The sequence below is a fragment of the Mirounga angustirostris genome, unplaced genomic scaffold, assembly GCF_029215605.1.
Source record: "Mirounga angustirostris isolate CCGP_5_RB_7025 unplaced genomic scaffold, mMirAng1.0.hap1 SCAF_5, whole genome shotgun sequence".
In the NCBI taxonomy this organism is placed as follows: domain Eukaryota; kingdom Metazoa; phylum Chordata; class Mammalia; order Carnivora; family Phocidae; genus Mirounga; species Mirounga angustirostris.
In genome coordinates, this window is record NW_026991713.1 from 19,338,116 (window position 1) to 19,626,473 (window position 288,358).

Genomic DNA, 288,358 nt, shown 5'->3' on the forward strand with positions numbered 1-288,358 from the left:
AATAAATCTTTTTCAGTTGTATGAAATGGCTTACAAAAAATAAATTTAGAGCATGGATCTTCATCAACTGAAAAATGGAGAGACAGCTTAAAAAATGCTCAGTTCTCCTCATACCCATAACCTGGATTTGAAGGATAGGGATCTTCAACAAATGGGTAATTCAGTGAATGTTAGCAACAAGAAAGGCTAATATTTTTACATACAGTGTAAACTTCAAAGGAGGTATTTTTATCTAAGGAACTAAAATGATTACAAAATAATTTCCCTGAGACAGTCTCTATTTTATTCACAGTTGTATTCTCAGCACCTAAACCAGAGCACTTAGACTAGTAGCTTCTCAACAAATATTTGCGATTGCCAAGAATAAATGATGAAAGGGAAGCCAGAAGAATGTTGGGCTTTTCTCTGCTTGTTCCTCCTGGGTCCCATGATGCTGATAGAAGGGGAAAATGAGAAACCCACTTAAACAGTATTCTCAAAGGGAATTGAATTCAACTGACAGTAAGGAGGTAAAGGGAGCATTTATTTGAGAAATTTGTATAAGACTGTGTAGGGGTAAAGATACAAATGTAGGGATCCGAAGGGGTACATGCACCCTGATGTTTATAGCAGCAATGTCCACAATAGCCAAACTGTGGAAAGAGCCAAGATGTCCATCAACAAAAGAATGGATAAAGAAGTGGTATATATATATACAATGGCATATTATGCAGCCATCAAAAAGAATGAAATCTTGCCATTTGCAACGACGTGGATGGAACTGGGGGGTATTATGCTGAGCGAAATAAGTCAATCAGAGAAAGACATGTATCATATGACCTCACTGATATGAGGAATTCTTAATCTCAGGAAACAAACTGAGGGTTGCTGGAGTGGTGGGGGGTGGGAGGGATGGGGCGGCTGGGTGATAGACATTGGGGAGGGTATGTGCTATGGTGAGTGCTGTGAATTGTGCAATACTGTTGAATCACAGATCTGTACCTCTGAAGGAAATAATACATTATATGTTAAAAAAAAGAAAAAGAAGAAGATAGCAGGAGGGGAAGAATGAAGGGGGCGAAATCGGAGGGGGAGACGAACCATGAGAGATGATGGACTCTGAAAAACAAACTGAGGGTTCTAGAGGGGAGAGGGGTGGGAGGATGGGTTAGCCTGGTGATGGGTATTAAAGAGGGCACGTTCTGCATGGAGCACTGGGTGTTATGCACAAACAATGAATCATGGAACACTACATCAAAAACTAATGATGTAATGTATGGTGATTAACATAACAATAAAAATTTAAAAAAAAAAAGACTGTGTAGGGGTTCTTTGGTCCTAGTCATCCATAGGCAGTCTTGCCACTAATTTATCACTGTCTCCCTAGCTTACTTCTCCCAGAACTAGTACAGAAGTCTCTTGTAAAGCCCACAAATTCTATAATCCCAACTTTTATTTTTTAGCAGATGATTCTATTTCCCTTTTTTTACTGAGAGGATTGAAACCATTCAACATAAGCATTCTCATCGAATCCTGTCATTTTAGTCTCTAAGTTGTGAAGAAGATTGAGACTCTCTAGGATCTATGTCACAGATCAGGACATTGCCTCACCTTTAAGGCTGCATATCTGGGCTCCTACTTCTTTACAATGAGAACATTTTTGCTCCTTACATTCATGTAGAATATCTGTTCTTTGCTGAATTGGAAATCGATGCCTTGGTTGTATTGCCCTTCACCTTGCACCTCCCCATCATCTGCTCCTTCAGACCAAGGACTCTTTCTGAAAATCTTGAGATAAATACTTCCAAGTGTAGAAAACTCCCAATTTTTTGGCTCTGGCTACTAGATTAAAAGCATCAACAGTCCATATGCACTACCATTATGTAATACATAGGAAAGAAACCAAGGCACTAGAACTTAGTTAAAATCATTCCACAAACTAGGCCCATGCTGGAACTACACCTCAAATTTCTTACTCTTTCACCTACTTGCAAACATCCTTGTTCAGTCACTTTCTTGATGTGCACCTTTCTTATGAGGTCTCTAATCACATTCTAGTTCTTCTAAAGCCACGAGAATATTTCAGAAATAGTATTTTCTATAATGTGTTCCTGCTCACTATCATATATTCACCCAGATGTCCCCTGGTCACATCTATCCCATGATAGCTAGGTGAAATGGGTTTGAGTCTCCACTTCCAGTCTGTAGAAATCCAAAGTTCTCTTCAAGATTTCTACAAATCCCCAAGGCTTATGTTTTTATGATCTCTTCTGCTCAGTTCTACATTATATTAATCCCGAATTAAATTCAGCTTCTTCATTCATTGCCATAGAAAAGCCTCTATTCACACAAAATATAGATTTTCCTGAATATATAGGGAACACAAGGAAGGACCACAGCCTACACCACAGAGCAAATAGCTTAGAACTCCATATCAACCATCCCTCTTCTCCAGAGTCCTTTCTGGCGATCTCGCCACTGGGGATTCCTCTGTTCCCCCTCAACATACTCAGCACCTAACTTCATGTCTTTCTATAAACTCCCCTCTATTGTTACTCCCTACCCTCTCCAGAAAACCCAGACCCCAGAGGTTTCACTGTCTACCTCCAAGGTGTTTTTCCAGACAAGTACTGTTCCTACCCTAAGAGGAATTTTGATGCAAGTTGTTAGGTTAAGATCCATTTTGGTTTCTGGAAATCGTTTATTAATTGTAGTCTTGCTTTCCTTTGTTTCTTGAATGAGGAAACTGAGGCTCAGGGATTTTAAGTGCCTTGCTTACTTTAGCTCTTAGAACAGTGTTTATACAGACTACCTGATTCAGAATCACTGGGTGGTTAGATTTTTTTTTAATGCTGAATTTGGGGCTCCACCTTTGATCAACTGAACAAGACTCTCAAATAATTTTTAGGCACACAAAATCACTGCCTTAGACTTATAACTTAAGGATGGGGGGGGACCACTAAAAGTTGCTATAAATTTAATTTAAATCTAAGCTGTAAGAATGACAATTTGGATTCATTTAGCACCCAAAAAGATTTTAGACAACTTTGACACAGGACAAAGTAAATACTAGAGTCATTTTGGTGGAAAGAACACCAGACTAGCAGTCAAGGCTAATTGTGTGACCTTGAGCAAGTTACTTAACATCTCTGGACCTCTGGTTCCTAGGGGAAAATACTGCTTTCCCTACTTAACTCCAAGGACTAGGAGAAGGATAAAATGAGATTTTGTGAAAACACTTGTGGGAGGAGGGGAAAATAAATAGCTCTCTACAACTGCTAGGTATTATTTCAAAGTCCTGCTTGGGCCTGGAAAATATCAATCTTCTGCATGTTACCAGTATGCTAGTAAGGCAGCCTGTGGAGTTTTTCAAGAAGCTAGTAGGATCCAAGTTAGGCAGCTCATTGCTCAGGCTGAGTAGCCAGAGAGGGGAATTCTTGATTCAGAGCAGCATCTGTTAGTGATTACAGTTTCAGAGGCATGTGCCTGAACTGAAGGCAATGCTACAGAATTGGTCATAGCAGCAGTCCCAATGGTAAAACAGATTCCATCTTTAAAGTGGATATGAAAGGTAAACATGAAAGCATTATGCTACAATCACATGGAGTAAAACGGTGCTTGTTTAACACCCCCCACAACATATTCACAAACACACAAAGGAAAACAACAACAGGCAAAGGGTTATGCGAAAGAAAGCCTAAGGAAACAATTACCACCATCAAACTCAGAAGAGCTCACTTGCACTCTGCTAATTGCACAATATATTTGCAGAGTGGGCCTCTTTGGCATCCATTCCCTGACATGTTCTTCCTTCAAAACTCAAGTTTGTTCAATTTGGATCCTTGGCAGAAAAAAAAATCCCTCATCCAAAAATCACTATGAATTCTGTCAGAGATCTGACTATAGTTAAAGTAAGCAAATTTATTATAACTCAGAAGATATGATGGACTTGGAACAAAGACCAAAGATCTGGGCCCAGTGTGGAAAAGAGTGATCCTAGGATTTCCAGGTGGGCCAGGTGAGTGAGAAGTTCTGAACATGACTGGAGTAGAAGAAAGGTGGAGGCAGAATGAGGATTTTATTAGAGCTTTTTTGTGAAAGTGCATTTTCTACCTATAAAAGGGGATGTTTGTATGTGCTCAAGTTGAACTTAGAAAGCCTAGAGAAGAGTCTCTTTAAAAATTTAAAGAAAAAGTCAAGACTAGAAGTTTAATGTAGGTCAGAATTTACTCATGAAGCTGTAAATTTCAGCTGACTGTACATGAGTCAAAAACATGATATCCCACACCAGGGGAGAATCCTGGTTTTAATGGGGAATACCTAGAAGATACTCAGAAAGTCAGCAACTCGAATGGCCTGGCTGGTTTAAGTTCCATTTTTCTAGAAGCACTTGAAGAGAAAGCAGGAAGAGCTATGCCTATGCCTAAAGCAAGTGGCCAGTAGGAGAAAAGAGAGGCAACTCTGACTATATGATGCATGTATCCAAGGATGATCTTAGCACAAGAAACCTGCTCCAGTAAAGCAGAGCACCGGTCCTGTGGGCCACATTCACTATGGCCAGAGGAGGAACAGAGGAGATGAACTATAGTCATTTCTATTTGGTTAGAAGTTTGTTTGTTTGCCTTCTTGTTTGTTATCCATATGGAAATGAATGGTCACCTCATAAACTAAATCTAGCCACAAATCCCTTAAATCCATCTTTTTTTTTTTAACATAATGTATTATTTGTTTCAGGAGTACAGGTTTGTGATTCAGCAGTCTTACACAATTCACAGCGCTCACCATAGCACATACCCTCCCCAATGTCCATCATATCTTACAGAAACTACTTTTTAGGGCATGAAACAGACTAAGAAAATAAAATTGTGGGGTGTAGCAGAAACATCATTTAACTAGGAGTGAAGAGGCCTGGGTTCTAGTCCCAGTTTTTTCAATTACTGGCTGAGGTGGTATTTCAAGACCTCTCTAAGTATCTACTGGAAGCCTGCAGTAAGGGGACAGTGTCGGGTGGAGGGAGGTGGAAAGATGATCTCCAAGGTCCTTTCCAGTGAAAACAGTCTATGATTCCAGTTAGCATATAATATAATCGAGGAAGTCTGAAAGGTTATATATCAAAACATGACTAGAGGATACCTCAGGGGAATGGGATTAGGGCAGGAGTAGAGAGACAAAAGAAAACAATTGGAGAACACTTTCAGTGGGGAAAAAATGCAAAGGCAGGAGGGATTTGTAAGTGAAATATTAAACAAGAAAAGTTTCAGTTAGCATAAAATAGAGAAAGTCTGGAAAGCCATATATCAAAACATTACTAGTAGTCAGAGTCTAAGCATGAAGCAGAAAGAGCAAAGGGACTTGGGAGAGCCAACAGTATGAATATTTTATTTGCCCTCTCTCTCTCCTGCCCTCGTTGGAAAGGCCATGGTAGAGCCACTAGATACCACTCAATTCCTTCTAACTGCTCTTTGACCTTTGGGCCCAAGCCTCCATGCCCAGTGACAGGGGGAAGGACATATATAGTTGAGGTTGCCTGGGAAGGTGCTCTGCAGCCTCCTGTACAATATACCATCTGATTTTCTGGCACAATTTGAAGAAAGCTGAGCTTGTCTTTCATCCTATACTGATACTGCTATTTTCCCTGAAGATTTTAGCATCATTACTGTGGCTTCTTATGTCATCCTAGTTCCTCTCTTTGTCCCCATAAGCTTCAGGGTCGACAAGTCTATCATGTAAGCTGTACAAAAGTCAAAAGAAGGCCATGCAATCAAACTGTTTTCAGAAGTTTTCCATAGTTATGAGTGACCCTGTCAACAGGGTCCCAAAATTCATCATGTGTCTGTTTCTGGTGGAAAATCTTGTTGTCTTCATGTAGCTGATGACTTTTGTTGGTGCAGTTCATTGGAACTGCCCTTCTGATCTTTACCAAACTGTAAATTTGCAGGGTTCCAGTGAAATGTACAAACCCCAGATTAATTACTCTGTTGTGTCATGGGGATCAAACCAAGTCAGTTGTTGACGGACCCAAGCAAAACTCTCTGGCATTCCAAAGAGAAAAGCAGAATAAGCCCTTGGAAATAAAAAACCATTGCTAAATCACCACTGAAGGCTTTTAACTTTATGCTTATACTATGAAGGATATGTCCAGTGTCTATTTCCAAACTTAAAATCTGACATTTTCTTACCTCAGTACCAAGCTCCAGAATGTGTTAAATTGAAAAGCAATGGATAGCTTCAAAACTAAAAGATAAGAAAAGACTCAGGGCGCCTGGGTGGCTCAGTTGGTTAGGCGACTGCGTTCAGCTCAGGTCATGATCCTGGAGTCCCAGGATCGAGTCCCGCATCGGGCTCCCTGCTCAGCGGGGAGTCTGCTTCTCCCTCTGACCCTCCTCCCTCTCATGCTCTCTGTCTCTCATTCTCTCTCTCGCAAATAAGTAAAACCTTAAAAAAAAAAAAAAAATTAAAAAAAAAAAAAAAGAAAAGAAAAGACTCAAGTAAGATAACCAAAACCTCTAAAGGTGGTGGAGCTATTGCCTGTGGCTTGAAAAGGCAAAGGGTAAAGATAAACATAAGAATGAAAAAACACACCTCCCCAGTTCTTCTAATACCCAACTATCAGTTTTCAACCAGTTTCTAACCATAGTTTTGCCCTTATTTAAGGAATTATGATTACCAAAAAAAATTATTGAGGGTAGGAGTGGAATAATGGCTATATAGTTAACTTTTCTGTAATCCTTGTTTTGTTTTGTTTCTTTATTAGAGAGAGTGTGTGGTGGGGAGGGAGAGCTAGAGGGCAAGGGAGAGAGAGTCACAAGCAGACTCCATGCTGAGCACAGAGCCCGACTCTGGGCTTGATCCCACAACTGGTGAGATCACGACCTGTGCTGAAACCAGTAGTCTGATGCTCAACCCACTGAGCCACCCAGGCGCCCCTGTAATCCTTGTTTTTATTCTCCTCTGATCTCATCTTCTATTCCATGAAATGGAATAAACAGATTGGCTCACTGAGGTGACTACTACTCCTTTTGCCATTTCTCCTTAAGAAATGAAAAGCTTCACCGTGGGAAGGTGGTTTATGTTTTATTTTCTCTGGATATGAGTTCGAACTTAAGTATGAGAATGGTGTTTCTCACCTTCTTCCCCACCCACCTCAAGCTTAACAGACAAGGCTGTGATTTTCTTATGAAATTAAATGTTTGTAATTCTCATAAAAATAGTATTAGTAATTGCCTCTGGGTAAGTGGACATGCAAACAGGTCACTGAAAGTTATTTGAGTGGGTATATATTAGTAAGTAATTATAGTAGGATGATTCATAATTTGGAAAAAGCCCTAAATATGATTCATAGATAAGAATTTCTGGATGTTATGTCCCTAATAAAGGGAAAATACCTAAAAAGTGAGATTCATGTTCTGCTACATTTTAAAACCACTTAAAAGTTGGTTTAAATGTTATCCCTGTGAACTGCAAGGAAAAAAGGCTTTTATTTGGCCCAGTTATTACCTCCTGGTTACCAAATTATTACTATCTGGTTAGCAGAACTGACAGGAGCAATGCCTCAGTTTGTCCGTACTGGAACTGAGCAATTTTCCCAATAACCCAAGTCTCTGATGTTTTTCTGGAATGAAAAAAAATACCATGAAAAGATGTAGAAAAATGGTGGAGTAAGTGGTTTAAGTATTAAATAAGCAAATATCTTATTCATAGCCTCTTAGATATGATGATGCTCTTATACCTCATTTAAAACTTCATTACCTTGAAAGCCCAAAGGGTGAGAATAAATAAAAAAGACAAGATGAGCTTTCTAGGCCACAGCGAAGCTAATTCTGAGTCTAATGTATCAAATGTGGTTGATTAAAAGGAGAAGTAATTTTAAAATATTAATCCCGGGGTGCCTGGGTGGCTCAGTTGTTAAGCGTCTGCCTTCGGCTCAGATCCTGATCCCAGGGTCCTGGGATCGAGCCCCACATCGGGCTCCCTGCTCGGCGGGAAGCCTACTTCTCCCTCTCCCACTCCCCTGCTTGTGTTCCCCTCTCCCTATGTATCTCTCTGTCAAATAAATTAAAAAAAAAAAAATCTTTAAAATATTAATCCCTAAGCTTATCAGGTCCAGAATAACAATTAAATAAACGTTCTGATAACACTAAAAGGAGGAATATCATGAAGCCCATGTAGCTGAGTGCTGTCCTTATCTAACTCTGTTTTCCTTTTCACAGGGTCACAGAACCCACAGAGGCAGAAACTAATGGCCTTCTTCTGGAGCCTAATTATTTGTTCTCAGAAACTCAAACCACTTCACTATACCCAAGCAGGCCAGAAAGTTTGCAGGTAGAGCTGAGCCAGAGAGTCTGGTTTGGTTACATGAGCCAAAACATGAGTCGACCCATTTGAGCTGACTAGACACAGGCAAAGGAAAATACAAAACTTCATATACGTGTGTGTGTACGTGTTGGTCTGTGCCATGTTTGTGCGAATGGTCACTGGGGCTGACAGGGAGTAATGACAGAGTATTTTCACTGGCTTGTCTTTTCCTTGGCTCATCTTTACTGCTAGAGGCAGAGAAGCAGTGCTAGATCTTGGCTCACTTTAATTTGCCTACCTCATTTCTTGACAAGCAGGAATAGAAAGTGCAGTGGTGTTTATTTCTGCAACTGATAAAAGTCTTCGAGAGTTTCCCCACCCCCACTAAAGCATCCTTCTTCTAAACCCAGATATGCTTCCAAGATTTTGTGTAGCATTGAGGTAAGAGAGGAAGTTATTATTCATTTATTCAAAAAATGTTTGACCTGCCATTTACATGAAACTGTGCTAGGCACTGTAAAAAATAAACAAATAAAAAAACAAAGCATAACACACAAAGTTTTAAAAATAATTGTAGGGTAAGAAAATATTTGTTAATAATGCAGAGTTCCTTTTCTTTTTTTTTCATTATGTTATGTTAGTCACCATACAGTACATCATTAGGTTTGTGGTTTTTTGTGGGGTTTTTTTGCCTATTAACATCTTGATTTCTTTTTTTATTATGTTAATCACCATACGATACATCATTAGTTTTTGATGTAGTGTTCCATGATTCATTGTTTGTTTGTAACACCCAGTACTCCATGCAGAATGTGCCCTCTTTAATACCCGTCACCCAGCTAACCCATCCACCCACCCCCTCCCCTCTAAAACCCTCTGTTTCTCGGGGTCCATAGTCTCTCATGGTTCAGTGTCACCAGAGTTCCTTTTCAAAAAGCATGATACGGGGCGCCTGGGTGGCTCAGATGGTTAAGCGTCTGCCTTCGGCTCAGGTCATGATCCCAGCGTCCTGGGATCAAGTCCCACATCGGGCTCCCTGCTCCTTGGGAGCCTGCTTCTCCCTCTGCCTCTCTGTCTCTCATGAATAAATAAATAAAATCTTTAAAAAAAAAAAAAAAGCATGATACAAATCTCTCTTACAATATAGATTGGTCTAGATATAAGTATATATGAGTATAGGTATGATATGGTTAAACAGATAAGAAGACAGGTATAGATAACTAACTCTCCCTGCTATGTAAGGATTTTCTTTCTGCATCGCATTTTAGAAGTTTCTACACATGCAGGTCTGGCCCTGGACAAAATAGTGAAGTGGGTGACCTTCACCTTCAGGGCTTCCCAACATTCCTATAGCTTTTCTGTCCTTTCAGGGTCCATTTCACTCATGATGACTCTAGCTGCCAAGAGTCCTCTACTCAATGGCCCACTATGGTCCTTGCAAATTCTTTCTTCCCAGTTCCACTTTCCCAAGTCTGGAGTTCTCTGAGGATGACCATTCCGAAACACCAATTTTGCTAGATTACCAGCAGGCAGCATGGTGTGCAAGTTGTAAGGAATGGTCCTGAATTGAGTTAGACAATTTTGTGGAATCCTGACTCAAATACTTACCAGTTCTGTGATCTTGAATAGCTTACTGGACTTCATGTCTCAGTTTCCTTTTAGGTAAGATTGGATAAAGGAGGATGGTGGCTAATAGCATATGTCATCTAATCTATGATGCCTTCTCTCATCAGTTTCACCATGATTTTACACGCCACTAAGATAGAAAAGAATGTTCTAAATTATGCATGTAAGATGCTGTTGATTGTAAGATACATCCAGATTTCAGAGTGTTAAAATGTGAAAAACGGTACATCCTAAAAGTGATTAAATATAATAGTATCCACCTCATAAATTTATTCTCAGTATTAACTAAGGTAACCAATATAGAGTGCTTAGCACAATGCCAGGCACAAATTAAGCACTTGAATGTTAGCTAATATTACTAATGAGTTTCTCCAGCCAGACATACTTTATCTTAACAAGAGTTCTTTAAATACGACACCTTAACATACAAAGAGTCACTGGAGGCAGAGTATGAGGGCTTAGAGCCAATGAAAACATACCTTGTGGGTGGCTTAGACTTTTCAATGTTCTTATTCAGGTTACATATCCTGAAAGTTATTTGTAGGATTGCTCCTACTCAAAACCTAATGACACAAATCTGGGATCAGAACTTCTATCACAGTTTAGATAGATTTATCTCCATATTAAACAATCAAACCTTTTAAAGGCTTTCAAAATTAGCTGAAGTTTATAACCAACCCCACTCCCCCCACCCAAAAAAAATTGCTTTCCTGGCTTTCTAGTTTTCTCATGCTCTTTAAACCTGAAAGTTTATTCAAAGCACCAAAATCATTTATCTTTGGTATTCTAATTTTTGTCATTTGATGTGTTAAGCTGAAAATATGTTAAAAGACAAAACAGGAAAGAACACCTTTTCACCACCAGAAGACTTAGTTATCATTCAGATGAATGACACTATAGAACAAGAATATTTTAGCAAGCACTTTGAATGACATAAATGTTCTATATTTAGAAATCGAATTCTGTCACCTTTATGTTAAATTTAACATAAAATCTAAGGATGGCACTCATCCAGAAGTCAGACATGATATACATAACAAATGTAATACCCACAGAATGTACAGTAAAGCATCATTATTTTGTCTTCAGTTTAGTCTGAAGCCTGATAACTTGTTTATGTTGGCATGCCTGTCTTTTAAGTAGTATACTAACTCTGTTGATGTGATTTTCTAAAGATTTGACTACTAGTGCAACAGTTGACGATATGTTGCCACAATTACATAACTTCATGAAAACTTTCACCTCGCTTTTGCCAAAAATTTAGACAGTGTCTATTTATAACCAATCAACCATTTTTAGTGAGTCAGTCCGTTTTCATCTCTTCCATGAACGATATGCTATGATGTAAATTGGTTCATGAAATTGACTAAAACCCTTTATATACATTTGCCAAAGATAAGTAGGTCAATTTCTTTAGACCCAAGACCCGAGTGACACTCACTAACATCTATCTATCTTCTGAGGCAGAACTTAGGAACAGCCACACCTGAAGACAGTTATTCCAATTTGCAACCTAGAATACAAAACTGTACTCATTCTACACTCAGCACTTCCCTCTGCTGACTCCCTTTTCATGCACTCACATGGAGCATCTGTTTATACTCCAGGCTCTCCTGTTAAACAGTATACTTCCTTTAAGACATAAATTGTACCTTATTCATCTTGGTACATTCCTTTACCTATCCTTTTTCCTTTCCACGTTTCATACCCAATGGAACCTTAAGATTTGTTACATTAAACTATACATCTCCAACTTTCTGCAATTTGATTGTCCTTAAAAAAACACACCCATTAGTCTACACAAGTTCTTGAAATCAAAGGTTTAGAAAGACTTGACAATAAATCTATGTTTAAACTTCTCCTGGTAGAGGGAACCCTGGGTGGAGAAGAGAACATACCAAGTAGAACTATAATTAATTCAGCACAAACAGCTTTTACTAACTCATATTTTTTCTTGATACCCAGCTATTGGAAATTTGGAAAAGTCTCTACAAGGATTTTAATTATAATGCTTTTTCCAAGATAAGGTGGGTCTAGGAATGCTACTCAGAACATCCCTTGGACCACAGTCCTCAAAAGAGTTACGTCCTGGGGCACCTGGGTGCCTTAGTCATTAAGCGTCTGCCTTCGGCTCGGGTCATGATCCCAGAGTCCTGGGATCGAGCCCCACGTCGTACTCCCTTTTCCGTGGGGAGTCTGCTTCTCCCTCTGCCTGCCAATTGCCCTTGTTTGTGTTTCCTGTCTCGCTGTCTCTCTCTCTGTCAAATGAATAAATAAAATCTTAAAAAAAAAAAAAAAAAAAAGTTACGTCCTTAAGAAACTGGAGCAGTCTGCTCCCTGCTGGTAAGACTCAAGTTGATCAAGTAAATTAGAGAAATACCCTAGAAATTGACACTGGGATCAAGGAACTTGAAGAGACTTTAGAGGGACGCCTGGGTGGCTCAGTGGGTTAAGTGTCTGCCTTCAGCTCAGGTCATGACCCCAGGGTCCTGGGATTGAGTCCCGCATCAGGCTCCTTGCTCAGCAGGGAGCCTGCTTCTCCCTCTGCCTGTTGTTCCCCCTGCTTGTGCTGTCTCCCTCTCTCCAGCAAATAAATAAATAAAATCTTTTTTTTAAAAAAAAGAGACTTTAGAGATCATCTAATGATTCTAGTCAACACCCTCATTTTACAAATGAGGAGTTTAAGCCCGAACCTAAGCTATATAACTTGACCAAGTTTAGAAAACTTATCAGAGGCAAAATCATAAAGAACGCAGGTACCTGAATTTCTAAAAATATTTTTATTGGGCTGAATTTTTAGATTTGACCAGGACACAAAATGATTGTTAAATTATCTCCAGGTCATTTTATATATGGCAAAAATAATACACTCTGCAGAGTTTGATGTCACAGAATAACATATCAATCCAGGGCCAAAAAATAGGCCATGCACATAAATCTACTCACAATAACAATGTTCACAGAGACATATCCTCAAATGCAGCACTACTTGTGCTGATCCTACTATAAAATGTCTCAACCCCTTTTTCTCTCTGGTGCCACTTTGTTGAGGCCTCTATCACCTTTCTTGGGTCAAAGCAACAAGCTCTGAACTGCTCTCCCTGTTCTCAGCCTCTCAAGCTTTCTCTCTGCCGTAAGTTATCCCAAAAAAGCCTAGCTCTTTACATCATCCCTTGCTTTAAAAACCTTCATAAAATCCAAACACAAAAAAGCTTTCACAATCTGGCTTCAATAGCTACTCCTCACCCCCTGGCATCTGAGAATATCCAGTCTGAACTTGTCACACTTCTGAACACCTGACTTCCTACCTTGGCACATGACACTTCCTAAACTGGAATGATCTTCTCCCACCCTCACCCCCTAGTCCACCCTAACACTCTTCTTCACTTGCAAACTCATGATCTGTTCATATGCCAACTTCTTAGTGAAGCTTTCCTTAATTCCTCCATACGGTTACTCCATTCTAACAAATTTGTTTGGCTTAAAGAAAACAAGAGGCCATTGCAAGAGGTTAAACAGAAGGTGATAGTAATCAGACTTGTGGATTTAAAGGATCATTCTGGATGCTATGGGGAGCAAGAACAGATGCAGAGAGGGCGCCTGGGTGGCTCAGTTGGTTAAGCGACTGCCTTCGGCTCAGGTCATGATCCTGGAGTCCCTGGATCAAGTCCTGCATCGGGCTCCCTGCTCGGCAGGGAGTCTGCTTCTCCCTCTGACCCTCCCCCCTCTCATGTGCTCTCTCTCATTCTCTCTCGCTCAAATAAATAAATAAAATCTTTTTTAAAAAAAAAGAACAGATGCAGAGAAACCACTTGGAAAGGTGATATCAGAGGTGACAGTGGCTTCAGCTAGGGTGGACAATGGATATAAGAGAAGTACGTCCACAGGATTTGGTGATGGATTAGATGAGAAGAATGAAGAGAAGAGAGGTATCATGGTATCATAAAAGACCTCCAAAGTCTCCAGCACAAGCAACTGAGCAGTAGGCCATGTCATTTACTAAAATGGATCTGGTTGTTTATTTTACTTGTATTTTGGTTTTTGTAGTTGGTGAGGGTGGCGTAGATCATGAATTTAGTTTTAGATGTTGAAGTGCCTATTTAACTTCCAGGCAGATTTACTGATATATGGGAGTTAGGGACCAAGGCCTAAATTTGAGATATAATTCTGGCAGCTATTAACATATAAATGAAAATTGTACATGAGACAGACTGAATCTGCTTGGGGAGACTACATAGAAAAGGAGAAGGCCTGGGATGTGTCTTGCTTTCTTTCTCCTTTCTTCCCAAGTCAAATTTTTTAAAGGGGTTATATATACCCACTTTCTCTACTTTATTTTTCTAAAATTTTTAAGTATATTTGACACACAGTGTTACATTAGTTTCAGGTGTACAACACAGTGATTTACCATCTCTGTATGTTCTTCTATGCTCAGCACAAGCATCGCTACCATCTGTCACCATACAACACTATTTACAATATCACTATTATTCCCTATGCTGTGTCTTCTTCCTGAGACTTATTCATTCCATAACTGTAAGCCTGTATCTCCCACTCCCCTGCACTCATTTTGTCCATCTATCCCCACCCCAGCCTTTACTTTAATACTATAAGTCCTTCCTTATTACTCATACAATCTGGCTCTGCTCTTCCTGCTCTATGAAAATTATTCCTAATTGGTTCCAAAGTCTCCTAGTTAGCAAAATCAATGGATTTTTTCAATCCCTGTTCTCCAGAATCTCTCTGAAACATGAGATACTGCCAATCACTACCATTCCTTTTTTAAATTTTCTTATTGCGATTTTTTAAATTCCAGCATCATTAACATACAGTGTTAAATTAAATGTACAATATAGTGATTCAACAATTCTATACATTAATCAGTGCTCATTATGGTTAAGTATACTTTTAAATCCCCATCACCTATTTCACCCATTCCTCTACCCACCTCCCTTCTGGTAAATATCAGTTTATTCTCTATAGTTAAGAGTCTGTTTTTTGGTTTGTCTTTTTTATTTTGTTTGTTTTGTTTCTTAAATTCCACATATGAGTGAAATTGTATGGTATTTGCCTTTCTCTGACTTATTTCACTTAGTATTATACCATCTGGATTAATCTATGTTGTTCCAAATGGCAAGATTTCATTATTTTTATGGCTGAGTAATATTCGATTATATATACATACCATTTTTCTTCTTTATCTATTCATTTATTGATGGACACACTTGGGCTGCTTCCATAATTTGGCTATTGTAAATAATGCTGCAGTTAACATAGGGGTGCATGTATCTTCAAATTAGTGTTTTTGTATTCTTTGGGTAAATATCCAGTAGTGGAATTACTGTATAATATGGTAATTCTATTTTTAATTTTTTGAGGAAACTTTATACTGTTTTCCACAGTGGCTGCACCAGTTTACATTCTCACCAACAGTGCACAAGAGTCCCTTTGTCTCTACATCCTTGCCAACACTTATTGTTTCTTATGTTTCTTTATTTTAGCCATTCTGACAGGTGTGAAGTGATATCTTATTGTGGTTTTGATTTGCATTTCCCTGATGGTGAGTGATGTTGAGCATCTTCTTTAAAGAAGGGAAATGTCTTTTCATGTCTTCTGCCCATTTTTTAATTGGATTTTTGGGGCTTTTTTGTGTTAGGTTATATAAGTTCTTCATATATTTTGGATACTAACCACTTATCAGATGTCATTTGCAAATATCTTGTCCCTTTCAGTCGGTTTCTTTCAGTTTTGTTCATTGTTTCCTTTGCTGTGCAGAACTTTTTATTTTGATGTAGTCCCAATAGTTTGTTTCTTTTGTTTCCCTTGCCTCAGAAGACCTATCTAGAAAAATGTTGCTATGGCTGATGTAGAGAAATTACTACCTGTGCTCTCTTCTAGGATTTTTATGGTTTTGGGTCTCACATTTAGGTCTTTAATCCATTTTGAGTTTATTTTTGTGTGAGAAAGTGGTCCAGTTTCATTCTTTTACATGTAGCTGTCCAATTTTCCCAACACCATTTGTGAAGACTATTTCTCATTGCATATTCTTGACTCCTTTGTCAGTGGTTAATTGACCATATAATAGGGTTTATTTCTGGTCTCTCTACTCTGTTCCATTGTTCTCTGTGTCTATTTTTTTGCCAGTACCATGCTGTTTTGATTACTATAGCTTTGTAGTATGTCTTGATATCTGGGATTGTGATCCCTCCAGTTTTACTCTTCTTTTTCAAGATTGCTTTGGTTTTTCAGGGTCTTTTGTGGTTCCATACACATTTTAAGATTATTTGTTCTAGTTCTGTGAAAATTGCTGTTGGTATTTTGTCAGGGATTGCATTAAATCTGTAGATTGCTTTGGGTAGTGTGGAATTGTTTTCTCAATCTCGAAAAATTTATTTAAAAAATTAATTATAGATTATAAAAGTAACGCATACATGCAAATAACTTAAGCAAAAAAGATGTGTTACACAGAACCTAAAAATATTTCTGTTTGGTATACTTTTTTTTAAATTTTTATTTAAATTTGATTTTTTTATTTAAAATCAATTAATTAACATGAAGTGTATTATTAGTTTCAGAGGTATAGTTTAGTGATTCATCAGTTGCATATAACATCCAGTGCTCATTACATCAAGTGCCCTCCTTAATACCTATCAGCCCAGTTACCCCATCCTCCCACCCATCTCCTGTCCAGCAACCCTCAGTTTCTTTCCTATAGTTAAGAGTCTCTTATGGTTTGTCTCCCTCTCTGATATCATCTTATTTTATTTTTCCATCACTTCCCCTATCTTCATCTGTTTTGTTTCTTAAATTTCACATATATTTGTCTTTCATTGACTGACTTAATTTCACTTAGCATAATACCCTCTAGTTCCCTCCACATCATTGCAAATGAACATTTTAACAATATTTGTTCTTCCAATCCAGGAACATGGAATATATTTCCGTATGTCTGTGTCATCTTCAATTTCTTTCATCAGTATTTTATAGTTTTTAGAAGACAGGTCTTTCACCTCCTTGGTTAAGTTTATTCCTAGGTGTTTTATTATTTCTTGTGCCATTGTAACTAGGACTGTTTTCTTCATTTCTCTTTCTGCTACTTATTAGTGTATAGAAATATAATGGATTTCTGTGTATTGATTTTGTATCCTGTGACCTTACTGAATTTATTTATCATTTATCAGTTCAAGTCGTTTTTTGGTGGAGTCTTTAGGGCTTTTTGTAGAGTATCATGTCATCTGCAAATAGTGAAAGTTTTACTTCTTCCTTATCAATTTGGATGTCTTTTCTTTTTCTTATCTGATTGCTGTGGTTAGGACTTCCAATGCTATGTTGCAGAAAAATGGTGAGAGTGCACATCCTTGTCTTTTTCCTGGCCTTAGATGAAAAGCTCTCAGTTTTTCACCATTGAATATAATATTAGCTGTGGGTTTTTATATATGGCCTTTATTATGTTGAGGTATATTCCCTCTAAACCTACTTTGTTGAGGCTTTTTAAAAATTTTTTAAAAGATTTTATTTATTTGAGAGAGAGTGACAGCAAGAGAGCAAGCACAAGTGGGATGAAGGGTAGAGGGAGAAGCAGACCCTCTGCTGAGCAGAGAGCCCGATGTGGGGGTCGATCTCAGGACCCTGGGATCATGACCTGAGCTGAAGGCAGTCACTTAACTGACTGAGCCACCCACACATCCCTTGTTGAGGCTTTTCATCATGAATGGCTGCCGTACTTTGTCAAATGCTTTTTCTGCATCTATTGAAATGATCATATGGTTTTATCCTTTCTCTTATTGACGTGATGTATCACATTGATTGACTGCAAATATTGAACTGCCCTTGCACTCTAGAATAAATCCCACTTGATTGTGGTCGATGATTTTTTTAATGTATTGTTGGATTCTATTTCCTAATATTTTGTTAAGCATCTATGGTCATCAGAGATATTGGTCTGTAGTTCTTTTTCTGGTCTGGTCTTTATCTGGTTTTGGTATCAGGGTACTAACCTTATCTGGTTTTGGTATCAGGGTAATAACTTAAAACTCTTTACATTTTTTTTTTTTTTGCTTCTGTCATTCTACCATATTCTCATTTTCTTCTCTGCTTTCTGTCTCCTCTGCTCTCTTTTCTCCACCTTTCATCACCTAAGTGTGGGTGTATCCTACAGCTCATATCTCAGATATTTGTTCTTCCATTCTTAAGTCCTTTGGTGATCTTAACTATCTCTCCAAGTTCAACTCTTCAACTATTACTTACATATGGATAATCCCAAAATCATTATTACTAGTCCTGACTTTCTCTCTCTCTAATAAAATTGAGTCCTGCATTTCCAACTACATGTCATCACCTCAAGAGCAATTCACCTAAAACAAAAAATATTTTCTCTCCCTAGCTCTAAGCAAATTGATTATACAGATTTTTCATTTATGATAATGCTCTGCAAACATTCTCCTCCCTGATACACAGGTCTCAAATCATACATTAAAGCAAAAGATATCTCTTAAGTTGTTCCTCACTTCCCACATCTAATAACCTCAAAGTTATACTGATTCCTCATTCTCCTCCTAACATTTTTTTCTTTCCATTACTGTAGCCACTACTGTACACTAGACTTTATTTTTCAGGTAAGTGAAAAAGTTTTCTAGGGGTGCCTGGGTGGCTCAGTCATTAAGTGTCCGCCTTTGGCTCAGGTCATGATCCCAAAATCGAGCCCCGCATCAAGTTCCTACTCAGGGGGAAGTCTGCTTCTCCCTCTCCCACTCCCCCTGCTTGTGTTCCCTCTCTCACTGTGTCTCTGTCAAATAAATAAAATCTTAAGAAAAAGTTTTCTAATCAATTGTTCTATCTTCAACCACTCCCTTTTCCATCTATCCTACCAGTTACTACCAGTGTTATCTCTCTAAACCATTACTTGACCATTTCATTCCCCATCTCAGAAACTTAGAACAGCTACTTGTAACTACAGGATAAAGTCTAGACTCCTTAGCTTAGTCTTCCAAAATGTGGTTTGATTCTATCTTTCAAGCTCTAATTCTCACTACTCTCCTAAGTTAACTCTGTCCCCCATAAAATTTGTGCTTTTTCCAATCTGATACATCTATCCCTCACATCTCAAACAGCTTGCTTATTCTTATCCAAATCCATATATCCTTCGATGGTGAACACAAATCTCACATCCTCCATGAAATCCTCTGACCATCTCCATCTGGAAATGATAATTTCCTTATTTGGAACTGATTGTCCCTGCCACTTAGTTGACATTTAACACTCAAGTTTATTTCATTTCCTCAACCATTGGTTCACTCCTTAAATATAGGACTCTACACAGAGTATTTATTTGTTGCCCATTAATAGCTTTGACAAATATTCTAAGAATCAAATTTAAATTCCAAGTTATTGAAGAATGTTATACTCCTATATTTCCACTGTTAACTATAATCATTATGGCATCATTATTAGTTCAGAAAATTGTTCTAAGAAATCTCCAAAATTTGGAAAGTTAACTAGATGTATTTACATTCTAAGAAACAGGCTTGCTTCCTGTAGTTCTAAAGTACAAAGAGAAAGAAGAAAAGGAGTTATTGATGTCACTAAAGCATAATATTTAAAACAATATTTTAACAAAAATGCAAAAAAGAAAAATTTCAAGTTGCACCGAATTAACCACAGTTCATTGGCTTGTGATTCATTCCAGATTTCATGTGAATTAGCTCAGATTTCACGGCAACATGATTCCCTGTAATAGCAGAAATAATCACTTAAAAGGATGGTAAATTCTTAATATAATGGAAATTAAATAACTACATATATTCTCAAGTAAGTAAACCATCCATTTTGATAAAAATATGGACACTTTGGGGGAATATTTATGCTGTTTGCTAACCAGAACCCTGTCAGTTAGTCACTTCTGTCATGTCTCTACCTAAATAAGAAAATGCATACTTTATTAAATTCTCAGTATCTCTGAGTACTGTGAGGCCCCAAATCTTTCTAAAATCCTTTGAGATTGTGAGTTTCAGAACTTCAGCAAGCCTCTGTGGTTCTTTGCCCCTTCAGGCTCTCTACCACATCTGCAGAGCCTGAGGCTTGACCTCATTTTGTTCTGCAGTATTTGATAACTGAACAATTGTAAACGAGATGAGATAATCCATTGGATATGTTTAGAAATCAAGTTTTCTAAATTATTTCAGAATGAATCCTTTTTGTATTTGTTTGGTTCTAATATGTTTTCATTGTTGATTATAGACTGGTCCATAAGATTTTTGAGGATAATGTTTTTTTTCTACGTTGTATACCCCTGCCCAGAATATATTCTCCTGTGCCAGATATAATGAGGCCCATGAAGCTACTCAAGGAATAGTCATTAAACTGAGTTCTTATCCCTGGAACAAATAAATGGTATCCAAGGAGGATAGGGTCTAAATTATTGGGCTCTCTTTGAAATGGAAACTTTGTTTCAGAAGTCAACTAGGTAAAGAACTACAGTTGTTCTCCTGGGATGACTTTTGAAATGAAAGCGGACCATGAGGGAGATCACTATGGACAGGCCTTCACCCTGTTGGATTTAATCACCTATGAAAGATCTTTCCCTGTTGTGCACATCAGGAGGCTTATAAATTGGATGCAGACAACTCAATCGCTTTCAAAAGTCAGCTCTCTCTGAAGGAATTGGGAAGAATGGTTTCATAATTCCTATAGTGAGAGGAGTTGCCACAGCAAAATAGCAGCAGTTGGGGTTAGGTAGGCCCTCTTTCCCATGCAGATTCCCCAGTAAGTGTTTTTGTTTCTTGGTTTTGTTAAAATAAGATCCAAGTTATGGTTTCGTAATTTCCCCATCACTGGCCCTGAAATGAAGTTACTACAGCCCTTAAGCTGGAATGACTCCGCTAGCTGCCCAGCAAAGCTTTGTCCGGGATTCAAACCAAACTGAGTGTTTGAGGGTTTGGTTGTTTTGAGTTTTCTAAACTTCAAGCTTAAATTTTCATGAACCTTCCTGCACTTCCTGATCTTTTCTGGGAGAGAGAGTGGAAAAACTGAACTCTTTAGTGCCAGTGTTAGAAGCAGTGTAACTAACTGCACGGAGAAAAGATAGGCCTAGACAGGAATATTGCAAGAGGGTCAACTCTGGAACTTTTTTTTTTCTCTCTGAAAACTTCTCTTAAATTCTGTTCTCCTAATACTTACCACTTAATTAAAACATTAAGTGGCAAAATTGGAGTGCAATGTTCCTAAAAACCATAGCACAATGAGAAAAGCCAGCAATTTTAGTTCAGAATTGAAATAAAATAGCTATTACCTGTTATAACAATAATAACTAAGTATTAAACAAACATGACAACATCCTCAATGCCATCTTAGGAAAGAACTGGTTGGAAGAAAGAGGAATGTCCAGATCTAAGTGGTTTTTTTATTATTTAAAAATCTTTTGTTTATTTATGACTCTCTGAATATTATTTTTTATTTAGGATGCAACTTTTTTTCATTAAGTTCAATTAGCCAACATATAGTACATCATTAGTTTTTGATGGGCTTGGAAAATTCATTTAATTCTACAGATCCATGGGAACAGAGTAGAATTGTAGGAGGAAAAGAAGTTCAAGCAGTAAAGGAAATAAAAGATAAAACTTCATAGCAGAGCTACTTGGTGTGGTGAAGACAATGTAAGCCATGGATCAGACATAAAATCAAAAACTATGTCATTCTCAATAGGTGTACTGCAGTCTACTGGCTTGGATGGATGGCCAGCTCAGAAAACAACTCTTATCAATGAGAGCTTCAGAGTATATTGATGGTCTATGTCAAGAGGGAGCTTCAAGGAACACTGATGAAATCAAGGATGAAAAGAACAACTGTAACCACAGCATCATGAGCACTGTCTAATTTCTTCATCACTGTGATGGATTATTTGCTCATACAGAAATCCACAGTGGTTATATGTGAAGTCAAATGCATCTGAAGTTGCTTGGCATGAACTTTCGCTTAATAAACAAACACCATATTGACCCAGCCAGAGTCTTTTTCTTAGGAAACATAAAGAGAATCATTTGTCAGCAAGCCAAATTCTGAATGGGATTCTTTACAAGCCCTGCTGAATATCCTTATCTTAGAAGTACTAGGACCTAGGCCTCCTCACTTCTCCTGATAGAACCCCATAACTAGGGACGCCTGGGGGGCTCAGTTGGTTAAGCATCTGCCTTCGACTCGGGTCATGATCCCAGGGTCCTGGGATCGAGTCCCACATCAGGCTCCTTGCTCAGCAAGGAACCTGCTTCTCCCTCTGCCTGCCGCTCCCCCTGCTTGTGAGCTCTTTCTCTCTCTGACAAATAAGTAAAATCTTAAAAAAAAAAAAAAAAAGAAAAGAAACCCATAACCAAACATATTTGGACATCTCTTTAAAGAGCTTAATGAAGGCAAGGCTGATATATCTAATTCAGATTCTTAATCTGTCTCTCACTACCAAAATCTAGAGATAAAAAATACTTTTATTCAAATCTTTATAAATATCATCCTGAGCAATCACAACTATCCATAATTACACTCTGAAGGAAAGCATGTTCAAACAAAACTGACCACAGGGCAATTATCAGGTGTGGGGAGTTCTAGGGTCATGACAAAGGGGAAACTGCTTGCTAGTCACAGACAAAACAGGAATGTTAAAAAATCAAGGAAGTAGATCAAATTATGCATTGGTGCAGGGGGGAGGGCAGTCTCAATCTGGAGCTGTGAAATCAGTTAAGAATCAATAACAGGATGGCCAGAAAAAAAATTAACTATGTGAGTTACAAACCATTGTTTTAAAAGCTATTCCTCCATCAAAGCATATTTCCCATATGAATCCTGATATAATTAAAGCAGATAGGGTGAGTTGTTTTGTTTTTAGTTCATTATTTTTTCTTAACAAGGTTTAATATAGAAAATTCAGAATATAGATAAACTCAAAGAAAATACATGTATTTTAACTACCTATAATCCTCCTACCCAGAAATAACATTATTGATATTTCGGTTATAATCTTTGACATACACACACACACACACACACACACAGTGTTTTTAAAAGGTATCTTAAAATGGCTTTGTAAATTTTTTCATTAAATATTTAATAACATCTTTGCATGTACACAAACATATACCTACATCATCATCCTTAGTGACCACAAGGTATAGCTGTACCATAATTTGTTTAGCCAGCTCCCTATTTATGGTAATTTAAAGTTTCTAATTTTTCAAAAAGCATTTTTACACATACCTCTTGGCATATTTCCTGATTATTCCCCTAAAAAGGATTTCTAGATGTAGAATTCCTTGGTAAAAGATACATATTTTGGCACAGATTTCCAAATTACTTCCCAGAAATGTTTTCTCAATATATACCTCCACTAGAGCATATGAGAGTCCTCATTTACCTACCTCTTCATGAATCCTAGCTTTTATCATTATTTTAAATCATTGCCAATCTAATAGGAAAAGTATAGGAACTTACTGGAGTTTAACTTGCATTATTTCTTTATTAGTGGAATGACTTGGGTTTTTTGCAATTTTGCTGTTTTACCATACAGAAACCAGATTTAACTATTTACAAGGTTTAGATATATTCCAAAGGTATACCTTTGGGATTACATATAAGTCGTTTCCTACCATAAGATTATCTGGCCATTTTCTCATGTTTTCTTCTGGTCCTTTTATGGTTTGGTTTTACACAATTTAAACATTTACTTATACCTCAACTGCATTTTTCTTTAAGGACTAATAGAGTCCCAACTTTACTTTTCTCCATATGTTTAGCCCATTTTCTCAACACCAGTCTTTAAATAAACAACTTTTACTCATCGATTTGAAGGCAGTCTTTAGCTTATACTGAAGTCTAATAAATATTTGGGTATATTTGTTTCCATTAAGTTCACTTATCTATTTCTGGTTCTGTATATACCACACTATTTTAATTCTTAGGTTTAAAAAAGCAAATTGTATTATCTGGAGGTATGGTCCTACAAAGAATTCTTTTCCTCAAAATGTACAGGCCATTTTCTCAGGTGATCATTTTTTTTAATTATGGTTTTAATTAGCACTGTTAAAATTTTTTAATAATCTGGGGAAAATTGATATTTTTATAAGCCGTCTCTATTTGTTCAAGTCTTCTCTTAAATTTCAAAGTGAAATTTTTGTCTTTTGTGTTTTCAAAATTTGTCTTTAATTTTAAGCCTTCTTAAAGTATTCTATAGGTAGAATATATATTCTAGATATTCTATTTTATCACTCTGATAAATGGGGTCTTATTTTCTATAGAAATATTCCCAGTATATAGATGTATCAGGGGTCCCCAAGACCACCCTCAAGCTCAATGATTCACTAGGACTCCTATATGGGACTTAGAAGCTGTTACACTCATGGTTATGGTTTATTACAGTGAAAGAATAAAAAGGGGTAAAAGGAAAAGCATATAGGGCACAATTCAGAGGAAACCAGGCTCAAGATTTCAGATGTCCCCTCCCAGTGGAATCACATGGGACACACTTAATTTGTCCAGTAACAATGTGTGACAACTTATGCAAAGTGTTGCCAGCCAGTGAGGTTCTCCCAAGCTTGAATGCCCTGGGTTTTTTAATTGGGGGTCATTCATGTAGATATATAGCACTTGGATTATAAACATCAGTTACCAAAGCCCCAGATCCCAGAAGCAAACCTTAAATCACATTGTTAGCATAAACTATTTGGATAAACTGGTACAACATGGTTCAAGGCCTCAGGCGTGAAACACACACACACACACACACACTCTTATTAGAAAGAACATTCCAAGACCTCATCTCCCAGGGGCCAGTCAAAGGCCAGTCCTCATTGGCTCTAGCTATCATACTGAACATACTTGTTTCCAATTCGTTTTTTTTTTTTTTAATTTATTTTTGTAACCTTTCTAGTTAAACACTCATATCATCTGTGAACAAAGGTAATTTTGTCTCCTCCACTCTGGTAAATATATTGTTTGTTATTAATGCATTTGTTGGAATTTCCAGAACAATGATGAATAACAGTGATAACAGTGAGCATTAAGTCTTATTCTGACAACAGTGGAAATGTTGTAAGGCCAGTTATTTTATTGGTGTTAGTATCTGACATATGTTCTTTTTCATGTTATTTTTAATTTATTAAATTGTTTTTATTTTTCATGAACAGCTGTGGAATTTAATCAAATGCTTGTGGGCATCAGTTAAAATAATCATATCTAAGATACTCAAGAAAATAAAATGTGAGCTAAAAATATTATATCCAGCAAAACTGATCTTCACTGATAAAGGATACAAATGATAAACATGCAAAAACTCAGGGAATATTGTTCCTATGAGCCCTTACTGAGGAACCTACCAGAGAAGTAGCTTCATACAACCAAAATGACTACAGAGACATCAACGTAAGTCTAGTGATGAGCATTAAATATATAAATATTATATTTATAAAATAAACGAGTGCTTAAAACAGAAGACAGTATGTAATGGTTATATGCTTGGATAATGGTCAACTCTTGCACAACTTCAAAAAATGGAGTGGACATATGCAAAAAACAAACAAACAAAAAACACCTTTTGAAAACGTTCTTCAGTATACTGGTAGTGGAAGTATTAATAAATATTTTGAGATTGTGTAATTTAGGACAAAATTAATGAGTAATTATGAGATATTCTAATATCCCTTGTGTCCTTGAGAACTAGGATTTTCAGTGGGAGGGAAAAAGTAGATACAGATATAACACAAAAGAGATTGAGTTAAAAATCACTATAGGGGAATTTGAACTGAAAGCATAAGTATGAATTCATCAGATATTTTATGTAGTATACTGTTTTTATTTGCTATATCCTCTCAAGAGGCTTAGAAAAAATGACCAACTCAGTAGCAATGAAATCTCTGCTACCAGGAAATCTCTGCATTGAAATTCCAACTCTTATTTCAAGACTTATTGAAGAAATGACAATTTCAGGTCTAGCAAAAGAAACATATGAGATGAACCTGGAACATGGTCATACTAGATAGCAATAAATCTCTCACAGACTCAGGAGTCCATGTAAAGAGGCTCCCCCTGGCCAAAGATGGGACAAATTGAGCTATAAGTTGGGTAATAATCTCAAGTGACTGAAACACAGCAAATATGTTTAAATCCATGAGTTCGTATTGATACTTAAGGAAAAAAAAGTAAATGATCACCTTTTGAGAATGAGAGGGATACAATTCATTATTCTGAACACTGTAAATAAGCAGAAAAATTAAGCATCTGTCTTGCATTTCTCATATGCACTGTACTACCAAGAAACAAAATATTAGATCAAGGGGGAACATCTCTTATAAAAGTATTTCAAATAATAAATGAAAAGAATGATAAAACTAGAATTTCACCATTTTTAGCCCCCAATTGAGCATCAATACCTGATAATAACATTTATGTGCCTCTTGATTAAACAAATCAAAAACATCACTTATACACTTGCTGAAGGGACCAAATGTGAGTTTTAAGTTTCTGGATCCTACTACCAATTTTCATGAAACAAGGAGGGCAGAGAAATATGTTGAACTCCACCATGAGTATATAATTTAGCAAAATCCTGACTGTGGGAAATTCTACAGGTCAAATATCTTGGGCTAATCAACAGATAAGCTGTGAAAAAAAGAAAAAGATGGAGGGGAAACCTATATATTAAAAAGAGACTTATAAGACCCCAGTTGGTTTTTTTTTTTTTAATTAGCAAGACTAAATTATGGTGTCTAGGCATGCACACTTGAGTATTCAAAGTACAGAGAAATTCAAAGAATTCATTACTATAAAAATAACAGTAATGGTTATTTGGGGGGTGTTAACTAGGAGGTAGAGATTGAGATTAGGCACACAGAGGCTTGTTGGGTGTATGGAAAAATTTTATTTCTTCTCTTGAGTGCTGATTATTTTATCTTGTAGTAACTCATTAAGCTATACATTTGTGTGAGTTTTTCTGGGGTTTATTTTTTGTGTTATTTTACAATAAAATGGCCAAAAAGTCCACTAAATATTTGTTAACTGGTCAAATATGAATAGCCTTATTAAAATAAGTCCTTTGCAAATGTTGCTGTCATATTTTATTTTTTTAAGTTTTTATTTAAATTCTAGTTAGTTAACATATAGTGTAATACTGGTTTCAGGAGTAGAATTTAGTGATTCATCACTTACATATGACACCCAGTGCTAATCACAAGTACCCTCCTTAATACTCATCACCCATTTAGCCCATCCCTGCCCACTTCCCCTCCAGCAACCCTCAGTTTGTTCTCTATAGTTAAGAGTTTGTTATGATTTGCCTCCCTTTTTCCCCCTCCCCATATGTTCATCTGTTCTGTTTTTTTAAATTCCACATATAAGTGAAATCATATGATATGTGTCTTTCTGACATATTTCACTTAGCATAATACACTCTAGCTCCACCCATGTTGTTGCAAATGTCAAGATATCATTCGTTTTGATGGCTGAGTAATAGTCCATTGTGTGTGTGTGTGTGTGTGTGTGCACGCACGCGTGCGCGCGTGCCACATCTTCTTTATCCATTCACCAGTCAATGGACATTTGGGCTCTTTCCACAGTTTGGATATTGTTGATAATGCTGCTATATTGGGGTGCCTGTGCCCGTCCAGTCAGTTTTTTTTTTTCCTTTGGGTAAATACCCAGCAGAGCAATTGCTGGATTATAGGGTAGTTCTATTTTTAACTTTTTGAGGATCCTCCATACTGTTTTCCAGAGTGGCTGCACCAGTTTGCATTCCCACCAAGAGTGTTAAGAGGGTTTCCCTTTCTCTGCATCCTGGCCAACATCTGCTGTTTGCTATGTTGTTAATTTTAGCCATTCTGACAGGTGTGATGTGATATCTCATCGTGGTTTTGATTTGTATTTCCCTGATGATGAGTGATGTTGAGCATCTTTTCATGTGTCTGTTAGCCATCTGCATGTCTTCTTTGGAAAAATGTTTATTCATGTCTTCTGCCCATTTCTTAACTAGATTATTTGGGGTTTTTGAGTGTTGAGTTTGATAAGTTCCTATAGATTTTGGATATCAACCCTTTATCAGATGTGTCATTTGCAAATATCTTCTCCCATTCCATTGGTTGCCTTTTAGTTTTGTTTAGATTGTTTCCTTCCCTGTGCAGAAGCTTTTTATCTTAATGAAGTCCCAATAGTTCATTTTTGCTTTTGTTTCCCTTGCCTCTGGAGATGTGTCTAGTAAGAAGTTGCTACAGCCAAGGTCAAAGAGGTTAGTGCCTCTGTTCTCCTCTAGGATTTCAATGGTTTTCTGTCTCACATTTAGGTCTTTCATCCATTTTGAATTTATTTTTGTGTATGGTATAAGAAAGTGGTCCAGTTTCATTCTTCTTCATGCTGCTGTCCAGTTTTACCAACACCATTTGTTGAAGAGACTGTCTTTTTTCCATTGCATATTCTTTCCTGCTTTGTTGAACATTAGTTGTAGTTCCATTTCTGGGTTTTCTATTTTGTTCCACTGATCTATGTGTCTGTTTTTGTGCCAGTACCATACTGTCTTGATGACTACAGCTTTGTAATATAGCTTGAAGTCTGGAATTGTGATGCTTCCAGCTTTCCTTTTCTTTTTCAACATTGCTCTGGCTATTTGGGATCTTTTCTGGTTCCATACACATTTTAGGATTGTTTGTTCCAACTCTGTGAAAAATGTTGGTGTTATTTTAATAGGGATTGCATTAAATGTGTAGATTGCTTTGGGTAGTATAGACATTTTAACAAATTTGTTCTTCCAATTCATGAGCATGAAATGTTTTTCCATTTCTTTGTGTCATCTTCAATTTCTTTCATAAGTGTTCTTTAATTTTCAGAGTACAGATCTTTTACCTCTTTGGTTAGGTTTATTCCTAGGTATCTTACGGTTTTTGGTGTTGCTATCATATTTTAAAATGAGAAAACTTAACTATATAAAGAAGTAATTCCAGTTTCCATGATGACATCCTTCATCAAGTAGCATTAATTATTCACACTAGTGTAACATTATCCTCTATTAATAAGGAAACCACATGACAAACTTCTACCAAAGAAAGATAGGTCAATGTGACTATTTTCACTAAGATTTACTGGGCGCCAACTAGGGAAAGAGCCAAGATGTCCATCAACAGATGAATGGATAAAGAAGATGTGGTATATATATACAATGGAATATTATGCAGCCATCAAAAAAACCCGAAATCTTGCCATTTGCAACAGTGTGGATGGAACTAGAGGGTATTATGCTAAGCGAAATAAGTCAACCAGAGAAAGACATGTATCATATGATCTCACTGATATGAGGAATTCTTAATCTCAGGAAACAAACTGAGGGTTGCTGGAGTGGTGGGGGGTGGAAGGGATGGGGTGGCTGGGTGATAGACACTGGGGAGGGTATGTGCTATGGTGAGCACTGTGTATTGTGTAAGACTGTTGAATCACAGACCTGTACCTCTGAAACAAATAATACATTATATGTTAAAAAAAAAAAAAAAGAAGAAGAAGATAGCAGGAAGGGAAAAATGAAGGGGGGATATCGGAGGGGGAGACGAACCATGAGAGACTATGGACTCTGAGAAATAAACTGAGGGTTCTAGAGGGGAGGGAGGTGGGGGGATGGGCTAGCCTGGTGATGGGTATTAAAGGGGGCACATATTGAAAGGAGCACTGGGTGTTATACGCAAACAATGACTCATGGAACACAGCATCAAAAATAAATATAGATAAATAGGGGGAAAAAAAGATTTACTGGGTGCCTACTACGTGCTTGATTTTTCTTTCCTAAATTAATGAATGATACTTCAGGTCACGGGAAATATTTGACTAGCTATGGTCAAACAAAATTTATCAAAAATACTTCATTACCTTAACTAGTTTTTCCTTTATAAAAATAGAAAGTGTATTTTTCTTGCTTTCCATAAACCTACATTTATGTCCTATTAATAAAAGCTGACTCATCAGCAATTTTGCACTCTTAAAACAGCAGTTTCCACCTGCCCACAGTTTACCAACAATAATAGGTGCTAGGCAGTGAGTAAGACTGTAAGCTATCAACATAATATTCACACTCCTAGTTTTCCTTACTTAATAGAATTTCAGTATTATTCTGGGTGCCAACTAGATCTAGCTAAAAATTGCTTCCTGGCTTCCCTTGCAATAAGGAGCGATTTTGTGAGAGGGAGACACATATCTTGTGGGGCTTCAACTGATGTGTGCTAGATTTCGCCTTTCCCCCCTCCACCTCTTTTCAGCCAGGAATACAGATATGATGACTAGAGTTGCTGCAACTACCATAGTGACCTAGGGAATAGAATCTAGTACTAAGTATGGCCAAGAACAAAGAGAGAACCTAGTTTCTGGTGACATTGTGGAGCCACAATGCTCTGATTATTCCCAGACTCCTCTTTGCATGGGGAAACTATATCTCCCAATTTATTTAAGTGCCTCTATTGTAAATCTGTTACTCAGCTAATTATTAACCAATGCAATAATCCCTCTGATTGAGTTTCAACAGTGTGAGTGTCCAACAACAAAAAGTACATACAGATATACCACCTTAGAGAAATCTGAAGGAAGTTGCAAAACTCAACAACAAAAATAATTCTCAGAGGTGTAAATTACACTTCCTTTTTTTTCCCTTAAGATTTTATTTACTCAAGAGAGAGCAAGAGAGAGTGAGAGCGAGAGCACAGAAAGAAAGGGAGACCTGCTGAGCAGGGAGCCTGATGTGGGACTTGATCGCAGGACCCCAAGATCACCACTTGAGCCGAAGGCAGCCACTTAACCGACTGGGCCACCCAGGTGCCCCCAAACCTCTTCTTTAAAGAAGGATTGCTAGGATTTAACAGCATAAGCAAGACTTGCTGATTTGAAGGAAACATGAAATTGAAATAATAAACAATGACAAAGTGCCAGTCTTCATGGCACTTGTAGAACTTTCTATGGAATGTCACTGGCAACATCAACAGCAGTAGCAGTATTGAAAACATTTATTAGGCATCTGTACAGCTGTAAATTGTGCAGACGTAAGTAGTGTTTGGATGAATCTGACAGCATGATCTCTACTTCCAAAGGAACATTCATACATGTATGTCACAACATATGATGAGCTTCAAAGACACAATGATTGCCATCAACAAGAAAAATATACTTCTTGGCAACTGCCAGGACACATCATTTCTTTCCATCATTGGCAAGATCTTGGCTGGAATTCTTTTGGATCAGCTACTGTTCAGTAATGGCAACTGTGCACTCCCAGAATAACTGTGGCTTTAAACCACAGGGCAACTGACATAATCTTTTCTCTATGTCAGAAATAAGAAAAATACAGAAAGCGGTCTGAATATTACTAAATTTATTGACTGCACAGAAACTTTTGTCTCTGTCTGTAGACCTGAACTATGTGTTACTATGTTAACTTTTTGTACCTATGCTTTGTAAGGATCTAAGAAGTTGGTGAGACTGTACACGTTAGTTAATTAGCCAAAGGTCATTTAAACAGCTACTATACACCCAGAACTATGCAGATTATAGCTATTTGTATGATTGACTACTTAATGACTATCTTTTCCATTAGAATATAAGCTTCCTATAAAAGGGCCTGAGGCTATCCCATCATCTACTGAATTCCCAGTGCCTAGCAGTGTCTGGCACATATTATTAGATACACAGTAACCATCTGTTGAATGAATAAAGGCACAATTACAAAACACAATACTTACATTTCCCATGGGGAGACAAAACATAAAATAACTGTATCTTATTATCTAGATTAATCTTCATAATTCCCACTGTCTAGGGCAGTGCTGTCCAGTAGAACTTCCTGTAATGATGACAATGCTCTATAACTGCACTGTCCAATATGATAGCCACCAGCCAGATGTGGCAACTGAGCACTTGACATGTGGCTAGTGCAACTACACTACATTACCCTTTACTCATCTTATGCTACATAGTCTCACTTGGTTTTTATTAAAATTTCAATTAGGATTTTGGAGTTTTAAGTAGAGAACGGGGAATCATAACTTACGTTTTTCCATTAATGTGTCCCTTTCCGCCCCACTACCAGTGTCCCCAAAATAGTCACAACTAAAAGAAATCTAGGAAAGATGGCTAACAGGTTGTTTGACTGGGAATTCCACTCCAAAAAGTTGTAAAGAAAGGGTAGAAGAGAGTTTAGCCACTTTTAACTACATGGAGAATTAACAGCATTACAAGTACACAACACTCAAATTTAAGAGCACCAAGTCAAGCATTAATACAAATAAATCCACAGAAATAATATCTCCATATTGTATTAGATAGGCAGACCATATCCCAGCCTCAACAATGCTGGATGGCTAACTGGACTGTCACATTGCAGAATATTCAATGAATTATTCAATATACATTTATTGAGTGCTTGCTGTGTGCCAAAAACACTATTTAAAGCTCTGGGGATATAGCAATGAACAAACTAATAAAATCCCTGTCCTTGTGGAGTCTACATTTTGGTGGACGGATGGAGACAGCCAGCCAACAAAGAAATAAGTAAAATGGCATGTCAGGGGGTACTAAGTTCTAAGGAAAAAAAGAAAGTGGGGAAGAGGGGCAGGGCATACAAGGAAAGGGCTGGCTAGGGAAGACCTTACTGAAAAGATGAAATCTTGAGACACAACTTGGAGGTAAAGACACAAGCCAGCAGATATCTGCAGAAAGAGTTTCAGGCATGGAAACAACAAGTTCAAGAGACTGCAAATAGGCCAATGTGCCTGGAGCCTAGAGAGCAAGTTTAGGAGTGCAGAAGAAGAGATAAGAAAGTCAGAGAGGTGACCAGATCAAGGAGAGGCTTGGGCACCACTATGCAACTAAAATGTGCTTCTAAGAACAATGAGAAACTTTTGGAGGTTTTTGAATTGACAAGTGATTTGACTTGCATTTTCAAAGGTCTACTCCAGATGCTATATTGAAAAGAGAGTGTTGGTGGGGGGCAGGGAGGAAAATGAAACAAAACAGACAAAATCCCCTGCACTCAGCTAGCTTACATTCTAATGACCAGAAGCAGGTAGCAGGTACTTCTCAATTTCACAAACAACTTTTCTTTCTTTTTTTTTTTTAATTCAGTTATTTATATAACTGAATTTTGGAAGGAGATGAGGTAGCACAGAGAGGTTAAGTAACATGATCATGCGTATACAACACCTTATTTGGAAAAAAGGGTCTCTGCAGGTGTGACTAAATTAAGGATCTTGAGATGAAGAGATACTCCTGTATTTTTCTGGTGGGACCTAAATGCCATCACATGAATCCTTACAGGTGAGGAACAGAGGGATATTATGGACAGATATACAGAGGAAGACACAAAGTAGAAAACCTTATGAAGACAGAGCAGAGAGGGCTGCAGCCAGCCACAATGCCAACAGCCACCAGAACCTGGAAGAGGCAATGAAATATCTCCCCTAGAGCCTCTGGAAGGAGTGTGGCCCTGCCTACAGTTTGATTTCAGACACCTGGCCTCCAGAACTGTGAGAAATAAATTTCTGTAGTTTCAAATCACCAAGTTTATGGTAATTTGTTACAGCAGCCCAAGGAACATATCATACTTTATACTGTCTGTTATCTTAACAAATAATTATTCATACATTTATCTTTTATTTAGTGAAAGTCTACTATATGCCAGATTCTGGGGTTTTTCTAAAAGATGTATTTATTTGAGGGAGAGAGAGAGAGAAAGTGAGCACAGGCAAGAGTAGGGGGAGGGGCAGAGGGAAAGAATCCTCAAGCAGACTCCCTGCTGAGCACAGAGCCCAATGTGGGGCTCAGTCACCCTGCCCATGAGATTGTGACCTGAACCGAAACCAAGAGTCTGACGCTCAACCAACTGAGCCACCAGGTGCCCCCAGATTCTGTTCTTAATACCAGGAATAAAAATGTAAACAAAATAAAGTCCCTACCCTCCTGGACTTGTACACAAATGAGGTAATTTTAGAAAATAATAAGCACAGTGAAGAATATAAACAAATGAGATGGAACAGAGAACGACTGGGAAGAGGACTGCTTTAGGCAGTGGAGTCAAGGACGCATTCTCAGAAATCATGCCATTAGAGCTGAGCCTCATGATGATGAGGGATAAATGCCCATACAAATAATGGGAAGAAGATGCTCCTGACAGAGGGAAGAGAGTAGGGCAAAGATCTAGAGCCAAAAATACCTTGGCATTTTGAAGGAACAGAAAGAAGGCCAATATGGCTGGAGAGTGATGAAAAACAGAGGAAGAGAACAGTAAGAACCTTAGCAAGAAAAGGCACAGGCCAGGCCATGTAGCACATTTATATCAATTATCTACTGCTACAAAAATGCTGTGTTAACAAACACACACAAAAGGTCATGTTTATAACTTAGACTTCTAGAATCAGCTGAGAGTCCACTAGGCAGCACTACTGACCTCAACTGGACTTGCTTTAATGTCTTATGATTTGAATTGGTATCTATTGATTCAGGAAGGCCTCAGCTGTAGCAACTGGGGCTCTGCTCCATGTGGCACCCTCTCCAGCAGGCTAGCAGGGGAATGTTCTCATGGTGATGGAGAGGTTCAACAGAGAATACCCAGTGTGCAAGATAGGTTCAAGCCTCTGCTTGTGTAATATCTGATAACTTCTCCTCAGTTAAAGCAAATCACCTGACTGAGGCCAAAGTCAAGGAGTGGGCAGGCCATCTTGCCCACAGTGGGAAGACACAGTTACATGGCAGGGATACAGAAAACAATGAACAACTGAAGCCATCAAGGCAAGCTTCTGCAGATATATAGGGCCTTGATAAACTAATGAATGTAAGAAGCAACTGTTTTCTAAATAGGATAATAATATACTACAAATGTTGTAGGAGTTGAGAAAAAAGGTATATGACTATAATACTCAGAGAAAGCTACAAAGAGAAGGGTCTTGATAGTTTTAGATGGGTGGAGGGACAAGATGAGGGAATTTTAAGAGCAGAGAATAACATGAACAAAGTTATGGTGGGAGAAAAAAAGCACTGTATACACAGAATGAAGACTGGCATGTATACCGATATCAAGATGTTTCCATCTGATTCAATCCCTATCACAAACAGAACAAAATGAAGTAGAACAAACAAATCTCATATGCATCCTACATAATAGAAACCACTTCATTTCAAAATGTTTTGAGAGTCTAGAGTTCTCAATGTGATAATCAGGAATGTTTGAGGACTGAAGACAGCCATGAGAGTACAAACATAAGATTCCAAACATGTGCAACAATGAAGTCTCAATGTAGTATTTACCATAATGGTGAAGAAACCTGAAATTATGAATCAATGTATACAATATAACAATCCTTTTTGGTAACCCAATGTTGAAAGCTATCATCAATTGTTATTTTGGAAGCATGTTATCAAATGACTCCCAAAATGCTAAGAATCAAAACAATATCCAAGAATTTTCTTTGTAAGGCAACTGAAAAATTTGGCCACAAACATAATCTCAAGCATGTTCATATAACTCTGGAGGTTACTTATATCTTGATTCATGGCATTATGGTTTTAAGGCAATTCTCAAGAATTTTCTAAGCTCCAAAAACTCATAATATATGATTCACTAGAACAGGTTCTTCATCCGGCTCTTTAATTATTAATTCTGCTTATACGACACTAATAGCAACATATCATCCAGTAATGAGATTCAGGGAGACAGCCAGTCCACTAGTGTTCACAGAGATGAATTCAAATCTTTATACAATTAAATAAAAAAAGGAAACCTCATGCAAAGCAGACCCATAATTCAAATAGATATTGTAGCAATATAAATATTTAAATCAATTAGCAGCTGTGACAGTGGAGAAAAGTGTGAGGATACCAATGTTTCTACTCACCTGGTCTCGTATTCACTGGACTAATTCCAGTAGAGCATCACCAACTGTCCCCATATCTTCCACCAACCATCCCACAAACCCACTACACTGAGCATGGTGACAAGATACCCTACCCATGCCCAACGTATGAGCAAAACCGAAAAGCTTTATAGTTTCCACAACCCTCAGCTGGGCCCTATATCCACGAAGAATCTCTAAGCTCTCACTATGAGCCTGAGCCTGCATGCTGGGATCCTTGAATCCCTCCTGAGCCCTCAAATTGAAGACAGACTGAAGTTGATTCTTCCCAGAAAGACTGGAGTCAACCCATCAACTAAATTCAAACACTCAGAAGTGTAACCTCCTAATTTCACTGCTGAATTTTCAGTGGCCTAAATGCCCACCAGGAGCTACTCTTTCCTGACTACTACATAAACACCATACACAGACAGACAGAAACACCACCCTTCTAAGAAGTACAGGGACTAATTCTTTTGCCAGCCAAATCCACCTTGCCATATATCCTGCTGTTCTTGTTCTCCTTCCAAATGTGAGCCCTCCTCCAGTCATCTATCTCCCTCACACTGTCATCTCCAAACTAGCTCTGTGCTTCCTCCCCTCTCCCTCTCCAATTTGTACTATACTTTCTGGGTAATAAACACCCTTATAACCTTCTCCATTTCACTGATCTTTTAACCACCACACATACTTAAGTGTTGGGAAAGGGAATGAATGCCCTTTTTATTCCACACTGTCAATAACATGAAAAATCTTCTGTTACTTGAGTCCCATAAATTCAGCAATGCCACTTCTTTCTCTTTGTTATCATCATGATATAATATCTTCCATCTTCAAAGAGAATTATTCCCTTGGTGCGACACCCTCTCCTGTCCACAGCCCAATTTTTCTGCATTCCTCAGCATAAATTGTTGCCATATTTTTTATATTTAACATCTCCACTTATTCTCTTCCTATTCTTTCTTAAATCCTCTCTTAGAAGGTTTCAATCTCTACCAACATCATTGAAACTTCAAGGTCACCAGTGACTACCATATGACCAAATCAAAGATGAATTCTCAGTTCTTATCTTACCCAGTAGCATTTGGCACAGCTGATCACTGTGCTTTTCTGCATTTATTAAGATGATCATGTTCTTACTCTTTTCTTCAATTAATATGGTTAAATCTGATTTTTTTTGAAAGGTAAACCACTCCACATTTCTGAAATAAACCTCACCTGGACATGAATTATGATCCTTTCCATATAACTGGTTTCTACTTGAAAATATTTTGTTTAGAATTTTTACATCTATGTTTATGAGAAAGATTGGCCTAATATTTTCACTTCTTGTAATATCCTTATCAGGTTTGGTGCCAAGTTTATGCTAGACTCATAATAAGAGTTGGGAAATTAGCAGGATTCAGACAAACAGAACTAAACACATATACATACACACACACACACAATTTATTACAGGGATTCTATCTCATGCAATTGTGGAAGCTAATTAGGTAGTCTCCATAAGATTGTAGCATCTCATGCTGGAGTCCACAGGGCAGGCAGTTGGGAAGGAAAGATGGACGTAACATAGGGAAGAACAGGACAGCCTAGAACTCAAAAGCATGAGCTGAAACCAGTGAAAACAGACTGAAACTGTCCTGTAGGAGGGCTACTTCTTTATCACACAACTACACACACACACACACACACACACAAATGTCCCAGGAGTCAGAAAAACTGAAATCGGATCCAGGGGAAGGTAGAGCATTTGCAGGTCTGACTGTTGCCCGAGCCAACCAGATAAGCCAGCAGGTAAGCAACATCATGTGTAAGCCACAAAATGAATGCTGATGCTTCTGTCCTCTAAGTCTCATACAAAAATGTCTCTTGCGGCCAACTCCAATTAGAAAGATACAAATAAAGGGAAGGAAATTTTGGAAAATGTAATTCAGCCTAGGCAAGGTCATACGTTACAAAGCTACCACAGAAACTATTTCCTCTTTTTCTATTTTCTGATAGAGTTTTTATAAGATTGGTATTATTGTTTGGAAGAATACACCAGAGAGGCCATTTGGGCCTGGAGTTTTCTTTGCAACAAAGGGCTTTAACTTATGTATTCAATTTATTTAATAAATACAGAAATATAGAAACGTTTAGATTTCCTATTTCTTGTGCCAGTCTTATGTTTTTTCCTACTGCATTTGTCTATCTCAGGAGACTCTGTCCTTCAGGCTGTCTGTATTGTAAATGAAGTTTTACTGGGACACAGCCATGCCCAGTTATTAAATATTATGCACAGCTGCTTTCATGCTGCAATGGCAGAGCTGAATGTATGTGACTGTACAGTCCATAAAGCCTAAACTATTTACTATCTGGCCCTTTATAGAAGAAGTTTGCCAATCCCTGATCCGTCTCATCTAAATTTATTGCCAAATGTTGTTCATAATATTCACCTATTATCTTTGTTAATGTCTATACGATCTGTAGTAATGTTCTCTTTTTATGTTCCTGGTATTAGTAACTTGTGTTTTCTGGCTTTCTGAATCGGTCTTGCTACAAGTCACTAAGTTATTACTCTCTTAATGTAAAATTTTTCTATTCTATGATTGCGTTCTATTTTATTAATTCCTGCTCTATTTAGTAACCTCTCCCTTCTATTTTATTTGGGTTTGCTTTGCTGTTTTTTTACTAATTCCTTAAGATATAAGCTTAGATCATTAATTTTTCAATCTTTTTTATTTTCTAAAATATGCATTTTAGAACTATATATTTTCCTATAAGCACTGCGTAACTAAACCCTACATTATACCATATTTTCATTATCTTCATTTCTAAATATTTCTGAAAGCAATGTGATTGCTTTCTTCAACCATACATTATTCAAAAGTGTGTTGTTTAATATCTAAACATATATAGTCTTACCTGTTTTTTCTGTTAATGATTTCTGTTTTAATTCCAGAGTAATAAAAGAATATACACTAGGATTTCATACATGAAATATGTTGAGACACAGAATATCCAAAGCAGTTTTGAAAATGAACCAAGTTGAGGCACTTATACTCTTGACTTCAATATTACTATAAAACTACAATAATCAAGATAATATGGAACTGCAATAAGAATCAACAATTAGATTAAGGAAAAATTAGAGGGTTCCAAAATAGGTCTGTACTTTTGGTCACTTAGTTTTTTTAAAAAGGCACCAAAGCACCACAATGAGGGAAGGAAAATCTTTTCAACAAATGGTACCTAAACAAATTGTATATCCATATAAAAAAGAGGAACTTATCAAACTCCACCTCATACTCACACCATACACAAAAACTAATTTGAGATGGATCATAATAGACCTAAATGTAAAAACTAAAACCATAAATCTTTTAGAGAAAGTATAGGGGAATATCTTTGAGTCTCGAAGGTAAGCCAAAGTTTCTTAGGACACAGAAAGTAATAATGATAAAAGGAAGAATTGATAAATTAGGCTTTACCAAAATTAAACACTTCTGTTCATCTAAGCACCCAAGTAAGAAAATGAATAGTCAGGAGATAGAAAAAATACACACACACACACACACACATGCAGCAAAAGATTGAAATTCAGGATATCTAAAAACTTCTTACAACTCAACAACAAAAAACTTCTTACAACTCAACAACAACAACAACAAAACAATTATTTTTTTAAATTATACTCTGGAATTAAAACAGTCTGATTTAAACAGACACTTCACAAAAGAAGATATGTGAATAGCTAATAAGCACATGAAACGTGCTCAATATCATTAACATGGAAATGCAAATTAAAACTACAATGAGATATCACTCTTCATCTACCAAAATGACTAGAATTAAGACTGACAACATCAAATGTTGGTGAGGATGTGGAGCAACCAAAGCTCTAATAAATTCTTGACTGAAGCATAAAATGGTAGAATCATTTAAAAAAATAATATGATAATTTCTGGGGCAGCTGGATGGCTCAGTCAATTAAGCATTTGCCTTCAGCTCAGATTATAATTCCAGGGTCCTCCCTGCCCAGCGGGGAGTCTGCTTATCCCTCTCCCTCTGCTCCTCCACCCCCACTCGTCCACTCTCTCTCAAATAAAATCTAAAAAAAAAAACTGCTAATTTCTTATAAAGTCAAACATACATCTGCCCTATGACCCAGCAATTCCATTCCTAGGTATTAACGTAAGAGAAATAAAAAAAGGTCCACAAAAAACTAGTACAAAAATGTTCATAGAAGGCTTATTTATAACAGGGAAAAAAAAAAAAAAAACAGATACAACACAAAAGTCCATCAAAAGGAGAATGGATAAACCAACTGTGATTTATTCAAACAATGGTAATAAAATGGAAGGAACTACTGTTTCACACATCACAAATGAATGTCAAACATGCTGTGAGTAAAAGAAGCTTTATGCAAAAGACTGCGTACTGCAAGACTCCAGAACAGGCAAAACTAATTCAGTGTGCAAAGAATCAGAACAAAGATTGCCTTAGAGCAAAAGACTGAGGTGAGGAGTGAAGGCAGTTAGAGGCAAGAGATAACTTTCCGGGTGATGGCAGTGTCTTACCTTGAAAGGAGTTTGGGTTAGGTAGATGTATAGATTTGTCAAAACTCATTTAAACGCACATTTATGAACTGTACATTTTTTTGTACATTTTACCTTAAAAGAAAAACTTGTAAGCAAACACTAAATTCTAGTTAATGATATGCATGTTGAAGTATTTAGTGGAAAGTATGTTGATACATGTACTTTGAGATGGTTAGAAGAATAAGATGATTAAGGGAGAGCCAGAAAGACAGATAATAAAACAGGTGTAGTAAAACATTAATGGTAGAATCTAGGTAGAGGTATATGGGCTATTCACTGTACAAATTTGAGAAGGAATTTAAGCTTTCTTATATCTTTTGGTACTATAAGTGAGCAATCTTGGCTTTTAGATTCATAAAACTGGCCATTAAGAAATTCAGGATTCTCGGGGCACCTGGGTGGCTCAGACGTTAAGCGTCTGCCTCAGCTCAGGTCATGATCCCAGGGTCCTGGGATCGAGCCCCGCTTTGGGCTCCCTGCTCAGCGGGAAGCCTGCTTCTCCCTCTCCCACTCCCCCTGCTTGTGTTCCCTCTCTCGCTGTGTCTCTCTCTGTCAAATAAATAAACAAAATCTTTAAAAAAAAAAAAAAGTAAAAAAAATTTTTTTAATTTAAAAAAGAAATCAGGATTCTCAGTAAAACAATGACCAATCCCTTTGATTTGCATTGCAGTTACTGACATCACAGGGCAAAGATCTTGTTAATTGGAGGAAGGAAAACTTCAATAAAGCAGTTCTCAAATATATGGGGTTAGTAGTTCTTCAGAAAATGAAGATCACATCCGATATAAACCTTTTGCCTTTCCAAGGTTTTCTGAACCACCCAAGCCCATCTGGCAATAGTTTTTCTTCTTCAAAGTTCCTTTCTACCACTTGGGGACACTTAATTTTCAGTATCAACGGAAAAGAAATCTACTATGCTCCATTGCACATCAGAGTAACCAATTTTTTTTTTAAGTTATCATTTAAGAAAACTGGAAACTATCTCCATAATTAAATGGTTATGGGAAAACCTCATACTGTTCAGAGGCTATGACAATTTAAGCAAAATAAAGGAAAACATTAACTAACTTTTCTAAAACTGTTAAAATGGTTTGAATTTGGTCCCAATTTTGGATGAAGATCAGCCAAACCAATTCATCTAGTGGAAATTTAAAACAAAATACATAATTATAAATATTTATTACATTTCCAAAATAGCAGCTAAAAAAAAAAGTTACCATTAACAAGGACTTTAGTAGATTAAATAGCACCCCCAAAGCAGGTTCAAACCCTGGGAAACAAACCAAGGCACAGCTAACAACATTAAGAAGCCCTAAGAGCAAAGTCAGAGGATTTCAGAGTCTTTTTTTATAAATACCCTCTCAGAAAACATATGCCTAATAAGATTTAAATAGTCCCCAAAAGAATAAGCAGCTAATTTCCATCTCTAACAAAACATACTTAGAGAAATCAGAATATTAAACAGTACAGTCCAAGAACTTGAAATATACCCCTATAACACAAGAGTTAAAAAGGAAATACTTTAACATGCAATATATATACATATACATTTTGTGCAAACAGATTCCCTTGCAGAGAGAATTTTACACTGAAGTATGAATCGATACATCCAATTCCAGCAATATGGCAGACTGCTTGTGTAGAAACGACCTCTCAGTAAAAAACATCCTAAAATGCTCGACAAAAACATCTTTTATAAAGTATGGCTGCACTGGTGGTAAAATAAGGGACACCATAGGAAGCTAGAAAAGAAAAAATGCAATATTCCACAGGAGTTAAAAAGGGTTAGAGACAGCATTTACTCCGGAGATTCTGTGAATTCCTGGTGGCCTAGCACCTGGTTTTAATGACCCACATATGCTGGGACAGAAGACAAACCTTAGGACCCAAGTAAAATGAGAGCTCAGATCAGAAAATCCCACATAAAGCTGGGAACCCCCATAAGGAAGTAAACTACAAAAAATCCAGCTAGTAGAAGGAAACAAGCCGGGGCGCCTGGGTGGCTCAGTCGTTAAGTGTCTGCCTTCGGCTCAGGTCATGATCCCGGGGTCCTGGGATCGAGCCCCGCATCGGGCTCCCTGCTCAGCAGGAAGCCTGCTTCTCCCTCTCCCACTCCCCCTGCTTGTGTTCCCTCTCTCGCTGTGTCTCTCTCTCAAATAAAGAAATAAAATCTTTAAAAAAAAAAAAAAAAAAAGGAAACAAGCCTATGCTGGCAAAGGCTCTGAGAAGAAGGGGGAGAGGGGAGGTGGGAGGAAAAAATATATACTGTCTTAAGAATTCCTAATGACAAAGACATACTAACATAGTTTGGTATTTGTACTGACTCTGTGGCCTGAAAAGCCTCAAGCAGAAATTTTAAAGTGGCCGTGGATTTCCATGCTCAGGGGCGTGGCAGAAGCAAACACAGGAATTTCAAGAACTCCTCTAGATACAGTTCAATGAATATATGCAAAAAAATGAAAATTCACTAAACACATGAAGAAGACACCATGAGCTAGGGATCAGCAGAAATAAGAAACTACAGAATCAAACAGGGAAAGACAGCAGATACAAGAATAATTACAAATATAAATGTTTAAAAATAAAATAAATGTTTAATAGATTTAAAGCAATAAAAAGAGACTTTTTTTAACCCAACATGATGCCTGGGAGAAAAAATACACTAATCTGCCTATATAAGATATATAGTGTTTTTCCAAAAACCTGGGCCTTTTAAAAGAATTTCATTATATTGCTACTGACTTATGTGTCCCTTCTACTCCAGAGATTTTTAAGTTTCTTATTGATCTCCTTAGGCATGGCTCCTCAGGGAAATTTTTAATTTAGTTATTTCTCTAGCCTCTGTGAAATAATAATATTTATCACTTTTTTTTTTTTTTTTTTTTTTTTAAGAGAGAGAGAGCATGAGAGAGGGGAGGGTCAGAGGGAGAAGCAGACTCCCTGCCGAGCAGGGAGCCCGATGCGGGACTCGATCCTGGGACTCCAGGATCATGACCTGAGCCGAAGGCAGTCGCTTAACCAACTGAGCCACCCAGGCGCCCATGATATTTATCACTCTTAAGAACTAGAATTTATAACTTAAAGAATTTAAGATGTGTGCTTTTATATCTAGAATAATCATTTTCTTATTAATGTCTTGTAAATTTTAATGTGCAGGAAGGGCTTTTATTCCCTCTCAAAATAAATGGAACAAACCTGAGGGAAAAAAATAAAAATAAGTAAATATGCTAAAAAATAGAAAACTATAACTGACCAGGTAGATCTGAAAAGGAACCAAATACAATTTTTAAAAATAAAAAATATAAGAAATTAAATTAAAAGCTCAATACATGTGGCACCTAAGTGGCTCAGTTAAGCATCTGCCTTCAGCTCAGGTCATGATCCCCGGTACCTGGGATCGAGCCCTGTGTCAGGCTCCCTGTTTAGTGGGGAGTCTGCTTCTCCCTCTGCTCTTCCCCTCTGTTCCTGATCTCTCCCTCTCTCTCTTTCAAATAAATAAATAAAAATCTTAAAAAAAAAAAAAGCTCAATACACAGGTTAAATAGATTAGATACAAGTGAAAGTGCACTGGTAAGCTGGAATATAACTCTGAATAAGTATTTAAAATGCACAGAGAGAGAAAGAAAAAGTAGGAAAGAGAGGTTATAAGATATGGAGGACAGAGTAAGCAGGCAGGCCCAATGTATATCTATTGGGAATTCCAGAAAGATAAATAGAACAGAAGAGAGGCAAAAGTCAAAAGAAATGACTAATAATTTTCCAGAATTCATAAGAAACACTCAACCCTCAGATTCAAGAATCTAAGCCAGGGAAAATTAAAAGAAATACAAACCCAGACACATCATGTGCAACTGCAGAACATCAAAGCCAAAGAGAAGATTTTAAAAGCAGCCAGAGAGAATACAGAGATTACCTATAAAGACATCATGATTAAAACCAACAACTGATATCTCATCAGTAACAATGAAAACCAGAAGAAACTGAAATAGTAATGTACTAAGGGAAAATAGCTGTCAACTATATAACTGTATAGCCATTGACACTATTTTTCAAGAAAAATAGCAAAATACATTTAATTAAAACAAAACAAAACAAAACAGTTCATAACTAACAGACCCTCACTAACTTAGCCTCTAACTCAGTATATTTCAGAAACTTGTATTTCAGAAAGAAGAAAATTGTCAAAGGAAGATCTCAGATGTAAAAAGGAATGGTGAGAAAAAAAATAGTAAACTTGTAGGTAAATCTAAACAAATTGTTAATTGTGTAAAACAGCATAACATCCTCTAATTTATTTCATTAAAAAAATCAAGATAGAACTTAAATCTTAGAAAATAATAGCATATAACTGGAGTTAAAGATTCTAGGGTGTTTACATTATTTGGGAGGAGGGCAAAAATACTGATTAACTTGAACATAAATAACTGAAGGCGGTATTAAAATGTTAAGGGTGGGGTACCTGGGTGCCTCAGTTGGCTAAGCTTCAGACTTCAGCTCAGGTCATGATCTCAAGGTCCTGGAATTGAGCCCTGTGTTGGGCTCTGCACTCAGCAGGGAGTGTGCCTCTCCCTCTCCCTCTCCCCTTGTCCCTTCTCCTGCTTGTGCTCTCTCTCTCACTCAAATAAAATCTTTAAAAAAATAAAAGTAAAAAAACAAATAAATAAATAAAAATAAATAAAATGTCTAGGGTACCCTCGAAAAGAACAAAAAATAGATTAAACTTAGCTAGAAGGCAAGAAAGGGAGGGTGGAGTGGGGAAAACATATTAGAACAAATAAAAATCACAAAATAAGATAGTAGTACTGAATCTCAGTAATTCAGTAAACAAAATAAATGTAAATGGACTGAAGTCTCCAAGAAAATGCCAAGAATGTCAGACTAAAAATTCCAAATTCAGCTACATGGTATTTATAATAGACATATCTAAAACATAAAGATACAGGAAAAATAATAGTAATAAACACATTATTAAAGCTGGAGAGGGTCATGATACATGATTTGGTTTATGAGGAAGATGAAACAATTTCTAATCTGAGTGTCCTAATAACATCAGCTCAAAATAAGTCAAAAATTGCAAACTACAAAAAGAATTAGATAAGTTCATGGTAGTGAAAGATTTGTGTATATCTCTTTCAATAATTGATAGCCCATGTAGACAAAAAACATATAAAGCATACAAAATTTAAACAACATATTACCATGTTTTATCTTATGGACACATATAGAATCCTGCTCTCAACAATAATGTATACATATGCTTTTCAAGAATAAACAGAACTTTAATGTAAAGTGAAGATATTATAGGCTATATGGTAAGTTTCTATATGTTGAACTATGTGAAATTGGTATTTGTATGTCAAAAACAGCTGAAAATCATATATTGTTCAATCTACGATTTCAAATACTCTATAGTTTATAGACCAAAACTTCTGACAACAATTTTGTTGGAACTTGGTGCCCTCTCCCCCAAAATTAAATTCCCATATATTTGGAATGTTAAAAATATCTAAGTAATTGAGGAGCTAAAGAAGAAATAATAATAAAAACAATAAAAACTTAGAATTAAACACTGAATATTCTATTCATCAAAATTGTGGTTATTAGCAAAAATGATACATAAGGGGAAACATATAGCCTTAAGTGCTTATTTTTAAGTATAAATAATAATGATTTATTCTTCCAATTTAAGAAGTTATAGAAGTTAAAAAATAAACACTCCCAAAATAATAAAAAGCAGAAATTAATGAAATAGAAAAATAGAGAAGAGCAACAAAACCAAACGTTTGGTTTTGAAAAGGCTAACCGAATTGATAAACCTCTAACAAGCCTGATCAAAAAGGAGGGGTGAAAGAGAGACAGGCAGAGACCACAAGAGTAAAAATAAACATAATTAAAATGAAATACAATTACAGATGGAGCAAGGTTTAAAAAATTTAGAAGAAAATATTATTAATAACTTTATGCTAGCAAATTTGAAAGCTTAAGTGAAATGGACAAATTCTATAATTTAAATTCCTGAAACAAACTAAAAAAAAAAAGAAAGAGAGAGAGAGAAGCTGAATATTTCTACAGTTACTGAAGAAAGTGAATTAATTATTAAAAGAAATCCAACCAAGAAAATACCACACTCAAATAGTTTCACAAGAGAGAAAAGAAAAGGAATAAACTTAGTGCCCAGTTCATTTTATGGAGCTAGTACAGACTTAATGCCAAACAAGACAAAGGCAACATAAGGAAGGTAAAGTACATATCAATCTCTGTCATGATAATAAATACAAAATGTACTAAATCAAATATTATCACATTGAACCCAATTATATTTTTAAAAGGTTTGTTTCATGAACACATGGTTGATTTAACATGAGAAAAATCTGTTCATTTACTAAAGACTGAAGGAGAAAAATGACATGATCACCTCAATAGATGCAGAAAAAATATTCAATAACATTCAATAACAATTAATGATAAAAACTATTAGTCAGAAATAGAAGAGAACATCCTTCAAGTTATAAAGAATATCTATAAAAAACCAAGAGCAAACATCATGCTCAATGGTAAAACATTAAAAGCACTCTATACAATCAGTAATACTGCAAAGATGTCTGTTATTTCCATTTCCAACACTTACTGGAGGTTTGGTCAATATCAGTGTGTACGCTCACACAGACAGACAGACAGACACACACACGAATATAGAAGGACTTGGAAGGAGAAAATAAAATGCCATTATCTTATTATTTATATCAATTGTCTTTATGGAAAACCCAAAAGAATTAATACACTTACAAACTATTTGGAATTAAAAAGAATTTAGAAAGTATTTTGTATATAAGAGCACTACACAAAAGCCAACTGCACATGTACAGCCAGCAATAATGTTAGAAAAGGTAAATTTTTTAAAGATACCATTTACAGTAACTAAAATAGCTTAATTATAATTATAAAGAATTATAACTTTCAACAAAAAATATGTAAGAACTTTATGAAGAAAATAGTAAATGTTATTAAAAGATTAAAAATCTAAATAAATATGGAAAAGTACCATGTTTATGCATAAGAAAATGAATTATCTTAAAAGTGTCAATTGCCCTCCAAAATTAATCTATAGAATCGATACTATTGCCTTCAAAATCCCACCAAAGTTGTTCACAGAACTTGAAAAGCTGATATTAAGATTTATATGAAAAAAATGGACAAGAATAGTCAAGGAACTGCTGTAGAAGAAAAACTGATGGGTGAACAGGGGGCTGGAAAACCTGACCTACCAGGTATCAAAAATTATTTTAAAATTATAACAATTAAGACTGAAGATTTGGCAAGTGAAATAAGAGTTCAAAAAGAGACCCACATGTACACAGAAAGCTGATATACTGCAGAGAAGTCAGTGCAGATTAGTGGAGTCAGGATGAATTATTCATGAAATGTGTGAGGACATTTGGAAAAAGTAAAATTGTATCTCTATTCTACATCATACACAAAATTTCAGATGAATTAAGAATTTAAATGTAAACATCAAATGGTTGGGAAAAAATTTCTAAATGATAACATGTTGAAAATACTAATCATGAAGAGAAAAAAAAAAAGAAATTTAAACAATAAAATTTAGCAGTTTGGTTCACCAAAAGACACCATAAAGGGGTTGAGAAGACAAGTCACAAAGTGGGAAAAAATATTTAAAACACATATAACTAACAAAGAATAATATCCAAGATATATAAAGAACTCCCATAAATCAATATGAAAAAGACAAACAAAAAGAAAATGGACAAAGATTTTTTTTAAAGGGCATTTTATATAAGAGGAATGATAAATGGCTCATAAACATATGAAAAGACACTCAACTTCTTTGGGAATCAGAGAAATACAAAAGGACAATAGATACCCAAGTATTGGTTAGGACATGGAGCAACGGGAACTGTCAAACCTCGCTGGTGGGAGCTTAAATTGGCTACTACTATTCTGTAAACATTTTAGCATATGTAAAGCTGAACATATATATTCCATGACTCAGAAATTCCATACCTGGGAATATACTCTAGAAAAATTTTTGCACATATGTACCCGAAGACAATTACAAGAATGTATTATCTTACTTGGGGGGTCAAAATGAGAAATTATTGTGAAATGTTTAATTAAGAATCATACAACATATTCATCCAAAATTGATATTTATGAACACATGAATATTCTCTTCATGGACTTCTTATTCATTAATTGTTAAATCATTAATAAATGTCAATAATATCCTTTTGTAAATGCAGAGATAAAACACACCTGACAGGACAATTTTTGATATATCATGAATGACTTTTTGTTCACACTGACAGGCATATATACTTTAATCACCAAAGAATAAACTGAGCATTTATGAAAGAAAATCCTTTTTGAAGATTATTTCGATTTAATCAGGATTAAAAGTAAATAACACTTTTATCCTTATCAACTTTAAATAATATAACTTTAGTTTTAATATCATACTTAATCAGAAAATATACAAAAGAAAACAATAAGAATATGGAGAGCCTGGCGTCCTATGGTCTTCCTTAATAACAATCCATTTTCAAGAGACTATAATCTACTCGACAGAAAGCATTCTACCAAGGATCTTAATCAGATTCTGAGAAAATTCGCACTCAAAATAAACAATATGCCACTGAAACCAACACAATGTAGGTATTAGCAGCTGTACAAGAGGTTAGCCTCTATCTGATGAGCCATTTCTAAAAGGATGAAAGTCTACGTCTTTGAAGTGCTTTCTATTCAAGTTGGAAAATATATAAAGGTAGGAATCACCTACAAAGTAGGTTGACTGAGAAATTTTTCTTCATTTTACAAATCCTTACTTGACTCTATGCAAACATCAAACTAAGAATGGCAAAAATGAGTCTCTCTTCCTACCTGTTAATACTAACTTTTTCTCTGTTTTCTCAAGGCATTTTACTTTCAGCATCCAAGTCCATAAGAAATTTAGAAGATGACATGGTATTTAATACATTCCGGCTGGGGAAAGCCTTTCAGAAGGAAGATACTCCACAAAAATCAGTTGTTGCTCCTTCTCTGGAACAATATAAAAATGATGAGAACAGTTTCACGAGTGATGAGGAAAACAAAAATTCAAAGGTGAGTGGCAATGTGACTTATCCTTTCTTCAATGGAAATTTGAATGATTTTTATGATACTTTTGAAAGTAAAATTGATACTTTTATAAACAGAAGTATATATAAACAGTCACACTATTCTTTAGGACAACTGATGAAATTTCATACATACCATGTTGTTCTTCTACTCTGGACAACACTTCTTATCCAAAAGATTTTTTTCCCAAAAATTTGTATCTAATGTATTTTTAGAGTCAAAACAGTGCAGAGCATCTTTAAATTGATCAATGAGAATATTATACAAATACATTATAGTTCTATTACCAGTAAGACAGCTAAAACACAAATCAACCTTTTCTTTACAGAACACAGGCTCCAAACATAATTTCTTAAATAATGGTCTGCCACTGAATCTGGCTATAAAACCTTATCTTGCACTAAAAGGATCTGTAGCTTTTCCAGCTGAGAATGGAGTTCAGAATACTGAATCAACACAAGAAAAGAGAGAAATTGGGAATGAAGAAAACTCAGCTAAATTTCCTATAGGAAGGAGAGATTTTGACAGTGAGTAGTTTTTTTAAAATTCAATTCTTATATCTTGATACCGTAAAAATAGAACTCTGAGTTTAACTGGATTTGGATCCAATCTTAAGAAAATCAAATAAGACCATGGTTCAATTAAGTGACTCCTGCCAAAGATGTGGGATTAAAAGGCATTTAAGAGTTACTGTAATTTTGATTTATTCAGAATTAGCTATATTAGATCCATTCCCTTATTTTCTAATAAATTTTGTGTGATAATAATAGTGCTTTAAACAATTTAAACTTTTTTTTCCTCTAGTGCTCAGGTGCATGCTGGGAAGAGTCTATCGACCTTGTTGGCAAGTCTGAAACCTGTTGGACCACATCATCTTTTCTGAAGAAAACAAGATCATGTAATTGTCTGTCGGGGAAAAAGCCCTTAACATTACTATGACTTGTATTATTTTAAATGTCTGTTTTAAAAGAAAGCAGCTATTAACATATATCTGTAGCCTAAATGATATGCTTGATCTGTGCATTAAACTATGTGAATATTCTGCATAATTACGACTTACTAGTATTTTGTAAATGCTTAACATACTAACCTTATATACACTTCAGACCAATATAATAAAGAATCATAACTTATACCTTGCTCTCTTAAAAATTAAGTAAATGGCTTTGGTGAATAGTTTAATATATACAGAAATCTAAAGCACATAAAAAACAAATTCATAGTCTAAAAAATTGAGTTAACTTTGTCTGGCCAGTAATCAATTTGTCCTTGGCTGTACACTTGTTTTTTGCTACTCTGGCTACTTTGCCACACAATTTATTCTGGAAATTGTTTGATGTCTCAGGTATCTTAACATTTTTATGTTGAGGTGGTTCATTTCCATTATCACAGAGATCATTTTTATCATCTAAATCCACCTGTTTCCTTTTTGAGCTTTTATTTCCTGTCTGACTACTTGATTTTCTTGTTAGTTTTTCACTTTTACTTCTGTCCAGATGAACATTTCCAGAACTTGTTCCAATTGTTGGCCTTCCAACAGATGAATTTATACCTTCTGTTATGCAAGATGAAAAGAGGAAAGAAATTACATAATATTTAGAATTACATGTGAAAATTTTACAGTAAACTTCAAAAATTGCTAAAGAATATTCAAAAATTTTATTTGCAATCACATAATGCTGTAAGTCACATGATTAACAAATACAGCTACATTACTAGCACACTACTTTTCATTTTACCATATCATTTTTTTTATCCCTGCAAACAACAAATATTTACTTTCTTTGAATGCATGACACTTAATCCTTAAATGCTACAAGTTATTTCTTAAGTACATTTAGTTAAATCAAACTGTGTCCTATTCCTCCTTAGATGTGTACCTAGATTTAACTTTTTAAATAAACCCAGGTCTTAAAAATATAAACCTTTACATTTCACATTTCATACTCTGTAAAACAAAATCTCGTTTTACTTAAGTTAAAACCAATTTGGGGTGCCTGGGTGGCTCAGTCAGTTAAACATCTGCCTTCTGCTCAGATCATGACCCCAGTGCCCTGGGATCAAGCCAACACACTGGCTCCCTGCTCAAGGGGGAGCTGGCTTTTCCCTCTGCCCCCCCACTGTTCATGCTCTCTCTCGTGTGCGTGCGCGCTTTCTTTGTCTCTCTCTCAAATAAATAAATAAAATCTTTAAAAAAACAATTAATATACTAGAATTAAATAGTTATTTAATTACTCAAAAAAGCTCAATTACCAGAAAGGTCATTTTCCATGTGAAGTACATACAAAGGCTTGGATGCTGAATTAACATCATTCCACTTATCCTTGCTTATTGTGCTGTCATCTTTATAAGTACAAGCAAACTGGGATCTAATTAAGATTTGTTTCATCTAGTAACAGGAAGAAAGAAGAAAGTATGCAATTTATTTTATTTGATTTATTTTGATTTTTTTCATCCAGATAGAAATATACTCTATGGTAATCAAGATATAAAATTTCCCTTAAAAATTCCATTATTCATTGGAAACTTAACCCTTGATGTTTCATAGTTTACAAACTCATCCACTGTTACACTAGCATTTTTGTTCTTTTCAGTAATACCTGCTTTACACACACTTGTTATACTTTTTAACAGTTTAGAAAAATCAATTTTAGACTCCAGAATATGTGACTACTTCCATATTTAGGAAAATAATAAAGACAATTCAAATATACCATTCTAGGAAGATTTGACCAAGTGATTTAATGGTCAAATATTCAAAATAAACTTTTGCATTTATCTTCAAAGATCATAAGTAGGAGAAAATCAGAAAGCTAAATTTAATTCTTAACCACAAAAAAGGTTGTCAAAAAAGTAGTTTTGGAAATGTATTCTGCAAACATAAAACCAGTGGCCGTTTTAGGGATATAAATTAATTTCAGAACAAAGTAATCTATATGGATAATGCAAATTTCAATAATTACAGCTGATGTGTAATGACATTCAGTTATCATGGAGAGATATCTTCAAATTGAGATGTCAAATCCTTTTCAGAAGTAGATGTTTAAATTTCAGATAAATGAATAAATAAAGAAGACCTCAACAATTCAAAAATTTAACACTTCAAAGCATAACTATATTATGTTGAAATTACTTACAAAATACTGATTGATAATACGTTGTTCATAAAGTCTGAAACAACATAATTTTATATTTCATATTCAATATTTAAATATTATGTTATACATTCAGAGGGGTCATTGCATTAACCAACTTAGATGTTAGCAAAGATAATGGCAGTGAAATCCACAGACTACAGTTTAAAAGAAATTAGGTTAATCCAGTTGCTTCATAAAAGCTAGTGTTTCCACGGGGCGCCTGGGTGGCTCAATTGGTTAACTGCCCAACTCTTGATTTCAGCTCAAGGCATGATCTCAGGGTCTTGAGATTGAGCTCCAGGTCAGGCTCCAAGGCAGCAGGGAGTCTGTTTCTCTCCTTTTCCCTTTACCTCTGCCCCTCCCCCATGCTTTCGCTCTCACCTGTTCTCTTTTTCTCTCTCTCAAATGAATAAATAAATCTTAAAAAAAAAAAAAAAAAAAAGCAAGTGTTTCCAGGATGACAAGTTTTATATTCTTCTGGTATCAAGTTCTATATCCTTCTGGCTCCAGTTCCCAGATCACTAAAAATTATGTTTAATTTCCTTGAAAATTTAGACAATTGGAATTTGATATCTTCTATTTTAAGCACAAAAATTCACAAAATTGAAAAAAATTTGAAAATGTTAAAGATCAAAAACTATTTTTTTTTATGTTTGGTTTTATTTATTTTTTTTATTTTATTATGTTATGTTAGTAACCATACATTTCATCATTAGCTTTTGATGTAGTGTTCCATGATTCGACCAAAAACTATTTTAAAAAGTATAAGAGAGTGGGCGCATGGGTGGCTCAGTTGGTTGGGCGACTGCCTTCGGCTCAGGTCATGATCCTGGAGTCCCGGGATCGAGTCCCGCATTGGGCTCCTTGCTCGGCAAGGAGTCTGCTTCTCCCTCTGACCCTCCTCCCTCTCATGCTCTCTGTATCTCATTCTGTCTCAAATAAATAAATAAAATCTTTAAAAAAAAATAAAAATAAAAATAAAATAAAATAAAAAAAAATAAAAATAAAAAAAATAAAAAGTATAAGAGAGTAAGCTCTTGATTATGGATGATGGACTACAACACAATATCTTCTTGACTCTCTATGAATACAACTACTATTATACAGTTTCCATCATGAGATGCCCTAAAATATAACCAAAGGTTTTAACTAGACCTTTCTGGACTTTATTAATTCCATAAAAACAGAATTAAAGCAAATGATAAAGTTATTAAAATAAATTTTGTTAATAAAATGAACTCTGTAAAGTTTATACTATATCACGTCGTTACTGTAATAACATTATCACAAACCTTTTATTGCTATCTGCAAAACCAGCACTGTTGACGTTATCTTTATTATTATTATCATCATTATTATTATCTGTGACATTACACAACATTTCTTTCATTTCACCAGAGTGACTGCTTAGAGAGAATTATAAACTTATTGTCCATAATGACATACATAAAGAGTATGGTAAGACCATGAAGGCAAATGAATGCTAAGTGGCTGGCTAGGATCACTTTCGTGGTACCCAGATAGTGAATGCACCTGGGAGTGGCTTGGAGAACTTGAGCATCCCACCACAAAATCTTTATCAGCAGCCCCCATAGAACATTCTAAATAAAAATACAATAATTAGGGCGCCTGGGTGGCTCAGTTGGTTAAGCGACTGCCTTCGGCTCAGGTCATGATCCTGGAGTCCCGGGATCGAGTCCCGCATCGGGCTCCCTGCTTGGCAGGGAGTCTGCTTCTCCCTCTGACCCTCCTCCCTCTCATGCTCTCTGTCTCTCATTCTCTCTGTCTCAAATAAATAAATAAAAAATCTTTAAAAAAAAATACAATAATTATATTATTTAGGACAGAAAATTGATGTTTTCTCAATCTCATGGTCAGCAAAAATAAACATTTCCTTAGAAAGCTGTGTTATTTTTAGTAATTTTTGACAAACATCTAAGTAAAACCTTTCCTTGCAAATACAGTCATAAAACAAGTGTCATAGCCCTCCTTACAAAGATTTCCTCTCTCAGGTCTCCTATAGAGAAATTCGTGAGCCTCAGTGACAGTAGGGTAATTTCAGAAAACCAGAATTGCAAGGCAATGGATTCTTAAAATACTGAGAATGGATTCAGATGTGAAAGGAAATAGTTAACCACTTTATTCACCATAAAATATATTATTTATAAAAATATCAAAGCATAAGAACCACAACAGTTCAATGGTAATCTTAGGATACTTACGTCCAAAAGAAAGAACAAGAACCACATGATCCTCTCAGTAGATGCAGAAAAGGGTTTGACAAAGTACAGCATCCTTTCTTGATCAAAACTCTTCAGAGTATAGGGATAGAGGGTACATACCTCAATATCATAAAAGCCATCTATGAAAAACCCACAGCAAATATCATTCTCAATGGGGAAAAACAGAGCTTTCCCCCTAAAGTCAGGAACACAGCAGGGATGTCCACTATCACCACTGCTATTCAACATAGTATTAGAAGTCCTAGCCACAGAAATCAGACAACAAAAAGAAATCAAAGGCATCCAAATCAGCAAAGAAGAAGTCAAACTCTCACTCTTTGCAGATGATATGATACTTTATGTGGAAAACCCAAGACTCCATCCCAAAACTGCTAGAACTCATACAGGAATTCAGTCAAGTGGCAGGATATAAAATCAATGCACAGAAATCAGTGGCATTCCTATACACCACCAACAAGACAGAAGAAAAAGAAATTAAGGAGTCGATCCCATTTACAATTGCACCCAAAACCATAAGATACCTAGGAATAAATCTAACCAAAGAGGTAAAGAATCTGTACTCAGAAAACTATAAAATACTCATGAAAGAAATTGAGGAAGACACAAAGAAATGGAAAAACGTTCCATGCTCAGGGATTGGAAGAACAAATATTGTGAAGATGTCAATGCTACCTAGAGCAATCTACACATTCAATACAATCCCCATCAAAATACCATCCACTTTTTTCAAAGAAATGGAACAAATAATCCTAAAATTTGTATGGAACCAGAAAAGACCTCAAATAGCCAGAGGAATGTTGAAAAAGAAAAGCAAAGCTGGTGGCATCACAATGCCAGACTTCAAGCTCTATTACAAAGCTGTCATCATCAAGTCAGTATGGTACTGGCAGGAAAACAGACACACAGATCAATGGAACAGAATAGAGAGCCCAGAAATGGACCCTCAACTCTATGGTCAACTAATCTTTGACAAAGCAGGAAAGAATGTCCAATGGAAAAAAGACAGTCTCTTCAACAAATGGTGTTGGGAAAATTGCATAGCCACATGCAGAAGAATGAAACTGGACCATTTCCTTACACCACACACAAAAATAGACTCCAAATGGTTGAAAGACCTCAATGTGAGACAGGAGTCCATCAAAATCCTAGAGGAGAACACAGGCAGTAACCTCTTCAACCTCAGCCGCAGCAACTTCTTCCTAGAAACATCGCCAAAGGCAAGGGAAGCAAGGGCAAAAATGAACTATTGGGACTTCATCAAGATAAAAAGCTTTTGCACATCAAAAGAAACAGTCAACCAAACCAAAGACACCCGACAGAATGGGAGAAGATATTTGCAAATGACGTATCAGATAAAGGGCTAGTATCGAAAATCTATAAAGAACTTATTAAACTCAACACCCAAAGAATAAACAATCCAGTCAAGAAATGGGCAGAAGACATGAACAGACATTTTTCCAAAGAAGACATCCAAATGGCCAACAGACACATGAAAAAGTGCTCAACATCGCTCGGCATCAGGGAAATCCAAACCAAAACCTCAATGAGATACCACCTCACACCAGTCAGAATGGCTAAAATTAACAAGTCAGGGGTGCCTGGGTGGCTCAGTCATTAAGCGTCTGCCTTCGGCTCAGGTCATGATTCCAGGGTCCTGGGACTGAGTCCCACATCGGGCTCCCTGCTCGGCGGGAAGCCTGCTTCTCCCTCTCCCACTCCCCCTGCTTGTGTTCCTGCTCTCGCTATCTCTCTCTCTGTCAAATAAATAAATAAAATCTTTAATAAATAAATAAATAAATAAAATTAACAAGTCAGGAAACGACAGATGTTGGCGGGGATGTGGAGAAAGGGAAACCCTCCTACACTGTTGGTGGGAATGCAAGCTGGGGCAGCCACTCTGGAAAACAGTATGGAGGTTCCTCAAAAAGTTGAAAATAGAGCTACCCTATGACCCAGCAATTGCACTACCGGGCATTTACCCCAAAGATACAAATGTAGAGATCCGAAGGGGTATGTGCACCCTGATGTTTATAGCAGCAATGTCCACAATAGCCAAACTGTGGAAAGAGCCAAGATGTCCATCAACAGACGAATGGATAAAGAAGATGTGGTATATATATACAATGGAATATTATGCAGCCATCAAAAAACCCCGAAATCTTGCCATTTGCAATGATGTGGATGGAACTGGAGGGTATTATGCTGAGCGAAATAAGTCAATCAGCGAAAGACATGTATCATATGATCTCACTGATATGAGGAATTCTTAATCTCAGGAAACAAACTGAGGGTTGCTGGAGTGGTGGGTGGTGGGAGGCATGGGGTGCCTGGGTGATAGACATTGGGGAGGGTATGTGCTATGGTGAGCACTGTGAATTGTGTAAGACTGTTGAATCACAGACCTGTACCTCTGAAACAAACAATACATTATATGTTAAAAAAAGAAGATAGTAGGAAGGGAAAAATGAAGGGGGGAAATCGGAGGGGGAGACAAACCATGAGAGACTATGGACTCTGAGAAACAAACTGAGGGTTCTAGAGGGGAGGGGGGTGGGGGGATGGGCTAGCCTGGTGATGGGTATTAAAGAGGGCACATACTGAATGGAGCACTGGGTGTTATACACAAACAATGAATCATGGAACACTACATCAAAAACTAATGATGTAATGTATGGTGATTAACATAACATAATAAAATTTTTTAAAAAGCAAAAAAAATGTATATTACTATAATACTAAAATAATAGCATACCTTGACATTGAAAATTTCTATCTTATAATTTATTACATTTACCTCAAATTGTTTTTCTGAGAGCTTTGAAAATGATTGAAGATGAAAGTTAGTGATACAAAAAGACTTGGGTGGTATTGTAAAAGTAATTGATCTAAAGACCCACATACTTTAGGGTCACGTACTCTTTAAAATAAGAAACAAAACAGTGCAATTAAACACACAAAGTCAGTATAAGTGTGATTCAGAACTTTCTAAATAGCCATTTTCTGTTTCACTCCTATTAAGACAAAATAAGGAATGTCCAGTACTCACTGTGGTCCAATCACTGATTTTTCATCAATCAAATTAATAACCCTCTCTTTACTGGGAATGTAGCACTACAAGAGTAGTCAGAATTGAGTCACTTGTGGAGAAAAGAGCTTAAAATTTCCATCCCCTGTAGTAAAACTCTTGTTATTTGTAAATATGCATGTAATTGACTAGCTGCCCCTGTTTGCATGGCATATTAAAACCTTAAATATTTTAATTTTACCTGACTTGAAGAACAAGGAAATTGAAGGAGGGTTATTTATCATTGATATCTTTCAGGTGCTCAAATGCATGGTACATCATTATCCCAAAGTTCATAATTTCCATTAAGGTTCACTCTCGGTGTTGTACATTCTGTGTGTTTGACAAATGTATAATTAACTCACCCCTCAACTTTACTGCCCACAAATATTTTACAGTCATTCAAATTTTTCAGATTTATGCTAATTCTATTTAAAAAATAAAATTTCTCCAGGATTCCTGGTTATAATTTTTAATTCTTATATTTTGTACCTATGTACCTTGAATTTATACCTATCAAATTCAAGCTTGCTCATTAGCCTTTTGTTATGTCTCTTGCACTCCTTTCTTTCCTAATTTAACCCCCTGTTCATAGTTTTTATCAATAACCACCTATATTGTTGCAAGAGACTTTTTGTTGTTACTGATATTGTTCATAAAAATTGTACACCAGTATTAACTAAATTCCAAAATTTATTCAGAAAAAAAAAGAAATAACTGAGTAGTTACATTGAAGGTATTTTTTTCTTTTTGTAAAAGATTATATATGAGTTTTCTCTTCCCTGCCCTGTACAAAAATCATTTTTTATCAGTTATGACTTATTAATTCCAATTATACGCACATAGAATACTAAAGAGATTACAAAGACATTCCACTTATAAAATCTGCTGTTGACACACAGCTGGAAGAAATAATAAATTGGATAACAGACTCAAGATTGAAAAGATGTCAGAAAGCTAGAACCATAAGTAGAAAACAATAAGATGCAAATGAGTGAGGGTAAACAAAGTCCTGTATTTAAGTTCAAAATATCAGTTACAGATGAGGGTGAGGAAAACCTGACTTAAAAGCAACATATGAAAAAGGCCTAGAGATTTTCATTGATCATGAACCTGACTGCAGCCAACAATGTGATATCTGGCTAAAAAGATCAGCACAAAAAGACAATGATGTGATGGAAAAGGCAGCAGATTTGCAGTTAAAAGACCTGCGTTCTAATACTGGCCTTATCACTTATAAACTAAATGATTTTGGGTAAACCTCTGAACCTCTCTCACTTATCCACACATAAATGGGAATAATATTTATCTCACAGAACTGTCAGAATTAAATAAAGTTAAAAATTTGAAAGGGCTATATATGTTCTAGAGATCCATGTAGATACCATGCAATTAATTAATGTAATAATATCTCTGAAAACAGTTTTTCTGTAGAGTAAGAAATCTGTTAAATTAGATTCCTCAGGACCAGGCCAGCTCTAAAATTATTCTAGGAATGCAACTCAAAAACTGAACTTATAATCAGCATCTTCATTTTAGTTATTAAAACAATAGAAGCTGCACTGGCTTTTATTTATAACTTAACAGAGATTGCTTTTCCTTTGTTCATAAAAGTTGAATTTTTCGCACAGGATTAGTGGCTACATAGCACCGAGATTACTTCCTGTTGCAAATCTTCCAAATCTCTCTGTGTATTTGATTTGGAATCACAAACAAGCAAAACAATTCCCTCTTGAAAGTGCTTTTGAAGTACTAAACAACTAAGAATAATGTCCAGATTCATACATGGCTGTTAAAATCATTTTACGTTCAAGTCACATGAGAGAAAAGGATTGAACATTTTCCTTTGTAGAGTGATTTCCCCCCTTTGGAAAGATTTCTATCCACAGTAAAATTGCAATGAACTTCAAACTTGCCAAGAATTGGAAAAGTCCTTTTGCCACAAGCTCTTTTTAAATTGGAATTATTAGTAGGTTCCCAGTTTGAGGAAAATAGTACTTCACATAGGAAAGCCTGACTCCAGTTAAATTAAAACAAATGAGTCAAAATACTGTAAAGTCACAGTCTTTCCTGGAGTTAGCTACATTAATAAGATAATGAAAGTGCTAAGCCCCATTAGGCTGATAAATATATCAACAAGTTTGAAAAAGGAGATTATTCTCAACATACTTATTAAATATGGAACTGAAAATAAATATTCTAAATTTATCTTTTCATTCTTACATTATTATCTTTTCAAAAGAACAGATTTGCTACCCTTCATAGTATATGGATTATAAATACATCAAATAATCCATTTCTTCATCAGTGAAATTTCATTTATTTTGTTAAATCGCAGAAAGATAATTTTTTCAACCTAAATGTAGCATTACTTTTTTTATGACTCTTCACTATAATTACTATGCCTTTATTTACTCTTTGTAAACAGCATAAAGTCTTTGAAGTCTTATACCTGAATACAAATCCTTGCTCTTTTACTTACTAACTATAAGATCTAGAAAATGATGCCTTCTAGAATTGAACAAGGATTAATTGGGATGAAGGATATAAAATGTCTAATATAACACTTGACACTTAGTAGGTACTCAATAAATACCAACTTCATTATTTCAGCCCAATGAATTCAACTTTAGTTCAGTCTAATAAAAACATCCCATATCCATTATAATGAAAAAAGCTGCTCACTCTCTTAAAGTCTTTGCTAAATGTCACCTTCTCAGAGACCTCTACTGAGCATCCTATCTAAAACCAAAACACACACACAGGAACATACTGTCCTAACTCCCTTCCCCAGCTTTATTTCACTCCACAGCACCTTCTAATGTTCCACATAATTCACTTGTTCATTTTGTTCATTATTTGCCTCTCCCAACTAAAATGTAAGCTCCACGAACAAAACCCTTAGTTTGGCAACTGGTGGTGACCTGCTCCAGCCTTCCTGTGGCCCTCCCCTCCTTACTGGACTTGCACTGGCCTCTTCCTCTAGGCTCAAGGGCTGACTATTTATGGTGAGGGTTATGGGGAATAGAGTGTGCACACCTCTTGGTGGAGTATCCCTAAGGGTGTGGAACAGAACAAGGGTTGAAAGGGGGTGTAGGGATGGGCCAAGGACTTCTGTTTAAATTCTTGTACCCCAGCCCCACAAATACCTGGGGAAGACTTGTCCAAGAGGGCAGGCGTTTTGCCTGTTTTGTTCACTGATGTATCTCCAGTGCCTAGGACATAGCCCAGGAGGCATTTGATACATATTTGCTGAATGAATGAATTAAGTAAAATTTTAAGACTATAACAGATATATGCAAGAGGAAGGTATGAGGGAACACAGACATGAGTAAGCAAAGGCTTGGAGGAAGAAAAAAAGATTTACAGAATGGATTCTACTCTTTAATAGAGAGAAAGAAAACCATATGATACAGAAATGAGAGAAGTAGACTGGCAAAGAACAGCTAAATCACCCCGAGGACAAAAGCTCTGAGACAGAAAAACATGTACAAAGTAAACTCTACTCTGTTCAACAGAGTGGTGAAACCATTTGGTAAAGAACAAGAGAGATGCATATACACAGAGAAAACTTAAATCACATTTACGTACTGAGAATCATGCAGCTGAATCCTTAAGCCCCATTATATCCACTGGCCCTTTAAAGTTCTTAAATAGTCCACCTTTCTCAGGTTCTCATACATATATCCTTACAATAAGCCCTACAAAAAATAACTGTTCCTTAAAACCACAAAAGCCATATTTTCCTTAAACTTGACCCACACTATTTATTCACTTATTTTGTACAACTACCCAATATATAGTCTATACAAGTGATATAATCTAATACTTTCATCAGGTTATTTGCTCCGCCTGGAAGTCTCTCTTCCATTCTCTCTGCCTATTTAAATCTTATTCTCATCTCACACAGAGCACCATTTCCTCTACTCATTGGTCTCCCATTATTCCTTTTGTAGGTATCTCTAATCTACCAGAACTGCAACTGTTTTAATATGCTAGCCACATGTCGTTCATCAATTAAAATTAAATAAAATTAAAAATCCACTGCCTCAGTTGCAATGGCCACATTTCAAATGCTTGTGTGTTAGCACACAGAACATTTCCATAGAAAGTTCTACTGGAGAGCACTATTCTAGAACAAAGCTTTATCATCTATACCCTGTGGCACTTTTTTTTTTAAAGATTTTATTTATTTATTTGAGATAAAGCAAGAGCGCGCACACGAGCCGGGGGGTGGGGGGTGTGTAGAGGGAGAGGGAGAAGCAGACTTGCCGCTGAGCAGGGAGCCTGATGTGGGGCTCAATCCCAGGACCCTGGGATCATGACCTGAGTCGAAGGCAGATGCTTTTTTTTTTTTTTTAAGATTTTATTTATTTATTCATGAGAGACAGAGAGAGAGAGAGAGAGGCAGAGGGAGAAGCAGGCTCCCGAGGAGCAGGGAGCCCGATGCGGGACTCGATCCCAGGACCCTGGGATCATGACCTGAGCCGAAGGCAGACGCTTAACCATCTGAGCCACCCAGGCACCCTCGAAGGCAGATGCTTAACCAACGGAGCCACCCAGGTGCCCCACCCTGTGGCACTTTTATGTGCTGCAAATGGATTCTCAAAGGACTCTAGGACATTTTTTGTTTGCTGGGTCTGTAATATTGGAACCCATATGCAACTTTATATTAGTAAAAAAGACCTCACATCTGTTCCCTATGTCTTCTACCACCTGATGTAAAAGAACCAATTAAGCTTTGGAAAAAAATTACAATCATTATATCCTCTAGAGATACCATTTCTTTCCTATTTTCTCCTCTCATTCTGGGACTCTAATTAGGCACATGTTAGACTTTTTCTAATTTTTCTAATGACCCATCTTCAAGTCCAGGTTTGCCACCTAATGCTCTGTCCAGTTTACTATTAAGCTCATGTAATGAGTTCTTAATTTCAGATAAGTTTTTACAGTTCTGGAATATCTATACAGTTTTACAGATTTTAATTCTCTGCTGGAATTCCCCAATTTTTCATCCATTTTGCCTGTCTTCTCCTATAATTACTTTTACATGTTGAAAAATTTTTAATTCCTCATCAGCTAATTCAAATACCTGGATTTTTGTAAGTCTGCCACTATTATTGGTTTTCTATCTTAATTAAAAGACAAATCTTCCTATCTCTTTTCATGTCCAGTATATTTTATTTCATGTTGGACACTGTGTATAAAGAAACTGTAGAGGCTCCAGATGAAGAACCTTCTTCTATCTAGAAGGGTTTCCTTTGTTTCTATTAAGCAGACAGCAAAGGGCTGATAACCTCAATGCAGTCAGGGACTGAGCTGACTAAGAGCTAGGTTGCACTTGTCATCAATTACATTTTGACTTCTGGTTTTTATCTCTTCCTTGGGAATGACCCTCCCAGGCTTTCAGTCAAGAACTTTGTGGATTTCTATCGTCTCGGACCTAAAAGTCTGGAGGATTCAGTCTGCCCTTCAGAGGTTTTTACATTATGCTCTTTGGCTTCCCATCTTACTTCATTTCCGAATATGACAAATATGTGAAAGGAGACAGCCATGTGTTGAAGGCAGATCCCACTCCTCAAGCAGAGCCTTGTATTCTAGCTATCTCAAGAGCATAGGTGATTTTAGTTTACCAAATTGAAGCTTCTTAGCCTCCCACTCAGTTTCAAAATCCAGCATATGTGCAATAGGTAAAAATAACTGTGAATTCAGGGCTCCTGAAGTTTCCAAATTGTTGCCAGCACCTCAAGATACCCACAATATTTGTTGGTTCCTCTTTCCCTCAGTTAGAGGACTTTCACGTGGGCCAGCATCAATCCTTGGCTCATACCTAAAACTGGTAAATAATCCCAGGGAAGAAAGCAGCCGATAATAAGCTGCTCACCTCAGGACTTTACCCCCCTCTGATTTTTAGTTTACTTAAACTGCTTTGCTTACACAGCTTTCTTATGTCTTTAAAATATATTCTCACCTATTTATCTGCTTTTTATTTTGTTATTATAGCAGAAATGGTATTCTGCCATGACCTACTATATCCTAGTTCAACACAGAAGCCTCCACGTCTGTGAGTGATTTCTTGATTCTGTTCCCTCCTTATCTGAGAGCATTTTATTTTCTCCTCAGTTACATTTTGAAGGCTGCATACTTTCTGTTAGCCCTCATTTTTCAGTAGCCTGAGGAGTGGTGGAGGCAGAAGTAGCATTCAGCCGAGGAAAGAGTTTGAAAATATTTCTGGGTTCTACACTCTCTCCTAAGAGTTTATTATACATTATATGTACTATAGGAAGGTTTACTCCCGGGGCGCCTGGGTGGCTCAGTTGGTTAAGCAACTGCCTTCGGCTCAGGTCATGACCCTGGAGTCCCTGGATCGAGTCCCGCATCGGGCTCCCTGCTCGGCAGGGAGTCTGCTTCTCCCTCTGGCCCTCCCCCCTCTCATGTGCTCTCTCTCATTCTCTCTCTCTCAAATAAATAAATAAAATCTTCAAAAAAAAAAAAAAAAAAGGTTTACTCCCTCTACTTAGCCACTATATCTCATTCAAATGGAAGGGGATCATTTGGATAACTTCCCCATTTCATTATGTGACATTGGAGGCTTCATTTGTGTAAGTGTATAAGTTCCAGGGTTCATTTTTCACATTTAAGCCACATTACTATCTAATTGCCACTTCTACTATTTCTCTGACAAGGGGAAAAAAAAAAAAGAATACACACACTTAGGTGGCTCCTCAGTTTGGCAAGTATTAGTGATAATTCTCAGGATTTGTCAACCCACTTGTAGAGTATCCAGGGACTGGGGCTATATTAAGTCACTAAGTCATGCTGTGCCTCTTCCCTCCGAAATCTTTTCTTTCCTTGGCCATCATTTTTGAAGTTATTGTATCTAATTGCATTATTCTTCATTGTTTGTTCTTGGTGAATGTTTTTGCTAGTTGTTACTATTTTATAGACATTTTAAGGGGAGAGAAATTCTATGAGTCAAGCTCAATCTACCACTTTAATTTGGATATACTCAGAGTTTTCTAAGACTCTAAACGTTAAACTTGGATATCTAATTAAGAATTTTCTAACACCATAAGCATTGGACTGCCTGACTGCTTACAAAGGTACCAGAGTTATAGCCAGTCTATTTTTCACACTACCTGAGCCCTAATTTTCACTGTCCCAGCTACACCATGTTTTAAAGATCCAGTATTTTCCTGATCAGTTCACTTAAGTTACTTAATTAATCCTGATTATTCTATGTATAATTGTATGTATATGGGCAAAAACATTAGACTCAGAATAAAGAAAAGACCTGTATATGTGACTTTCCAGTTGTGCCCAATGTGCAAACTGAAAGGAATAAACCTAATTAATTTATAGGGATATAAGGAGGTATCTTCTTGAAAATCTTTTAAGAAAGAGGTATGAGACAATAGCCAAACTATGGAAACAGCCTAGATGTCCATCAACAGATGAATGGATAAAGAAGATGTGGTGTGTGTGTGTGTATACACACACACACACATACAATGGAATATTATGCAGCCATCAAAAAATGAAATCTTGACATTTGCAACGATGTGATGGAGCTAGAGAGTATTATGCTAAGCGAAATAAGTCTATCAGAGAAAGACAAGTATCATATGACCTCACTGATATGAGGAATTTGAGAAACAAGACAGAGGATCATAGGGGAAGGGAGAGAAAAATGAAACAAGATGAACCAGAGAGGGAAACAAACCATAAGAGACTCTTAATCTCAGGAAACAAACTGAGGGTTGCTCAAGTGGAGGGGGGTAGGAGGGATGGGGTGGCTGGGTGATGGACATTGGGGAGGGTATGTGCTATGGTGAGTGCTGTGAATTGTGTAAGCCTGATGAATCACAGACCTGTACCCCTGAAACAAATAATACATTATATGTTAATTTAAAAAAATTTTAAAAAAGAAAGAGGTATGAGGATACTTGTATAAACTGCTTGGAATGGGGGGTGTGGGGAATGGGATGTAAACATTCTCTAAAGGTTCCTATCAAAACCATGAAGGTTCCAGAAGAACCTTCTGATTTCTATCACAAGGGAGTTTATTTGACCATCATGGACAAGTTTCCTAATAATCAATAGTAGGAAATAAAACTCGAGGACTTAAAATGAATATGGTTTTACAAGATTTTGTGATCAGAGGGGTATCTGTTTTTATTTATAAATGAGAAACTAAAATCTAAGAAAAGTTAATTTGCCCCATATAATAATGACATGGATACTTCACAATTACCATCTACAACATCAAAATTCTAAGTTCCCTAATATTTTTTTTTTAAAGATTTTATTTATTTTTTGACAGAGAGAGAGCAAGAGAGGGAACACAAGCAGGGGGAGTGGGAGAGGGAGAAGCAGGCTTCCCGCAGAGCAGGGAGCCCAATGCGGGGCTCAATCCCAGGATCCTGAGATCATGACCTGAGCTGAAGGCAGATGCTTAACGACTGAGCCACCCAGGTCCCCCTCCCTAATATTTTCTATTTTTGAAGTGCTCTTTCCAAGACACTATTTCAAGTGTAGATCATATAATCTTTCCATGACTAAAAAAAGAACTATATGCAAAAAGAGCAAAAGTAACCAGATAATACGACAAAAAGCTGTTAAACTACTTTTCCATAGTTACTTAGTAGTAAGTATTAGTAACATTTTTTGTTATTCCAACAAAATACTTTAGCTGACTATGGTTCAGCTGTATACCTGGCTAAACCAATTATTTTCACACTTTGCTTTTATAAAGACCACTGTACAGTAAAATACAATCATAAACACAAATTCCTTCCTCTCTCTATTGCCATTTTAGTGTCAGAGCCAAGTAGACTAAGCCAGCTCCACTATTAGGTAACGGAAGCAATGTAATTATAATCTCATTAGTATTTAACCATGGCTTTGCACACTGGCATAAAACATTTCATCGTAGTTATGAGATCTTGGATAAGGTGTTTTCTCAGGATTTTGGTCTCCACATCTATAAATGAGACTGTATTAGACAATCTCTCCTCTACTTCCCAAAACTTTCTAAATTAGTCTATACATTTTATGGTAATTAGCTGACTCTTAGTAGTTTCTAAAAAAAAAAAAAACAACCTTCTTATTCTTCAAATAGACTTTTTCATTTTGATTTACTTAATTCTAACAAAATACCCCAATGATCTTTTTAAATTTAAATTCAATTAACATATAATGTATTATTAGTTTCAGAAGGTAGAGTTCAGTGATCCATCAGTTGCATATAACACCCAGTGCTCATTACATCATGTGCCCTCCTTAATGCCCATCACCCCATTACCCTATTCTCCCATCCCCCTCACCTCCAGCAACCCTCAGTTTATTTCCTATGGTTAAGAGTCTCTTATGTTTGTCTCCCTCTCTGATTACGTCTTGTTTTACTTTTCCCTCCCTTCCTCTATGCTCCTCTGTTTTGTTTCTTAAATTCCACACATGAGTGAAATAATATGATAATTGTCTTTCTCTCATTGATTTATTTCACTTAGCATAAGACCCTCTAGTTCAAACTATGAAAAGATCCCAGATGTCCATCAACAGATGAATGGATAAAGAAGATGTGGTATATATATATACGATGGAATATTACTCAGCCATCAAGAAAAAAATGAAATCTTGCCATTTGCAATGACATGGATGGAACTAAAGGGTATTATCCCAATGATCTTTAAATGAAAATATTAAAGTTTGTCAGTATCCATAGCAGGGAAAAAAATTAAAGAATTTACACATTATATTTCTGGTTATAATAAAGTCCAAAGAATGGATTTTTTTTAAAAAGATCTTATGCCTTGACTATAAGTACTTATGTAATATAACAAAGGATTAACAAATTTTACTCATAGAAAAATTGTATAAAACACTTTGATGTATTCCACAGGTATTAAGTACTGACAACTAAAAATAACCAAAAGAAAGACAAGACTTATTAATATAAACTAAATGGGTTTTGGATATAAAACAGATGATAACTAAGAGTTCTGCTAATTGGGACTAACTTTCCAAATGGGAATATAAAGAGCATACAAAATAGAGTTCTCAAAGTTGTATCAAGATGAATAACTGTTTGATAATTTAAGGTAATTGTAAATTTTACATGAAAATTTTGTTGAACAAATGAATGAATTTCCAACCATAGAAGAGTATCTATATCTAGCACATAGTAGATGCTCAATAAATGTATGCCGAATGAGTTAAGACCAAGTTTCTTTTTGAAAAATAAGACCAAGAAAATTTTAAACACTTAAAAAACATATTATTGGCTCCTTACAGGCACAAATGTTTGAAATGAGGACAGGAAAACTTAGTTCAAATCAAGTAAAGATATAAAAATATAAAGAATAGGTCTAGTCAATGAACAATGTGAAATGTTCTTCTTGTCTTAATCTACAATTAATGATATTCTGCCATAATGTTTTCAGACAGGAACAAAATGGAATTTATATAGTCTCTCAAGATTCACTTTAAAATGTGAGAAATGTAAATGTGAAAATCATGTCTTATTTTCCCCTTCATTCACTGAATAGATATTTACTGAACACTTACAATAGCAAGTGCTTATTCCTTTCCTTATTTTAGGTCCAGCAAATGGAATAAGCCAAAGACTAATTAGCCAAGACTGTATAAAAGGAAAGTTTCTATATGTCAGTATCATAACTCATTTTCCATTTAATTCCTATTGTTCCATGTACAATGTATATTTATAATATCCAGTTCAGGTTTCTATATTTCTTCTATAAATAAAACCGTTTTTATGACAGTACATTAAACTATACCTTATTTTTTTTCTCTTGCATTGACTTATGGATGCGTTCTCTTAGGGGTTTCACTGATGAATTATTCACTTGTGTGGGAGATCTAAGTCCAAAAAAAGCAAAAATGTATAAACAAGAGTAGCTTCTTAACTTGTTTTTGCCCCTCCCTTACCCAAAAGCAGTAATAAAATAAAAAGACAACTAAATCTAGGTGTTTAAAATACTGCATAAAAGTGTCAGAATTACTATTGAGAGTTCTAAATATTAATAATTTGCTAAGTTAATTAATTCAGTCACTACATATTTGAGTTTCTAATATATGTAAGGCACTGTGCAAGATATTATGAAGGATAGAAAGTAGATTCATTCACTGCCCTGAATTCAGGCATCCTGAAGCCTAAGGAAATAAGATATCCTCACAACTAAAATTTAAAATAAAAAAGGACAAGTGCTGTAGCAGGGGAATTCAATACAGTTTAGAAATAGGACGGGCAAAGAAGGTACAATGGAGAAAGACACTGGAGCTTTGGAGCCAGACAAACCTGGATTCCTCAATAAATTCCTTTCTGGTTTAACAGAGCCAGAGTCATAACCTCTTTAACTCAAAAGACTGTTATATAAGAATAAAGGAGAGTCTATTCTAAGAACCACTAGTTTATAACCTTACATTGACTCATATTCATACACTACATTGTCCTTAATTTTATCATTTTAATGCAGACCACGAAAAAAATTCACTTTACCATGAATTGGCACTTGTGTGCACAATGACAATTGCAAATGCGAAGGTAACTGTAAACAATTGAAATATCTTTGGCCACATGGCTGAGAAAAATACTTCTTTAAAATGGATGTAGGGATTGGTTTTGTTTAATAAAATTCTATAAACACAAAATAACTTTCTCTTTAAAAAATGGTAGAATTGAATCTGAGAGAAAATTTAATCATTTATGTTTTACCTAAAAAGCAAACTTTGTTAAACAGAAGGTAAAAGAAGAAAAAACAAAGATTCATTTTCTTTCCACTTTTTTCGTAAATCATTGATAAAATAAATTTTTGTTGTTAGGAAAATATTTGAACACTTTTGAAGTAGAACATGGGTGAATTACATCATGCCCAAATATAAAAGCATAATCGTTGAAAGCTGGTGAAGAGATTTAAATAAACTGGAGGACAACACTGTATGACAAACCATTGCAAAGTTTCTCTTCAAAGAGAAAAATAGAAGAGAGCAACAAGTAGGATGACTTTGTAAAGTTTCTCCACAATGTATTAAATAAGATTTAAAATTGTTGTTCTAAAACTTTACATGTTTCTATAAATGAATGTTTATTAATGTAAAATATCACCAACCTACTCAATGTTTGACCTAGTTGTTGTTAAAACTGGAACGTATCAGTATCTTGCACCGAATACCAAAACTACTTTGGTGAGTATTTTTCTTCATAAAAGGAAGAATCAACAGATGTCAATTCCACTGTAAGTCTGGTGTATATGCTCTCTCCTGTTCTCATGAAGAGCAGCACAATACTTGGAGGACAGACCTGAAGTTCTGGAGCACAACACTTTTGCTACTTGCTAACTGTACTCTCTTAGGCAGATTACTTAATCTCTGTCTCTCAAGTGTCTAATTTTTCACTTATGAAGTGGGGCTGCTACTGAAGGATGTTATGAGGGCTGAGATAATATAAGTGAAAGCAGTCACCAAAGTTTTTGACATACACAGCAAAGGAAATAAATATTTCCAAAGCAAAAAACAAGCACAAAAAAAGAAAAACAAAAACACTGGTCATATTCTCACAAAATACTGTTTCTATAAAAACTTTCCCATATCCAAATGTTCAATCTCCCTTTAACTTTTGTTTTCTCTCTTCACACTTTCTGTAGTCTCCAAGTTTCTTACCATAATGTATTTCTTTTTAATCAATGAGGTGGGTTTTTTTTTAATTCCCTTTATAGACTAGAGTTAACATTCATATACATATCACTTCCACATTACTTACCTAAAAAGTGTAAGAATAGAAGTTCCATTATGATGAATTGTGTTTTCATCGTCATATAAAAGCTCTGCTTTGTTTTTGGTAGGCATACTGGCTGCTTCTTCATCCAAAAGAACTAGTAAAGTTTTCACAGTATCTCTGCCACAGTATGCAGTGCCATGGTTTATGGCATAAGATTTTGGCTAGAACAAAAAATACTACTAAGTAAATGTAACAATCACCAAAGTTGGGGCAATCAGCCATTCTTTTCCATTTCTTGTGCTGCTGTTCTCCTCCTCCTGTTTTAAGTTATAAAAAATCAACCATGCGAAATGGCTTTAAGGCATGAAATATTTCTCCCTCAAGTCATACTAAAATCAATCTTATCACCTTCCCAAAGCACAAAAAAATACAGAAAATAGTATCATCACAGAAAGATATTGATTCTGGTCAAGATAACATCTAGCTTTAAGTCAGAAAATTTAGTAACTATTTAACTATGTGACCCTAGCTAGCCTTATGACTTAGCCTCTCTGTGTATTTTTTCTTTCTTATATACCAAAGAGAGATGGGGTTCTGTTGATGTGAATACCAACCCTATAGATGGTTGTAAAAATCTACTCAAATGCAGGCACCTGGGTAGCTCAGTCGGTTAGGTATCTGCCTTTGGCTCGGGTAATGATCCCAGGGTCCTAGGATTGAGCCCCACATCAGGGTCCCTGCTCGGTGGAGAGTCTGCCTCTCCCTCTCCATCTGCCTCTCCCCCAGCTCATGCTCTCTCTCACTCTCTCTCACTCTCTCTCTAGTAAATAAATAAAATCTTAAAAAAAAAAAAAGATCTATTCAAATGCAATAATTAAAAATGAGTTGACATTCATTCATTCAGTAATCCATTGATAAGTACACACCAAGTCCTAAGCACAGTGTTTGAAGCTAAGGTTACAAAGGTAAAAACCACTGCCTCAAGGAACCCATAGTCCCCTTGATAAAATAAGTAAATAACCAACAACTGCATTACAAAGTACTAAGTGTTATTTCTAACAGAATGTATACATGGTACAAGAGGAGCACACAAAGGTAGTGATCAATTTACTCTAGAATCAAGGATGGCTTCATGGAGGAGACACACAGGGGTAGGAGGGAACATGGCACTTTCAAGGACCAGGCTAACATGATATAGCTGAAGAACAGGGCAACAGAGAGGGAGTTATGTGAGATGAACCTGGGAAAGCTCTATAAATCCAGCAAAGAAATTATAAATCAGTCTGTTACGGAGTTAAAGTCTTTTGCTTTATTAATCAAGAACATAAATGATCCTATTTAGATTATTAAAAAATGATGGCAATGCATAAAATACATTCCAGGGTAAGAATGTTATTAAGTCTGGAGACAGGACCACAAATTAAGAGACTGTAATAGTCCAGCTTGGAAATGAAGAAGGTAGTCGCAGTGAACTAAAATAATAACAGTGCAGATAAAGAAAAAGCAGGTTAAAAGAGGAGAGCTAGAAAAACTTAGTGACTAGACAGAATAAGGGAAAATAGATGATAATATAATATTATATGCAGACACATGTAAGCACAAACTCTGAAGATATCTCTAGCTGGGTTTGATACCAACTTACCAGTAGTATGTACTGTATAATTCTGGGAAAGTTCCTTAACCTCACTGTGCTTCAGTTAAGTCACTGGTAAAATAGGGGTAATGATAGAACGATAGTGCCCAACCCATACAGTATGTTAGACATTGCACCTAAATATTGAAGTTTCTGGGACATCTGTTTTAGCTGTGCCACTTTCCTCAGCTTTCATCTGAGGTCTTTCACATGGTCTTAGCCTCCCTTCTCTACTGGGCTGACCAAACTACTGTAGAGCTACACCAGAATTTTAACAAACTGCTTAACACAATAATGATTGCTATCACATTATATGCGCTTATCACAATAGTAACGGCTTATCACAATATATGTGCTTAACATATACCCTTCATCAGTACCAGAGAAAAAGCCCATATTGTTTAATATTAACTTACTGAGAATTATTGGATAGTATTTTTCAAAGATTTCTGATTTGGTTGATACGTAAAATTAAGAACCAGGTTGCACCTTTATTTCTTGTGACAGGAAATGGCAGAGACTGGGGCTCTTAATTACCTGAGGTATGACAGTTTCTGATTTAGACTTATAGTAACAACCTGGTTGTCATTTCAGCCAAGCTAGTCACAGGAAGCGTTAACACACATGAACACATGGGGCAACAACCCAGAATCTCCCCTATGTCCCACCTTCCAATTAATCTGAAAACATGCATTGTTACAGAAAAATAACTAAAAATCGTTCCCAAGGACCGTGAAAATAGATGAATAATAGATGTATAATGATAAATAAAATAGATGTATAATAATAATAGATGAATAATAAAACATAAGCAAAAGTCTTCATACACTGATTATCACAATCACACCTAAGGAAAAGGGGCTTTTGTTGCTTGAATTAAACTGCAACAAATGGATTATAATACATACTGCCAAATTCTTTTTTAGAGATGAAAAGGTGGTAGATAATTTCTCCTATAATACTATAGTTATTGTACTGTATACAATGTTTGTACAAAAAAAAAAGAAAGAGGTAAACATTCTAGGAATATATAGTTAAAAGATTTCTAAGTATAGGAGAAATTCCTAATGTTTGCAGTAGGCTAGTAATAGAGGTAGAAAACAACAGATCATAAAGATGAAAAAATTCTATTAAAGAAAAATAGGGCGCCTGGGTGGCTCAGTTGATTAAGCGACTGCCTTCAGCTCAGGTCATGATCCTGGAGTCCCTGGATCGAGTCCCACATCGGGCTCCCTGCTCAGCGGGCAGTCCGCTTCTCCCTCTGACCCTCCCCCCTCTTGTGCTCTCTTTCATTCTCTCTCTCAAATAAATAAATAAAATCTTTAAAAAAAAAAAAAAGAAAAGAAAAAGAAACTGAATAGAAACCATTTCTGTGGCTGTTCTACAGAGTACCTAGTACTGGGGCCAAAACGAGAGAAACCTTGCTCTTATTTCATATTTGAATAAGTGGCAAAAAATAATGGTTTCATAGGAATAATTATTGAAAAATATTTTAAGACACTTTAATAACCATCAAGAATTATAAATTTCGAGTGCTACAAGGGATGCTGCAGATTATCCAACACGCTACTTTAACAAATACAGACAATTTGGCCCAAAGATGTTATGATTTATTTCAAGTCAAACATAATCCTATATAATCCTATTGAGAAACTTAAATTTTCAATATCTCATAACACAGGAAAAACATTCTTCTGACTTAAGTAGCAATAGTAAAACATTTCTATAACAAGTAGAAGCGATAATGTTTTGTATAGAAGTATAATGAAAAATAAAAAGCTCATTACCCGTGCAGGACTGATGTCAGTGGTACTAACAGCTACTTCTCCTTGTTGAGAATTGATAATATTTTTAATCCTCAAATCCAAATCCTGAGTGACTTCCTCTACTGCTTTACAAAAAGGATCCCTGCTGTTCTGGCCTTTAATCAGTTGCATCTTTATCACTGAGAGTATCTGACCCCCTGCAGTGCTGAAAATAGAAATAAGATCACCTTTATAATAGCATTAGAAATGACAATATGCTTATAAGCTTGAAAATAAACTTCTCAAAGTTAATCAACACTTTTCAAAAAATATGACTTTGATCTTATAAATCAAACTAACACATTTAAGAAAAGAATGAGAACCATGAGCAACAAAATTAAAAAGTTTCTCTTAAAGCAAGTCATTTCAACAAAGTTACTTCTTCCCTGATTTGAAAGCTGAAGGGAAATATTTTAGTTATAGATGATACATAGTAAGTTTCAGGTGCAGTTATACACATATAATATACTTAAAATATGTACCTTTAGATACAAGGTAACAGAAACGCTACCTCTCATCGAATACCTAGAATCCTACATTACTTTAATCTTAAAATCATTTCAATAAGTATTATTATCCTTAAATCACAGATGAGAAAATTTTGTCTCAAAAAGGTTAAATAGCTTGTCCAAGAACACGAGCGTTCTGGGCTAGGAAGGAGGTGGTGAGGACTGACCTGAAACATAACACTGCATTCTAATATGAGAACTGTTATTAGGTGGAAGGGGAGATTAAGCTAGTTAATATTGATCTAAAGCAAACCAAAGACTGGACCAACTATGTCCAACAGACAAGTGTTTTAAAAAACCTGACATCAATTATTTCTTTATACTAAGCCTGAACCTGAATGAATTTAGGTTGAAGTTCCTGCTCTAGAAGGCTGACCTAAAAAAATGTGAGAAATATATAGGAAGAAGGATTTTGATCTATTGCAAGGAAGAAATTAGAGGTATCCAACAATAGAAGAGGGCTCTTTTTTAAAGTCAGAAGATCTCCATCCCTAGAGGTATCCCTGGAAAGGCTGTGCAGTGCTGAATGAAAAGGTGGTATGGCCTGGCTATAAGGTCAGACTGCCTGAGCACAAAATAACAGTTCCCCATCCCTTGCCTCCCCCACCGTCTACCTTGAGTATGCTATTTAACTTTTCTGTGACTTTTATAGTGGCATAAAGGAAATTATGAATTAGAGTTTTTATCCACATTGCCTTATTACCAGGTTTTATGTTTTGGGGAAGAAGCCAGGTTTCCTAACAAACACTGGAAATATGATTGTTCACATTCAAATAGTTGTTCCAAATAGAGAAGGAAAGTTAGAAGAATTGCAGAAACACTTAATGTATGATTAGACCAGTGTCTCCCAAATTTACCTGATTATCAGAATATATTCAGCATTTGTTTAAAATATCAACTCCAGATCCCACCCTGTTGAATCACAAACTGCAGAGAAGGGTACTGAACAACTGCACTGTTTTAAAAATACCACAGGTGATTCTGACAACTACACAAGCTTGAGAAACATTTCATTAAAAGGAAGGAAGGAAGGGAGGGAGGGAGGGGGAGAGAGAGAGAGAGAGAGAGAGAGAGAGAGAGAAGAAAGAAAGAAAGAAAGAAAGAAAGAAAGAAAGAAAGAAAGAAAGAAAGAAAGAAAGAAAGAAGGAAAGAAGGAAGAAAGAAAGAAAAAGAAACTTAAGGAGACTCCCATATGTTATCAACTCTAAATACAGCTGCTTTAGCCTTTCCTAACTCTTATTAAATTCTCAACTGACCAACCTTGACCCATAGGTAGGGACATCTCTACGTCCCTATTCAGCAGGAAGAAGCTACAGAAGATGAGACCTTCTGCCTCCAACAACCTTAAAGATTTAAGGGTCAAAGTTGTTCAGGGGGGAAATGATGAGGGAAACAGAGTCAAGAGAAATTTAAATTAAATCTCCTTACAGTTTGCAGCCCACTGATACCTGACACATGCAGAGTGTGACCTTCCTCAAGGAACTCATGGCCACCTTAGTGCCATAATGTTTTATTAAAGACTAAAAGTAACCTTATCTTAACAGCAGCTAGCCCCTCAAAGTCCTAAAAGGCTTGCTTCCAAATTCCTTAGAGATTTGCACTACCCCTAACCACCACTAATTAAAAAATATATAATCAGTCACTCCTCACAATCCCAGGGCAGTTCTTTCTGCCTACGGGTCCTGTCCCCATGCTATAACAAAATCACCTTTTTGCACCAAAACAAAAAAAAAGAGAAGAAAAAGAAAGAAAGAAAGAAAGAAAGAAAGAAAGAAAGAAAGAAAGAAAGAAAGAAAGAAAGAAAGAGCTCCTTGAGAAAGGAACAATATATTTACTAATCTTTATACTACCAGTTTATACTTGGCACACAGAAGAAAGCATTGCTACGTTTGTTGAATAAATGACTACTATCACAGGCAACCATCTAAAGTTTTTAATAGTAAGACAAAAGATATATATTTTACTATGACTATATTCTTATTTGTGATACAAAAGTACTTAGGGGTTTTCCACTTACACTATGGCAGACTAAATAAATACTCTGGGGGAATATCTCACCAAGTTTGGCAGCAATAGGGGGAAATCTCTAATCTCTCCCCAAAAAAGGAAAAAACAAGAGCTGGAGTGGAAAGTTGGGAGCTGTTACGTGGGAGGCAAGCAGAATGTATGGGTTTTCCTGAAGACAAAAATCTCTGATAGCACTTTGATCAGGACACAAAGCCCCGCGTGGGCGAGGGCAAGCAGAGAATTTCACCTTGAGTCTGAACCTTCTGATGGGGAAGGAACTACTATGGCTTTTATTAGATTTATTTTATGTATTTTATATTCTTGAAGCTTTTTTTTTAATTTCTATTTGGTGATGGCATAAAAATACAATTGCTTGTTGTTTATTGACCTTGTGCCCAGCAACACTATTAAACACTACTATTAATATTAAAAATTTGCCTTTACATTCCCGGAGTTTTCTACACATACAATCATATATCATCAAACAGAAATTTATTTTTTCCTTTTCAATTGTTATATCTCTTATTCTTTTTCTTGCCTTACTACACTGAATAGAACATCTGATATTGCGCTGAAAAGAAATGATAAGAGCAGGAACTCTTATCTTGTTTTATCTTAAGTAGAATGTTAAAACACTTTACCATTAAGTACAGAAACCCTTTATCAGGTTAAAGCCTTTATTCTTCGTTCATTTTACACAGAGTGGACAGCCCTGTAGAGTGGGAATGTTCCAATAGACTCTTCACCTTAGACAGTCCTTGGGCTTTGTCCTTGCACTCAGACTTAGTAGCCCTAAGAACAGACCTTCCAAATCACCAAATACTCTCAAAATAAAAACTCATTTCCCTTCTTGACTTCCCTCTCTGGCTTTCTTCCCTCCCCTAGTTTTTGGCCTGTATTTTCACTACATATGCCTACTCATCAATGCATTCAAGAAGTATTTTAAAAATATGCTATCCAGGGGCGCCTGGGTGGCTCAGTTGGTTAAGCGACTGCCTTCGGCTCAGGTCATGATCCTGGAGTCCCGGGATCGAGTCCCGCATGGGGCTCCCTGCTCGGCAGGGAGTCTGCTTCTCCCTCTGACCCTCCTCCCTCTCATGCTCTCTGTCTCTCATTCTCTCTGTCTCAAATAAAAAAATATATATATATATATGCTATCCAGCATTATTAACTATTCTCAGTGGAAGGGTCAACCAGGGGACCTAATCTGCCATATATGTGTAATCAGAAGTCTGAGTAAACTCTAAGAATTCTTTTATATATATATATAGGCACTTTCTTTTTCAATGTTTTTTTTTCCTTGATTTTCAATCAAAAGCACAGAAAGTAATTGGATGAAATGAAGCCAAAATGAAAACACAACACTGTGTGCTTTTTCTGCAAAGTAATCTAATGGAAGAGTTTTGGAAAAGACTCAAAAGGATAATAAAATATGAAAGAGTGTTATAAAGTCAATTACAAGAACAAAAAAAAATGCTTTCAGTGATATTAGGTAAAAGTCACCTTTGCCTCCTTTTCTCATTCCTTCTATAAGAACAAATACACTAAATATTAAAGATGATATGATTCCCTGACTGAATTATATTAGGAAGAAATTTAAAAGATTTGTGTTTCAGATACTTGCCAAGCTCAACATTTTGACCCTTGGCAAAATACCTCAAACACCAGTGCTACGACTAGTCTATTGCTATACATTCTCTACTAGGGGCAAATACTAGCTCTTCAAATATCTGCTCAGCAACATGGTGGCATAATCCAGACTCTTGCTTCTAGAGCCTGGAATCTCTGAAGTTTTAACTCAAATGACACCAGGACATTTGTGCTAGACCCTGGCATACAATGAATAAAATATTTTTAAGAGGTCACAACTGATCATGTGAGAAAGTGAGATACTGAAGGTATAAAGGGAGTTTGAGTGGGTGGGTAAGGGAAAAAGAGTTATTCAGGAAGGCATCCCAGAAGATACATTATGAGTACCTGGATAAACATTTATAGAAGAATTTAAGCGAAAAAGAGGTAAACTGCAGCTCCTGACTACCAAATGTATCACATTAGATCTCTGGGGCAGAAAAAGAAAAATAAAGCTAGTGAGGAAAACATAATTAAATCCCCAAGCCTGGGGGCACCTGGGTGGCTCAGTTAGTTAAGCGTCTGCCTTCAGCTCAGGTCATGATCCCGGGGTCCTGGGATTGAGCCCCCCATCAGGCTCCCACTCTGCATCTCCCCCTGCTTGTGCTCTCTCTCTTTTTTCTCTCTCTCTCTCTGCCAAATAAATAAATAAATCTTTTTTTGAAAAATCCCCAAGCTTGTATTAAAGCATAGTGACTGAAAAAGAGCAATAAGCAATAATACAAATAATTGGTAATACTCTAGTGTAATTATTGAATATCTTTACTATATGGATTGGCTTTCCCCTACCATCTTCAAGAATTAGATAACTATTTGCTAAAACATATCTTTAAAAAATTAAGTATGATTAAAAGTACTCCATAAGATATATCAAAAATGCTTCTAGAATATTTAAGATTTATTTATTTATTTGAGAGGGAGAGAGAGAGAGCACACATGGAGGAAGAGGGAGAAGCAAACTCCCCGCTGAGCAAGGAGCCTGATGCAGGACTCGATCCCAGGACACTGGGATCATGACCTGAGGCAAAGGCCGACACTTAACCTACTGAGCCACCCAGGCGCCCCTGGAATATTTTTAAATGAGAAAAATGTAACAGTAAGATTTTGGACTGGATAATTTCAACTAGATTTAACATTCTATAAATATATAATATTTAGTCCAATAAATATAATTCAAGTGTACATTAAAAAGTTGTTTTCATAAACTTGAAATACATAATTTTAAGCATTTGAACAACAGAGAACTAACTAATTTATGTAACCTGAAACCCCTAATTTAAGATATTTTTCAGGAAACTATAGTATGCATTTTATGGTGGCACCTACTGGCAAAATGTAGAAATACAACCAAATTACAGCTAGGATGGCTTGATGAAAGTTGGCAGTGGGGAGGGAAGTGTGAGAATCAGTTCTTCTTTCATTTCTTCCCTATCTATTCCCCATCTTCCTTTTGATTCAAAGATTATTGTGATTCCCTACCACTTCCACTCTATTATAGTCAGTTTTAAGAGTTAAACACATTTTTATCTCTAAGTTTTAAGGTTGAGAGACAGAAGCCAGAGCAAGATAAAGGCAGGAATTAGAGCACATAGGATTTCTATATTATACTGAGGCTTCTGGAGTCTTATCCTGTACCTAATATGAAATCACTGAAGGATTTTAATCATGGGAGTAACATCTGCTGTTTTAGAAAGACCACCGGCAGCAGTAAGGACAACAGGATGGAGCAACTCAAGATTGGAGGCAGAAAGAACAACTCAAAGAGAAGTGAAGTTCAAGCAAGAAAGGATAAAAGTCTGAAAACAGGCTTTCCATTAAAAAATGGAAACAAGATTGTAGCTATAGGAATAGAGATGAGAACAAAGAACATCAAAAATGTTAAGAAGAATTCATGGATCTTGGTAACTGAAGGGACAGAGAAAGGAGAAAAAGGAGTTTAGGATATGTTCCAAATTTCTGGTTAGGTAGCTGGAGGAAGAGAGGCTTCATCAAGCTGGACACTTCAGGAGGAGAAGCAGGTTTACAGGGAAAGACGAAGATTTAGTTTGGAACATGTTAAGTTTTAGTTGCTTTGAGATCACAACATATAGTTAAATATATGTTTTTGAAACTCAGGAAAGAGGTTTGAATCCCACTGAAATATAGATTTAGAATCTGCATATATGCAGTCCCAGAAGTAGGTGGAAAATAAGAGAACGAAATCTCAGAAGTACAGGGAAAAGAGTTCTAAGAAAGAAAATGATCAAAATTAAGGACTCAAAAGAGACCAAAAATTCTACACCAACTAGATCACAAGTGATCTTTGGCAGAATAGCTTCAATAGAGTGGAAAAGTGAATTACTATGAGTCAGTTAAGTACAGACAAGTAAATAAATATTGAGTGTCTTACTCTGTGACAGAAACTGTGCTAGGACTAGGGAATATTAGTGCAGAAAACCAATAAAACCCTCATAGACTTTACATCCTGGGGAGAAATATATATTAAATAATTAGAAATTCAGAAATGGAATAAAGGATAGCATTTTTTTTTCAAGAATCCTAGCTATAAAAGGAAGAAGGTATTGACAAAAACAGGGAAATTGGTTTTTTGTTTTTTTCTTACGATCTTTATACACTGTGGCAAAAGTACTAATAGAAGTTGAAATTCTAAGACAAAATGAATAACCAATAAAACAATGTCCCAATAGGTTAGCCATATTATCCCCACTCTAGGAAATATCCTCCCTTCCCCCCATCTAGATTTCATTTCACACCCATTCTCCATGTCTGCCTAACTCCTGCAAGTTCATACTTCAAGATTAAGCTGAACTGTAACGCCTCCCAGGTAAGCATTCCTGACATTTTTATCCCTGGCTCCCACAAACTAAGTCAACTGTCCTTTTCTCTGTATATCCTTCTATTGTTGTATAAGTAGCATATATTTTTTTAGCTTTTAATAACTTTTTTAAAATTATGAAATGAATATATACTTAATATATACAAAAATCACCATAAAGATGAAATAAAGAGAAAAAAGAAGAAAGAAAGATTCCTCGGGTGGACTATTCAGACACCCACATGAACATACCCACTATTTAGACACCTACTTCTTTAGTGGTCTTCCCTAAAGCATGGTAGCCTTCCCTCGAACATAGAGTAATTACTCATTGTGACAAGATAGGATATCCAAGATAACTCATTGATAAGTTAAAGAATTTAAGTCCATTCTCTCTTCCTAGATGCCTCTAAAATGTACTTCTATCCTGTAGATAATTTATCCCAACCAGAAATTCCTCCATAATTATAACAAACTACATTGGACTGAATATATGCATTTTTATCAGCTCCCTCCTAAAACTGCACTAAAAATGACAAAAAGGCAAGTGTTTTAAAATCCACAAAGAAAGAGAATGTTAGGGGAGACAATAACAGATGACAGCAGAGACATATAATGAAAGCATGGGAAAATGAAAAGCATATGCACATGTGGTAGCTGACTACTCAGAACAGAGAAAGCTAAAACATAAGTAACTGCTAAAAGGGACACCAATACGAAGCAACCCCAGAAATTCTCAGAAATCGAATTCAATACTGAAGGCTACAATAAAGATGGGGTTGCAAATGAGAAAGCTGGTTGACAGTCTACATCAGAAACACTTAGACACAAATCTCCTCTCCTTCTGAGCAGTCAGGCCAGTGCACTTCTCTCCCCTCAGCATGGGAAGCAAGAATACTCTGAAGAAACTAAGCCAGATCGGCTCTGGACCCCGAGGCAACAGGGACTGAAAACAGAGTGATAAAGTAAAAGTCTACATACTGGAACTGGGAGACTCAGCATCAACCCCTACCCTACCTCAAATTCCAGAATATTACTAGCTAGACTTACAGCTTTCTGAAAGGGACTAAAGGATGCCACTCTGGAAATTTTGGGGTAAGTCCCAAAGAAAAGACCTATAGTTACTGACATTTGGAGAATCCCCAACAAAAGAGCCAAATGGCTACCATGCTATAATGAAATCCACTGTATAGAGCTACTAATCAGCTTTCTATGGTCTCATTCTTAAATATGATAAAAGGACTGTTCAGAATCACCACACATTTTAGAAATACCTCTAACATTAAAGAGGGCAAAACAAACAAAAACATTCAACTTAGATAAAACAAAGACCATCCAGGAAGCAGATAAAAATAATCTTAAATAATTTTAAATAAATGAAACATGATATAAGATCATATACAACCAAATGTGAGAATATGATAAAGATATTTGCCTCCTATTTTTCTCAGAAAGCCATGTGAGTAAAATAAGGGGTTTACCAATTAAAAATAAAGTCACAAGATCCAAAAAACAAGGCAGAGGCAAAGAAAATTCACCATTACCACTGTGAAACAGGCCTAACAAGCAAAAGTACATACTCAATGAAGAAGATAGAGGACTCTCTAGAAGGAATGTCTTCAAGGGCAAAAACCAGAACTGACAGACGATCTAATAATAAGAATATGTATGGTTTTATTGGAAAGCTCAAAAAAGAACCAATGATAAATATACAGGAAGTAAAGGAAAAGAGAAAAGTAGATAATTATTAAATCTAGGGAAAAAACAAAAATTTGTATAAGAAAGGAAGTACAATCACAGCATATCACATAGCTTAGGTGTAGGCAGTATTTACAGAGTCATAATAATATAAATTCTAAAATATAACTTAACCTGAAATTGTGGTATAACCATATTAGAAGGATGAAAGAAGAGAAGTTCCGTGTGTGTAACAAGAGAGGGAAGACAGACAAGGGGGGCTGGGAGGTTGGTGTGTGAGTAGCAAATCACCATCTTCCAGGGTAGGGAGTTAATAATGTCTCAAATGGAAAAAAATCAACAAATATCTGCATTAAAATTTCATTTAAATGAGGTAAATATAAAAACAAACACACAAAAAATTTAAAGACCATCTGTAGAGGACTTCTTTACTATTTGACTTCAACAAAATATACCTATATTTGCTTTGCTATTAAGGAGGGCGTGTGTTGTGATGTGCCCTGGGTGTTATACGTAACTAATAAATCATTGAACACTACATCAAAAACTAATGATGTACTATACAGTGGCTAACTGAACATAATAATAAAAATAAATAAAAATAAATAAATAAAAATATTTTTTAAAATTATCTGCTATCTCAGAATAGCCAGCCAATACATTATTTGAAAGTTCAGAAGATGTCACTGATATTGGCTATAAGACATATTCAAAACCCTCTTCCAAATTTACTTTCTTGTAATGGATATCCATAAAGACAGAGGATGCAATTCAGAATAAAATCCTGAGAAACAAATTCTTCTTGGAATCTTAAAATGAAAAGAGGTTTCATGAAATAAGATATAGTGATTAAGAGAATGGGTTCCAGGGTCAGAACTGAGTTCAGATTCCAGCTCTGCTACTTAAATAACAATGTGACTGAGGTAAATCACTTAGTCCCAGAACTTCAGTTTCTTACTCTCTGAATTGTGTATTTATACAGTACCTATAATGTAAGGTTGCTGTAAAAATCAAATGATAATCCCCATAAAGAGCCTGACCCATAAAAAGTGTTCAGTAAATACCAGCTGTTTGGTATGCCCAAATTGACAGTGATCTACCATGATTGCTAACATATACAGCCCACTTCTGTACCAAAATTAATCACAAAATTACTAATCATCCAATATGCATATATTATAAATGGGAGTCTATTAGATAAGAAAGAATCTCTTACTTCCAATATCATATAAAAACAAATTCCAGATGAACCAAAGATTTACACCCAAGAAAATGGAAAGAAAATGAAAAAAAAATAGCAGGAAGTAGAATATAGATTTTATCATATCTTTGTCAATTTCCTCATTCTTGGTATAGGTTTCCTGTAGTGCTAAATACAAATTTTAAAGAAATTATCTATTCAGTCATGCCCAGTCCTCCAAAATCTATTTCTTCCAGATAAAGACAAATAGCCCTCTTCTCTAGTCAAATTTCATGTGAACATGCCATTGGCAAAAATTTTAGAATCAAAGATAGGCAGAAATTTAGGGGAAAAAGTCATGAGATTATAATATAGTCATCTAGATATTTTGTTTCTTTTCCCTACTGTTGATGCTTAGTCATTTCAATAGCTCATATATTCACATCTACATTTGATTCTGTAAAGTTTCAAAGACAGGTTAATAACACATATTTGTAATTTATGAAAAGTCATTACCTTGGATTTGGTATTTCTCCAAGAATCTCATCTAATTTGTCAACAAAGTTAATAAAATTAGACAGTCCTTTTACATGTGCCCTTAAAGGATCAGATGGTGATGGTGCATATCCCTTCCCTCCAAGCTCTAGTGTTCTAATAAATGATGTGGCCACCTATGAATTAAAATAAATGATTTAGTTATGTTTAATGATTTAATAAGTTAAAAATAAAACTTTATGAAGCTGGGTACGTTTATATTATTTCTGGGTATACAGGTAAAGTAAGCACTTTTTATGATTCATGTCACTTTGATTCAAAAGCAAATAATTAAAGAAAGAAGATGCCATGCAAAATTCATGCCAACAAGGATGATGGCAATGCAAGGGGAAACTGAGGAGCCAAGTGAAGTGACAAACTAAGGGCATAAGATTATATTCATAAGAGTACATCACTGACTATAAAATATTAGTGTATGGATATATTCTCATATCGATTGAACTGGAATTTTTAATATGAAACAAAGGGGTTTTTCAGTGTCACTGTGTTGATTTATTCAAGGGTGGGCAATTAATTCAACTCTTCCAAGGTTTATCGTCTTTATTTATAAGCTCAACATTTAGACTAAATAAGCACAAAGCCCTATCTAGCTTTCACATTTTAGGATTATTTGATCATGTGTAGTTCAAAAGGCCTTGCCTTACAATGATAAAAATACATATAGGATAGCTACACTTAAGAGCATCTCCATCTCCAAAGATGAAATGTTCTAAAGTGTATCCTAAGACAAATTCTATGAAATTTCAGTAATTTGGAAGAAACTTCCAAGATTAAATAACTTAGGAAACAACAGATTAAGTAACAACGTTAATTTAAGCAGATTTCTTAAATTTCTTAAATGGTAGGACTTCTCAGAGCTTTTGATATACAAATATTCATTACCTATATCCAATAAAGGTAGACACTATTTCCAAACTGTTTGCCCTTGGAAACATTTATTCAAGGAGCATTAACAGGGTCTTTTGCCTTTGGAAATATTTATTCAAGGAGAATTTAACAGAGATAGCACTCTATAGAACACATGTGGGAAAACACTTCTTTAGAGAAATTTTCCCTTGTCAAATTTGAAGAATATGGTAATAAATAAAAATACCATAGATTTTCAAATACAAAGGAAGAACATGTATTCATGTTGTTTTATCATAATTACAAGAATTCTATATTAAGGTACATGTATCCACTGTTCATAAGTCTTTAAAACATACTGAAAATGTAACATGTTCATACCAAAAAGATAGACATCTTTTTCTCTTGAGCGGCATGTTTCAAATCAGTGAAGGCTTCTCTTCCAAGTCCTCTATCAGGAATATTGAGAACATGAGCCAGAGCCAGGTCATTCTTTGAATTCACTAGCAGGCTTAAATATGAGTAGATAATTTTTCTTGCTAGTAACTGCACCTGTACAATAAAATATTATTTTCTTTATTGAAGTTGTTCTAAATCAATAATCTTTTCTTCATACACAGTAAAAATACTTATGACCATTCAATAACAATATCTCACTCAAATATATGGGAAAAGAGAGAACTGCCATACAACAAAAGATTGAGTTGGACAATTAACATATCCCTGCTCGTGAAACAAATGTGCCACTAGTAAGTATCTATGAGCAAATAACAACTACCATAATTGTTGAAAAATACCTCTTAGAAAATGATATAAAAGATAAAGTCCAAAGTCTGCATTTCTAATAAGGCTGGATCTCATTCCCTTGCACACATTTGTCACTAAATAACAAGGAGTAATGCAGCCCCCTAAAACTTAGGGAATGGGCCAACTGGCACTATTTGGTCCTATAACTATACAGGGCTGGAGATAAGGGCTAAAGTTAAATAGTTAAATTTGGGGGTAATTATTAGATACTGACTTTGACAATACTAAATAACCAAGTAAGTATTACAATGAAGATATTCAAGCAAATGTTAAGAAAATAATAACAAGTAATTGATGTTGACATTAACTGGACTAAAACAGAGTTATAGACTGTTCAAGCACAAGATAAATAATATTTGTGAGAATTTAATATGGGCATCTGTTCTTTCATATATACCGTACTTGTCTTTTATAGTCAAGGGCATTTTATAAACCAGGGCATTAATGATCTTATTCTTAAAATTACCTACTTATAGCTATTTAAGGTCTTGCAACTTCTAGTACTGGGGAAGTGATAGTGTGAACTCCCACAGGTAACTATAAAATATTAGTAAAATTTCAAAAATGTAACTACACTGGAAAGCATATACAAAGCAGACCCAAGGGGCGCCTGGGTGGCTCAGTTGGTTAAGCGACTGCCTTCAGCTCAGGTCATGATCCCAGAGTCCCGGGATTGAGTCCCGCATTGGGCTCCCTGCTCAGTGGGGAGTCTGCTTCTCCCTCTGATCCTTCACCCTCCTGTGCCCTCTCTCTCACTCTCTCTCTCAAATAAATAAAATAAAATCTTAAAAAAAAAAAAGAATATTAAAAAAAAAAGCAGGGGCACCTGGGTGGCTCAGTCGGTTAAGCGGCTGCCTTCGGCTCGGGTCATGATCCCAGGCTTCTGGGATCGAGTTCCACATCAGGCTCCCTGGTCTGCGGGGAGCCTACCTCTCCCTCTCCCTCTGCCTGCTTCTCTGCCTACTTGTGCTCTCTCTCTATCTCTCTGTCAAATAAATAAATAAATTCTTTAAAAAAAAAAGCAGACCCAAGCTAGAGAAGAATTTAATTTTAAAAGAACTGCAACAAGAAGGGTTAAGAATAGCAAGTTTGTGGTTATTCAAGGTCCTAAAATTCCTGTAACAGTGGAGAAGTGAGTGATCATGTGAACCTCACAGATAACAAACATAAAATAGTAAGTAAAAAATTTTAAATACTATTTAAAGACACTCGAAAGTATCCAGAAGGTAGACAGGAGCTGGAGGAATATTTAACTTTAGCAGAACTGCAATAAGAAGGGAATGAATTAGGGGCACATGGGTGGTTCAGTCAATTGAGCATCCAACTTTTGATTGCAGCTCAGGTCGTGATCTCAGGGTCATGAGTTCAAGCCCCACTTTGGGCTCCATGCTGGGCATGGAGGCTACTTTAAAAAAAAAAAAAAAGTATGAATTAAGTTTGTGGTTTACTGACCCAACTTTCATGACTCAGAAATAGAAGTGACTATAATGGTGCCCTCAGAATCCAGCACTGGGAAAGCAGCTAGAAATTTAAAGGGGAAAATCTTGGAAATAATTGAGAACACAAAGAGCCATAATCCATAGCTGACAGTGAAACTACCCAAGCATGGGAGAGACTCCAGGGAGGCCCATAAAAAAACAGGCAGAAATCAGAAAAAAATATATTCAAGAAAGATTGAGCTACGAGGAACCAGAGCTATGAGTTGGAAAGTTTGCTAAAATGAGTGCATTCCATAAATGTGTGTAGCTTAAGTCGCAGAAAGCTGAAGCTGGACAGGCTTGAAGTCTTAAGTGTATAGAGCCAAAACTTGTCAGAAGAACTGGAAAATACAGGAAAATCCCTAGGAAAAAAGAATCCACAGAAAGAATGAGCTCCATACTTTCCCAAATCCTTGGCTTACTGCCACATTTGGCAGGCAGAAGAAAGATCTACAAAAGCCAACCTAAAAAAAAAAACAGCAAAGGGAAACCATAAGAATAGATATTCAAAAAGCTGCATACCAAGGAGACAAAATATGAAGTTGAAATCCAGGCAAGAAAACTGCCTACTAGAAAATTCAACTGTCTTCAGAAGAACATGCCAAAACCCAGAATCACTAGAAAATATTATCTTTAATGTCCAGTTTTTGTCTAAAAATTACCAGACAGTTCAAAAAAAAAAAAGAAAATGTGTGACCCCTTTCTCAGGATAAAAAGCAGTGAATAAAAATTAACACCAAGTGGACCTAGATGTTAGATTTAGCAGACAAAACACTGAGGTCGCTGCTATAAATATATTCAAAGAACTCAAACAAAAAATGTTCAATGAATTTAAAAAGTGTTATCAATGAATTAACAGGGAAAATGACAACAGAAAAGTAAACACTACAAAGTAAATTCTAAAAATGAAAGTACAATGACCAAAACAAAATTTGCTAGGTGGGCTCAACAACAACTTGGAGAAAGTGGAAGAAAGTATAAGTGAATTTGCACATATATAAATAGAAACTACCAAACCAGAAAAACAAAAGAAGAAAAAAAGAAAGAAAAATAAAACCGAAGAGCTCTATGGGACATGTACTTAGAATCCCTGCAGAAGAGTGAAAGAAGCAGAAAAAAGTATTTCATGAAATTATGGCCAAAAACATCCCAAATTTTGTGGAAGACATTAATTTATAGATCTAAGAAGCTACTCAAATAGGAAAAACACAAAGAATATCATTCCTGTATTATAATTAAACTCTGACAGCCAAAGACGAGAAAAAATCTTGAGAGTAACCAGAACAAAACGACATATTACATACTAAGGAAAAATGATAAAATTAATAATAGATCATCAAAAAAGCTAGAAGATCCTGGAACAACATATTAAATATGCTGGAAAATGACCTTAAATATTACTGTACAATCAAAATAATATAGTATTTATAAAGGGACACTCATATCAATGAAACAGAACAGAGACCACAAATATGGCCATTTGATTTTTGACATAGGTGCAAAAGAAACAATGGAGAAAGGACAATCTTTTCAATAGTTGGTATGGGAGCAATTGGTCAGCCATATCAGAAACAAATGAAACTCACCGAAACCTCACACTTTTTTCTTTTTTGAAAGATTTTACTTACTTATTTGAGAGAGAGAGAGAGAGCGAGCGAGTACGAGTGGGGGTAGGGGCAGAGGGACAAGCAGACTCCCTGCTGAGTGGGGAGCCCAATGTGGGGCTCAATCCCAGAACCCTGAGATTGTGACCCAAGCTAAAGGCAGTCACTTAACTGACTGAGCCACCCAGGTGCCCCAACCTCACACTTTTTATAAAAATTAACTCAAAGCGGATCATAGGTCTAAATGTACAATATATAAAACTGTAAAACTTTAAGAAGAAAACATAAGAAAAAATCTTTATGACTTGGAATTAGGCAGAGTTATTACATGTGACACCAAAAGCACAATCTATAATAGGAAAAAAGTGATAAATTGGGTTTCATCAAAATTAAATTATTTTTATGGAATTCTCACCTTCTCAACTACTTCCACCCCATCTTCTTGGTCTGGAATCTTGTTTGTATCTAACTCTTAAATGTCGCTCCCATGCTATTTACCTGAAATCCTCTCCTTGCCTATTCCCTTAGAAAAATGAACACTACATCAAAAACTAATATATGCTGGCTAATTGAATATAATAATAAAAAAAATAAATTTTAAAAAATTTAAAGGAAAAAAAAGAAAAATGGACTCCACAAATCCTAAACTGAATTCACTCTCAAAACATGAAATTCATTGAGTCCTTCAGTGACTGACAACTTAGCTAAAGACCACATAATTTATCATCTATAAACTCTAAGAAAATATTTTCCTTTTTAAAATTAAAATGCTTTCATATTCTGTGTAATCACATTTTAAATTAGAAAGTACAAAAGAGAGCTTTAAAAGGTAGCAAGAAAATTACAAATTATTAGGAAGTCTCTGAGACAATTAAGGAAGTCTCAAGTTCATAGACAAAAGTACTTTTAAAGGTAACATGCTTTTGGATTATTTAAATTTCTTATGAAAAACAATTCTTGAAACATGGGAGGCAGTCAGGGTCAATTTAAAAAAATTTTATTGGACAGGAAAAGGTTACCTTAAATACGGACTTGAAATTTAAGCAAAATTGATTTAAAAAAAAAAAAAAGCTTAAATATTAACCCTCTAAAATTTTTCTTAAATATTAAAAATATGAGACAGATGTTACCTTTGCAGAGAGTCTCCCTGATTTCCCAGTATAGAACAGTAATTCATGTACTCCTTTTCTTATCACCCTGATATACCTATGCATATCAGTCAATTATAATACCCTGCATAAGTCTTAACAGTTTCTAAATGATGTATCCTTAGGGCCTAAAAGACTGACTGGCATTATAGTAGGTAATCAATCCATTTTTGTTAATAGGTTCTCAATTAGTTTTTGTTCAATGATAAATGAAAAAAACTTAATACATGTATTTGGCCCTTTTAGAAATTTCAAAATGAAAACTATTGATAAAAACTTATTGGGATCAAATAAGCACTCACATATTTGTATTACATTGCCTTAAAAAGAAAATTACTTTAAGGTACAACTAAATTAAAATCATCTTTAAGATCCACCCTAAAATTTTATAACATAAGGCATAATATAGTTTTCTGCTTAGATTTCAAGTGTCCTTTTATCTTTACTTTGACTGTAAATCATAACACTTCATGTGAATCTATAATACAAAAGTTTCCATTTTAACTTCACAGTACAATAGTCTAAAACATATGAATCTCCTCTTTATCTTATCCCTTCACATTTCAAAAGAGTAACACATTTTGTGAAAAATCAGAGAGGAAAAAAAAATGACATTCACATTGCAATCAGAAACTTTTTTACTCTTTCTGCATTTAATTTCATTCAATCCCTGTTTCACTGTGCTTCTGCTGTCCAAAAATAATGAGAATTTACCAAATGTATATATCTGATCCTTACTGGGTACAAACCAGGGCTTAAACCCCCACATCTACAACTTGCTCTTTAAGGCTAGCAAATTCTGCCCTTCTGATCCGTGATGCTAGACAAACATCAGGGAAAAACATCTTGGAGTCCTCACAGTTAGAGTGTTTCTTTTAACTCATGGCTGCAATTGGAAATCTATCTCTATCATTATGGTCATATAACATGGCAGTTATGGTTTCCCTGCTCTTGTATTTGCAAGTGCGTTTTAAAGAGGCTCTCTGGAAAAGCATTCCACATAAATACAGTTATGATGTCCAGAAGCAAGGACCTAAATTGAAAAAATCCACAAGATTGAAGCTTTTACCAAGATACCAAAAATAAAGATAATGTTCTGTTTATTTATTTAATAAACTGATTCAATCCATACCACAAAGTATTTGCAATGTTTGTTTAGAAGTTGAACAATTTTATTTAAGCTTTCTGGCAATTCCAAGTTCTTTTTCCTATCCCTTAATTATTACTGAAATGCAGATATTCAATCTCAATTTGAAGAAAGTCAGTTTTTCTAGATTGAGATTAATAATTTATACAGGTATTTTTTTTACTTTCTTTGCCAAACACATAAATTCTTACATATAATGACCAAAAAAAAAAAGTTGGACTAGAACTAATATACCAGTAGAATTTTTTATTTAACTGATGATTTTTTTTTTTTTTAAAGATTTTATTTAGTCGTTTGACAGAGAGAGACACAGCGAGAGAGGGAACACAAGCAGGGGGAGTGGGAGAGGGAGAAGCAGGCTTCCCGAGGAGCAGGGAGCCCAACCTGGGGCTCGATCCCAGGACCCCGGGATCATGACCTGAGCCACCCAGGCGCCCCTTAACTGATGATTTTCTTTTAGGGCCTTTATTCCAATTTTCCCTTTTTTACTTCAGAATTTCTAAAGCAGTTTAGTACCTTAGGAAAAATAAAATAAGGAAACAAAAATATTGTTTCTCAAATTCATGCCATTTATCTAATTCATCTACTTGATGACTCTGGTGTGGCATTAGTAAGGTACATTTTGTGATCAAATATATATCTATGCACGACTTCAGCCCAAAAAGTCACTTTGGAATTTTAATAGAAATATATTTCCTTCCAAAAATACTTTGCAAAAAGAAAAATTAGAAGTCTGCAACTAACAGAAAAATAGTTGAGAGGATGGCTGCACTTTAATAGTCCTCATAAAATCTAATCTATTGGCTAACTAATAGGTAGAATACTCTTAGAAAAAGGAGGCAAGAGATAAAAGTAGAGGATTAACACAATGAAACTATCACTTTTTTTTAAATGAAAGAACTATATGCTTGCAATGAAGACCCATTAGTTTCTATATGTTATACTCTTTCTTCATGGATATCCATTTAAGATAACATTTTATATCTGTAAGCCAAAATTATAAACACCTAGGTATTTTACACACAAATTAGTTCATTTCTCTTAATTAAAAGAAACAGTAACAATTATTGTTTCTTCCCTATAGAGCCTGTAAGATAAATCAGAGAGAAGAGATTTGTAAGTGATCTACTGTCTTGATATATGAATGCACCCCTTAAGTACCAATGAGAAAGACCAGGCATTTGGTAAACATTTTATCAATATTTGGGACAGGAGGGAAAAACAATGCAAGTGAAAAACTAACTTCAAGCAAGAGAAAAATAGTTACAAATCAATGAAAGGAATAATATCTGGGCAGAAAACATTCAAAGATGGACTTGGAATATTTTATTACACCAGAAAAAAGGGAAGTGCTCAGAAGTCTAGTAGGGCATGTAAAAAAGACACAGAAGCCAGCCTGAAGGGAATCTCTCCATTTTAGCATCAAAGATTAATGATGGTAATTAATTTTAAAACTGAACAAATAAAAATTCATGAGTCCATAGCAATAAATACATGCATAAAAAAGGAAAGATAAATAGAAAAAAAATCTAATTTGCATCCTATCTTATAAATAACTATCATCCTGACTCCTAAACTAGTAATGAAAGGGAAAGAATTAAGTCGTGACTCTGCCATTCTTAGGGAACTACTTCCCTAAATAGCTTTATCTTATCAAGCTCCGCTTTACTGAGAAATGGCAGCTAATTAATGTAAAGACATGACAGAGTTAGAAACTCACCATTTTGTAAACACTAAAGAAATAACTGATTCAGACAAGGATCATGAACATATGTGTAAAACCACTGGGTGAAAGGTTGCTGGGAAACAGGATATTTACACAGTGTCACCCCACAGATTTCTGCTCATAGCAAAGGGAAAACTACATCTTTATCCTAGAGAGATCTGGCAATTTGGGACAACTTGAGTTTGTGTCTCCTAATGTGATACTCACCATCAGTTATGAAGTATTTGTTATGAAACGTTAAACTTCAATCTAAGCAAGGTTTGCATAAAACTTCCAGTTTATTGGAAATAGAGGAACAAGATAAATAATACCAGGAGAAATTAGATAAATAAGAAGAGAAAAAGACTGAGGAGAGTTCTTCTAAGAGATATAAAACCATTTGGGGAACAACTGGAGAAATCTGAATAGGGAAGACAGTAAGTGATATTAGGGAATACTTATATTGATATATATGACATATGTTTTCTTATATATGATAATGATATTATGATCATGCCTCTATTTCCAGGAAATGATATGCTGAAGAACTGTAGGGATTAAATGTCATGACGTCAGAAACTTAACTTTCAAATACAGGAGAAAAAATATTAGATGCAGATGTTCAAGCACGTTAGTAGGTCTAGGAAGTAGATGCACAGGTATTTAATTGAAGGCAGTGACAAATATATTTCTTAAAGTGCAATCTGTATGGCATGAGACTTATGGGAGAATCTGCCATAGCAGTTTCCTTAAAAATGAAGAAGGTGATTCATCAAACTGAATGAAGAAGATGGATTTAGATATGTTGAATGTAATTTTACTGCTGTTTCTAATACTCCTAAATTTTTATCTTGTCAATAGTGATTTTATTTACCATAGAAACTTCCATAAACATTACCCCCATGGTTAGTAAGGGGTTACTATATTTAATTAGGTACCTAATAGCATAGCATTTAACCGAAGGTAAATTGTATTAGACCAAACCTGTGGTTTGTTTTCTGTGGTTTGTTTGCACAACAAACTCTATTAACACAATTTGTGATGCATCAGTTATCTACTGCAAAGGGTACAGAACAGAATTTTCAATTGTACGTATCTTCCCAAGAATCATTCATTTAAAACCATAAGCAAATTCACCAAATACAAAGATTCAAAGAACTCTGGCAACCTAGACCTTCCAACTACTTTTCAGAGACTTAAGAGTGATACCTATTTTTGCACAGTGCCTGTTACCTTGGCCCAAAACCAGGAAGAAACTATCAGGCTCTCAGCAGTCTCTAATGTATTACTCTTTGCAAATATAGCTTTATTTAAACAAATTTAAAACTTCTAAAAATTAAAAAAAATAACTGTAATGTACAAATTAATGGTGATTTGAAGAGAATCATATCCTGCTTTAATTTACTCACAATTTATCAGTACCTTTTCATTATCCTGGTTGTGTTTACTCATTGGTGATGTCGGTACATAAAGATCAGTTTCATCAGCTGCTACATACTCTCTCCCAGACAGAAAATCCCGTAGTTGACTCTGTAGAAAACATAGGAGGTTACTAATAATTAGACAACTATAAAAAATATTTCACACCAAGCTGTATATAATGCCACTGATATTCCAGTATACAGTATTATTACCTGATCTTTGTTGGCAGTAAGTGTACATGGAATTAAATTTTCTAACAAAATGCTTGTTTCCAATGGCTGTACTCAAAGAGTTTACAAGTTTAGAGTTAAAAGATAACCTTGGAAATTTAATCCGAGCCTTTTGTTTTTATAGAAAAAAATGAATGGCAAAGAAAAGGCTTACCTAAGGCATACAATAAATGCTTCATATTGGAATTATATATAAGTAAACTTAGTGTCCTAACAGCATAATATTTCAAACACATTATTTGTTCTAAGGGATCTAAGGCTATATAGGTATTCACACACCCCATTCCGAATGAGTCAACCTGGAGGGAAGGTACAAATTGAATTAACAAAGCCTAATGAGAATGCAAACCACTTGTCCTCTCAGCCATTGCAAAATTATAACTAAAACAACTCACCAATATATACTTTTTTCTTTTTCTTTTCTTATTTTTTTTTAATTTAAATTCAATTAGCCAACACCAATATATACTTCTTAAAAAGCAATAGCGTTTGCCACTATTCTACTAATATGATGAGCTGGAACTCAGAGCTAACAGTAAGAAAGAAAAAAACTAGAAAGACTAGGATTTTGTTGTTCATAACTTGAATATCAAGATTCAAGTTCACTAAAAAAAAGAATTTCCTTTTTTCTTAACAAGTTTTGACTTTTACTCCTTTATTACAAAGGACAACTTAGATACCTATTTTCTAAATACTAGCCAGAAACATTTAATGACCACCGACTATATTACAGTGCAAATTTTCAATATTTAAAAAATTAATGTTATGAAATCATTCAGGGTCATTATTTTTAAATAGAAAAATCATTTTGGGAGAATTTGTGTTTGACAATCACTGTTTTTTTTTATTTTAATTCCAGTATAGTTAACATATAGTATTATATTAGTTTCAGGTATACTATATAGTGATTCAACACTTCTATATATCACCCTGTGCTCATCACAAGAAGTGCACTCAATCCCCATCACCTATTTCACTCATTCCCCCACCTACCTCCCCTTTGGTAACCATCAGTTTGTCCTCCATATTTAAGAGTCTGTTTCTCGGTGTGTCTCTTTTTTAAAAAAATAATTCACTATTTAATTTTGAATAGAGGTAGTCCTCACACTTGTGGTTCTTATGTTTTCAGAAGAGATGTTAAAAGCAAAGATTTATTCTTTCATAAACACGGTGTTATTTTTTTTAATGGGATAATATTACCCTCTGGTTTAAAACTATTTTCAGTCTAATGACATGTAAAGTACAATATTCTGGATCAGTTCAGTGAGTATGGTCCAAGGACTCCTGAGTCCCCAAGGCCCATTCAGGGGACCCAGGAGGTTCTCCCTTTTCCAACGATGTACCAATGTGAATCTAAATTTTCTTGATATACTTCAGTCAAAACACATATCAAACAGAATCCAGTTATTTTCTATCACACATGACATCAAGGATATTTCTAAAAATGTAAAACAGTGTCACTATTCTCACAATTTTTTTATTCTTGGAAAATTTATTCATAAAATACTATTCACATTAACATATAATAGGTTTGTTATCAATATTTTAATAACTGATACTTTAAACATATCTCAATTTTAATCTTCAATATAAATATCAACAGATATAACTCATATAAACAAAATCTCCTTGTAGTCCTAAATAATTTTTAAGAGTGCAAAGGGGTTCCTAGAACTAAAAATTTGACAAGGATTCTAGATGATATAGCATAAAGCTTTCTGAAGTAAGCACAAAAATCACAATGGATTTTCTGTGATACACTATTAATTTTACTGACATATCTTTCCTGATTTGGTAAGTTATTCATTCTATTTTTATCCTCTTTTTAACTATATTTTTCCATTCAATTAACGGTTACCTTCACTTTCCTGTACTCACATCAGACCCATTTCTCTATTATTATTTAAAAGTGATAATGCCTGCTACTTACTCCAACAAACTCCAATATTTAGCCATTTTAATTTTGAACTAATATCAGAATCTCCCTTAGTATAAGCCTTCCATTTTAGCACACATATTCCCAGTCCATCCTTATCATTTTAACTAGGCACACATACAGTCCAAGTTTCATTGCTCACTACCATCTTCCCCTGGATAGCCATCTGCTCTCTAGTTCATCTGTTTAATTATCACGGTCTTTGAAAGGCAAATTCTTCACTTGAAGTATGAAGATGACATTCTTCAAATTTTTGCATATCCTCACAAATCCTTCCTTTAACTTAGCTGGTAAGTGATACCTTGTTGAGGATGAGATTCTTAGGTCACTGTCCTTCTCTTTCAGGACATGTTATTTCATTGTTGTACCTTTTAAATAACTTGTTCTTTCCACCAGGAAACTTATATTTATCTTTATCCTTAAGAGTTCAGAAGTTTTACCAGGATATGCCTAGGTATGTGTCTTTTGTCTTCAATATAGCCTGGAACTTCATAAACCCTCTTAACTAACAGACTCAGGGAAATTTTATTATAACAAATGTGGTTAGAATATTTTAATCATGGCCTCTTCTGTGTCTGTTCCTTTTCTCCTCTGGAATTCCTATCATTTGTTATGTTAAACCCTCTAGATCCAACCTCCAAGTTTCTTAACTTTTCCTTCATGATTTCTTCATCTTCATATTTTTCTCTCTGTGCTTTAAATATTTATTTTTAAAAGATTGTTTTTTAAAAGATTTTATTTATTTGAGAGAGAGAAAGAGAGCAAGAGAGATCACAAGCAGCGGGGAGAGGGAGAAGCAGGCTCTCCACTGAGTAGGGAGCCCGAGATGGGGCTCGATCCCAAAACCCTAGGATCTTGACCTGAGCCAAAGGCAGACGCTGAACCAACTAAGCCACCCAGGTGCCTCTGTTTTTTAAATATTTATTGTATTTGACTTTCAGAACTCTAATTTGTGTCTGAATTCATCTGTTGCATTGGGAAGACTTCTCTTTTTTCTTCTTTTTTTTAAATCTAGAAAGTCTTACATTTAGGTGAGTCCTTGAATTTCCTTGAGTACTTACTATTTTTATGGATTCAAGTTGTCATTCACCACTAAGAGCTCTATTCTGTTGGTCACATGTGATCTGAGTTAACTCATCTTTCTGTGGCTGCTGGGACTCCTTAAGTGGCTGTTGCTTTTCTTGGCTTTTTGAAGGCTCAGCCTTGAGACTGTTGAGGTACCTTAAGTGATGACAATTTTACAAGTAATAGAAGTTGAAATAGTCTCTACTCTTTATGAAGCATCAGTGGAAAAATAAACAGGATGCCACACCTGCTTAAGCCAAGGGAGAGTCTTCTTGTGGTCTCTCAAGGATCACCTACCGTATGCCCATCCATTCAGCTACTTCTTGGCTTCCTGAGTCAGAGAATCCTGGCACACTCACAGAGGGTATTTGTTGACCTTCCCCAGAAAGTACCCAGATTTCTGAGGGCTGCTAAGCTCTTCTTGGAATCTACAATTTCTTCTCCTCAGTCCAGGTCTCCAATATCCTTCAGATAATTGTTAAATTCATGAAAAAGCAAACTCTGTACCAATTGTCTCTATTTGGACTCCATTTAGAATTCAAGGCCTTATATGCTCCCAGATGCCCACAGGCCCTGCATCCATGTTCTTCAGGAGAGGAATTACAATATATGAAATACATTTATATGTATTTATACATTTATAATTGTATGAAATACAATTATAATGTATGAAATAACTTGTTCAAGTTACCATGTTCCCAGAACATCCCTGTCTTACCTTTATCTTAATTCCGTGTAACTTCTGCCTTATTTAGGCTACAATAAATAAGAAACAAAGATACATAAGCATATGTATCTTTAAAGACACTTTTAGGGACACCTGGGTGGCTTAGTCGGTTAAGCATCCCACTCTTGGTTTCAGCTCAGGTTATGATCTCATGGGTTGTGGGATCAAACTCCTCATCGGACTCAGTACTCAGTGGGGGGTCTGCTTGAAGATTCTCTCCCTCCCCTCCCCTCTCTCTGTCTCTCAAATAATCTTTTTTAAAAACACTTTTAGCATAAATTAGGGCTATTTTAATGCATTTTTGAGGAAATCAATCTAAGGATCTGTTATCCTGCTCACTTTTTCTTCATTGGAAATTTCCCTAGAGCAAACAAGTATCGAAGTTCAAATCTTCCATTTTAAGTGCAGAAAAATTTCAACTTCACATGGTATCATCTCAGCAGCTTCCACCCTACTCCTGATGTTCTGTAGAAGAACATGTTGATATTTGGAGACACAGAACTCCCTCCAATGTAGATCTATATATCTCATACTATAGTCGATGCACTTAAATGAAGAGGTTTATTAGAAGACTTAGACAGGAACAAAGGATAAGATGAAAACAATGTGCCCAAAAACCTCAGGCAGATTATACTCTCATTGGTTTATCAGAAGATTCTCTTTGTTGTTCCTACAATCTAATACTTACGTTTGATTAGCCTCTCTAAATTAACTATATGAAAAGAAGTCAAAAATCATCTCTACAAGCAAATAAAATATAGGTAGGGAGAAATGAAAAAAACTATCTTGCCTCACAAGTATCTTTACCATAGTGTGGGTATGCATGTGTGTCTCAGAAAGTTACAACAGGGGGGCACCTGGGTAGCTCAGTCAGTTAAGCATCTGCCTTTGGCTCAGATCATGATCCCAGGGTCCTGGGACTGAGCCCCAAGTAGAGCCCACATTGAGCCCTGTGTTGGGCTATATGCTCAGCGGGGAGCCTGCTTCTCCCTCTCCCTTTGCCCCTCCCCCCACACTCATGCTCTTTCTCTCTCTCAAATAAATAAATAAAATCTTAAAAAAAAAAAGTTACAACAGGGGAAAGGGTTCCATTATAGCCCAGTGAGGCCAAGACAGCAAACTGCCTGCCAATATCCACTCTCCTCTTCCTCAGTAACAGAGATTTTGTTTTTATTCTGGCATGTTACCCAGAAAAAAAAAAAAAGACTATATTCTCCATCTTCCCTAACATCTTGGTGTGGCCATGTGACTAAGCTTTGGGCAAGGACATGGAAGCAAAGGAGTCATGTCTCTTTAAAAGGAAAGGAGAGTGCTGTTCTCCCTTACTACTTCCTGATGCAAGGAATGCTGATATGGAATCTGGAGCTTCAACAGCTACCTTGGACCACAAATGATCTTGAGGGCAGAGGTCAAGAACTAAGATGGGAGAGCAGAATGACAGAAAAATCCTAGGTATCTGATAACCAAAGAGCTATCACATCAGTCCCAGATGCTTACATTAAGACTCCTTTTATAAAAGAGTGAACTAAACTTCCATTTTCTTAAACCACTGTTACTCTGGAGGTTTCTATTACAAGCAGCCAAAACATGATTCCCAAGTATCAGATAGAAATATTTATAAAATATTTTAATATCTTAGAAAATAGACATTTTCTTCTAATTATATCTATAATTATTGTTATTACCACTATTTAATTGCTACTTTAAGTAAATGTTAAGATAAAGAAATATATTTCAACACTTTAGAATAAACTAGATACATCCAAATATATTCTAAAACAGTTTATTCTAATGTAGGTAAAACCAAACTGCAAAGGATGGCATCTCATTAGTTTTAAAATTTATATTCAATAAAAAAATAAAGCAGTGAATATGTGTATGTAAAAAAAAGGAATAGTATATTATCTCATGTTTATTGCATCATACTATCGTCACAAAATGACACCCCATCTCAGTAAAATAATATTATTAATCCATAGAAAGAGTCATAACAATCATTTATACAACATATGCCAAATGAACAGATGCACATTAAAACAAGAAAGTAAAATAAAAAGCAATCCTTGGCACAAATTCAAAAAGAAATCAAGCATTTGGGACTGATCTCTTTGTTAAAATTTTTTGATCTAGTAAGAAGCTGTTCTTATATTTCAACCAAATAACAGAATTCCAGCAAAATTTACCACTGAAATATTTCTGTCCAGTAATAACTAACTTTCAGGTAGCTAAATTTTCCATTTCTAACATGATCTGAAAAGCAAAAGCATTATCAAGTTACTATAAATGCTGATACCATAGTTTAAAATAAAAATAAATCTAGTCAATTTTCATTTAAGATAGAATTATTTTAAAAAATACTTACAGGGGATATGTTGGCATTATTTTCACAACTAGAAATCAAAACACCACATTTTTTATAAACATCAATCAGATCTAACATATTACTATTCTTTAAGAAATCATCGTAAATCCTCCTAATGTCCTCATAATGGTCAATCACTTCCATATTTTCAACTGGTAAGTTCAACTTCTCATGTAGGAAGTATTTCCAGGTCAATAAGACATCGCTGAGGGAAACTGTAAATTCTCCACTGTGCTGAAAGAAACAATGCCAAAAATAAAAAGATAAAGTTGGGTACCAGAATATTCATTAACTAGTAATTGAGATGGGAAGTACAAATTGAATTTCGTTACAGAAAAGTCTACATTGAATTCTTGTGGATTTGAAGAGAACATCCAAGTTGAGTTACGGAATAATTTTAAAACCAGATAGAAAAAGATTTTGATGGTTTTATAAAATATAAATAACTATGGCAAGTTTGTGCATGACAAAATTAGCAAATATATAGTCATTCTTCACTAAATTTCTTCTACCCAAGTTCAGGGAATGGGTGGGCAGTGATCTGTTCTTAAGTACTACTGATCGGGGAAACATTTGATTCTGTTAATACTTAGTTCCTTTTAGCTCTTCTAGCTAATGTATTTTTAATCTCTTATTCAAAACTTTCAATGCCATAGTGAATTACCACATACCACACTATTCCAACTGTTAGTCTTAAAACATGATCATAAACACTAAATTTTTAAAAATCACGTTTTGTTTCATTATTGTTCCAGAAAAAGCAAAGTATCAGTGCTAAAACCTTGGGTCAGAGAAAAATTTTGATTCTTCCCTGCTCATGGACACACTAAACTATAAACAAGTGCTAAAAAGCCACAGCTTCTTCCTATAAGTTGTTGGATGTTCCTATTGAGGTAAAATTGTTCTTTTTTTCTCTTCTTCAATATCAACATGATGTATTAGTCAGTAGATATGAAGAATTTTTTTTTAATTGATTGCATTCTGCTCCCACTTAATATCCCAGATATTAATAATGGTGCCCTCCATGGGGCGCCTGGGTGGCTTAGTCATTGAGTGTCTGCCTCCGGCTCAGGTCATGATCCCAGGGTCCTGGGATCGAGCCCCGCATTGGGCTCCCTGCTTGGCCAGGAAGCATGCTTCTTCCTCTCCCACTCGCCCTGCTTGTGTTCCCTCTCTCACTGTCTCTCTCTGTCAAATAAATAAATAAAATCTTAAAAAAAAAAAAAAAATGGTGCCCTCCAAAATATGCCAGGCCTAATTCAGTAAAAAATTCTAACTACTCCTTTCCAATACAGCATGAATAACAAATATTTTTAAGTATCCATATGTAATTTTGTGAAATGTATTATGTTGCTCTCTTCCACAGTTAAGATCCCTTAATATATTAGTAGTTTCTGATAACACCAAGATCTTTCCATCATTTGCACTGAAAGATGAGTGGATATTTAAATAAAACTATAATTCACTGGAACTAAAATTGTAACATCATCTTTAGCCAATGAAGAATAATAAAAAGAATCAAATAGAGCCAAATAGGGGCGCCTGGGTGGCTCAGTCAGTTAAGCGTCTGCTTTCGGCTCAGATCTAGGGTCCTGGGATGGAGCCCCATGTTTGGCTCCCTGTTCAGCAGGGAGCCTGCTTCTCCCTCTCTCTCTGCCGCTCCCCCTGCTTGTGCTATCTCACAATCTCAAATAAATAAATAAAATCTTAAAAAAAAAAAAGAGCCAAATAATACACTATTTTCTACCTGACTCTTTTAAATCTATGTTTCTTTTATAAAAATCAGGCATAATTTCTAGTTATTATCCAAATTTAAGGCAATTATGTTTAAACTGCCTTAAAAATAATTAACTTTTACTCATCCTTATGGAGACAACTAAGAAAATTATCCTTACTGTCTTTGGAGGGACCTGTTATATCAAAATTATAAAAATTAATTATATTTCACAAAACTAATTCAATGAAAAACCAAAAAAAAAAAAAAACCCAGTAACTCTCAAATCTTGAATCCATAACCCAAATGTAAGACAGATTTGTAATTTCTCAGCATTGCATCAAAAATTGTGTACTTTACTTCCCAATCCCACAAAAATTACACAATAAAATTTCCAAATGGTATTAAGTTAAATAAATCTAGCTATTTAGAGTTTGAAACTAAGTTGTTTTATCTCAAAAATTCCTAAAACTGTTTTGATATGACATCCTTCATATGAAAAATAAATTAAAATTTTGCCTAATGTAAATGTACAATTCAGTCTCATTCTGTTGACTGTAACTAGTTTAAGTAAAACCATGCAAGCTCTTGATCTTGTGAGAAAAGGTTTTGACTAGATTAACAGTGTTTATACTGGGATTGTAAAAACATTTTAAATCCAAATAAAAATGTACTCCAGATATCAGTTTTCATGATCAGGTGCCCACCATGACAGCATATTCTATTATTCAAACCAGTAACAACTGATTCAGAGAGCTTGTGGTCAAATCAGAAAATGTTTTGCTAGGAAAACATGCCAGCTGGCTAATAAGGAAGTTCAAGATGGTCAATGCTTTAGGTCTCTGATGGACATAAGGATTATATTTCATAAGAATAAAATGAGAAAAAAAACGAAGTTACACTTTTTCAGAGCACTTGTACTTTGTATATTTTGCTGAAGTTATTTTTATAATTATTCAAAAACTTAAACTTTACATTTTTAACTAACTGGAACTTTTGTTGTTATCAAAACAGAAAAGATAGCAGGTCTACTTTAGGGCATTAATAGGCTAGGTGACCATGGGTAAAATACTGAAAATCCTGTGAATACTTTTCCCTGATTATAAAATGAGATTATACAGATTAAATAACACCTGATGAATGGCAGGTGATCAAAAAATGTCATTCTTTCTCTTTTCTTATTCAAACTAAAATAATTGTTTGTTAGGAGGAGTATTGGATAAATGTAATACAATTGTAAAAACTGTTTCTTCTTATTTGTTATGTCAATGTTAGGTCATTTTCAAATCTGACAGTCAACCACAGGCTGTGGCTTTCCATGAAGTTATAAAATTAATATCTTCGTTTCACCCCATGGAACATTTGTAACATTCTTAAGGCTATTTAAGTTCGTGAAAAATAGCATTTATAATGTAATTGCCAGACAGAGTCAAACTATGAAGTCAATTCCAAGGAAAGGAAAAGCTAAAACACTATTTGCAACTTAATAATAAAAGTCATATATATTTGCCATGTAGTCCTCAAGGAATCTATAAGTTAAATCTTTAGCAGTATAAAGCTCCTAGAGGTCATCCAATTTAAGCTAAAAAAACTTCCCCTCAGAAAACATGCCCAAAACCTAAAACTCAAATATTATTTTAATTACCTTTTCTTTATCCCCATTAAAGCAGCGAAGAAAAAAACACACCAGTAGAGAGACTAACAACTCTACTAGGTATTCCCAAGTTTTACTGTAGTCAAATTCAGTTGGATCATACTTTAGAGACTCGTGTTCTCAAACTTCAGAGAATTAAAAACCTAAATAAAGCTCACAGAGTGAAAAATGTAGGTGAAGCATATATACAACCAACCCCAACTTTTTATTACCATCTACTACTTATGAATGCACTTGCAGGCATATGTGTATGTTTCATATTGCTGAGTGACATGGAAGTCTGAGAACAGCTGGGGATGCCTGAGCTAACCCCACGTGGAGAGTTGGAGTCAATCAGAACTGCAGCCCACCATCTCCACTGCACATGTGCACACACATACACAAACTGTGCTAAGCGCAGTTGCAATTCACCTTTCCTCTTCTTTCCCACCCAGAGTCTGAACTTTCACAGTGAATTAAGTGAATTAGCAAGTAGAAAATTAAAAAGTAGAAAGAGATCCTGAGTGAGTGCTACACAGACAAGCCCAGAAGAAAAAACTACTTGAATTGAGTATTTCAACATATCAAAATTTTTACAATGAAAACTAAATTTTCTTCAGGGTACATTTCACTTATCTTTTTGATATATGTATGTTTCAAAAATTATTCATAAACAAATAGAAGGTGATTTGAACATGGTCTGCTTAATTCCAAAACAACAGCTCTCAATTACTGTACAATAATGATTCTTAATAATTGCTTCAATTTCTCTCTCTTTTCATTTTCCAGCAAATGGTCACCAAAGTTTAACCTTTAGCTAGTCTATTCCATTTATACAATATCCTCAGATTCTATTAATTACCTTGGCACCATTTCTTCATGTTACTAAAGAAGGAGAGATTTTTTTTAAAAAATGCTCAGGCAGTAAAATTGGAAAGACTTGAATATGGATTGCAATGGAAAGCAAAAGAAAGAGACTTTACAATGATCTTTGGGTGTCTAGCTTCACTGACTAAGTGAACAATGGTATATAAGATTGAGACTCAGAATATGAAGAAGGTAAGTTGAGGGAGGAAACAATATGGTCTACTTTTAAAAACTGATGTGGAGACTGTACGGGGACATCAAGGTAAAATGTCGAGTAAGTACCTGATCATATCAAGTTAGACCAGTAGAGAAGTTTGGCATATAAATACTGGTGAAACAATGTAAAAGGAAGTATATCCAGTGAAGGTAGGTAAAATGGAGCACATCAGAAGTTTTCAACAAAGTGTGTTATAAAGTGAGTATCCAAAGTACACATAGAACTCTTTTAAAGAGTAAGAAAGAGATAAAAATAACTCAACAGTAAAATAAGCAAAAGATATGTATGAGCAGACAATAAAAAGAGGATACCTAAATAGTCAAATAAGCATTTTTAAAGATGTTTAATTGCTCTAGTTAACAGAAAAATTAAAATGAAATACCCTCTTCTCTCTTTTCTTGTTCTTAGACAACAACATCTAATATGGAGAAAGATAAGAAAATGGTACCCTCCTATTGTTGATATAAATGTAAATTCTAATAACCAAGTTGAAGAGTAATTTGGTAGTATCAAGTCAAATTAAAGATGTATCTATCATATGACCACCTGTGTATGGGGCCTAGAGAAACTCTTGTTCTGTGCAGACATCTCATTTCAATGAAGAATTGATTATAATATTAAAAAAAATCAAACAACCCAAAGGTCTATCAATGAGTAAAATATACCAGTCATACAAAGGATGATTGTTAAAATGAATAAATTAGATCAACTTTTCTGTCTATCAGTACCTAAAGAGGTCTTGAAAACAATGTTGGATAATAAAAACAAGATGCAGAAAGAGTGTATACCATCTGTTATAATTTTAAAACAGATACATTAACTAGGCAATCTGCCCGGCTAGATATGCAGAGAAACCCCTCCTGGTATAAAATACCTAAAACTATAAGAGAAAATAGGAAAACTTTTTTAAGCATGACTGAATTGTGCATAAGAAAGGGAAATTACAAAAGGTCAAAAACAATGAGCAAATGCCAATATAAAGGGGTAAGCAAATGGTGGGACCCGTATTTCCCTGGTAACTACCATTCCCTGGCACTAAAGAAGCTGGTTTTTATAAACCCTGAGCACAAAGTTTAGGAGACAAAGCCAAGCATAAGAGGTGGGAAGCTGGATCAGAGACCCCCCCTGCTCACCCTGCCAAAGAAGTCAAAGCCTCTAAACACAACACTCTTACTATGTCCACTAGAAAAAAAATCTGCCCAGCAAAAAGGTGATGACGGAGATTTCTGGAGTAGCCTCGGTACTATGATTACCTCTGGGTAATCTTCATTTAGACTTTTTTTTCATTTCCTTTTTTAATTTAAATTCAATTAATTAGCATATAGTGTATTATTAGTTTCAGAGGTACAATTCAGTGATTCATCAGTCTTATGTAATACCCAGTGCTCATTACATTATGTGCCATCCTTACTGTCCATCACCTGGTTACCCCATCCCCTTGCCCCCCTCCCCTCCAGCAACCCTCAGTTTGTTTCCTATGATTAAGAGTTTCCTATGGTTTGTATCCCTCGATGATTTCATCTTGTTTTATTTTTCCCTCCCTTCCCCTATGATCCTCTGTTTTGTTAAATCGCACATGAGTGAGATCATATAATTGTCTTTCTCTGATTGACTTATTTCCCTAGCATAATAGCCTCTAATTCCCATTGCTGCAAATGGCAAGATTTCAACTTTTTGATGGCTGAGTAGTATTCCAATGTATATATATACCACATCTTCTTTATCCATTCATCTGTCAATGAACATCTGGGCTCTTTCCATAGTTTGGCTATTGTGGACATTGGTGCTATAAACATTGGGGTGCAGGTGCCCCCTTCAGATTACTACAAAGATACATTTGGCGTAAATACCTAGTAGTGCAATTGCTGGGCCGCAGGGTAGCTTTATTTTTAACTACTTGAGGAACCTCCATACTGTTTTCCAGAGTGGCTGCACCAGCTTGCATTCTCACCAACAGTGTATGAGGGTTCCCCTTTCTCCACATCCTTGTCAACATTTGTCATTTCCTGACTTGTTAATTTTAGCCGTTCTGACTGGTGTGAGGTGGTATCTCACTGAGGTTTTGATTTGGATTTCCTTGATGCCGAGTGATGTGGAGCACTTTTTCATGTGTCTGTTGGCTATTTGGATGTCTTCTTTGCAGAAATGTCTGTTCATGTCTTCTGCCCATTTCTTGATTGGGTTATTTGTTCTTTGGGTGTTGAGTTTGATAAGTTCTTTATAGATTTAAGGGGTGCCTGGGTGGCTCAGTTGGTTAAGCCACTGCCTTCAGCTCAGGTCATGATCCCAGGGTCCTGGGATCGAGCCCCGCATCGGGCTCCCTGCTCCGCCGGAAGCCTGCTTCTCCCTCTCCCACTCTCCCTGCTTGTGTTCCCTCTCTCGCTCTCTCTGTCAATTAAATAAATAAATAAAATCTTTAAAAAAAATAAAATAAAGAATGTTTAAAAAAAAAAGTTCTTTATAGATTTTGGATACTAGCCCTTTATCTGATAAGACATTTGCCAATATCTTCTCCCATTCTGTCAGTTGTCTTTTGGTTTTGTTGACTGTTTCCTTTGCTGTGCGTAAGTTTTTTATCTTGATGAAGTCCCAATAGTTCATTTTTGCCTTTGTTTCCCTTGCCTTTGGAGATGTGTCTAGCAAGAAGTTACTGTGACAGAGGTCACAGAGGTTGCTGCCTGTGTCCTCCTCTAGGATTTTGATGGATTCCTGTCTCACATTTAGGTCTTTCAACCATTTGGAGTCTATTTTTGTGTACAGTGTAAGAAAATGGTCCAGTTTCATTCTGCATGTGGCTATCCAATTTTCCCAACACCATTTATTGAAGAGACTTTTTTCCATTGGATATTTTTTCCTGCTTTGTCAAAGATTAGTTGACCATAGAGTTGAGGGTCCATTTCTGGGTTCTCTATTCTGTTCCACTGATCTACGTGTCCGTTTTTGTGCCACTACCATACTTTCTTGATGACTATAGCTTTGTAATAGAGTTTGAAGTCCAGAATTGTGATGCTACCAGCTTTGGTTTTCTTTTCAACATTCCTTTGGCTATTATGGGTCTTTTCTGGTCCCGTACAAATTTTAGGATTATTTGTTCCAGCTCTGTGAAAAATGTCAATGGTATTTTGTTAGGGATTGTATTGGATGTATAGATTGCTCTAGGTAGCATAGACATTTTAACAATATTTGTTCTTCCAATCCATGAGCATGGAATGTTTTTCCATTTCTTTGTGTCTTCCTCAATTTCTTTCATAAGTATTCTATAGTTTTCTGAGTACAGATCCTTTGCCTCTTTGTTTAGGTTTATTCCTAGGTATCTTATGGCTTTTGGTGCAATTGTAAATGGGATCAACTCCTTAATTTCTTTCTTCTGTCTCATTGTTAGGGTATATTCATTTAAACTTTTGCCTAATAATTTATTTCTGCTAAGAAAGGGGAGAACAGTCAACCACTTTGGCAAAAAATTGGGGGTTTATTCTCTGGAGAGGGTAAAATAGAGTCTCAACTGAAGAGTGCAGGTGAAAACAACAGGAATCACATGACCATTTATATTATAAATACTCATACTTCTTTCAAGCACCCAACACATTGGCAACTCAACTTTACACCATTTGTGTAAAGACTCTTTTCTGAAGAAACTGTTCTAAAAGGGATGGGCATCAGATGTTTCCCAGCCAAACAGCCCAGTTAGATCAGACTGACAACCCCTAACGCTCCATGCAGAGTCTCCAGTAAGCATTTTAGTGATCCACTTAAATATAAGTGCATGGTCAAGGATCATTATGAAGAAAGTCTCTGATAGGAAGAATAAAAATTCTTCCTAAGTAAGACTAATAAAACAAAAAACTTGAATACAGATTATGCAATAAAACCTCAAAAAAATATCATTAATAGTCTCAAAGGAGAACTATATGCTTGAGGCAAGAATAGTATGATATTTCAAAAAAAGAGAATAAAAAAGAGCTCTTGGAAATAAAGAGGATAGATGATAACAGGGGCACGTGGTTGCCTCAGTTAATAGAGCATGTGACTCTTAATCTCAGGGTTGTAAGTACAAGTTGGGTGTAGAGATTACTTAAAAATAAAATCTTAAAAAAAAGATAACAGGAAATCCAATTATTATTAAACTAAAAAGCTATTAAATATTGAATATCTTATTGAATATTGTTTGGAAGAAAAGTAAAAGGTAAATGAATAAACTGATACATTCATACAGAGGAATATTATTCACTGCTGAAAACTTAAAAGAAATGAGCTATCAAGCCATGAAAAGACATGGAGGAACTATAAATGCATCTGAAAGAAAATGATAGAAGCCAATCTGAAAAGGCTATATACTTCCCGATTCCAACTACATGACATTCTGAAAAAGGCAAAACAATGCTGACAGTTAAAAGATCAGCAGGTGCTAGGGGTTGGTGAGAGGGAAGGATAAATAGGTGGAGCAGAGAGGATTTTCATCAGTGAAACAATTCTATAAATACTATAAAGATGCATACATGTCTTGTCAAAACCCACAGAATGTACAATACCAAGAGTGTCTAAGGATAAGACTCAGGATGTCCACTACTTACCATTGAATGGTTCCTACAGAGTAATATGAATAATATGTATGCATGTGTACGATATATACCTGTGTATGTTTATGTATCTATAATACATACACATACAAAATATTAAAAGAATAATGATGAAAAGGTGGCAAAATATTAATTGGTGAATTAAGTGAAGGGCATAAAGGAATTCAGTATACTATTCTTGTGACTTTTCTGGACGTTTAACTTTTTTTTTTAAACACAAGGGCCAAAAAGTGTGACTTCCATTTTTTTTCTTCAACATACCTATATAAAATTGATTTTTAACAATGACTTTGATTAAAAACAACAGACAAATGGACATGTAACCACAACCACCACCCTTCAGCTACACTGGTTCTTTGGCATTTTCTCAAATCTCTCTGCAGTCTCCTGCCCAGGGCTGCTGCATATGCTGGTCCTTCATCCTCATCATCTTGCCCCTCATTCTGCCTAGTTAACTCTTCTCCTTCCTTTACAGTTCAACTTGATCTCTCCAACCAAGTCTACTCCTTGGTCTCGTGGCATCATATACCTCTTCTCACAGCTATAATTTTGCATTTATTTGTATTTTTCTCTACTAAATGTCTACCTCACTCACCAGGCAATAAGCTAGGCAGGAGCCATGTCTGGTTTTGCTCACCATTTTAACCCCAACACTTATCACAATGCCTGGCACAAAGGAGCTTAAAAAAAAAAAAAAAGAAAAGAAAAGGAAAACATCTCCAGAAGGGAGAGAGAAAGGGAAGAAATTAACATTTAACATGTATATAAACAGCTGGATAGGCCTCTTTGTTGTTCTTGAACATGCCCAGGCATATTCCCACCTTAGGGCCCTTGCATTGGCTGTTCCCTTTGCCTCGTAATCCCTTCCCACAAAAATTCCCATTACCAAGAACTCTTTCATCCCAAACTCTATACAATCCTTAACTACATCTTTTTTATTTTTCTCTGTAGTACTTATGACCTAAAATACAAAATATCTTATTTATTAGAGTATTATCTGTCTCTCCTCACTAGATTAATGCCATAAAAGCAGAGATTTCCCTCAGAATGTTTAGAATAATGTCCAGTACATAGTAAAATTTCAAATATTTGTTAAAAGAATGACTATGTAAGATAGAATTTTATCAAAATCTATGTTCAAACTTTATTTTAATATATACTGTTTTAAACACGCAACACTGCCAACTGCCATGTGTAGTAAAGACTAACTCTTATTTTAAGAGTTTACAATTCCTAATTTTTAGGCATTAAAATTCTCTTCCTTTTTCAAAATGATGGTTCTAGTAACTATTTTTTCTCAATGGCCTTATTTGCCAACGTGAGAAATGTACAAATCTGTCAATGTCTAATATTTTTTTTGGAAATTTTATTGGTGTATGAAATCTAAAAATCTGGGAACGATTCACATATAGGATTAAAATAATTCATCAGAATGTCATTTCCCTATCTAGCCCAATAGACCCACTGAAACTATTCCACACTTCAAATATCTTCTCTGGTCAAGACAATCTCCTTTATTATCTTCAAACCATCAAGATTTTGATCCCCTTGGATGCTTCTTAACTGATATTTCCCTTCCTTCATCCCTTCTTTCAAACGTTCCCATCCAAAGAGTTCCCCTCCTTTAAGTATGCTACCTGAAATCCAATATGTTTAAGTAATTTTCTTACCACTCCAGCCTATATTCATCCTTCTCTCATCTGAACACCCCAAGCCCTTTATGTATAGCTCATTCCAAAAACTAGTTTGGTCCAAGCCAACTACATAAGGATCAGATTAAGAAAAGATTTTAAAAAGAAAATTTCCAGAGTCTCGGTGCAGATTAGGAGAATCAGAATTTCCAAGACCGAAGCACAGAAGCCAGTATTGTTTAAAAAAACCCTCCCAAGAGATTCTGATTCATAGCCTGGCTTAGGAATAATCAATCTATACCAGAGTCTGAAATTAGTCATAAAATACTTTGATTATATTAAAATAAACATTATTTATGTGTGCCTTCTAGAACTTTTTAAAGAAATCATAAATAAAAATATTTTTAACCTTAATAACAGTTGCATGTTTATCTTAAGACTTCAAATTAAACATGGAATGTGTATGTCCTACATTATATTATCCATATGAAGGCCTTAATTTTGAAGCAAATCATTTCAAATCAAATTGTAATATTCTGACATAATGACATAGACATGCAGAGGCATTTTTGAAAATGGTGTATTGATATTATCATAGGAGGGCATATATTGCAAAAAAATTAATATAATTAAAGTAAGCAGCTACCAAAATTCACTCAAAAAAAGTAAACCTAAATATAGTCTACTAACCTGTTTGTTGTTCTCTGCCATGGAAAGCTGCAATGCCAGGAGCATGGAGTCTGCACCACATACAGTAGTTCTCTCAGAGTTACAAAGAGTGTGCCAATTCCTCCTGAACTCTTTAATCATATCCAAGATAGACTTCTGATTAAGCTCAGCCATTCTCTGAAAGTAGGACAAAATGCAATGTTAAAAATCTATTTTAATTGGAAACTAATATTTAACATGTGTAAGGGAGCAGAGTTAGAGAAAAATAAGTAGTGAACGAAAGGTCATTTCATATTTACTAAGATTGCTTTTAATTAAATTTAGGAAAACAGAACAATACAATTTCTGCCTAATCATATATTCCTCTCCTTTAGTTTTCTTAAGCCAAATCTTTTGAAATAACAAAATCCAACCTTCAATCTGAAAATGCATACAAAACAGATATGCAAATTCTATAAACTATAGACACAGACATAGCTAATTAAAGCTGTATTTTCAAAATATTTGTTTTGAGATAGATGGTAATATGTGTGGTAGACTGCCAAAAAGAAGGAGGGGGCAATTTCCTCCCATCCCTATATTGTCTCAAAAGAAGTGGTTCATTTTTCCACCCTTTAAATATGGATCAGTCTGGTAACTTGATTTGACCAACTGATATGGAAGAATGACATCATGGGGGTTCCAAGCCTAGAGCTCAAAAGGCTCATAAGAAGAGTTAAAGCAGCAGGCCTGATGTCTATCTTTTGAAAGGACTGCTTACAAGGTTGGCCCTTGGCTGCACCCGGAAACTTAGAATTCAGGAGATTTTCCAGTAAGAGTGGCTCACTGTGCCTAAACTGTTTATACAAATAATATAGTTTATGCTGAACACATGCTTTTCTTCTGAGTCTGGAATTTTGGAACATAGACTGAGGATGCCTACATCAGCACCCTGGACACTGAGTCTCTAAAGAGCTTCCCTGACACAACATTTCATATAAGTTGTCACAATTTGTTATTGGAGGATTTAGGCATGTCCTGTGTGACTCCGCTAAGAGAGGACTTGTGGAAGTTTATGCCTGATCTCCCCAGGACTTTACCCCATGCACCTTCTCCCCATATAGCTTGTCTCTTTGCTGATTTTGTTCAGCATCTTTTTGCTGTAATAAATTACAGGTGTGGGCACAACTACATGCTGAGTCCTCTGAGTCTTCTTAGCAAACATCCAACCTGGGGGTGGTTTGGGGGGCCTCTTGATATAAGGCTTTGCAGCTTTAGTCCTTACTCTCTTGCTACTCTAGACTACCATATAAAAAAGTCCAAGTTCACCTACTGGAGAGGCCATATAAAAGAGAACTAAGACACTCCAGCTGACTACCAATACCAACTTAAAGACATGAGAGACTATGTTAGACTTTCCAGCCCCAATCAACCTGCCAGATGAACTGCAGCCACATTAGTGATCCCAAGCAAGACCAGCAGAACCACCTAACAGTCCAGCCAAAACTGCTGGTCCACAGAATCAGAAGCAAATAAAATGGTTGCTGTTTTAAATCCACTAAGTTTTGGGGTGATCTGTTACACAGCAATAGATAACCAATACCATATCTAATATTTAGGAGTTTTCTTGGTGCCAGGAACTTTTCAAAAGCTTAATATTTATTACTTCATTCAATCTCTGAAAGAGTCCTATGAGGAAGGTCCATTATTATCCTCATTTTACATCTGAAGAATGTGACACCTCATGTCACTCAGCTAGCAAATAGCAAAACAGATTTAAACCCAAGATGCTTAACTCCATAAGCTGTGCTCTTAAATCACTGTATTACATAACTTCTCCTGATAGACAAAAGTCTTTCAAAATAATTGGATGTTGTTCCAATGTTTTACATATTCAAGTCTATATAAGGAAGCAATTCCTTTCTCTGAGTTTACACACATGGCTGCTAAAAGGTTTTTTTCCCCACTTTCTTTTAAGTATGCTAGTCTCCAAAATATTCATATGCCATTATCTTATTTGGGGGATATTTTACTGTACACATCCCATTTATTAACCCTTTCTGTTATCTTTTTTTCCATGGGGCATTAATAGAATGCCAAATGTTTATTATGTATTTAAGTTTATACAATCAAGAAAATGGGCATATAACAGTTACAAAGCAATAATTCATAGTTGCATCAGTGATGCAACTTAAAGATACAAGTAAAAAACTATATCCACATATATACAATCTAGTAAATAGCTAAAAGTTATATTTCTCTTCAAAATATCATCCTCGTTTCTTAAAAGAAAAAAGAAGTAATGCTTCAGTGATATGATCAGTTTGCCTGAAATAAATCTTTAGTACTAAATTATTTAGGGTACTCTTTACAAGTATTAAGAGTTCTGGAGTGCGTGGGTGGCTCAGTTAAGCGACCCACTCTTGATTTCAGCTCAGGTCATGATCTCAGGGTCCTAAGATCCAGCCCCATCCAGAGCTCCAAATCACATAGTCTGACTTTAGATTCTCTCTCTCCCTTCCCCTCTGCCCCTCTTCCATGCTCACATGTGCACCCACCCTCTCTCTCTTTCTCTCTAAATAATAAATAAAATCTTTAAAAAAAAATTAAAAGTATTATGAGTTCAGATTGCTAAGAATGAAAACTAGTCAAGAAGTAGACTGTTCTGAATCCTGGCTGCAACACTTAGTAGCTGTGAGATCTATACCAAGTTTTATCACCTCCCCTGTATCAGCTTCCTTGTACTGAAAACAAAATAATAATAGTTCCTATCTCACAGGGTTTTGTGAAAAGTAAATGACATAAATACAAGTTTAGCTTTTAGCACAGTGTCTGACACATATAAAAGCCAACAGTCTCGGGGCACCTGGGTGGCTCAGGTCATCATCTCAGGGTCCTGGGATTAAGCCCCGCATCATCGGGCTTCCTGCTCAGCGGGAAGTCTGCTTCTCTCTCTCTCCCTCTGCCCCTCCCCACTGCTCGTTCTCTCTCTCTCTCATATAAATAAATGAAATCTTTAAAAAATAAATAAAGCCAACAGTCTCATCCAAGGGCCAGGACACTTGTTGGAAAGGGCCAAATAGTAAATATTTAAGGAGTGCAAGGCATACAGTCTCTGTCACAACTATTCACCTTGACCTTGCTGTGTGAAAATAGCCACAGACAATACATAAACATATGAGCATAGCTGTGCTTCAACAAAACTTTATGGAAACTGAAATTAACTTTTATATAATTTTCACATGTCACAAAATATTATCCTTTTGTTTTTGTTTCAACTATTCAAACATGCAAAATCTATTCTTAGCTCAGGAACTGGCTACACAAAAGCAAGTAGTGTCCTAGTTTGCCAACTCTGGTCTAGTCTCAGCTCTTTCAGCAGCTAGCTGGCTGTATAAGCCTAGGCAATAACCATTACAACTGACTGCCTAGGTGACAGTATCATCATATAGAAAACAGGAATAAGGGGCGCCTGGGTGGCTCAGTTGGTTAAGCAACTGCCTTCGGCTCAGGTCATGATCCTGGAGTCCCAGGATCGAGTCCCGCATCGGGCTCCCTGCTTGGCAGGGAGTCTGCTTCTCCCTCTGACCCTCCCCCCTCTCATGCTCTCTCTATCTCATTCTCTCTCTCAAATAAATAAATAAAATCTTTAAAAAAAATAAAAAAAATTAAAAAAAAAGAAAACAGGAATAATATCTTTCAGCCAGTTATGAGAAATCAATGAGATAATGAATATGCAAGCACTCTGAATGTCAGGCTGCCCTATACAAAAATAGTCGAAGGTGGCAATGATAATAAATACTTGTTAAAAAAAAAAAAAAAAACTGGAGTCCAAACTGCACTGGAGCAAAAATTGTGAGACAGGAAATTATCACTGGAGAGACAGTGTGAGATGGTAAAAGAGTTTTTGAGCCAGATATTTAGGGCCCACACCCTGGCACCCAATTTATAAGATGTATGCTCTTCAGTATTTAAAATCTCTGATGAACATAAATTTCCTCAAATATAAAAGATATCTTACCTCATAAAACTATCAGACACCAGTAAAAATCCACCTAGTGCCATTCACTTAATAGGTGCTCAATTAAAAAAAAAAAAAGGCAGTCGTTGGTGCTATCATCGTCAGAGTGCAGATCCTAAATATTCTTTGGGAGAATATAACAGGGAGAGGGCGAAAGTAGTGGAACTGGAGTCTGCGCGTCTTGGAGGTAGAACCCTGGTCTCCTGCCAACCTAATGAACCTAAGTAGGTCTCTACGGGCTCCAGGCTTCCAGTGTGCAGATGATCCCTCAGAACCTTCTAGCTCTATTCACCACTAGATATTGTGAATTCTTCAACACCCCCAAACCCAACCAGGCTGCAGAGCAAAGCCACTAGACAGTCACTTAGTTGTCACCGAAAATCTCTCACCAGCCCCGGCCTGAATCACAAATTAAAGTGTAACAGGCGGGCAAGCAAGAGATGAGACTCACCTCACTTGGAATACACCTGGTAGGTGCAGACTGGACTGAAGAATCGTCCTCCCGGGCTGCAGTCTAGAAGCTGTAAGAGTCCGCCGTGAGTTATATTTTAAATCTCGCGGGAAGGCTCGGGAGCCAATCGCCTCTTCCGCCCTCTGACCCGGAAGGAGAGTCGGCGCGCGCCGCGGTCGGCCTCCGCGGAGACCGGCTTCCTTCTGGCCACTTCCCGACGCCCCCGGTGCGTATCGCGCGGGAACCTAAGGGTTCGCACTGCTTTGCTGCTGGCCGCCCAGCGATCCCTTACTATTCGTGCGAGTTCCTTCTCTCCTGAGCCGTACCCACCTCTTTTCCCCCCTGACCTCGGGCTTCGGGAGGTGGTAGCGGGGTCTCGCGGGACTTGCCTGTCTGGGAGAGGCGTTGGGGCTCTTTGCGGGCACTTCAGTTGTTTTCTCCCTGTTCTGCCCTTCCAGTTTTGGAGGGCAAGTCCAGCCCGCCGTGTGCAGTGAAACCCTGAAAATGTAGTGAGACTGGGCAGTTTAACAAGCAATAAGGGGACCGAGTTTCCTGACCTTGTATCTTTTCCACTTCCCACACCACTGTGCCTCTAAGGGCATCCACCTGCTGGTCACCCTTAACAGATGTCCAGTCCTGGATTCCCACTCGTATGGCTACTAGTTTATAGGCTCCCTCAGGTGGGATTCATCTGATTCTCCGTAAATACTTATCAGGTCTTTATGTGTTCGTTAACTGTGCCCAACTATTCTCAGGACAACTGCATCCAATTAAGCCGGGGCGGGGGGGGGGGGGGGAGAGAAGACCTCTTTAGATCCCTAAGTCTCATCTGAGAATGCTACTTCCAGAGTGCACACCAGGCCATAACAGGTTGGTTGAAGATTTGTGCCTGGTTTTATGAATATCATTTTTATATCACGCATTTTGGCACTCCTTTTTCCAGATCTTATATTTTGGATCTGCTTATGTTATTGTGCTTTTCACACTGAATCATAACTGTTACCGGATATTGTGATCTTCAAGGCGGAGGGCTGTTTTTCTTCTCTAGCACTGGTGTCCAACACGTAGTAAAGTATTTCAAATGCTGTCTCGTCTTACGAGCTTGACAGCTAACTAACCTATTAAAGCTTCGATTTCTTCTTCTGTAAAATGGGAACCGTTTGCCTCCGCTTAGGTTTGCAAATATTAGGTGTCCTAATGTCAGTAAAATCCTTAACATGGCACCTGCAAACAATGCTCTGTAAATGTTAACTATCATTAATTTTTTATGAGTATATTTACTACTAAAGTAATTACATCTTCAAGTACTCTTTTAGTTAATCTAAACAAGATATTATGATTTATTCTACAGGTATTATTCATAAAGTATTTAAAGTACTTGATTTTTTTTTTTTAGCTGTCTCTGGCATCTGAAATACCATGTCCTTATTTTCATTCATTTGCTGAAAGTAACTAACACTTTGATGGTTTCTGTCTAACTATGTCTGTGCTGTAATCCACAGTTTCGTGAACTTGTCCAGTAGAAGGCTATTTTATTTTTACAACTGCTCAAGCATTGACATCCAAGATGAAGAAAGATGCCACAAGAAACGCTGCCTACACTGTGGATTGTGAAGATTATGTGCATGTGGTAGAATTTAATCCCTTTGACAGTGGGGATTCAGGAAACCTAATTGCCTATGGTGGCGGTAATTATGTGGTGGTTGGCATGTGTACATTTCAGGTTAGTGTACAAAACTCAGTGAATGACAGTGAAGCTATTTCACTGGTTAAAAAGACAAACCTTGGTAAACTGGCTAAACCTGGAAAGCATATTGAGTTTGAATGTTAGAAAAAAAATGATATGAAGAACTACAAAGGAAGATATTTCCAGTAATATATGCCTGAGATTTGTGCAAACATTAAATAGGTAGTGAAAAAAAAAAGACTATGAGGCTTCTCTTTTACCTCGTGATTAGAAATGGAATATTCTGGTAATTGAAGGTTGTGACTAACTGAACATTTGGTATGTACAGAGAAAACAATTAAATGAGACCTAAGTAATTACTTAATCCAGTTTTTCTACATTCCACTGTGATATAGGAAACAAGCCTAAAAAATAATCCTCCAGGAGATTTTACAGCTGTCATGATATTCAGGTTTTGTATTAGTATGCTCTCATACTTTTTATACATCTAAAGCATACATACATCCAGAGTATACAAAGTATGGGACCCTATTAACTGAACAGCAATTTAGCATAGTCATTAAAACTCTGGAGCCAGGGCGCCTGGGTGGCTCAGTTGGTTAAGCGACTGCCTTCGGCTCAGGTCATGATCCCAGGGTCCTGGGATCGAGTCCCACATCGGGCTCCCGGCTCAGCAGGAAGCCTGCTTCTCCCTCTCCCACTCCCCCTGCTTGTGTTCCTGCTCTCGCTGTCTCTGTCTCTGTCAAATAAATAAATAAATAAAATCTTAAAAAAAAAAAATAAAAATAAAACTCTGGAGCCAAAATGCCAAGGTTTTTACTCCTGCCTGGCTTTACCTGTTGATAGCTATATGACCTCGAACAGGTACTTAACCTCTCTTCTATAAAGATGAGGAAAATAATAGTTAATAGGATCTTATGAGAATGTAATTAGTACATCATGTGAATTTCCTGGAAGGCATCTGGCACGTTTTATATATATATAAATATATATAAATACATGTTTTAACTGTCATTAATTTGGTCAGTGTTTCCCCCCAGCACCGGCCCATATTTAATCACCAAAGCAAGATTACTTTGTGGTGAGGACACACCATGTTTTCTCACAGGAAAGCTAGTTCCACGTGTGAAAGAGTGTAAACAGTGCAGAAATCTTGGCTAATCCTTTGTTTACCAGAATATTATTCATAAAACAATATTTCTCAAGATTAATCAGTGAGGTGATTTGGCAGTGATCAGTTTTCAAAGATTCAAAGTAACTTTATCACTAAAGTGGTACTATTATAAACATTATTATTTCCTCTTTTACTCAGGAGGCAGTTCAGTATTTTATCTCAGTGTTTTGACATCATAAATGCAGTTTAGCATTTTACAGTGCATTAAATAAAGTTATGCAAAATTAGACTGCATGCATATTTATCCTAAGGAGAAAATATGAATTAAAGGCTTCAGTTTTTTGGTGTCTGAGTAGAATACAAGAGCTCTTACATTGTCCCACATTGTCTCTTAGGGTTGGGGTAAGAATTGCTAGCTTTCAGGCTAAGTGACCAACAGCCTGACGTTAGCTGGACTACTTGGTTAGGATCATAAAAAGTCCACATGATTAGGAGAAATAATCTAACACACTCTTGAAAAAGACTGAGAGAAAACTTTTTTCTGGTGCAGGCTACTAACCCACAAAAGAGTAAAGCAACTCCCTACAGGTGACACTAACTCTTTACTTCATTACTTTTAAAATTAGTAACTGAACACAGAATTGTGTTAAAAAATACTGAAAAAATATGTTTTATCTCTAATTTATGTTCAACTAAGAAATGAGAAAGTCAAGAAGGGAGAAAAAAATCAGGAAAAAAGAAAGGCAGAGGTGATGAGTGGCAGAGAGAAAAAGACAATGAGAAGAAAGAACTAGCAAAAAATGTTTGTATTGCTCTGTCATGTCATGCACATTGTCCTTGTTGATCCTCAGACCTGTCAGATTGGCAATCTAGGTCTTAACAGCCAAACTACATAAAGAAAGAATTGGATTTTATTAACTTGGCACGTTCTTGTGCCAAGTACTGGCAATAAAATTAAGCAACTGTCCCCATCCTCATAGAGTTTGCATTGTACTTCAAGGAAGTTCAGGGATTTGTATGACTAGTAAATGAAAAAACAAGCTGTAGACCCCGTTTCTAAACCCCTGTTCTTTTCCTTTGATGCTGCTATTCAGATAGGTTGAAACAGTTCTGGAGGAGAATCAAGTCATAATAATGGGGATTCATGATAAATTAATTTGCCCTTGGGGATTCATAATAAATTATCACTTCCCTTTAAAATGATTTTGTTATCTAATTAAATACTATTAAACATTGTTTCTCTTCTCTCATGTTAGAATCTTGAAGTTCCATAGCATCCAATTTCATGCTTCTCTCTTGTCTGAGAGAAAACAAAGTAAAGGTAAATTGAATTGAAAGTTTTCCACATTCCTATTGGGAAGGCAATCCTCATTCTAAGACTCTTAGGAAAACACTGTCAATACAGAAGATTTAAATTTCACCAAAGCATTTTTCAGAATAATTCTATGGTGTTCTTTTGAATATGATGGAAATTTGAGCTGAATGATAGTACTATTAATTGGTATCATGTATTTGTCAAGTATTAAGTGCAAATCAGGTGCTGGGAATTGGTAATACCTATGTTAAAAAAGCAAAGATCCTGACCTCTAGATGTTTAAGTGTAAAACAGTGCAGTAAGAAAACTGCTATAAGAAGTCCTATGTGCAAAGAGTAGAGGGAACATGAAAGTTTCTAAGTCTATTCAAAGGATCACCAATAATGAATTGGGGACTTGAATTTCGAGAACATTTGATTTAAGCAAGCACATTGAATTTATATAGAACATGAAGCTGAGAAGGATACCTAATGCTTTGGATGATAAACTTCACGTAACAAGTATTTATTGAGCACCTGTTGTATGCCAGACACTGTGCTTAGAATTCAGGTATTTAATAGATTGGATTAATGTGCCAAGTTGAACAAGCTAAAATTTAATAAAGTCTTAAAATGCTACACTGCTGAAGCTAGAGGAGACAATTGTGACTTACAGTTTTTAGTCACCTGGATGTTCACCATGAATCAGTGTAATGATTAAACTGCCAAAAGGAGTTAATTCAATGCTATCTGATAGAAATACAGTGTGAGCCCAAATATAAATTCAAATGTTATAGTAACCACACTATGAGAAGTAAAAACTAGATGAAATTAATTTTAATGTATTATTTTACCCAGTGTATCCAAAATATTTCATGTGTAACCAACATAAAAAATGAATGAGATTTTTATATACTTTTATACTAAGTCTGAAATCTGGTGTGGATTTTGCACTTTATAAAGTATACACAGTTGGAACTAGCCGTATTTCAAGTGCTTAATCATCCCATGTGGCTAGTGGCTACCATATTGGACAGCATAGCTCTGTATCCTTTAATCTTCATTTCTCAGCAGTGTATGTTATGATGCAAATGAGATAATGTATTTGAAGACATTTCAGAATGGTATTAAAATGTTTAAAACTGTCATGTGAAAGAGGAAAGACTCAGAATGGTAAATATATTTTGTGTTATTTGTCAAGTCTTTCTGAGTGAAGTTGTGGCTTGTAGTGCTTTACCACTGACGCTGAATCTTCTTTGAGTGTGTTCACCTAAGATCAGCTGTGGCCAAATACTTGAGTCACTGAAGTAGACTTCATCTATGTGGTTCCAGGGAGCAGAATTTGGAGCAATGAGTAGAATTTACATGAAAACAGGTTTGGGTTTAATGTTAAAGAGAGCTCTTCAAATTAGAACTACCCCTCCCCCCAGAGTTGAATAAGCTCCCCCAAGTAGTAGCTAGTTTCCTGTCACTGAGAGTGTTCAGAGAAGAGTTATGCAAACTTTCTCCAGATGTTATATAAATTCAAGTGTGAAGTGAATGAAGCGGACTAGGTAAACTTTACAGTCTCATCTGACTAAAATTCTGTATTTGGCCTTAACTGGGTGTGATGAGAGGGCCTGCCGATTTCAAACCCTTAGAAGAGCCCTTGCATCAACCTGGCATTGCCCCAACCTCAAATACGCCAGAGCCTTCTATAATGATTTATATTGTAGCAAGTTTTCCAAAGTATCTTAATTTCCTGCCTATACAATACTGCCTACACCCCAAAATAAACCCAAAATAACGTTTGTCTCTGCCTATACCACACACACACACCCTGGCCTTTGAGTTGGCTCAGTGGCAGACATTGCTGCCAGGAAAAAAGGTTTCACTGGGAATACATAAAGCTCAAGCTATACAGTCCCTGGGATTTCTTGATCTCCATGGCCACCCAATAACTCCATATATACTTTGGGTAACAAGTTACAGGACCTAATTGTCAACACTGTTGTTACAGTAGCAAAGTAATGGTTGTTTTGGTGGTAAAAACTTCATTTTTAGAAGATTGATTTGTCCAGTGTGGAAAAATAGATGTAACCCAAACTATGAAGTCAGCTATGAGTAGGCTCTTAACCTTATTTTTAAATTGCTTAGTGGTTGCTGCCCTGGCATATCTGGCTGTTAGCTGTACAGTTATACACACAGATTATGAAGTAATAAAATTTGACAGTGTTTTTCTTTCCTTGATAAGTACATTTCTATTTCCTGTTTTCATTTATGGAAAAACTTTTTGCTGTTAACTCTAAGTTTGAAATTTAAAGTTATTTTTCAAGGGGCATCTGAATTATGTAGAGAAAACCCATGTGCAATGTATTTGTGAAATGGCTTTGCTAGGATCCCAAAGACTAAAATTTTATCCTTGAAAAATCAACACATTCAATAGGATTCAATTAAGGTACAGATAAAACTGCATTTAGATTCAGGATGAATGGAATTCTTAGAACAGGCCTTCAGATAATATTCCTATCTATGTAGACATATGTATTCCATTAAATAAGTTTCACCTGCTCTGGATTTTTTTTCCCTGGTGATATTTTATAATTCTATAAACTTATAAAAGATAATTATAGTCACTTAATACAGAGGATTCCTTGGGAAAATTTGTCATGAAAAATTTTGCTGTAGTCTCTAGACCCAGTTAGGGTATTGACTTAAATAACAAACAATTTTTAAATTATAATATTTTAAGTTTATAAAAAGTATTTTAAAATATATGTTATCTATATAAGGTATAAAGAACAATAAAATAGATTCCTGGATGCCTGCTACCCAGCTTAAGAAATGGAACATTAGCAATTCCTTTGAATCCCTCTGGGTGTTCTTCCCTTACTGCCTTTCCTTCTCACCCCCAAGTGGTAACCATGTCTGAAATTTTGTGTTGGTGAGTTACCATATATGTAGGTGTTGCAAATGAGTATATTTTTCATGTCTCAAACTTTGTATTAATGAAATTATTCTGTATTATGTTCTTCTACAGTGTGTTGCTGTTAACATTGTATTTGTTAGATTCCTGCATGTCAGAATTCATTTGTTTTCGTTGTTGAATGGTATATTATGCAAATATACCATAATTAATCTGTCTATTCTTCCATTGGCTATTTGGGTTATTTTTAGTTTTTTATTCTTGAAAACATTGCCAATATGCATATTCTTATGTCTTCTGTTTGTGTTTTGTTACCTCCTTTCATTGTTTTCCTCCCTGATAATTTAGAGGTTGTGCATGCTGTTTCTCTTCTTTTAATTGTTACCAAAGACACTTTAACATGCATACTTAATTAGACAAAGTCAAAATTAGTATCTTTAACTTCTTCATGAACAAAATAAGGATTTTTGGCTCTTGAACTACCATCACCCCCTTCAGACTTATATTAATGTCATATTTTAGTTCTCAGTTGTTTTTCTTTTCATTTTAACCCACAAACTGTGTTTTATAGGGCTAATATTTGTTTAGATTAACCCATCTGCTTGCCTTTGATTTTTTTACTCACTGTTCTTACATCTCAGGCCTTCCTTCTGGGGTCATTTTTCTTCACCTGAAAGCACATCCTTTACTACAAGAAAAAGTTCACTACTAAATTTTTTATATAAAGGGACAAATGGCCTAAATATTTTAGGTTTTTCCAGCCACTTATGGTACCTGTTGCAAATTATTCTTTGTTTTTTACAACTCCTTAAAAATATAAAAATGAGGGGGCACCTGGGTGGCTGAGTCGGTTAAGCGCCTGCCTTCGGCTCAGGTCATGATCCCAGGGTCCTGGGATCCAGCCCCACATAGGACTCCCTGCTCAGTGGGGAGCCTGCTTCTACCTCTCCTGCTCCCCCTGCTTGAGATCGCTCTCTCTCTCAAATAAATAAATCTTAAATATATATATATATTACATATGTATATATATATAAATGATTCTCAGTTCATGGGCTGTACAAAACCAAGCCATAGGCCAAATCTGGCCCAGTCGTAGTTTGCCACCCTCTGCTTTAGATCGTTTAGTGAGAATTTATTGATGCTTCAGTTTTGGTTTTTGTTTTTCTGAAAATATCTTTAATACAGCTTCATTCTTGAAAAACAGTTTTGTTGTGTTTATAGTCCTACTAAAGTTTTTTCTGTCATTGTTTTGAAGATCTTATTCCACTATCTTTATGCATTTGTTGTTTTGAGAAGTTTAGTGCCAAGAAGTCTATGGTGGTTCTAATTCTTTTATAGGAAATCTCTTGTATAGGAAACCTCTTTTTTTTCTGGCAGCTGTTGCTGAAATCCCCACCCTCGCCCTGATTTCTTCTCCCTTCCTCCTTCCCTCCCTCCCTCCCTCTCTCCCTCAATATGTATATACACAAACACACTATTATGTATCATGAGAGTTTGTGTGTGTATTCTGAAGTTGCACTATGTTATATCTGCCTGCAGATTTCTTTTTATTTAAGCTGCCTGGGATGTATTGTTCTTTCTAAATACATATATTGGTGTCCGTCATCAAGTATGGAGGATCCTTTGCCATTATCTCTTCAAATACTGCCTTTTTTCTCATTCCCTCTATTCTCTCCTCTACAACCCAAATAAGATACATGGTGGAACTTCTCACTGAATCCCTTTTAACTTTTTTTTTTTTTTTTTTTTGGTCTTCTCTTTGCTCCATTCTGAGTAATTTTTTCAAATCTGTATCCCAGCTGCTCTAAGCGTTGATTTTTTTTTTTCCATTGTGATATTTTAATCTAAAAGTTTTGTTTGGTTCTTTTTAAAATCTGCCTAATCATTTTTGGTAATCTCTTGTTGCTTACTCATACTTGTTGTGTTTGTGGTTCTTTGTTTTCACGTTTGAGTGCATGTGTGTAAGATCATATTTGATTGAACTATATCTGTGGGAACTTTTTGAGACCTGGGTAGGGGTAGTTCATCCAAAGAGAATTTGCCTTTGTCAGGTGCTCTGGGCCACTACCATACATATGACCATTTTGAAATCAATTGTCATTTTCTGGAGCACATAATGTGAATTCAATCCCCAGACTCATGTTACGGCCAGCTAATGGTAGAGATTTCTCATAAGTGGCTTTTCTCTCTTAGCCTTCACCTAAGGTAGATATTTTGCGTGGCACTTTTGGTTTGGGGTTTTTTTTTTTTCCTACTTCCCCCTTAGAAGGATCTATGCAGAAGTCTCCAATCATCCTTCCTTGTGCAGGCACTAAACTTTGTCTTTTTGCCCTGCAAACTGAAGCTGTTAGTTTTTGGATGTGGACAGAAGTACTTAAGATAGCTGCATTATATTATTTTTATAATGGGAAAGTTTTTCAGGTGATTATCCCTGTTTCCAGACCTAAATGACTCTTCAAAATTCATTTTTTTTCCTCATCTTCCCATGAAGATAAACTGAAATTATTTTAGTAGTACCAAAGCAGGTAAATAAACTGGCTTTAATTAAATATCTAAACCAGAATCCTATATCCAAAAGACTAAATTAACCAGATTGTATTAACATATTCATTATTCATAGTCCATAACAGATGAACAATTTGTAACATCTTACACATGTATAGTGCCATATATAATACTATGTGAAAATATGTTTACTGTTTGTTTTTAGTTGCCCTAGAGAGTTTTCCATGAGGCTTAGACAGTTTTAGCTATTTTTGTTGTCATTGTTAAGCGAACCAGTTAAATCTCAGTATCTAATCTGTTTTTGAACTTCTCAAAAGAATATATATGGCCTCCTGATAAAATCTTCATTATGGTAAAATCAGAGTATTATAGTGTTTGTTCTCATAACTTCTTAAAACATTTACTGTGTATGCTTAGGAGGAAGAAGCAGATATTGAAGGAATTCAATATAAAACACTACGAACGTTTCAGCATGGAGTCAGGGTCGATGGGATAGCTTGGAGCCCAGAAACTAGACTTGATTCATTGCCTCCAGTAATCAAGTAAGTTTAAAAATATTAAGTGCAGTATTTATTAATGTTCTTTGTTTTAAGTGATCTGAAGTCTTTGATCATAAGGACTTTTTTTTCCTCCACTTCCATTTTCCCCAATTTCAGTATTAGATATTTTAATATCGGCCATTATTTCATAACTTAGACTTATTATCTGAATTTGTGATTTAAATACGCAACATGGCAGTGATGCCTTGAGTATATGTTGGGGCCTGACTACAAAGCTCTTTACTTGAGTTTCACCTGAATCGTTTGAAGTCTACACAGATTCTTCACTGAGTTCACCACTTACTGAAAGTACAACTCTGTTGAAGTAAGTCAATTTGATTGAGTCATTAATGAACCTTACTGCTGCACACACAGGCCAATATCACATTTTCATGTTTGACAGTACATAAAACTGCAATTCTAATCCTTGGGCTTCAGTTTTTATGAAAACATTTGAAAAGAACAATTCCTTTTTGAGAAAAATCTTAATACCTGCTGAGGCCTTCTTCACAAAGGCAATATGTGTCAGGTTGTTTAATGTTTGTTCAAAACACTAACCTCGCTTCCACAGATACCAAATCTAAAAGATATGCCTTCTTTTAGTAAACAATATAGTAGCCTTACTGAGCTAACCTAATTTTTTTTAATTAAGGGATAATTCACATATAGTGAAATTCTCAACTTCTGAGGGTACCATTTAACCAGTGTTGACATGCATACACGTGTATAACCCATATGCTGGTAATACATAACATTTCTGTCACTTCAAAAGGTTCTTTGTGCTCCTTCCCAGTCAATCCTTATACCCCATCTTCTGCTAAAGCAACCATTAATCTAATTTTCAGAAATTAGTTTTGCCTATTCAAGAACTTCATATAAGTGGAATCATACAGAATGTATTTTTTGTGCCTCTGTTGTTGTTGTTGAGATTTATTCATGTTATAACTACTGGTGATTCTTTTTATTTTTGAAAGGTATACCATTACATGGTATAAATACCACTATGTGTTTATCCATTCTCCTCTAAATAGACACCAGGGCAGTTTCCAGTTTTTAGCTATTATGACTAAAGTTGCTATGAGTACCCCTGTATACGGCTCTTAGTAGATACATGGTTTCATTTCTCTTAGGAGTAGAACTGCTGAATCAGAGGGTGGTTGAATGTTTTTTAACATTTTAAGAAAGTACCAGTTTCCATAGTGGTTCTACCATTTTATATCCCCACCAATAATCTAGATATGTTCAACTTGCTCTACCAACTCTTCAATATTGTCAGTCTTTATTTTAGCCATTATGGTTGGGACCACAGTGACATTTCCCTGATGATTCATGATTTTGAGCACTTTTTCATATGCATTCTATTTCCTATCTAAAGAATATTTGCCTACAACAAGATTGAAGATGTTCTCTTTTCTTCTAGAAGCTGTACAGGTTTTAGCTAACTGAATTTTGAATAACCCACACAACAGCACTTGTTAACATACGTATATCATTGTCAATAGCCAGTTTGCTGTTCATTTCCTTTTATATTAAAAAAAAGGTGTTCACAGAATCTGGAGCTAAACGAGTCAGTCTCTGCATTCTCTAGCAGATGTTGAAAGCTATATAGTCTTCCATGGTTCTGCTTGGTGCCTGTTTTCCTGTCCTCCTTTTAATGGATATGCTGTATTGTTTCATCTTTTTTGTTGTTGCTTTTTGATAAGTGGTCTCAAATTTTCTTTAATTCTGTAAATATATATGATAAATTCAGAATATTAACCAGCCATCAATTTTAAAGACAGTATTTTTAGAACAAGCTGACAGCACAGTTTTGTTTTTAAATAAAATATATTTTTGTTATAAAACTATATATTTACTATATCAAATTTGGACTATACAAAAACGTTTTTAAAGGCCGTCTCTACATTCAGTATCCTATTTTTTTCATAAATAACTTTACACAATTGTGACTAAACTATATTTGTATTTCTTATTTTACTTTTATATATATATATATATTACAAAGTAAATACTGTTTTTTTCATGACTAAAGATTGATCTATCAAGATGACTGAAGTATAACTTGGTGTCTATCTTATCATCATTAACTTTTAACTTACAGCTAGAAAGAATCCATTCCTAGTGTTTTATCTTTAGCATTTAGTTGTCTCAGTTCTACTCTCTCTCTGTTCATCCCCACTTGCTGTTCTTTATACTTGCTGGAAAGTAACTCTTCACCTTACTTATGTTCTCTGAGGCTTTATGGTTTAATTAAGGGACGGTGTAAATACACTTACCACATATAAACTCAAGCAGCAAAGTTTGGAGAAAAGTGGAACAACACAAGGTTTGCCATAAAGTTGTGTGTGTCTGTGTGTTTTTTTCTTTTAATAAGATTCTTTCATTATTTTTTTTTTTTTTTAGTAAGTAATCTTTAACCCCTGTAAGTCCTTTGTTCTCTGATGTTTTTACTGAACTTGGCCTTACTCTTCTACTAATACTTTATAAACCTTTTTGCTTGAGATATTTCTTTTAAAAACCTTCTAAAGTAGCCTTTTTCTATTTTAGAAATGATATTTTGGAGAGCGATTTTTAAATGATTTCTTATGGTGTAAGTATGAGGAGATCTACAGTAGGAGACCTCACATTAGTAATGTTCTTGTAGCAAGTCTGTTCTAAAGTTTCCTCTGAATGGGAAATATGAATACCCAAAACAGTAATGGGACAGATTCAAAGGAGAAGAATTAGGTAGATAAGCTTTGCTTTTTAGTTTTTCTTACCTTTTATTTGTATGTTATGAAATAGAGCATACATGCCAAAAAGTGCAAAAAAAGTACATGCGCAGTTTAACATGACTGTTGTAAAACAAACACCCATGTAATATCACCCAGATCAAGAAATCGAACATGCCCAGCACCCAAGGTCCCCCCTGTGCCCCTCTCTAATCAACCTTCTCCCTTCCTCTTAAAGATAATTAATCTCATGATTATTATGACAGTCATTTTCTTGTTTTTTAAATAGTTTTATTAGCTATGTATGCATCCCTAAAACAATATAATTTTTCCTACTTAAGAACTTTCATATAAGTGGAATAATAATATCCTTTTTTTTGTCCTGCTTTGTTCACTTAACATTATGTATGTGAGATTCGTTCTTTCTGCTTGTAGCTCTGGTTATTGATTTGTGTTGGTTTTGTTTTTTTACTTCCAGATTTTGTACTTCTGCTGCTGATATGAAAATAAGATTGTTTACTTCAGATCTTCAAGATAAAAATGAATACAAGGTATGTTCACAAATATAATTCATAACTCTTTATTTTAAAACATTATTTTTGCCTTTTTAATTGGATTTATCTCAATTTAAAATGACGTTTAATTAAAATATATAATTCGGGGCGCCTGGGTGGCTCAGTTGGTTAAGCGACTGCCTTCGGCCCAGGTCATGATCCTGGAGTCCCAAGATCAAGTGCCGCATCGGGCTCCCTGCTCAGCAGAGAGTCTGCTCCTCCCTCGGACCCTCCCCCCTCTCATGCTTTCTCTCTCTCTCATTCTCTCTCTCAAATAAATAAATAAAACCTAAAAAATAAATAAAGTATATAAAGGACTACAGATTATAAATCTGGTATCATTTAAATATTAGGTAGGCACAGCAAATGAGGGAGATTTAGAAATTCACATTCAGGTATAGTAGGAGTGTAATAGACACGAACACACATAGAGTTGAGAGTCAAACTTCAAGAGAACCAACGATCAGCGCAGCATATAAGGTAGGGTGGGGTTATAAAGCACTTAAGAGCACAGACACAGGAGCCAGACTGCCCAATTCTATCACGTTAAGAACAGTGTGACTGGTCAAGTTCCCAATTTCTTTGTGCTCTGTTCCTTATATGGGGATAATCATAGCATCTGTCTCATAGGGTTATGAGCATTGACTGAGGTAATTCCTATAAAATAGGTAGAACAATGTTTTGTACATAGTAAGTCCTATATATATGTTTTCTATTAGTATAATAAATAACCCTGTAAAATAAGAGAAAGACAAATACTATATGATCTCACTTACAGGTGGGATTTTAAAAAGCCAAACTCATAGAAACAGAGAGTAAAATGGTAGTTGCTGGGGGAAATGGGGAGATGTTGGTCAAAGAGTACCAAACTTCCAGTTATAAGATAAATAAGTTCTGGGAACCTAATGTGTAGCATAATGTGCATAGTTAGGGTTAGGGTTAGTATGGGTTATATATTTGAAAGTTGCTAAGAGAGTAGATCTTAAATGTTCTCACCACAAAACAAAAATGGATTTCTGGGTTGTTGTGATTATGGGCTTCTAATACTAACTTGTCTTCAGTGCTGGCAGTCACATTGAGGAAGTGATTAAAGACCTCATAAGGTGAAATCCATACTATATTTATTAGGCAGTGAGTGTGCAGAGCAGTAGGTATGAGTTAAAAATTTGAAGGGGCTCTGTTTCAGTGCAGTGCCCCTAGAAAGTTCTTCAAGCTTTAATTTTTATTTAAGCTTTATGTAATAAGAGAGGAGGTGAGATGAGGACAGGTACAGTAAAAAAGTATGTGTGTGTTTTTATAAGAAATGCATACTAGAAAAGAAAGATCAAGCTAATAGCAATGTGTTGAATGATCAACTTCTTTCCAAGATAAACCTTCCAGAAAAGTGGGTGTATAAATCATGCTTTAAAAATAGCAGATTGCTTAAGAAATATTTATAGAAAAGGGAAGCATGCAGTGAAAGCTTCTAAGGCAGTGAAGTAAAAATATTAGGTGGAAATATTGTAGATTATTTTCCTGTATTCTTACTACCTTTTCCCCTTATGTCAGGTTTTAGAGGGCCATTCAGATTTCATTAATGGTTTGGTGTTTGATCCCAAAGAAGGCCAAGAAATTGCAAGTGTGAGTGATGATCATACCTGCAGGTATGTTGCTTATGTTAAAACCACATTTTTCAATTTTCATCCTAATTTAATGAGAATTGCATTATAAAAATCACAGAAAATTTAACTTCTGTATATACTCCATAAAATGTTGTAAAAGATACATACTTTATTTAAATTGTAAGCGTAGCACAAACGTGAGTTTCAAAACTGGTGACTTGAGTTCTGATCCCAGTTAATGGAAACTTCCCTCTCTGCCTCTTATTGTAGAGTTGTACATTTATGAAATGTAAATATATATTGTGTCAAATTCTCCAATATTGGGTAAGATCAATAAGATGATAAAAGGCAATTGCCGTATTGTCAAGTTATTTCACAGATCCTGTCTGATAAGTTAATGTTTAAAAATCAGTTGCAAATCTCATTTGCTAAAGTAAGACTCACAGGAAATTTCCTGTTCTGACAAATTTGGAAGTCTCTATATAAGGTTTTCTGTAGATGTAATGCACTTCAATATCCTGTTCTTCAACCCCACCCCTAGTTTGGAATGGATGAGATAGCTATGACATTTTTAATAGTGCCTAAAGCTGGAGAATATCACAAGTAAAGAGCAAGATAAAGAGCAAGAGTAGGAGGTAGAAATAAGCTGAGGAGTCAGGAGTGAAATGAGGGAATTCTATAGGAGTGCCAATTGCTTCATTTGCTTTAACAGTACTGTGAAGAAGAAGAAAAAAAAACATGGCTCTGCTATTTTACATAATTTTAATGTTTGATAAGACTATGACAAAATCATTAGTATTCATAAATACTTGTATACATATAAAACCATTAAATATGTATCCTTTCACACTGGAGGTAAAGCCACTGGCTACTTTTTAAATTTTAATCATAATAGCTCATCTTTCTAAAGTTATAGAGTCATAGGCCATTATTCTTTATGTACTGCCTGTTAAAATTTTCATGTCAAGGACATGAAAGATTTACATGCCATTAAGATTTTAGGGCCTTGAGTGTTACAAAACCAAGTTGTATAGAGAACTGAAGAGTGAATGGGACCATTTTTAAGGTAAAAGTTAGATTAGATCACTAGATATAAATAATGACATTTTAGTTCTCTAACTCATGGACTTTCCTAATCACAAGCATTTGGAATAATGAAACCTGAGAAGAGGGAAAATGAGTGTATTTGCAAGCCAAGGAATAGCCTGTGAATAGTGAACAATAGCCAGAGACCTGGGATTACATTCAGTGGTCTGATTACTTTTTTCTTGTAGTAGAATTTTGGGTTTTTGTAGACTAGTAAAATTGTCCTAAAATTTTAGGATTGACAAAGGGTTGCCAACTTTTTATTTTGTCAAGTAATAAGAATTTTAAAAGGTCTACTGCCTTCTATTATTACCATCATTTTATGAAAGTAAGAACTTTATTACTGTAAAAAGGAGAAAGGCTTAGCTTCAAAGTAAGTCCTTTAAATAAATACAACTTTTTTAAAAAACTTACTGTGTTGTCCCTGATTGCCTTATTTTGCTATGTGGTTGATGATGTTATTGTTCAGCAAATACTTACTCTCCCTCGCCCTTCCTATGGAAGGAGGAGATTTTCCTCACACCATTGGGCTTAGCCATGTGACTTGTTTAGGCCAACACAATGTTAGCAGTTATGATGCAAGCAGGTATTTAAACGATTTACCTGGTTTGTCTTAACCTATTGTCCTCTGTCTTCTATAAGATGAGCATGTCTAGATAGCTACTGGTCCCACAATGAGAAGCGCATGGAACAAACATGGACCCATCTGGCATTAAGAAATAGAGCTTCCCACAGACTCATGAGCAAGAAATTTATGCTTATTTTTGTAAGCCACTGAGGTATAGGGGTTGATAACATCATTTTAGCAATAGCCGGGGAGCTAAATTTAGAATTCATCAGCTTAGTTCTCCAAACAGAGGTAAAGGACAGTTCTGATTGCCATTAAAGTCAAACCTCTTGGGCCAAAAGCAATATAGATAAGACTTTTAAAAGAAATAGCATAAATCGAGAAGTTTAAGGAAGAATAGTGGGTATCATACACTTTCATAGTAACAAAGGAAAGAAGGAATTCTGAGAAGACTACAAGAGAAAAACATTTCAGTATAACTGTCTTCATTAATTCAAAGTATAGAATTGCCAAGTTACTAATAAAGATACCACCCAAATGGCAACTACAGTTTGAGCAATGGAAATAGCTACTTATATCCTAGGAATCATTCCTATCACTATACTAAAGAAATGCCTACCAATTAGTTTGGGTCTGCATGTTTCACTTGTTCCCTTGGACAAATAAAATCCTTGTCCAATCATAGGCAAAGCCTATTTCATCTTGGGAGTAGTTTTATATGCAGGTGATACCATGCTTAAAAAATACATGATCAGTAGAATAACTAGACTGAAGGTAAACAAGAAACTATAGGATTTGAACAACAAACAACTAGACCTAACAGACATATATGAAACACTCCAAACACTTTCAGCATCAGCAGAATATACATTCTTTTCAAGTGCACATGAAACATTCTCCAGAATAAACCATATGTCAAGCCTAAAAACAAATCTAAATAAATTTTAACAGATTAAAATCATGCAGAGTGTCTTCTTTGACCACAGTGGAATAAACTAGAAGTCAGTAACAGAAGAAAAATTGAAAAATCTACGAATATGTGGAAATTAAATATCAACCTATAAACAAAGAAGAAGAAATCATAGGGAAATTAGAAAATACTCTGAGATAAGTAAAAATGAATACACAACAAAATTTATAGGATGCAGCAAAACAATGCTTAGAGAGAAATTATGTCTGTAAACACCTACATTAAAAAAGAAGGGGAAAAAAAAGAATAACTTGAATCAGTAACCTCAGTTTACACCTTAAAGGAGCTAGAAAAAGAACAAAAGAAACCCAAAGGTAGCAGAAGAAGGAAAATAAAGATTACAGAAGAGATAAACAAAACAGAAATAGAAAATTATAGAGAATCGATGACACCAAAAGTTGGTTCATATAACAAAATTGGCAAACCTTTGACTAGACAGAATGCTCCAGTTTAGTAAAATCAGAAAAAGTGGGACATTACTACCAACCTTACAGAAATAAAAAAGATTTTAAGAGTGTATTATAAACAGTTACACACCAACAAATTCACCTAGATGAAATGGTAAATTCCCAGAAACACAAAAGTCCCAAAACTCAAGAAAAAGCAAGAAAATCTGAATAGACCTATAACAAAGAGATTGAGTCAGTAACCAAAAACTTCCCGACAAAGAGAGCCCAGGACAAAATGCTTCACTTGTGAATTCTACCAAATATTTAAAGAAGAATCAATACCAATCTCTCAAATACTTCTAGATAATAGAAGAGGGAACATTTTCTAAGTCATTCTATGATGACAGCATTATCTTGATACCAAAGGCATCACAAGAGAACTGCAAACCAATATCCCTTACAAATATCGATGAAAAAAATCCTGAACAATATCTATTTAAAACTAGAAAGCTCTTAGAAGATAACATAGGGGCAAATCTTTATGACCTTGGATCTGGCAATGGTTTCTTAGATATGACACCAAAGGTGAATATAACAACAACAAAATAGATATAAATTGGACTTCATCAAAATTTAAAGCTTTGAGCATCAGAGGACACTATGAAAGAGTAAAAGGAACTCAAAGAATGGGAGAAGATATTTGCAAATCATAAGGGTCTCCTCCAAAATATATGAAGAACTCTTAAAATGAACATTAAAAAGACAAAAGACAACCCAGATAGAATTGCTGGGTCATTATATTGTACACTTAAAATTAATATAACACTATATGCTAATTTTGCTTCAATAAAATAAAGACAAAATGGACAAAGGACTTGAATAGACAGTTCTCCAGAAAAGATATAACCAACGAGTACATGAAAAGATGCTGAATGTCATTAGTCATTAAGGAGATGCAAATCACAAGCATAATGAAATATTGCTTCACACTCACAAGGATAGATAAAAACAAACAAAAGTAGAAAGTAACAAGTGCTGGGAAAAGTGTGAAGAAATTGGAATCTTCATGCTCTGCTGGTGGGAATGTAAAATGGTATAGATACTGTGGAAACATTTTGGCAATTTCCTCAAACAGTTAAACATGTGACCCAGCAATTCTACTCTGAGGTGTATATTCAAAAGAATTAAAAACAGGTGTTCTGGGGCGCCTGGGTGGCCCAGCCATTAAGTGTCTGCCTTCAGCTCAGGTCACGATCCCAGGGTCCTGGGATCGAGCCCCGCATCGGGCTCCCTGCTCGGCGAGAAGCCTGCTTCTCCCTCTCCCACTCCCCCTGCTTGTGTTCCCTCTCTCACGGTCTCTCTCTGTGTCAAATAAAATCTTTAAAAAAAAAAAAGGTGCTCAAAGAAAAATTTACAAAGGAATATTCCTAGCAGCACTCTTCACAATAGCCAAAAGGTAGAAACAACCCAAATGTCCATCAACAAATGGGTAGATTAACAAAATGTGGTATATCCATATTTTGAAATACTATTCAGCTATAAAAAGGAATGAAGTACAGATACATGCTACAAAATGGATGAAACTTAAAAAACATTAAGCTAAGCAAAAGAAGGTAAACGTAAAATATTCTCTGATTCCATTTATATAAAATCTCCAGAATAAGCAAATCCATAGAGACAGGACACACATTAGTAATGTTCAAAAGCAAACATTAGTGGCCAGCAATAGTGGGGGTGGGAGGGGATAGGAGTGACTGCTCAATGGGTATAGTGTTCCCCTTTGGGATAATCAGAATGTTCTAGAACTAGAGAATGGTGATGGTTCCATAGCATTGTGAATGTACTAAGTGGCCCTGAATTGTGCCCTGTAAAGTGGTTAAAATGGTCAGTAAAATAAGTGAATAAAATGTCAATAAAATTTTTTAAATACTAAGCTTTATTATGTAAAATATTATAGTCTGTACAAAGGAATATTACATTACATACATAACAAAAGAGACTATATAATAGGAGCAGGATTATAATATGGATTCTTAAAATTTTGTACTAGAAAGAACAGAAGAAATATTTCTCTCTGACTCAGTGCCAACTTAAAATAATTTTTAAAATAAATATATTTTGATCTATACATATTTTCTACTGTTTGACTTTGTCATTTCCAAGAGAGACACAATATTATAATTAGCTAGATTTATGGCCTTAGGGACATCTTTTCAAAACAATCTATCCCCTGAACAGGTTCATAAGAGTTATGTATTTTATTTAAATTGCTAAACTCTAAATCAGGATGAAGATAGTTCTTACTTATACTAGTATGTTAATCTATGGATTAAAAAATTGTCACTTGTTTATCTCGTTATAAAGAACAAATAATTGGGGCGCCTGGGTGACTCAGTTGGTTAAGCGACTGCCTTCGACTCAGGTCATGATCCTGGAGTCCCGGGATCGAGTCCCGCATCAGGCTCCCTGCTCAGCGGGGAGTCTGCTTCTCCCTCTGACCCCCCCCCCATGCTCTCTCTCTCATTCTCTCTCTCAAATAAATAAATAAAAAATCTTTATAAAAAAAAAAGAACAAATAAATGTATTGAGAATAAATTAATCTATAGACTAGTTCGTTCAGTCAGCAAATAATCAAACATCTCCTGTGTACCAGGCACTGTGCTAGGTACTCAGTCATCACTGACTTATTTTTTTTTTCTTTCTTTCTTTGGAGTGTTGGGACGGTAGGGGAAAGAGGAGAGGAAGGGCAGGGGGAATCACTGACTTAGTTTTAAACCTGTGAATAATCATTTCAGAACAATTTCAGGCTTCTCCAAGACTGACAAAGGTATTTTATTTTGTATAAACGAATTACAATATTTTTTTTAATATTTATTTATTTATTTGCGTGAAACAGAGATAGTGAGAGAGAGCACAAGCAGGAAGGAGGGAGAGAAGCAGACTCCCCGCTGAGCAGGGAGCTTGATGCGGGGCTCCATCCCAGGACCCTGGGATCATGACCTGAGCCGAAGGCAGACGCTTAACCAACTGAGCCACCCAGGTGCCCAAATAAATTACAATATTAATAAGCAAAGTATTACTAAACATTTTATTGAGTGCTTTACTGTATGTTAACCACCACTCTAATTACCTTACCTATGTAAATTTAATTAATTTTTACAACAACTCTGAGATAAGTACTGTTTTATGCTCATTTTACATGATAGGGGTACTGAGAGGCTAAGTAATTTGTGGAAAGGGATAGAGCTGCTGTTAAGTAGAGGAACAGGCATATCAGGCAGTCTGGCCCTAGTACCTGCATTCACCTGCCTGAGTGACTATTTTCAAGTTTATTCTGAGAAGATGGTATTCATATCTAAAAATATTTTAGATCTTTCTTACTTCTCTATATTCTGTAATATAACTTCATTAATTCAAACTGTGAATCAGGGTGTTACTCATAGTCTGAAATGTTATAGAAGATGATAAATTTTATCTAAGCTTCCATGTAGTTTTAGTATTCTGTGATCTATGCAAGTTTATAAGAAAATCGAGTTCTCGTTTAAGTTAGCAGTTCCTTATCAGGCCTAATATCCCCCTTTTAAAATATTTTATAATGCCAGCTATACAGTCTTAAACTCATGAAAATATAAGCTATCAAAGTATAAAACCATCAGAAATAATTTTAGTACCTTAATTGTACTATACATTTCTATAAAAAGAAAACAAATTGTTATAGAATAACATTGCAGTGTGTGTATACTCAGTATACTTACGTATACTACATTAAGAAGACATAGTGAGATAGTCTTTGTCCCTCTTTACAATGAATAAAGTTGAATATGAGAAATATAAGATGACAGGAAAATGGAAGGCAGAAGCAAGGCTGCCAGTGCAGTTTCAGGGATATGGTTTGCATAAGGTACAATGTAAATAGTGCCATCTGGAGTTCTGCAGTGTCATAGCCCTGAGTAAAGCTATGGTTATTAGAATAAAACTCATGTCAGTAGTAATAGAAAAAAATGAAAGAGGGATATAACGTTTCAAAGTAGAAATAACACAAGACAAATTATAGAATGTCAAGTTGAAAAACTAAGGAAGGATAACATTCTTGCAAATCAGTCAGTTTTTATATGGATAATATCAGAATAATTCACTGTTGTGCCATGTGATGGAATACTAACAAAGGTTGCAAAAAGTGTATCTTCTATCTTGAAACACCCCCACCTTTTGACGTATTTCTAAATTTCATTCTCATTTAATGAATCAATCCATTTAATCTTCAAAAACCTTATGTGGTAGGTTTTCTTGTTATTCCTTTTACGTAGAGGGGAATTCCAATTCCAATCTAGCTTACTCATTATGCTGTTTCTACTTTAACACTCTAAGTTTTAGTCTTTTTATATTATTGAAAAGGCAGATATTCAGATTACCTGTGTGTTCTGATCAAAAGCAGACATTATGTAGGGCTTAATAAAATGGATAGAAATGTAGTTAGAGTCATGTCTACAGAAGTGTTATCTTTTGCTTGTGAAGAATTTATAATTTTTGAGATACCTTTGCTAAAACATTCTAGTACCAGTTCTTGAAATGAAGATGTCATGTTCCTTCTTTATCCTTCATTAGCCCAGTTTATAGATGAGGAAGAAGAGTAAAGAGAAACAGACTTCTGTAGAGGATAAGGAAAATTATTCTAGAGGAGACCGCTCTGGCCTGTGCACTAATAAAGTATTTTACAGGGTCAGCCTTGTTTTACCGCCTTAGCATCATCACAGCATCTAGAAGGATGCCCTTGTGGCAGGTACTCAGTGAGTGGGCGAAGGAACGAATACCAGTCTGTACCTGTCACAGCATCTTGCCACCACCAAACAAAGCATCTAACAGGAGTTGTGTTTAAGAAAAATCCGCAGGTAAATCATGGCACTGCTAGCCATTCAGCTTTATGTTTGATACCATTTCTTTTGTGGTCCCTCATCGTGTCCACCATATTCAAATACATATGCATACGTACATAGACATGTATGTATATGCATATGCACAGGGAGATGTCAGTACCGGTGTTCATAATTATGACCCAGCATTATCAAAAGGAGGTTAAAATTATTATAATATTTGAGAAGTAAATAAGTGCATATTCATTTATAAAAACTAATTATCCCATACCTCCAAAAGAAGGTAAAAATGATATTTAAGTATTTGATAGGTTAAGCTTATTATTTTAAAAACTCACTAACACAGAACATCTTATTCCCAGTCAGTGCCAAATAACAGATGTTCTTGTATATTAAAAACAGTACTGTTCTGTAAGAACAAGTCAGATCAACAAGTATTTATTAAACATGTTTAGTATAGCCAACATTTAGTACTTTGGGAGATATAAAAGAAATAGAAGACCCAGTACTCACTGTAACTACAAAGAATGTCAGAAGTAAATCCCTTCCCCCCCCCCAATAGTCTTTTTAAATATTAGATAAAATTTATGGTGAAGGAAAATTGGCTTCTAGAAACCAAGGAATTCTTAGTTTAAGACTAAAATAATAGAAACATGTAATGTGCTATTCATTTTGTCTATAAAACATGGGATATTAGTAGCTGTCATGTTCTAGTTGTCATCATTTTTAAAAAGAATGGGAGAGGGGTAGCATATAAAAAATAAGATTTTTTTTTTTTTAGGAATATAATCAAATCATTGAATAAGGGAATACTAAATTACCTAAAATATTCACCAAGCCAGTTGTACTGTTTTTTGAAAAATTGTACAAGAGGAAAAAGAATGTTTATCAAATGTCTTCTGTGTACCCCATGCTAGCCAAGTTCTTTCCATATTACCATTGTTCATGTACATTTGATAGTCTTCAAAATCCATAGCTAAGATGGGGTGCTCCGACACCACCCCCACCCCAAAGGGGATCACAAAATATGTGATTTATTTTAAAAATAGTCCTTGCAGGAAACAGAGAGAAGGGGACTGAGAACCAAGCGTTCCTTGGGAGGTTAATCCCTATTCAGGAGCAAATAAACTGTGCCTAAATAATTCCAGGTACAAAGTGAAATCAGGAGAGTTTATATTCTTTATTATAATGTTATGGTTAAATAATTGCAGAAATAAAATTCTCTGCTTATCTTCTAAAATTCCATGTAATTTTTGTAACATTTTGAATCAAGATCAATTATTGCACAGTTATAACAAGAGCTTTAAGAGTGGGATAAATAAAGTTTGTGTTGGGTTTGGTAGTAGTTTACCTCCAATGAATGGAATGTAAGGATTCTGTGTCTTTATAAGTACTATCCAAAACTTATACTAAAATCTGTTGATCACATTTGCAGACCTTTTTTAATTCAATGCAGTGAAATAGTCTGTTAATGCAAGATTATAATAGAGTAAAAGTTTTAAAGTGATGCAAGATTTTTCTAAATTTTTATATGATTGTGTACTAGTCACACTATGTAATATTCAACTCTTTGTTCTCTCTCATGTCCCCTCGTAGATGAAATACAAAACCAGTATTTCATAAAGTGTATTACCGTATCAGTGATTGCAGTAATTTAAGCTTGTTTTATGTGGCCCTCGTGTGGTTGCAGTAAGTGAATTGTATAAATGAGAATCAGATCCATAAACATTTTTCAGGTTTATTTTGAAAGCTCGTTTATGTCACTAATAAGGACTACTTTCCCTCATTTACAACATAAGAGTCAAATTTTAGGTTATAAAATATATCAAAATTTTTCTTGGAAATAATGAAATGCTAATATTTCCTGGATAATATTACTGGTGTTTATGTTAGTTAAAGGGAAGGTCCTTTTACTCTGAATTCCTTGAAGATGAAATCATTATATATGATCTGTTTGAAAACTACCATATGGTATTTCTTTGCAGTTGAGAGTTTAATTTTGAGGTTTATTTTTAAATATGACAAAATTTCTCACAACTCCTATCCTTCAAAAATCTATCTGTCTATGTAAGTTGTTAATTATCCCCTGGGGCAGCCTCAGCTAGTTTCTCACCTCTGTGATGATAAACTTGTAGTCTCTGCTGAATTTGTTTATAATTTCAAGGAAACAAAATGAAGCAACGACATGTGAGCTTGTAAGTTTTTTTTTTTTTTTTAAGATTTTATTTATTTATTTGAGAGAGAGAGAATGAGAGAGAGCACATGAGAAGGGGGAGGGCCAGAGGGAGAAGCAGACTCCCCGCCGAGCAGGGAGCCCGATGCAGGACTCGATCCAGGGACTCCAGGATCATGACCTGAGCCGAAGGCAGTCGCTCAACCAACTGAGCCACCCAGGCGCCCTGAGCTTGTAAGATTTTTTTAACTCTTCTAAGGCTTTGTGAAGATTTACAATAGTAGATTATTTTATGTATGGTATAGTTGGTTTATTAGTGTTATGTTTGAAACAGGCCTCCTTTGTCTCCCCTCTAAAACATCCACAGCCTTTGATTATTGACTCTATTTTTGACTCATTATTTTTTGTTATTGAAGGATCAAATAATAAGCAAATGCAATTATCTCTCATTTTCCTCCTTATAATTCTTACACTCAAGTCAATAAAATTTCTGGTAATCCTTTTCTTTTATCATTAATAGTAGTACATTAATACCACTTGCTTAGTAGTCTCTAGCATTTAAAAAGACAAAGCAAAATTAGGCTAATGTTATTTCTCAATATATGTGAAATACTGACACATACTGAAAGTACCCTATACAAAATTCTTCTTTTATACTATTATGCCATTTTGTAAAAAGCTTTTGCCCAGCTGACAAAGTTTATTTATTCACCACACTAACCTATCATACCCACTGTCAAGATTTGCCCATCTAATCCCTAGATTTGTGCCTTCAATAATGTGGTTTCCCACCTCTGAACTCCTTTTGCACCTAAAACCAGACATTTTAGCCCTAAATTACTTTGTAATTTGTTTCACTTCTTCCTAATTCTACATTCACTTACTAAGGAAATATACTGTTTTCCCTTTTTTTTTTAAATTATCCAGAACGTAACGAGTGACTTAGCGATCGATTATTTGGAAATGGGAAGGGAAGATCTTCATTTTATTATCACAAAACTCAATGAAGAAAGTGTTTGTTGTCTAAGAATATTGGAAGACCCTTTCTTGCACCCAGTAACATTGTAAAGTACCTCCCGTTCCTTTTTTTTCTTGCTTTCATATTTAATTAATCAGTAGTGATTCATGTGATCCAGTCAAGTCTCTTAGAAAGATTACAGTTAGTATTTTTTGCTTTACTGGTTAGAGAAGGCCAAATGGATACAGATGTGTCATTTAATGTCATCCATTCCTTCTTTTTTCTGTGTTGTCAGAAACATTTGGTAGCAGAAATTTCCTTCTACAGTGAACTCCTTAACAGACAATGAGATGCCAATAAAAAAATGGAGAACGGGGCACCTGGGTGGCTCAGTCGGTTAAGCGGCTGCCCTCGGCTCAGGTCATGATCCCAGGGTCCTGGGATCGAGCCCCGCGTCGGCCTCCCTGCTCAGTGGAGAGTCTGCTTCTCCCTCTCCCTCTGCCTGCCTCTCTGCCTACTTGTGCTCTCTGTTGAATAAATAAATAAAATCTTTAAAAAAAAAAAAAATGGAGAACAAATAAAAAGAGCAGAGTATTACCCAGGAAATTTCCTTTCAAATCCTTAAAAGGAACATCTCCCTCTATTAATTGTCAATTTAAAAGACCCTTGAGAATATCTAGGATATCTCCAGTATGCCAACACCCAATTTATGGGACCTTTTTATTGATTGAATAGGACAATTACATTTAAATACCATATGGTAGGGATACTTAATGTTCTGAAGAGCACTCAGCCTGAAATGAGGCAATAATTTTAACAATTAACTACCAAAAGTAAAGTGTAATTCATAATCTTAGATCTGGACAGCTCTCCATCTGTACATTTTACAGCTAAAATCTAAGAGTTCAACTTAGGACCACAGAGTTGGGAGGGCTGGAGGTGTTTGTTATAATTATAGTCAAACTGGGTCAAAACTGTCATTTATTTTATTTTACTTGAAGTACTATCTGTACTTTAGTGCTCTTTGATTTAATCTATAGTATTGACTTAATATGTCAGTAAATTAATTTTACCTTAAATCTTTTTCTTTGAAATTTCCCTTGCAAACATTTAAATAGGTATATGGTGTATCTCATATAGCTCCTGATTTTTGGTCAAGATAATTTAATTTGGGGGCGCCTGGGTGACTCAGTCATTAAGCGTCTGCCTTCGGCTCAGGTCATGATCCCAGGGTCCTGGGATCGAGCCCTGCATCAGGCTCCCCACCCCACAGGAAGCCTGTTTCTCCCTTTCCCACTCCCCCTGCTTGTGTTCCCTCTCTCTCTGTGTCTCTCTCTGTCAAATAAATAAATAAAATCTTTAAAAAAAAAACATAATTAAATTTGACGTTATACTTCTATAATCTATTATCTTTCCATGTGCTTGATTATGTCTATTAAGAAGGCTATGAATCGGGCGCCTGGGTGGCTCAGATGGTTAAGCTTCTGCCTTCGGCTCAGGTCATGAACCCAGGATCCTGGGATCGAGCCCCACATTGGGCTCTCTGCTCAGCGGGGAGCCTGCTTCTCCTTCTGCCTCTCTCTCTCTCTCTCTATCTCTATCTCTTATGAATAAATAAATAAAATCTTTAAAAAAAAAAAGAAGGCTATGAATCCTTACAGCTTTTCTTTTTTTGTGACATACCACTTCCCTGAAAAGTATGCTTCTGTGGTTGTAATTAACTTTAAGTAGTTTTATTCATTATAAACAAATTAATTAGCAATAAATTTGAAAATATTAATATGAATTTTCAAATTTATTATTTTTTTTTCCTGTTACAGTAGAAACTCTCTTATCTGACATGGTCTAAACCTATAGTTCGTTAAATAATCAAAAAGTCAGTAAACTCAACCAACAAAACTAAAAGACAACCTACCAAATGGGAGAAGATATTTGCAAATGACACATCTGATAAAGGGATCGTATCCAAAATATATAAAGAACTTATACAGCTCAGCAGCAAAAAAAACAATCCAGTTAAAAATGGGCAGTAGACATGAAGAGACATTTCTCCAAAGAAGACATTCAGGTGGCCAACGGACACATGAAAAGATACTCAGCATTATTCAGCATCAAGGAAATGTAAATCAGAACCACAATGAGATAACACCTTACACCTGTCAGAATAGCTAAAATCAAAAACTCAAGAAACAAGAAGTGTTGGCAAGGATGTGGGGGAAAAGGAACCCTCATGCACTGTGGGTAGGAATGCAAACTGCTACAGCCACTGTGGAAGACAGTATGGAGGTTCCTCAAAAAATTAGAAATAAAACTGTCCTACAATCCAGGAATCACACTACTGGGTATTTACCCAAAGAATATAAAAGCACTAATTTGAAAAGATATATGCACCCCTATGTTTATTGCAGCATTTTTTTCAATAGCCAAACTATGGAAGCAGGCCAAGTGTCCATCAATAAATGAATGGATAAAGAAGATGTGTGTGTGCATGTGTATATGTATAATATATATATTGTACATGGAGCTAGAGAATATAGTACTAAGCAAAATAAGTCAGAGAAAGACGAATACCATATGATTTCACTCATATATGGAATTTAAGAAGCAAAACAAATAGGGCACCTGGGTGGCTCAGTTGGTTAAGCAACTGCCTTCGGCTCAGGTCATGATCCTGGAGTCCCAGGATTGAGTCCCGCATCAGGCTCCCTGCTCAGCAAGGAGCTCACTCTCTCTCTCAAATAAATAAATAAAATCTTTATAAAAAAAAAAGCAAAACAATTAAACGAAGTGGGTAAAAAGTGAGAGAGAGACAAACCAAGAATCAGATCCTTAACTACAGAGAACAAACTGATAGTTACCAGAGGGGAGGTAGGTGGGGGATGGGTGAAATAGGTAAAGGAGATTAAGAATATACTTATCTTGATGAGCACTGAGTAATATATGAACTATTGAATCACTATTGTATACCTGAAACTAATATAACACTGTATATTAACTACATTGGAATTAAAATTTAATTAATTAAACTGATCTAGTCTAAAAATGTGAGTTAACTCAGGAAATCATTTTAAGAGACTGTCTATCCACCTTATTTTAATATACAACATATGGATGAAAATTTACCAATGTGCTAATTGCCGATTTTTTAATTTTAGACCAAGACCTTTATTTTTCTGTAATTTATGAGTCTGTTGATGAGCACTGGACCTTTTTTTGCATGAACCACACCCATAATAGTGTCTATAGTGAAAACATTTGCTAAGTATTCTTAATTCAAATGTATCTAGACTTTTTACTTTGATTGCTTAATCTTTTGTAACTGACACACCTTCCTAATTTAAGAGCAATTTTAAATTAGAAATTTACCTTTAGTTAGTTGCCATCAACTTAGTTTCATTGAAATAGCTCTTTCACATTCATATTCTATCAGCTTACATAATACTTATTGTGTAATTATACTAATAAATAGGCATGGGTTTTACACCCCTTACAGTGGTTTACTAAGCAAAAAAAAAAAACATATTCCCTCTTGGTAAGTCTACAACAAATGTACATGTGAGCTTATTAGAAAACAGCCTTCTTATTCCTGTCAATTCTACAGAGGGAAAAAGGAAGAATCTGTCAGAAGGAAGTCAGTTAAGAGCTTTGACTACACATTGTATTCACAACATTTTAAAATTTGTGCAAATTAATCCATACATAGATACGTGAAAATAACATAATATGCAAGAAAAAGGGGAGGATTTGAAAAATCTGCCTTACAAGTAAGACCAACTGAAAAGTTGCACATTTTGCCAGTCAAGTAATTGTTTTTGTCGTAAATTTGTCAGAGAAAGTGTAGGTTTTTTTCTGTTGGTAATTAAAAGAAATATGAGAGGAAAAAAAGAAAAATAAGGTACGACCAGTCTGGAAAACTATTTGACAATACCTGCTAGAGTTTAACATATTTGTAAGCTATAATCCATCAATTCCATGCTCAGGTATATACTCTGCAGGGGTGGGTGGGTGTGTGTTTGTGTGTGTGTAGGGGGAGTGGGTATGTGTCTGTATTCACTAAAAAACATACAAGAAGATTTATGGTAGCATTATTAACAATGACTATAACTGGAAACAGCCTAAGTGTCAACAGTATAAGTAAATACATTACAGTGTACTTAATTAATGGAATACTATCTATATAGCAATGTGAGTGAACAAAGTACAACAACATGCAACAATGTTAGTAAATCTCACAAAATCTAATGATAAGTGAAAGGTGCCAGACCAAGAAAACACATACTATGTGATTCCATTTTATGATGTTCAAATCAGGCAAAAGTACACTATGCTGTTAGAAGTCAGGAGAGTAGGTGCTTTTTGTGAGAAAGCAAAGAAGTATGATCAAAAGGAAGCCTGGGATGACTTTTGGAGTTCTGGAAATACTGTTTCTTAATTTGGGTGCTATTCTCTCTGAGCTCTATGCTTAAAATTTGTGTGTTTTTATGATGTATGGTGAACTGCAAAAAAATTATCCAAAAAATAAAAGAATGTGATTTTATCTGATTGAAGTAATATTAACTAGATGAGCCATGAAGTAACGACAGAAAAATGAGTTGAGCTCTACAAAGGGATTTGAGAAGAACAATTATGGAATCTATCAAAAAGGGAAATAAGACTTAACAACTTAAAGTGTACCATCTGTAGCTTATTTAGTTATGATAACTCATTTCAGCCCAATTTGTTGTATTTTGCGTACTTAGTACTTAGATTATGCAACCACTGAGAATTATTTAATAAGCATATAAATATAAACCATAAATCACTTTATCCTAGTCCTGTAAAGTAATCTGGATCACCCTCCTCATTTTTAAGTCAGTTTTGTTTTGTTTTTTAAGCATCAAGTTCTGTCAGGATAAAATACTGTTTAAAAATTAGACTAAAATTTGGTTCATTGGACCAAATTAAAATACATTTCATTAACTGACCTGTTTTTGTAGAATATCCTTATTCATAATTTCTACCTCTTTGGTTTTCTTCATTTGAAAGAAAAAAAATCATGAAAATATTCTGATACATATTTATTCAATTTATATAATAGCAAACAAAAATCAAATACATATTAGAATAAGTTCAAAAGAATGGAGCCTTTAAACCATTCTCTCATGAGACTCACTGAATTTGCAAGACATTCCTACTATTTCAATAGTAGTAAAATATATGCTATCCCAACACTTTATTATGCAAGAGGAATAGAGAAGAAAGAAATAATCAGTTGCCATAATTAATAATCTTATTCACTGAGGGAAGTGAAACACAATTGCACAATTGTGATTCCCCTCTTCAATGAAATTTTAATTGTTTCCCTTGTATAGTAAATATAGATGAAAAGTTGATTTGGCAAGAGAAAAGAGTATGCTTCTAAATTATTTAATCAAGTAGATAATCATTTTGAAAAACACTTGTGTTAGTTTATATGTAACTGATATTTCATGATTGGAGACCCTATAATTTCTACATGGGAGAAAAAATATTTGCAATAATGTGCTTTGGCACAGAATAGTAGCATTGTTCAATACATGTGTCTACTGTTTTTGAAGTAAATCTTTCCCTATACTTTAAACATACATTCCTTAAGTTTGTTGAAATTGTTTTATAGTCCCTACTGAGATATGAACTATAAACCCTAGAAGAAAAGGTCTAAGCATTCTAATGAGCTGTCTTAATTCTTAATTTAAATTTTTAAAGACCAGAATTCTGTGGGTGCTTTGTCAACCACTCACCACTTCTGCCTCCTGCCATGCTAACTCTACCATATTCTGGACCAGTGAGATATAACTGGCTGAGTGTGAAGGATGAACTGGACAACTAGCAGTCTGGGTGGGGGAGTAGCACTGCTCACAGTAGAGTGCCATTATTGAGATTTCTAAGTCTTGATCTCTACTAGGAGGTTGGGAAAGAAATTGAGATAGAAAGCCATGTCAGTGAGTAGCTTGGTCCTTGTTACTATGGATTTGTAGTATTAAGGAGAGGAAGAATAGGAGGAACCAGGTATCTGTTCCTTCAACCAACATTTAATCTGGTTTAATCTGGTAGCTTTCAATCAAGGCCACCTTTGATAAGGAGAATTGGGGAAGTGAGCCAGATCAGAGAAGAATAGGATAAGAAGTAGCCCCTGGCATGGAAAGCCAAAAGCAGAAGGAATAAACAAGTATGGAAATTATCTCCCTAAATTCAGATCACATCACCTCATACTAGCTTCTTTATGTGTTATTTTGAAAAATGGGAGTATTGGGGGGGGGGTGTGTGTGTGTGTGTGTGTGTGTGTGTGTGTGTGTGTGTGTGTGTGTGTTAAGCACCCCTGGCAGCAATTGTTATTGAAATGACTACTGAAGTAGGAATGCAACCTATTTAGTGAACTGGAAACTTGAAGATTCTGCCCACAAAATAAAGATTATATGAATAATTTAATTTGGTTACTGTGTTGCAGTGTTAAATTAGAAAATGTGACTTTTTCCATAACTGAGTATGGTAAAACTTAAATTCTTCATACTACTTTCACATTTTCTAAAATAATTATGTTAGTTTTTTTTTTTAAACATATACTTTAGGTATAAATGTCTATATATTATAATCTCTAGTTAATAGCTTTGAATAAATTCATGAAGTGTCATTTTTTTAGTAGTGATATAGCAAAAATATTTAACATTGTATTCCTATTCTTTTATTAGGATTTGGAACTTGGAAGGAATTCAGACAGCTCATTTTGTTCTTCATTCCCCTGGAATGAGTGTGTGCTGGCATCCTGAAGAAACTTTTAAGGTTGTTATTTATAACTTAGCTTTCTTTTATTAAGCTGAAAAGACATATACGTGTGTAATACATGCATATATAGAGGAGAAAAATCTATTACTTTTTCCACCTCAGAGACTCTAATTGTCAGAAATGCATTTGGACTAGTCTAGAATTCTGTAAGTTAAAAACTCTCTATAATTAAGCTTTTATTTTACAGCCATCAACCATAAATGACATTTTTCAGAGCACATTTTTCCTGCTCTTTGGTAGATTGCAATCTAAAAACAGATGCCCAGCCTGTCTAGTAGCAGTATTCATTAAAAAAAAAAAAAAAGGTTAAAATCCATGCTTGAAGCCATAATATGTAAACAGAAAGCATCTGTGGCATAAGGCAGATTTGAGCTAGCTGCAGTGGTATTCAACTCCTATTCAGAGTAGAGCTTTCTAAAATTCTAAAAATACACTGCAAGTTATTATCAATTGACCTTAATTCTTATTTCATTGAGAAGATAGGACTCATTCAACAAGTGTTCTGTCATTTGCCAGTATCTGCTCTTGGGCATCACTCTATTTTATCTTTCCCCAGAAGCTAAGAAGTTACTGTGTTCATCTTGTTAAAGTTAATTCTTTAGCTGTGTAGATCTCATGCCAGTTCCCTAGGCATCTTGCTTTTATAGCTGTCTAACGTCTTCATGTTTCTCCATTGACTCTTTTCTGTCCTCATACTTGCACAAAAAGATAAGCTTGATTAATTATAGCAAACACATAGTACCAAATATACTTGGCCCATTGTCAGCATTTCATGTTAGCTCACTTAATCCTCATGGCAACCTTATGAGATAGCAACTGTGATGACCCTCATTTAACAGATAAGGAAACCATTTCTGTCACTTCTATCTTGAAACCCTGCTCACTTGATCTTTGATGATGCATTATTCTAGTCCTCTTGAGCATCTCTGCGTGTATCTTCCCTTTTTCCTTCTCTTCCAACTTTTCTTTCACCATGTGTTTGTCAATTGTTGGCAGAGGTAGTTCTCTCCTACACTGTGCCCTTTAGGTGTAAGAGAGGATAAAAGAATGAATAAAGCCCCTGCCCTTAAGTTATACAATTACTGGCTTATAAGGAAGAAAAACATGTAAATACAGCAACACAGATTTTAAGTGTTGGAATTAAAAAATCTAGTAAGTAGACCCATGACATAAAAAAGGATTAATCAGGGCGCTGGGGTGGCTCAGTTGTTAGGCATCTGCCTTCGGCTCGGGTCATGATCCTGGGGTCCTGGGATCAAGTCCCACAAAAAGGATTAATCAGATCTGCTGATAGCCTTCACAGAGGAGGTAATCCTGAGCTGAGATGTCCCAGACTACGTAAGTATGTTCTCTGAGCCTTGGGATACCATGAAACCTTGTTTCAGGCATATTGGATCTTTCATCAGTAGAACTGTACACTCTGTATATATGCATGAGTAAAATTTTCCTATTTATTCATATTAAATATGTAGGGATTGTTCCACGTATAAGTATTGTTTTTGAAGGCAGGTCCTATATTTTATTTTATGCAAGATTTCTCCCCTGTAGCAGTGAGTCTACGTGAAGTATAACAGGGATTCTACCTAAGTGTTAATATCACCATGTATAAATACAATAGGCTACCTTTTTTTTTTTTCTAGAGAGAACAAACGAAGGCAGGGCAGTAGGAGAGGGAGAGAGAGAATTTTTTTTTTTTATTATTTGAGAGAGAGTGAGAGAGCAGAAAACAAGCAGAGTGAGAGAGAGAAAACAAGCAGAGTGAGGGGCAGAGGGAGAAGACGACTCCCCCACTGAGCAGGGAGACCTATCTGGGGCTTGATCCTGGGACTCCAGGATCATGACCTGAGCCGAAGGCAGACGCTTAACTGACTGAGCCACACAGGTACCCCAGAGAGAGAGAATCTTAAGCAGGCTCCATGCCCAGCACGGAGCCTGACACGGGGCTCAATCTCCCAACCCTGAGATCATGACCTGAGCTGAAATCAAGAGTTGGACGCTTAACCAACTGGAGCCACCCAGATGCCCCAAATAGGCTACTTTTTTAAATCTGTGACCTAGATGAGAAATGAGAACTTTTCTTATAACTTCTATCCCAAAACTTGTATCTTAATGCTTGTGATTCAGGTCCCTTTCCTTTATATGCTTTAAGTTAATTTCTGTTTTACTTCTGTATATCATTAAAACTCCATCCCACCCCACCTCCTTTTTTTATTGTTTCCATGACTTCAGAATGTTTGGAAGTCCCTACTGTAGATCACATACACTCAAAATCTGAAATTACTTTTGATGTCTTCCTTCTATATATGCAAACTTTTCCAGGTTTTTAATTTTTCCTTCCCTAGGAACACATTACTAGAACACATTCCTCTGCATTAAGGTGCATTCTTCACCTTTCTTTTCCCACAAGTAACTCCTACCAAGGCTTAGCTGTTTCAAAGGTTTTGGCTCTCCACTCTTTGATTTTTCTTAGTTAAACTAATCTTAAAATACCCATTTCATCATGTCACCCCTAAACACAAAAACCTAAAATACAGAAAGGCGACACAGAAGTGATCTCGAGCAATTAAGATCTTAAATTCAATTAACCACAATTGGAACTAGGATTTTACCAGGTAGTCATAACAGAACCAAGAGTTTAGGATGTCATAGAATCAGAGAATTGGGACTGAGGACATCTGAGTCTCTGACTCTAAGAGAGTAGATTGCTGCTAAATCAAATGAGTTATAACAACCGACACTTGTTGAATGCTTTCTGAGCTCCGGGGACTGTGCTCAGTATTTTACATGTGTTCTCTCATGTAATTCTCACAAAACACTCTGAGGTTGGTGACATTTTTCTATCCATTTTATAGATAAGAAAACTGAAGCACCAAAAGGTTAATAAGTAATTTGCCCAAGGCCACACAGTCACAGATTTGACCTTATTCTGGTTCAGGTACTAGTGTTCTGTGCTACAAAAGCTATATCCCCTCTTAATTCAGTGCATATTCTGTTTATGGTTTTGGGAAGTCCTAAAGGAAAAATTCCCCTGTAAACTTTTTAGCTCCAGCAGTTCCCAAACTTTTTTACTCTATCTGCTTTCAACCAAAAAAATAAAAAAACATCTATCATCACAATTGAGCACAGTTTAAAAAAGATAAATAACAGAACTGAGTTTTCAATCTGACTTCAACCTATAATAATAGCGAATGTTTTGTGCTATGACCATTCTAAGTGCTTTACGTGTATTAATTCATACCATACTATGAAATAGGTGCTGTTATTAGCTCCATTTTTACTGATGAGAACTTAATGCACAGAGAGGTCATTTGCTCGAGGTCATACAGCAGAGCTAAGACCCACCCAAGCAGTCTGGCTAACAACAGCTGCATTCTAAACCCACCTGCTTTATTGCGCCTCCTAATTTAGGACCTAGGACCCAGATGGACTTTGCCTGTCCCCAATCCATAATTTATACCTGAAATCCTTAAGATTTTTTGAGTCAGGCTTAAAATCTCAAATATTTTTATTAGTTCCTAGCGACGCTTCCTTGGTCTCCTCTCCTCAACTATATATTAGCACACCAAACCATTCACCGGTCTTCACAGTCTAGCTTGTAGTAAGAAATACATGTGCTCTGTAGTCAGACAGACCTAGGTTCAAGACCTGAGTGCAGATACAGGCTCTGCCACAGGCTAGCAGTGAGACTTCAACAAGTTACTTTTGTCACTCCACACCTCAGTCTCTTCTTCTGAAAAATGGGATTAATGATAGTAATATTTTCATACAGTGGTTATGAGGATTCAGTAAGGCAGGGCATGTAAAGCTCAGTGTTGCATTTGTTTTTGTTGTATAACATGTAACTGATCTGATGTTATTCTTAGTAGAATTAGTATTATTTTAACATTCTGCCTGTTAGAGAAAAGTTCTAAATTCTACCTTTTCTATTAAGAATCCCAAAATTGGAAAGACTACCAATATTCTACTTATATTCTAGGGTCATTTTTTTTTTTCATAATTCTCTTCTCTAGATGGGAAATTTCTTGGTATCAAGGATCATCTTTTACTTTTGACTTCTGTGGAAATTAGCATAGTATTTTGCATAAACATGTGTATATAGTTGATCTTCATTATTCGCAGATTCTATATCTGCAAGTTTGTCTACTCACTGAAATTTATTTATAACCCCAAAATTAGTACTCATGGCATTTCACAGTTGCAGACATGCACAGAGCAACAAGAAATTCGAGTCGGCTAAGATGCACATTTACAGCTAAGGCTGAATGAGGCCAGTGCTCTGCCTTCTTGTTTTAGCTCTCATACTCTAAGCAAGTGTCCTCTTTGTGGTCTATTTAGTGCCACATTTTTGTGCTTTTTGTTGGTGATTTCACCATGTAAAATGGCCCCCAAGCATAAAGCATTTAAGTGCTAAAGTGCAGTCTAGGGTTCCTAAGTGCCATAAGGCTGTGATGTGCTTTATGGAGAAAATAATATGGTATTAGTTATTCAAGCATGAGCTATAGTGCTGTTGGCTCTGAGGCTTGTTTTTTGTTTTCTTTTGTTTTTAAGATTTATTTATTTTATTTTAGAGGGGGCAGGGAGGGGCAGAGGGAGAAAAAGAGGAACTTAAGCAGAGTCCGCACTGAGTGCAGAGCCTGATGCAGGGCTCAATCTCAAAAACCTGAGATCACACCTGAGCCAAAACCAAGAGTCAGGTGCTTAACCGACTGCTCCACCCGGGCACCCCAGCTGTGAGTTCTGTGTTAATGAATCAGTATAATGAAACACGGTATCTTTAAAAATACATAATACCAGATTATGCATTGGTCAGTTGACAAAAATGTTATGCCCAGAGACTCACAAGAACCCAACCCTTTATTTCCTCTAGGATCAGTGTTCAATATTTACTAATTCCTTGTTTGCAGCAATTTAATAGGCTCTAACTACTATGAATAATAAGACTCAACTGTGTGTGTGGGCAGTGGGGGAAGGTGGAGGTAGATGCTCAGTAAATGTCTCTTAGATAATGAATAATAGAATGACTGCCAGTAGTCCTAAGCCAGACATGATCTGTCTTATTAGAAGTAGTAACAATACTTTAATGGTGTTTTATGGGTTTAGGAAAATACAGTTATGTACAATATCACATTATAGCCATTTGATAACATTTTGAGTCTGATGTAATTATCCCACATTTCACAGGTAGGAAAAAAGCAAACTCCAGGTCATTCAACAGATTAGTAGAACGCAGGATTATTGACACTGTCTCTCATTCTTTCCAGGCTACCACTGTTACTTCACACCTTCAGGAATGTTTTCATATAACCAGAATTAGGAAGTAAGAACTTTACAGAAAATGTAGAGAGTTTTTAAACCATTTTATTTGGGCAACAACTACTTATCTATTCATAGCAATCTCTTTACCTTAACTCTCACAAATGGGTATCCTAATGCCTTGCTTCTTTGATTCTAAGAAATAAATTTTTTCACATGTTAATATTTTATAAAATTGAAATTTATCTTATGATTATTTTTGCATTGATAAGATATTTCTTAGAAAGGAAGGGAAGGAAGAAGAGAGGGATCAGGGAAGGAAGGAAGGAGCAAGCTCATTATTCAACATCTTAAATCAGTAGTATTTTAGAATAAAGGAAATATTGAAGTAAGAGTAACTACTATATATGGAGTGGCTGCTTTGTGACAAGCATAGTACTGGGTGCTTTACATGTATTACCTTTTTAAGATTTTATTTTTTTTAAGTGATCTCTACACCCAACATATCGGCTCAAACTCAAAACTCTTGAGATCAAGAATCACATGCTCTACCAACTGAGCCAGCCAGGCACCCCCCTATAATACTCATTTAATCAACACAACAATGCTGTAGCTATTCTTATCCTTATATATACATTTTAGAAAGAAGAAAGCTGCCAATCAAGGACTTGTAATTTGACCAGTCATTTAGCTTTTAAGTGGAAGAAGCAGCCTTGCTCCCCAGGCCAGTCTGTGCTCCTTACACCATGCTGCCTTCCATTCTGGAAACAATCTCATGACAAATGAGGATGTGTAACACATAATATAGCTCTGTTGAGAAATACATACTTAGCTATCCTTTCTAGACACATAACTTAAAGCTGTAACTTTTCCCAGAATGATTCTTTGGACTTATTATTTCCTAGTAACCATATATCATCATTTAAAATTGTACTCAACTTTCCTGAGTCTTTCTTTCACCAGTTTTCTGTAAGTTTTTTAATATTTGACAGAGATTTTTACATAGGCTTCACCTATTTCATTTGCGTTTGATGTCCCATTTGTAATATATGCAAATGTTTACATGTTATATATAATACTGAATTACTGCCTCAGATTTGGCTAGTGAATTAGGTGAATTTTTTTTTCTGTCTTACAGCTGATGGTTGCAGAGAAGAATGGAACAATCCGGTTTTATGATCTTTTAACTCAACAGGCTATTTTATCTCTGGAATCAGAACAGATGCCATTAATGTCAGCCCACTGGTGCTTAAAAAATACCTTCAAAGTTGGAGCTGTTGCAGGAAGTGATTGGTTAATTTGGGATATTACTCGATCCAGGTATTTCCTTAGCAACTATCTGTTGCATACCCAAAAAGTCAGTCACTATTGCTAAATGATCCACAGAGCCTCTCTTGTATACCTGAGCCTCACTATAGAGCAGAAACAAGTCTCTCTTGAAAAGGACCAGAGCTGTGAGTTTTTACATAACAGAGATAGATGCCCATGCTATGCAGATTTACTTTGAGAGTAACCCAGGAAGAACAATGCAAAGTAAAAAATCTTTGATCTAAGCAGTGTTTATTTATGTTAAAAAAAAGAGAAAAACGACTCTGTTGAATGATGGTGTCCTGTAACGGTTCTAAATCATGTCTGTGTCTCTATCATGTTTCATCTATGTTAATCCAGTGCTTATTTGGAATTTTGTCACAGTTTAAGTACATTGGGCATTGTGTCCTTTAAAGAAAAAATACCGTTTAAACCTTAATTTAAGTTCCTCTACTTGAGACCAGCACATAAATTCATAAAATACAAAATGTTACCTTTTAGTTATCCTCAAGATAAGAGGCCTGTCCACATGGATCAAGCCTGCTTATTCAGGTAATGTACCATTTTTGTTGGAGTTATATTTAATTTTTTGAATTTGGTTATTTCGTCACATGCTGTGCCACTATCTCGAATACTTTCCCAGTCCTCTCCTTTCCACGGAGGTGTTGGGGGTGTTTTGGCGTTTGTTTACTGATTGTTTGATAAATGGTTATTTTGCTTTCCTAACTAAGTCTTTGCTTTTGTCTTTTTGTCTGGGTGAGGGAGTGATTCATTTTCTTTGAAAATTTTATAAAATACAAAACATATTGCCATTCCACTAATACCTCTCCAACAATTTGTAATATATGCTTCCTTATATTTTGTTCTGATAGATGTAAAATGTAGGTGGGCCCATGTTTATGCATATAAACTTCATTGTTGTGCTTTAAATGAGAACACACTATATTATGTATCTGACTTTTTTTCTACTTAATATACATGTCTACCTTGTTCTTATTGACTTTTGTGTAATATTCCATTGTATAATGTAGTCATTAGGGTGCTTTTAGCTTCAAGTAACATGAAAACTTACTAACTAAGACTAAAACAAGTAGTACATTTCTTATATGCTGTATTTCATCAAATCTAAAATACCCCCAATAAACTTATAGGACTTGGGGACACCATCATTTTTTGTACAACTTCGAAAAAAATATATTCAGGGGCGCCTGGGTGGCTTAGTCATTAAGCGTCTGCCTTCAGCTCAGGTCATGACTCTGGGGTCCTGGGATCGAGCCCCGCATCGGGCTCCCTGCTCCGCGGGAAGCCTGCTTCTCCCTCTCCCACATCCCCCTGCTTGTGTTCTCTTTCTCACTGTGTCTTTCTCTGTCGAATAAATAAATAAAATCTTTAAAAAAAAAAAAAGAAAAAAATATATTCAACAAAATGTAAGATGCCATAGATTGTAAGATGCACTCTGATTTCAGAAATGTGAGCACATCATAGAGACGTGATGGCTTCTGAAGGAGGCAGTCTCAGGATTGGCTCAGTAGCTCACCAGTGCCAACAGGAGTTCAGCCCTTTCCCTCTGCTGTCCACAGTGCCGGGGCTTCGGTTCTATAGCTTCACAGTTACAAAATGACTACCAGAGTTCCAGGCGTCATAGCCTCATACGAGCTTGTCCAAAGTAAGAGGAGGAGAAGGAGCACTCCTCTTTTATTAGGGATTGCTATCATTGCCTATCATCCGTCTGGTCAGTCACACTGTCAGAAGGTAGTTGGGGTTCCGTTAGCATGGAAAAAGGGCAGAAAGGCTGTTGGACAGCAACTAATAATGTCTGCCCATATTAACCAGACTTTAGCCTTTTCTTTCTTTTTTTTTTTTTAATCAACAAATCCTTTCTTTTTTTCATATATCTTCCCCACTGTACTTATCATAGTGCTAGGCATGTCGCTGGAGCTATATTAACACTTTTTGTTTCATTAACGGTATTTCAATGTCTAGGATATCTTGAAACTTAAATATTCAAATATCTAAATATTCTAGGTGTTTAAATGCATGAATTTATCACTAATCTTCTAACAAATGTCAATAAGAACATTAATTTTTTTAATGTATTGCACTGTGAAATATTTTATATTTGTCTGATGCCGTGTTTATATCCCCCACCACACTGTCAGCCCTTTGGTTATAAGAAAGGAACTGCTAACCTGTGTAACTTTGGAACTTAACAAAGTGGCACATTGCAAGCATTTAATAAATATTCACAAAATGAGAAAATATTTATAGCTAACTTCCCTGAAATATCCAGTCCAGTTGTAAAGCTGTATTAACAAATTTAGACTTATAAAATTATTGGTTTTGTGCAAAAAGAAATAAATTGTTTTAGAAAAGTTTGTAGTTATCTCTAGGATACTATGGGTATTTTTGTCTTTTCTTAGGTGGTCCACAATTAATGAGAACTTGTTTGCAACCACTGGTTATCCTGGCAAAATTGCAAGCCAGTTTCAGATTCATCATTTAGGACATCCTCAGGTAATTTGGAGTTGTTTTATGGCATATGTGTTTTTAAATTTGTGTTTTCTACTTTTCTACTCATAGCCCCCAAATCTGTAATGTAACTAAAGACATTTGTGAATGTCTTATCTGCTTATATTGGAAAGAGAAAGCATTTTTTGGTGTTTAAATCACCAGTGGTAACAGACCTTTTTGCCAGTATTCATGTAAGAAGCATTTTATTTCTTTTTTATTTCCTTCTTCATTTAAACATAATAATTTTACTCGCTTGCTTGGTTTAGGCTACAAAAATGTTTGAGTCTAAGCTAAACCAGTTTACTCATAGAGTATTTGTATCCTTCATTCTAGCCCGCTGCAGACAAATAATGTGTATTTCACCTATGAGGGAGCATATTTTCATTCTATTTCCTCTGTGTTAGCCAAAGACAATTTATCAATGCATTTCTTATTTTTGTAGGGTAGTTTTTACTTATTAACTTTGGTGATTTATTAAGTTTCTGTAATTCTTCACGTATTTTGTAGCCTGTCCTCATTGGTTCTGTAGCCGTCGGATCTGGCCTCTCCTGGCATAGAACTCTCCCACTGTGTGCAATTGGAGGAGACCACAAGCTATTGTTTTGGGTAACTGAAATGTAAAACAAATTTTCTGTGTACCTTAGATCCATAAACTTTGTATTTTTAATACATATTTTGGAGAATTCCTTATTTTTATATCAAATATACTGTAAGCTCTAGAAATGTCCCATTTGTTGCTTCTGTTAAATAAAATGTTAATGGTTTGAAAAATCATTTTCCTGCTCTGTTCTATATATGTGTATATATTCATACATAACACATACATATATTTTTCTAAATCATCTTTTAAGGCTATAATTGACTCAGCAGCTCTAGAAAAGAGATGACTAGAGAAACATATATATTTGTGATTTTATCACAGGATTATCCAAAGTATATCCTGTCCTCTATACTTCAAATATATGCTGTTTTCCTAATTCTCAGAGACACAAACATTTACAAAAGGAAGACAAGGTATTTCCTTTCAGTGTTACTCTGGAAGTGGTTCAAGGTATATGTGTGGGTGTATCCATTTTTGTTAGCATTCTGTATGTGTAAGGGTCTTACAACTTCCTCAGTAATAATAAAAAATTATTATTCAGTTTAATATAAAGAATGATTTTCAGGGGTGCCTGCGTGGCTCAGTCAGTTAAGCATCTGCCTTTGGCTCAGGTCATGATCCCAGGGTCCTGGGATTGAGTCCCACATCGGGCTCCCTGCTCAGCGGGAAGCCTGCTTCTCCCTTTGGCTGCCACCCCCCTGCTTGTGCTCTCTCTCTCTCTCAAATAAATAAATAAAATCTTGTAAAAAAAATGATTTTCAGTTTCTTAAAAATGTGACTGATTTACTCAATCCTGTTTACTATATGCCAATTTGGGGGGGGGGGTTGTTTTTGTTTTATTTTTAATTTTTTTTTTTTTTTAAGATTTTATTTATTTGACACAGAGAGAGAGCGCACAAGTAGGCAGAGCCGCAGGCAGAGGGAGAAGCAGGTTCCCACTGAGCAGAGAGCCTGACGTGGACCTTGATCCCAGGACTCTGGGATCATAACCCGAGCCGAAGGCAGACGCTTAACCCACTGAGCCACCCAGGTGCCCCTGCCAATTTCTTTTGACTAGACATCTCAGCATTCTTAGAAGTTCTTTCTGGTGTATGGGATAAAGCTTACCTTGAAAAGGAATCATAATTTAATCTTGACAGCCTCTGCCTTTTATGAATCTTCACCATTTTTACCAAGAAACTGAAATGTTTTTGTGATGGCCCCTAGTGGCAGTAGAACTATATTCACCTGACTCTCAAGATCACTGAAATTATCATTATGCAAGGCAGCCATATCATGTTTTTGTGACACATCGTGATGTAATCAGAAAAGTATAAGATTATGGTTCTGTTTATCCGTAAAGTATAGAGGAAAATTAATTCCTACAAACTCTGTGTCCCTGTGAATTAATGCCCTCTGCAACTGCATTTCCTCTTACAGAATGGAAATAGGAATTACTGTCTCATGGAGTTATTGTGAGTATTAACTTAAGGTGAATAAAAATACCTAACATGGGTCTGCCTCACAGTTCGGGGATTTGTAGGTATTATTAATTTATTTCAGAGATGTACAGTTCTTATTTTTGAGGAATTTAAGTGTTATTTTTAATTAAGAATGCCAATGAATATTTTTTAATTGTGTTTTATTCATAAGCTGTCTTATAATACATATCTAATGGAATCAAGAAAATTAGCTTTAAGAGAATGAAATGTTGCAGATAGTTTTTTTTTAATGCAATGAAATTTTATAATCATGTAGATAGATGTTTGGTATAAACTGTTACATGCTTATAGTACAGATAAAAAATTGCGTAGCATAAGCAATTTCCAAGTCAACTATTTGATACAATAAAATATTATTACCAAATAGTAGAAATAGTTTCCTTTACCCCTTCATAAGCAGATTGGAACTTAAAAAGGCAAAGGGCAGGGAATTTGGACTTATTTCCTTTTAACAATTTCTGTGATGGGACAGAGAACCCTAAAAGCATCAGGATAGACAAAAGAATTTGTAAAAATTTATCATTTCAGGATGTGTCCCAAAAGTAAGGGACACATCCTATTGAGATGACAGATTGAGCCAGTGCATTTGAAAATTGTCTTATACTTAGGAAAGTTGACTTAGGAATTGAGTGGGTTATGATTAAGGATGGAGATTAAAAAGGTATGTTAGCCTTGGATATTTGGGTGTTTAGGAAATGGGTTCTCTGGAATGAGGCCTTATCCAAATATAAGTTATCTGAAGAAATTACCCAGTAGGACTACTGTCTGTTAAGGGAAGCTGTCCTGGGAAAAGGTAACCCATGGTGGTCATGTAAGTACTAAATTTGTGGATTTATGCCAACAAGAGGCAGGAAGTGTTGTCCTTAGAAAAAATGGTTGTTTCATTTGTAAATTAATATGGTGACCATAGTGACACTAAAGTCTCAAGAAATGAGAGGGATATCTTTACCTCTTAGCTTCAGGAGCGGTATTCACGCTATCCTGAGTAAGCATTTGTTAAACTTTACTATGTTCAATTACTTTAAATGGTGTAATGATACTCTTTTTCATTAGAAAACTTTGTTCTTAGTAAACTTTAAATTAGACTAACACAGGAGGCAGTGTTTAGTGGGGAGTTTTTATTGGTCATGACTTCTAATTCCTGATAAATGAGTTCTGCTTTTGTGTATGTATATGTATCCTAGTTAGTTTTAGTTTTTCCATGTTTGTGTATGGCTAAGAGGGTTTTTTTCCTGTTGAAAATAAGTTTCTCTGAGGATTGCTTCACATACAAACATTGTGGAAAGGAAAAAAAAGTTATGTCCTAAAACTCATATTATTTAGGATTGTTGAAGCAAAAGTCAGGATATCACAAATCTGCAAGATGTCAGAACTAAATCCTACTCTTTCAAAATGATGGGATCATAAGTCCCATTTTATTTTTATGATTTGGCTTGTACACTGAATATTTCAATGTCTCTCCCATGCCAAAACACAAAATCGCACACCCATGCACTCCAATTTGTTTCTTTGGTAATTTGTGACTACATATTGACACTGACCTAGAAATGTTCCTGTTGCTGTTTTAAATCTCGTGTCAGTGAAGAAGAAATTGAAATCTGGTTTGCACATTTGTGTCTGGTTTTTTGTAATTGTCCAAAATCTGACATTATCCCAGAAATGCTGATTGGGAAGTTATGAGACAGTATTGTGCCCAAGACTGATTTCTGAGGAGAGGACAAGTATTTGCTCCAGATTATTCCCCATGTTTTTCTGTAGCTCGAAAAGTTAAACTCAACCCAACTTTATATGATACCAGTAATAGGCTTAGTTTTGAGCCCAAATAAAATGTGCAAAGTAAAAATCATCATTATGATGGTCCATTTCCACATATTCCTCATGAGAACATAGTCAAGTCCTCAGAAGCAACATTCTGTTCCAATAGATCTTTATCAAGCTGTCGGTGTGCTCAGTAACAGGGACAGGAGAGAACACTCTGTTTCTTTAACACCTTGCTGATTCAAAAACATTTATTTTAACAGGCATTGGGAAAGAATTTCAAAACAGCTAACATTCATTTCTAATTATACATTTAAAGAAATATGCCTTTTAAAACATAGGTAGAAGTTTTCTTTTGTTGTTGTTATTAACATGACTTTAATTATAGCAACCATTGTTAACTAAGCACAGTAACAACAAAATAATTAGGATATCAGCTTTGAAGATCTCATTTCACAAAAGGAAAAACAAATACACATTTGATGACATATCCATTACTCAGATTCAACATAACCAATTTCTTTTGCATGCATGGATACAGACTTCATGGGAAATCAAAAGCACTGAATCTCCTTTCTGACTTTTTCAGCTGTTCTTTGAACTACCTTAGTAAAAACAATTGTTGCCCGTATGTAGGATCAAGTTACATTTGCCTGGAAATTTCTTTGGATCGGCTTATTTCTGTTTAATTTATGTGTTTGTTATATTGCTGTTTGCCTTCTCAACTAATTTTTAACAGAATACTCTTACCTTGGGACTTGTAACACTTATGTAAGCTTATAAAATCCATATGAACAATGGTAAGTAAAAGGAGAGGACACCAGGTTTCTCAGCCTTTGCAAACACTTTGAGTAACCCAACAGATTTAAAGATGTATGAAATAAGCATTTCTGCCAACTGCATTTTTAGTGCTAGATTGAGTTGAATGCCTGTTTCCTTTCTTTATAGTAAAAGACAATAAATGCTGCTGGTATCTTTGCTTCTAATGGTTAAACACAAAACTTTGATCTTTCTCATAAACACAGCTGTTGTCCTATTACTGAGCCAAATCCAGACAAGATTAGACTCTGGCCAAAATTACGGTTAATCTCTGCAACCATCTCAAGAGCTTTCTAATGCTGTTTTAGGAAATCTCTATTTTTGAGACAGGGTATAAAGGAAATAAGCCCCAGACAACTAACCTCTAAGCCAGAAGCAACTAGTCATAAATTATGCCACAGTGATAAAGAAGGTGGAGGCTGTCTAAACAAATTAGTTCATTTTGGTTCATTTTCACTTAGACTATAACTGTTAAGAAATGACTTTGTTAGTGGACATTAGTTTAAACCAGACCAATAGAAGTTATTTTTTAAAGAACTTCTTTCTACCATCTTTTCTTAGTTAATGTTTCTTTGGTTAATTGCTAGTACTTTCTTCCACTAGTACTAATGAAATCTAGGTGTTCATTACAGATAAAATAACTCAGGTATACTTTATAGTAATTATAATAGCTCATTTGGTTTTCAGACCACCAAAAAAATGTGGGTTTTTTTCATTAAGGTTTAGACTCTGGAATTTAAAATACTTTGCCAAATATTATGTAGAGCTGATTCTCACGATAGTTGCACACTAGTGCCTCAAGCTATTGTGAACAGCTAATATGGCATTTCTCTCCCAATTGCCTGTACCTAGGAGAAATCTGTGGGAGTATCCCTCACTGGAAATGTACAGAACTTTAGTAAGACTTCCCTGGCACTTTATTTTGAGCAAGTACGGACATGGTCATATATATATAGCTGCTTAGAGGTCTCACCCCACCCTGGACTTACCCACAAATACATATAGGCCCCAAGTCCATGGAGTAATTCTAGATTTTGTCAATGTTTTTGACGTAGTCTTTTCCCCATCATTCCACCCACCTGCCACAATAACTGAGATATGTTCATAAGTGTATATAATCTTTACAAAACCCTGGGTCATTGCTTCCCAACGTGTTGATGGCAAATGGAAGAGTATGGAATTATTGCAAGGGTTTCTCAATATTATATTCATATAACCACTATCAGAATCCTCTTTTACCTTTGAAGCCATAACCTCCTGGGTTCTTGAGATAATATAAACAGCCCCAAAAATCAAACTTGCCCACACAATTCTAGCAGGCGTTGATTTCAGGTGTTTTGCCAGCAGCCTCTTCCTCCCCCAAAACACCATTAACAGGTAGTGGGAAGAATGCGCCTGCCAATGAACCCTTCTCCAATTCAGCAAGAATGGCTTTTGAAGATTTCATTCAGAAATTTTGAGAGGGTTAAAAAGGTCCCAGGTACATCAAGGTGTGCTTGTCATCTTGATATCTATTATGTGACTCCCAGGTTTGGCCCTGGAGTGCAAATGAAATCAGAATAACAATTCCTGCCTATATGATACATAAGAGGCAAGACTTTCTAAGGTAGGGTGTATTAATAGGAAAACTAATAGAACCTAGCCTGGAAAATAAAAGGGAGTGAAATGCTATTTTGAATGGAAATCTGGGATTTTAAAATGGATTCCCCAATATAGTTCACCCATTTCCATTTAATATTCCTATTTTAAATCCTCAACAGTGTGTATATATTCACTCAATGTATATTAAATATCCAGCCACAATCATCTGGGGTTCCTCAAAATTTTTTTCTATTAAAAAGGGCTTCTCATACTGGAAACTATTGTGAACCACTTTCCTAGACTGACTGGCTCATACCTTCTGGCACATTTTTTAAAGAATAATAGCAAAGGTTCTAACATGATCATTTTGGACTCTAGAAACAAGGCAACAGGAAGAAATGTTGATGTTGAACTTCCAGAGTAGTGTTAAGTGATTTTATGTGGTTGTGATTCAAAATAACCTGACCGCTTTAAGAAGTCCAGGTGCTGAGTCATTTACTGAAACAGCCAGGGGAGGTTAATTAGAAGCAGCTGATAGTGGCATCATCTGCTTTTTTTTTTTTTTTTTAAATAAATGGAGAGGGTTGTTCTACGAAGAGGACAGAGTGCTATAAAGGGTGTACAAATCTAAGCAAGGACTCATGACTGAGGCCTACTCATGTATACCCCCACCAATGAGGAAAAAAATTTGACTTAGTAAATTCAAGATGAAAGACCTTGGCAATACAAAACTGTAATGGTTACTTCTAAAAAGAGTGACTGTGGGTGACATTTTTCCCTCCTATGCTTTTTTCTTTTAAGTTTTTATGATAAATATTTCACTTATATAATAAATTTTTTTTTAAGATTTTTTTATTTATTTATTTGACAGAGAGAGACACAGAGAGAGAGAGGGAACACAAGCAGGGGGAGTGGGAGAAGGAGAAGCAGGCTTCCTGCCGAGCAGGGAGCCCAATGTGGGGCTCCATCCCAGGACCCTGGGATCATGACCTGAGCCGAAGGCAGACGCTTAACAACTGAGCCACCCAGGCACCCCTTATATAATAAGTTCTTAACTTAAAGATAAGCAGATGTTAACTAACATGTGCATAACTCTTAGATTAAGTAAGGCAATATAAAGAAATGGAAACTGGCCTCTGATCTCAAAGAAATTACAGAGGTTGGCAATATCACATTGTCACAAAAAGATAATGGTAGCATGTGCTAGGTATCAATGAGTAATGAAAGCAAGGAGTGTTGTAAGGATTGAAAGAAGAGAAGTGGCATCATCTTCTAAAGCAGGAAAGTTAAGACACTTCGAATTCTTGGGGCATTAGTTCCTCGGAAGGGGGGTGCAGTGCTTCAGGGATTACTAAAATAGGAGGTTTGATTGAGAGTGTAGATGAGTAGTAATTAGACATGCCCCCTTCCAAATACCCTCCCCCTAGCTTGCGTAGCCAGACAGCTGCTCCTTCCCCTCTGATCACTTCAGATATTGTATGAGACTCTAGACTCAGGAGTGAGGTGCCTTGCTGAAACTATTACCTGAAATCCACATACTGAAAAGTGAGTATTCTCACTGTTTTCTTAGATTCTGTATTTGTCTTTTTAGCATCCATTCATCACAGGGCCAATTATATATATTTTTTTATTTTCTGTATTCTTGAAGCTCTGGTATTCATGGCCTTATAGATCTTAAGAGAAACCACCTCTTCCATGACTAGCTAATTCCTAAAAACAGTGAAACAACTTACTTGGAAGTACATTATTTCATTCGCAAACCAACCAATCTGGAGCCCAGTAACCCCAACTAATTCTTTATCTAACTTTCATACACCAAGCCAATATTTCCCCTGTCCTATGTCAGCTCAAGGCTAGGTACAGACAGCTAGGGACAGCTCCTGTGTCTCAAAGCTCACCAGAATTATTCACACCAGCCAGTCTTTAAACTGTTTCCCCTGCCCTGCCTTGCTTTTCCCACAGACACCTGAATAAAGACTCTGGCCTGTGCCTTCCCCCAGCTCCTGCTTCTGTCTGCCTCCTTACCCAAATCTGGTGTTTTCCCTGTGGCCCTGTGTGGCATGGTGTGCCCCCTTCTCTTGGGAAATGTGTAATAAACTCTCAATAGCATTATACTCTGTCATCAATTAGTCACCTCCATAAATTAAAACTGGTGGGTACAAATGCAACAGTGAGAGCTTCCTGCCCACCCAAGTCCCCTCAAAGAAAGCAGGATCATCATTAGGCTATGTGCTGTTTTACTGAGGACCCCCTAACTAAGTATCTTTAGATCTCTTAAGGTAGTAAGATTTCCAGAGAAGAATCCAATGTCCTGCACATAGTATATAAGCCTACAACCCAACTTTCTGAGTCTGAAAGTTTGAAAAGGCAGGACAATTAAAAGAAGTAGCTGAGACATTAAATTCTTAACACAAATGAAATCTGTAGGCTAGAATTCCTTCACTTAGCCAAGTCCCAATAGACAATTTGTATCACTCATAAGGGATAGGGCAGAGGGGACGGATAGGGAACATTTAATTTTATTTTCCCACTCTTATGAAGAAACACCACACCCCTCTATTCATCCTGAAGCAGAGCAGGAAGAAATAAAAAGAAAAATAGGAACCCAATTCTCATTGTTTTGCTTACCTAAGAACTTACCCATGATAAAATTAAATATTTTCTAGTAATCTGCAATGAAAACAAAGTTAACTGTTGAAATATTCTTAAGATTTTTTATTGAATGGATGGATACATGTGGGTGATATATTTAATCTCTGCCCTTTGAAATCAGTATTCATTACAATCTATTTGTTTTGCCTTCAAAATTCACTACAGTAAATGAAATCTGTTAATCATTTCCAATGAAAGCCTGGAGGAAGGAGTACATACTTCAGAGGACTTCTGGCAGTTGGCCAAAACTTCTAGCTATAGATTGTTTTTAGTAGTCCTGGAAATTCAGTTATTAAACTGTGAATGGCACTGCTGTCAGGAGCTATGGATGACTGATGAACAGTAATCATCAAAGGTCCCAGGAGGCAGAGAGAAACTGCCACTCTTCTTTCTGTTAACTAGAAATCACATCTAGCATTTTGTCTTTTTTTAAGAAACCAAACCACTTTGAAAAAAATTCGTCAACTGGGCAACTGAGAAGAAGTTCATGTTTCTTTAATTCTATATCTATGCATGCCTGCTACTTACAGATAACCATACATAACCATGAAGCGACTGTCCGGTTTTTTATTTTTTCCTCTCACTGGGAGCCTCTCCTGGCTCTGAAGAGAAAGGCTAAGCTGGCCAGTTGGGGACTCTGCTCAAGTGTAGCTCTATATATACATATATCCTAAGGAAAAGAAGGGTACAGGGAATTTTAGGAGAAAAATAGAAACTCCTGGGGCACCTGGGTGGCTCAGTCATTAAGCATCTGCCTTCGGCTCAGGTCATGATCTCAGGGTCCTGGGATCGAGCCCCACATTGGGCTCCCTGCTCCGCGGGAAGCCTGCTTCTCTCTCTCCCACTCCCCCTGCTTGTGTTCCCTCTCTTGCTCTGTCTCTCTGTGTCAAATAAAATAAAATCTTAAAAAAAAAAAATAGAAACTCCTAAAAATGGACATTTTAGAACTGAAAAGTCTAAAATCAAAATTCATTGGATGAGTAGTTTCATAATAAATTGAACGCTAGAAAACAAAGTATCAGTGAGCTTAAGATAGGTTGATAAGAATTATCTACTCAGAAACACAGGGAGAAAAAAATGAGCAGAGCATCAGTGAACTGTGGACAGTATCAAGCGATCAAACATACATGTATCTTGGAGTCCCAGAAAAAAAAATGTGACAAAATTTTTTTTGAAAAACTAATGGCCAAGAAATCTTTCAAAACTTGATTTAAAACATCAAACCACAGATCTGAGAAGCTCAGCAAACTTCAAGAAGGATAAATACAAAGAAAATTACATCCAAGTACACTGTATTCAAACTTTGAAAACCATGGATAAAGGAGATGAGCGTAAGTAGGAGTTAGGCAGGGGTGGTCAGGGAAAAAAGGAGACTGTTCCAGGCAAAGGACACAGTATTTGTTTAAGCCCCACAGCAATTCCCGGTTTCAGGAATTTAAAGACATTTGGGGGGTGTTAAATGGAGAGGATAGTGAGAAGTGAGGTTAGAGAGGTGAGCAAGAGCCATACAGAGGGCCTTGTGAGCACATTAAACTGAGGGAAATGAGAAACGATTATATCCTGGGTAACAATCAGATTTGTCTTTGTAAACAGTCACTATATGGATACAATGTGGTTAGGCTGGAGGGACACAAGATGGAAGCAGGAAGAAGTTATTACAGTAACATTGGAGAATGTTAGAACTTGAGATGTGGCCATAAAGATGAAGAGTTACAGACAGATTCAAAAGCTATGTAGGAGCTAGAAGACATACAACTTGATGTATGTTTAAATGTAAAGGAGAATGGAGTAAAAGGTGACTGTTACAGCTGTGTAATTCCAGGCTTGCCTGCCACCCTCATGTCACTCTTACACCTTGTGCCAAATAGAATGTCCTCAAATACAATTCTGATCATGCCACTCCCCTGCTTAAAGCTCTTCGGTGGCTCCCATCATGCTTCTGCTTGAAATCTTTCCATGACTTCCCATCTTACCCAGAAAGCCAAAGTCCTTACAAGAGCCTACAAAGCTCTCCATGATCTGTCCCCCACATAACTTTCATCTCCTTGAATTCCCCTACCTTGCTCACTCTGCTTCAGCTACACTGGCTTCTAATGTGAGATCTGGCTTAGATATATAAATATGGGAAACTCCAGAGGTTGGGAAAATGAGAAGGGACAAAGGAAAGATGAATGGCCAGAGAGATAAAAGGAAAGTCATGAAAGAGTAAATCATGTCACTCTCCTGCTCAGAATTTTTAATGGCTCTCATCACCTACAGAACAAACTTTCTAACCTTTCAGTTTAGAATAATGGGGGGGGGAGGGGTAAAGTGCAGATTTCTAGGCTTACCCGCAGAGGTCCTATTTAAGATTAATCCCTGGAATGCACATTTTAGGAAGTACTGCCCACTCCCAAATAATTGATACAGGTGGTTCATGGATCACACTTTAGAGAAACATGAACTATAGTATCAAATGTGGCATAAAAGGTCCTTAATGAGCTGTTCTGTCTACTGCTGACTCCTTTCCTACTATTCTCCATTTCTGGGATTTTTTAGCTTCAACAGAATCAAGCAGCTTTCCATTTTCCCTACATACCATACACCCATGCCTCTGTGCCTTTGTAGAAGAGTCCACCCCAAATTGCCTGCATAACTCCACTCAAGCACCTGCTACAAAGCTACCTTCTCTGGTTTTCTCGGAGGATTTAGGAGCACCTTTTATCTGTGGTATATTTGCATTTATGTGGGCATACACACCCACGTGTGTGCAAGCGCACAACTTTCTCAGTATTGTTAGCACCTCGGTCTAGATGCGACACTTCTATATCTGCCCTAAGCTATAAGCTTTCCGAAGGCAGAGACTATTCTCCATCTTTTCAGTACTAAGCATCTTGGTTGGTACATAGGAGGGGTTCAGATTTTGGTTTGGTGGCTGTCCTAGATCCTATAGGTATTAAGCTGCACAGTCAAAATCTGAGCAAAGATCTTCAAATCCCTGATGCAAAGTTCTGTCAGGTGTCTGTGTGTTGTACCTTTTTGATGATCTAAGTGGATGTCATTTCCATCGGCGTTTGCCTCACTTGTAGCATTTGACATTTTATTTCAAAATTTTAAAGTCCTTAGGAAACAAGTTTTGTCTCCTCCTTCAGGGCATAAAACTCTTCAGTGCAGCAAGTTCAGTCTTTGTATTGCCACAGGATCTAGGAGCGTATCCGGCACTTGGGATTTTAAAAATGCATATGTTTTAAATTAACGAATGACTTAGCTATTTAGATTACAGAGAGGGGTAAGCAGGGATAACTTCAACCGGACTCAGTGTTTCCTTTTTTTTTTTTTTTTTGCCCCCTTTTTAAGACTTTACTGCTAAAACCGCAGCCTTGCCCCACCCCGCGCCTCTGCGTCTGACGTCACAATCCAGACGAACTACCAATCCCAGAATGCCGTGCAAAGAGGCGGGTTCTACGGGAGCAGCCGAGTGATTGGCGAGCGGAGGCGTTTCCTTCCGGTGGGAAGGGCGTCGGAGGCGGGGACTAGGGGAGGTGTTTGGACATTATTACCGGGTTGGGCGGGCCCCGTCTGGGAGGGGTTTGTGGGTGAGCCCTGGGTCCCCCGCCCGCTGAGGAGATGGATGAGGACGGGCTTCCTCTCATGGGGTCAGGCATAGACCTGACCAAGGTTTGTAAAAGACCTAGTTGAAATTAGGCGACCTGGGAGTAGGATGGGGAAGGGACGCTCGGTTCCCAGGGACACCCCATCTCTCCATATCCAACTCTGTCCCTAGCGCCGGGCGTCTCTGGTCCCGTTCTCGGGGGGTAGAGTCCCACAGTTTAAAAAGGGGTCCCTCCTGATCCGTCTAAGGGGGTGGTGTGCCTTTCCCGGCCTTCGCTTCCCGTGTTAGGAGTCGCTCTACGCACGGGTTACACGATGGCGACACGGGCAGGTTACGACCTCTAACCCCACCTCTTTTACTTAGTCCCCAAGTTTTTTGTGTGTTTATGTGTGTTGCCTTTACCTGCTAAAGTTCACACTTGTGAGTCCAAAGTCCTTTCTCAAACTTTGTAACTTAGGTCACCATCGGACACCCCACCCCCCCAGTTTAGGAGAACAAGTTAGTGACTCTTTGTAGTACTTCGAGTAACTCCTATAACATAGCAAAATGCCCTGTTATATGTCGAAGGGATATATAGATATAGAGAGAGAGAGCGATATGTATGTACATATATAAAACTGATGTCAAAGGGTTTGCACGGGGTACTTTGTCCTGTACAAATCATGTTTGTTTTTACATAACACAGGTGCCAGCTATTCAACAGAAAAGAACGGTGGCATTTCTAAACCAGTTTGTGGTGCACACTGTACAGTTCCTCAACCGCTTTTCTACAGTTTGTGAGGAGGTAGGTCTGGATACTGGCTTAATGAGTAGCCTAGAAATCATCTTGCACTTTTAAAGGTGGCAAATGAGTAAAACAAGAATTACAATCTCCCTAATTCGTACCATCACCTCTTGTCATCCAATTATTGTGTTAACATACCTTATATCCTTCTCGATTGTATACCATCAATCTTGCATCCCACCTCTGCTGAATTAGTTTTTAGAGAATTTTGTGAGATAGTTCACTAAGGCTTATGTGACAAAAGAGAGCAAAAGGAATTCCCAGATTTCACAGTTGAAAACATTTCTTTACTTTGAAATTTGTTTCTCTTACCCCAAAGATTTACATTTTTTCCCCCAAAGACTTAACATTTTTAAGTACACATTGTTTTCAGTTTATATTGAAATTATTGGGGTGTCTAGGTGGCTCAGTCAGTTAAGTGTCTGCCTTTGGCTCAGGTCATGATCCTGGGGTTCTGGGATAAAGCCCCACATTGGGCTCCCTGCTCAGTGGGGAGTCTGCTTCTCCCTCTGCGGAAGGAAGGAAGGAAGGAAAGGAGGGAGGGAGGGAAGGAGGGAGGAAGGAAGGAAGGAAGGAAATCTAAAAAAAAAAAAAAAGTATTTAACATTCCTTGATCCATAAGGTGGTTGGGGAAGTAGCCTTGAAACATAACGTTAGTATCAAATATCATTATGAAAATAATAAAAATACTTTGAGCAAATGACTAGTTAAGGATTAGGTACCAGATTCAGAGACCCCTATTTTTTTCTTAAAAAGCCAAAAAAGAGAATGGGAAAGAAATAGAATAATGGGTTGAAATTGGGTTTAAGAAAGGAGAAAGAGGAATAAAATAAGATCATTCACAGGTGAGTCAATAAAAACAGTATTTAATTCATTCTGTTTTATTTTTAAGGTATAGTTTGTTTTGTTTTGTTTTTAAAGATTTTATTTATTTATTTGAGAGAGAGAGAATGAGAGAAAGCATGAGAGGGGAGAGGGTCAGAGGGAGAAGCAGACTCCCCACTGAGCGGGGAGCCCAATGTGGGACTCGATCCTGGGACTCCAGGATCATGACCTGAGCTGAAGGCAGTCGCTTAACCAACTGAGCCACCCAGGCGCCCGATTTTTAAGGTATAGTTTTAGCAAGTAGTTTTTGTGAGATGTATTAACAAAAATTGCATGGAGACAGGAAAACTGTTTTCATTTGTGTAACATCTGTTATTTTTGTCTAATTAGCAGTCTCTAGTCCAAATCTCTTCTGCCTTCTCACTAAAACAAAAGAAAGTGAAATATATGATAATTGATAAAGGAATTCAGTTCAATATATTTCATCTAAGAGACCCAGAGGCTAGGTGCTTGCTCCCATGAGTTTTATCTCATACCACTGCCTCTCTAAATGGGATATAGAAATGACTGACTAGCAATAAACCAAGGATTACTGGAATTATTCCTTCACTTTTTATACCAGGGTAGGTAGTATGGAGAGAATCAATTCAAGGATTGTTAGCAGAGAGGAGCAAATACTCCATCTCCGTACTCTTCATCACCAGGTTAAAAAAATAAAATAACCAGCAAACACACCTATGAAAGCAGCTCCATTAAGCTGCCCTGAGGCAGGGGTAGCCCCTCACCTTTGTGGTGCTTAATAATTTTCACTGCTGAAGTGAGTGCTGAAGACTAGATCAAATACAACAATAATCCTCTCTTGTTTATTGATTGCTTATGCATTATCAAAGCCACCTGATTCACTCTTTAACCGCCTTCTGTTTCTCTCTCAACTTTCCCTCAACTGTTTTGAGTGTATCACTATTCTCTAGCTCTTCCTTGAACCCTAGAGAAAAGTTTGTTGACCAAAAACCTATGAAGTTTAAAGGTAGTTTATTGCCTTTTTCTCCTTAATGGATGATAGTCTAGGGTTGACTGTAACTCATTATCTCCTTAATGGATGGTAGTCTGGGGTTGACTCTAGCTCATTATTTACAATTCATATTTTAGCAGTTTGGATATTTATGTCAGTTGTAGACTGCTTGCTGTGATGACAGTAATATTTATTGTGTGCTTATTCTGTGCTAGGCGTTGTGCTAAGTGCTCTACATGTATGCAGTCATCATAGCCCAGCCCTTTGAGAGAGGTCCAATTTTCTATTTTTTAGAAATACAGAAATTAAGATGTAGGGATATTTAAATTATTTGCTTAGTCCTTATTCAATCAACATATATTTGTGCGCATAGTATTTATAGCTGCAATCACTATTCTTACTTGCCCACACTCACACACAAAGTAACAGAGTTGGGGTTCCAACTCTGATCTAGTAACTGGAAAAACCAGAAAAGTTTCACTCTTCTGTTAATATCGCACCTTCTGATCTGGGCAAGAGGCATGTTTACATCATTTTCAAGTGAGAGACTGCAATGAGCTATTTCAAAATTTATTTTTTAGATTTGTATTCTCTTCTTTGGTATGCCATATCCATGTGATGTCTTCTTTATACGATAAATTCCAAAGATATAATATATGTATTCAAATATCAAGTGCCTTTTTTTTCTCTTTAAGATCAATGTGATTTTTCAAAATGGGTTGTTGTTTGTTAATAGCACCTATTAGACCTGTGGTCCTTGTTTAGCTAAAGCCTTAAACGAGCCAAAATGACTATGTATCCCTCAGCAAAAAAGGAAACTCAGATGTTATTTTTTAAATTGGAAGTGAACTGGGGGAAAAGAAAAAACCTGGGGTTTTTTGTTTTGTTTTGTTTTTTTGTTTTTCCCATCATCTGCTTCGAACCAAACCCAAACTGTAACAACTTCAGTCACAGCTAAACTCAACCTGGAAGTAAATTTGAAACAAATGGTTCGGGCTCTTTCTTCATCACTAATACTAGTTCTAGAGTTCTCTAATAAAAAGAAAAGTGAAGAACTTAACTTTTTAAAAAACTTTCTGGATACCAGGGTACTTTGTAACTCTTCTAATGACTAGAACCAGGATAAGAAGAAAGATTGGAAGACAGAGAAAAGACAGTAGTTGAGGGCGCCTGGGTGGCTCAGTTGGTTAAGCGACTGCCTTCGGCTCAGGTCATGATCCTGGAGTCCCGGGATCGAGTCCCACATCGGGCTCCCTGCTCAGCAAGGGGTCTGCTTCTCCCTCTGACCCTCTTCCCTCTCTTGCTATCTGTCTCTCATTCTCTCTCTCTCAAATAAATAAATAAAATCTTTAAAAAAAAAAAAAAAAAAGAAAGTAGTTGAATCAGACCCAAGTTACAAAGTTCTTCCTTCACAAATCCCCAGTAAGCATTTCTATTCTGGCCCTAATCAGAAAAATCTTATGGTGGTCCATTGGGTCTGCAAATTTAAAACGGGATGGGGTGAGGAGTGTAAAGCAAGTTCTATGCATATTACAGATAAAACTGAGCAGAAATTAAACCTTATAATGAATTTTAAAGTCAGAGGTATTCTGTAAATGGGGCAATCACATGTGTTATTTTGACTCAGACTTGTGACATGCCTAGAATAGGGAGTTTTTAATAATTTTTTAAATATTCCAAACTGTTTCTTTTTTCTAAATTTTTTAAGAATAGGAAAAAATACTGAGAATTCTCATATAACCTAAAAAATTTTATAGTGCTTATCTTCTGCATCGAATTTTTAAGCCCACCATTGGGCTTAACCTTCAACCAAATAATCTTGCTTAAAACTATATTTACTGCTACAACTTTTACAACTGCTTTTACGACTTTTACAACTGCTGGGCTTAAGTGTCAGATGAAGATTAATAAAACCATTGATTGCTTCCCTTTCTGGCTTATAAGACATATTCAACCCAGTGTGATATACCAAGGGATCCATTATTTTAAAATGTTGTTTCTCTTTTAGAGAATTGGATATGCAAACTGGATATTTAACAAACCTGAAAAGCCACAGTGTTTTATTTTTGTTTCCATGTTCAACTATTAACTCCATACTTCTTCCTTTCATCTTCTTTTTCACTTTAATAAAATGCACTGCCTTAGAAATAGGTGGGTGATAAATCAAGAAATTTTCAGCTTATCTGGCAAACTTCAGGTACCTTGCAAATTCCCTTATTCTCCCAAACCAAGATATTTCAGGTTTGCTTTAAATCCTTACAAAGAGGGTGCCTGGGTGGCTCAGTCGGTTAAGTGTCTGCCTTCAGCTCAGGTCATGATTCCGGGGGTCCTGGGATCGAGCCCCGCGTCGGGCTCCCTGCTCAGTGGGGAGCCTGTTTCTCCTTCTCTTCCCTACTTGTGCTCTCTCTCATTATCTCTGTCTCTCTCTCTCAAATAAATAAATAAAATCTACAAAGAAAAAAATTTAAATCCTTACAAAGATAAGAGGATGGTTAAGTAGATGGGAAAGACTGTTATCTTTCAATTTCCTCTTTCTGCTAGAACTTTCTGAGGTGGGGACAGTTACTGTCATTGATCATGTTACTTGTATCCATAGTCATCTACACTTTAAGCAGTGGTTCTCAACCAGGGAAGATTTGGCGATATCTAGAGGTGTTTTTAGTGGGGTAGATGTCAGAGATTCTACTAAATATCCTACAGTGCACAGGAAGCCCCTTACAACAAAGAATTATCCAGCCCAAAATGTCAATAAAGCCAAGGTTGAGTGGTTTGGAGTTGTAGAGGGAAAATGCAGGAGGCATAAAAATCTTAGAAATGAACTTCAACAGCCCAAAAATGAAGCCAGGTATACTTTTGTCAAGTTAACAATGGCTTTCTAAAAAATGTGTATTTATGTATGTTATAGCAATAATTTCATGGGAACAGACCCAAAAATACTCATTATGCTGAATTACCTTTGAAAAGCAGAGGTTCTTGGGGCACCTGGGTGGCTCAGTCAACTGATCGTGATCTCCAGGTCCTGGGATCGGGTCCCACATCAGGCTCCTTGCTCAGCACAGAGTCTGAGTTTCTCTCCTTCTGCCCCTCCCTGGATGCTCTCTCTCTCTTTCCCAAATAAATAAAAAAAAATAAATCTTAAAAATAAAAAAGAAGAAAAGAGAGGTTCTTAATTTTGCTATGGAACCTTTGGCAGTCCAGTGAAATGAAATTAATATTTTTAAATGCATAAAATAAAATGTGTAGGATTGCAAAAGATACCAATTACGTACTTTAAAGATCTCAAAATTGTGATATAGTAATATGTCCTATATTAAAGTGTTAAATTAGGGGCACCTGGGTGGCTTAGTTAAGCAGCTGCCTTCGGCTCAGGTCATGATCCCAGGGTCCTGGGATCGAGCCCCACATCTGGCTCCCTGCTCAGCGGGAAGCCTGCTTCTCCCTCTCTCACTCCCCCAGCTTGTATTCCCTCTCTCGCTGAGCCTCTCTCTGTCAAATAAATAAAATATATTTTTTTAAAGTGTTAAATTATATAATCCAGATAATATATTTAACATGTTTAATATTTTAGACTCAAAATCCAGCCTTAGAGAAGATGGATAATACCTTTATGGATAATAAAATAATACGATTTATCCACAACAAAAATCTTCCCTAGCCAGGAGGAAAAGCCTTTTGTTGATCTGATTTCGAGAAAATCAGTTATATCCTGGTTCTAAGCTTGGGGTACATGAACTTGGATAGGGAAAAAAACCTCTATTTTTATTTTTATTTACCTCTAACTTCAATTTCACATTTTCTTTAAATTTAGTCAGCAAAGGGGCACCTGGGTGGCTCAGTCAGTTAAGTGTCTGACTCTTGCTTTTTGCTCAGGTCATGATCTCAGGGTGGTGGGATGGAGCCCCATGTCGGACTCCATGCTCATTGTGGAGTCTGCTTGAGATTCTCTCCCTCCCTCTCCCTCTGTGCCCACCCTCACTCACATGCTATAAATAAAAAATAAATCAATCAATCAATCAATCAATCAAATCAAATCTTTAAAAAATTTAGTCAACAAAAATCACTTATATTGGGCGCCTGGGTGGCTCAGTTGTTTAAGCGACTGCCTTCGGCTCAGGTCATGATCCCAGGGTCCTGGGATCGAGTCCCACATCAGGCTCCCAGCTCAGCGGGGAGCCTGCTTCTCCCTTTGACCCTCTCCTCTCTCATGCTGTTTCTCTCTCACTCGCTCTCCAATAAATAAATAAATAAAATCTTTAAAAAAAAAAAACACTTATTTCACTGTTTCCTTATATTTCACTATTACAGTTCTTAGTTTAGATATCAAAGATATTGAAATAAATTATTATAAATTAAAATATATTGACATTTAGATCAGTGTTAATGTCTTGCATGAATAAATCATTCATGTAATCTTAAAAAAAAAACAGGTCATTTCATTTTGGTGAGATTTTGATAATCATAGATGAAAATGGGTAAAATGAGTGCCAAAACAAAAGGGTGATATACTAGAAAAATCTGTATCCAAAAAAATTGAGGATTACTGCTCTAGAAAGTATAACCTTTTTTCCAAGCCTCTTTAGTCTTCCTTATCAACAAGCAGTTTTCCAAATAAACATTTTCATCATTATTTGCTTATTTGCCAAGTCTTGTATTAAAATCCTTAACCTATCCTGTGTGAATATTTGAGTACCCATTTAAGGACAATTTAGTTTTATGATCTAACCCTGAAAATTTTTTAAAAATAATTCCAGATAAGCAACATCTATTTTAGAAAATTAGATCAGAATAATTTGATTCCTTTTTTTTAGCACAGTAGCATCTTAGTCTTTGTGAGAAGAGGATTGATTACTTACTAGCTTTGAATAACAAAAATTCTATCTTTGCAATGCCTAGGAATTTTCCATCTTGGTGTCTTTTTAATTACGTTTTGAGATTTTTTTGTTTGGTTTTGGTTTGGGGGGCGGTTTTTTAGTTAATAAACTTTATCTTTTTTGGAAAAGTTTTAGGTTCACAACAAAATTGAGCAGAAGGGGTTGAGTTCCCATATACTCCTTGCATCCCTGAGTTCACAGAGCACAACCTCCCCCATTATCAACATCCCCCACCAGTGTGGTACATTTGTTACAATCTACATTGACACATTGTCATCACCCAGAGTCTATGGCATCATGTTCTAACAATGTGTAATTCTTTCAAACAATGTAAAATTCTTTCAAAAATAGTATCTGGAGTTGGAGTGTTTGAATTCAGATTATTTTACTTGTATGAAAACTGAGTTTTCCCTTCTTTAAAATTGGCATAATAACAGTTCCTGCTTTATACATTTGGTGTGAGATTTCAAATGATATGTTGCATACACAGTGTAGCATAGTAAGGTAACTGCTCAGATGTTTACAATGATGGTGATTATGGCTTAAAAGTACATTTATATAGGAGCGGCTGGGTGGCTCAGTCAGTTAAGCATCTGACTCTTGATTTTGGCTCAGGTCATGACCTCAGAGTCACGTGTTGGGCTCCTTGCTGGGCGTGGAGCCTTCTTAAGGTTTTCACTTCCTCTCCCTTTGCCCCTCCCCCTTCACCCCTTTCAAGGGTGCATGCTGTCTAAATAAATAATAGTACATTTATATAAATATATCTAAACAAAAATTAATTTTTTTAAGGATTTTATTCATGTATTTGACAGAGAGAGAGATAGCAAGAGCAGGAACACAAGCAGGGGGGGTGTGAGAGGGAGAAGCAGGCTTCCCACTGAGCAGGGAGCAGGATGTGGGGCTTGATCCTAGGACCCGGGGATCATGACCTGAGCCGAAGGCAGACGCCTAACGACTGAGCCACCCAGGTGCCCCAACAAATATTAATTTTTAATTCATCTTTTTCTGTGTTTATTTTAATCAAACCAATATAAGTATTTTTAGATAAGCTAGAAATTATCTCACTTTACAAATTATTTTGTTGTAGGAATTCTGCAGTTACTAAGCTCTGATGAATTAAAAGACTGATGAAATTTGCAAAAATTTAATTTTCATGATTTCCAGGGAAACACTTAAAATTTGGAGAGGAATTCATTCATATGATGTTTTATAAACCTGTATTTATGTTTACATTAAAGCCTTATGTGAACAAACGCTAGAAATCAAAGTTAAACTTAGCTTTGAGTGCCATTTAAGACTAGATTCTAGGGGTTCTGAGTGGCACAGTCGGTTGAGCCTCTGACTTTCAGTTTTGGTCCAGGTTGTGATATCAGGGTTGTGGGATCTGGCCCCAAGTTGGGCTCTGTAATGGTCACGGAGTCTGCCTGAGATTCTCTCTCCCTCCTTCCCTGCCCCTCCCACTTGTACTCTCTCTTTCTCTCTCGAAAATAAATAAATAAAATGTTTTTTAAAAACTAGATTCTAATGTTTCATTTCTGAATTATAGCTTTATAGATACCAGGTTGCTCATCTTTAAAGTGTCTGTGAAGAAACTCTAACTCTACTGTGGCTGCTTTCATTTTTTTCCCCCTCTAAATGTGGGCAAAATGACCATTTCTTGGGGTGTTAAAATTCTGCTTAGGAGTTAGTCAGGATCTTGATAATATCCTAGAAAGCAGTCAGAATGCTGCACATCTGCCAACTAGTAAATGGGCCAACTGCTCTTGGACTGTATCACTGAGTATAATAATGTTTAGGATTAAGGAGTTTTAAGTAAATGCTCTTATGGATCATATTTTATGATGTTACTTTTACTTGTGTGGCTGTAAATAGTACACACACATACTGGTAATTGTACAGAATAACTAGAGCATGGTGAGCTTTTGGTTCTGTTTTATCTTGGATTTTGATGGCAGGTTGATTCCTTTTGCTTGTTAGTACTCTGATTTTTTCTCTTTGTTTTATTTCTTTCTAACCTGAACTGACTCATCTTCTAATTTCATCATCTTTTAACTTTCAAACTTAAAAAATTTAAATTTGGGGCTTATTGTATATACTAATTGTATATACTTGTTTAAGTAACTTAAAAAGACAGATCTTGTTCCAGCCTGTGTTGAGCTAATTTTTATTCTTGCTTTCTATGAAGAATTCCTTCATTCATCAACAAATAATTATTAGACTCCTGTTAAGTTTCAGGTACTGTTCTGGGCATGGGGGATATGGCAGTGAACAAAAATCTCTGTTCTGGAAGAAGTTTACATTCCGGTCACAATGACTGGTTATGGCTCTCATAATGACTTTGATAAGGCTGATAAGGTAATTTTTGCTTACCTGTGAATACAGTTTTGTAAAGTAGCCATGAAACATGCTAATGAAGATAAGAGAATTCTTGAGCTCCCATTCCTACTCATGTAAATAAGAGAATAGTGTATTAGAAAATGACTAATATTTAAACCATAGTTTTTTTTTATTTTCAAATCTGCCCTTTGTTATCCTGTTAACAGTTCATTTCAGTCAGACTTTATTCTTATGTTCTAATCTTTCTTTTCCAGAAACTGGCAGACCTTTCTCTTCGTATCCAGCAAATTGAAACAACTCTCAATATTTTAGATGCAAAGGTTTGTATTTCTGAATAATTTATAGTATAAACTTTGCTCCACATATATCACCTTCTTAGTCATACTTAACTTTAATTGCATTTGGGAATGAATTCAATTTAGCTCCTGCATCCATTAGGTGGTACAGTGTTTTTTGTTTATTTTTAATTCATTAAAAAATGCAAAGAAAATGATACTCATTATGAACCCTTAACTGAGTTTGTTTAAATGTACACATGAATTGAGATTTCATCATTCTAGTCAAAAACATGTGAGTAAAATGTTAACAAATTGGGGTATTCTGTAGTTCACTTCATTTGATGGAAAATTCACAATTATAGTAATCATTTGATAACACAGTAAAAATTATATAAAACTTCAGATGCCTCCAGAGCAAAATTTGGAGAAAATATCAGCTATTTTCTATTTGCAAATATATTGAATGCTAATGAAGAATACCAATTTTGATGTCAGAAATTACATATTATAACTAGCAAAAATGGAAAAGAGTTTTGATGTGAAAGCTTTCAGTTTCATGTTTTCCCTGATTATAAGATAATGGAGACACTAGTATATTTTTGTGACTTTCTCCTTTTATCAAAAAAATTAATCTGAAAAAATACGTATTTAATATTTATGGGGAAGTAAAATGGCTAAAGCTTTAGCATAAGGATCAGAATGTCTAGTTTGTACTTTCTATATCTTGTGGACTTCAGCCACTGTATTTCAATCAGAACGTTTCTGTAGCTTGGAAAATTTAGGATACCTGGCCTTGACCATGTTGAACATATTCTGCTAGCAGCCATACCTACTCGAAACTATTTGGGCCATGGCCATTGTGCTAAGTACTGTCATCAGTCAGCAGTTCTCAATGAATATTGCTGCTTCAGATCTTATTACCATTGTTTCTTTTTTTTTTTTTTTTTCATTCTTCATTATGAGTTTGTGCCTTATTTTAATATTTGGGGAATTCTTGAGTTAGAGTCCATAGTCACAAGTTAAGATACTGTATGGACAAGTTAGCCTTAATTATTTCCATAGCCATAAAATTAATCCCTCATGTTAGCCAAACATCTGACAATTGTCTATCACTGATACCAGAATGAAATCAGAAAAGAGGGTTTGCCTGGGTCTTGCAAATCCAACCTGAAATACATAACCACTGACAGCATGCCCATCTTTTATTATGAAAAATAACACATTTTAGTAACATTTGGTGGTAAATGATTAAAGAAAGAAAAAAATAATGAGCTATGTCAGACATTAAAATGTGATGACAAGAGTTTTGTCAGTTCCCAGATAATTCAAACTTAAAATGTGCTGCAAAGGACTTTTTTTTCTACAAAATATGTTTAATAAAAAAATTTTTACAACAACTTCATGAGGTAAGTTTTCTTATCCCCATTTTATAGGGGAGAAAATTGATATCTAGAGAGATTTATGAAGGTTACATAGCTTGTGACTTAAACCTAGGCAATCTGACTCCAAAGCCCATGCTTTTATTTCTTACACTAGGATTCCTTATGTTTTTTAAAATAATTCCCGGGAGGCTAAAATTAACAAGTCAGGAAACGACAGATGTTGGCGAAGATGCGGAGAAAGGGGAACCCTCCTACACTGTTGGTGGGAACGCAAGCTGGTGCAGCCACTCTGGAAAACAGTGTGGAGGTTCCTCAAAAAGTTGAAAATAGAGCTACCCTACTCCCCAGCAATTGCACTACTGGGTATTTACCCCAAAGATACAAATGTAGTGATCTGAAGGGGTACGTGCACCCCAATGTTTATAGCAGCAATGCCCACAATAGCCAAACTGTGGAAAGAGCCAAGATGTCCATCTACAGATGAATGGATAAAGAAGATGTGGTATCTATATATATATATATATATATACACACACACACACACTGGAATATTATCATCAAAAAAACGAAATCTTGCCATTTGTAACGATGTGGATGGAACTAGAGGGTATTATGCTAAGCAAAATAAGTCAATCAGAGAAAGACAATTATCATATGATCTCACTGATATGAGGAATTCTTAATCTCAGGAAACAAACTGAGGGTTGCTGGAGTGGTGGGGGGTGGGAGGGATGGGGTGGCTGGGTGATAGACATTGGGGAGGGTATGTGCTATGGTGAATGCTGTGAATTGTGTAAAACTGTTGAATCACAGACCTGTACCTCTGAAACAAATAATACATTATATGTTAAAAAAAAAAAAGAAGAAGATAGTAGGAATGGAAAAATGAAGGGGGAGAAATTGGAGGGGGAGATAAACCATGAGAGACTTTGGACTCTGAGAAACAAACTGAGGGTTCTAGAGGGAAGGGGGGTAGGGAGATGGGTTAACCTGGTGATGGGTATTAAAGAAGGCACAAATTGAATGGAGCACTGGGTGCTTTATGCAAACAATGAATCATGGAACACTACATCAAAAACTAATGATGTATGGTGATTAACATAATATAATAAAATAAAATTTAAAAAAATAATTCATGGGAAAAGAATGGTTACGAGTGACATTAGATTTATGAGAAATTATTCAAAAATATTTTATTTGTGAATGCCTTTCACTTTTAAATAGTTTATGGCATGGAAAATTTCAGACACCTAAGATGAGATTTTATAAACCCTATTCCTGTAGGCTTAAAAGCTTAAGATAGCTATCTAAAATTTACACTTAGAAACTTACAGCAGTTAAGCAGCTAATATTATTTTCATATGCCAACATTAATTTTCTTTTCTCAGTTGTCATCTATCCCAGGCCTAGATGATGTCACATTTGAAGTATCTCCTGTAAGTGTCACTGGTATCACAAAAGAATCACATTCTGAAACCACTTCAGAGAAATCACAGGTAAGTATTTAAGTTCCAGGAAGCATGAGCAGATCTTCTTGGTTAAACCAGACAAACCTAGTAGCAGGTTTGAAAGAAGTTAAATAAGGATGTAAAACTTTGAATAGTAACATTTTAAAACCTTGAGATAGAAAAGGAAGTTTGAAAAAGTTAACTGTTTTATGTTATTTTGAAGAACTCCCTGAAGTTAATATTTTCTTTGCCTGTAAAAGAGAAACTATACACAGGACTAAGAGAAATTTTGAACATAATAATGTTCTTCAAGTTCACTATGGACATTTTTCCTACATTATTATAAGAAGGATACTTTTAAAATGTTTTATTATAAAAGCCCTCAAACACACACAAAAATAGAATAGTACAATGAGGAACTAAATGCCCATTACCTAGAATCTCCAGTAAAGATTTTGTTACATTTGCTTCATCTTTCTTTTTATCACTTGCTAAAGTGAATCCCAGGCATCATATCATTTCACTGCTGTGTAATTCCTTGAGCATCTCTAAAAAGTTCTGGCATTTTCTTGTATAACCACAATGCCTTTATCATACACAATATAATTAACAGTAATTCCCAAATGTCATCCAACCCCTTGTTACTCAAAGATTGCTCCAGACACCAGCAACATGGGCATCACCTGGGAGGCCTTGTCAGAAACACAGAACCTCAGGCTCCATCCCAGACCTACTGAATCAGAATCTATATTATAACAAGATCCCTAGGTGACTTGTAGACTCTTAAATGAGAGATACTGATCTAGAAATATCAAGTATCTAAAAAATGTGGTTTTGGAGTTGATTTGTTCAAATCAGCATCCTAATAAGGGCCACACTTTACATTTGGTTCTTATGTCTTAATGTTCATTTATGCCCTGTATACATTTAAATTTGATAACTACTTTTTATGTCAAGAAATAAAAATTCTCATTGTTGCAGAATAGACCGTCTCTAGTAGTGTATCTCAGTGAGGCATTAAAATTCAAAATAAAATAATCACTAAAATAGTGGTCTGTCTAGTAATACTGAACAAACTGACTTCTTAGCTATATGAGATTCTGCATTTGTACCTGGAGATACTTTTCACAGGATATTTTTTAGGTTATGATTACATTGGCTGTGATGATAATGACAAACATGCAGAGGGCGCTTACAGTGTACCTCCGAGGCATGCTTCTAAGTGCTTATCAGAAATTAACTCATTTAATTATCACAACAGCCCTATGAAGTAAATACTATATTATCACTGCTACTTCACAGATGTGTGAAATGATACACACAGAGGTTAAGTTACTTGCCAAGGTCAAAAGAACAAGTGTAAGAGCTGGAATTTTAACCCAGGCAATCCAGTGCCACGAGTCCTAGCTCTTACCTACGATACTACACTGTCTCCAGCACCTGTGTTGAATTCATTCAATATATTGAACACACATGGTATGAGGCCATGGGAGGAGCCATAAATTTAGGTATAATATGTTTTGGGGGAATGAAATAGATGACCATTTACTTAACAATTAGATATTAGAAAATTTAACATTCATTTAATTAATATACCAAATTGCATTATGATGGCCATTGGGATATATATATAATATACAAGAAAAAAATCCAGATGTTTTAGACATCATAAGGTCCTTTCAATTAAATGTGGACCATACTTTTTCTAAAATAAGGCATGTATAAAAAATACTAAGAAAATGTTTTCACTCTACCTAGTAGTTATTCTTCAGTGGATATTAACCATCATTATGTTTAAGTGGTATCTGTCTAATTTTGAATATTAATTTTTTCAGGTGTTATTATGAATTCCATCTATAATATGTATCTTAAAACTTATGCAGTTGTGTTGGTCCTACCTATTTAAGGTCTCAAAAAATTTATTACAAGTAATCACAGCTAAATTTTCTAAAATTCAGTATAATCTGGTATATTTTGGCAATTTTATTTAAAAACTATATATTAATTCACTTGGAGAATTTATAAAGATCTGTTGGCTTCCTGGGTTTAAAAAATTGTGGTCAAGTTACATGTTGAGTAACTTAATAAGATACCTGTTCAGCATGTTCTTATTCAAATCAACTTCTTCTTTCTTCTCCATTGTTATTGTTATTTTTTATGTAAAATATTTTGAAACGGACTTAAGTGCTGCTTAACACAGAATTTCCACCAGCATTACAGTCAACTCACTTATCTGATAAAAGATAATCATGTACTTTTTAAATCACTCATTCATTTCAATCTCTAATCTGTACGAGTCAAAGACTCGAGGTTTGCGTACTGATTTTTCTGCAACTTTAATTTCATGGTTCAGATCTTATCATTACTCACAATAGAACATCCAATTGTGGAGATTGAGAATAAAATGAAGGACAGTTGAGAGATATGATAGAGGATTTAAGGGGTCATTCAAATAGCAAAGGTGTAAATGCTGACATAATTAAACCTTGTTGAGATCTTGGTTATTAGGCAAAGTTAAGGCTGAGTTTTGAAATTCGTTAGTCCTATGTATAATTAATTCTCATTTGTTCCATTGTGCTATTGTATGAGTTTATTGTCCATAATTTTTTTTAAAAACATACTTGGGTCTTGTTTGAATTTTTTTATTTAATTAAATGTTTTGGACTTTTTGTATTTATGTATTTTAAAGATGAATTATATATATATATATATTAATATGGCTACTCACTTTTGTATACTTAGTGTTATATAACAGGAGAAACCTAAGGAATTTTTGGGTGTTTTATTTGGTTTAGAGTTTTCAACAGGTTTAATTTATATTTGGATTATCTGAGGAAAAACCTTAATACATAATTCATATTCTAAAACCTATGAATATTTAAAAGTATTTCTTGATTTATCTACATTTCAGCATAGACATGTAGACATACAATTGATTTCATTCTGTTAAGGAACTTCCTTGTAATGCTAATTTATAGATAAGGAGTGAGAATTCACAAAAGTAAACTTACTCTAAATGTTCAGTTTGATAGAAAAAGCAAGAACTGTATACAGACAGTTCTAACATTGCACATTAGTGAGGACAGGATTCCAATATGGACAATTTTCATTTAACAGAGTACCATGCAAAATGAGAACTGCCTATATGATAAAAGCATTTTTATCTAAAAAGACCATTCCCCAGTATTCTTTAGTGTAAGTAGATTAACATTAATAGTTCCATCAGTAGCTGAAATATACAAAACTAGATAATTTTGTCCGAAAAATGGGTTTCTCTTCCACAGATTCTCCATGTAGTGCTTTCTAAGATGATAGAATAGCCATATACACTTAGAGTAAAATTATTTAATAAATGAGGAATTGAGTTGTATAGATGGTAGATACCTAGAAAATCAATTTACTATCTGCTAGAGTTAACAATTGGCAAATGAAATAGTTTTATTAGCTTTATTAAAATTTTTATTAATATGTCCATCTATAATTCGTGTGTTTTTTGGCACTCTGGGGACAACTAAAGCAGAATTCTATTTTTTAATGTCATGAATATATTTGCATTTTTTAAGGAACAGTATAGGTTGATACTAAGTGGAACTTCCTCTGAAATCATATTTAAGGATTTGTAAATATTTGGAAACATATATCCCATAATTAAATTATTGGTTTTTAAATTTAGAAATATGATTTTTTTCTGATATTGATTGCTTTAGAATTATAAAAAAGATACATCCCTTTTTAAGTAACATAATGGACCCCTTCTGTGAATTGTCTAAAGATTTACACGCAATACTCTCTACAGCAGAACAGTTTACAAGACTCTGGACCACAGGAAAGTGAAGTAACACCAGAAAATATCTTAACTGTAGCCAAGGATCCAAGATATGCCAGATATCTCAAAATGGTTCAAGTGGTAAGCTGATTTGGTCTGTCTTCTCTGTCTAGCAGCCTCATTTGAAATTCTTAACCCTAGAGGTTTCATTGTTACTTTTTATATCTGAGAAAACTGCTAAACCGAGTGACCAAGTTTTCGACCCTCTTACTTCTTTCTTATGTTTAATTAATGCCCTGATAAAAAGTAAACAGAGGTCAAATCTTTCTAGTTAAAGTTGATCTCACACTTCAAATTAACATAGTTTAATATAAATTTATGTAAATTTTTTTGCTTTACATAAAGTTATCAGCAAATCTTGGATGTATCAGAGGAATGAAAGTGGACTATTTCTTAAATCATATGGCTTTAGCTTAATTCCTGTATGCTAGTACAAATAATGAGTTTTGTGTATATTTATTCTGAATTTCATCCCTCAGTGGTTTGGTCATAGAAAAGAGCTTAAGTCTCTTGGCCATTTAGGTAGAGCTTTTAATATTATATGACTTCAGAATTAATTTTTTTTTTTCTGAGAAATCATTACATGGTCTGATACCAGAAGTTAATTTCTTTTCATTTTGATAGAAAGTCCTGTTGCAGTGGTTGAAGGACCTAGCTCTTCATCATTTTTTGGTTAATTAAAAAAAATAATGTATTTCTAAAATTCTATCAAGCAAAAGAAGTACTAATATTAAAGAAGAACAGTTTTGTTTTGCTCTCCATGATATTATTTATCACAATAATTTAAGAACAAATACTATCTGACAGAAAGAGTAGATTAGTTCATTTAGAAGCAACAGAAATGACAATGGGGAGAAGAAAATACATTCACTTTTCCTGGCTGTCAGAAGAAATGAATTTGTCACTTTCAAAATTCTTTATTGACAGCCAAAACCCTGGATTCTAAGCTTTAGAAAAAAATAAACCAGACTCTGAGATGAAAATATATAATGTTCTTTTATAAGAATAAAATAGGGTTAGAGTATGAATTATGATAAATAAATTTTTAAAGCTAGAACCCAGTAAAGCTCTGTTAAGCTTAAAATATGAACTGTTAAAAAAACTGTCTTACTCTTTCAAACAGAAGCGGAAAAGTTTTAGAATGACTCTGGAAGACTTTTTATTTAGTCTTTTCTTGACTAACATATATAAAATAGGAAATAGGAACATCTACTTGATGATATCTACAAGAATGCCGTGAAATCTTTGATAAAAGACTACATCTTAGGATAATTGTTATATTAATACAGTGCTTCTGACTTTCTAAAAAGTTTAAAAACTCTTATTTTCCTTTTCAGTATAAATTTACTGTCCATTTATTTGACAAATATTTATTATACACTCACTTTAAGGTACTATATTAGGAAATGTCTAGATTTATTTAGCCAGCTAAGGTTCCCAGACATCACTTGACATTTTTATTTTTGTTGTTAATTACTTAGACAAATTCCATTGTTTTTCAGAATCATAAATATATCGTGTGTGTGTGTGTAAATGACTCTTTAAATATTCATTTTTCTAATCCTATGACTTACCATTTCATGAAGAATAGAAGCCAAAGTCCTTCACAAGCCTATGAGATCCTATACAATTTAGCTCCCCTATTACCCTTTTGATCTCATATCTTCATTTACTCTGCTCCAGCTCTCCTAGCTGGTTTGATGTTCCTTGAATAAACATATAGACAATCTCCTGTCTCAGCCCTTTACCTCAGCTATTCTACCTGAAACACTTTTTCCCAGGTATCTTGATGGTTTGTTCCCCTACTTTTTTTCATATTTTTACTCAAATATTAACCTTCTCTTTGACCCCATTCCTTTTACCTCTTCCCTGCTGTTTTTTCTTCATATAACTGGCCAATAAGATATAAAATACTACCTATTTTACATACTTTGTATATTTTCTATCACTAAAATACAAACTCTATGAGGGTAAGGAATTTTTTGTGTACTGTACAATTCCTAGAACAATAACTGGCAAATAGTATTTACCTCTAAATGAAAATGCCTACATTTTCCTCTATGCCATTTTACCTTTTGATAGGTTTTGGTAACAGATTTATTTTTTACACCAGCTCAGTGGTTTTCAGACTAAGAAACATTATCAAAACATGTTACTGATTCCTACCATACTAAATAAGAATCTCTAAAGTTGGGATTTGGAGCTAGAGCATATGTATTTTGAAAAATAGCTGTTTTGATTAAGAGCTATTTAAAAATATTTTACACTCTATATAACATTAAAATACTTTTTATTTTAAAACATTTAAGAAATAATAGCTCTTGTTTTTGTTTTTAACTATCTAATTCTATGGCATTGCTTGGCATTTAGCTTCAGTCTATCCTTTTGCTTGGTGTTACTGAGTATGAGTAGGGGCTCAATTTATTCTGCTTTAGACCTTTCCTGTTTTTAGCCCAATTTTCATTATTTCAGTCCTTTGCCTCTCTTTTGCCCTTGGTACGTGTGTTTCTAATTCCTAAACATTTCCAAGGTTCTGGAAGTGCTACTTCTTTGTGGTATCCCCTCTTCTGGCACATGGATTTGGCCTTCCTTTGCTATGCTAAGTCCTCAATCACTCTTTTATCTGCTTTTAATTTCCATGTGTTATGGTTCATACATGCTTCTTAGTCATTAGAATTAGTGTTTGTGTTTTATTTCTTTTTGCCTAATTGTTTGAGGGTAATTTTCCAGAAGAAAAGGGGGAGCAACATCTTTACACTGCCATCCTAAAAGCTTCATCCAAGTTTCATTTAATTTTATTGTTTTCAGTTTATTGTGCCAACCTGAATCCCAGAATCTTCTGACCCAACTTTTGTTTCCTTCTGCCTCCCTATCCTGCATTTCATTCTTCAGACAAAACCACAAACCCTTCTCAATATTAGTTCCATACTTTTCCACTTCTGAATCTAGATTCCCCTTCTCTTGATTACTACATGTCCAAATTCTACTCATCTGACATGTTCCTATGAATACTTCCTTCTGAACCCACCAACACTTAAAGCTAGAAGTAATATCTCCCTTCAGTGATCTGTCCAATCACTTAAGTTTTTTAATGGAACTTAACACGTCATATCTTGTTCTTTGATCATTTATATTTTTATTGCCCCTGTTGAAAAGGAACCATGAGAGGAAGTATTGTATCTTGACTCATCGTTGCATTCTCTTTGACATCTTACCCATAAAAGGTGCTCAATCAATACGTGTTGTATATACTATTTTATCCTGCATATTAACTCTCCTTCCCAGTTTTGTGTCACCTGGAAACATTTAGATATATTACTGTTTCTTCAAGTCACTGATTTTAAATGTTTTGTGGGACCAGATCAAGAAGAGACCAACTAGAGATCTCCCTCAAGGTTGATATGAATCTGCCAGTCATTGTTCTTTGGATTATGGTTATTAAGTCATATATAAGTCCACTATTTTTCCTGTTTCCTAAGAATATCATGAGTAACTGTCAAAATATCCAGCCACAAATGTAGTTGCATGTTTGACAATGTCCAGGATTGTCTTTCCTTGGCATGATCACTACCAGAGTTCCTGTTATTTCTGCATCATCATTCAATTTTGGCTTTTGTTTAAATTTATGTATGAAATAGTTAAATCAATTCCCTTCATTACATCCTTTATCTGTTGGAGGATAAAATTTTCAGCCATGTGACAAGAATTTATCAGATGCTCTAATTTGAGCAAAATTAAGCTGCCAGTACATGTGAATAGCTGATGTCCCCATCATGGCTGTATCTTATCCTTGTACTTGTTTGCAACATGTTTTATGAAAGCCTGATCTAAATCCTCCCATCTGGTTAGGTTACCAAACTCCATTTGATAATACAACTTTTGCCTTCTTTTAGCCTCACTTGACCAGGGAATTGGGGGGGTTCCTTTATCCCATGTTCAAGAATCTCCATATGTGCATATTTATGTATATTGATTTATAGGTATCTTCCACTTTCCATTGTAAAACATTGTAAGACATTCCTTTCAAATGCCAGCTCCCATTCATGAATTCCTTTCCACTAAGTGTTAACAGTCCCTGAGATTTACTTATTTTGATATTGCAGTTTTGCTCTTTATAAACACATTTTTTTAAGCTCTTGGATTTGTTTTCTATTTGTTCATATTTCTCCTCTTAATTACCTGCTAGTTCTTCCACTCTGTTTTTTCTCCTATCATATTATTATTACTCATAGTCTTGCAGTTTTAACTGAAGATTATTTTTATTCTTTGATTTCAGTTTAAAACCCCTTGGTCATACCTATGTGGGTCTTGTTAAACATAATCTTTTGGTTCTTCTGAACTACTTAACACTTTTCCAGGAGTATAATCATTTTAGTGTCATAAGTCATTACCTAACATGGTTCTTCGGCAGCATCTGCATAGCTAGTTGTGTTTCCTATATCCATATCTTTACAAAACTATGGCTTTAACTGGAAGAACAGATGACAATACCACCTTGCTTTAGGAAAGGCCTCACAGTAAAAAGAGTTGTTCAAGGCCCATTATAATCTGTATCATTGATTCATTCACATTCTGTCAATGATGTGGGAAGAATCTAGATAGTTTTGTATCTCTATACTTCAGGAGAGTAAATTGCCTTCCTGTTTTCTGTTTAGTCTTCTAATCAATTATTCATTCTGCTGAGGTGGTTTAGTTCCTTGAGTGTGACTGAGAACAAACAGGATTCAGAGGGATTAGATAGAAAGAAAATCGAATTTGACCACGTACTATATGAAGGAGCCTAACCCCAGCTAATTTGAGAGGGTAGCTTCATTAGAAATTGCCTTATCTATATTGGAAAGTTTCACTTTCCCAACATAATTGTAGATTTTTATTAAAATGCCCAATTTTTCTCAACCTCAGAGGATGACTAAGGTTTCTCTTGTTTGCCCACTACTAAAAATTTAGTTTTGGGGTTCCTGGGTGGCTCAGTTGGTTAAGCATCCAACTCTTGATTTTGGCTCAGGTTATCTCAGGACTGTGAGATCAAGCTCCACATTGGGCTCCTCACTTGGCGTGGAGCCTGCTTAAGATTCTCTCTCTCGCTCTCCTGCTACCCTTCCCCCCCTAAAAAAAATTGGTTTTAGTTACTAATGTAGAGAAAGACCAATATCTGCATAATCCATCAAGTGAGTTGTACTTCGGCTATTAATATGATCTTGTCATCCATTGTACACATTGCTACATCTTATAAAAGCTGAATTTTAGAAGCCTAGAATCTGGAATGTAAGGAATTATTTGTATTGACAAAAGAAAAGGTAGAATGGTCTCAAAAATACCTGTCTTTCTGAAAAAATCACTATATACCAACTGTATAAAAATCTCCTAAAATCCTCCAAATAACCATTTCTGTACCTCAAAAGGAAATTAACAATGCCATAAGTTCTCTCACCTCTTAAGGTAATTGCCTTTATATTTTTGTCACTTAAAAATATGAGTTGCTGCTCCATAAGCAGAGTCTTATACCTGTAATTCCACTTATGTTGTTTCTTATCTTTTACAAAGTATAGTAGTCTTCCCCTCAGTGTCTTAATACTTACTAGGCCCTCAACCCTCTTGTAATCTATTATCTTGCTTCCTTCCTGAATTATTATCTAGACCGTTTCATTCTCTCTAAGACAGGGAGTAGACAACTATTTCACAAACCCTTTAAGCTTCTTCACTAGTATAAAAGCTTGAATTTGCTGACTATCCATGTAGCGATCACTCACTTCAGATAGACTTTAAAAGTCCTACAAATTACAAATACAGATTTTTTTAAAGATTTTATTTATTTATTTGAGAGAGAGCGAGACCAAGAGAGCGCACAGAGGGAGAGGGAGAAGCAGACTCCCCATGAGCAGAGAACCCTACAAAGGGTTCAGCATGGGGCTGGATTCCAGGACCATGAGATCAGGACTTGAGTGAAGGCAGACACTTGACTGACTGAGCCACCCAGGTGCCCCTACAGACTTTTTTTAAAATGTTCAGGCTTCCTACATATCAGGATGAACTAGTCTTTTTTTTTTTTGGCTTTCTTTCTAAGCTGCCATGCAAACTTCCTCTTCCTGAGTCCTAGCTATCTCCTGGAATGTACTGCTTTGGTATTTATTTGCCCTGCTTCACTTGCCACATACCTGCAAATCTGTTTTAGAAACTAGGCAATTCATTTGCAATGACATGGATGGAGCTAGAGTATATTATGCCAAGTGAAATAAGTCAGTCAGGGAAAGACAAATACCATATGATCTCACTCATATGTGGAATTTAAGAAAGAAAACAGATGAGCATATGGGAGGAGGGAAAAGAAAAAGAGGAGAGAGGGAAACAAGCCATAAGTGACTCTTTTTTTTTTAAGATATTATTTATTTGTGAGAGAGAGAATGAGAGACAAAGAGCATGAGAGGGAGGAGGGTTCTCTGAGGGAGAAACAGACTCCCCGCCGAGCAGGGAGCCCCATGTGGGACTCAATCCTGGACTCCAGGATCATGACCTGAGCCAAAGGCAGTCGCTTAACCAACTGAGCCACCCAGGCGCCCAAGCCATAAGTGACTCTTAACAATAGAGAAGAAACTTAGGGTTGGTGGAGGGAGGTGGGTGGGGGGTGGGCTAAATGGGTGATGGGTATTAAGGAAGGCACTGGTTGTGATGAGCACTGGGTGTTGTACGAAAGTGATGAATGACTGAATTCTACTCCAGAAACCAATATTGCACTGTATGTTAACTAACAAAATTTTAATAAAATTTTAAAAATAAAAAAACAAAAAAATAAACTAGGCAATTAAAACTGCTTAATTATTATAAACTTCTTTGAACAGAAGCCAACAGAATCTTTCAAATGTCACAAGTACCAGTTCACAGAGAAATAAACAGTACCTTGCTTTTTGGTCTCCATTACCTTTTTCTGTCACTCCTACATTACTACCCTCTGTGAGATATAAGAATAATTACATTTCCAAAAAATAGTTGTTTCTCTGTGACACAATTTGAATGCCTAGGAGTACACCTAGATCTTTATTCTACTTCTGGGATGCAACATGGTAGAGTTGCTTAGCCTTGTCATACAGTCCTGTGTGACCATGGTCATCATGTCACCTCTCAAGGCTTCAGTTCCCTCATACATAAAATGAGATCTGAAGTTCCGTCTAGGTTTTTGATCTATTAATTGATCCCCAAATTTGGATCTCATTATTAATGAACATTCCTGGAACACCTGCTGGCATTTTCTGATTTCTTTTTCCTTTTTAAGCAAGTTTTACACAGGATTTTTCAGTGAGTAATAATGTTGTGTTCCAAATGTGGCAGATAATTGATTCTGATTTAATGTTTCTTGTCATAATAGTGCAGCACAAGCTTTTACTAAATTACATATTGCTTTTATAACTTAACTGGAATTGTGTACACAGATCACTTTTCCAACAGTTCTCCCCTTTTTACTGGCAGAGCTTGGTGAATCCTTTGCCAGTAATAAATTGTGCATTGGGAAAGTCCGACTTCCACATTAAGCTAATGACTTGTATTTTTTGAAACCATATTTGCCAAAACAGTCTCTTCGGACACTTGGACTTTTTTAAAGCTCTATTTTCTTTGGCTGGCTTAAAACGTGAATTGAATAATTTCCTTGGTTTTGGTGGTTCTGATGCATCTGTTGCCAGCAGTGGATGTTGGCTTGGGGAAATGTGACTTCCATTACCTAAGGATGAAGAATTAGTTCATCATGAAGTTATGCACCTTAGACCTGGGAAAAATAATCAAGTACAAGTAGAGTACTCTTTAGGTAAGGTATAGTTTTTGTAAGAGTAGTTAAAGGCTTTAAAACCTTGTTTGGGATATGACCCCAGTGTGACTTCCTATGTCTAGAGAGTTCCATGGTAGGTTCCTCATCACTGATCAACAGTGTAGTCAAAAGGAGGAGCTGCTGGTTCATATGTAGTTGGAGTTGTGGAAAACACTAGTACAGATTTAGTTTAACAACTATATGATATTTCTTTTTTCATTGATTTTTGACTCTGTAAGTATTATAATATTAACATGTGGTTAGTTTCCTTTGTAATATCTAAAGTTTACTGCTCAGTATCAAGGTCAGTATTTTTTGAGTGCATAATGGTTGTAGTGCCATGGACAACTTTCTGTGGTGTTTTAGCATCACACTGTCCATTGAAGATAAAAGCTGTATGTATAATGATTGATTTCCTACACATATGAATGTGGATAAAGATGGATAAAGAAAAGATACAAGTGAGCAATTTAATTAATTGCACAATTTAGCCAACTTTGCCAATTGGAAAGGGAAAATATTCTGTTTCCCATCAACTAAATAGTCAGCCATGTCCATTTCACTACAACTAAAAGAGAAAAGTAAAGCTTAGCAGAATAGTAATTTTGAATTGAGGTAAATGGAACTCAAGAGACCACAGTTATCCTCCTTCCTCTACATTCATTTTTAGATCAGATGCAAAAAAGATTGGGTAGAGATTTCCCCAAAGGCAGAAAACTGTGACAATTAGACACCAGTTGGGAGCCCTTGAGGTGTTACCTGTGCTTTTCCATAGCCTAAGTATCTGGAAAACCTAGAAATAGGTAACTTTGTTGTGTTTTTGGCCCAAGGAAAAAAAATTACTTATTCTCTGCTAAAGTCAGTGAACTTAGCCTCTAAGGAGACCATGTGTGAAGAATTATCATGCCAGTTTTACTGGAAAGTGTTTCACTCACTTTCCCAACAAGATTATAGATTTTCATTAAAATACCCAATTTTTTTCAGTGATTTCAAAATCACTTAGGATTTTTCAATATTTTGGCTGCCTTTTGAACCCTCCCCAAGTTGCCTGGAAAGTTGGGGAGCTCAGAGCCAGCCATACTGTGTACACATTTAATGTTGAGAAGTATTAATTTAAATGGTGTATTTGCCCTTTTGTTTATTCTTTGCTATTTTACTTTTCTTATATATGTTAGAGAACAGTAAACAATAATATTGCTAAGTTCAGGTTTTAAATTTCTTGCTTTCCCTGATATATTTGTTTTCCCGATTTCTCGTTTTCCTTAGAATACCGAAGGAAAAACATGTAGTGGGCAGGTACTACTAAGTTAGATGGTTGTCGATATCCATTTGGTAATAATCTGTGCACCTACCTTATCTATTCCCCATATATTCTTTGCTAATGCCACTTTGCCATAAATATATAGCTTAGAATATTTTACTACTGATACTACATATTTTTCATTGTAGTTTTCTTTTTTTATTTATTTAATTAATTAATTTTTCTATTATGTTCAGTTAGCATATAGTACATCATAAATTTTTGTTGTAGTGTGCAATGATTCATTAGTTGCATATAAGGCCCAGTGCTCATTCTTACACGTGCCCTCCTTAATACCCATCACCTGGTTACCCCATTCCCCTACCTGCCCCTCCCTTCTGTAACCCTGTTTGTTTCCCAGAGTCCAGAGTCTAGTCTCCTTTTGTGGCAATCATTTGCTAAGAAGATGTTGATTTGGATAGTTTGTTTCCAGAAACTAGTTGTTTAACCGTAACTGTTTCTATTTATGGTACTTACAGTCTCTGGAAAAACACATTTTGAACTGTGAACTGTGGGAGCATTTAGAATCCTCAATCATATTTAAAGAATAGTCACATACCAACAAGCTGATGTACACAGAAGTCTGTCTCCCTTAGAGTTATAGGAGGATATCTGGCTGCTGTAGACTTGAATTTTTTGTTTCTTAATAATATATCAGATAATTAAAAATTAAATTAAAAATTTAAAAGGAGGATTAAATGGAACATAACATAATTGAGAATACAAAATAATCTTTTAAAAATAATTGATAAGGTAATAAATTTAGGATGTTAAATTTATTAAATCAGTTTTTCCTAGGTATAAAAGTATGTATGAAAAGAATATATTTCTTGGGGCGCCTGGGTGGCTCAGATGGTTAAGCATCTGCCTTTGGCTCAGGTCATGATCTCAGGATCCTGGGATCGAACCCCACGTCAGGATCCCTGCTCAGCAGGAAGCCTGCTTCTCTCTCTCCCTCTACTGCTCCCCCTGCTTGTACTCTCTCACTCTCTCTGTCGAATAAATAAATAAAATCTTTAAAATATATATATATATATATATTTCTTTAGGAATTTATTCGCCATGTCATATTTTTGTGTCACTGGTATCATAACTAAAATAATTTACCTAGGATTGCCTGTCTGAAGAATCCTTTCAAGCCAAAACATTTAATTCTTTATTTCAATTTATTTTGTGGAGTACCAATAAAATGTACTTCATCTGCCTTAAATTCACTGTAATACCATACCTCTGTATGCCTCTCCCCATAAACGAAAGAAAAAGGAGTTAAGCAAACACAGAGGAGGGCACATTTGGAGGATAAGCTTAAGGTAGTTTTAAATTTCATAGGAATCTCCTTTAAATGATATATAAAATGGGAACCAACAAAGACAGGGGCATTTAGCAGAAAAATATTTTTAACTTTAGACTTCGTATCTTTCATTCCAACTCATTTAAACAACTCTGTAACTCTTTAGAAGTTGTGACAAAAAGAACAGTACTCTACTATTAAGGTTCTTTTTTTTTTTTAATTTTATTTATTTGTCAGAGAGAGAGAGAGAGAGAGTGCATGCGCGCGCGCACACACACGAGTAGGGGGAGGGGCAGAGGAAGAAGCAGGCTCCCCACTGAGCAAGGAGCCCGATGCGGGACTGGATTCCAGGACCCTGGGATCATGACCTGAGCCAGAGGCAGGCACTTAACCAACTGAGCCACCCAGGCATCCCACTGTTAAGGTTCTTAAGGAAGCTTTTGAAGATACATACTAACAATGACAGTTTTTATACTTGCTGAACTGTGTGGTATAGTTCTTTTACTCTGATCCAACTATAATGTTTTAGTCACCCAACTTTGATTTCTCAGTGCCCTTTTATCTTCTTTGCTACTAACCACTCTGCCAGAAATAAGGGACCTCACAAAAAAGTTTTCCAAAGTTGTGAGGAGGAAATAATAGTGATGTAAATTAAGTAGTTATTTACTCAGATTTACTCTTTTCAGAAATATTGTGATTCTCACTTTAATTATAAATTTGTCTAAGATTATGGGTTTACCAATGGGAGGAAAAGTAAAAGACCAGAGAAGCCAATGAGCTATAATAAGGAAGTGAGCTCATCTCAGGTGGCAGAGAAGTGTCTTAGTGGTTTTAGAGACCATCAACTTAAGGAAGACATTTTTTTTTTAAAGATTTTATTTATTTATTTGAGAGAGAGAGAATGAGAGAGAGCACATGAGAGGGGGGAGGGTCAGAGGGAGAAGCAGACTCCCCACTGAGCAGGGAGCCCGATGCGGGACTCGATCCCGGGACTCCAGGATCATGACCTGAGCTGAAGGCAGTCGCTTAACCAACTGAGCTACCCAGGCACCCTTAAGGAAGACATTTTAGCAACATATTTGACAAGGATCTGAGAGCATAAACATTCATAATGGGGTAGACAGTCCTGGTGTGGAAGATAATTTGTCGTAAATGAATCATAGAGATGTAAGACATAATACTTCATTTGTAAGGTAATATTTTGCTAAGGATTGTTTTACAGTTTAGAAAAAATGCTAGTATGTTGACTGTTTTAAAAGGAAATAGATTTCAAAATATTAAATTTTATTGAGAAAGATTAGTGAAAATTATTTCTCTACTTGAAGATATCTGCATCTTAATACTGCAATTTTAAAAAATATGTTCAGATGTAAGTACATCTTACCATAGTTTTTCATAATATAAGACCATCCCAACTTTTCTTGTTGTTTTCCTAGCCCAAGTTTACAAATGACTTTTATTCATTTAGTTGGTTAGATCATGTCCTGATGACACACTGGTATCAGATTCAGGGCCCTTCATTGTGGTTCTATAGCCACGTGGAATGGCTAATACTGATCCTCTCTCTTTCGATGGGTACCTATGGATCACTAAGGGCATTGAATGAGGCTCATGACACACCAGTTCAAACACATTACCACTATTAGAAAATTAGTTCAAAGTGACTTTGTGGTTTCAATCAGTAGAATCATCTTTATAATTAATTACTAAGAATTCTATTCCTTATTGCTTTTATTACCTTTTTGAAGATATTTCTTTAATTCTCCTTGAATAGGTACATAAAATAATACATTTTCAAAAACTGAACAGAAGGCCATCTGAACTTACTACACTTTTAATTTTGGTAGTGAATTCCAAAATAATTTGTAATAGAAATTTTTTTAAGGTTTTATTCCTGGAAAGTAGAAACATAGTTAAATTTAGGAAATTTTAATGAATACATATTTCAAAGAACAAATATCATTTGAATGAAATGTATAGCAAAGCTGTAATTTAGCTGAAGTATTCATAATGGCAGTCTAGGATTAATTAGCCTATCAAAACAAGTCTTTAAATTTTAGATAATTATTTTTACATTATAGTGAAGGGAAGAAAATGAGTCTTCCACAGCACCAAATTACTCTTAAATCAATGAATACTTGAGTAGCTACAAAATGCAAAGAAAACACTCAGTGCACCATGATCACTACACCTAATATTTATCATGTTACAAGAATATCCAGGGGAAAAATCAATCACATGGGGAAATTGATGTGGTTCTATTTTGAACTGACTCATAACAATAGATCCTTTACCTTTTGAAATAATTTCTTTAAAGGTTTTTCTTGGTAGACATTTAAGTTAACTTTAGTTCCCATTCCTAAAAGGCACATGGGGTATTGGCTAATGTATTTATTTTTATGAATGTACTTTACCAGTTTCCTGGGGTCCTAGTCATGACCAGCGTCATTTTGTCCATTTTACAGTGATTTGTTCCTTCATCTTTAAAGGTATCTTATGGGCACTCAGTGAGAAATACGTTCTCACTGTAAAACTTAACTCTTGAGATAATCATTGAAAAAGGAAGAATTTACTGTTTGCTCCATATAAACCACATAGCACTAATCAAGATATGTGAACCTCTTTTTTTCCCCGCATATTTAGGTTCAAATCAGTGACCCTTCGTGGCAACAGTATTGGAGTTAATATCAGAGTCTAGCATTTTCTAAATCTATACAAGTCATTAGGAATAAAACTTCCCTTTTTTTAGATAGCCATATTCATTTTACAGTGATTAAGAGATTCATTTAAATTAATTTTGTATCCCTTCACAGAAAACTTCCAGAAGGAGATTGTTGAGCATGTACTTGCTTTTGTGGTAGGATTTGTTCTGTAAACATTTAGTATCTATTATATAGAATCTTTCACCTGAAGATTTTATTCTAATTCTAGCACTCTACTTAATATATTTCATAAAAGGAAGTAAAGATATTTTTAAGATAGCGCTGTTGAAAATCAGAAAGCAAAGAAATGGTTGAGTCCGTTTCACTAAGTTAAAACTTAAGTAAACAACCTGATTAGAGGACTGGTTGCCTTTTTTCCAACCCATGGCATCTATTCAACTCGTACTCATTCCCTCTCCCTGCAAGTAAGAAAAGTACTATTCACCTGTCAACTCAACAGATGTTTTTTTTTTAATTGTTGACCTATGTAAGGAAAAAAAACTTAATATTTTGCATCTTTCATAACTGAATTGTTGTGATTCAAGCTCAAACTGAGAGGAGAAACTAAAGTTTAAGGAGCAGCGCCCGGCTAGCTCAGTCGGTAGAGCATGAGACTCTTAAAGTTTAAGGAGCATTTTTTGTTACTTTAAAAAAGAAAAGTCATTTATCTCCATTAGATTGAGTAAGGGTTTCCTCCCCCTTCTAATCTAAAACTTTGGGAAAACTTCAACATGGTTTATAAAAGAATTCAGTAGCTTGTCTTTCATTAACATAATAAATGTAAATATTGGCATCCTTCAGTTTTTGTGATATAAGAAACTAGTAGTAACTGTTAGTGTTGCCATCATAATTTCATTAGTGTGGCTTCTTTACACACTTTCTCCAGTGACGCAAATACAGACGTGATTTTTTGGAACATCAAACTTATGGTTGCCTTCTCTCTTCTTCATTACTTATGTTGGACAAACTGCCATTATCACTTGCCAAAAATAATCCCACAGTTCAGTAGACTTCAGTTTTGAGGTCTCTCATGTCCAACTTAGACCACCAGTAGCTTTGTCTCTTGGAGATCAGAAATTGGACACTTCTTTTTGATGTTTAACAAACCTGACTCTGTTCCTTAACCCCTAAGGAAGAATATATCAAAACAAATTTTCTAAGCAACATCTCTGGAAACATAGCAGCAAATCCCTTTGGAATGCATCCTTTGGAACACAGTCCAAATTATTTTTGTATCAAGCTTTATGAGATTTGTATTAAGGTGATGATAATATTAAAGTCTCTACTAGGGTAAGATAAGTTATTTGTATTTTCTTTTGTCTATATCCATATACAGAAGTCACTAGTCACCAAATTTTGGTAATATCTGTATTCTTGTGCTATAAACAGCTTCAAGAAACTAAGGGTAAAATACGGAGCTTACGTATTTAGGTTTCGAGTATTATACTGTAACCAAGGCCATGAAACTCCTGTTAAAATAGGGAGCTTATCTAATTCTACCAACTTCCCTTTTCCCCATTACTCCCTACCCACTACCTCCCCTCACTACCACCTCATACACACTTTCTTTGCTATATTTTAGGAAATGTTTTTTTCAACTTCATTTCTCCCTTCTGTTTTCTCGGCTTTGTAACTTATTTGTATAACCTTTCCAATGATATCCTGTGGACTATGCTAAAGTATAATAAATAAATCACATAGTTGAGTTTGTAGGAAGACCTTATACCATCAAACCATAGTTAATAGAAACTGAGAGGCCTTTTTAAAGAAAAAAAACATAAAACTCTGCTCTTTTTCACATCTCTTTTACAGTCCTAACTTTGCTTGTTATACTAAATAGTTAAGTAATAGTTAAGTTTTAATTATCAAGTAAAATTCCCAACCTTACCTTTCAAGTATCAACTTTCTCTTCCACCATTAAAATTAAATGCATTTTATTATGAAGTAATCATTAAGTGCATTTTGTACTTAAGAGAAAAATCTTTCTCTCAAGTCTTAGTTCCAGAAAATATATTTTAAAAGTGGTACAGTTTTAAATTCATGCTTTTTGGTTCCAAATATAAGTGTCTGTTCATATTGGATGCCCCTAAGCAAGTAACAGCCTTTTTTCTTTTTTCCTTTCATTTATCCTTAAATTCATAAGCTAACAAAAGATTTTATCTTCCACCTTTTTTGTCTTCCAAACCTACCATGTTTCACTTTTTAGAATTTCTTGAAGTTTGTACCATGAAACTATTACTTTCAGGAGTATGGCTTTGAAGAGAATTATACAATGGTATTATTTATTTTCATCTAACATTTAGGATGCATTTAAGTGTCCATAACTTTCTGAGTCTTTTTTTTTTTTTTTTGAGAGAGAGAGAGAGAGACCCCATGGTGGGGGAAGGGGGGAGCAGAGGGAGGAGAGAGAGAATCTTAAGCGGGCTGCACGCCCAGTGCAGAGCCTAACGTGGGGCTTGATCTCACAACCCTGAGATCATGACCTGAGCCGAAATCAAGAGTCAGGTGCACTTAATTGAGTGAGCCACCCATGGACCCCACTTTCTGAGTCTTAATAGCTTGCATTTTATAAATTTATGACATAACAGTTATGAAGATGAATGTATAAAAAGGGCCTGTAAATGACAGTCTTGCCTTTGCTGCCTCCCAGGAGAGTCTTCCTGGTAAACTATAAATTTGAAAGACAGCCTTGTTTTCCCAACCTCCTTTAACCTAGCAAGCTGTAGAGAACTTGGACTTTTCTCCTCCGAAACCAAAATAAGAGATTATGGTTATAGAAGGCATCTTATGACTCCTTTGGTAACTGTCTTTTCTGGACATTTTTTTAAAAAAGTAAGAATTAAATTTTAATACATTTTCTGATTTTAAAAATGAAGATCATAGTTAATAATGATCTGAATTTAACTTGGCAAGATCTGTAACATTTTTGTGAGAGATATATGGTCATTAACTTTGAAGATTCTTCATATTGAATTTATTTGATTCTCACGTTTTTACGTATGCTTGCCGAGATTTAAATGATTTTATTGGGTGAAATATAAAATAAATAAACATTTTGATGAAGGAGATTATCTAGCAAGTATCTCTTTGTTCTTAAAAATATGTTTGAGACAACTTGTGTAAAATAGATTATTTAAAGATTTGTGTATGTTTATAAGTCTTTGTCTTTTTCTTTTTAACTAAAACTTCTGTCCCATCTTTAAGACTCACATCAGCAAGTCGTTTGCGGATCTTTAACTCAGTCTGCCTTTCCTTGGGTCTAACATTACCATTATGGAGGCCTCTGTTATCAATTGCATGATTGCACTGTGTTTATCTAACACATCTATTAGACTACTCCCTGAGGGCAGGGGCTGTTTATGTCTTTTCTCAGCATAAAGCACTGTGCTGCCATGGTGATGTTAAATATTGAAGGTGTGCGATTGTGATAACCCAGTAAATTTGCTCCTAAGATCCTTGAGACCAGAAAACACATGGGACAACTGCAAAAGAAAGCAGGAGAACCTTAGTTGGGCTGGTGCCCAGAAATTTCAGGGTAGAGTTCTGAGAAATTGGACCTGGAACATTAGTGCTCCTAAGGGGCCTCTTCTATACCTTGGGTTCAAAATTGAATATCACACAACTGGCTAGTGACATGGAACGCCTGAAGGGAAGAGTATGCAGCACCGGTGGAGCAGTGATGGAGCTTTTTCCCGTGGGCTCTGGCTCGGCTTACCCCTTCTGCCACATGGGATGAAGAGATATGACAGAGAGGGTCCCAACTGTGTGTACAGCCTTTTAAAGCACAGTGATTCCACTTTTGAAAGTGATATAATGAAGGTCCTCAAATTGAACACATATTTGTGTTTCCTCATCTTTTGGAATGATGTGAAGAGTAGGAATTGGCAGACTGGATTGCATCTTCTTCCCTTAGAGCTTTATAAATGAGCTTTCAGTAAATCAGTCGCCTTTTCAAGTAAATATGTATTTCTGACATATCCTTTTCTTATTATACAAGATGTATAATACAGTCCCAGGAGAATTCTTGAATTTTATTTGATCTTTGTGTCCAAATGGAATTGGACCATTTGCTTATGAAAAGAACATTAACATAGCTATACTTCAGAAAGCTCTGAAATCTTTATTTGAAAAGACATTTACCCATCTTGTTAAGTATTTATTGTACATCCCAGCGAAGGTTTTAATCGTTTGAGTCATCAACTTTTTTTTTTTTTTTGGAGGTATAAGAAGTGAGAATGTGATATCTGACTTGTTTACAGCAGAATTAGTAATGGATAAGCTCAAATGATTTAATTTGGGCATATGTGATATTGGATAGCACTGATTCCACTAAGTCAGTTAAAATGTGTACCTTATTAGATTATTCAAGTGCTACATACATACTAATATAAAAGCAAAATAAGCTATTTTAAATATGAGCCATCTAAAAGGTCTTGTTTTAGGGGCGCCTGGGTGGCTCAGTTGGTTAAGCGACTGCCTTCGGCTCAGGTCATGATCCTGGAGTCCCAGGATCGAGTCCCGCATCACGCTCCCTGCTTGGCAGGGAGTCTGCTTCTCCCTCTGACCCTCCTCCCTCTCATGCTCTCTGTCTCTCATTCTCTCTCTCTCAAATAAATAAATAAAATCTTTAAAAAAATAAAAAAAAATAAAATAAAAGGTCTTGTTTTAGGGGGTATGAGACCTATAAAGGAGGCTTTTTATTTTAGCTTCTATTCATTTAATTTTTTTTTATTTTATTGAGAAATAATTGAAATACATCACTGTATAAGTTTAAGGCATACAGCATGATGGTTTGATTTACATATATTGTGAAATGATTACCACAATAGGTTTAGTTAACATCCATCATCTCACATAGGTACAGTGAGAAGAAAAGAAAAAATTTTCTCCTCGTGATGAGAATTCTTAGGATTTACTCTCTGAACAAGTTTCCTATATATCACACAGCAGTGTTAGCTGTAGTCATTATGTTGTACATTATATCCCTACTACTTCTTTATCTTATAACTGGAAGTTTCTCCTTTTGACCACCTTCCTCCAGTTCCCCCTCCTTCCTCCCAACCCCCCACCCCTGCCTCTGGTAACCACAAATCTGGTCTCTTTTTTCTATAAGTTTGGTAGTTTTGTTTTGTTTTTAGATTCCACATAGAATGAGATCATAATATATTTGTCTTTATGTGTTTAGCATAATGCCTTCAAGGTCTGTCTAGGTTGTCATAAATGGTAGGATTTTCTCAGTTTTATGGCTGAATAATATTCCATTGTGTGTATATATACCACAACTTCTTTTTCCATTCATCCATTGATGGACATTTAGGTTGTTTCCATGTTTTGACTATCATAAACAATGCTGCTACAAAAATGGACCTGCAGATATCTTTTTGAGTTAGTATATTCATTTCCTTTGGATATATTCCCAGCACTGGAATTGCTAGGTCATATGGGAGTTCTATTTTAATTTTTTGAGGAATCTTCATACTATTTTCCATAGTGGCTTTACCAATTTACAGTCCCACCAACAGTGCACAAGGGTTCCCTTGCTCACCTCCATGCCAGCATCTGTTACCTCTTATCTTTTTAGTGATGGCCATTCTAACGGGCATGAGATGATATCTTATTGTTTGTAATTTGCATTTCTCTATTAACTAGGGATGTTGAGCATCTTTTTGTGTATGTGTTGGTCATTCATATATCTTCGGAAAAATGCCTATTCAGGTCCTTTGCCCATTTTTAAATTGCATTATTTAAGTTTTTTGCTATTGAGTTGTTTGAGTTCTTTATATATTTTGGATACTAACCTCTTACCAGATATATGGTTTGTAAATATTTTTCCCATTCTGTATTATTTTCACTTTGTTGATGGTTTCTTCTGCTGTACAGAAGCTTTTTAGTTTGATATAATCTCACTTATTTTGTATTTTGTTACTCATGCTTTGGGTGTGACTTCCATAAAATCATTATCAACTCCCATATCAAGGAGCTTTTTTCCTGTTTTCTTCTAGGAGTTTCTTGGTTTCAGGTTTTACATTAAAGTCTTTAATCCATTTTGAGTTAATTTTTGTAAGTGGTGTAAGATAGGGATCAGGTTTCATTCTTTTACATGTGACTATCCAATTTCCCAGCACCATTAATTGAAGAGACTTTCTTTTCTGCATTCTTGGCTCCCTTGTCAAATATTAGTTGGCCATCTATATTTGGGTTTATATCTCGGCTCTCAGTTCTCCTTCATTGTTCTATTTATCTGTTTTTATGAAGGAGGCATTTTTAATAATTGATTATGTTATGTCCTTTGCTTAGGGTGTTCCAGTGATGGCAATAAGAAACAAAATGATATCGGAAGGACTAGACCCAGATCTTCTTGAGTAAGTAATTCTTCTAATATAATATTATGCCAAGATGTTAAATTTATCAGTTATAATAAAAATACTCTAAGCTCTATTTTTTTTTCCACTGTACAGTGTTTGATGGTTGAGGAAACCACCTTCATAAATAGTGTCTTGGCTAATGTTACAAAAATGAAATATCTCTCCTACGCTACTAAAAACCAGACACTGCACATTGTAGAAGCAGTTTGAATAGATCATTGATGAATCTATACATCCAGAAGAGATGGAATTTGATGACAGTTTTGCTGCACAGCAGTGGTGTCACAAGAAGTTTTTTTTTCTTTCATGCCATCTTTTTCTTTTCTTTTTTATTCTATTCTTTTCTTCCCTCCCTTTCTTTCTTCCTTCCTATCTTTCAATTTTTAAGACCTTAGTATATAGGAAATTTACTCTACCATGATCTAAGTTGAACCAGCTTGAGAAATAAATAGGGTAAAGCCACTCTAGGTCCACATTAATAATTATTATGAAACTAGATACCTGTTTGTGTGAATTTTATTAAAAAAAACATTGAGAAATGCTGACAAATCGTGGCTCAGAAATTTGACAATAATTTATTCCATCCAAGCAAACCAGGCTACATAGCTCATTCTGGATAAAATATATCTTAATGGATTATTCAGAGCTAGTCTGTTTTTCAAGTATCTAGGTACTTATAAAGAGTCCATTTGGGATTTTAGTTCACCCTAATGTATTTAGTTATGTTATCCAGACATTTGTACTATACTAGCAATATACTTTGAAATTTTTCTTGGCTCTCAGCCTTTCAAGAAAATGTGTGCATTTTGAAGGTGAAACACCATAAAACAGTCTTTTTCTCATATTTTATCTTTTAAAAACAGTATTTAAGAATTTTTTAAAAGTCTGTAAGAATAGATTTCAAACATGTATCTACATTTAGTATATATCCAAGTAGCAAACAGTTTAAGTACAATGGCATATATTGGTAATTTGAACTCAAGCATCTCCAGGATATTTGGCATTTGTTCTGGAAATTGTTTCTGACACACACTTTAAAAGCAGATGCATTGTGACATATATTTTAATGTGAATTGAACATACAGGTCCAATCCATTTTGGTATTCATTGGAATATATGTTATAAATATATTTAACATTGACCATGACCTCTTTTTTGCTTCTGGAAATACACAGGAGACCTTCTATAATAACAGAGGGCTAAAATGACCTTTAAAATTATGATTTTTCCCTCTAGAGAAAATGTAATGGAAAACTAACAGTCCAGTAAGCATCAGCATATGTTGGATATCCAATCTCTTTACCCCCTACTGGCTTCATTTCATCCTCTGCCCAGCCTAAACCTACTTCATAATCTTCTACCTCAATCAGCTACCCACACCAGAAACTTGAAAGTCATCCTTGATTCTGTCTTCTTCTTTGTCCCTGTCAGTCTATGATTTTTTCATTTTTAATATTTCTCACAGCTGACCACAGGACTCCATGCCCATTGCTGTTTAGTTCAAGCCCTCATCATTTCTAAACTGAATTATTATAATAGCTCCCAGTTGGTTTCATTATTCTCTTTCAGTCTGTCACTAAAGCCTTAGTGGATCTGTTCATACTTCATTCTTGTTTCAAAACTTTCTGTGACTCTCTACTGCCTTCGACACATATTCTAACATCTTAGAATTGCATATAGATGTTTTTATCATCAAGACCCAGACTCTCTTCTTCATTTCTTGCACACTTCCATACATTCCTGTCTCCCGTAGCTGTAGCAGACTACTTGCATTTCTCTGAATGTATCATTCTCCTATTCCCTTTTGGTGTCTTTGAATTTTTTTCTCTCCTTGGAACTCCCATTCCCCCTATTATTGGCCTGACTAATTTCATATTCATCAAGACTCCATTTAGGTATCACCATGGGGGGAAGTCCATGGATGACTACCAAGGGGAGAACCCCCAGCACCCCCAATACTTCCCCAATGTATCTCATTTAGCAAGTTTGAGAGCCTGTCATTGTCTGTAAATGTTGAGAAACATTCAGTTGCAAGGTGGTGCCAAGTTTTGGGGTAGAATTCCAGTAACAGTTAACATTGTCTTACAGAAAAGCTGCTCCTCAACCACAGCCTGGAGCCTGAATTCTGATCCATTACCTCATAAGTACATGCCATCGGTCACAAGGGTTTGAGTGGGGGTGACTCACTATAACCTATCACCACTACTACTAGAAAACCAGTTTCAGCATTTAGCTAGATACGATGAGTGAAGTCAACCGCCTTGTTAAAGAGGAATTCTGGCATTTTGGGAATCATGTTTACAGAAAACTAAGGAGCCTCACTTTGGGAGAAAAGTCTGAGATGATGAATGAGAAGAAAATGTGCCGTCTGAGGGAAGAGTATACTTTTATTTAGAATTTTAGCCAAGAACTTTCAGTAAACATTGTTCTGTTTTTCCTTTAAAGTATAAACATACACTCTTTTTAAATTAGCCTTAGGTGATAAGACAGACTCATGCAACTGTTAGAGGAAATAGTCTAGATCTGTCTGCACCGGGCAAAGAGCAAAACTAAAGTTAATATAAAAATAAAGACTGATCACAAATACAGTATTGTTTGATTCACTTGTGTGTATAAAAATTTGGAAGCTAAGAGACATAATTTTAAATTAAAACAGTTTACATGATGAGGAAGAAGAAAACCTGGCTATTTTCCTAGAAAAATGACTATCATTGAATTTTAGAAAGTCTATGAAACTGAAGAAAAGGCCTGATAATTACCAAATAAAGTTTGTTTGCTACTAAATTATTATTTAGTTATTTTTAAAAGTCCTATGTTTTTGAAAATAACAGTAGTGCTTAAATAACCAAGAGTTATTCCTGTTTAGCTTGTAAAAATTAGTTTCCAATGCCAATGAAATAAAGACATGTGAAAGAGTACCTTTGTCATCATCATACTCTAAAGAGTTTAAGGGGAAACAAAATGGAAATCTTTAAGATTAATCTGTTCTAGTTTTGTATTCAGAACTATAGAACAGGTAAATTCTTTTAATCAATGCCTAATTTTCTTACCAGGAAAAAATATATATATAGTTTCTCCCTTAATCCTGTTTTTTTTTTTCTTTGTATGCTTTTATGTCCCAGAACTATAGTTACCATTATTACATAGTAATTACTACTTTAACTATCCTAGGATATATAGAGTAGCCTCTGGACCTGCCCAGCAAGAGATGAAATTCATGATGGTTAAGGCACCGGCTAAGGCAGACTTTAGAAATGGTCTGCCTATTCAGATTCTGCCCTGCCACTTTCCAGCAGTATGAATGTGGACTAATTATTTAATTGCTCTGTGCATAAATTTTACTCATCAGTAAAATAGTAAATAGAAAAGTTCACCCTTCTCAAGAGAATGATGTAAGCATTTATACACAGCTCTGGACAAGCAGTAAAAGTCCAATAAATTTAGTTGTGATTTATGAATGATTTAATGAGGGAATATGTAGCAAGTTCTAAACAATTGGATTTACCAGGATTTTGGATCACAATTTATTTATAATCCTCTAGTTGCTTGTATACCATTGTATTTTCAACAAGGACATATTTAACAAACACAGTGTAGTTATTCTTTTGAATTATACTGTTTTCTCAAACTGAAAAGTCTGTATTTTAAACTTTGCAGTAAAGAATAGACTTTTTAAAATTTTTTATTATGTTAATCACCATACATTACATCATTAGTTTTTGTTGTAGTGTTCCATGATTCATTGTTTGTGCATAACACCCAGTGCTCCATGCAATACGTGGCCTCTTTAATACCCATCACCAGGCTAACCCATCCTCCCACCCCCTCCCCTCTAGAACCCTCAGTTTGTTTATCAGAGTCCATCGAAGAATAGACTTCTGAAGTTGAAATTCAGCTGGTCACACTCTTTAATACTAGTGTGTGGGGGTACAGTTTGTAGCATTTTTTTGAGGTAAAATTAGTATATATGTTGCAGGTATACAGCCTTGTAATTTGAAATCTGTATACACTACAAAGTGATCACCACTAAAAGTCGTTACCATCATCCATCATCATACTTCACTCCATTCACTCATTTTGCCCACCCCCACCTCACTTCCTCTCTGGTAACCACCAATCTGTTCTCTGTATCTGTGAGCTTATATTTGTATTATTTTGTTAATTCATTTGTTTGCTTTTTTTTAGATTCCACATGTAAGTAAAATCATTTGATATTTGTCTTATGCCATCTGACTTATTTCACTTAGCATAATACCTTTAAGGTCCATTTGTTGTTGTAAATGGCAAGATTTCATTCTTTCTTATGGCTGAGTAGTAGTCATTGTATATATATATACCACAACTTCTTTAACCGTCCATCCAACGATGGACATTTAGGGTGTTTCCATTTCTTTTTTTTTTTTTTTTAAGATTTTATTTATTTATTTATTTGAGAGAGAGAGAGAGAGGGAAACAACATGAGAGGGAATAGGGTCAGAGGGAGAAGCAGGCTCCCCGCTGAGCCGGGAGCCAGATGCAGGACTCGATCCCAGGACTCCGGGATCATGACCTGAGCCGAAGGCAGTCGCTTAACCAACTGAGCCACCCAGGCGCCCAGGGTGTTTCCATTTCTTGATTATTGTAAATAATACTGCATGAACATAGGGGTGCAAATCAGCATTTTTGTATTCTTTGGATAAATGCCCAGAAGTCAGGGGCAGCTGGGTGGCTCAGTCAGTTGAGCATCTGCCTTCAGCTCTGGTCATGATCCCAGGGTCCTGGGATGGAGCCCCACATGGGGCTTCCTGCACAGCGGGGAGCCTGCTTCTCCCTCTCCCCCTCCTCCCTGCTCGTACTCTCTCTCTATCAAATAAATAAAATCTTAAAAATAAATAAATAAATAAATAAATAAATAAATAAATAAATAAATAAAAAGTCAAATAGCTGGATTATGTAGTTCTATTCTTAATTTTTTGAAGTATCTTCATACTGTTTTCCACAGTGGCTATATACCAAGTTGCATTCCCACCAGCAGTATATGAGGGTTACCTTTTCTCCACATCCTAGCCAGCACTTGTTATTTCTTGTCTTTTCAATAATACCCATTCTGTCCAGTAGGAGGTGATATTTCATTGTGGTTTTGATTTGCATTTCTCTAATAATTAGTGATGTTGAAGATATTTTCATGTGCCTGTTGGTCATCTGTATGTCTTCTTTGGGAAAATGTCTATTCAGATCCTTTGCCCTTTTTTTAATCAAGTTTTTTGTTGTTGTTGAGTTTTATGAATTTTAGGTATTAATCCCTTGTCAGATATATGATTTGCAAAAATCTTCTCCCATTCAGTTTGTTGCCTTTTCATTTTGATGATGGTTTCTTTTGCTGTGCAGGAGATTTTTAGTTTGATATAATCCCATTTGTTTATTTTTACTTTTGTTTCCCTTGTTTTTGGAGCCAGATCTACAAAAATATCACTAAGACCAATGTCAAGCAGCTTATTGCATGTTTCCTTCTAAGAATTTTATGGTTTTAGGTCTTACATTCAAGTCTTTAAGCCACTTTGAGTTAACTTTTTGTGTGTGGTATAACCTAGTGGTCTAGTTTCATTCTTTTGCATGTGGTTGTACAGTTTTTTCAACATATTTATTGAAGAGACTATCTTTTCTCCTTTGTATATTCTTTTTTTTTTTTTTTTAAGATTTTATTTATTTATTTGACAGAGACAGAGACAGTGAGAGCAGGAACACAAGCAGGGGGAGTAGGAGAGGGAGAAGCAGGCTTCCTGCTGAGCCGGGAGCTCAATGCGGGACTCGATCCCAGGACCCTTGGATCATGACCTGAGCCGAAGGCAGTTGCTTAACCAACTGAGCCACCCAGGCGCCCTCTCCTTTGTATATTCTTGACTCCTTTCTCATAAATTGATTGTCCATATTATGTGTGGGTTTAATTCTGGGCTGTCAGTTCTGTCCCATTGATCTGTGTGTGTTTCTATGACAATAACATACTGTTTTATAGCTTTGTACTATGGTTTGAGATTGGAGCATGATAACTTCAGCTTTGTTCTTTCTCAAGATTGCTTTGGCTATTAGGGTTTGGTTCCATACAAATTTTAGAATTATTTGTTCTAAAAGGCCATTGGAATTTTGATAGGGATTGGATTGAATCTGTAGAATACTTTGGGTATTATGGACATTTTAATAATATTAATTCTTCCAATCCATGAGCGTGGGATATCTTTCCATTTATTTGTATCTTCTTCAATTTCTTTCATCAGTATCTTACAGTTTTCAGTATACAGGCCTTTCACCTCCTTAAAAGTTTAACCTCCTTAAAGTTATTTCTAGGTATTTTATTCTTTTTGATAAAATTGTGAATGGGATTGTTTTCCTAATTTCTTTCTGATAATTTGTTATTAGATTATAGAAACACCACAAATTGTCATATGTTGATTTTGTATCCTGCTACTTTACTGAAGTCATTTATTAGTTCTAACAGTTTTTTGGTGCTGTTGTTTGAGTTTTCTATGTATAATATCATGTCATCTGCAAATAATGACAGTTTTACTTTCTTTCCGGTTTGATGCCTTTTATTTCTTTTTCTGGCCTAATTGTTGTGGCTAGGACTTCCAATACTATCTTAAATAAAAGTGGGGATAGTGGGTATCCTTGTCTTATTCCTAATTTTAGAGGAAGAGCTTTCAGTTTTTCAGTATTAACTGATGTTAGCTGTGGGTTTCTTATAAATGGCCTTTATTATATTGACATTTATTCCCTCTGTACCTACTTTGTTCATAGTTTTTATCATAAGTGGTTGTTGAATTTTGTCACATGCTTTTTATGCATTTATTGAGATGATCGTATGATTTTTGTCTTTCATTTTGTTAATGTGGCCTATCACACTGATTTATTTGTGGATGTTGAACCATTCTTGCATCCCTGGAATAAACCCCACTTGATCATGATATATGATCCTTTTAATGTATTATTGAATTCAGTTTGCTAATATTTTGTTGAAGATTTTTGCATCTGTGTTCATCAGGGCATGTTAGCCTATAATGTATGTATGTCTGCGTTTGTGTGGTGTCTTTCTCTGGTTTTGGTATTAGGGTAATACTGGACTCAAAAAATAAGTTTGGAAGCATTCCTTCCTCTTCAGTTTTTTTTTAAAGAGTTTGAGAAGGATAGGTATTAAATCTTTGGATGTTTGGTAGAATTCACCATGAGTAAAGCGGTCTAGTCCTGGACTTTTGTTTGTTGGGAAGTTTTGATTACTGATTCAGTTGTCTTACTAGTGATTGGTTTATTTAGATTTTCTATTTCTTCAGTCTTGGAAGATTGTATATTTCTGGGAATGTATTCGTTTCTTCTAGGTTGTCCAATTTTTTTGTAATTTTTCATAGTAGTCTTTTATGATCATTTGTATTTTTGTGATGTCAGTTGTAACTTCTTGTCTTTCCTTTCTGATTTTATTAGAGGCCAGTCTCTTATTGTTTGTTAGTCTAGCTAAAGTCTTGTCAATTGTTTATCTTTTCAGAGAACCAGCTCTTAATTTCATTGATCTTTTCTATTGTTGTTTTATTCTGTTAGTTCCACTCTGATCTTTAGTATTTCCTTCTTTTTACTGACTTTGAGTTTCATTTTTTCTTCTTTTTTACCTCTTTTAGGTGTAAACTTAGGCGGTTTATTTGACATTTTTGTTTGTTTTTTTCTTGTGGTAGTCCTGTATTACTATGATCTTTCCTCTTAGAATTGCTTTTGCTGCATCCCATAGATTTTGGTGTGTCATATTTCCGTTTTCTTTTGTCTCTGGGTATTTTTTTATTTCTTTGATTTCTTTAATGGTCCACTGGTTGTTCAGTAGCATGTTGTTAATCTCTACATTTTTGTAGTTTTTCCAGCAATCTTTGTAATTGATTCTACTTTCATGCTATTGTGAGTGGAGATGCTTGATAAGATTTCAGTCTTCTTGAACTTACTGAGATTTGTTTTATGGCCTGTTATGTGATCTATCCATGTACACTTGAGAAGCATGGATATTCTGCTGTTTTTGGATGGAATGTTCTATATATCTATTAAGTCCATCTGGCCTAATGTGTCATTTAAGGCTGATGATTGCTTATAAATTTTCTGTTTGGATGATCTGTCCATTGATGTAAGTGGGTGTAGTATATTGATTTGGCTAATGAATGCATGTAATTGAGTCAAGCTATTGTGCAGGCTTTGAACTGAACCAGCTCAGTTGGCATTTGTCCTGAGGATATTTATTCAAAAGACATTTAAAGCTTCCTCGCAGACTGTGGAATGACCACAGTTATGGTTGCCAGAAGTAAAAATAACCACCTCAGCCTACTTATCATTTTCACAAGAGGGGGTTTATTAGTAGTAACCAAAAGGATACTAGAAACCAAGAAAACTTTCTGTTAATTATATTGAAGGGTTGTCCAGCCCTCTAAGGGAATTCCTTATCTTCCACTGATCTTTGTCTACCTCCAGTTACACAACAACATAATGGATTAAAGTCTGGGCTTTGGCTGGTTGAGGCTAGGATAGACTTCAATTCCCCAATTGAACAATTCCAGAGATAGTTTTTCTGCTTCCATTTTTAATTCTTGCTGAGCTGGAGTCCCATGCAATGTGATTGTCACCTCTCAACCACTGGCTGGCAGACTGGCTGGAAAGTACGGGACAGGAAAAAACAATGTCAAAATACTATTATTGGTACAGAGTTGGAATGAGAGAAATAATAGAAATACTAAAGAGATGGTATTAAAAAGCATTGTGGTGTGTCAATGACTAGTGAGCAAAAGATAAGGGAGCAACTGGGAAGTAAAGGACCCCAAGATAAATAGCAAAAGCCAGTCTTTACTGGGTGGGCTTTCTTTCTTATTCTTTCTTTCTTTCTTCTTCTTTCTTTCTTTCTTCTTCTTTCTTTCTTTCTTCTTCTTTCTTTCTTTCTTTCTTTCTTTCTTTCTTTCTTTCTTTCTTTCTTTCTTTCTTCTTTCTTTTATATAGTATTAAGTATTACATTGTTTCCCTATGTAACACAACAAAGGACAGGATATACCTGTGTTGATGGGCATTCAGAAGTGAAAAGACCAAAGTATGTGTAATTTGAATAAATGTAATGCTGAAATAAGTCTCACTAGCTACTATAATATCAAAGTCTAAATTGTCACTTTTATAACCACCCCAGAGATCTTTATATATACTCAGTGCAATCTTGGCTCAGGAATTGAGTGTTTTGCTTTTTCCTTTAAGACCACCTGTTGCCCTTGCATAGAGCTATGACAGAACACTAATTGACAACAGGATCATGTGACATTATAAGTTTATGTGTGCTGTAGTCAATATTGAAAAATGATTTAAATGATAACTACTGTACTCTCTCCATAACCCACTCAGCAATATTTTTACTAACAATGTTTTTGTCACTTAATCTGCTTTAAATGTAATGGTTTTAAATTTAAAGAAAATAAAAAAATATTTTAAACTATCTACATAAATAAATGTTTTTCCAAAGTATGTTTATATGCTTTTTGTGTCCTTAAAGTGACTGTGGTTTTAAACACAAATACAAATATCTCTTTAATGAAAACAAATTAAACCAATGATATTTGTATTTTAGGACTCTTTTCACGTTCAGAATCACAGAAACCAACTCAAACTAGCTTAAACAAAAACGGAAGTCATTGATTCATATAGCTAAGAAGTCTAAGTAGAACAGGATCTAGGAGCTCAGTGTCATCTGTGCTTGTTGTCTGGCTGTCTGGTGTTCTCTCTTTCCTAGCACCTCATTCCAGCTTTACTCCTTGGCATAATATTTCACTTCTCTCCTACAGTAGTTGATCTTGCTCTTTGAAGCCAAGGAATTAGCAGTTATGAGGGCTTTAATATTGTTAGTTTTGCTAATTGAATGAAATTAACTATGGAATATCATAGCTCATTTCTAGGGAAACATTCTGATTAGCTTGGGTCATGTGCCCTCCCTTGAATCAATCTCTCTTCCCAGGGGAAGAAATGCTTAATGACTGGCCAACCCTGGATTATGTGACTGAAACAAGGAAGGGTATAGGGAAAGAATGGGGGCAGCAGGAATTGTGGTTGGCATCCTTATTTGATTCACATAAATGGGAGAAAGGTGAGTATCAAAAAGAACATGCACACAGCATCTGATATGCTAAAAAGTACTGATTGATAATGTTTAGTTCTTCCTTCTCCTTTCCTTTCTAAATTATGGCTCATTTTTTACTGAGGTCAACCTTAGTAACTTTAATAAGTGGCTTAAAATACTTATTTTAAAAGATAGTTAGACTAAGTAATGAGTTAAAGTTAAACTTTAAAAAATTTGCTTTTATTAAGACTTTTATGGATAATCTTGGTGCCACAAATTATATGTTTATTAAAATATAGCTACCAAAATAGTGTTATTTTATTGTATAAGCACTAAAGATAGAGATTTAAAAAAAAAATACATGATACATCATGAATATACTCTGACTTTATATGTGTTTCTGCATTTTGCTGATAAACTCTTTTTTAGTGATTCACTCATATATTTAAGACACTGAGAAACTGTTATAAAGTCCTCATCTTCACATTTTAATAGTGAATCCTTTGAATTTTGAGAAACTAAACTTTAGGCCAGTACTTTAAGATAGCAACTATTTCAAACATATCTTTTAAAACTTCCTTGCGTGAGGGCGCCTGGGTGGCTCAGTCACTTAAGCATCTGCCTTCATCTCAGGTCATGATCCTGGGGTCCTAGGATCGAGCCCTGAGTTGGGGCTCCCTGCTCAGCAGGGAGTCTGCTTCTCCCTCTCCCTCTGACCCTCCCCTCTGCTCATGCTCTTGTGTGCTCTCTCTCTCAAATGAATAAATTTTTAAAAATCTTTAAAAAAAACTTCTTTGCATGAAAAACAACTTAAAAGGTTCATATATATATATGATCAAGCAAGAGCAATTCTGATCATAACATAAAAAGCCAAAATTTTGTTCCCCCTAAGAATATGAATATCCAGTCTGGAAATGATGGTATTGTTTTAAGCTTGATTATGAACTTTTTTTTTATTATTATGTTATGTTAGTCACTGTACATACAATACATCATTAGTTTTTGATGTACTGATCCATGATTCCTTGTTTTCATATAATACCCAGTGTTCCATGCAGTACATGCCTTCCTTAATCCCCATCACTGGGCTAACCCATGCCCCCACCCCCCCAAAACCATTAGTTTGTTTCTCAGAGTCCATAGTCTTTCATGGTTCGTCTCCCCCCTCTGATTCCCCACCTTCATTTTTCCCTTCCTTCTCCTGATGTCCTTCCTCCATGCTATTCCTTATGTTCCACAAATAAGTGAAACCTTACGATAATTGACTTTCTCTGCTTGACTTCTTTCACTTAGCATAATCTCCTCCAGTCCCATCGACGTTGATATAAAAGTTGGGTATTCATCCTTTTTGATGGCTGAGTAATATTCCATTGTATATATGGACCACATCTTCTTTATCCATTCATCTGTTGAAGGGCATCTCGGCTCTTTCCACAGTTTGGCTATTGCAGACATTGCTGCTATGAACATTGGGGTGCATATGGCCCTTCTTTTCACTACGTCTGTGTCTTTGGGGTAAACACCCAGTAGTGCAATTGCTGGGTCATAGGGTAGCTCTATTTTTAATTTTTTGAGGCACCTCTACACTGTTTTCCAAAGTGGCTGTACCAACTTGCATTCCCACCAACAGTGTAAGAGGGGTCCCCTTTCTCCACAACCTCTCCAACATTTGTTGTTTCTTGCCTTGTCAATTTTTGCCATTCTAACTGGTGTAAGGTGGTATCTCAATGTGGTTTTGATTTGAATTTCCCTGATGACTAATCATGATGAACATTTTTTCATGTGTCTGTTAGCCATTTGTATGTCTTCTTTGGAGAAGTGTCTGTTCATGTCTTCTGCCCGTTTTTTGACTTGATTATTTGGTTTTGGATGTTGAGTTTGAGAAGTTCTTTGTAGATCTTGGATACCAGCCCTTTATCGTAGTGTCATTTGCAAATATCTTCTCCCATTCTGTGGGTTGCCTCTTTGTTTTGTTGACTATTTCCTTTGCTGTGCAGAAGCTTTTTATCTTGATGAAGTCCCAAAAGTTCATTTTTGCTTTTGTTTCACTAGCCTTTGGAGATGAATCTTGAAAGAAGTTGCTGTGGCCGATGTCAAAGAGATTACTGCTATGTTCTCCTCTAGGATTTAGATGGATTCCTGTCTCACAGTGAGGTCTTTCATCCATTTTGAGTTTATCTTTGTGTATGGTGTTAGAGAATGGTCGAGTTTCATTCTTCTGCATGTGGTTGTCCAAGTTTCCCAGCACCATTTATTAAAGAGACTGTCTTTTTTTCATTGCATATTTTTTCCTGCTTTGTCGAAGATTATTTGACCATAGAGTTGAGGGTCCACATCTGGGCTTTCTATTCTGTTCCATTGGTCTATATGTCTGTTTTTGTACCAGTACCATGCTGTCTTGGTGATCACTGCTTTGTAATATAGCTTGAAATCAGTCAACGTGATGCCCGCAGCTTTGTTTTTCTTTGTCAACATTTCCTTGGCGATTCGGGGTCTTTTCTGATTCATACAAATTTTAGGATTGTTTGTTCCAGCACTTTGAAAAATGTCATTGGAATTTTGATCGGGATGACATTGAAGGTATGGATTGTTCTGGGTAGCATAGACATTTTAACAATGTTTATTCTTCTGATCCATGAGCATGGAATGTTTTTCCATCTTTTTGTGTCTTCTTCAATTTCTTTCATGAGTGTTCTGTAGTACCTAGAGTATAGATCCTTTACCTCTTTGGTTAGGTGTATTCCTAGGTATCTTACGGTTTTTGGTGCTATTATAAATGGAATTGTTTCTCTAATTTCTCTTTCTACAGTTGCATTGTTAGTGTATAAGAAAGCAACTGATTTCTGTGCATTGATTTTGTATCCTGCCACATTACTGAATTGCTGTATGAGTTCTAGTAATTTGGGAGTGGAGTCTTTTGGATTTTCCACATAAAGTATCATGTCATCTGCAAAGAGAGAGAGTTTGATGACTTCTTTGCCAATTTGAATAGCTTTTATTTCTTTTTGTTGTCTGATTGCTGTTTCTAGGACTTCTAGTACTGTGTTGAACAATAGTGGCCAGAGTGGGCATCCTTGACATGTTCCTGATCTTAAGGGAAAGGCTCTTAGCTTTTCCCCATTGAGGATGATATTTGTGTGGGTTTTTCATGTAAAGCTTTTTAACTTATAAAATACTTTCATACACATTACGCCTTTTGATCCTCATAATATCTTGAAGTTTTTCTCTTTTTTATATCCAAAAGGGACTAGTGTATGCTTTTTCTTATGTCTTCCTAGCAATTCCAAGTCAAAGTAGCATAAAATTTATTTTTAAATGAATGAAGACAAGCAATAACAAGTATTAGCAAAGATACGAAGAACATGGAACCCTTGTGCACTGTTGGTGGGAATGTAAAATAGTGTAGCTGCTATGGAAAACAATATTGCAGTTCCTCAAGAAATTAAGCATAGAATTACTATAAGGTTGTGCAATTCCACTTCTGGGTATATACCCAAAAGAAGTGAAGGCAGGGACTCAAACATGTATTTGTATACCATGTTCATAGTAGCATTATTCACAGTAACACAAAGGTGGAAACAGCCCAGATGCCCACCCACAGGTGAATGGCTAAACAATGTAGTATATGCATACAAAGGAGTATTTTTCATCCTTAAATAGGAAGGAAATTCTCATACCTATTGCTCCTGCCAAATGGTCTAATGTCATCAAATTTTAACTGCAGTTACCTTATATTCTAGCTCCCAAATGACTTGTAGTTTCCAAATGTGGCATGAATTCCCCCCCCCGCCGCCTTTTTTTTCTTTGTTCAGGACTCTCTCATCCCCACTTACTCCCATCTTTTCTGGGAAACTCCTACTCTTATCCTAACAGCCTTTACAAGTGTCTCCCCTTCTCTGAAATCTTCTCTAACCAAACCTCATAGAGTGAATTACTTTTTCTTCTCACATAAGCATAGTTACTACAACTGTATTCGTGTATATCACACTATATAATAATAATCTGCATTTCTGTCTCCCTCTGAAATATCCCCCTAAAATATCAGCTTCTTCAGGGCAGGAACTACTTGTTATTCATTTCTGTATTTCCAGCACCTAACACAGTTCCTGGAAAAATGGTGGGCATGTGATGATGATGATGATGATGATGATGATGATAGAAGATAGCATTTATTTAATATACTTACTATGTGCCAAATATTATTTGATATACTTTACACATAATAATTCATTTTAATCATTTTTTAAAGATTTATTTATTTATTTGACAGACACAGCGAAGAGGAAACACAAGCAGGGGGAGTGGGAGAGGGTGAAGCAGACTCCCCACTGAGCAGGGAGCCCGATGCGGGGCTTGATCCCAGGACCCCGGGATCATGACCTGAGCCAAAGGCAGACTCTTAACGACTGAGCCACCCAGGCGCCCCTCATTTTAATCATTATAACAATCCAGTCAATTAGTTGGATCCAGAGGGGTTACCTAGCTTCCCCAAAGTTGCTCAAAAATGTAGCAAGACTGGGATTTGAATCCAAACAGTCTGACTCCAGAATCTGTGTTCTTAACCATTATGCTATGCAGCTGTGATGATCACAAGTATTAAAAATGGCTACACACATAAATTAAGTATATAATTTCAGCTCCTTCTAAGCTTAAGCTGCTTTTGCCCTTAAGTAGCATTTATTTTGGAGGCATCGTATGCATTGTTTTATTTGTTTGAGCTGCCATAGATATAATTCGATGTAGTATTCAAATTATTCCTTCTGGTAATTTTTTCCTTTTTAACAAAGTAAAGAAAGTAAAAAATCACCTATATAGCAAAGAGAAATTTACTTGGAAAATGTTTCCAGTATTCATGCCCACTACTTTTAGAGTTCTTGCTTCTATGGAGAACAATGAAGACTATGGTCTTGTGTTCGTATTTTAGGGAGATGGAATATCAGTCAAAACTTAAACATGCTGTACCCAGCTTTAAAGTTTTACTATATTGAGTACATGTGACTTCCTCATAGGCATAAACTAAAATTGTACAGTAGATCAAATAGGTTTATATTTGACCCATTGCTGGGAGCAATGCCAGCATTTCTCTGTTTTGTATCATGACAGATACAATATTAAAAAACATAAGCCAAAACTCTAAGTGTAAATGGTAGATTGTACATTTTTTAATTTGAGTAATAGTAATTATATTTGTGGCAAAGTTTTATTGGTTGATGTCCTAACTCTTTAATAAGAATCAAGGCGCCTGAGGGAGAAATAAGTCTGGTAGGTTTCAATGCTATATCATTTTTCCTTTCCTTCTTAATTTCTCCAGAAGTATACTTTACTTGCTTAATTTACTTTCTTCATAAGAGTGAATAGAGGCTGAATAATAGTATTACCATATTGATTAAATGATTTACTAACAAACACTATAGAGCCTATCTAGTTGACTGTTTTGATGACACCATTAAATTTCATTTGGTTTATTATAATATATCCCTGCAAAGTTGGAGTTTAACCATTCTCATATCTCTTTGTTGTGCCTAGGGAATCTTTGAGACATTATTTTTGCCAGCTCATACTTTTTACATTCATTCTATGAAGATAAAATATAAATAAAAACATTCAACAAACATTAAGAACCTTCTTTTACCAGACCCTCTTCTCCCCTGCAAAATTTCCATATTGTTTGTTTCTTAATAGCCATTCTTTCACTCTCTTCCATTTTTAAATTTCTTTTTGCAGCTTTCCTGAAACATGAAGATTTTCCTTTTCTTTCCATTTCTAGCTTTCCTTTCTCTGTGCCTCCTGTACACTTGGAGACTGCAGAGATATAGCAGTGGGCATGCCAACCTCTCTCCATCGCATCTCCGTCTGTAGTTGGGTCTCCCTGGTAATGAGAAAGCAGAAAGTGCTAAAGTAGCACATTCCGTAAGGACTGGCAAGAGTAAACAGTGCTGTGGCCCATACAGGAACAGCACTTGGTCCTCATGGTGCTGGAGAAACCAAAGAGAAGCATGCTGTGGAGAGCGGGAGACTCTTTCAGTTAAGGATGTAGACTTGGCAGATTTATTAGCGTAATATTCTAGGATGAACCTAATTTACAGTTAGTAAATTCTTTTTTTCAGCTGGAAAAACCTTTAAAAATTGTTCCCTTCTCTTTCAGGAGGCCAGATGCTCCAGTGCCTGATGGTGAAGGTGAAAAAAATACAGAAGAAAGTTCAGACAGTGAATCTTCTTTTAGTGACTAAGCTTAATTTTGATAACAGTTACATATACATGTGTAGGTATACATTTACATTCTATAAGAAAGAGAACCTGAACTTGAACTCTAGTCATAAAAACATCAACTGGCCATATATCCACCGCCAAACCTCCTCTATGTTAAAAAAATAAAAATAAAGCATTTATAACCTGGCAGTATGTCTTGTTACCAAAATACAGGCCTATGACTGAAAAATAGAATAACCTAAATAAAGTGCTGTTAGTGCTACAAATACTAAGGTGGGATATTTCAGGGATGAGGTGAGCATTGAAAATGAAGTCAATGAGTGAGTTCGGCAATCAATGATAGACTCATTGCAAAAAAAGTGAATTTGGCTAAGTGAGTTATTCAATTTTTGTGACTGTTTTAGCATGAAAAATATTATGTGCATTTGTATTGTAAGAGTAGTTAAGAAGTTTCTGACAGACTAATACCAGATTTAAATATTCTGTGACAACTTGAAGCTTATATGTCATAGAAAGTGTGAATTTGGAATTTATTGGTCATATTTGTTAGCATATAGAGCTTTTCACCACTTGTCCATTAGTTCCTATGCTATTAAAGTATCAGATATTCTTAGAATATTTATTATCAGATAGAAATTGAATTGAAGGTAGTTTCAATGTGTCTCAGAGTCAGCAAGCGTCTTGTGATCAGCTCTTTTATTGCCTAAACAGAAAAAAAAAATATTTAAAATGCTGTCCTCACCTTACCAAATAATTCATGAAGAATTATTTGCACACAGTGTAGAAAATTTCTAAAATACTTACATGAAAAGATATATAAATGCATTTTATTAATGGTGCTCATCTTAGTTTATCCCACCTGAATGTAGACCCTGAGAAAAGGACTTGAGTGTAAGGATGTCATTTGTGAGGTAATCACAGGATGCAGAAGTGAGAGAACAGGAAGAGCAAGAGGAAGAAAACCAATACAAAAGTATATTATCAAGGTTGCCATTTGGGGCTCTAAGACCTGAGGAGCTTACAAAATGCCTCCCCAAAATGCCCACCTAATACAGATAGGATAATTATTAACCAGTTTCCATCCCTCATTAGTTGAAAGTTACCTCCAGGAGCATTGACTACCCCCGCACTTCTGGGCTGTACTTTTGTGTGGGAAGGCGGGCTTCCAACGTTGAAAAAGGACTTGGAACAGAAAACAAAAAGATGCATGGCTCACACTTGTGGTGGGATTTCAGTAGCAAAAAAGGACAAGTCTGAGCTCAGAAATGTCAAGTGCATTTGTAGCTGATAGCAGAAGTTGACAAGGGATTGTGATGTTGGGCAAAAGAGGTGTGTGTTGCTGAATAGTTCTTGCCTATGCAGAGCTGCTTGAGTCCCATGTTAAGTCCACTCCATCACTGAGTCTTCAAGGTGGTGGTCAGCCACATTCTATAAAAGACTATTCAGAAGGATTAGACAAGCTACAGTTCCTGTTATTACTGAACCCAAGGCCAAAATATATTCATTATCTCCTTCCTCCTCCCCTCATTTGAGGTTTTCATTGCTCTCTGCCAGAAATTCAGCTGTTCTAGTTTGGTCGACTGCTAGAGCGAACCAGACCTTCATCTCTTCAGGGATCTACGGTCTTGGTTACTTTGCCCTTTTTTAGGCTATGATTATCACAGTTGTTTGTTTGCTGTTCTCACCAGCCTTGGAAACATCAAGACATGCCCCCAGTGAATCACCTGACACATCCTCACTGTTTCATTTTGTAGTCACATTCCTAGCTCCTCATGTTAACCAACATATTAATTCCCCTTTCTTGCCTGTTGTCCCACAGACATGAGCAGCCCAACAGGACCAGTTGGCAGCTGTAGCTTCAGTTTTGTGGAGTCCTTACAGTGCTTCCTGGTGGAAGTGTGCGAGCTTCTTCCCTTTACCCTGTCAGGATACAGGACCTCCAGTCCAGCAAAGCCTAAGGTGGTAGGAATGGGAAACACATTCTACAAGTAGCTCACTGGGAATGGTGGTAAGAAAGGCCAGTCCTATTTCTATCCTCTTGGTTCCTGCACCTCGCAGTTGGGGACATGGCATCATATATTGGCTATTGGTATAGTGCATGTATCATGTCCTGGTAAGTGGGATCTTAATCCTACAGGATGTTATACCTGAGCTGATGCCTAAGCTGACCCTATAATAGGTCATTTCATTGTTCTAGATTAACTGCTTCTGGATAATGATGTATATGTAGATTCATTGATCTAATTGTTCATGTTCTTCATTTGCTATAAAACAGTTCCTTTGGGGCGCCTGGGTGGCTCAGTCGTTAAGCGTCTGCCTTCGGCTCAGGTCATGATCCCAGGGTCCTGGGATCGAGCCCCGCATCGGGCTCCCTGCTCGGCGGGAAGCCTGCTCTCCCTCTCCCGCTCCCCCTGCTTGTGTTCCTGCTCTAGCTATCTCTCTCTCTCTGTCAAATAAATAAATAAATAAATCTTAAAAAAAAAAAACAAACAGTTCCTTTGTCTGAGGCATTGTAATGCAGGATACTATGTTGGTAATAGCCATTCTGTAGACCATCAGATAGTAATGGTGGCAGAGGTACTGCTGGAAAGGAGGACAAGCCTATATTAAGAGTACAAATTAATTACTATACAAATGAATTACTTCCTCTTTTGGGGTGGAAGGAAATTAATGCACACAACTTGCTACCAAGTAGTTAGTTGATTTTAATAAAGGGATAGTACCAAATCATTGGTCTCTGCTTGTGACAGATCACATATTCAATAGTGGTAATAACTAGATCATCCTTAATGAGAAAAAATCCAAGCTACTGGGCCCATTGCATGCATGGCCTTGATGATTACTCCATTCATGGGTTTTATGTGCAAGCCTGAAGTGGTTACAGACAAGACTAACTGAAATCTATTGGAATCATCCTGTCTGCCTGATCTTTGCTTCCTCACGTGAGTTTTTTCTCATTGACATTCCATGATACAAAAATCTGCACATTTTGCCATAGTCAAAAATATTGTTTTTTTTACTCTTAACTCAAGCCATGTCTTTCTCTATCAGCATGGCTGTTTGAAGCGCCCTATCCATCAGGAAGATTTTTCCCTCACCACTAATCTCTGTGGCCTCCTCTGAGAGAGGCAATAGTGTAGAAGCCAGCCATTGTTGGCTCACACCAACATATCAAGCTGGTCCACCCATGAACAAGGCCTACTTTTTCCTTATCTGTCACCTGACATGTTAATATTGCAAAAAAGAGCTTCAGTTCCTCACCTCTTCCTGTTTCCATGCCTTTTGCCATATAATTTTGCATTGCCTCCCCACTCTGGGTGGAGCATTCTGCCACACCTTTTGACTCTGAATTTAGCCATGTGATTTTGCTCTGGACCAACAGAATGTCAGCAAATGTGATCCAAGCAGAGGCTTGAAAAATACTTGGATGGTTGGTGTTGCCTCTGCCACTGACATAAGAACATGACTGGGATAGTCTCCTGAAAAATGAAAGATATGTGGAGCATAGCTAAGTTGTTCCAGAAACCCAGCAGCCAAGCTCAAAATGTGAGCAAGCCCAGCAAAGACCAGAACATATGCCTAGCCAATTCCCAGCTGGCCTTAGATGTGTTATTAATAAATGCTCATCACTGATTCTCATAAAGATTTTTTTGATTATTATATGGCATTACTGTAGCAATAAATAACTGATACAACTGATCATAGGGAATTCCCGATGAGATCATAGGAATAGGTTGAAGGAGATGCATTAGTGCAAGAGAGGTAAATTATAGGGAATCCAGGCTACCTGTCCCTGTAACTTACACATGCCCTCTGGACTTACTCAGGCTTGATTCCAAATGCATCATTTCCATCGAATGATGGATTACTATTGTGGCTATCTGACCTTATGATTTGGTGAATCTGGTAATATCCACCACTTGATGGGCAGCTCCAGTTAATCGCTTGACATCAGATTTTCAGTTTCTGATAAATGCAGAGACATACCAGGAGTTGCTTTTCAAACAAAGAGAAAGCATGACTTTGCTCCAGAACCTAAGATCTTGTGCTGTCTATTAGAACTTGCCAGAGATGCTACACAGTGTCCTACCTCAGGTATCTGTAGTGTCTGTCAATGGATAGATAATCTGTCATGTAATCAGCTGAGCAGCAGGGCAAGTTATGTCATAGCCTGAACCTGGAGCACAGCCTTCTGTGCTCTGGACTCTATTTGAAACTAGCAGCCTTCCAAATCTCCCCACAAGTGGGTGAAGGCAGTATTTGACTTTCAAAAGCCAAAGTCCCCAACATGCTATACCTCTTTCTTAATGGTACAGGGTGCAAATTCAGTAACTTGTCCTTTTTTTTTTTATGTTCAATTAGCCAACATATAGTACATCATTAGTTTTTGATATAGTGTTCAATGATTCATTAGTTGTGTATAACACCCAATGCTCATCACATCACATGCCCTCAATACCCATCACCCAGTTACCCAATCCCCCCAGCCCCCCTCCCTTCTGTAACCCTCAGTTTGTTTCCCAGAGTCCAGAGTCTCTCATGGTTTGTCTCCCTCTCTGATTTCTTCCCATTCAGTTTTCCCTCCCTTCCCCTATGGTCCTCTGTGCTATTCCTTATAGTCCACATATGAGTGAAACCATATAATTGTCTTTTTCTGCTTGACTTATTTCACTTAGTATAATACCCTCCAGTTCCATCCATGTCAATGCAAATGGTAGGTATTCATCCTTTCTGATGGCTGAGTACCTTGTCCTTTATCCTGTCCCAGCATTCTCCAGACCATTGGACCCCTAAAATCTGCAAGGATCTGAATCTTCTATCTTCTAGCATGTGTCTTCTATCTTCTATCTTATAGGGCACCAAGAGTTCCTTCCACTTCCTCTTCACTAAATTTAGCCTGATTTACCAATACAAGTTACCAGCATGAGGTTTTGTGGAATATCAGGATGAACAAGATTCCTGCAGACTACATAGTGAGAGAGTAGGAGAGTTAACATAACCATATGACAGTAGGTTAGCACGCATTGCTATCCTTCCCATGTATATAAACACTTTTGATGTTCTTAATGATTGAAAAAAAGTTTTCCAGATCAACAGCCATATCCCATGCCAGAGGCTGTGTTGATATGTTCCAGGAAAGGTATCATATCTGGCATAGGAGCCGTGATTGGCATGATCACTTGGTTAAGTTTATGATAGTCCTTTGTCTTCTACTGTGGTCCTTGTGATTTAGCAGGGTGATACAGGTGAATGCAGAGGGTACCACCCCTGCATCCTTCAAGTGTTTAAAGATGGTGCTAATCTCTGCAATTCCACTCAGAATGCAATATTTTTTTCTGGTTTACTATCTTGGCTGGGGTGGCAGGGTGCAATTTTAGGGATTTCTACTTGATCCTCCCTACCATAATGGATTTTATTCCATAGGTCAGGGAATCAATGTGAAGCTGTTAAGAATATCCCGAGTATGTACTCAGAGACCAGGGAAATAGCCACAGGGACCTATCTAGTCCAATTGAAAGTACTGTAAGATGGATTGGAGCCCACACTTTGTTACCTGGTGTCCATAACCCCACTCTAATTGAGGGAAAATGATGACATCTTAGATTACTTGATATCAAGTCAATTTGGCCCTCTAGACAACAACATTTAAAAGGATTAACTATTCCCCTTTCTCCATTGTACAGTTACTTTGACAAGTAGCTTATGGTTCTTTAAAGAAAGACTAAGGAAATATTTTTTATATATACTTGTAGTGGAAAGGTGGCATTTTCCTCTTTAAGGTTTTATTTATTTATGAGAGAGAGCACGGCAAGGAGCAGAAGGAGAGGGACAAGTAGACTGTGCACTGAGCACAGAGCCTGACACAGGGCTTGATCCCACAACCCCAAGATTGTGACCTGAGCCGAAATCAAGTCAGCTGCCAAACCAACTGCACCCAGGTGCCCCAAGGTGGCATTTTTCAAAGGGATTTGGCCTCCTTTTCGATGGATGGACATGATGAGATAATAATTATAGGAAAACACTTCTCCTTTATAGCAGCTGACATCAGCCATCTCACCAGCTCATGCTTTTTTGGGGTGTTACAATGAAAGCTACACTCTAGTCTGCTACCTTCTACCTTGAGCGTGAGGTACACCATGGTATATTAATTACCAACAAAGATCCCTGCTTACCAGGGAATCTTGATTGCCACTTCAACTTGGTGCCACTTTGCCATTGATGATTGAATATCACTATCTGCCTCCTGCCATTATGGAATCCTACCATCTCAATCAATACTAGAGAGCACAATTCTATGGTATCATATCCCCTCCTGTGAATTCTGGCCTACAGAATGTAGCTACTACTGACTTTTCTCAGAGATGTTGGTGCCAGCCTCATTAGTTACATTCTTTATTTCCTTAGTAAAGAGAGTTCTCTGGATCCTTCCTGGGAAAATAGTTGGTTGGCTCTCTCAACACAAGAAATAAATCCATTCTAACATTCCCACCTCTCAGCCCCTGACCTCTTCCTCAGTACTTTGACAAGGCGATTTCAGCATCTCCATCTCACTTTATGTAGGCCATCATGACCAAATTTCATGAAGTCATCCCAACAGCCTATTAGCACCAGCTCCATTGCCAGGATGTTAAATCTTGAGTCATAAGAGTGTGCTCTCATGTCAATAAACTCTCCTCTATCCAGCCTTATATTCTGCCCACTCTGGTCCAACAGACTCAAGATCTATTCCCACACATATTCTCCAAATCTCTGCCAGTGCTTGTTAGCCAGTTCCTAAAATTCTTTCAGTAAATAGGCTCTTTCTTCCCAGATCAAGGACTGTATTTTCTCTCTCAGCTGAAACTTGACATTCTCAAGGCAATAGGGGAAGATAAATACTGAGGTGGCAGGGGTTATTTTACATGGAAGGCATCCACTTCAAGTGAACACTGCATGGTCTCCAGGTAAGGCAAGGCTGCTTTCCTCTAGTAAAGGAGAAAATACTGCTTTGGCTGGCATGATATTCAAGCTTCTCAAGTGCATCCACCCAAATTTTTTCATCTCAAATCTCAGTCCCTCTCCTTCAATATCAGGGCTGTGACTGTAGCAAAGCAGACTTGTAGAGACTGCACATATCATCTCCTTTGCAGGTCTGCCACCCTTAAACTCTGGGCCTGATTTTCACCACAGCTGTCCTACAGCTGAGGAGATAATGGTCTCTTTAAATACTACAGAAGTGGCCTTTGGCTTTCAGAGTGCCCTAAGATGATAGTTGGTGGATCTGAGTCTTTTACTTCCTTTTTTCAAGGTTTCCAAGACAATTAACAAATGCTAGTCAATTCCACAATCCTTTGCCCACAAATCATTCTAGTGACAGAGCTACTGGATAACTTATGGCTTCTTGTCCCAGTCCACCACAAGTGAGATTCTTATGAATTGTGATGCACACCAGAGATTACCATCATCCTGTTTATTCTTAAAATAGGATAGGGGTCCAAGTTCTAGAAGCCCATCCTAAGTATCTGCTTTCCACTATCATACCAAAGTCCTATGTTGTATTCCTCCTAAAAACAGATCTCAAGACAAACACTCAGGCATAAGAAGTTTTTTTTGCCTCCTGGGGGAGGCAGGAGTGAGAGCAGGAAGAATGAGACAGGGAAGAAAATACAATACAAGGATATATTATCAAGATTTCTACTGTGGGTGCTTGGGACTTGATTCCAAGACCAGCACCTCCTTAGAAATGAACAGGTGCATAAAAAAAAAAAAAACTTAATTCAGATTTTCTATATCTTTGATGAAGTTTTTTTGTCTGAGAAGGATGTTTTGGAAAATCTATTCTCAAACACTTTCTACAATCAAAATGTATTATTTTATATTAAAAATAGTTTTGTGTTATAAAACAAATAAAAAAGTATAAACAAAACAAAAAGAAATGAACAGGTGCTTCCCAGAATTGTCCACCAGAAGGACTAGAGACTGGATCATCTGTTCACTAGCCCTGGACCCATTGGTTGAGGGCATTACTCCTCTACATTTCTGGGATATAGTTGCCTATGCACCTTGGTGGCTCCATGGCCTTGGAAAGGACACTGTGTCAGAAAGTGGAGAAATGGAACATTCATTGGAGATGGGTTGCTATCACCAAAAGGTGAGTCTGAGATTGAGTACAAGTCTACTACAGCTGTGGCTAACAGCCAAGGTGGGACTGGGGGATGCGTTGCAGGGCACTACCAGAAGCTTCCACTGCAGACAATGTTTCTTCTAAACCACCAAATTGGCCTGAACTTGCCTTTATTTAAAATGTATAATTTTTGTCTTGGATTGGATGGTAAGCTACACTCAAGATTTTCAGAACCTTCTCATTACAAATTTTAGTTTTTAAAATCTTCCAAGAATGAGCAAAGGATAAACAATGACTAAATCTGTATCTTTATAGTCTGTTGTAATTATAATACAATTTTTAAATGTTTCCTTTTACACATACCCTGCAGAGTTTTTCTGTGAAAGTTTTATATCTGAACCAGAGCATGGCTCCTGTTAGAGAATAAATTGTGTCCATGTGCTCTTGAAGAGTGCCCAGACAACATAACATTCAGTGAAACTGTTTTGTTTCTGATCAAGTTCTTCACAAAAACAAGCTTAATTTCCAGGATCCATGAAGAACTTAAATTCTCACAATTTAAGTCCTCTACTTTAATAGCTGCTGCAACGCTGCCAAAGTGTCTTTTCAAAAACAATCATTTTTACCTTTCTCATTAGGAAGATTAATAACAAAAGCACTGACACTAAAGTGAGTGTCATTCTGACTTGGATTTTGAATAGGTAGCTTAAACGAGACATTTATCTTCCTTTGGAACATGAAGTGTCAAGATTTTATTTGTGACTCCATTTTCTCTCTTCCCAAAACAATATTACTTTAGACTGGCAGCTTATAAGTAAATAAACTTGGGAAAAGTTCATTTTACAATATCTACAAATCACTTATTAGTCATCTGTGTGTACTTATGTTCAAATTGATATGAGCAGATTAAAATACTTTAGAATTAAGCACTTCATAGTTAACTTTGCAAATATTTTTTCTCAGTAAATTCTGAGTATTGGAATAATAACATTTTTAAATCTAGAAGAAATCTTAGCAAATGTCTAGTCTAATTGCCTCTTTTTTACAAGTGGATAAATTGAAGCCCAGAGGTGTTGAAGGATTCTCCCAGGAAACATAAGAAAGAAAAGAAGTTTAGTTATATAAACAAAAATACTTTATCAGTTTAAAAAAAAATTATCAGTAATATCCTTATCTTAAATATTAATGCTTTTGGTTATCTGTACAAAAGCAAAATACTTAAATTTTTAGTAATCTTATTAAAAGTTCACATTGTAATCTGCAAAGTGGAGTTGTGGAATTTTTTTATATTTAAGGAAATTCTAACGTCAATTCTAACATTCAGTTTTTTCACTTGTATTATATAATATGTGGCCATGTGGCAATCAAGTAGTTACTTCTACATTTTCTTAGGGACATCTTAACCATACTGGTTTATGCTTTACTATACTGTAATTCTTGTTTTCCAGATCAAACCTTAGAAAATTCTAAGAAACTGGCTGCATAGTTTTTAAATGGCCAGTATAAACACAGAATACCTAGATAGCAAAGTCAAAAAGCCTCAAGGATAAAATCTATGACATAATTCCATAAAAGAAACAAACTGTCAAAAATCACTCCAAAAGAAATAATCTGAATAGCCTTACATCTACAAAAGAAGTTGAATGTATAGTTAAAAACATTCCCATAAAGAAAACTGGACACCCACATGACTTCTTTGGTGAATCCTACCTAACATTTAAGGAAGAAATAATGCCAAAATCCAACCACACATTTAAGGAAAAAATAATGCCAATTATACACAAACTCTTCCAGAAAATTAAAAAGGGGGAACTCCTTCCCAAGTCATTCTATCAGACCAATATTAATCTGACACCCAAATCAAACATGTTATAATAAAACTATAGACTGATATTCATTATGAAAACAGAGGTAAATGTTCTTAAAATTTTCTTAGCAAATTGAGTTTAATACCATAGAAGATACACAGATGAATACATACATATTCACTAGAAATGTGACGAGTTGGTCATTATGTATCATTAGGGAAATACAAATTAAAATGACAATGAGATTATACCACTTACCTATTAGAATGACTAAAATCCAAAATCCTGATAAAACTAGACGCTGGAAAGCCTGCAGAGCAACACTAAAACTCCTTTATAGCTTACGGAAATGCAAAATAGTGGGACCACTTTGAAAAACAGTTTGGTAATTTCTTAAAGCTAACATAGTTTTATCATACACTAGCTACACTCCTAGGTATTTATCCGTTTGGGATGGAAACTTATATCCACACAAAAACCTACCCATGAATGCTTATAGCAGCTTTATTCATAATTCTCCAAACTGGAAACAACCAAGATGTCTTTCAATACGTGAATGAATAAACAAATTCTAATATATCCACAAAATGGAATATTATCCAGTAATGAGAGGAAATGTATTATCAAGCCATGAAAAGACACACAGGAACTTTAAAGCATATTGGTAAGTGAAAAATCTACATATTGTATGATTCCAACTACATGACATTTTAGAAAAGGCAAAGCTACAGAGATAGTAAAAAAAAAAAAAAAATCAGTTGTTAGGATGTGAGGGGAGTGAGGGTAGAATAAATAGATGAAGCACAGGATATTCTTAGGGTAATTAAACTATTCTGTATGAAAGTGTAAAGTGATGGATACATATCATTATTCATTTGTCAAAACCCATAGAACTGTACAAAACAAGGAGTGAACCTTAATGTGAACTGTGGACTAGTTAATAATAATGTACCAATATTGGTTCCTTAATTGTAACAAAAAATGGTCCATTAATTATAACAAATGCATCACACTAATGCAATTTGTTAATAATGGGGGAAGCTGGAATGAGGGGAGTGGAGTGTATATATTGAACTTCTGTACTATTTGCTCAATTATTCTGTAAATGTAAACTATACTAAAAACATCCATTATTTTTCATCCTTAGAGATGAGAATGGAATAATGGTTTTTTGAAGTTTTTATTTAAATTCCAGTTAGTGAACATATGGTTCATTATAATATACTGTTATATTAGTTTCAGGTGTACAATATAGTAATTCAATACTTCTATAAAACACCTGGTGCTCATCACAAAAAGTGGACTCCTTAATCCCCATCACCTATTTAACCCATCCCCCACCCACCTCCGCTTTGGTAACCATCAGTTTGTTCTTTGTAGTTAAAAGTCTGTTTCTTTGTTTGCCTCACTCTTTTTTCCCCTTTGCTCACTTGTTTTGTTTCTTAAATTCCACACATAAGTGAAATCCTATGGTATCTTTCTCCGACTGACTTATTTTGCTTAGCATAATACTCTGTAACTCTATCCATGTCATTGCAAATAGCAGATTTCATTCATTTTTATGGCTGAGTAATATCCCACTGTGTGTGTATGTATATATACACACATATATATACAATACATATATAGATACATATACTACACACACACACACACACACACACACCCCACATCTTTCTCCATTCATCATGGATTGGAAGTACAGATATTGTTAAAATTTCTCTAGTACCCAAAGCAATCCACACATTTAATGCAATCCCTATGAAAATTCCAACAGCATTTTTCACAGAGCTAAAACAATCCTAAAATTTGTATGAAACCAAAAGGACCCCAAATGGCCAAAGCAACCTTGAAAAAGAAAGGCAAAGCTGAAGCAAACAATTCTGGACTTCAGATTATATTACAAACCTGTAATGATGAAGATAATTGGTACTGAAACAAAAATATTTGACACATAGATCAATAAAACAGAATAGAAAACTCAGAAATGAACCCACAACCATATGGTCAATTAATCTTAAACAAAACAGGGAAGCATATCTAGTGGGAAAAAGAGTCCCTTCAACAAATGACATTGGGAAAACTAAACCACTGTCTTACACCATACCCAAAAATAAATTTCAAAATTTATGTGATAAATGTGAGACCTGAAACCATAAAAATCCTAGAGGAGAACACAGGCAGTAACTTCTTTGACATCAGCTGTAGCAACTTCTTACTAGGTATGGCTCGGCAGCAAAGGAAATAAAAGCAAAAGTAAAGTATTGGGACTTCATCAAAATAAAAGGCTTCTGCACAGCAAAAGAAACAATCTACAAGACTAAAAGGCAACCTATGGAATGGGAGAGGATGTTTGCAAATGATACATCCAAAGAAGCGTTAGAATCCAAAATATATAAAGAACTTACAAACTCAACACCCAAAAATGAATAATCCAATTAAAAAATAGAAGACATGAATAGACATTTTTCCAAAGAAGACATACAGATGGTCAAGAGACACATGAAAAGATGCTCAACATCACTCATCATCAGGGAAATGCAAATCAGAACCACAATGAGATATCACCTCAAACGTACCAGAATGGCTAAAATCAACAACACAAACAGGTGTGGAGGAGGAGCAAGATGGCAGAGGGGGAGGAGACCTAAATTTCATCTGGTCCCAGGAATTCAGGTAGATAGGTATCAAACCATTCAGAATACCTACGAACTCAACAGGAGATCAAAGAAAAGAATAGCAGCAACTCTCTGAACAGAAAAGCAACCACTTTCTGGAAGGTAGGACGTATGGAGAAGTGAATCCAAGGCGATATATGGGAAGATAGACCGTGGGGGGAGGGAGCCTCCATAAGCCGCTAGGGCAAGTGATAGAGCAGCGGAGCACAAAATCAGAACTTTTAAGATGTCTGCTCTGCTGACAGACGTCGCTCCAGTGGCTAAGTGGGGGTGGAACTCTCACTGGGACAGTGTGGTCTCAGGACCCTCAGGGTCACAGAAAGACCAGGGGTGCCTGAGTGTGGCAGAGCTCCCAGGTATTGGAGCAGGGAAGCCAGCGGCAAAGATGGAGCTGAGGAGTGGGCTCTCAGCTTGGGGTTGCCATAAACCGTGATCCATGGCACAGTTGCCACTGCTCTTCCAACAGGGACCCAACAAGTGGCAGATCCAGGGAGACTCCCCTTCCTCCCCCAAGAGGAGTGGCGTGGGAGTGCAACACAGGAATCTGCTGGGTTTGGAGACTCCAAATGGGGTCGGGTGCCAGAGCTAGGAACGCTCAGTCACAGGCCGGGCGGGTGAGCATGGAGTGAGGCCGGAGACCAGGGAGACAAGGTGATTGACTGCTTTTCTCTAGGGGCACACTGAGGAGTGGGGCCCCAAGTTCTCGGCTCCTCTGAGGTGGAGATGGGAGGCTGCCACTTTCACTCTCATCCTCCAAATCTGTACAGAAAGCTTGCAGGGAACAAAAGCTACCAAGAGCAAACCGGAGCAGATTACTTAGCCTGGCCCCCAGCAAGGGCAGGGCAATTCCGCCTCTGGCAGATATTTGAGAATCACTGCAACAGGCCCCTCCCCCAGAAGATCAGCAAGAACAGCCCGCCAAGACCAAGTTTACCGATCAATGAGAACAGCAAAACTCCAATGCTAGGGGAATACAGCACATAGAATTCATGGCTTTTTCCCCCATGATTCTTTAGTCTTTCAAAGTTAATTTTTTTAATTTTCTTTTTTTTCTTTTTCTATTTTTTTTTAATTTTTCTTTTTCCCTTTTTCAACCAACATCTTATCAATCCCTTTTTTAAAAAATCTTTTTTATTTTTCAATTTTAGAGTCATATTCCATCCCTTCATAGTAGATAACCTTATTTTTGGTATATATATAAGTTGTTCTCTCTTTAAAATTTTGGGTTACAGTTGCTTCTAACAGACCAAAATATACCCTGAATCTCTCGTGAATGGCTTTGCTCTAGTCTCCTGCCTGATCACAACTCTCCCCCCTTTTTTAAAATTTCTTTCTTTTTTCAACCAAGTTCTTATCAATTCCTTTTATAAAATCTTTTATAATTTTCATCTTTACAGTCATATTCCATCCCCTCATTGTATTTACCCTTATTTTTATACATATATGTTATTCTTTCTTTAAAATTTTGGGAGGCAGTTTCTTCTAACAGACCAAAATACGCCCAAAATCTAGTATGGGGCACTGATCTATTCACCAGCCTGATCATATTTGATCATATTCTTTTTTTTTGTTTATCTTTATCTTTTTCTTTTTTTTTCTTTTTTCTTTCTTTCCCTTTCTTTTCCCCTGGTTTCAGGTCTCTTCTGATTTGTTTAGTGTATATTTTTCTGGGGTCATTGTTACCCTGTTAGCATTTTGTTCTCTCATTCATCTATTCTTCTCTGGAGAAAATGACAAGATGGAAAAAATCACCTCAAAAAAACCAAGAGGCAGTACCAACTGCCAGGGACCTAATCAATATGGACATTAGTAAGATGTCGGAACTAGAGTTCAGAATGACAATTATAAAGATACTAGCTGGATTTGAAAAAAGCATGGAAGATACTAAAGAAACCTTTTGTGGAGAACTAATAGACATTGGGGAGGGTATGTGCTATGGTGAGTGCTGTGAATTGTGTAAGACTGATGAATCACAGACCTGTATCTCTGAAACAAATAATGCAATGTATGTTAAGAAAAAAAAAAAAGAAGATAGCAGGAGGGGAAGAATGAAGGGGGGGAAATTGGAGGGGGAGACGAACCATGAGAGATGATGGACTCTGAAAAACAAACTGAGGGTTCTAGAGGGGAGGGGGGTGGGAGGATGGGTTAGCCTGGTGATGGGTATTAAAGAGGCCACGTTCTGCATGGAGCACTGGGTGTTATGCACAAACAATGGATCATGGAACACTGCATCTAAAACTAATGATGTAATGTATGGTGATTAACATAACAATAAAAAATTTTTTAAAAAACCCACAGATAAAATCATACCGAATGGTAAAAAGCTGAATACAACAACAGTGTCCACTTCTATTCAACATCCTACTGGAGATTCTAGCCAATAAAATAAGGCAAAAAAAAGAAATAAAAGGCATAAAGATTGTAAGGACAAACTATCTTTACCTGCAGACAGCATTATTATCTATATAAAAATCAATTGGAATCTACAAAAAAGCTAGAACTAATAAGTTTACAAGGTTGAAGGATACAAAATCAATATACAATAATCAATTGTATTTTTATATACTAATAATGAACAGTTAAAACTGAAATTAAAAATTGCCATTTACAATAGCATCAAAAATTATGAAATCCTTAGGGATAAATCTAACAAAAAATGTGAAATATAGGTATACTAAAAACTATAAAACAGTCCTGAGAGAAACTAAGGAAGACCTAGATAAATGGAGTGATTTACTGTATCTATGGGTTGGAAGTCTCTAGCTTATTAAAATGTCAAGTCTTACCAAAGCGGTCTATAGATTAAATGCAATCCAATAAAAATCCCCAAAGACTTTTTTAAATAGAAATTAACCAAATTAAATTAATTAACCAAATTAAAATTCACATGGAAATGCAAAGAACCTAGAATACCCAAAGAGAAAAAGAACTAAGTTGGAAGACTAAAACTACTTGATTTCAAGAGTTATTATAACCTACAATAATCAAGAAAGTCTGGTATTGGTGTAAAGACAGACAGTATATCAATGGTACAGAATAGAGTCCAGAATTAGACCAACATATATATGATGCTAATTTCCAACGAAGATGCAAAAGCAATTTAGTGGAGAAAGGGTAGAATGGAACAATTGGATATCCATATATATATATTTTTTTAATTTTATTATGTTATTTGTTAGTCACCATACAATACATCATTAGTTTTTGATGTGGTGATCCACGATCCATTGTTTTCATATAACACCCAGTGCATGCCCCCCTTAATACCCATCACCAGGCTAACCAATCCCCCCTCCTCTCTTCCCTCTAAAGCCCTGTTTGTTTCTCAGAGTCCATAGCCTCTCATGGTTCATCTCTCCCTCCAATTTCCCCACCCCCATCATTTTTCCCTTCCTTCTCCTAATGTCCTCCAAACTATTCCTTATGTTCCACAAAGAAGGGAAACCATATAATAATTGACTTTCTCTGCTTGACTTCTTTCACTTAGCATAATCTCCTCCAGTCCCATCCATGTTGATGTAAAAGGATATCCATATATTTTTTTAAAGAACTTTAATCCATTCAAAACCTTATATACAAAAATAAAAGGAAATCATATGCTTTTCTTTCTCTGATTGACTTATTTCACTTTGCATAATACCCTCTAGTTCCACCTACGTGATTGCAAATGTAAGATTTCATTTTTTGATGGCTGAGTAATATTCCACTGTGTATATATACACCACATCTTCTTTATCCATTCATCTGTTGAAGGACATCTGGGCTCTTTCCATATTTTGGCTATTGTGGACATTGCTGCTATAAACATTGGGATGCAGGTACCCCTTCAAATCACTACATTTGTATCCTTTGGGTAAATACCTAGTAGTGAATTGCTCGGTCATAGGGTAGCTCTAGGAGGAGTTAAGAAACAGGACAGAGGATCATAGGGGAAGAGAGGGAAGGATAAAATCAGATGAAATCAGAGAGGGAGACAAACCATAAGAGACTCGTAACTATAGGAAACAAATGAGGTTACTGGAGGGAAGATGGATGGAGGGATGGGGTAATTGGGTGATGGGCATTAAGGAGGGCACTTGATGAAATGAGCAGTGGGTGTTATATGCACCTGATGAATCACTAAACTCTACCTCTGAAGCCAAAAAAAAAAAAAAAAAAAGGAAAAGAAAAAAAAAAACTTTACATGTAAAACCTAACAGTTTTTTCAAGGGCAATGACAGAGTAGGTCTTTGTCCAGTCCATGGAGCTGGGCTGTCGTGTACCCTTCTACTTCCTGTCACAAACAATAAAGGCTCTTCATACTGGGAAAAGCAAACAAACTCTATGACTATAAACTCTCTAGAAAAAGAAAAAAACATAGGAGAAAATCTTTATGATCTCAGGCAAAGATTTCTTAAATGAAATACCAAAAGCATGATTCATAAAAACCAAACTAATAAATTGGAACACCAAAATTAAAAACTTCTCTTTGCAAGATACCCTTAAGAGTAAAAAAGTCACACTATAAACTGGGAGAAAACATATGCAAATTGTACATCTGATAAAAGACTTGTTTCTAAAATATATAAAGAACTCCCAAAATTCATTAATAAAAAATCCAACTTAAAAAGATGGACAGAAGATCTGATAAAATACTTGACTGCAAATGTGTACAGATGACAAGCACATGAAAAGATGCACATAAACTGTTGGTGGGAATGCAAACTGGTGCAGCCACTCTGGGAAATAATATGGAGTTTCCTCTAATGTTAAAAACAGAATTATTCTATGACCCAGCAATTGCACTACTAGGTATTTATCCAAAGGATACAAAAATAGTGATTCAAAGGGACATATGCACCCCAATATTTATAGCAGCTATGTCCACAAAAGCCAAACTATGGAAAAAGCCCAGATGTCAATTGAAAGATGAATGTATAAAGAAGTGGTGGAGTGCCTGGGTGGCTCAGTCAGTTAAGTGTCTGCCTTCGGCTCAGGTCATGATCCTAGGGTCCTGGAATAGAGCCCAGCATTGGCTCCCTGCTCAGTGGGGAGCCTGCTTCTCCCTCTGTCCCTCCCCCTGCTCGTGCTTTTCCTCTCTCTTTCTCTCAAATAAATAAAATAAAGAATATTCCATTGTATGTATGTGTGTGTATATATATATATATATATATATACAATGAAATTTTAGCCATCAAAAAGAATGAAATCTTGCCACTTGCAATGATATGGATGGAACTAGAGTGTATTATGTTAAGTGAAATAAGTCAGAGAAAGACAAAGACCATATGATTCCATTCATATGTGGAATTTAAGAAACAAAACTGATGAACATACGGGAAGCTAAGGAAAAATAATATAGGTTAATAACTGAGAGGAAGACAAACCATAAGAGACTCTGAACTATAGAAAACTGTGGGTTGCTGGAGGGGAGGTGGGTGAGGGGATGGGGTAATTGGGTGATGGGCATTAAGGAAGGCACTTGATGTAATGACCACTGGATGTTATATGTAACTGATGAATCACCAAATTGTACCCCAAAATTAATAATATACTACATGTTAACTAACTTGAATTTAAATAAAACCCCCCAAAAATACAAATCTATTAACCACAACAAACATGCACATCATTAGTCTTTAGGAAAATGAAAATTATAACCACAACAAAATACTATTTTATCTCATACTACCTATTAGAATGGCTGAAAATTTTTTAAATTTATTTAGGTACAATTGGTATACCATATTATATTAGTTTCAGGTGTACAAATAGTGATTTAATATTTGTATACATTATAAAATTGTCACCATAATAAGTCTAGTTATCACCTATCACCTTACAAAGTTAATATGGTATTATTGGCTATATTCCATATGCTGTACATTATGTCCCCATGATGTATTTATTTTATAATTGGAAGTTTGCAATTTTTACTACCCGTCACTCACTTTGCCCTTTCAACCTCTCCTACACTCTGGAAACCACCAATCTGTTCTCTGTATCAATGATTCTGGGTTTTGGTTTGTTTTGTTTGTTTTAGATTCCACATATAAGGGAATTCATGTGGCATTTGTCTTTGACTTAATTCACTTAGCATAATCCCTTGAAGGTCCATCCATATTGTTGCAAATAGAAAGATTTCATTTTTTTACATTCTTTTAAAGATCTCCTTTATTTATTAGAGAGAGTATGGGCGGGGGGGGGGGCAGAGGGAGAAGCAGACTCCCCACTGAGCAGGTAGCCGAATGTGGGGCTCAATCCCAGGATCCTGGGATCATGATCTGAGACAAAGGCAGACATTTAACTGACTGAGCCACCCAGGTGCCCCAAGATTTCATTTTTTTAATGTCTGAATAATATACCACAACCTTTTTATCCATTCATCTGTCACTGGACACAGGTTGCTTTGATAGGCTGGTTATAGTAAATGCTACAATGAATATTCTTTTTGAATTATTGTTTTCATTTTCTTTGGGTAGATACCCAGTAGTAGAATTGCTGGATCATATGTAGCTCTATTTTTAATTTTTTAAGGAACCTCCATACTGTTTTCCATAGCGGCTGTACCAATTCATATTCCCAACAGTGCATGAGGAAACACTTTATTCTCTTTTCTCTACATCCTAGCCAACCTTTATTTCTTTTCTTCTTGATAATAGCCATGCTGACAGGTATAAAATGATATCTCACTGTGTTTTTTATTTGCATTTACCTAATGGTTAGTGATGTTGAGTATCTTTCACATGCCTGTTAGCCATCTGTATGTCTTCTTTGGAAAAATGTCTATTCAGATCTTCTGTTCATTTTTTAATCAGGTTTTCTTTTTTTCGTTGAGTTATGAGTTCTTTATATATTTTGTATATTAACCCCGTATTGGATATATGATTTGCAAATATCTTCTCCCATTCAGTACATTGTCTTTACATTGTGTTGATGGTTTCCTTTGCTGGGCAGAATTTTTAGTTTGATGTAGTCCCATTTGTTTATTTTTGCTTTTGTTCGCTTGCCTTTGGAGTCAGATCCAAGAAACATCACTAAGACCAATGTCAAGGAACTTATTGCCGAATGTTTTCTTCTAGGTATTTCATGTTTTTGGGTCTTACATTCAAGTCTGCAATCCATTCTAAGTTAATTTTTGTGTATGGTGTTAAGACAGCAGTCCAGTTTCATTCTTTTGCATATAGCTGTCCAGTTTTCCCAGCACCATTTACCCAAGAGGCTGTCCTTTTCCCAATGTTTATCCTTGAATCTTTCATCATAACCTAATTGACTACATATGCATGGGTTTATTTCTGTGCTCTCTATTCTGTTCCATTAATCTATGTGTATGTTTTTATGCAATACCATACTGTTTTTATTAGTATGGCTTTGTAGTATGGTTTGAAATCACGGAGTATGCTACCTCCAGCTTTGTTCTTTCTCAATATTGTTTTGGCTATTAGAGATCCTTTGTTGTTCCATATAAATTTTAGAATTATTTGTTCCAGTGTTATACAAAATTTTCACTAGAATTTTCATAGGGATTGCATTGAATCTGTAGATTGTTTTAGGTAGTATGGATATTTAACAATATTAATTTTTCCATGAGCACAGGCTATCTTTTCAATTTCTTGGCTGATAATTGTACTTTCATGATTCTTTGCACGTCTTTGGTATCAATTGTAACTTTCATTTCTTATTTATTTGAATCCTCTTTTTTTCTTGGTGAGTCTAGCTAAAGGTTTGTCAATTTTATCTTTGCAAAGAACCAGCTCTTAGTTTTGGTGATCTTTTCTATTTTCTTTTTAGTTTCTATTTCATTTTTTTCCACTCTCATTTTTTTTAATTTCCTTCCTTTGGGCTTTGTCTGTACTTCTTTTTCTAGTTCCTTTAGGTGTAAAAATAAATTGGTATGTTTCTTCTTTCTTGCGGTAGGCCTATATTGATATGAACTTCCCTCTTAGAATTCCTTTTGCTGCATCCCATAGATTTTGATATTTCACATTTATGTTTTCCCTTGTGTCTAAGTATTTTTACTTTCTCCTTTGTTTTCTGCTATGATCCAGTAGTTATTCAGTAACATGTTATTTAATTTCCATGTATTTTTAATTTCTTCTTGTAATTGATTTCTAGTATCATACCAATGTGGTTAGAAAAGATGCTTGATATTATTTCGCTCTTCTTGGATTTATTGAGACTTGTTTTGTGGCCTAACATGTGATCTATCCTGGAGAATATTCCATGTGTACTCGAGAATAATGTGTATTCTGCTCTTTTGGATGAAATGTTCTGTATATATCTATTAAGTCTAGCTGGTCTAATGTGTCATTTAATGACTTTCTTTAGTGCCATTTCTCATGTTTTTGTGTGTATTTACTGTATTTACTACAAGTTTTTTTCTTTGTGGTTACCATGAGGTTCATATATATCATCCTACACATAATAGTCTATTTTAAGTTCATAGCAACTTAAATTTGAACACATTCCAAAACTACATTTTTATACATCCCCCATGTTTTATATTTCTGATGTCATTTTTATGTTTTATATTATATATCCCTTAACTAATTATTGTAGTTTTCATCAAATTAACTACTTTTGTACTTTAACCTTCTTAGTGTCTTTATATTTCTTTTTTTTAAATTTTATTATGTTATGTTAGTCACCATACAATACATCATTAGTTTTTGATGTGGTGATCCATGATCCATTGTTTTTGTATAACATCCAGTGCTCCATGCAGTATGTGCCCTCCTTAATACCCATCACTGAGCTAACCAATCCCCCTCCCCCCTCCACTCTAAAACCCTGTTTGTTTCTCAGAGTCCATAGTCTCTCATGGTTCATCTCTCCCTCCAATTCCCCACCCCCCATCATTTTTCCCTTCCTTCTCCAAATGTCCTCCATACTATTCCTTATGTTCCACAAAGAAGTGAAACCATATGATAATTGACTTTCTCTGCTTGACTTCTTTCACTTAGCATAATCTCCTCCAGTCCCATCCATGTTGATATAAAAGTTGAGTATTCATCCTTTTTGATAGCTGAGTAATATTCCATTGTATATATGGACCACATCTTCTTTATCCAATCATCTGTTGAAGGGAATCTCAGCTCTTTCCACAGTTCGGCTATTGCAGACATTGTTGGTATGAACATTGGGGTGCATATGGCCCTTTGTTTCACTGCATCTCTATCTTTGGGGTAAATACCCAGGAGTCCAATTGCTAGGTCATAGGGTAGCTCTATTTTTAATTTTTTGAGGCACCTCCACACTGTTTTCCAAAGTGGCTGTACAACGTGCATTCCCACCAACAGTGTAAGAGGGGTCCCCTTTCTCCACAACCTCTCCAACATTTGTTGTTTCTTGCCTTGTCAGTTTTTGCCATTCTAACTGGTGTAAGGTGGTATCTCAATGTGGTTTTGATTTGAATTTCCCTGATGGCTAATCATGATGAACATTTTTTCATGTGTCTGTTAGTCATTTGTATGTCTTCTTTGGAGAAGTGTCTGTTCATATCTTCTGCCCACTTTTTGACTTGATTATTTGTTTTTTGGGTGTTGAGTTTGAGAAGTTCTTTATAGATCTTGGATACCAGCCCTTTATCTGTAGTGTCATTTGCAAATATCTTCTCCCATTCTGTGGGTTGCCTCTTTGTTTTGTAACCTATAAGCTGCCAAGACTGAAACAGGAAGAAATTGACAACTTGAAGAGGCCAATAACCAGTAAAGAGATTGAAGCAGTGATCAAAAACTGCCCAAAAAACAAGAGTCCAGGGCCTGATGGATTCCCTGAGGAATACTACCAAACATTCAAAGAAGAAATAATACCTATTCTACTGAAGCTCTTTCAAAAAATAGAAACAGAAGGAAAGCTTCCAGACTCATTCTATGAGGCCAGCATTACCTTAATCCCCAAACCAGGCAAAGATCCCATCAAAAAGGAGAATTTCAGACCGAGATCCCTGATGAATATGGATTCCAAAATCCTCAACAAAAATCCTGGCTAATAGGATCCAACAATACATTAAAAGAATCATCCACCATGACCAAGAGGGATTTATCCCTAGAATGCAAGGGTGGTTCAAGATTCGCAAATCAATCAATGTGATAGAACACATTAATAAGAGGAGAGAGAAGAACCATATGGTCCTCTCAACTGATGCAGAAAAAGCATTTGACAAAATACAGCATCCTTTCCTAATTAAAACTCTTCAGAGTATAGGGATAGAGGGAACATTCCTCAAGTTCATAAAATCCACCTATGAAAAACCCACAGCAAATATCATCCTCAATGGGGAAAAGCTGAGAGCCTTTCCCTTAAGATCAGGAACATGTCAAGGATGCCCACTCTCGCCACTGTTGTTCAACATAGTGCTAGAAGTCCTAGAAACAGCAATCAGACAACAAAAAGAAATAAAAACTATTCAAATTGGCAAAGAAGAAGTCAAACTCTCTCTCTTCACAGATGACATGATACTCTATGTGGAAAACCCAAAAGACTCCACCCCCAAATTACTAGAACTCATACAGCAATTCAGTAATGTGGCAGGATACAAAATCAATGCACAGAAATCAGTTGCTATACACTAACAATGCAACTGTAGAAAGAGAAATTAGAGAAACAATTCCATTTATAATAGCACCAAAAACCGTGAGATACCTTGGAATAAACCTAACCAAAGAGGTGAAGGATCTATACTCTAGGAACTACAGAACATTCATGAAAGAAATTGAAGAAGACACAAAAAGATGGAAAAACATTCCATGCTCATGGATCAGAAGAATAAACATTGTTAAAATGGTCTATGCTACCCAGAACAATCCATACCTTCAATGTCATCCCGATCAAAATTCCAATGACATTTTTCAAAGTGCTGGAACAAACAATCCTAAAATTTGTATGGAATCAGAAAAGACCCCGAATCGCCAAGGAAATGTTGACAAAGAAAAACAAAGCGGGGGTCATCACGTTGACTGATTTCAAGCTATATTACAAAGCAGTGATCACCAAGACAGCATGGTACTGGTACAAAAACAGACATATAGACCAATGGAACAGAATAGAAAGCCCAGATGTGGACCCTCAACTCTATGGTCAAATAATCTTCGACAAAGCAGGAAAAAATATGCAATGAAAAAAAGACAGTCTCTTTAATAAATGGTGCTGGGAAACTTGGACAACCACATGCAGAAGAATGAAACTCGACCATTCTCTAACACCATACACAAAGATAAACTCAAAATGGATGAAAGACCTCACTGTGAGACAGGAATCCATCTAAATCCTAGAGGAGAACATAGCAGTAACCTCTTTGACATCGGCCACAGCAACTTCTTTCAAGATTCATCTCCAAAGGCTAGTGAAACAAAAGCAAAAATGAACTTTTGGGACTTCATCAAGATAAAAAGCTTCTGCACAGCAAAGGAAATAGTCAACAAAACAAAGAGGCAACCCACAGAATGGGAGAAGATATTTGCAAATGACACTACGATAAAGGGCTGGTATCCAAGATCTATAAAGAACTTCTCAAACTCAACACCCAAAACCAAATAATCAAGTCAAAAAATGGGCAGAAGACATGAACAGACACTTCTCCAAAGAAGACATACAAATGGCTAACAGACACATGAAAAAATGTTCATCATGATTAGCCATCAGGGAAATTCAAATCAAAACCACATTGAGATGCCACCTTACACCAGTTAGAATGGCAAAAACTGACAAGGCAAGAAACAACAAATGTTGGAGAGGTTGTGGAGAAAGGGGACCCCTCTTACACTGTTGGTGGGAATGCAAGTTGGTACAGCCACTTTGGAAAACAGTGTAGAGGTGCCTCAAAAAATTAAAAATAGAGCTACCCTATGACCCAGCAATTGCACTCCTGGGTATTTACCCCAAAGACACAAATGTAGTGAAAAGAAGGGTAATATGCACCCCAATGTTCATAGCAGCCATGTCCACAATAGCCAAACTGTGGAAAGAGCCGAGATGCCCTTTAACAGATGATTGGATAAAGAAGATGTGGTCCATATATACAATGGAATATTACTCAGCCATCAGAAAGGATGAATACCCAACTTTTACATCAACATGGATGGGACTGGAGGAGATTATGCTAAGTGAAAGAAGTCAAGCAGAGAAAGTCAATTATCATATGGTTTCACTTCTTTGTGGAACATAAGGGATAACATGGAGGACATTAGGAGAAGGAAGGGAAAAATGAAGGTGGGGAATCGGAGGGGGGAGACGAACCATAAGACTATGGACTCTGAGAAACAAACTGTGGGTTTTAGAGGGGAGGGGGGTGGGGGCATGGGTTAGCCCAGTGATGGGGATTAAGGAGGGCACGTACTGCATGGAGCACTGGGTGTTATATGAAAACAAGGAATCGTGGATCACTACATCAAAAACAAATGATGTATGATGACTAACATAACATAATAAAACTAAATTAAAAAGAAATAAAATAAAATAAAATTTTATATATTAAGACATATAATATTTGTAAAAATATATAATATAAATTTTATACATAATATGTAAATATAAATATATATAAATACAGATTTTTAAATATATTTGTATGTATATTTGTATATAATATATATATACAGGTATATATATATAATGGAATTATATAATTCCATTCTATAATGGAACATATATATTAATTCCATTTTCTTTTTTTTAATTTAATTTAATTTTATTATGTTATGTTAGTCACCATACAATACATCATTAGTTTCATATCATTGTGTTTGGAAAAGGTGCATGGTATGACTTCAGTCTTTTTGAATTTGTTGAGGCTTGTTTTGTGGCCTAAAATGTGATCTATTCTGGAGAATATTCATGTGCACTTGAAAATAATGTGTATTCTGCTGTCTTAGGATGGAATGTTCTGAATATATCTGTTAGATCATTCTGGTCCAGTGTGTCATTCAAAGCTATTGTTTTCTTTTTGATTTTCTGTCTGGATGATCTATCCATTGATGTAAGTGAGGTGTTAAAATCCCCTACTGTTATTGAATTATATCTTCTGTTGGATTGTTCCCTTTATGACTATGTAGCGTCCTTCTTTGTCTCTCATTACAGTCTTTATTTTAAAATCTATTTTGTTAGATGTAAGAATTGCTACCCTGGCATGTTTTTCATTTCCATTTGTGTGATAAATGTTTTTCCATACCTTCACTTTCAATCTGCATGCATGTTTGGTCTGAAATGAGTCTCTTGTAGGCAGCATATAGATGCGTCTTGCTTTTTTATCTATTCCACCACCCTGTGTCTTTTAATTGGAGCATTTAACCCATTTACATTCAAAGTAATTATTGATAGGTATGTACTTCTTGCCATTTTGTTACTTGTTTTATGGTTGTTTCTGTAGTTCTCTGTTCCTTTCTCACTCTCTTCTCTCATAGTTTGCTGGCTTTCTGTAGTGATATACTTGGATTCCTTTCTCTTTACTTTGCATATCTATTACCAGTTTTTGATTTGTGGTTTATATATAACCTACATCAAGCAGTCTATATTAAGTTGATGGTCACTTACATTTGAACCCATTCTAAAAGCACTAATGTTTTGCTCCTCCCTCCCATCCCTCACATTTTATGTATACGGTATCATACTTCACATCCTTTTATTGTGTGAATCCCTTGACTGATTTTTATAGATATACTAATTTTATTGCTTTTGTGCTTCCTACTTTTCTTACTCCTGCTTATGGTCTTTCCTTTCCACTCAGAGAGTCTCCTTTAACATTTTTTATAAGGCTGGTTTAGCGGTAATGAATTCCTTTAAATTTTGCTTGTGTGGGAAGCTCTTTAATCTCTCCTATTCTGAATGATAGCCTTGCTGGATAGAGTATCCTGGGCTGCAGGTTTTTTTCTTAGCACTTTAAATATATCATGCCACTTTCTTCTGGCCTACTAAGTTTCTGCCAAAAAATCAGCTGATAGCTTTATGGGGTTTGCCTTGTGTATAACTGTTGTCTTTTGCTCTTTTTAAAATTCTCTCTTTATCAATACTTTTTGTCCTTTTATTTATTTTTATTTATTTATTAGAGAGAGAGAGAGTGAGAGAGAGAGAGCGCAAGAGGGGTAAGGGTTAGAGGGAGAAGCAGACTCCCCGCCGAGCAGGGAGCCCGATGTGGGACTCGATCCCGGGACTCCGGGATCATGACCTGAGCCGAAGGCAGTCGCTTAACCAACTGAGCCACCCAGGCGCCCAACTTTTTGTCCTTTTAAATACAAACTTTGTGTTGATTTTCTTGGGAGCTCTTTGTGCCTCTTAGATTTGGATTTCAGTTTCCTTCCTCATATTCAGGAAGGTTTCAGCTACTATTTCTTCAAATAAATCTTCTCCCCTTTTTTCTCTCTCTTCTCCAGCTTGGATCCCTGTAATGCAAATGTTATTATGCTTGATGGTATCACTGAATTCCCTTAATCATTTTCATTTTTTTTATGCATTTTTCTCTCTCCTGTTCAGCTTGACTGTTTTCCATTACTCTGTCCTCCAGGTCACTGATCCATTCTTCTGCTTCCTTTAGTCTACTATTTATTCCCTCTAGTGTATTTTTAAGTTGTTATCAGGTTCCTCATCTCTGGTTATTTTTAATGTTTTCTCTCTCTTTGTTGAGGATCTCACTGAGGTCCTCCACTTTTTTCTCCAGTTCAGTGAGTATCTTTATTACTATTACTTTAAATTCTCTATCAGGCATATACTTACCTCCATCTCATTTAGCTCTTTTGCTGTGATTTTGTCCTTTTCTTTCATTTAGGACACAATCTTTTCTCTCCTCATTTTGTCTAACTCTCCATGTCTGTTTCTATGTATTAGAAAAGTTGGCTATGTCTCCTGCTCTTGAAAGTAGTGCCTTTATGAAGAAGAGGCCCTATAGTGCCCTGCAGAGCAATGTCCCATGTTCACCAGAACCTTGTGCTTCAGGGGTATCTCTTTTTTTTTTTTTTTATTCTTATGTTAATCCCCATACATTACATCATTAGTTTTAGATGAAGTGTTCCATGATTCATTGTTTGTGCACAACACCCAGTGCTCCATGCAGAACGTGCCCTCCTCAATACCCACCACCAGGCTAACCCATCCTCCCACCCCCCTCCCCTCTAGAACCCCGTTTGTTTTTCAGAGTCCATCGTCTCTCATGGTTCGTATATCCCTCCGATTTTTCAGGGGTATCTCTTATGTGTCTTACGTGCACCCTACTGTTGTGGCTGAGCCATGTTTGCCTTCAGCCCAGTCATCTTCAATGGCTCTCTTTGCCTGCTGTGGGCAGAGTTTGGTACCTGTGGTATTAGTATGCCAGTCTGGGGCCACCTTGAGCTTGAGTTGAGTCAGACTAGGCATTTACCAGAGCTGTGGTAGCACAGAACTGCAGGGCCCTGTCCCTGTGTTTTCCCCTGAGAAGCTTTCATTGGTGGGCAGGGCCTGCAGTCACACCAGATGTCTGCCCCCATTCATGGAGCTGCAGTCAGACTGGTGTGTGTGGTTATCTTCCCCTCTCCATGGGGCAGGAAACACTTTGGAGTGGTGCTGGCCCCTGTCAGCACTGCTTGCACACTGCCACACTTGTGGCACCACTTTGGATGGACTCCTGCCAAGGGCATGTTGGTGGTAGTGGGTCCACAGGAGAACGTAAGGGCAGGGTTAACATCAAGACATATTTTACCAAACGTAGTGGACAATAATAAAATACCCTTTCTAGATAAAAAAGATCAAATTACTTCTAAATGAAATAACATTAGAATGTCAACAAATTTTTGATAGTAATAGTTTATGCCGAAAGACAATGGGATAACATATTTAAGATACCCAAAGAAAGAAAATGTGAGCTAAATATTTTATACAGCCAAACTGAACTTCAATATATACATACAGTCAAACTGCTAATCCTAGAACTCAACAAAACAAGCAGCAACCCATTTAAAAGCAGTCATAAGATTTGAATAGGTATTTCTCCAGAGAAGATATACAAATGGCCAATAAGCACATGAAAAGATGCCCAACATCACTAATCTTTAGGGAAATACAAAGCAAAATCACAGTGAGATATGACTCACACCCATTAGGATGGTTATTATAAAACATAATAGAACAAGAGAAAATAACAAGTGTAGTGAGGATGTGGAGAAATTGGAACTCCTGTACATTCCTGGTGGGAATGTAAAATTGTGCAGCTGCTGTGGGAAAAAAAAATAAGCATAGAATTACCATATGATCTAGTAGTTCCACTTCTGGGTATATACCCAAATGAGGTGAAAGCAGAGACTCGACAGCACTATTCACAATAGCCCAAATGTGGAACCAACTCAAATGCCCACCCATGGATGAATGGATAAACAAAATGTAGCATATACATACAATGGAATATTATTCAGCCTTAAAAAGAAAGCAAATTAGGATACATGCTACAATATAGATGAACCTTGAAGATATTATGATAAATGAAATAAGCCAGATACAAAAGGACAAACATGGTATGGTTCCACTTGTATGAGGTAACTAGAGTAGTCAAATTTAAAGAGTCAGAAAGTAGAATGGTAGTTACTACTGACTATGGCAGGTGGTGGGGAAGAATAGGGAGTTATTATTTTAATAAGTACAGAGTTTTAATTGAGGAATATGAAAAACTGCTGGAGATGGATAATGGTGATGCTTGCACAACAATGTGAATGTACCTAATGCCGCTAAACTGTACACTTCAAAAATTATAAAATGTTAAATTTTGTTATGTATATTTTACCACAATAAAAAAAAATGTCAAAATCATGCAAGAACAAATGAACCTAACTAGGAAATATTGTTCCTATGAGACCTTTATTAGGAATCTAGTACCCCTTGTAGTGTACCAGATGAGTAAATAAGGTTGAAGTAGAGTGTAACAACCAATACCATGTTCTAGATACTGCTCTAAATGCTCAGGACAAAGATTTATTTGTTTGTATAACAAATAACTACTGAATTGTTACTATGTGCTAGGTATTGTTCTAGGTATGAAGGATATTACAGTGAATAAAAGAGATAAAGGTACCCACCTTCATGTAGCTTGCATTCATGTTGGGGGAGAAAGACAAAGAAGTAAGATATATTGTGTACCAGATGATAAGTGCTTAATGAAAAATTAAGCAAGTAAGGAGGATAGATAGTAGAGAGGGCATGGAGGGATTCACAGTCTAGTGATGAGAAAGACAAGCAGATACTTTTTAAAAATCCAAATGAAGGGGTGCCTGGGTGGCTCAGTCAGTTAAGCATCTGCCTTCTGCTCAGGTCATGATCCCAGGGTCGTGGAATCAAGCCCCACGTTAGGCTCCTTGCTCAGCGGGGAGTCTGCTTCTCCCTCTCCTTCTGCCCTGCCCTCTGCTCATGCTGTCTTTCTCTTGCTTGCTCTCTCTGTCTCCCTCAAATAAATAAATAAAATCTTTTTTTAAAAATCCAAACGAATACCCCACAAATAATATATGTGGAATATTTTATGGATATACTGAGAAAGGGCATCTAATCTCAGCTTGGAGAAGGAGAATGTCAGAGAAGCTGTAGAGATGTAGAAGTGTCTGAACTGAATTTTAGAGAAGGCTATGAAGAGACATTAGTAGAAGTTGGCAAGATCCAATAGAAGGAGGAACATGTGCAAATACCAAGATGTATGAGACACTATGGGGCATCCAGAGAACTGAGTAATTCAGTATGAGGTGAGAGATGAGGCTAGCAGGTTGAGGCATTGGGGCCCATGGTGCAGACCTGGAAGTCTATGGAGAAATCAAAAGATATTAAACATGGAAGTGACATAACTGGATTCTCCTTCAGAAAGGTCACTTTTTTGCCGCATAGATCTGATTGAAAGAAACCAAAACCAGAAGCAGGGAGGTATGACTACTGAATCCAAAAGAGAAGTAACATTGAATTAAGGCATTGGCTATGGGACTAGAGAGAAAACCCTTTGAGAAATGCCTAGAAACAAATCAATAAGATTTGACAACCAATTGGGTTGACTAGGTGCCAATTGCTAAATTAAGGAATGCAGAGAACAGGCTTAGGGTAAATAATAATTCCATTTAGACTGTTTACTTTGGAGCACTTGTGGACATCCAAGTGAAGCTATTCAGTTGGAGGAAAGACATAAACACATAAATAGTTGAATAAAACTAAAAAACCAAGAACAGAAACAACTATGCAAGAACTCCCCTCAGTCATTTCATGATTAACTGTCAAACAACTGATGGTCAAAAAGGGATCAGTGTTCAGGAAAGGATGCAATTACTTGGATGAGACTGGGAATGTTTTTTGGAGGCTGTAGGATCTGAGCTTAATGTGTGTGTTAGGTGGAAAAGGTAGAGAAGCAGGGGGAGGGCGTTCTATATGAAGGGACTACAGAGGCAGTGCTTTGTAATAATAATCTAAAAAGAGCCCCTGGAAATTTTTCAAGTCATGCTGGAAATTTATCAAGTGTATTTCTTTAAATATTTTTTTTTTCTGTCTCCACTTGCCTCTCCTCACCTTCTGGAACTCCAATTACACATATGTTAGGCTGCTGGATGTTTTCCTGTAGCTCACTGATGGTCTATTCATTTTTTCCAGTCTTTGTGTTTCATTTTGGTTAGTTTCCATTGCAGTCTTCAAATTCACTGATCTTTTCTTTTTGCCATGTCTCATCTGCCATTAATTCCAGCCCCATCTAGTTCACTTTTCAACTGTAGAAATTTGGCTTGGGTCTTTTTAGATATCTCCCATTTCTCTCCTTGTCATGCTCATGCTTTCTTCTAACTATTTGAACATATGGGATGTATTTATAATAGCTGTTTTAATGCTTTTATCTACTAATTCTATCATCTATGTCATTTCTGAGTCTCTTTCTATTGATATTTTCCCTCATTTTAGATCTTATGTTCCTGCTTCTTTCCATGCCTGGTAATTTTTAATGTAATGTCAGACATTGTAAGTTTAACATTTTGGGGATACTGAATATGTAATTCCTTAAGTATTTTTGGGCTTTGCAATAGGATGCAGTTAACTTACTTGGAAACACATTGGTGTTTTCAAGGCTTGCTCTTAAGCTGTTTGGTGGGTACAGAATAGCCTGTAAGCCTGGGGCTAATTTGACCCTTCCACTGAGGCAATATTCTTCTGAAGACTACTCAGTTCTTTAAGTGTTAAGAAGTCTTTCTACTCTGGCTAGTGGGAACATAATCTGTTCCCAGCCTTGTGTGTGCCCCCAAAGTTTGCTCCACTAGCTCCTTTCCAGTGATTTCTTCTCCAGTCTTGGTAGTTTCTTCAAATTCATGCAGCAAATATTATTCAGCTAAAGATTCAAGGGGCTCCAGATACCTGGAGCTCTCCCTCATTGCAGCTTTCTTCTCTCTAGTATCCTTTGTCCCATGAAGTCTAGCTGCCTTGGCACCTCTGTACTCTGAACTCTGTCTCCTCAACTCAAGGAGATCAGCAAACTCTGCCGAGTCCAACCTTCTCTGTGCAGTGACCTGGAAGCTTACCAGGCAGGAAACTCACCAGCATTCATCAGGCTTATCTTAGTCCCCCACCACCCCTCCACCCTGCCTTTTTCCGAGATCTCTGTCCTGTAATTCTTGTTTTCCAATGTCTGAAAACAAGTTTCATAGATTTTGACCAGGTTTTTTTAGTTGTTTAAGGGGGGGGGGATAAATATGGTCTTCAATATTCCATCATGAGTATAGGTGGAAATTCATTGCTTCGCCTTTACAGCCTTAAATCTAATTAGAATGTGAGTTCCTTAAAATTCAGCAAGAGCAGAGCCTGGCACATAGTAGACACTTAATAAATATTTTTGTTAATAAATAAGGTTCTGTTTCCTCCCAAATTGTCCTCAACGAACTTCTTTCCAAAATTTAAATTTTAACCATTTCTCTAAAATATCAAGAACATTATTAACTCTCTCCTCTGAAATATTGGCTATCCTCTATTATATCCATCTTGGTGTGGTTAACATACGTCCATACTGTTCCTAAAATGTTTAGGCAAAGAAAAAAAAAGATCCTAGGAAAGGATCTACAGGACTGTAGTTGCCTCTGGTTAACTTAATCTACTGATAATCTCGAGCAGAATTTTTCATCAGTTGTGTAACCATCAACTGGTGATCCAATCCTGTGGCCTAAATTTTCCTTAAAGGATGTGCTTCATATGCCTCATCCACCAAAATAATTTAGCCTAGCCCTGGTCTAGCTCTATAGTTTATGACCTGAAGAACAGAAAATGCTCAGAATGGCTACTATTGGCATGTTGATTCTGTCCGTTTCAAGCTACCAAGCTAAGTGCTAAAAAAATGTCTGGAGTGAAATCATCTCCTAAGTCAGATCCTCTTTTAGAAGAATAAAGTAAACTCAGTTCAAAGGTAATAACTGTATTAACACATAGTAGGCACTTGGGCTTCCTTCATTATCCCTATAGCTGGGCTTCTTTCATCCCTATTATCACATATGAGCTTTTGAAAAGTAGAATGATATGGCAAGAGTGGAACTACATATATTATTCCAGCACTAAGAGGAAAAAATACTTGGGGCGCCTGGGTGGCTCAGTCATTAAGCATCTGCCTTCAGCTCAGGTCATGATCCCAGGGTCCTGGGATCGAGCCCTGCATTAGGCTCCCTGCTTGGCAGAGGGCCTGCTTCTTCCTCCACCACTCCCCCTGCTTGTGTTCCCTCTCTTGCTGTCTCTCTCTCCGTCAAATAAATAAATAAAATCTTTTTAAAAAAAAAGAGGAAAAAATACTTTTTTCCCATTTTTTTCCCAATCAGATGTGGAATTAAATTGAAACATCTTTTTAAGTGAAAATAATTTTTCTCCCCAAGTCAGAATTCAACGTAGAATGCCACCTGACAAGCCACAGCATAAGTGACTTTTTTTTTATTCTTATGTTAATCCTCATACATTACATCATTAGTTTTAGATGAAGTGTTCCATGATTCATTGTTTGTGCATAACACCCAGTGCTCCATGCAGAATGTGCCCTCCTCAATACCCACCACCAGGCTAACCCATCCTCCCACCCCCCTCCCCTCTAGAACCCTGTTTGTTTTTCAGAGTCCATCGTCTCTCATGGTTCATCTACCCCTCCGATTTCCCCCGCTTCATTCTTCCCCTCCCGCTACCTTCTTCTTCTTTTTTCTTTTTCTTAACATATATTGCATTATTTGTTTCAGAGGTACAGATCTGAGATTCAACAGTCTTGCACAATTCACAGTGCTTACCAGAGCACATACCCTCCCCAGTGTCTATCACCCAGTCACCCCATCCCTCCCACTCCACCCCCCACTCCAGCAACCCTCAGTTTGTTCCCTACAATTAAGAATTCCTCATATCAGTGAGATCATATGATACATGTCTTTCTCTGTTTGACTTATTTCACTCAACATAATACCCTCCAGTTCCATCCACGTCGTTGCAAATGGCAAGATCTCGTTCCTTTTGATGGCTGCAAAATATTCCATTGTATATATATACCACCTCTTCTTTATCCATTCATCTGTCGATGGACATCTTGGCTCTTTCCACAGTTTGGCTATTGTGGACATTGCTGCTATAAACACCAGGGTGCACGTACCCCTTCGGATCCCTACTTTTGTACCTTTGGGGTAAATACCCAGTAGTGCAATTGCTGGATCATATGGTAGCTCTATTTTCAACTTTTTGAGGAACCTCCATACTGTTTTCCAGAGTGGCTGCACCAGCTTGCATTCCCACCAACAGTGTAGGAGGGTTCCCCTTTCTCCGCATCCCCACAAACATCTGTCGTTTCCTGACTTCTTAATTTTAGCCATTCTGACTGGTGGGAGGTGGTATCTCATTGAGGTTTTGATTTGGATTTCCCTGATGCCAAGCGATATTGAGCACTTTTTCATGTGTCTGTTGGCCATTTGGATGTCTTCTTTGGGAAAATGTCTGTTCATGTCTTCTGCCCATTTCTTGATTGGATTCTTTGTTCTTGGGGTGTTGAGTTTGATGAGTTCTTTATAGATTTTGGATACTAGCCCTTTATCTGATATGTCATTTGCAAATATCTTCTCCCATTCTGTCGGTTGTCTTTTGGTTTTGTTGACTGTTTCCTTTGCTTTGAAAAAGCTTTTTATCTTGATGAAGTCCCTATAGTTCATTTTTGCCCTTGCTTCCCTTGCCTTTGGCGATGTTTCTAGGAAGAAGTTGCTGTGGCTGAGGTCAAAGAGGTTGCTGCCTGTGTTCTCCTTTAGGATTTTGATGGACTCCTGTCTCCAGTTGAGGTCTTTCAACCATTTAGAGTCTATTTTTGTGTGTGGTGTAAGGAAATGGTCCAGTTTCATTCTTCTGCATGTGGCTATGCAATTTTCCCAACACCATTTGTTGAAGAGACTGTCTTTGTTCCATTGGACATTCTTTCCTGCTTTGTCAAAGATGAGTTGACCATAGAATTGAAGGTCCATTTCTGGGCTCTCTATTCTGTTCCATTGATCTATGTGTCTGTTTTTGTGCCAGTACCATGCTGTCTTGATGATGACAGCTTTGTAATAGAGCTGGAAGTCCGGAATTGTGATGCCGCCGGCTTTGCTTTTCTTTTTCAACATTCCTCTGGCTATGCGGGGTCTTTTCTGGTTCCATACAAATTTTAGGATTATTTGTTCCATTTCTTTGAAAAAAGTGGATGGTATTTTGATGGGGATTGCATTGAATGTGTAGATTGCTCTAAGTAGCATTGACATCTTCACAATATTTGTTCTTCCAATCCATGAGCATGGAACGTTTTTCCATTTCTTTGTGTCTTCCTCAATTTCTTTCATGAGTATTTATAGTTTTCTGAGTAAAGATCCTTTGTCTCTTTGGCTAGATTTATTCCTAGGTATCTTATGGTTTTGGGTGCAATTGTAAATGGGATCAACTCCTTAATTTCTCTTTCTTCTGTCTTGTTGTTAGTGTATAGGAATGCCACTGACTTCTGTGCATTGATTTTATATCCTGCCACTTGACTGAATTCCTGTATGAGTTCTAGCAGTTTTGGGGTGGAGTCTTTGGGGTTTTCCACATAAAGTATCATATCATCTGCAAAGAGTGAGAGTTTGACTTCTTCTTTGCCGATTTGGATGCCTTTGATTTCTTTTTGTTGTCTGATTGCTGTAGCTAGGACTTCCAATACTATGTTGAATAGCAATGGTGATAGTAGACATCCCTGCCGCGTTCCTGACCTTAGGGGGAAAGCTCTCAGTTTTTCCCCATTGAGAATGATATTCGCTGTAGGTTTTTCATAGATGGCTTTTATGATATTGAGGTATGTACCCTCAATCCCTATACTCTGAAGAGTTTTGATCAAGAAAGGATGCTGTACTTTGTCAAAAGCTTTTTCTGCATCTATTGAGAGGATCATATGATTCTTGTTCTTTCTTTTGTTAATGTATTGTATCACATTGATTGATTTGTGGATGTTGAACCAACCTTGCAGCCCAGGGATAAATCCCACTTGGTCATGGTGAATAATCCTTTTAATGTACTGTTGGATCCTATTGGCTAGTATTTTGGTGAGAATTTTTGCATCCATGTTCATCAGGGATATTGGTCTGTAATTCTCCTTTTTGATGGGGTCTTTGTCTGGTTTGGGGATCAAGGTAATGCTGGCCTCATAAAATGAGTTTGGAAGTTTTCCTTCCATTTCTATTTTTTGGAACAGTTTCAGAAGAATAGGTATTAATTCTTCTTGAAATGTTTGGTAGAATTCCCCTGGGAAGCCATCTGGCCCTGGGCTTTTGTTTTTTGGGAGATTTTTGATGACTGCTTCAATTTCCTTAGTGGTTATAGGTCTGTTCAGGTTTTCTATTTTATCCTGGTTCAGTTTGGGTAGTTGATACATCTCTAGGAATGCCTCCATTTCTTCCAGGTTATCTAATTTGCTGGCATAGAGTTGCTCATAATATGTTCTTATAATTGTTTGTATTTCTTTGGTGTTGGTTGTGATCTCTCCTCTTTCATTCATGATTTTGTTGATTTGGGTCTTTTCTCTTCTCTTTTTGATAAGTCTGGCCAGGGGTTTATCAATCTTGTTAATTCTTTCAAAGAACCAGCTCCTAGTTTCGTTGATCTGTTCTACTGTTCTTTTAGTTTCTATTTCATTGATTTTTTGCTCTGATCTTTATTATTTCTCTTCTCCTGCTGGGTTTAGGCTTTATTTGCTGTTCTTTCTCCAGCTCCTTTAGGTGTAGGGTTAGGTTGTGTATTTGAGACCTTTCTTGTTTCTTGAGAAAGGCTTGTATTGCTATATACTATCCTCTTAGGACTGCCTTTACTGCATCCCAAAGATTTTGAATAGTTGTGTTTTCATTTTCATTGGTTTCCATGTATTTTTTTAATTCTTCTTTAATTTCCTGGTTGACCCATTCATTATTCAGTAGGATGCTCTTTAGCCTCCATGTGTTTGAGTTCTTTCCGACTTTCCTCTTGTGATTGAGTTCTAGTTTCAAAGCATTGTGGTCTGAAAATAGGCAGGGAATGATCCCAATCTTTTGGTACCAGTTCAGACCTGATTTATGACCTAGGATGTGATCTATTCTGGAGAATGTTCCATGGGCACTAGAGAAGAATGTGTATTCCGTTGCTTTGGGGTGGAATGTTCTGAATATGTCTGTGAAGTCCATTTGGTCCAGTGTGTCATTTAAAGTCTTTATTTCCTTGTTGATCTTTTGCTTAGACAATCTGTCCATTTCAGTGAGGGGGGTGTTAAAGTCCCCCACTATTATTGTATTGTTGTTGATGTGTTTCTTTGCTTTTGTTATTAATTGCCTTATATAATTGGCTGCTCCCATGTTAGGGGCATAGATATTTACAATTGTTAGATCTTCTTGTTGGATAGATCCTTTAAGTAGGATATAATGTCCTTCCTCATCTCTTATTACAGTCTTTGGTTTAAAATCTAATTTGTCTGATATAAGGATTGCCACCCCAGCTTTCTTTTGGTGTCCATTAGCATGGTAAATGGTTTTCCACCCCCTCACTTTCAATCTGGGGGTGTCTTTGAGTCTAAAATGAGTCTCTTGCATACAGCATATCGATGGGTCTTGTTTTTTAATCCAGTCTGATAGCCTGTGTCTTTTGATTTGGGCGCTTAGCCCATTTACATTCAGGGTAACTATTGAAAGATAGGAATTTAGTGCCATTGTATTGCCTGTAAGGTGACTGTTACCGTATATTGTCTGTGTTCCTTTCTGGTCTATGTTGCTTTTAGGCTCTCTCTTTGCTTAGAGGACCCCTTTCAAGATTTCCTGTAGGGCTGGTTTTGTGTTTGCAAATTCCTTTAGTTTTTGTTTGTCCTGGAAGCTTTTTATCTCTCCTTCTATTTTCAATGACAGCCTAGCTGGATAGAGTATTCTTGGCTGCATATTTTTCTCATTTAGTGCTCTGAATATATCCTGCCAGTCCTTTCTGGCCTGCCAGGTCTCTGTGGATAGGTCTGTTGCCAATCTAATGTTTCTACCATTGTAGGTGACATATCTCTTCTCCCGAGCTGCTTTCAGGATTTTCTCTTTGTCTATGAGACTCATAAGTTTTACTATTAGATGTCGGGGTGTTGACCTATTTTTATTGATTTTGAGAGGGGTTCTCTGTGCTTCCTGGATTTTCATGCCTGTTTCCTTCCCCAAATTAGGGAAGTTCTCTGCTATAATTTGCTCCATTATACCTTCTGCCCCTCTCTCTCTTTCTTCTTCTTCTGGGATCCCAATTATTCTAATGTTGTTTCGTCTTATGGTATCGCTTATCTCTCGAATTCTGCCCTCGTGATCCAGTAGTTGTTTATCTCTCTTTTTCTCAGCTTCTTTATTTTCCATCATTTCATCTTCTATATTACTGATTCTCTCTTCTGCCTCATTTATTCTAGCAGTTAGTGCCCCCATTTTTGATTGCACCTCATTAATAGCCTTTTTGATTTTGACTTGGTTGGATTTTAGTTCTTTTACTTCTCCAGAAAGGGTTTCTCTAATAACCTCCATATTTTTTTCAAGCCCAGCTAATATCTTTAAAGTGATGATTCTGAACTCTAGATCTGACATCGTACTAATGTCCGTATTGAGTAGGTCCCTGGCAGTCGGTACTACCTCTTGTTCTTTTTGTTGAGGTGATTTTTTCCGTCTTGTCATTTTGTGCAGAGGAGAACAGATTAATGAGAGAACAAAATGCTAGCAGAGTAACAACGTCCCCAGAAAATATACTCTAAACAAATCAGAAAAGACCTGAAGCAGTGGGAAAAGAAAGGGAAAGAGAAAGAAAAAAAAGAAAAAGATAAAGATAAAGATAAAAACAAAAACAAACAAAACAACAACAACAAAAAAAACAGAATGTGATCAAATATGATCAGGCTGGTATATAGATCAGTGCCACATACTAGATTTGGGGTGTATTTTGGTCTTTTAGAAGAAAGTGCCTCCCAAAACTTTAAAGAAAGAAAAACTTATATATGTACAAAAATAAGGGTTGATATGATGAAGGGATGGAATATGACTGTAAAGATGGAAATTATAAAAAATTTTATAAAAGGAATTGATAAGAAGTTGTTTGAAAAAAGAAAGAAGAGGATTTAAAAAAAGAAAAAAGAAGAAAAAAGGGAGAGGATGTGATCAGGCAGGGGAATAGAAAACACCATATACTAGAGATTTAGGGTATATTTTAATCTGTTAGAAGAAACTATCTCAAAATTTTAAAGAGAGAACAACTTATATATATAAGCCAAAAATACGGGTAACTACTATGAAGGGATAGAATATGACTCTAAAAATGAAAAATAAAAATGTTTTTTTTAAAAAAAGGGATTGATAAGATGTTGGTTGAAAAAGGGAAAAAGAAAAAAGAAAAAAAAGAAAAAAAGACAGTTAAAAAAAATTAACTTTGAAAGACTAAAGAATCATGGTAAAAAAGCCATGAATTCTATGTGCAATATTCCCCTAGCGCTGAAGTTCTGCCATTCTCATTGATCGGTAAACTTGGTCTTGGCTGGCTGTTCTTGCTGATCTTCTGGGGAGGGGCCTGTTGCCGTGGTTTCCAAATGTCTCTGCCGGAGGTGGAATTGCCCCGCCCTTGCCCCCTCCGGGCTAAGTAATCTGCTCGCGTTTGCTCTCTCCGGGACTTTTGTTCCCTGCGAGCTTTCCGTACAGCTTTGGAGGCGGAGAGTGAAAATGGTGGCCTCCCAATCTCCGCCCCGGAGGAGCCGAGAACTCGGGCCCCGCTCCTCAGTGAGCCCCCAGAGAAAAGCCGTCAGTCACTCCCGTCTCCCCGGTCTCCGGCCGCACTCCGTGCTCACCCGGCCTGTGACCGCGCGTTTCTATCTCTGGCACCCGAGCCCGGGTGGAGTCTCCAAACCCAGCAGATCCCTGCGGTGCACTCCCGCGCGGCTCCTCCCGGGGGAGGAAGGTGAGTCTCCCCAGATCTGCCGCTTGTTGGGTCCCTGCTGGAGGAGGGACCGATCACGGTTTATGGCAACCCCGAGCTGAGAGCCCGCGCCTGGGCTCCGCCTCTGCAGCCGGCTTCCCTGCTCCGATACCTGGGAGCTCTGCCGCCCTCAGGCACCCCCGGTCTTTCTGTGACCCCGAGGGTCCTGAGACCACACTGTCCCGGAGGGTTCCATCCCCCACTTAGCCACCAGAGTGACGTCCCTCAGCGGAGCAGACTTTTAAAAGTTCCGATTTTGTGCTCCGCGGCTCTATCACTTGCCAGAAGTGGCAGACGGAGGCCCCTTCCCCCGCCGTCTATCCTTCCGAATATCCCCTCGGATTCACTTCTCCGCGCGTCCTACCTTCCAGAAAGTGGTCACTTTTCTGATGAGAGAGTTGTTGCTCTTCTTTTCTTCGATCTCCTGTTGAGTTTGTAGGTGTTCAGAATGGTTTGATCCCTATCCAGCTGAATTCCTGAGAGGAGACGAAATCCAGGTCTCCTACTCCTCCGCCATCATGCTCCGCCCCCCCATAAGTGACTTCTTATTGCTGCTTTTAATGGGAGCATTTCCCAACTTGCTGCCCTTGTTATACATCCATTTTTCACTTTGGAATAATGAATCTGGATCCTTAAGTACCAGAAGAATTGGCACCACTTTTCTGATAGTCCCCAGACTCCTAGAGTTTATCATTAGCAAGATAGATTAGGCCCAGAAGAATAGTATGTTTGTAAAGGGTTTTGGATATTTGTTTTCAGATTTTGGTGAGAAAGAACAATGTGTCTTCTTATTTAGGCTCACTGGTGAGTCAGAGTTAAGACACAAAATCCATTTTCTGATTTTTCTGGGGCATAATATATTAATATTTGAAAATTATCTTCTAGCTGAGATACTCAAGTCACAATGTATTTCTTGTATACAATGGTCTCATACCATCTTCCTTTAGACAGTTGAAACTGAATGGGAAAGAAAGGAATTTCTTAGAGTTTCTTTCCTTTAAGTAAAAGAATTTAGTTATTTTAAACTTTATGGAATACACTGTCCAAACAAGCCAATAAAGCAATGATAGTAGTAGCAAAGCAAAACTCTGTAAAGTTAATTTATTAACCAGAAATTTAGTTTCATTTTATGAAGGGCTGGGACATTTTGACCATAGAACTTCTGAGATACAGAAGGGTATGTAACATGGGGATGGAAGGGCTGAGTTTAATTTCTTTTTCCCCTCATTTTATTTGTACTAATAATTTGAAGGAGTTTTTCAATGTTGGCTGTAATTATCAGGCCAAGAGATTTTAGTCAACATAAGGTTGCAACACTCAGTACACAGGAAAAACAGGACAAATCAAAGTCAAAATAAGTGTCTCCTCCTGGAGCTATTAGGCGAGCAGGAACAGCTTGTTCACTAATTGCACAGATGAAGTCATTTTTGTTGTATTAAAGTCTTGACATGAGAATCTTTCAGTTCCATCCTGGTCTGCTATATAATGCTGGTGACAGGTATTTAAGAACTGCCCGTTCTGTCCAGAAAGTTCTGTCTACCAAGTACTATCAGACTGTCTATATACATAGTAAAACTGCTCCCAACCTCTTTGAAACACAGCAGAACCTCCCTGTGGCAGATGCACCTCAGGTTGTAATTCTCCCTTTTGGACTTCATAGTCAGCATTTAACTTTTGAGGTCTTTTTCCTCACACTTCAAAAACAGTGAATAAGGTTTTGCTTTCTTTAAAGAGGCCACTTTCATTTTAAAGAAAACTTCCTGAATGCAAAGAGCCTTGCAAAATGTAGTAAAATACTTTCCATGATGTCTCAGATGTTCGGTTAGGTTTGTTTTCCTTGTATAATCAGTTCTATTTGGTGGCGAATCCTTGAGACTATTTCACATTCTGTTAAATGCTAACACACACCAAATTTGTAGAATCAGAGGGAGCTGTTGGTTTGAAGCAGAAAGGATCTGCAAAATTAGAGCAAATTAAGCTAAAGGTCAATATTATATTTCCACTAGCCCACAAGAAAAAAATAAAAGGAGGGGGGGAGGGGGTCAGTGGTCACTGGAAGCCCTGCAGTTAAATCCAAGAATGGCTTTTCTGAAGTTACTTGCTGTTCACCAATGTGAAAGCAAAGTGATCAAATATTCTGTTTTTGGGGAATTTGCCATTGTTATTTGATGTTCTAATAGAGATATTGGCTCCAAGTTCTTTATGGGAGAGGAGTATTTTGCAATAACCTCTTCTTTAGAAAGGTTGAGTCTATTTAAACACATCAGAGTACAACTTGCCCTGATAGGGTAGTTATTAATATTAAGTTTTTTCGGGCACCTGGGTGGCTCAGTTGGTTAAGCGACTGCTTTCGACTCAGGTCATGATCCTGGAGTCCCTGGATCGAGTCCCACATCGGGCTCCCTGCTCGGCGAGGAGCATGCTTCTCCGTCTAACCCTCCCCCCTCTCATGCTCTCTCTCGAATAAATAAAAAAAATCTTTAAAAAAAAAATATTAAGTTTTTTCTCCCTTCCCTTCTTCTTGCTTTTTAATGGCCTCAAATAACAAATTATTTCAAATTTTTTGTCTAAATAATTTTTATAATATACAAATTGCACAGAAAACCATAGCCATTAAAATCAGCCTGTAGTTGCACTAATCTCCATGAAAACACTGAAAGACAGATAAACAATTCTGGACTATAGATGAGGATGCATTAACTTCTTTATTACATTTTGAATTTCTTCCTAGTGCACATGTTGACAACTTCCCTACAAGGGAAAAGGTCAGAAAAATCAGAGGAGAGGAACTATTTTATTTTTATAATAATAAATAACACCAAACTTTTTAAAAAAGATTTTATTTATTTATCTGACAGAGAGAGACACAGCGAGTGAGGGAACACAAGCAGGGGGAGTGGGAGAGGGAGAAGCAGGCTTCCCACGGAGCAGGGAGCCCAATGCGGGGCTCGATCCCAGGACCCTGGTATCATGACCTGAGCTGAAGGCAGATGCTTAACGACTGAGCCACCCAGGAGCCCTCTTTTTTTTTAACACGGAACTTTCCATAGTAGTTTTGTCCAACAGAACAATGATATAAGCTACATAAATTATTTCAAATTTCTTAGTAGTCATAATTTAAGAAATGAATTTATTTTAATAATACATTTCATTTAATGTAACAAATCTAAATAAAATATCATTTCAATATATAACCAATGCAAAAATTATTAATGAGATATTTTACATTATTTTTTCTCATAGTAAGTCTTTTGAAATCTGGTGTGTGTTTTATACTCACAGCAAATCTGAATTTGGACTATTTACATTTTTTTTTTTAAGTTGGCTAAGGGTCCAACTCTTGATTTCAGCTCAGGTCATGATCTCAGGGTCATGGGATTGGGCCCTGCCTCAGGGTCTGAACTTAGCAGGGAATGTGCTTGAGATTCTCTCTTTCTCTCTCTCCCTCTCCCTTTGCCCCATCCCCTGCAATTTCTCTCTCTAAAATAGATAAATCTTTTTTTTAAAAAAAAAGGAGAAGAATCGGACATTTAACTGACTGAGCCACCTAGGCGCCCCTAAACCATTCACAGTTGAAATGGTCAATAGTCACACATGGCTAGTTGCTTACCATGTTGGACAAAGCAACCCTACAGAGCAGTAAATATTTGCTGTATTTAAAAAAGGAATAGAGTCTCTTCAACGGAGAGCTCTTGCAGTTTTTTTCCTTGGACTTTTTAGAAACTACATTGGCCCTCTAAAGACTTGACATGTTCCTGTCCAGAATGATTATGCTTCAGGGTGCTCTGCATCCTACAGAAGCAGATCCACCAGAATCTGGTGGTATTCTGCTTCTCTGTGTCTTCTGTATTAATATTGTGTGCCAAATCAAAATGAATCTTGGCTTCTGGCTGTAGTATTAATCTTTTCGAGCCCTTCGCACTTCAGAGCCTCTCGCCCAGCAATCTACTGCTGAAGCTGATTTGAATCTAAGAGGAGACTCATCCAGTTATGATAGACACAATTATTAGAAATTATTATCAACAACTACATGCCAATAAATTGAGCAATTTGAATGAAATGGATGCCTTCCTGGAAACTATAAACTCCCAAGACTGAAACAGGAAGAAATTGACAGCCTGAATAGGCCAATAACCAGTAACGAGATTGAAGCAGTGATCAAAAACTGCCCAAAAAACAAGGGTCCAGGGCCTGATGGACTCCCTGGGGAATACTACCAAACATTCAAAGAAGAAATAATACCTATTCTCCTGAAGCTGTTTCAAAAAATAGAAACAGAAGGAAAGCGTCCAGACTCATTCTATGAGGCCAGCATTACCTTAATCCCCAAACCAGGCAAAGATCCCATCAAAAAGGAGAATTTCAGACCGAGATCCCTGATGAATATGGATTCCAAAATCCTCAACAAAATCCTAGCAAATAGGATCCAACAATACATTAAAAGGATCATCAACCATGACCAAGAGGGATTTATCCCCAGGTTGCAAGGTGGTTCAACATTCGCAAATCAATGTGATAGAACACATTAATAAGAGGAGAGAGAAGAACCATATGGTCCTCTCAACTGATGCAGAAAAAGCATTTGACAAAATTCAGCATCCTTTCCTAATTAAAACTCTTCAGAGTATAGGGATAGAGGGAACATTCCTCAAGTTCATAAAATCCACCTATGAAAAACCCACAGCGAATATCATCCTCAATGGGGAAAAGCTGAGAGCCTTTCCCTTAAGATCAGGAACATGTCAAGGATGCCCACTCTCGCCACTGTTGTTCAACATAGTGCTAGAAGTCCTAGAAACAGCAATCAGACAACAAAAAGAAATAAAAACTATTCAAATTGGCAAAGAAGAAGTCAAACTCTCTCTCTTCACAGATGACATGATACTCTATGTGGAAAACCCAAAAGACTCCACCCCCAAATTACTAGAACTCATACAGCAATTCAGTAATGTGGCAGGATACAAAATCAATGCACAGAAATCAGTTGCTATACACTAACAATGCAACTGTAGAAAGAGAAATTAGAGAAACAATTCCATTTATAATAGCACCAAAAACCGTGAGATACCTTGGAATAAACCTAACCAAAGAGGTGAAGGATCTATACTCTAGGAACTACAGAACATTCATGAAAGAAATTGAAGAAGACACAAAAAGATGGAAAAACATTCCATGCTCATGGATCAGAAGAATAAACATTGTTAAAATGGTCTATGCTACCCAGAACAATCCATACCTTCAATGTCATCCCGATCAAAATTCCAATGACATTTTTCAAAGTGCTGGAACAAACAATCCTAAAATTTGTATGGAATCAGAAAAGACCCCGAATCGCCAAGGAAATGTTGACAAAGAAAAACAAAGCGGGGGGCATCACATTGCCCGATTTCAAGCTATATTACAAAGCAGTGATCACCAAGACAGCATGGTACTGGCACAGAAACAGACATATAGACCAATGGAACAGAATAGAAAGCCCAGATATGGACCCTCAACTCTATGGTCAAATAATCTTCGACAAAGCAGGAAAAAATATGCAATGGAAAAAAGACAGTCTCTTCAATAAATGGTGCTGGGAAACTTGGACAACCACATGCAGAAAAATGAGAACTTGACCATTCTCTAACACCATACACAAAGATAAGCTCAAAATGGATGAAAGACCTCACTGTGAGACAGGAATCCATCAAAATCATAGACGAGAACATAGCAGTAACCTCTTCGACATCGGCCACAACAACTTCTTTCAAGATTCATCTCCAAAGGCTAGTGAAACAAAGCAAAAATGAACTTTTGGGACTTCATCAAGATAAAAAGCTTCTGAACAAATAATACATTATATGTTTAAGAAAAAGAAGAAGAAGAAGATAGCAGGAAGGGAAAAAAGAAGGGGGGAAATTGGAGGGGGAGATGAACTGAGAGACTATGGACTCTGAGAAACAAACAGCGTTTTAGAGGGGGGAGGGGTGGGGGCATGGGTTAGCCCAGTGATGGGGATTAAGGAGGGCACATACTGCATGGAGCACTGCGTATTATATGAAAACAAGGAATCGTGGATCACTACATCAAAAACTAATGATGTATTGTATGCTAACTAACATAACATAATAAAATAAAATTTAAAAAATAAAATAAAAAATAAACCTGTTCTTCTGGACCTTTGAGCTCTGGAAAGTATATCACTTAGAGTTGTATCCAACATATCCTTCTCTGTCACTCCAGACAACAAATTAATTGCCAAGTCCTCTTAGTCTACTCTGCAGCCTCTCTGCCAATCATTCCTTTTTTGCTATTCCCAGTTCAGGCCCATGTTGCCTCCCACCTATATCCTTGAAATCACCTCCAGCCCTGTTTCCCTTCAACTCCTAAATTCCAACACTTACCAAGACTTCTAAAGCCCAGCTGTAAGGATGTCATCTCCCAGCTCAAAAACCCCCAGTTTCTCCCCCATCACCTAATAAAAAAAATCCAAATTCTTTAGCTTGATGTTGAATGCCCACCCACACTCTTAATGTGATTTCCTCCTACTCCCCTACATGTACCCCAGCCAAAATGTACTAATCATATCCCATATACACCCTTCCTATTCTAACATCTTTGCTTTGTTTGTACTGCTCTTGTCTTCTTACTTTCCTAACTTCTTACTGATCAAAATATGACTGCATCCTTCAAGGCCTAGTCAAAACTACTACCTCTTCCATGAAGTCCCTCTGGATTTCCCAGCAGGATATCTTTTCGTCCTTGTACATACTTTGTTTATCTGTTATGACTCTTACTACAGTTTACATTGTAAGCTTGTTTTGTTTGTATTTATATCAATAGCTTATCTCTGCTCAGATTATAAAGTTCATTTCATTGATTCAACATATATGTGTTGAGTTCCTGCTAATGCAGTACAGAAAAGAGTGATCAATCCAGACAGAGTATTTATTTTAGAAAGCCATCCTAGGGCACCTACCATGTATCTTGCACTTTGTAAGCACTAGTAATTACTTGAATACATATCTGAAAAACATATTTCCAGACTAGAAAATTAAGAATAAGAAGTAAATTTAAAAGGCTTCAGAGCAGGGGTGCCTGGGTGGCTCAGTCATTAAGTGTCTGCCTTTGGCTTAGGTCATGATCCCAGGGTCCTGGGATCGAGCCCCACATCGGGCTCCCTGCTCTGTGGGAAGCCTGCTTCTCCCTCTCCCACTCCCCCTGCTCATGTTCCCTCTCTTGCTGTGTCTCTGTCAAATAAATAAATAAAATGTTTTTTAAAAAAAATTTTTTTAAAGCTTCAGAGCTGCTGAACTAGGAGTTCACAATAGCTAGAAGTCTGCCTCTTGTCACTTTAGCCATAGAGACCCCAGCAAGCCCTCACACAGAGCCCTTTGCTCTCAGTTACACACATCTCCAACAATAATAATCATGACAACAACCACAGTGAGCTTGGACATATGATTTCCAAACTCACGTCAGATGAGAAGCAGCAAATTAGGAGCAGGGAATAGAAATGGTACAGTCAGTCACATGGGCTTCAGTGAAATGGACAGTCCAACAGCAAGGGAGGACCCAGAAAAGCTAAAAAACAAAACAACAATTAAAAAAAAAAAAAAAAAGCACAGCAATCTGCAGCGATTTAAACTAGGGACAAACAGTTCTGCATACCTCTGAAGGGCCTGAGGACTTTTCAGTGTTATAGCACACTACTACTTTTAAGGACAAGTCATCAAGCTGGTTTATGTTTATAGAGCACTATTTTTTAGAAGGCAGGGAAGATTAATATATTGGAAATGTTTCCATCCAAGATAATTAAAACTCTTGGTGTTTAAAAGAATGAATCCTCAGCCCTCTATTAAACTCACTTATCCAGAACAACTCTCTCCCACCCCCACCCACAGGCTCTGGAGCCAGGGTTTTATTGTACTTCTTGCATTTCTTGATTCATTTGCCTCAGAACATTCGTTGGCTCTCTGCGTTTAGTTCAATTTTCATTCAGTAAGTTTTATTCCCATTTTATTTGCACAATACTCTAAAAGGGCCAATGGAGGACACATAAGATTTGAAAAGTCTAGACCCTAGTCTTGTCTTGGAGATGCTCAGAGTCTAATTTAGGGGATAAGACCTATATCCTTGAACCAACATCAGGACACAATAGAGTGAGATGTAAATAAGTGTATAGTGAAACAAACTTTGCAATGAAGGATTGTCTGGGAAAGGACTAGGGCTAATCAGGAAAGATTTTTAGAGCCTCTGAGCCAGAAGTGGAAGATTTGGGAAGGGCATTTTGGTAAAGAAAACAGCACAAAGAGGAGTGTTACTCTAGGCAAGAAAGAGCAAACTCTGTGTAGGCAGTGGTAAAGAGCTGGCCTGACAGATGAACTGAGGGTCCTGCCTGGGGAAAATGAAATAAGTTTGAGGCATTTCCACAGTTTTGTACAAATCTCTATCATCTTTCTAAAGTCCTATCTTGGGCTGCCATAACAAAATACCATAGATCGGGTGGCTTAAATGAAAGACACTTATTTTCACAGTTCTGAGGACTGGGAAGTCCAAGATCAAGGTAATGGCTGAGTACCTTGGTTTCTGGTGAATACCTGGTTCCTGGCTTGCAGACAACGACCTTTTTTGCAGTGTCCTCACATAGAGGAGTGGGAAAAAGCAAGCTCTCTGGTGTCTCTTCTTATATGACACTAATCCCATTGTGAAGGCCCCACCCTCATGACTTCCTCTAACCCTAATTACCTCCCAAAGGCCCCATCTCCAAGTACCATCACATTAGGGGTTAGCCCTTAAACAATGAATTCAGCAAGAGTAGGGCGTGTTGGGGGTGAGGACATAAACATTCAGTCTGTAATAGGTCATATGAATGTAAATCCCTCTTTGAAAAGCCAAAAAAAAAAAAAAATCAAGTTTGATGTATAGATTGGTACTCTCTTCAATTGTGTCATTTTGCTAGAGAGTTTATGTAACAGCTACTTGCAAACTACAAAACTGTCTTGATTTTCTTTCTCTAAGTTCACTTTACAAATGAAATTACAGGAAATGTAGGTTCTTCTTTGGTTAGAAGTTCTAGAGGATCTTACTTCTAGAAGACATCTAGTGCTATGGATGTGTCTAAAGCCTTGGGTGATGGTTAACACATTCCGAGTAATTGAGAATGAACACAAACAATGAGCTTACTTTCTATAGCTTGTTATCTGGTCAAGACTGGAGATTTATCAGCCTCTTAAAATGAGGCTCTAATAGCTGTGCTTTTACCTTTCTCACTAGACTGTAAACTCTGGTGGGATAAATGTGTTTCCCAGCTTCTAGACATAGAAATGGGACTTACTGCTAAATTAACAGCTGAATAGATGATTGAATGCAAGACAAATAAATTCATTAACATTTGACTAAAGTCATGACTTTCTCAAAATTAACTTAGCCTGAACTGGCTGAGATTCTTGTGACCGGTGGATCATGACATTTAACATATTAAAAGCAAACCACACAATCAGGAATTTTAAAGTAATTTTTTCATAGGCATGTTTGTTGTAAATCCAATACACGTGTATCCTGTTGAACTGGCTGCTTTGTGTAATTGAGAGCCAATTTCAACGTTCACATGACAATGAAAATCTCAAGTTTAAATTTATTAATATGTTGTCTTGGCAGAACACCAACCCTCTTAATAGCAAAATATGGAGAGAAAGGATATTAGTCTCCAAAGACTTGAATTTTATTTCAAAAATAAACTGATGTTCTTAAAAAGATCATTCACAAGAAGACATAACTGTGGAGCTGTGGACTATAAAGTAATTTAAATGAAAAATAATCCAAAGGACTGAGAAGGAAATTTTCAGTATAGTAAGTAGTTGGAAGGCCAACTGGCAAAATATTTAAGTGTTTTAGGGCCCACCTGAGCAATTCAAGTTCTGAATAGTTGCTAACTCACTGATCAGGTAACTCCTAATCTACATATACTTAAATAATTTGCCAAATACACTAGGATATGAAGTAGAAGCACTGCATATTCAACCAGATGGATCCCAGAAAAGGAGACTGCATCATTGTTAATAACCATGGCTATCATTTAGTGAGCACATACCAGGTATCTGTCCAGCACTATGTCAAGTGCCATTCAGACTTATCTAATCCTTATAAACCCACCGTTGAGCAGATGAAGAAACTAAGACTTAAAAATAGGTTAAGTAAATTACCCCAAATCAGTAAGTATGTAAAGGGAAAAGCAGTATTTTTGCCTTCACTATGGGCCATTCCATTCTATTCCACTGCTCCCCAGAGGATGGTCCTTGAAATGACAACATCAGCATCACCTCAGAAGTTGTTAGAAATCAAAATCTCAAACCCCACCCAGACTTGCTGAATCAGATTCACTGACCGTGGGACCTAGGAAATCTGTTATTAGCCAGTTCTCCAGGAGGTTCTAAAGCATGCTAAAGCTTGAGAAGCACATCTCCTTTCTATTCTATTTCTCCAAACTTTAGCAAATACATATATTTTATTTGTACCAGTGCAGATTCTTACAAAACCCAGAAAATTAATTATCACATCCATTTCTTTGAGCTATGTGAACAATAGTCACTATACCAGTGACCATAATTCCTACAAATAAAATATATAAAATGAGCCCCAAGAAAAACAACCCATTAGCATTATCCATCTAAAATATGAACAAGGGGGTGCCTGGGTGGCTCAGTTGGTTAAGCAACTGCCTTCGGCTCGGGTCATGATCCCGGAGTCCTGGGATCGAGTCCCACATCGGGCTCCCAGCTCGGCGGGGAGCCTGCTTCTCCCTCTGACCCTCTCCCCTCTCATGCTGTCTCTCTCTCTCTCTCTCTCTCTCTCTCTCAAATAAATAAATAAATAAAATCTTTAAAAAAATAAAATAAAATAAAATATGAACAAGGGCTACAGTGACTGGAATTCTTTCAAGACCTGACTACACATATTGATTTGGGATTAAAACAGTAATCACTTAGCTCATTCTAAGCTTTAACAGATAAAACAGATTTTTAATATAAGCTCAGATATGAATATCTTGCCAAGAGGGCAGGAGTAACCATCCTGTGTGCCGTGACAAAAGTGAAATATAATATATGAAAATGGCAATCAGAATTCCAATCTATTGCTATGAGTAGTTGTCTTGCCAAATAACGAAATGTATTGACATTGTTGCTGAGCTGTCATTGGCACATTACACAAACACTGAGATTTTCTAAGCAAAGTTACTGGAAGTCATTCAAATATTTATAATAGTGTAATGGGTGAACTGGAGACTTTCTCTTTCAAAAAAATGTTGTTCCAAACTCCTTGATGAGAAAATATTTGGAATAAAGCACAATAGATTTATATACAGACTTATATGGCTGAAATTGATTTTTGTTTCTCTGGGAATTTAAGAATCTTTTTAATAGTTGAGAGCTGGTGTACAGCTGCAAAAGGTTGGCTTAATACAGAGCCAATATTTATGCTTTCTTGATAGAACAAATGAGAATTCTCTCTCTGTTTTCTATGAAAGCCTGGCAACACTGGGATATAATACTTGCTTCTTCAAAATGTTTTTAAATTGTTGTTCACTGTTTTGTATTTCATCTTGAAACTGCTTTAGTTACAATATTATTAAACCTCAAAGAAATCCATATGGTGGAAGAGAATGGAGAAATTTTGCAATTTCACTGTTTTATTCTTCTTTAATAGAATTTATGTGAAACTGAAAATTGTTCAAGTCTGCTTTTTGTCTCAAGGTGTATATCTGTATCTTGCAACAGGATGGCTTAAAGAGATGGATAAATTATATTACACAATAAACTTTATAGCTAGCTTTTAATTCTGCAGAAATTGCCCTCTTTCTAACAGGAGTGTGAAGGTTTATGTAGATACTTGCTGTCTCTATGTTTAAATAAAGCAAGCCTAGCCTCAGAAAAATACAAACATAGTTTTGTCTAAATGTAGATCCAGCAATATTGTTACCAGCAGCTCCCACTTCTTAATAATTTCTAGGTTCTTTCTAGACATATTTATTTCTACTGCTTACCATTTGCCTACTCTATTGAGGACCTACTAAGGGCCAGCCTTATGCTATTGCTTTACCTGAAATCATGGGTACAGGTGCAGTACTCTGACATATGATAACCACCATACATCTGCCCAGGAACACAGAATTTGTCTGCAGACAAAGTAATTTATGCTTCCTGGATCCTAGCCCTCACTAGCAGAGTTTTGACATCATATGCATTATCTTTTAGCAAAACAAAACAAAACAAAACAAAAAACAGGAATCCAAATGGTCAGTAAAATGTAGAGGTTAAAATTATGGACACTAGTATCAGATAGCCTTGATTCCGGTCCTTGATCTATTGCTTACTACCTATGTGGCCTTGAGCCTGTTACTGTAACTGCTTGTGCCTCCATTTTTTTATCTCAAAGAGCTGTTGATCAGATTTACTCAGGGATTGCTCAGAAGAGCGCCTGGTGTAGGTTAATATATGGATGCCATTATTGTTATTCTCTGTGCCTGTTCCATCACCTGTAAAATTAATGCAGTAAACAAACAAATATAGAATTTCTGTTGTAAAGAAAGCTAGAGGTTCTATGAGGTCAATAACCATGTATGTCTATTCATTATTGTATCCTAGCACATTGCGTAGATGCCTGACATATAATAGGTATGAATAAGTGAATGAATAAATAAATTATATATATAAAAATTTGGCACAGTGTGTTCAATAAGTGAGAGCTATTTTAAGTATTTTTAACTATTTTGTGGAATCCTCAATAGAGCTTTTGTTCAAGCCTGACCTCTGTCCATAGTACTGGGAAGTCTTTACTGGGAAGTTTTCACTTCCTGGAACTAAGACCTCCAAGAAGCTCTGTCCAGTGGCATTATGGAATTACTCCTTCAGCCTTGACTAGAAAAGAATTAGTGGTAAGAGCATTGTGCCAGAAATCTAGGAGATTAAGATCCAAGTCTTAACAATTTCCTACTTGTGTGATCTTAAACAAGTCATTTAATCTCTTTGAGTCTATTAACTTCTATTGTAATTTGAATGGTTTGGATTGAATATAATTTTACATATTATGTCATAACTCTTTGTTCTTGAACATATGAACAATTTTTATGGCTTGTCCCTCATGTATGTAGCATGCTTATTACACACACACACACACACAGGTGTATGTATGAGTATGTATGTATGTATGAGTCAGGAGTAACTGTTGTGAATTTTTTTTATCCAATACAAGAACTTTTCTTCTGAAATAAAAAAGTTCCTCTCTCCATTTATACCTTTTTTGGCAATTCCTGCATGAGAGTTTTACATTTAAATCTAGCATCCAAATTGGATTATAAGTGAGAAATGTTCTAAGAGAAAACCTTGATTAAGAAAAACTAATGACTTATTTTATCCATTCCATCCCAATGTGATTTCCTCCTTCCACACTCATCCAGCTTTTCTTGTTTGTGCCAATTATTTGCTATTTCTTAAAATATTCACCTGGTTAAGCATGTGTATGTGCCTTGTCTATGTAAGAAGAGATATGACCTACTATTTGCCAGGCACCCTGCTAGGGAATTCTCTAATTCTTTCAACAATCCTCAAAAATTATAGATGAGGAAACTGAATTTAAGTGCTTAAGTGGTGCCAAGTTCAAACCACAGTCATTGATGGAGCCAGAATTTGAAACTGGGTCTGTCTCATCAAAGTCAATGCTGTTTCTACTCTATACTGTCTTTCACATAGCTGCTTGCCTTGTCAATACTAACAGTCTAAAAATGTCCCTGGGGGGCGCCTGGGTGGCTCAATCATTAAGTGTCTGCCTGGGATTGAGCATGCATTGGGCTCCCTGCTCGGCAGGAAGCCTGCTCCTCCCTCTCCCACTCCCCCTGCTTGTGTTCCCTTTCTCGCTGTGTCGCTCTCTGTCAAATAAATAAATAAAATCTTAATGTGAGACAGGAATCCATCAAAATCCTAGAGGAGAACATAGGCAGTAACCTCTTTGACATCACCCACAGCAACTTCTTTCAAGATACATCTCCAAAAGCTAGTGAAACAAAAGCAAAAATGAACTTTTGGGACTTCATCAAGATAAAAAGCTTCTGCACAGCAAAGGAAATAGTCAACAAAACAAAGAGGCAACCCACAGAATGGGAGAAGATATTTGCAAATGACACTACAGATAAAGGGCTGGTATCCAAGATCTATAAAGAACTTCTCAAACTCAACACCCAAAAAACAAATAATCAAGTCAAAAAGCAGGCAGAAGATATGAAAAGACACTTCTCCAAAGAAGACATACAAATGGCTAACAGACACATGAAAAAAATGTTCATCATCATTAGCCATCAGGGAAATTCAAATCAAAACTACACTGAGGTACCACCTTACACCAGTTAGAATGGCAAAAATGGACAGGGGGAGAAACAACAAATGTTGGAGAAGTTGTGGAGAAAGGGGACCCCTCTTACACTGTTGGTGGGAATGCAAGTTGGTACAGCCACTTTGGAAAACAGCGTGGAGGTGCCTCAAAAATTTAAAAATAGAGCTACCCTATGACGCAGCAATTGCACTATGGGTATTTACCCCAAAGACACAAATGTAGTGAAAAGAAGGGCCATATGCACCCCAATGTTCATAGCAGCAATGTCCGCAATAGCCAAACTGTGGAAAGAGCCGAGATGCCCTTCAACAGGTGAAGGGATAAAGAAGATGTGGTCCATATATGCAATGGAATATTACTGAGCCATCAGAAAGGATGAATACCCAACTTTTACATCAACATGGATGGGACTGGAGGAGATTATGCTAAGTGAAAGAAGTCAAGCAGAGAAAGTCAATTATCATATGGTTTCACTTCTTTGTGGAACATAAGGAATAGCATGGAGGACATTAGGAGAAGGAAGGGAAAAAAGGGGGGCTGGAATTGGAGGGAGAGATGAACCATGAGAGACTATGGACTCTGAGAAACAAACAGGGTTTTAGAGAGGAGGGGGGAGGGGGGATTGGTTAGCCCGGTGATGGGTATTAAGGAGGGCACATACTGCATGGAGCACTGGGTGTTATACGAAAACAATGGATTGTGGATCACTACATCAAAAACTAATGATGTATTGTATGGTGACTAACATAACATAATAAAATTAAAAAATAAATAAATAAATACTTCAGCATGTAAAAAAAAATCTTTGAAAAAATAAATAAATAAATAAAAATATCCCTGGGAGCAGATCTGTTATATTTGGTTGAACCATCTCCCCTGTACATACACACAGCATTGTGAACATAATAGGTGCTAGAAAATGTATTTTGAGTAAATGAAAGAAAAAAGGGACACTTTGGGCCTTCCTCAATTTTGTGGCCTCGTTTTTCTCTTAGAGTTCTTCTTCTTCTTTTTATTATTTATTTTATTTTTTTGAATCAAAACAGGAAGTGGTAAGGTTGTCACATGAATACAAATCATAGAGTTATGACAAGTGCCAAACTGGCTCTAAGGCATCAGGGAAGTCAAAGCTTATTCCCCTCTATTTCTTTCCCAGCACTCAGTGAGCTTGAATGTCAGGATTCCCATCTCACAACAGCCTCAGTAGACAGCAGCATGCTGTGGAGGGCACAACCACTTTTCTAACCAGAGGTAGGGATCTCTAGAACCTTTCAAATTCTATACCAAAGAGTTTTTTCTGGGCTTATGGAAGTATATATTTTTTTATTATGTTATGTTAATCACCATACATTATTAGTTTTTGATGTAGTGTTCCATGATTCAGTGTTTGCATATAACACCCAATGCTCCATGCAATACGTGCCCTCTTGAATACCCATCACCAGGCTAACCCATCCCCCCACTCCCCGCCCCTCTAGAACCCTCAGTTTGTTTCTCAGAGTCCATAGTCTCTCATGGTTCATTTCCCCCCCCCCAATTTCCCCCCTTCATATCTCCCTTCCTACTATCTTCTTTTTTTTTTTTTAACGTATAATGTATTATTTGTTTCAGAGGTACAGGTCTGTGATTCAACAGTCTTACACAATTCACAGTGCTCACCATAGCACATACCCTCCCCAATGTCTATCACCCAGCCACCCCTATGGAAGTATATTTTAAGAGAAGTTCTTTGGTATTATTAGCACTTGTGTATATTTTGAAGATTACAAAAATCAGAGATTGAACAAAGCCATTATTTCTGATCCTGGAGATGAGAGAGTTCATACTTAAATGGGGGTGATAAACTCAGTTTTGGAATCTTTTTTACTGGATACTCTTTTGAAAAGTAGTTAGTCATGAGCAATCTAAAAGTGTTACATTAAACTTAGCTCTTGTATTAGGCAAGTTAAACTGACAACTGTAACAAGCAGTCCCAAACTTTAAGCTTTACACAATAAAGCCTTATTTCGCATTTATGCAATAATGTAAGTATTCTTGGTCAGCCAATGATCCCCCAAAAAATATCTCAAGGGTCCAAGCTCCTTCCTTCTTGTAGTGCCACCTGCTCTAGCTCTTCAGAGTCCCCTCTATTAAGCTTCAGGATGAAAAAGGAATGTGGAAGTTTAAGCAGAAAGTTCTTATAGTCCAGGCCTTGATACATATCATTTCCTACCCACATTCCATTGGCCAGAATTCAGCCATATGGCCACACCTAACTGCAAGGAAGGCTAGGAAAAGCAGTCAGGCTGAGTGCCCAATAAGAAAAGGAAATGGGGTACAGGGAACACACAGCAGTTTCTGTCCCAGCTCTAAATGTTTACTTCCTATCCAGGCTTATGGGGTTAGCAGTGTTCCATGTACAGGACCAATAAAGGGTTGCTCTTGTTACAATTGGTACATCTGATATACTCTAATAACCATTATCTGAGACACTATATAGTGCACAGCCAAGTGTTAATTGTGGGCTGTGATAAATAAGACATGACTTCTGTCCGTAAGAATTTTGCACTAAAATAGAGCTCTCAACCAACTCTAAAATGGAGAAGAATAAATTAAGAATTAAATAGAGGTGAAAGTGTTTTTAGCATATATTTGATTATACGCCTGTCTGCCCTAACTAAGCCTCTCAAGACCAAGACCTCATAACACATCTTTGTGGCCTTTATTCAGTGTCTAGCATATAGCAGGTATTTTAGAAGTGTTTTTTAAGAGAATAAAACAAAGAACTATGTTGAAGGAGTGCAGAGAATGTGTTGTTATAAGCTGTGCACTATACAACTCTAGGAAGTGCAACTCACATTGTGGTCATTGTGAATGGCTCTCCTTAGAGTTGTATACAATCTGCACATCTGTATGTGAGAGCCCCAGGGAAAAGAGCAACCCAAAAATGCATCCAGGAGAACATGGAAATTGAACTGGGCTTTGAGATATACAAATAATTTCTACATATGAAAAAAGGAGAGGAAAGGTGTTCCAGTCTGAGGAAAGAAGCCGATCCAGAAGCCCAGAGTTCTAGAAAGGCAGCTGGTAGACCAGGTTGCTGAGAGTTATGCTGAGACAGGGAAGTAATGGATAAAAGGTGAAGTTACTTTGTTGCTCAATAGTGAAGGGTGTTGATTACCACATTGAGAAGTGTGAAGTTTTTTTGGTAAACACTCTGGAGTTATTGTTGTTTTTGGAGAACAGAAATAATGTGCGCCCACTCATGTTTTAGGGAGATCATTCTGACCATCATGTGGAAGATGAACTGAAGAAATAAAAGGCAAGGAGATCATGTGGGAGACTACTACCACACTGCAGCTGAGAGATGATAAAGACCTAACTAGGATGATGAGTAGATAGGAAGAAGACAAAAGGACTGTGACTTATTGGCTGCCCCAGGTGACAGGAGTGAAAAAAATACTCCAAAGTGATGTGGAAGGCAATGTGAACAATTCATTGCAGAAAGAGAACAGGAGTTTTAAAAAGGAAAATTATGTGTTTAGTTTAGTATGTGTTGCATTTGAGGTGCCAGCAGGATATCTATATAAATACCCAGGAAGAGGGGAGATGATTTCTGAACTATCAGCTCATGGCACTAGCCAGATAGACAGAGCAATGGTTCTTAGCGGATTGTGTGTGTATGGGGAGGGTGAAATTGGTCTGGCTTACCTATCACTGAGTATGAAATAAACTACCTCACAAAGCTTAACACAACCACTTATCTTGCTCATGATTTCGTGGGTCAGGATTTGAGGAAGGAGTAGATAGGCTAGGTAGTTTTGTTCTACATGGTCTTAAAGTGGCTGGGCCTAGAGGATCCACTTTCTGGATGGTTCTTTATTCATACATGGTGCCTCCATGCTCCACACATGAGGTCTTATCATTTGAAGTGCTCCCTATGGCTTGAGGTTTTCATGCCATGGTGGTCTCAGGATATCTGATCACACTTCTAACAAGAGGCAGGAGTTCAAGTTACCAGATCAGTAAAGGGCCATGCCTAGAACTGGTACAGTGTCCCTTCTGTTACATTTTGTTGGTCACAGGGCCTAAATACATTCAAGACTTTGAGAAATAGATTCCACCTCTGGTTGGGGAAAATGGCATGGTCACATTGCAGAAGGGTATGTGGGATGGGAAATATTTTAGGGCCATCTTTCAAAAATACTATTTGCTACAGGGGTGTCCATCAAAGTCACCTGAGGGGATTTTTCAAATTATGGCTACTATGCTTCCAAGTTTTTTTTAATTTTTTGTTTTTTTGTGATTTTATTTTTAAGGAATCTCTATACCCAACAAGAGTCATATGCTTCACCGTCTAAGCCAGCCAGGTGCACCTACTTCCAAGTTTTAAGTAGGTTGTACAAGAAATTCTGATACATATCCCTGACTAAGACCCACTGGTATAGAGCAGAAAGAAAAAGTAGCTCAGAAATGAAATGTAAAAGGAAGAACAACTCTGAATAGGGAGCTCCTGCTGATAGACCAGAGATGAAAGAAATGAGCTCAAGGTATTATGGGAGCCCGAGCAGGAAAAAATTCAAGGAGGATGCAGTCAGAAACCAAATGCTATGGAGGTAGTGAGAATAAGAAGTAAGCAGAGGTTGCTGTATTTGGCTTTAAAATGTCTCCAGGCATCTTTGAACTCTATTACAGTTAGGGTTGGGATCCCAATTCTGAGGCTGGCAAACTGAGTCTGCAGCTAGAATAGATTCCTTTTGTAGTCAGTCTACTGCATCAAGTATAGAAACACATCAGACTAGGACTTGAGAGAACTAAGTTCAGATTCTAACTTGGCTGCATATTCACTCTGTGACCCTATACATGTCACCCATTCTCTCTGGGCTTCAGGCTTTTTTGCTCTGAATTCTATATTAATATTTAAAATGTCATATTCTCTTCTTGTTTGCATTCAACAAATGTTTGTTTTCTTGAGATATTTTTTAACAAGACTTGAAAATACTCTCTGTTTTTTAATGTGGTATTATTTGGGACAAGAATAAGGGAAAACATCTGCTTTTATTTATTTATTTTTTTGACAGAGATTCTAAATATTTATAATTTACATGAAAAAAATTACAACAGTCATACTGGGCTTCTTTCAAATGTGAAGGAAGAGAGAAGGTTTTGCAAATGAAAATGATAGAAACCACCTTAGTAGGAAAATAATCTGAAGATGGTGTTTGCTCAGAATGGCTCAAAAAAGTCCCCAAGTCCTTGCCTTCACCAGGACATCCTGGTAGATAGGTAATATAAGAGAGATTTAGGTTAATAAACTCTCTGGAGAGTGCTGTCAGATGGGTTTTGATGACTGGGTTTGCTTTAGCTCCTCAGTCCCTTACCAAACGAAACTAGTGAGACGGTGGTATGAGCCTGGATGTTCCTGGATCAGCCACTGGGGAGATCCTCAAGCAGTATCATTCCAACCCTGCCCCCAACAGGACTTTCAGGCATCTGCCTTTAGCAAGGCCAAGGCTAACACAGTGTTTACACAGCTGGGCCTTAGTTTCATGAGGATCTTCATTCTTTGTAGTCTGATTCTCAGTGCTACTTTGGGATACCTCTGAAGATGGGGAGCCAATTTAACTCCAGTCATCAAATAAATTACTAATCAGCCCTCCCACTTCCAAATCCAGACCTTTTTACTTCAGCCTGGTCCATTCCTCTATCCCCCTCGCTACTACTCACTGCTCATTCCCCACTTGATGTCTTCTTATTCATATTTTCCCTTTCTTCTCTTTCTCTTTTTCTCTTTCCTTTTCCTCTTTCTCTTTCTCTTTATCAAATCCTAATCAGAGTTCAGAGCCAGGTTAATTCTGCTTCTCCTTGGAGCTTCCCCTGCCAACTCTAGGCCTCTGAACCTCCCCCATACAGGCATGAGTTACCCACTAGGCAGGCTGAGTACGTGCGTAGACCACTTGTAATTCAGGGGTCACAGCCATCCCACCCCTACCCCCACCTCACTATACACACACACACACAGAAACCTCAGCTTTAATGAATGTATACAGAATTTTGAAATGGGAGAATCTAAAAAGATTTTATTTTAACTTTAGCATATGTAACCTTTGTGACATTTCAAGAAATAACATTTGTTACTCATTATGTAGGGAGGGGCACGAAAGGCGTACTCTTTTCAGTTTAGGGTCTTTAGAGTTCTTAATTTTATACTGATCTTTCCTCTGAAATACATTGCGCTCATTGTGTTCTCCATAGACATTGGCATTTAACTGTATATTGTCACATGGACGACCAATTGGCTGAGCACATGATTTCTGAAATCAGACTGATGTGTTGAAATCTTGACTCTGACACTCACTAGCTCTGTGACTTTGGGCAAAGTATTTGTGGTAGATAATCTCCAATCATAGCTGTCATAACTCCTTTCCCCCGCCACTCCTCCACTGAGAAGTGAAACTTGTTTCCCCTTCTCTTAAATTTTGCTGGGCCAGTTACAGGTTTGGCCAACAGATCATGGGAGAAGTGATGTTCTAAGACTTCTGAGCCTGGACCTTAAGAGAACTGGGAGTTTCCATTTCTTCCCTCTTGGAGGGTTCCTTCTTAAGAATCTAGCTTCCATCCCAGGAGAGACAATGGAGGAGTATAGATGTCCTCTGGTAGACAGTCTCAACCATGCTCCCAGTTGATATCCAACACCAATTGCTAGCCATGTGAACAAGCCATCTTGGATGTTTTAGCTCTGTCGAGCCTCCAGATAAGTGTTGCCCCAGACAACCTCATGTGGAACAAAACTGCCCAGCTGAGCCTGGCCAACTCAGAATCATGAGACATAATAAGATGGTGTTACTTCAAGCACTAAGTTTTGAAGTGGTTTGTTGTATAGAAATAGATAATTGAAACAATATTTAACCCTACTTAGATTTGGTTTCTTCCTCTGTAAAATGGAGTCAATAATGGTACCTATTTCATGGTATTGTTTTCAGGATCGATTGAGATTAGTGGTAACTGCTTAGTGATGTTATCATTATTATTATTTTTAATCATGCAAGGAAGACTCTGTCACTGGTTAAAAGAGTTCAAGAATCAAAGTGCAGGAGGTGGGGGAGGGGAGGGGAGAAAACGAAGGTGTAGGAAATAAATGGAACTACCAAAATACCATCAACTTTTTTCAAAGATATGGAACATATCCAGCCAGATTCTAATCAACCCAATCAATATTCTGCCTCTGATAGGAGCACTGAGGAAAACTTAAGAATATCCTCCAAAGTCCTTCACTTCCTGTAATAAAGTATTACAAATCTAGCACCACGGAATCTAGATGAATCTTTCATGAAACTAGTTATTTTTAGCTTATATCACTTCTCAGAGAAACAACTTCCAGGCATGTATAAAGATGTACTGCCTTTTATTTTTTCCTAAAATACCACCTTTAGCCCTCTAAGAAGTGCTTCCCCATTAAGCCTATATACATTACTGCTTAATTTGTAAATGAGAGTTAATGTATCTTTCCTCACAGAGCCAGTTTCCTTGGTAAGGTCAGCACAATACTGATAAGAAAATCTATACTAGGCCCCTCAAAATGGGCCTCTGAGACTCTGGCTGAAAGCTCACCACAGATCTGGGTCCAATAATAAAATCCTCCTCAAATCTGGGAGCACTCAGCTCATTCCTGCCTTCTCAATCTTTTAAGTGCCTCCTTCCCATGCTCCTTCTTTTCCTTTCCCCAGTTCCTTGCAAAATCTTGTTCCAAAATGTCAGTCACCCATCAGCTAATGGGATCAGAAGTTGCTTCACAATCACAAAACCTCCTGTTCCCCAGCCCAGGGGCCCCCATTACCATCCTGTGTCCCAAGATGACCTCCAGCCTCCATGACATAAGAAGACATTTCAGAGCAGCTTTATAAATGGAGAAACTCATTTGTTATTTTTTCAAGGGACCAAGAAAAGAAAATGTTATGAACAAGGAAATTGTTGGTGGGTCACTGGCTGGGACACTGAAATTTGAACATTGAACAATTAATTTGAGGATAATATAAACAGGTTTCATTATACAGATTTTAGGAATATGATATGAATAGTCTGTTGTTTTGAATTCTAGAATATTCTTCCCCCTACTGTGCCCCCACTCCCACCCCCTCTTACCATGACTTGGCATTCTCCCTCTTACTACTCTACTCTGCTGGTTGTTTTCTCCCTTTATGCCTGCTGTTGGGAGTGCAGATGAACTCTGAACTTGGCTTCATGTGGTTGCCTTGCCTACATTTATTCTGACATTTATTCTGGTTTCCTATCGTGTTGCTGACACACATTTTTAAGGGTTCCATTATGTTAGGGTTTTTTTGCTTACTCTCTTCAGAAAAGTGGATTTTTCAAAAGAATATTTAAAAAATCTTTTTGTTTAAAGAAATGTTTCTTTCTAGTTCTTTGTCCTGTTTCACAATTATAGCCATGTAATCCATAAGGAATCCATTAATGTGTAAGAGGCTTTGAAGCTGCTAGATAGTGTGTGTGTGTGTGTGTGTGTGTGCACGCACACTGTTTTTTTCTCTTTCTCTCAGAATTTGGCTGCTGCCAACCACTGATTTAGGAATGTTTAGGGGTATATGCCAACTCAATAATCAAAATCATTTTGGTACTGGGAACCCAACCACAGTCTCTGTAGACCAGTGGAATTTATTGCTTGCTCCAGTATTAAGTAAAAGTACTAACAACATTTTGAATAAAGAAGAGTCTGATAAGATGTGAAAGAATGTCAGGATAATTCATTTTGATCATAAAACAATGCTTGTTTTGAATTGAAATACTAAAGGTACAAAGAGCCTGATGGTCCATGACTTCCTTCCCTTGACCTGGTATAGGAATATGATTCATAGCTTACTTCAGGATTGAGGCTCCATACAAAGTGCTGATTTGCTGCTACATATACATCCCTATTTTCATTCCACAAATATCAGTATCTAGTACTGATTATGGGCCAAGCACTGGCCAAGGCATTGGGACTGCAGTGGTGAACAGGATAAACACAATTCCTGCCACATGGCACTTTCTGAAGGAAGATATCTTGGCTGCATAGATTACTCGCTATTAGGACATGTGAGGCACATGCATAAGAAAGTAATAGTGAAGCTAGGGTCCTACTGAACTGTGTTCTGACCCAGACTATACCACTTCAAGCTGTGTTATCTTGAACAATTTATGTGGCCTCACTTCAGATCCTAAATTCCAATAGAACTTACGTCATAGGGTTATTGTTGAGGGTTAAGTGAAAAAAATCTTTGTACAGCTTTTAGCAAAGTGCCTGGTTAATAACCAGTAGTAGTAATAGTGGTGGTGGTAGTACATGAGAGCCACACTGGCCTTCAGCAAGGTAAGTTTCTTCATTCTTGACACAGCAATTCATGGGACCAACCATCACTGGCAAGTCACAGATCCAGCCCACTCTGGAGTCTCTTCAATTCGAGGGAGAGAAAAAGAAAGAAAGTGTTGCCCAATGCTCAGAACCACATCCTTTGCTTCTAAAACTACAGTTCCTCTTACTGCTCATGGAAGGAAATGCAGCTCCTTCCTCCCCAGGAGGGTAGTTGCCAGCTCCACTGTGGTGAGGATCCTTCACACTACCTGAGCCCTGACATCTCAGACCCCATAAGGTGCAACACCCCTCATCATCCCTGAGACCTACCACCAGGGACTGTGCCAGTGGAAGCCCACCATGCTATGGTATAGAGTCTTCCCACCCACTCTGCCTCTTCTGTTTCAGCAGGATCCCCATCCTGCTCCATATTGAGCCTAAAACAGTAGATCTAGAACTTCCAAGGTTGCTGGAACCTTCAGGGCTCACAAAAAAACCATCTTTCTGATGGGTCCTGGATTGTCTTTACCTTTGGGACAGCCCTGATCTCAAATACTTATCTCCAAAAGAGCACTCAACAGTTATCGTATGGCTGCCATGTGCCCTGATGTTTCAGCTGAAACAACATGATTACCAAACCTAACCAGATCTCTCCCAGAATAGTCACAAGGTTTTCCTGGGCACAATGGGGGTTACTCTGCCCAAGGTATGATGCAGGGAAAAAAATCCATGTCCTGGTTCCTCTGTTCCTGTGCCTCTTCAGAAGTTATGTCTTCTAGGGGCGCCTGGGTGGCTCAGTTGGTTAAGCGACTGCCTTCGGCTCAGGTCATGATCCTGGAGTCCCTGGATCGAGTCCCACATCGGGCTCCCTGCTCGGCGGGGAGTCTGCTTCTCCCTCTGACCCTCCCCCCCTCATGTGCTTGCTCTCTCTCATTCTCTCTCTCTCAAATAAATAAATAAAATCTTTAAAAAAAGAAGAAGTTATGTCTTCTACCCAGCAGGAGAGAGAAGTTTTCTTGGTTTCCATCCTAGGGATCTAGGTGTGAAAAGAAACTAGAGGGTATTATGCTAAGCAAAATAAGTCAATCAGAGTAAGACAAGTATCATATGATCTCACTGATATGAGGAATTCGAGAAAAAAGGCAGAGGATCACAGGGGAAGGGAGGG

At 36.4% G+C, this 288,358-nt stretch overlaps 4 protein-coding genes across 9 annotated transcripts; 3 read left to right on the forward strand and 1 right to left on the reverse strand.

Moving 5' to 3' along the window:
* Positions 1-45,218: 45,218 nt before the first annotated feature.
* On the reverse strand, positions 45,219-116,873 carry PARPBP (PARP1 binding protein). Of its 2 annotated transcripts, XM_045872732.2 has the most exons (11): positions 116,737-116,873; positions 112,307-112,462; positions 100,978-101,211; positions 94,658-94,765; positions 85,728-85,898; positions 84,462-84,616; positions 74,090-74,273; positions 70,712-70,890; positions 68,730-68,811; positions 51,743-51,878; positions 45,225-51,044 (listed from the first exon to the last, which is right to left on the reverse strand). In XM_045872732.2, exons 2-11 carry the CDS (start codon positions 112,457-112,459, stop codon positions 50,707-50,709), a joined length of 1,740 nt encoding a protein of 579 aa, XP_045728688.1. In that variant the 5' UTR covers positions 112,460-112,462; positions 116,737-116,873; the 3' UTR covers positions 45,225-50,706. The 2 variants fall into 2 exon arrangements, with proteins under 2 accessions (XP_064446797.1, XP_045728688.1); XM_064590727.1 differs by lacking the exon at positions 100,978-101,211 and having other exon boundaries at positions 45,219-51,044.
* On the forward strand, positions 49,163-50,065 carry PMCH (pro-melanin concentrating hormone). The gene is made up of 2 exons (XM_045872733.1): positions 49,163-49,474; positions 49,818-50,065. The coding sequence occupies exons 1-2, from the start codon at positions 49,226-49,228 to the stop codon at positions 50,022-50,024; spliced, it is 456 nt and encodes a 151-aa protein (XP_045728689.1). The 5' UTR covers positions 49,163-49,225; the 3' UTR covers positions 50,025-50,065.
* Positions 116,874-116,881: 8 nt separating the features above from the next.
* On the forward strand, positions 116,882-159,307 carry NUP37 (nucleoporin 37). Of its 2 annotated transcripts, none has more exons than XM_045872734.3 (10): positions 116,882-116,962; positions 118,239-118,459; positions 126,658-126,782; positions 129,969-130,041; positions 131,593-131,687; positions 149,368-149,458; positions 155,853-156,034; positions 156,524-156,574; positions 158,443-158,536; positions 159,041-159,307. In XM_045872734.3, exons 2-10 carry the CDS (start codon positions 118,304-118,306, stop codon positions 159,152-159,154), a joined length of 981 nt encoding a protein of 326 aa, XP_045728690.1. In that variant the 5' UTR covers positions 116,882-116,962; positions 118,239-118,303; the 3' UTR covers positions 159,155-159,307. The 2 variants fall into 2 exon arrangements, with proteins under 2 accessions (XP_045728690.1, XP_045728691.1); XM_045872735.3 differs by lacking the exon at positions 116,882-116,962 and adding an exon at positions 116,975-117,606.
* Positions 159,308-170,671: 11,364 nt separating this feature from the next.
* Positions 170,672-225,989, forward strand: WASHC3 (WASH complex subunit 3). 4 transcript variants are annotated; one of them, XM_045872738.3, is made up of 8 exons: positions 170,930-171,082; positions 171,703-171,801; positions 181,101-181,166; positions 183,895-184,002; positions 187,751-187,861; positions 207,166-207,230; positions 223,466-223,582; positions 225,350-225,989. In XM_045872738.3, the coding sequence occupies exons 1-7, from the start codon at positions 171,032-171,034 to the stop codon at positions 223,548-223,550; spliced, it is 585 nt and encodes a 194-aa protein (XP_045728694.1). In that variant the 5' UTR covers positions 170,930-171,031; the 3' UTR covers positions 223,551-223,582; positions 225,350-225,989. The 4 variants fall into 4 exon arrangements, with proteins under 4 accessions (XP_045728693.1, XP_045728694.1, XP_045728695.1 ...); XM_045872737.1 differs by lacking the exon at positions 225,350-225,989 and having other exon boundaries at positions 170,672-171,082; positions 223,466-223,719; XM_045872739.3 differs by lacking the exon at positions 225,350-225,989 and having other exon boundaries at positions 187,754-187,861; positions 223,466-223,719.
* The last annotated feature ends 62,369 nt before the right edge of the window (positions 225,990-288,358 follow it).

Bases quoted from the DNA above. Each gene is read 5' to 3' on its own strand.
- PARPBP (XM_045872732.2), bottom strand. From the start codon at position 112,459: ATGGCTGAGCTTAATCAGAAGTCTATCTTGGATATGATTAAAGAGTTC. The intron at 84,617-85,727 runs GTATGAACATGT...TTTAATTCATAG, and splicing joins AAAAGATGTCTATCTTTTTG to GTGGCCACATCATTTATTAG. The intron at 51,879-68,729 runs GTATAGTTTAAT...TCCTGTTACTAG, and splicing joins TGCAAGAGAAAAAAAATAAG to ATGAAACAAATCTTAATTAG.
- WASHC3 (XM_045872737.1), top strand. From the start codon at position 171,032: ATGGATGAGGACGGGCTTCCTCTCATGGGGTCAGGCATAGACCTGACC. The intron at 171,083-171,702 runs GTTTGTAAAAGA...TACATAACACAG, and splicing joins CAGGCATAGACCTGACCAAG to GTGCCAGCTATTCAACAGAA. The intron at 184,003-187,750 runs GTAAGTATTTAA...TACTCTCTACAG, and splicing joins CCACTTCAGAGAAATCACAG to CAGAACAGTTTACAAGACTC.
- PMCH (XM_045872733.1), top strand. From the start codon at position 49,226: ATGGCAAAAATGAGTCTCTCTTCCTACCTGTTAATACTAACTTTTTCT. The intron at 49,475-49,817 runs GTGAGTGGCAAT...TTTTCTTTACAG, and splicing joins AGGAAAACAAAAATTCAAAG to AACACAGGCTCCAAACATAA.
- NUP37 (XM_045872734.3), top strand. From the start codon at position 118,304: ATGAAGAAAGATGCCACAAGAAACGCTGCCTACACTGTGGATTGTGAA. The intron at 156,575-158,442 runs GTAATGTACCAT...GTCTTTTCTTAG, and splicing joins GATCAAGCCTGCTTATTCAG to GTGGTCCACAATTAATGAGA. The intron at 158,537-159,040 runs GTAATTTGGAGT...CGTATTTTGTAG, and splicing joins ATCATTTAGGACATCCTCAG to CCTGTCCTCATTGGTTCTGT.